At 41.5% G+C, this 243,793-nt stretch overlaps 1 protein-coding gene across 1 annotated transcript; it reads left to right on the plus strand.

Annotated features, from left to right (window-relative positions):
• Nucleotides 1-16,871: 16,871 nt before the first annotated feature.
• LOC127573793 (5-hydroxytryptamine receptor 2A-like) lies at nucleotides 16,872-236,925 on the plus strand. The gene is made up of 4 exons (XM_052022299.1): nucleotides 16,872-16,922; nucleotides 192,631-192,997; nucleotides 225,928-226,128; nucleotides 236,038-236,925. Exons 1-4 carry the CDS (start codon nucleotides 16,872-16,874, stop codon nucleotides 236,850-236,852), a joined length of 1,434 nt encoding a protein of 477 aa, XP_051878259.1. The 3' UTR covers nucleotides 236,853-236,925.
• Nucleotides 236,926-243,793: the final 6,868 nt, after the last annotated feature.

Raw genomic sequence — 243,793 nt, forward strand, 5'->3', positions numbered from 1 at the left:
CACAATATGTTACATTGTTCAATTAGTTGCAAGTTAAAAGACCACTCTGCCTTTTGGGGGAGGGGGAGGTGATTTTGGGGAGATTTCACAAGATAGCTCCAGAGCTGACTGCAGAATGCTGAAACACCTCCCGGAGCCCTTAGAATATGTTCTATTTAGAAGGGAGACCTTGTTGCAGCTTTGAACTGCAAAGAAACTCATCGAATGTGTATGTCAGTGATCATGCTGCCTACGACCCTTTGTACCTGAGAATGACTCAGAGACAGAACATAGAACGTAGAACAGTACCGCACAGGAGCAGGCCCATGATATCTGAGCTGACCACACTCCCAAAATAACTAATTCTGTCTGCATGCACATGGTCTATATCCCTCCATTCCCTGCCTGTTCATGTAACTGTCTGAATGCCTCTTAAATGTTGCTATTGTATCTGCTTCCACCACCTTTCCTGGCAGCTCGTTCCAGGCACCCACCACTCTCTGGGGAAAAAAACAACTTACCTTGTAAATCTCCTTTAAACTTCCCTGCTCTCACCTTAAACCTATGCCCTCTAGTATTTAACATTCCCACCCTAGGAAAAAGACTCCGACTATCCCTCCTGTCAATGCCTCACATAATTTTATATACTTCTGTCAGGTCACCCCTCTGCCTCTGACACTCCAGGGAAAACAATCCAAGTTTGTGCAACCTCTCCTCATAGCTAATACTCTCTAATCCAGGCAATATCTTGGTGAACCTTTTCTGCACCCTCTCCAAAGCCTCCACATCCTTCCTGTAATGGGGGTGACCAAAACTGTGCATGATGCTTCAAATGTGGCTTAGTCAAAGTTAAAGCCAAATGAGGCCTAACCAAGGCCTCGCCAACCTTTGAAGGTAAAATGGTAAAATGTGGGATGCCCAAAGGAAAATAGTGAGCGCATTTTGAGATCAGAAATGGAAATAAATTCAACTCAAATTGGGATTAGTCGGGACAAAAGGTTGGCATGGATATGGTGGGCTGAAGAGCCCATTTCTGCCCTGTATAAATCTTTGACTCTATTTACTCTGATCAGGCCCCTCATAATTTAATACATATCATTTAAATCCCTCCTCAGATTTGTCTGTTTCAAAAAGTAACCGCTTGCACTCTGTCCTCAGTTACGTTTTCTGTTACTGGCAACATACTCATAAATCCACTCTGCACCACACCAACACCCTCAGAGATTTACAGGATCATAGGATGATTATACCTAGGGTCAGCCTGTTGAGTCCTTAATTAAGAAAAGTCCAACCAGTCCTAGTCCCTTGTCCTCTTCCTGTAACTCTGCAAATTCTTTTCTTTTTATACCTAACCAGCTCCCTTTTGAAAGCTGCAACTGAGTTTGCCTTCACAGTTGACATTTCCCTGACAGGGCATTCTAGACCCCAAACATTTGCTGCATGAAAAAAATACTAATGTCACTTTTAGTTTTTTTGCAATCACTTTCATTCTATGTCTGCTAGTTCTTCACGCTTCCTCAAACGGGACGAGGATTCTCTCTATCTGCTCTGTCTATACACTGCACTATTATCAGATCCCCTGTCAATCTCTCTTGTTCTAAGGAAAACAGCCCCAGCTTCTCCAGTCTATCCACATAACTAAAACTGATCCCTGGAATCATTTTAATAAATCTCTTCTGCACCCTCTAAGAATAAATTGTGGTCCCCAGAATTTGTCACAATACTCAGATTGTCAAGTCGAGTTTATTATCATGTGTGCACATATGGTGACGTACAGATACAATGAAAAACTTGTTTGCAGCAGCATCACAGACAGGTGAGTTCAGACAACACACAGAACATGAATTGTAGATAAAATGCACATTGCAATGAAGAGGAAAAAAACCCTGTGCAAAACAAAACATTAATGCAGAAAGAAGCAATCAGAGCCAGGTCCATGATAGTGCAAGAGGTGATCTGTAGTGAAGTAGGGTTAGGGTTGTGCAGGTAGATTCAAGGTTGTAGGAAAGTAGCAGTTCCTGAACCTGGTGGTGTAAGACTTCAGGCTTCCGTATCTCCTGCCTGACAGTAGCAGTGAAACTGTACCTGAACTGATGTTTTCTATAGTTTGCTCTTGTACTTTCTGCTTCTGTTTATAAAGCCCTATTTAACCACTTTCTCAACATCCCCTGCCACTTTCAGTGCACATATAACCTGGGATCGCATTGTTCTTGTGCCCTGTTTAAGGATGTGCCTTCTAGTTCACATTGCTTTATCGCATTTGAAAATTGTGCCTGTACACCCAAGTCCAAGTTATAAATTGACGTTAAGAAAAACAGTTGTCCTAGCACCATTTCCCAATGGATTCAACTGAACATTTCCCTCCAAGGCAAAACAAAGCACCTTTTATTATGACTCTTGGTTTCCTGTTTACTCAGTCAATACTCTATCCATGCTGCTAAAGCCCCTTTTGTTCTGTGGGCTTCAATCGTGATGAACCTATTATATTGTAATGTTTGGAAGTCCATAGTTACCACATTATTTTGCATATCTGCAGTTTCCTGTAGACCTGCTCCTGAATATCCTCTCCATTAATTGACAGTACAAAGAGTGGTCCCAGAAGCGTAATTACATGTCTGAATTTACTTAACTCTAAACAGATAGATTCTGTTCTTTATTGTTTCAGGGCAACCTCTCTCTTCAGTACTGCAGTATTCTCCTTTCTCAATGTTACCACTCCCCCTGCTTTTTCCCCTTTCTTATCTTTGCTGAACACCTGGTATCGAGGCATATTTAGAACCCATTTCTGCCCTTTTTTTAAATTATTGCCTTGACATCTATTATTGCCTTGACATCCTAATTCCATGTGGTAAACTGAACCTGTAGCTCACCAACCTTGTTTAATGTGCTTCAAGCATTTATAGACGAGCACAATATACCTATTGTAGACCATTTACTCTCTCTTAGTTTGGTCTTGTCTCAAGGTTTATTTCTTGTTCTGGTCCACTCTGGTGTCTATCTCTCAAAATAATTTTTACAGCTTTTTTCTCCTTTTCAGTGTGATTTTCCTGTGCGCAATCCCTACCATGTTAATTTAACCCCATCCCTAATTGCACCAGCAAACCTTCCCAGGAAAACTTTTTTTTTGGTTCTGCTGAGGTACATTCCATCCAGCCAGTGTGGGTCCCACCTCTGATGTACATTCTGTCCATCCACTGCTGGTCCCACTTCCCCCCTGTATTGGCCCCAATCCTTCAGGAATCTAAAATTGCACCTCCTGCACCATTTCTCCAGCCACACATTTATCTGAGCTAACCTATTATTTCTTTATTCACTGGCTTATGACACACAGAGTAATCTGGAGATTGCTGCCTTTTAAGGCCCTGCTTCTTAATCTTTTTCCTAGTTTCCTAAACTCTGCCTGCACGACTTCATTCCTTTTTCTTATATGTTATTGCTATCAATGGGAACCATGACCTTTGGCTGTTCACCCTCTCCCTTTCAGAATTTTCATTAGCTGCTCAGGGACTTAGCACCAGGAAGATAACATACTATCTGTGACACGCATGTCTGATCTCCTGATAATAGAAATCCCATCGACCTTTTTAATCACTTTATTTGTATAACCTGTTCACTTGAAGGATCTATGGACATATTCTTGTTCCTCTGTAGTGTTAATATTCAGCCATTTATTGTGTGTTCCTTTGTCTTGTTACACCTCTCGAAATGTATCATCTCTCAATACTCTGGAACAAATTCCACTTGCAACTCTCTGCACAATTGACCAGATCACCCATATTTTCCTGTAGTCTAAAGCTTTACTTCTCACTGTCAACCACATGAACATTTTTTGTATTATCTGCAAACTTTATGTATATATAAGTCTAAGTTGTTAATGCATACTGTAAAAAGCAAGAAACTCACTATTGAGTCCTGTGGAGTCCTACTGGTAAAAAGTTTCAAGTCACAAGAACACCTTCCCCTCCACCTCACCTGGATTCACCTATCACTCACCAGCTTGTGCTTCTTCCCCTCCCCCCACCCTTTTATTCTGGCTTCTGCCCTCTTCCCTTCCAGTCCTGATGAAGGGTCTCGGCCCGAAACGTCAACTGTTAATTTCCCTCCATAGATGCTGCCTGACCTGCTGAGTTCCTCTAGCATTTTGCGTGTGTTTTGCACAAGAACAATTCTGGATCCAATTTACCATTCTCCCTTTGATCCCAGGATCTTTTACTTTTTTGAGCAGTCTGCCAACTTGGAACTTGTCAATAGCGTTGCATCAAATGCATTGCCATCATTAGTTCTTCTTGCCCCACAAGAACTTCAAACACAAGGTACATAAGAAAATAGGAGCATGAGTAGGACACCTGGCCCCTCAAGTCTCTTTTGCCATACAATTAGACCGTGACTGATTTACCCTAGGCCTCAACAACTCTTCTGTGCCAGTGTCCCAAAGGCCTCAATCCCCCATCTTTCAAATATATATCTACCTCTATTTTGAACACTTCTAATGATCCAACTTGCACAACTCTGTGGGGCAGAGAATTCCAGAGGTTCACTACCCTCTGCGAGAAGAAATTTCTATGTATCTTGGTTTTAAATGACTGATCCCTTGTCTTGAAACCATGTCCCCTCATTGGAGACTCTCCCACTACTGAAAGCATCTCGTCATCTATCCTATTAATCCCCCTTAGCATCTTGTGTTTCAATAAGATCACTGCTCATTCTCCTAAACTCCAAAGAGTACAGACCCAATCTATTTAGCTGCTCTTGAAAGGACAATCTTCCCAAGAAAAGAACTATCCTGGTGCACCTCCTTTGGACTGTGTCATAGGATTCTACAGCATAGAAGTGGGCCCTTTGGCCCAGTATGTCCATGCTAACTTTTCTGTCCATCTACACGAATCCCATTTGCCCGCATTAGGTCCGTATCCTTCAGTGCCTTGGCTATTGAAGTGTATGTCTGAACAACTCTTAAATGTAGTTATTGTATCTGATTCTGCCACCTCTGGTGGCAGTATGTTTTGGATATTAACTGTCTCTTGTCAAAAAAACTTGCCCCTCAGATCCCTTTTAAAACTCCTTCCTCTCACCTTAAACTTGTGCCGTCTTGTTTGTGATACCCTTACGATGGGAAAAAGATTCTGGCCATCTACCTTATCTGTGCCTCTTATGATTTTACAGACGTCTATCAGGTCACCCCTCAGTCTTCTTCACTTCAGGGAAAACAAGCCCATAGCTAATGCTCTCTTATCTCCACTGCACTCTCTCCAGAACAACCACCTTCTTCCTATAGCATGGTGACCAGAACTGCACTTAATATTCCAAGTGCAATCTAATAGTAGTAAAAGTGTAATAACACTGCTTTCAATGCTACTGTTTTCTCAAATGTGACTTTCTCAAACATGACAGGTTGGACAAACTAGCGGCAGAGGCTAAGGGGAGATCTGATAGAGGTTTATAAATTATGAGAGGCATAGATAGAGTAGAAAGCCAGTATCTTTTCACCAGGGTTGAAATGTCTATTACTAGAGGGCATGCATTTAACGTGAGGGGGGAAAGCTCAAAGGAGATGTGCGGGGTAAGTTTTTTTACACAGAGAATGGTGGGTGCCTGGAGTGCGCTGCCGGGGGTGGTCGTGGAGGTAAATATGACAGGCGCATTCAAGAAGCTCTTAGATGGGCACAGGAATGTGAGGGAAATGTTAGGATATGGACAATGTGTGGGCAGAAGGGATTAGGTTAGTTGGGCATTTTATTACAAATGTAATTGATTCAGCATGACACTGTGGGCCGAAGGGCCTGTTCCTGTGCTGTACTGTTCTATGTTCCCTTAAATAAATCCATGCTGACTATCTCTGACTAACTGAAGCCTTTGTAAAAGATGCTAATGCTTCTTTACAATGCTTTGTACAGACAACTATCCCAGGTCAGAACACTTCTGGAGCACACGGATCTAATATGGATCACAACTAATCAAATCTAATTTTGTGTTCGTGCATTTTCACTAACTTGAACTGCTCTTGGGGGATAAAGTAATTTTGAATCATGTATCACTTTTAATTAAGCCGCATGCAGTCCAATTTTATGTCTATCAGAGAAGGCAGGCAGGATCTCGGTTTAATATCTCACTGAAACACAGCACCTTTGATAGCACTGCATTCCCCAGGTTTTGTGCTGAGATTCATTAATTTTCTGCTGGAATCAAATGTATAGCCACAAGAAGGAAAGAACATAGAATTATACGTTTCACTGAATCCCAGGAGGCTCTCATATTCTCCCTGAAAAAATAATGGTGACTATGGAAAACTGGTGAGTACAGGAAGGCATTTTCTGTTATTTCATTGGTGGATTACTGTGTGCATCAATTTTGTAGGATAGCCTGAGGCAATCTAATTTCTCTGTCAACCCCTGTGCAAAGCTATCATTTTAAAAAAATGTATTTTAGAAATTGGCTGCCAACTAACTTTTCCCTCCAGTACCAGTCTGGGGAAGACAAGAAACCAGTTTACATACATTGGTCCTTGCTAAATTTAAAAACAATAAAGTAAGGAATAGGACATAAAGGGGAAAACTGGTCAATAAGATAACAAAACTATTACAGTTTCCTATGAAGTATGTACTTAAGAAATGTTCCCTGAGGAAGAAACAGTGAAATTATCAGGAAACAACTTAAATATTTAAGATGACAAAAATTGATCAAGGTAATGAGATAATTTTGTAAAGATAAGGAAATGAATCTCTAATTCATTGTCCCTAATATTGGTGTGGAGAACACACACCAGTCTTTATTGAGGGGTCAGCAGTGGAAAGGGTGAGCAGCTTCAAGTTTCTGAGCATCAACATCTCAGAGGATCTATCTTGGGTCCAACACATTGATGCAAACACGAAGAAGGCACGCCAGTGGCTCTACTTCATTAGCAGTTTGAGGACATTGATACGTCACTGAAGACTCTTGCAAGTTTCTACAGATGTATGGTGGAGAGCATTCTGACTGGTTGCATCATCACCTGGTGTGGAAAGACTAATGCACAGGATCAAAAGAGGCTGCAGAGGGTTGTAGACTCAGCCAGCTCCATCACAGGCACAACCCTCCTTGTCATTGAGGGCATCTTCAAGAGGCTGTGCCTCAAGAAGGCAGCATCCATCATTAAGGGCCCTCACCATCCTGGGACATGCCCTCTTCATGTTACTATCATTGGGGAGCCTGAAAACCTACACTCAACTTTTCAAGAACAGCTTCTTCCCCTCCACCATCAGATTTCTGAACAGTCCATTATTCCTCTTTTGGACTATTTATTTATTTTTGTAACTTACAGTAGTTTTTAAGTCTTGCTCTGTACTGTTGCCACAAAGTAACAAATTTCACGACATATGTCAGTGATAATAAACCTGATTCTAATTCCTTGATTTCCAACTTCTCGACTCACCATTAAATCTATTCTTTTAATCCCCTCCTGTAACTCTTCTGCCTCTGCTGACATCTTCTTCTCTTTTATTCCTGGGATATTTTTCAACATTAACGATGCTACCTAAGTCCAAGTTGCTGGTAAACACTGTATTCCCTGGAAATATTTCAATGTATGACTATTAAAAAATATGCAAAGACAAGAAATTTATATCCATTTATGACCATAAAATGTATATTTAATATGTAAAATTCCATTTAATGTAGATGGCATTACAGAAAGAAAAATCTGTATATTGTTCTGCAGGTAGGGATTTGAAATTAATGGTTCAGTTGCAAATATATTTTAAATATTCCGAACTGTTGTACAATACATAGACAGAATGTTAATCTATGTCGTTCTCTAAATTGAAAATATTGTGGATCTTTATTCTGCATGTAGATGTATCTGCTGCAATGTAGTGTTCTGAATGAAAAATCTCAAGTCATCTGCAGAAATAACTGGCAGAATCCTACTGAAATCTCAATCCTCTTTTGGGAGGCTGAAGTCCATTCCGTCTTTTGTCACAGACTCTCCTATCTGTAAAGATACTCGACAAGGAAGCGGTAATGCATGAAGGTTAGATCTGTGACTAGCTGCTAGTTTCATCATTGCACTCTATTCAGACTGGCTTTTGTGAAGGGATTAAAGAAATAAGCAGAGATTTCAGCTGTCCGTGACTCTAATGAAGGAATTTGAGGTGGGGATTGTCTTGGTGCCTGGATTCTCAGTTATCACACCATTCAGGTAAATGCTTAAGTTAAAAACTTATCAAATATGTCACATCTTCAAACCCTCATAAATTATGACAGCAGTTGTGAGCTAATGACTTACTGCTGTATAGCAGAACATGAGGGAAGTGAGAACAAGACTCAAATGGCTATCTTTGATTTGGGGACAATATGCTAATTGACATTTGTATTTTGAATTTGTTTGGAATATATATTCTTGAATGCTATATTGTCTTAAAATATAAACAATGAAATATAGAATAGTACCTTAATCAGGCCTGGCTAAAGCTATCAAAACATTCAACTGTTAAGTTCTTATCTAGTTCTGAAAATACCTTCCAGACAGTAAAACGTGAACCTTCTGTAGTTTATACAGATGTTTCATTTAGCCAACCTATTCTCTACGAGAAGCAAGTATGTTGTGATGTTTGTGTCTTTAACTTTATTCTTTTTATAATTATTGTCCAGTCGTTTTATTTGAAGAGTTATTGAAATGTTGCAGCAATGTACGATTTGGCTGTGTATTTTTAATATATTGTATGGCAGAAACAAAATGGGGAAAATTACCTTAAGTGATGCCATTCAACAAAACTCCAATGTTTTCTCTTGGAGGGTAGCCAGTACTGATAGTAATGTTAGATGTTGTTTATATGTTGTTTCAGGATATCATCTCTATGTTAATTTACTCTTGTGTACAAAACAGTTTCTTTACAATGGTATCTGCGGTCACCAACCCTTAACCTAAGAACAGATAATGAAAGCATTGGTGTAGCTGTAGCTTTTCATTGGAAGCAATAGTGTATTTCTAATCTTGGTGCAGATTATAATGCCTTTTTCGTCAACTGTGAAGCTTTTATATTGTCCCTTATCCTGTAATACAGAAAACATCCCTGAGCCTTTCACTTGCAGTGCAGAACCCTCTACTGCCACAGGTTTCTTTGAACTCTGCAGTCATTTGCGCACTGTAAAATTCAACAAACAGCGATTAATCTGTTTTGGTGGACTTGGTTGAGGAAACCATGAAATTATCTAGGGAATTGCTGAGGGAATGTCAAGAGAGTTTTAAGATCTATTGGAAGTGGCAGTGAGATAATGGACAGCACCTCCAACAATGCAGTGTTTCCTCAGCACTATTCAGATATATCAGTTCAGATATCGTTTAAATATTTCTGTGACTCAAGCCACTAAGTGAACTAAGTGACATGATGCGCTTTGGTTTGGATTACAATAGCAATGCACTACAGTACAAGAAATATTATTATTGATTGAATATGGAGCTTAAAATAAATCTGAAAGGTGTAGGAATTATTCAATTTAACAGCATTTTTACAAATTCAACAAATTTTGTAGTTCAAGGAATATATTTTTAGAGTTTGTGTGAAATAGTTTTGGAATTCCTCTGTCTTTGTAGTAAAATTACAAAAGAGTTATCAATCAAAGATGTGTCATACGTGATATTATAACACTTCACATGCAGAAAAGCTTTTCACTCTATGCATGATAGTCTTTTAAACACATATCGGGGAAAAAATTAACATCTTACTTTAATATCAAGTTGAGAGGCAAGTGGATGGAGGTTGAGGTAGATAGCAAACCTCTTGGTCCCCCACAACATGATGGTCATGAGTTTAATTTTCCTGGCTTTGATTGCATTGGTTGTCAGTCCCAAATGGACTTGGACTGGATTTGATGTTTGGTCAAAAGACAGAACAGGACTTTGGTGACAGAACAGGTCACCAAAGGCTGCTGCCAGTGATCCAAAGAATAGTTTGGTAAATGGTTGAGAGGTGATGGCAGGGATGGGAATGGATTGGTTATTCAAAGGGAGGCCAAAGCTTCCTTATGGAGCACAGAGGAAGGATGTTGGTCTTTCTGGCTCACAAAGAAGTTAAAAGAGAAAACTTATCTGACTGCAGCCTCTTCTGTTCTCATTATCAAAGCATTAACCAAATCTCCAACAGATAGTAATTGTTAAATTCAGAGGAATCAGCAAACCCTTTCTTAACCAGATTATATTGGAAAGTTTGAAAGCTTACAGCACCTCAAACCAACATCTAATGAAAGTTTACATGGCCCTTCTCTAAAGTCAAGTAAAAATATGCTTATGTAAATTTATTTCAGTTTTAATTTTTGTACAGAGGATAAGCTGGCCGGTGAAGAGTTAAACTGATATGTTTCTTGTGGTGTATCATGAGATTCTTCAACCTTGAAATGTACACTTCTCCTGACTTCAGTACTGAGGCATGCTTAGGCTCAAATAAAATGTTATTGTAAGAATTTATTGTACTCCCAGCAAGCAGGTGTTTTAAATCATTTTATTGTCAGTGTCTAGCTCTGGAGAAGTTGAGGCTGGTGTTAAATCTTACCTCCATTCAAGGAGAGCCCAGCTCTCCAATATGATTTCCTGATGATTACACACTGAAAGGGCCTGTGTTCATCTTGCAATGTTGAACAGAGAATCTGGAGGACTGATAAATTAGCTCATCTTTAATTCAAGAAATTTCCTGGAATATCCTGATGCTTTTAGTTTTTGATGCATTGACTCCCACTTTTCTATCCTTTCTTGTGTGAATCTACAAACCAAAGATTCTTTTGGCCATTTTGAATAAAACAAGCCAGTGAGCATAAAGATGTAGGCTTTGTTCATCCAAGCTTTCAAGCCAGATGTCTTTATATCGAAAAGCATGAATTGGTTCTTGGGTAATGGGATAAAACTGGCAAAAAAGCATTGGCAGCCCGCTTTGTATCACCTGAGTTTTAAGAAGCCTGTATTTCCAAAAAACTCCTTTGAGAGGATGTCATTTTATGCTCTTTGTATACTGCACAGCTCAAATCCTCCCTCCAGCACTTTAGAATGGTTTTAATGATTTGAAAGTCTAATATTTTATTTAAAATTCTGTAGCTATAAGATAGTGAAATTTATGATGGCTTAAAGAATTGTAGGCAAAAAAACAATTGAAAAATGCTACTAGTCATCTCATACAAATAAGGGCTAACTATCATCATCTTAATTCCAGATGATTTCCAGATCCTTGCTCACCAAGGCAGAGCATTTTAATACCATGATATCTGTCAATGTAAAAATTGGCTTGCTTGGTATTTTAGGAACACATTCCCCATAATTAAACCTTTAACCAGCCACCTCATACAACCATCTTCTGCCTATCATGGAGGTCAATAAGCTGTCTTATTCAAATACAAAGTACTTGTAATATTTTGTGACACAAAATAATTGGAGACATGGTGTGGGTGGAATATATTTGGGTAGAAAAGCAATGTTTTAGTTCTATAGTTCCGAAGCATTCCAGCAGTGGAATATTTGTTACATTAGTCCTGGATGTGCTGTAAACAATTATTTTTTTTCTAATTAGCTGTTCAGGGGATGTAGAAGTACCAGCATTTATTGTCCACCCCTAATTTTCATTGCATAGAGGAAGCAGTTGAGAGTCTGGAGCATTGATGGGACTGCAGTCACATATAGTCCTGACTATTTAAGGACAACAGCTTTCCTTCCCTGAGGGATACTAGTGAATCAGATAAGTTTAATGACAATTTAGTAATCTCAGGCAGTAGTTACTGAAGCTAGAGCAACACACAAACATTGGAGGAACTCAATGGGTCGGGCAGCATCTATGGTGGGAAATGGACAGTCGGCATTTCGGGTCAAGATCCTTCATCAGGACTGGAAAACAAAAAAGAGTGGAGATGGCTAGTATAAAGAGGTGAGGGGAAGGGGTATAGCAAGAGCTGGTGGGTGATAGGTGGATCCAGGTGAGGGGGGTAATGGGCAGATGAGGGAGTGGGGGAGAGTGGGAGTGATGTCAGAAGCTGAGATGTGATAGATGGAAGTGATAAAGGGTTGAATGTGGTGGAATCTGATAGGAGAGGAAGGTTAGGGTTAAAGGGAGAGAGGTGGGGTGGGGACAGGTGGGAGGAGTGTGTGGGTGAAGGGCAGTTGGAGAGGATGAGGGAGAGGAAAGAAATAAGGTGATTGGGCTAAGTGCATCAGGAGGAGAGAGAGAAGGAATAAAAAAGGGGGAGAAAAGGTCGGGGGAGTGGTTACCAGAAGCTTGAGAATTCGATGTTCATGCTGCCTGGTTGGTGACTGCCTAGGCAGAATATGGAATACTAAAGCTAGCTTTAATTCCAGGTTTACTTAATCACTGGAATTTTAATTCCCAAGCTGCTGTGGTGGAATTCAATCTTGCGCCTCTGGATTAGTGGTCCAGGAATTCTGGCTGCCTGTGCTGTATCTTATCCGATCCTCTACCTCACCCTGAGTGTGATTGCCCTTCTTGGTCATCAACGCTATTATCATGTCATACCACAGGAGGAACCAAATCATACTTGTTTATTTTCATCTAGTGTGCCACTGCATTGCCACTGTTCTTCAAAAATGAGGACATTCTGTGACCTTAAAATAATAAAGGCTCCACATCATATACACTCCTTCTCCAGCGCATCAGTCTAGTGTATCTACTGATTGGTGTGCACTGCAGTTCCTTTTTAAAAACTGAAAGACACTGACCTTTTCCAAACACCAAGGCATTGTGTGACACCTCACCACATGTATTGACTCCAGTGCTGATAGATAACCACACATGTAAGAAACAAAAAGCTAACAAAGGAGAAATGGGCAATTCTGCTAACTGTGTGTCTGCATGGGGGTTGATATTTTATAGAAAACTAATCTCTTGTGTCTTGACAAATATAACTTGCTCTGTGGGACCTGTGGGTCATGTGACCTTTGCACTTGTATAATTTATGTTCCATACAATGCTGTTGTCCACTGTATGGCATTTGCATAATAGGGACAATCAAGTATGAAAGGTGGAACGTTACCAGGTATTGATTTTTGCAGTTCTTCAAGCTTCACAGTTTACTGAAATGTTTCAAAAGGCCACAAGAAAATTAGGCTATCTGAATGAATTCGATTATAGGATTTACTGAAGACTGAATTACTGAATATACTGAATTATAGAATATTCCCATAAGCAAAATTTTGATACCAGAGGCACAACCTATGTTTCTGTATCCTACATGTTTGTTCATATGTTTCTAAAGGAACATAGCCTAGTTTGGGTCACCTAGCAACTACTACTTAGGTGTGTCCTTGAATTCTTCCTCAGCACACTATGCCACCCCAAACTGACACGGAGACTGAAAAGGTCGCAGTTCAACTGAAAAACAAGGATTCAGGAGCAAACTGTGTTTTTGCTGAGGTTCTACGACTTGGTGAAGAAGAAATTCAGACACAACATTATCTCATTCCTCCACATCTGGAAAGAAGCATGCCTGAGAATCTCAGTGATGGCATTACAGTGGCTGTCTTACAGAAAGGAGATTGCAACAACTCTCACTGATTTCTGCCACAGGGAAAGTCATCACCAGGGTACTCCTCAACTGACTCGTCCTGGTGGCTGAAGAGCTGTTCCTCACATCACTGTGTAGATTCTGTCCATCTAGAGACACAGTGACCTTCACTGTACAACTCCAAGAAAAAACCCAATAAATGGCTGTTCGACCTTACCAAAGGCCTTTGACTCTGTCATCCTCCTCAAATTTGGCTTTTCTCAGAACCTTGTCTCCATTCTGCATCTGATAAACGATAGCATATCGGCCATGATTCAAGTCAAGTCCAGTTTATTGTCACGTACACAAGCATGGTGAGGTACAGGTAAAACAAAAACTTGCTTGCAGCAGCATCACAGGCACATATGTTCAGACAACGCACAGGACATAAATTATACAAGACAGTGAAGAAAAAATGGACTCTGCAAAGCAATACGTTAGTGCAAAACAAAACCACAATCAGAGACAAGTCCATGGCAGTGCAAGAGGTGGTCCGTGGTGTTCCATTGCTGAGGTAGTGTTAGGGTTGTGCGGGTCTGTTCGAGAGTCTGATGGTTGCAGGAAAGTAGTTGTTCCTGAACCTGGTGGTGTGGGACTTCAGGCTTCTGTATCTTGTCTGATGGTAGCAGTGACAAGAGAACATGACCCGGATGGTGGGGATCCTTGATGATTGATGCTGCCTTCTTCATGTCCACTACCCTCTGAAGTCTCTTACATTCATGTGCATAGGAAATGCCATACCAGGCCATGATAAAACCAGTCAGGCTACATTCAACAGTGCATCTGTAGAAGTTTATGAGACTATTTGGCGATGAGCCAAATCTGCTTAAGCTTCCAAGGAAGTAGAGGTGCTGGTGCTCCTTTATCATGATTGCATGTATGTGCTGAGCCCAAGATAGGTCATCCGAGATGTTAACACCCAGGAGTTTGAAGCTGCTTACTCTCTCCACTTCTGACCCACCAATGAGAAGTGGTGCGTCATCTCCTGACTTCCACTTTCTGAAGTCAGTGATTAATTGCTTGTTTATATTGTTGTTGAGCATGTGGGTATTATTGTGGCAGCACTCAACCAGATGTTCTATCCCCCTCCTGTACGCTGACTCACCACCACCTGCTATTCTGCCAAGAACAGTGGTGTCAATGGCGAATTTTTAGGTGGTATTGGTACAGTGCTCAGCAACACAGTCATGCGTGTAAACAGAGTAGAGCAGGGGGCTAAGCACACAGCCTTGAGGTGTACCTTGTTTGATGGTCATTGAGGAGGAGGTGTTATTACTGATCCTCACTGACTGAGGAAGTCAAGAATCCACTTGCAAAGGGAGGTATAGAGACCCAAGTGTTGGAGCTTGGTGATAAGTTCTAAGAGGATAATAGTGCTGAATGCCAAGCTGTAGTCGATGAACAGCAGCAGCCTGACTGTTGTCCAGATGGTCCAGAATAGAGTAGAGAGCCAGTGAAATAGCATCTGCTGTTGATCTGTTGTAGCAGTAGGCAAATTGAAAGGGATCCAGGTCATTTCTGAGGCTGGAGTTGATTTGTGCCATAACCAACCTCTTGAAGCACTTCATTACGATGGATATAAGTGCTACCAGAGGGTAGTCAATGAGACGGATCACCATGCTCTTCTTGGGCAGCGGTACTATAGATGGTCCCTGCACAGATCTTCCGCACTTGGCCAGGTACACTGTCTGGGCCAGATGCTTTTGTGGGTTCATCCTTTTAAAGGATGGTCTGATGTCAGCCTCGGAGATGAGATCGCAGAGTCATTGTGAGCTGTGGGGGCTCGCATAGGAGTGTCATTATTCTCCCTTTCAAAGTGTGCATTAAAGGCATTGAGCTCATCTGGAAGTGATGTGTTGTTGCCACTTATGATACCTGTTTTCGCCTTGTAGGTGGTTGTAGCGTGCAAGCTCTGCCACAGCTGTCGAGTGTTCATCTGTGACTCCACTTTAGTCTGAAATTGTCTCTTCATGCACGCGATGGCCTTCCAGAGATCATAGCTGGAACTACTTTGGATCACCCGTCCCAAACGACATAGATCCAGCCTTCAGCAGATTACAAATCTCCTGGTTCATCCAGGGTTTCTGGACTGGGAAGACTCCGAGTGGTTTTGTGGGTGCACACTCATTCACGCAGTTCTTTATGCGGTCTATAATGACTGTGGCATATTCATTCAGGTCTGCTGATGAATCCTTGAACATGGCCCAGTCCACCGATTCAAAATAGTCCCATGCTTGCTCCCCTGCCTCCCTTGACCAGCTCTTCATAGTCCTTACCTCTGGTGCTGTGTTCTTCACTGTCTGCTTGTACACAGGAAGAAGAAGCACAGCCAGGTGGTTGGATTTACCAAAGTGCAGGCAAGGGATGGAGCAGTAGGCATTCCTGTGGTACCATGGCAGTGATAAAGTGTGTTGGGTCCTCTGGTGCTGAAGGTAATGTGTTGATGGTAGTTGGATAGCGATTTCTTCAAGCTTGCCTGGTTGATGGATGAGGAAGACATTGGGGTACGCCTTTTCGTGTTTGTGATCACAGCGCTCAATTCCCCAAGTGCTGGCTTGACATCCACCTGAAGCGGGATGTAGACTGCAGTCAGGACGACGACAGAGAACTCCCTTGGTAGGTAGAACGGTTGGCACTTAACCGCCAGATGTTCCAGGTCGGGGTAGAAAGAATGGGACAACACCATCACATCTGAGCCCCATGACGAGTTTATCATGAGGCAGATACTGCCACCTGTTTCTTTTCCTGATGCCGCCATCCGGGCCATACAGTGGATGGAAAAACCCTCCGGCTGGTGCATCTTGTCCAGAGATTTGGGGGTGAGCCTTGTAAATTTGCTGTTGTCACTTTGCTGGTGGTGTATTACAAACCTCCCAAGAGTCAGCATGAGACAGAGGAACCAAAATGCAGGCAGATATCAAAGAGATACAAAAACAAAATAGGCTTATAGTACTAGAACATTTATTTTCCTGAATATTAACTGGGATTGCTTTAGTGTAAAGGGAGGCTGTGGCAGAACTTTTGAGGTCTGTTCATGTGAGCTTTTTGACACAGTGCTGGACTTTAGCTTGGGGAATAAAACTAGTCAAGCGCAGGGAGTGTCGGTGGGAGAGCATTTTGGGAATAGTGACCATAACTCTAAATATTTCAAAGCGGTTATGGAAAAAGCTGGGGGTAAACTAGAAATAAATGTCTTAAACTGGGGGCAGGCCAATTTCATTAGAATAAGACAGGACCTAGCTAAGGTTGACTGGGAGCATTGACTTGGAAGGCAAGTCTACATCTGTACAAGGGGAAGCATTCAAAGGGAAATAACATGAGTTCAGGGCCAACATGTTCCTGTAAGGGTAAAAGCCAGGGGTAGCAAGCACAGGGAACCCTGGATGTCGAGGGTTATTGAGAATCAGATCAAGAAAAAAAGGACTGTATGGCAGGTAAGGGGAAATGAAGATGACAGGAGAATGTCAGGAGTAGAACAAGTGTAGGGAGGTGCTTAAAAAGGAAATTAGGAAGGGAGAGAAGGGTGACAGAATACCTTTATCTGACAGGATTATGGTTAATCTAAAAGTATTCTGTAAGTATATTAAGGGCAAATGAATAACCAGAGAAAGAGGAGGGCCCATTAGGAACAACATGGGCAATCTGTGAATGGAACCAGGCATAGGAGTGGTCCTAAATGAATACTGTTTATCTGTATTCAGTGAAGAAATGGACTTTGTAGTTGGAGAGTTTAGCAAAGGAGAAGGTGAAAATCTTGTGCAAGTCTGAATAAATAAAGACGAGACACTTAATGCCTTAGTGAGCTTAAAAGTAGATAAATGCTCAGGACCAGGTGGGATCTATCCTGGGCTGCTGTAGGAAGTAAGGGAAGAGATTGCTGAGGCTTTAACTTAGATTTTTAAATCTTCACTGTCCACAAGTGAGGTACCAGATGACTGGAGGACAGCAAGTGTTGTCTTCCTTTTTAAGAAGGGCAGCAGAGAAAAGCCTGGTAATTACAGACCTATGAGCCTAACATCAGTGATGGGGAAGTTATTGGAGAAAATGCTGAGGGACAGGATTAATGATCACTTGGAATGACAGAGTCTAATCAGAGCTAGCCAATATGGCTTTGTCAAGGGTAGATCCCATCTGACCAATCTCATTAAATTTTTCAAAGAGGTAACAAAGTGTATTGGTGAGGGCAGTGTAGTAGATATGGTTAACATGGACCTCAGTTGGAGTGCTGTGTGCAGTTCTGGTCACTGCACATTAGGAAGGATGAGATAGTGATAGAGAGGCTGCAGAGGAGATTCACCAGATGTTGCCTGGGATGGAGTGATACAGTATGAGGAGAGACTGGAGATTGTTTTACTTATCCTGCCAGTGGACTTGGACAATGCCAGCATCTTCTCCCAGGCCAGTGTCCTAATGTCAAGACTGTAATTACACTCGGCCAACTTCAGTGGGCAACACCAGGTTCCTGAAGTAGGCACTCTGCTCCAGACTCTACCACAGCAAGAGGTTTTCTAGAAGGACAGATGACATGTTTCAAGGATGTTCTCAAAGCCTCTCTGAAAGTATTTAATGTCCTCAACAGATTCATGGTAATCTCAAGCCAATGACCACTCAGAATGGAGAAGAAAAATCTTGTCTAGATCACACTTTTTTCGATATTGGCAGATTAGAAATTTTTTTAAAGCTACTATACCCTCTTTTCCGACACCATACAAAACTGAAATTATGGAAAAAATTTTAGGTCTTAATCCTTATCAGAAGGGCTTAATGGCAATAATCTATGATTTAATTATGAAAATACATCCAGAATCACTGGACAAAATTAAGAATGAATGGGAAAGTGAACTCCAAACATCTTTACCTACAGAGACATGGAAGAACATTCTTCATTTAGTTAATACATCTTCAATGTGTGCCAGACACTCTTTGATACAGTTTAAGGTAGTTCACAGGACCCATATGTCAAAAGGTAAGCTAGCCCGTTTTTATCACCATATAAATCCTATATGTGACAGATGTAAATCAAATGTGGCTTCTCCGACACATACGTTTTGGTCCTGTCCTCTTTTGGAAAAATATTGGAAAGACATTGTTAACATTATTTCAAATGTATTGAATATAGATTTACAACTTCACCCTATCACTGCAATTTTTGGTTTACCAAGGATAGAGTCTGGCCATTTATCTGCTTCCGCTAAGCGTATGATTGCCTTTGTTACATTAATGGCCAAACGATCCATTTTGCTTAAATGGAAGGATCCAATACCCCCTACTACTTTTCAATGGTTCTCTCAAACTATATCATGTTTAAACTTGGAAAAAATTAGGAGTGGTACTGTTGATCCTTCGCTTAAGTTTGAAGATATTTGGAATCCATTTATTCAATATTTTCACATGATATAAATCCCCTTTCAATAACTTTCCAACTTAGAGGAATGGAGTTGACGACATAATATTGCTCTGTTTCTACTGAGGGATTTTAGTCCAGTTTTTTTTTGTTTGTTTTTTTAAATTTTTTTCTGTTTAGCTAGTTTGGTTTGATATATTGTTTATAATTTTTCTTATTGATTTGGGGATTTTTTTCTCTCTTTCTTTGTTTATTTATATAATAAATCTTTTTCTTTCCTTTCTTTTATATTATATTCATTTACTAAGAGATCATTGGATCTACAGATTTTTTATATTTTATTGTTCTTTATGGCTATCTAGGCCATGATTGTTCTCCTGATCTCTTTGTATTACATGTACAAACATCGATGTTATATATTAATCTGTATTAATTTGGAAACTAATAAAAAGATTGAAAAAGAAAGAAAGAAAAATCTAAGAACCTCAAGTCTCTTCATGTCACAGAGCCTGCATGTCTCACATTGGCCTAATCAGCCATCTCAGAACTGAAGTGGAAACAAGTCATCATCAACCCCAATAAACCGCTTATGAATGAAAAGCTTCAGATGCAGCTCAATGGATCAGCAGGTAGTGCTGCTGTCTTACAGCTCCAGTGGCCCGTGTTCGATCCTGAATTCTGGTGATGTCTGCGTGGAGATTGAATGTCCTGGTGATTGCATGTGTTTCCCCAGAGTGCTCTGGTTTCTTTCCACGTTCCCAAAACAAGCTGGTTGATAGGCTAATTGGCTGGTTCCCCCAGTATAGTTGGGTGGCTGGAGAATTGTGGTGGAGCTGATGACCGTGCAAGAGAGAATAAGTTACAGGGAAATTTGGAGGAATGGGATTAAGTATTACATTTGAATATTTTGTTATTCCACCCTCCTTCTCAAGGATCTTGGGTCAGGATGGGTCCTCTAAGTAATGGTGGAACTGGCCGCTTGCTGTTGTAAATCACACAATCATCGTAAAGATTCTCAAGTGACACTTGTCATGCATTACATGTAAATTGGCCACACTGTGTACGGCCAGTGTTCTCTGTGCATGGAGGACTAGAATTGAATCTCTTGAAGGATGTTCTCCATCACAAAGATGGACTATGATGGCAGAGCACATAGAAACATGTTAATCTGTAGAATTTATCTTCTGCAGTTTGCTTCCATTTCTTTAAGTTTGACCACTCTGTATTTATTAGGAAAAAACAGAGTATGTCAATAGTGCTCCCTTACCTAATGGTACCCATGTGAGAATCCTTTGTGTCCCACACAATGGATTGATATTCTTGTTTGAGCAAGTTAATGCCTAGAGTTCCAAGGAAGAAGCCCCAGAGAAAATGAGAGGAGGACATTAATCACAACACTTCAATTTGACACTTCTACCAAACTATTCCCACACTGTTATAAACCTTGAACATCAATCATACTTTCAGCCTGAACTCGTGGATGACAATAGTCACTGTCTGGTTTGCTAGTATGGCCCACTTTCAGCTGGCACAGTGGACCGCCACAGAATGAAGACACGCTGCTGGGCATCAGGCACTGACCTGCACAGTTTACTGTCTATGGTCACACTCATCAAGGTGTTCAGTTTTGGTCTGGGGAAGAGATTTATGCAGCAAGCAAATGCCTGCTGTTAATAGAACTGTGCAACAGGGGAAGGCCTACACTCCTGGCAAAGCCAGAGGCTTTCTCCATCTGCTGGTCTGGTAAGAGAAAACAAAATATAATTAGCTCTCTTTTGACTGTGAGCAAAGCACAGTACTGGTACTGCAAGATCTGCAGTTCCAACCTGGAAGGATCTCGACATGGAAAAATGAAAGGCCACAGTTACTACACCTGCTACAATGCGATCCTTGTGCAGCTTTGACGTTGGAGGTGCAGCTGCACCGGGTGAGAGATTTCGGTCAGATCTTAGTGGAAGTCCAGATATCTCACATTTTGTTTAAGGAAACTTGCTCCCATTGGACCTATGTGGCTGGAAGTCCTTCTACACCACTTCCTCCTCTCACTTCCAGCATTTTACCCTGCTCTATGCCTTTTCTGTACTTACTTGCAATCATTGTTTATTTCAAGTAGCTGTATCTTAAAGCATCTATATCTGAGAGTTGGTCTGGGGAGATCTGGAAGAAAGTTATTCACTACCCCCTGTAGCCTTCTGCAAATTGAAGTGACTATGGAAGGACCCAATTCAAGACAGCCAGAAAAAATCAACCAAAATCTGTAAATAGCTGAATGGCATTGACAGAGGGAGGTCTTTACTTGTGGGACTGGAAAAGGATGTTAGCTGGAGCACTGAACTCAAATGGCAGAACCAATGGAACTGTACATTAATTAAGTCATTATCCAAGAATGGAAAACCCAGAAGAACAACAAGAGGTAATTAATCAGAAATTCAAGTAATACCAGTGGAGAAACAGTGGTCAGATATTTCCCTACTATTTTCTATAAAATCTTCCGATCCTGAAGAAGCCTCTCGACCTGAAATATTAACTGAATGACACTTGTTTCTCTAGAAATGCCAAAGGATCAAACAAATCACTTTGTCCTATTGGCCTTTGTTGAACAGGTTCAGGCACTGGGACAAATGGTGCCCTGTATCATTTCTGTGATATTATTTATACTTGTGACATAAGACAATGGTAAAAGTATTAAAATTTGATGTTTATCCTGATTTAATAAATGAAAGCCCTGATCCAAATAAAAGATTGTTTGACAATTGAATAATGAGGTTTACAGAAATCAATTATATTTTTATCAGCAATTCAACAGCAAAAATTACAGTCGTTGTACTATTTCCATAGATGTTAAGACAAGAAGATGAATTATTCAGGCATATTTATTTTATTCAGTTTTACTGAAATGGTTTTAAGGACTTTTCACTTAAATCTTGCCCATTTTTATAAATTAGCAAATAAACTAAGAATATTAATCTGACCTGCCTTGAATGCTTTTCAGATTGTTGCTGATAGCCAATATTCTTCAGCATTCCAAATAAATAGCAGCTCATTATATATGGCATGATAGTGGTGGCAGTGATCAGAGTGAAGGTTTGCCTTCTTCATTCATCTCTGTCAGAGGAAAAATTTAGACTCCAGAATTGGTAAATCAATATAAATAGGTTTTATCCAATTGCAACATTAAAAAAAAGTTAGTTTCTTCAATAGGTCAAAATAACTCAATTAGCTGAGGGTTGAGCTTTCTTGCTTGAGAATCATCCTTTGTTGAACAAATTCATGCTGGCCTGAAAGCACAAAGGTTAATCTTTGTAGATGAGCAAAACATAAGCAAAGATGGTAAATAGGGAATACAAATGCCTTAACATTAGCATCTTGCCAGTGGAGATATGGGAGCAACTGAATCTTCATTATTTTTTAAGGTCTGCTGCAGCTCAACAGGCCATGCCAGATGGGATAGATACAGAAGATTAAAGCTATGATCTTCCTTGGTTCTGTTCCTGTTGTCTAACCTCACTGGAAATGCAATGAAATCTTTATTTACTCAATGTCTATTTAAGGGATTTCAGTGGAGGGAAAATAGGGTAAGCAAAGAAGCACAAGAATGGAAAACTCAGAAGAACAGCAAGAGGTAATTAATCAGCAGTTCAAGGAACATCAGTGCAAAAACAGTGGTCAGACAGTGCCAAATGTGCAAATGCTTCTGTGGGGTCAGACAAAGGAGCGAGATTGTACCTGTGATAGAATGAAGCAGGTATGTAGCAACAAGAGCTTGATAAGTAATTTGTTTCCAGGAAGGTTCTTTACCAGATTAGATAAAAGAATGGGAATAGAATGTATGATATCACTTGTTAAGTCCATACAAGAATGCATAGTATCACTATGTTAAGTCATCAATGCTTCCTATTAATTCCTAAATTAGAACTGTTCCCAACTCCACCTTGCTTCTATTGGTATTAGTTTATTATTGTCACTTGTACCGAGGTACAGTGAAAAACTTGTCTTGCAGACCGATTGTACGGGTCAATTCATTACATAGTGCAGTTACAATGAGTTAGTACAGAGTGCATTGATATAGTACAGATAAAAACAATAACAGTACAGAGTAAAGTGTCACAGATACAGAGAAAGTGCAGTGCAGGTAGACAATAAGGTGCAAGGTTTGCTTTGAGTTATGCAATTTGGACATTAATAGTAAGCATTGAAAGTTAATAAAATGATACGGTGGATATATGCTGTCACATGGGTTTTGTCACATACCGTATGTAGATAGATATTGGCCAATGTGTAGCCAACTAGTTCAGATGGGAATATCATGATAAGCCTTTGTTAAATGTGGAGGATTTGGACAGTTTCTCACAATACAGTAGCAATTTCTTCCATTATTCAAAAGGACAGACTACCAGAACTAATCACCATCACTGTGACACAGAAGTTATGCAGCTGCCTTCCAGCTTCAGTGACTTGGGTTTGATCGACCTCTGTCTGCTGTCTGTGTGGAGTTTGCACATTCTCCCTGTGACTATGTGGGTTTTCTCTGGGTGCTTCCAGATTCCTCCCACATCCCAAATGTGCTGGTTGTTAGATTAATTGGTTACTGTAAATTATCCCTAGTGTAGGAGGTTGAAGGGAGAATTGGAGGGTGGGTTGTTAATGGGCATCTGAGAGGATAGGTTACAGGAAAATACATGGGTGAATGGGATTGCTCTGAGAGCTGGCATAGACTTGATGAAGTAAGTAGTCTCCTCAATGTTGTATGGAATATGAAATATCATGCTGCCTACACTGCTTTTGGTTAATAATAATGTGAACAAATATAAGTCTAATTGTTTGTATTGTTTTTTAAAGGCAAAATAATCAGTGCACCCCAGAAGACAGATCCCAAACTTCTGCCTTTACAACATAAAGAGATGCTCTGGAGACCTCTGGGGACTGGGAACATATAGGGAAATGGCAGATAAAAAAGGCAAGCACTAACAGGTTGGTGATTACGTTGTTCTTTTGCTGTTCAATAAGATCATCAGTCATCCTCCAACTGCAGCCAACTTTCCAGCTTGATCAACATTTAGATGGTGTCAAAAAGGCTACCAATCTCAGCCATGAATATATTCAGTGACTGCATATCCACATCCCCTGGGGTAGAATTCCAAAGATGCACTGTGCCTTAAGTGAAGATGTTTCTTCCCTTCTCAGTTACAAATACAGTGAGTCCCCAGGTTACGTATGGGTTCCACTCATAACTGTGCATAAGCCAATTTCTACATTTTCTATGGTAATTCATATCATATCGCTCCACATACATTTGCTATTATTCTTCCATTTCATTAAATAATTGCCTTAGCACTCCCCATAGTTAAACTAATAGAATATATACTCTATCAGTCATGTATGAATACCATGAAATATTTAAATATTATTAGAAACATAGAAAAACCTACAGCACAATTCAGGCCCTTCGGCCCACAAAGCTGTGCCGAACACGTCCCTGTGTGTATTGTTGTTGTTATTATTATTACTAGCTTGAAAAATGCTTTAAAAATATATGGTAGAATTTGTTTCAAGTCGGATTTCTGCCAGTCAGGTCATTTGTAACCCAGGGAGACCCTGTATTCTTGAAAACTATACTCCCTATCTTACAGGACCCTAAAGTTACCTTACAGCAAATGCTTTCAACAAATTCCTTATTTCATCTTTTGCCTTAAAAATTGCACCAGAACTGTGACCTTGGCAACTTGTTATATCTTTCTTTTAAACATGCCCAACCAGGAGGAGGAGGTAGTAACAATAAAATAGTTTCAATTCACACCACCCTTCTTGCACTTCACAGAGAATGTCACCGCTCCACAAAAGCAGCTCAGAAAGAAACACCCTTGAGAATTAAACAGCAGTACAGCCTCTATGAATCAATGCAAATGCACAGTAATCTGTCTTTAAGGAATAAAAAGGGTTTCCTTTTCTTACTTACACCATTGTGTACGCTGTATAAATAACTTGAAGGAAGAACTAGTGCACTGAATAGGCAAAAATTCAAAATACAGGCTGTTCCCGGGTTACGAACTGTATATATTGTTACTGACATCCGTAAGTTGATTTTGTCCATCGGTTGGAAAATAAGCAAAATCACTAGGTGTGGTAACCATACCTCCATTGTATTGTAATGAATGGTGTTGATGAGGGCCAATTAACATGAACATTTATTTATTGTTTACCCCTGCCCAGTTACAATGGAACAGAATCAGAATGCCTCACACTCAATGGCTAGTTTCAATGGGCTTGAAGTACCAGTGGCTATTACATTGTTGAATAGAGTATCATTGCACAAGTATTAATAGAAGCAAATACTTGTCAATTTCCAAAGCAACTCTCTTAAGTGACCTCCTGCGGTGAAACTAGCAGCCTGTGTTCTTAAAAAAGACGAGGGTGTGATTTCTGCAGGGAGGTTACACATAAACAGGTCTTTTTCAAGACTGGATCTTGTTTGAATTTAACAATGTGGGAGTTCGCTCATATACATGGCTTTCGTAACCTGGGGAGGCCCTGTAATCCACTGGTCATTGGTATTGATTAGATGAGAAAAGGTGAATAAATGGGTAATTATAATCATGATATCCTAATATCATAAATTATATCAGTGAGGTAAGTTTTCTGTTAAAACATGCAAAACCAGAGTTTGAAGTCACTCTTCCTTTTAAAATGTTTGCTCCATATCTCCTTATTTATTTCTAAGTAGCATATTGGCAACTTCCTTCATTGACAATTTCTTGTACCATTCAAGGCGTAGTTTCTTTCTCAGGTTTGATTGAAAAGGGGTGTTTACTTCCACAACAGCCCTACTGATGACAAAAGTAAACAGAGGCTCTTTGCAGCAGTTGATTGCCAGAGATTGTCTGACCATTGCAATAACATTGACTGTCCATAAAAGAGATTACTTAATTAATGTAGGTAGAAGAAGGACTGCATTTTATGGATCTTTAATGTTATTGCAGTCTTTGGTAGAAATAGTGAGTATACAAGTAGAATTAGCGGATAGATGTGTGCATGTGATAGAAAGAGTGCCTGCAAAACCCAAAGCTGTAAGTAGAAGAGGAACCTGGTGGAAAATAACTTGGATGTAGGACCCCGGAATTCAAATTCCAGTGCAAAATAATGGACCTTGAAAAATGATTTAATAATGCATGGGAGAATTTGTTTAAAGTTGGATAGACTCTGTCTAGGGACTGAATCTTCTAAACAGTCACACATAAAAAAGACTATTTGGGCATTCAATAACCAAAAGGTCCAGGGAATTTTTATTTTTATTTAGTTCGAAGGGCCCAGGAGGAATAGAATTGATTTATCTGGGCCTATAATTAACAGGCTGCTTCCAGCAAATGTTCAGCTTCCCTGGGAGTCTTGCCTCTCTCCCAGACCCAGGAGGAATAGCATTGCTTTTTCTGTGCCTGTAATAATAGGCCATTGCCAGCAAATGTACAGTCTCTCTGGAAATCTTGCCTCTCCCGAATTTCATGCAAGGAGAGTGGCTTTCCCAGTCTCCCAGACTAAGCAGGTGCATTTTCTCCTCTCGGAATTCACAATGGTACTTAGATTACGTCTAGACCCAGATGTGCATCAGCATTAGCTACGTTGAAATTCTTAGCTCTGACATCCAAAAAGAAATTTGCATACCTAAATATCTAGACATTCAGTCCCTCATGGTAGGCTGATCCAGAAGATTAAGGCACATGGGATCCACAGAGACTTGGTAGATTGGATACAAAATTGGCTTGGCCATAGAAAACAGAGTGTAGTGGTGGAGGAGTGTTATTCTGACTGGAGGTCTGTGACCAGTGGAGTTCTGCAAGGATCGGTGCAGGGACCTCTGTTGTTTGATTAGTAAGTTTTCAGATGACACAAAAGTTGGAGGAGTTGTGGTTACTGAGGACGGTTGTCAAAAGTTACAGCAGGATAGAGGTCAGTTGGAAATATGGGCGGAGAAATAGCAGATGGAGTTCAATCCAGTCAAGTGTGAGGTGTTGCACTTTGAGAGGTCAAATGTAAAAGGAAAGTATACAGTAAATGGCAGGACCATTAGGAGTGTTGCTGTACAGAAGGAACTTAGACTGTAAGTGCCTAGCTTCCTGAAAGTGGCAATATAAGTAGATAGAGTGGTGAAGAAGGCATACTTGGGATATTGACCATGTGCAGGCGGATGGGATTGGTTTAAATGGGCATCATGGTCAGCACAGACATCGTAGGCCAAACCTGTGCTGTACTGTTCTGTGTTCTGTTAATGAAGGGAAACCATTTGGAAAACTAGCAGAAAAAGTATGAGGGAATCAAAACCAAGACAATGTAGCTGAGTGGGAGAGCACATGCTTTGCATGCACAGAGCCATGTGTTCAACCCCCAGCATCATCACGCTGCTGACCGTGAATTTTGAATAAGGAGGGGAAATTCTCATAGAGATCAACCGGTGCTTTGCATAAATTTGGATTGTAAATTTCAACATTGATGCTGCCCTGAGCTCCAAAGAGATAGGAAAGTGACAGCTGACAGGGTTAAAGCACAAAGACTTTATTAGGGCAGAACAGTGGCACAGCTAGTAGAGCCACTGCCTCACAGCACCAGAGACCTGGGTTCAATCCTGACCTTGGGTACTCTGTGTGGAGTTTGCACATTCTCCCTGTGACTGTGTGGGTTTCCTTGGGGACGTTTGTTTTACTTCCACATCCCAAAGGTGTGAATGCAGGTGGGTTAATTGTCCTCTGTAAATTTCCCCTAGTTTGTTGAGTGGTGGAGTCTGGGGGAGTTGATGAGAATGTGGGGAGAATAAAAGAAAATCTGACCTTAGTTCCATTCATGTAAATGAGTGGTTGATGGTCAGTGTGGGCTCAGTGAGCTGAGGGGCCTGTTTTTGTGCTGTATCTTTCTATGACTTCATGACTCCATAATGTAATGTTTGAGCTGAGTTATTATAGAGTCACAGAGCAATACAGCACAGATACAGGCTTTTCGGCACAATGAGTCCATGTGACCAAGGTGCCCACCTAGCTAGTCCCAATTTCCTGCGTTCGGCCCATATCCCTCCAGGACCTTCCCTTCCATGTAACTATTCCAAGTGCTTCTTAAATGCCACTATTTTACCTGCCTCAACCACTTCTTCTGGCAGCTCATTCCATATACTCACTACCCTCTGTATGAAAAGTTTCCTTTCGGGTCCCTTTTAAACCTTTCCCCTCTCACCCTAAACCTATGGCCCCTAGTTCTGGTCTCCGCTACCCTAGGGAAAAGACTGTTAGCATCCACCTTATTTATGCCTCTCATAATTTTAAACATTTCTATAAAGTTGCCCCTCATTCTGCTATGTTCCAAGGAATAAAGACCTAGCCTGGCCAACACAGAGAAGAAATATTCATTAAAAATCCCACCCATCTCTTGTGGCTCGAGACATAGGCAGCTCTGCTGATCTCTGATGGGATCTGTTCTCTTCCTAGCCATAATTTTACTCTTAACATATCTAGAGAACCTCCTAGGATTTTCCTTAACCTTACCGGCCAGATTCATCTCATACCCTGTCTTTTCCCTCCTGATTTCCCTCTTAAGTGTATTCTTAATCTTTTTAGAGTCATCAAGGGATTCATTCATCCCTGACCTCCTAAACCCAATGTATGCTTCCTTGTTTTTCTTGACCAGAGCCTCAATATCTCTCATCAGGCAGGGTTCCCTAAACTTGCCAGGTTTACCCTTCACCCTAACAGGAACATGTTGCTCCTAAACTCTTGATATCACACTCTTAAAAGTCTCCCACTTGCCATTCATTCCTTTCCCTTCAAACAGGCTCTCCTAATCGACCTCTGCTAGATCCTGCCTAAAAATTAGCACTGCTCCAGTTTAGGACCCTAACCTGTGGACCTGTCCTATCCTTTTCCATCACTACCTCAGAACTAATAGAATTACGGTCGGTAGAACCAAAGTGCTCACCTCAGTTCTTGTCCTACCTCGTTCCCCTAGAGGTTGTTCAGTATCGCACCCTCCCAAGTAGATCCCTCTATATATTGACTCAGGAAATTTTGCTAGACACATTTCACAGATTCCATCCTGTGGAGGCCCTTAACACTCTGTGTGGCCCAATCAATACAGGGTGAAATTAAAAATCTCTGACTAATACAACCCTGTTATTCTTACAACTTTGAGCAATTCCTCTACACACCTGCTCCTCAAGTTCCCACTGACTATTTTGGGGGTCTGTAAAACAGCCCCACGAAAGTGACCCCCCCTTCTTGTTCCTAAGTTCTACCCATATGGCCTCACTGGATGATCCTCCAAGAATATCATCTCTAAGCACTGCTGTTATGTCCTCCCTCATCAAAAAGGCAATATCCTCACTTACCTGTACCTCTGTCATGCCGGTAGCATCTGTATCATGGAATATTGAGCTGCCACTCCTGCCCTTCTATCAGCCATGTTTCTGTTATGGCTATAACATCCCAGTCACCAAGCCAATCCATGCTCTGAGTTCATCCACCTTACCTGTTTATCCTCATTCATTGAAATAAATGCAGTTTAACTGGGTATTCCTTCTTCTGCCTTTACTGTACCCCTGGCTATCATGATTACTAAACTTGCTCTCACTGGCTATTGCTTTATCCCATGACTTGCCCTTGCTCAGAATGCTACCCCTCTGCCAATCTGGTTTAAATCCTTCTGTGTAGCATTAGAAAATTAAATACAAGGATATTGGTCCCTCCCTGGTTCAAGTGCAACCCGTCCCTCTTGTTCAGGTTGCCTCTACCCCAGAAGAGATCCAGTGGTCCAAGAAGCTGAATCCCTGCCCTTTACACCTGCTCTTCAGCTGCAAATTCATCTGGCCTATCTTCTGGAATTCATCTGGCAGGCACAGTAGTGTAGTGGTTAGCGTAACACTATTACAGCGCCAGTGACCCGGGTTCAATTCTGGCCACCGTCTGTAAGGAGTTTGTACGTTCTCCCCGTGTGTCTGTGTGGGTTTCCTTTGGGTGCTCTGGTTTCCTCCCACATTCCAAAGACTTATGGGTTAGGAAGTAGTGGGCATGCTATGTTGGCGCCAGAAGCGTGGCGACACTTGTGGGCTGCCCCCAGAACATTCTACATAAAAGCTGCACTTCACTGTGTGTTTCGATATACATGTGACTAATAAAGATATTTTATCTTATCTTCTATTTCTGACCTTGCTAGCATGTGGCACTGGGAGTAATCCAGAGATCAGTATCCTCAAGGTCCTGCTTCTTAACTTCTTACCTGACATTCGATACTCATTCTGCAGGTTCTTGTTTTACCTATGTCATTTGTACCAACATAAACAATGATCTCTGGCTGTTAACCCTTCCCCTCAAGAATGTTCTGCAACCACTCAGAGACATCCTTGACCCTGGCACCAAGGAGGCAACACACCATCATGGCGTCTCTTCTGTGGCCACAGAATCTCCTGTCTATCCCCTTGACTATCGAGTCTCCGATCACTATCACCCTGTCTGACTGCATCCTTTCCCTCTGAGCCTCAGAGCTGGTCACAGTGCCAGAGACTGACTGCTGCTGCTGGCCCCTGAAAGAACATGCTGCTCAACAGTATCCAAAGAGGTATACCTGTTAGTTAGGAGAATGGCAACAGGGGAACCCTTCATTGTCTTCCTACTCCCCTTACTCTTCCTGCTGGTCACCCATCTATCTGAAGCCTGTACCTTAGGAGTGACCACCGCAGTACCAGTCTCATCCATGATGTTCTCAGCATCCCGGATGATCCTGAGTACATCCAGCTCCAGCTCCAGTTCCTTGGTCTGTCAGGCACTGCAGCTGGGTGCACTTCCAGCAGATATAGTTGTCAGGGAGACCATGAGGTTCCCTGACATCTCATATCTTGCAAGAGGAGCATTCCACTGCCCTAACTGCCATCCTGCCTACACTGAGTCAAGTGCTAACGATGAATAAGAAATTGAGAAAGAAATTATCCATGAGGAAAATCAGGAAACACTTGTTCACACAAAGAGGAGCTTAAATCTGGAACTCTCTTCCCAGAGGATTGCAGTTACCAAGACAATTGAGTTTTCACAAAGTAGAGGTCTCAGAGAATGTAAAAAACTTACTCCATTGGAACAAGCCATTTTGTCCACGCCAATTGGAAAACACACAGCCTAATCCCAGTTTCCAGCACTGAAGGTCACAGATCTTTGAAACATCCAAATACTCTTTAAAGATGCTGAGTTTCCGCCTCTGCCAACCTTTCAGGCAGTGAGTTCCAAACCTTCTGGGTGAGAAGTATTTTTCTTTTCTCCCCTTTAATCATTGTATCTGCTAATTCCCACTTACTCTGTCTATACCTTTTATAATTTTACACACCACAATTAAGTCTTATTTCATCCTCCTCTCTTGCAAAGAAAATAATCCAGGTAACTATGGGCAGGTGACCTTTACATCAGTGGTAGGGAAAGTATTGAAGAAAATTTGAAGAGACAGGATTTATGTGCATTTGGAAAAGCAGTGGCTGATCAGGAATAGTCATCACGGCTTTGTGAGGGGGAAATCCTATCTTACTAATTGATTGAGTTTTTTGAGAAGGTAACAAAGGAGATTGATGAAGGTTGGGTGGTTGATGTTGTCTACATGGACTTCAGTAAGGCATTTGATAAGGTCCTGCATGGTAGTTCATCCAGAAGGTTAAGGCACATGGGATTCAAGATGAGCTTTCTAATTGGATCCAAAATTGGCCTGGTGATAGGAAGCAGAGGGTAGTGGTGGATGGCTGTTTTTCTGATTGCAAGTTTGTGACTAGTGATGTACCACAGCGATCGATGTAGGGACCTTTATTGTTTGTGATATATATTAACAACTTGGATGTGAATGTAGGAGGTATGACTAGCAAGTGAATGACAAGTGAATTGGTAAATAGTGATAAGGTTGCGTAAGAATATAGCAGGGTATAGATCAGATGGAAATTTGGGTGGAGCATTAGCTGATGGAATTTAATCCTGGCAAGTGTGAAGTGGTGCATTTTTGGAAATGTACAGTAAATGGTAGGGAACCAATGAATGTTGCTGAAAAGAGAGATGAAGGGGTTCAAGTCCATAGTTCCCAGAAAATGGCAACACAGTTGGGTTGTTATGCTGCAACGTTACAAATCACTGGTTAGGCCACACTTGAGTACTGTGTCCAGTTCTGGTCACCGCACTACAGGAAGGATGTGGTTGTACCGGAGATGGTGCAGAGGAGATTCACAAGGAAGTTGCCTGGACAAGAGGACGTTAGTTGTGGGAAGAGATTAGATAAGTTGGGCTTGTTTTCTCTGGAGCAAGGGAGGCTGAGGGGTGACTTAATAGAGGTCTATAGCATTCTAATAGAGATTTATAACATTATGAAAGAAATAATAAGGGAAGATAGTCAAAATCTTTATCCCCCATGGTATGGGTATCAAAAATAAGAACGCATAGGTTCAAGATGAGAGGAAGGAGTTTTAAAGGGGATCTGAGGGATAAGTTGTTTTACACAGAGAGTGGTTGATAACTGGAGGAGCTGGCAGAGGATATGGTGGATTTAGATACAACTACTATATTTAAGAAGCATTCAGACAGACATTAAGTAGGCAAGGCGTAGAGGGATATGATCTTAATGCAGGCTAATGGGATTAATGTAGGTGGGCAAAAAGGTGAACATGGACATGTTGGCCAAAGGGCCGTTTCTGTGCTGGACGACTCGATGACTCATCTGATCTTCCCTCATAGCTATAATTCGGAATCTGTTGGTGGCGCTCGGTGGACTACGTTATAACTTGGCTTTGGTCCAAGCACTTTTCAATCTACTGTTTACCACTTTTTAATAAGTCTTTTACAGTACTGGCACAAGTTTAATTTTGACTTTTAACTGTTAAAATGAACAGCAGATCTAAAGCGTCAGCTAATGGTAAAGGTAATGGAGACCAACCTACTTTGGAAGCTATTTCTAATCTGGATAGAAAGTTTGACCGGAGCTTTGTTGAATTGAAGTCCCTTTTAAAGGACCTTGAAGACAAACAAAATACTCTTATCCAGGAAAATGCCAAACAAATGCAACTAATTGCTGAACTCGACCAAGCTGGTAAAGAGGGAGATGCCAAACTCCATTCACTTGAAAAAGCCTTAATTACAACCAAGCAAAACCTGGAAAAGCAACAACAGAGGATCATCGACCTGGAAGGACGCAGCAAGAGGAAAAATTTAAGAATCATCAATTTTCCAGAGAACACCGAGACTGGTAACCCCACGGAATTCTTTTCTAAACTTCTGGTCGATGTGTTTGGTTCCAATATGTTCCCTGTTCAGCCCATTCTGGATAGAGCCCACAAAGCATTAAGATCCAAACCTGCTCCGGATCAAAAACCTCGGCCAGTAATATTGAGATTTCATTATGTCAACGTCAAAGAACTCTTGATTCGTATCGCTCGTGGACGTGGAATGATTCAATTTAAACAATGGAAGTTTCGAATAGTTGAAGATTACACCCCAGAAGTTATGAAAGAAAGGCTGACCTACAAACCAATTATGGCTCGTCTCTATTGAAGCAAGTATTGTCCTGCATTATTATTCCCAGCAAGGTTGAGAATTACACTACCTGATAAATCTCACAAATGGTTTAAATCTGTCCAAGAGGCTGAGGAATTTTTTTTGAACTAGCTTTTAATTTTAGAAGTTAAGAAATGTAGAAGAGACACAGTGTTTTTCCTTTGATTTACTACCTACTTGCTTTATTAGCCAATTAATTTTTAGATTTAAACCTTTCTTTTTCCTTCTTTTAATATTTTTAATGTTTTGTTTTAATAATAATTAAGAATTTAACAAAATGACTGATCATTTGCTTTCTTTACAAAATAATTATTAAACTGTATCTTTTAAATGGCGACTGTTAATGCCCTTTGGCTCTGGTTCAATCTTACAACTATGTTGTTAGTTCGATATCTCTGTTTGGATTATGTTGTTCACCTCTAGACCAAACATGGGTGGTTTATATATTTTTCAATTTGGACTACTGCCACCAATAGAACTGGGGTTAGTTCAATTAGAGGGTAGCTTTCTGGCTGTCTATTGGCCAGTTTTCGGGCTGTTGGTGGAGGGGTGTGAGGCTGTTGTTAGGTTTTTTTTCTTCTGGGCTAAACTACAAATTTTTCTAAATTGTCGTCATATCCGCTTCTTCTTTGAACTTTTTTTTTACTTCTTCCTGCTGGTAAGACTCGCATATACCAAGATTAACCCTTTACATATCATATGTTTTTTAATCTGTTAAAATGGATAAGATTATTAATTTTATTTCATGGAATGTTAACGGCTTATACAATCTGGTTAAGAGCAAGAAGATCTTTAAAGTTTTTCATAGATTAAATGCTGAGATCATTTTCGTTCAGGAGACTCACATCAGGAAGAAAGATAATCAACTTTTTTTTAGATTTTGGAGGGGTCAACAGTTCCATTCAAATTCACAAGCAAAGGTGAAAGGAGTTTCTATTTTTATAGACTCCTCAATTTTGTTTGTCCATCATGAGACAATATCAGACCCAAATGGTAGATTTTTATTAATTACTGGTCTACTTCATAATAAAAAAGTTGTTATGGTTAATGTTTATGCACCCAATGCAGATCACCCTGAATTTTTTAAACATCTGTTTGCATTTTTTCCTAATTTAAATGAATACACTGTAACAAATCCTTTCAAGAATTTTATTCTTCTTTATACCAATCAGAATCCCTTGAGGATCCTACATTAATGCATGAATTTTTAAGAGATCTGAAGATTCCCCAATTATCTTCAAATGAATGTTCTACATTAGATGCTCCCATTTCAGAGGAAGAAATAAAGAAAGTAATATTTTCAATGAACTCGGGTAAAGCACCCGGCCCCGACAGATATACAGCTGAATTTTTTAAATTCTTTTCTGATATTCTTGTTCCCTGGTTAGCCAAAATTTTTAAAGATGGCCTATCAGTGGGTAAACTACCACAATCTTTCTATGAAGCAACTATCTCTTTAATTCTTAAAAAGGATAAAGATCCCACTGATTGTGCATCTTATAGACCTATTTCTTTATTAAATGTAGATTCCAAAATATTTTCCAAAATATTGACCTTTAGATTGGAAAAGGTTCTTCCACAAATTATCTATGAAGACCAGACAGGATGTATTCAGAATTGTTATTTACATTTTAATATTAGGAGATTAATGAATATTATATATATACCTCTTCATCCCAAATTCCAGAATGTGTTGTTTCACTAGATGCTGAAAAGGCGTTTGACAGATTTTAATTTTGATTTTAATCAAAAATTTAATTTTAGCCTGTTACGGACTCAGTGAAAGTCCCTTTAAGATAGAGTGTGTGTGTGTATGTGTGTGTGGGGCGTGCTTACGTCAATAGAAGATAAAGGACGTAATGACGTTGTTGAAGAAGTCAGAAGAAGAAGAAGAAGAGAGAGAGAGAAGGGAGAGAGACACCAGCCTGCTTGTTTTCTCTATCGATGGATGAGAAACAATAACTGTGTTTGCCACTGAAATCCATGTATGGAAGTTGGAAGTAATCCGGTGGAGTTCACTTTGTTGCTGACCTGTAGAAGGAAACAGGTATTTGTGTGTGGACGACCACGGTTCGGATGCTTTTCGGGGTGAGGAAGTCACTACCGAGTAAACACTGAAGTGTCGTTTGGGTTCCATCGTGGAACATTTGGATTTCGTATGTACTCTCTCTATGTTTTTCTACATCTACATCTTATCTTCAGACAACGGTGGTTGTTGAAGAAGCCCTTGCTCATGTTTCACCTTATGGCTTGTGGAACTGAACTTTAAGAACCATTCAGGAACTGGGAGTTTTGGACTTTGTCACACACACACACACGAAGAGTTTAGTTTTGGGGTTAACGTTCGAGGTTTAACATTCTTGAATTCTAACATACTAACATTTTTACTTTTATTTTACGTATTATCATAAGTAGTGATTAATAAGATAGTTTTTAACACTGAATCATGCTCAGTGTGTTTCTTTTGTTGCTGGTTCGTGACAAAATTGGGGGCTCGTCCGGGATAGTTCCCAAGGTTAACGAGTGTCGTCTGGGATTGTACCCCAGATTGACGAGATTTGTTCGAGATTCAATCCAAAGATTTTTGAGGGAGGTCTGATAAATTCTTTTTAATTGGCTTGTGTGTGTGGAAACCAGCAGCAATGGATATTAAGGCATTTTTGGAGTCACCAACCCAAAAGGGATTGGAGGTGGCGAAAAAGGATGATCTGATAAAGATTGCTACAAGGCTAAACCTTACAGAAGTAAAGCAGTCTATGAGAAAGGCAGATATTCAGAGATTGATAGCTGGCCATTATGTGGAAAAGAAGGTGTTTGAGAAGGAAGTGTTAAAACAGTTTCCTGGCAGTGAAATAGCAATTTCTGAGGCACAGGTGCAGCTGGCAAAGATAGAGGCTGAACGAGAACAGACCCAGTTAAAAATAGAGGCTGAACGAGAGCAAACCCAGTTAGAGATTAGAGGCTGAACGAGAGCAAAATAAATTAGAGGCCGAACAAAAGATAACTCAGATGAAGTTAGAGGCTGAACGGGAACGAGAGATAACTCGGATGAAGTTAGAGGCTGAACGGGAACGGGAACTAATTCGGTTAAAGTTTGAGGCAGAGGAGAAGGAAAAACAGAGGCAGCATGAGTTACAAATGAAGCGTAGGAGTTTGGAATCTGATTCTGATGATGGTTTTTCAGCCAGCAGGGAGGTTCGATTAGTCCCTCCGTTTGAAGAAGATCAGGTTGATCAGTATTTCCAACATTTTGAAAAGGTTGCTGTGAGTTCAAACTGGCCAAGGAAAGGATGGGCTCTTATGGTACAGAGTGTGATTAAAGGTAAAGCTCAAAAAGCTTATTCTGCTTTGTCTGCTGAGGATGCAGCTGATTATACCAAGGTAAAACAAGCTATTTTGAAGGCCTATGAATTGGTCCCTGAGGCTTATAAACAAAAATTCAGAGACTTGAGGAAATCTGCAGATCAGACTTATATGGAATTTGCCAATGGAAAGAGAATATGTTTTGAACGATGGTGCCTGGCTAAAAATGTAGATGGGGATTATGATAAATTGACAGAATTGATACTGGTGGAAGACTTTAAAAGATGTGTTCCAGCTGAATTAACAACATATTTAAATGAAAAGGCAGTGGAAACTTTACAAGAAACTGCTAGGTTGGCAGATGATTATGCTTTAACCCATAAATCCAAATGGGGACAACCTAAAACCTTTCAAAAGAGTTACAAAGACAATCCAGGTAAACCGGAGATTAAATTGGGAGGTAATCAAAAAGGAAAAGATGAAAAGAAGCCAGGGCTGGAGAAACCTGTTGAGCGTACTTGTTATTACTGTAGGAAACCTGGCCACGTGATATCTAATTGTGCCCTTTTGAAGAAAAAGAAGGAAGCTGGGCCCAATGCTTGCTTTCAGGCAATTAAAAATCAAAAAGGTTTAGGAGATGCTGTTAAAGATCAGTCCTTGCAAGAGGGAAAAGCGGAAAAGTTGGAGGAGGTGAGAAAAGAATTCCGTTCGTATGTATCAGAGGGTTTTGTTTCACTGAATGATGAGTCACCCCAGGTGCCAGTGAAAATTCTTAGAGATACTGGGGCTAGTCAATCTCTCTTGCTGGACAGTGTTTTAAATTTTGGTGAAGAAAGTGACACTGGTGAAGTAAATCTAGTACGAGGCGTTACAGGTGAGACCATGTCTGTCCCTTTTCACAGGGTGATTTTAAAGTCAAAGTTCGTAGAAGGACCAGTCGAGATAGGGATAAGACCTAGTTTGCCAGTGGAAGGAGTTTCTTTGTTATTGGGAAATGACCTTGCAAATGGAGAAAGTGATCCTGTGGTATGGTTAACAACCAAACCAAGGATTGATGAGTCTGAGGATGATCCAGATGTTTACCCATCATGTGCAGTGACTCGAGCTAGAGCTAGAGAATTAGCCAAGACAGACAGTCCGGTGCAGTCTGATGTGGTTCCTTGTAACAGTCCGAAACAGGAAGAAAATTTTGATGCCTTATCTGAGACTTTTCTGTCTTCACTGGAGGATCAACATCCTTATAGTGAGCCTGAATTTAAAGATTTGTCTTTGTCAAGGAAGGATTTTATGGTGGAACAGACAAAGGATCCTGAGTTGACAGAATTGAAAGAAAAAGCTCTCTCATGTGAGGAGATTGAAAAGGTGCCAACTGGATACTATGTCAAAAATGGAGTGTTAATGAGGAAATGGAGACCTCCTCATGTTCCTGTTAATGAGGAATGGGAAGTTATTCATCAGGTTGTTGTTCCAAAAGTTTATAGGGATGAGATTTTAAACCTGGCCCATAGTATGCCTTTGGGTGGTCATTTTGGTGTGAATAAAACTGTAGGGAAGATCTTGAAACAATTCTATTGGCCTGGTTTGAGAAAAGATGTGGTGATGTTTTGTCGAACCTGCCACACATGTCAGATGGTAGGTAAACCAAATCAAAAACCCCCTGTGGCTCCTTTGAAACCAATTCCTGCTTTTGGTGAACCCTTTTCGAAGGTGATTGTGGACTGTGTTGGCCCCTTACCAAAGTCTAAGACTGGAAATCAGTATTTGTTAACCATCATGTGTGCCACTTCTAGATTTCCAGAGGCAATACCCCTTAGAAATATTAAGGCCAAGACGGTGTCAAAGGCTCTTGTAAAATTTTTTACCTTGTTTGGTTTGCCAAAAGAAATCCAATCTGATCAAGGTAGTAATTTTATGTCAAAAATTTTTCAACAAATAGTCTATGAGCTGGGAGCAAAGCAGATTGTATCATCTGCATATCACCCAGAATCTCAAGGAGCTCTGGAGAGATTTCATTCTACTCTCAAAAATATGCTGAAGACTTATTGCTTTGAAAACACCAAGGATTGGGACGAAGGTATCCATTTACTTTTGTTTGCCGTTAGAGAATCGATCCAGGAGTCAATCGGATTTAGTCCGTTTGAGCTTGTGTTTGGACATAGGGTGAGAGGACCTTTGGAGTTGTTGAGAGAGCAATAGGTTAATGAGGAAGTTCACTTGAGTCTGTTGGACTATGTCCAAAAATTTAAAACTCGGTTGGAGAGAGTCTGCCAGCTAGCGAGAGAGAACCTGAAAACAAGCCAGATAAGAATGAAGACATATTTTGATAGACGTGCTCGGCCTAGGACATTCGCAGTGGGGCAAAAGGTGTTGGTATTTTTCCCTAGCCAAAATAATCCCTTGCAAGCTCGTTTTTCTGGACCCTATGTTATTGAATCTCGAGTGACTGATCTAACATATATAATCAAAACACCAGATAGACGCAAGAAAACACAACTCTGTCATGTAAACATGCTAAAACCTTATTATGAGAGGGATTCAGTTGTGGCCTTGGTGGATGGTGTAAAGGTTGTTTCTAGAATGCCTGATGTTGATGTTGAGGAAGGCCAATTTAGACCAAATATTGTTCCATCGAAACTGAAAAACCAAAATATCATGGAGAACCTTGAAACGAAGTTGGACCATTTACAAGTTTCACAAAAACAACAGATGAGAGAATTAATTTTAAAATTTAAAAATTTGTTCCCAGATGTTCCAAACAGAACATCGATAATTACCCATGATGTTGATGTTGGGGATGCAAAACCAATCAAACAACACCCATATCGAATGAATGTGGAAAAAAGTAAACTTGTTGATCAGGAAATAAAATACATGTTGGAAAATGATATTATTAGACATTCTACTTCAAATTGGAGTTCGCCCTGTGTTATTGTACCTAAACCTGATGGAACTGTTAGATTTTGCACAGATTACAGGAAAGTGAATGCTGTAACAAAGTCAGATGCTTACCCTATTCCTAGAGTGGATGATTGCATAGACAGAGTGGGAAAGGCAAAATTTCTTCCAAAGATTGACCTATTAAAAGGGTACTGGTGTGTTCCATTAACAGATAGAGGACGGGAGATTTCAGCCTTTGTAACCCCTTCTGGATTGTATGAATACAATGTTTTGCCATTTGGAATGAAAAATGCTCCGGCAACATTTCAAAGAATGATTAATTCAGTGATTCATGGGTTAAAACATACAGATGCCTACATTGACGACTTAGTGACTGGGAATGATACTTGGGAAGATCACATCTCTGCGTTAGAAAGGTTGTTTGAAAGACTTTCCAAGGCTAACCTTACAGTTAACTTGGCTAAAAGTGAATTTGGCCATGCCACTGTGACGTATCTTGGTTATGTTGTAGGTCAAGGCAAGCAAGCTCCTGTTCAGGCAAAAGTTCAAGCAATATCTGAGTTCCCTATTCCCACAGGTACGAGGACTGTTAGAAGATTTTTGGGAATGGTTGGATATTATCGAAAATTTTGTAAAAATTTTGCTGATATTGCTCTTCCCCTAACTAATCTTCAGAAGAAGGGAGTAAAGTTTGTTTGGACAGATTCTTGTCAAGAAGCATTTGAGAAGCTGAAAGCCATTTTATGCTACCATCCTGTGCTCAGAACACCTGACTTTGAAAAGCCATTTTCATTAGCAGTAGATGCCAGTGATGAAGCTGCAGGAGCTGTGTTGTTGCAGAAGGGTGACCTTGATGATATTGACCATCCTGTAGCTTACTTTTCAAAGAAATTTAATGAGCATCAAAAGAATTATTCCACCATAGAGAAAGAATTACTGTCGCTTGTTTTAGCCTTGCAACATTTCAATGTATATGTTTGCACCGCTCAGAAACCATTGACTGTGTATACAGATCATAACCCATTGGTGTTTCTGAGCCGAGTCAAAAACAAGAACAGAAGGCTGTTAAACTGGAGTTTAATTTTGCAAGAGTTTGATCTCATGATAACTCACATTAAAGGCAAAGATAATGTGATTGCTGATTGTCTTTCCCGATGTTAAATGGGAAACATGTATCTGTACTAATCTGATAGTCTGTAGTTGTGTAGCATGATAATTATTAAAATTACTAACTGTACGCGCGGTTAAAATTTTCTTGGGAAATTTTTTTTTAGGTGGGAGGTGTTACGGACTCAGTGAAAGTCCCTTTAAGATAGAGTGTGTGTGTGTATGTGTGTGTGGGGCGTGCTTACGTCAATAGAAGATAAAGGACGTAATGACGTTGTTGAAGAAGTCAGAAGAAGAAGAAGAAGAGAGAGAGAGAAGGGAGAGAGACACCAGCCTGCTTGTTTTCTCTATCGATGGATGAGAAACAATAACTGTGTTTGCCACTGAAATCCATGTATGGAAGTTGGAAGTAATCCGGTGGAGTTCACTTTGTTGCTGACCTGTAGAAGGAAACAGGTATTTGTGTGTGGACGACCACGGTTCGGATGCTTTTCGGGGTGAGGAAGTCACTACCGAGTAAACACTGAAGTGTCGTTTGGGTTCCATCGTGGAACATTTGGATTTCGTATGTACTCTCTCTATGTTTTTCTACATCTACATCTTATCTTCAGACAACGGTGGTTGTTGAAGAAGCCCTTGCTCATGTTTCACCTTATGGCTTGCGGAACTGAACTTTAAGAACCATTCAGGAACTGGGAGTTTTGGACTTTGTCACACACACACACACGAAGAGTTTAGTTTTGGGGTTAACGTTCGAGGTTTAACATTCTTGAATTCTAACATACTAACATTTTTACTTTTATTTTACGTATTATCATAAGTAGTGATTAATAAAATAGTTTTTAACACTGAATCATGCTCAGTGTGTTTCTTTTGTTGCTGGTTCGTGACAAGCCCTAAATTTATATCTGCGATTAAAATGATTTATTATACACCTATGACTTCAATAGTTACTAATAATCAAAGATCTCCTTTGTTTAGGCTTTTTTGAGGTACTAGACAGGGTTGCCCATTAAGCCCTTTATTATTTGATATTGCTTGGCTATTGCACTCCAGGAATCTTCAAATATATGTGGCATTACTCGCAGACAGAAGATTCGTAAGATATCTCTTTACACAGATGACCTGTTACTTTATATTTCTAATCTGGAAGAATCTATCCCCGCAGTACTATCACTACTAGATCAGTTTAGTGTTTTTTCTGGCTATAGATTAAATCTTAATAAGGGTGAACTTTTTCCTTGAAATATGCAAACCCCAATTTATAGGCAATTACCTTTTAGATTGGTAACTGACTATTTTATGTATTTAGGTGTTAAAATTACCAAGAAACATAAGGACTTATTTAAAGCTAATCTATTGCCTTTAATTGACCATGTTAAACAATTATTTACTAAATGGTCCCCACTGTCTTCATCATTGGTAGGCCGAATTAATGTGGTTAAGATGAATATTTTACCAAAATTTTTATATTTATTTCAAACGATTCCAACTTTCGTCCCAAAATTATTTTTGACACTATTGATTCTAAAATCCTTTCATATATTTGGCAGAATAAAAACCCAAGGTTCAGTAAGAAATACTTACAAAAACTAAAAAAGGATGGTGGTATGGCCCTGTCTAACTTTAGATTATATTATTGGGCAATTAATATCAGATATTTAATTTTTTGGGTACAAGATTCAGATGTAATTCAATGCCCCAAATGGGTACACCTTGAGCACCAATCAGTACTTGAATTTTCATTAGTTTCTATTTTAGGAGCTTTACTCCCTTTTGCACTTACCAAATTAAGTAAACATTTGATTAACCCAATTGTTAAACATACAATACGAATATGGTTTCAATTTTGTAAATTTTTTGGATTGAATAAATTTAACTTGTCAAGTCCCATTCAATCTAATTTTTTCTTTCATCCATCCAGAGTTGACTCAGCTTTTTCCATATGGAAAAGGAAGGGAATATTTTCGTGACTTATTCATTGATAACTGTTTTTCATCTTTTGAACAATTGTCCAACAAATACAATTTGCCTAGATAGCACTTTTTTTGATATTTGCAAATTAGAAATTTTTTAAAAGCTACTACACCCTCTTTTCTGACACCTTACAAAACTGAAATTACAGAAAAAATTTTAGGTCTTAATCCTTATCAGAAGGGTTTAATGGCAATAATCTATGATTTAATTATGAAAATACATCCAGAATCACTGGACAAAATCAAGAATGAATGGGAAAGCGAACTCCCGACATCTTTACCTACAGAGACTTGGAAGAAAATTCTTCATTTAGTTAATACATCTTCAATGTGTGCCAGACACTCTTTGATACAGTTTAAGATAGATCACAGGACCCATATGTCAAAAGATAAGCTAGCTCGTTTTTATCACCATATAAATCCTATATGTGACAGATGTAAATTGAATGTGGCTTCTTTGACACACATGTTTTGGTCCTGTCCTCTTCTGGAAAAATATTGGAAAGACATTGTTAACATTATTTCAAATGTATTGAATATAGATTTACAACCTCACCCTATCTCTGCAATTTTTGGATTACCAAGGATAGAGTCTGGCCATTTATCTGTTTCCGCTAACCATATGATTGCCTTTGTTACATTAATGGCCAAATGATCCATTTTGCTTAAATGGAAGGATCCAATACCCCCTACCACTTTTCAATGGTTCTCTCAAACTATATCATGTTTAAACTTGGAAAAAATTAGGAGTGGTACTGTTGATCTTTCGCTTAAATTTGAAGATATTTGGAGTCCATTTATTCAATATTTTCACATGATATAAATCCCCTTTCAATAACTTTCCAACTTAGAGGAATGGAATTGACGACATAATATTGCTCTGTTTCTACTGAGAAATTTTAGTCCAGTTTTTTTTTGTTTGTTTTTTTTAAATTTTTTCTGTTTAGCTAGTTTGGTTTGATATATTGTTTATAATTTTTCTTATTGATTTGGGGATTTTTTTCTCTCTTTCTTTGTTTATTTATATAATAAATCTTTTTCTTTCCTTTCTTTTATATTATATTCATTTACTAAGAGATCATTGTATCTACAGATTTTTTATATTTTATTGTTCTTTATGGCTATCTAGGCCATGATTGTTCTCCTGATCTCTTTGTATTACATGTTCAAACATTGATGTTATATATTAATCTGTATTAATTTGAAAACTAATAAAAAGATTGAAAAAGAAAGAAAGCTATAATTCTCCAACATGTTTATAAATCTCCTTTAAACCCTCTCTGGCACAATCACATCTGTCCTGCAATGATGTGATCAGAACAGTATGCTGTACTGAAGCTGAGCTCCAACTAGTGTTGTATACACTTTTTACAAAACCTCTCCGCTCTTTTATTTTGTGCATTGGCTAAATGAGTTTAAGAATTGTACAGTCATACAACACCCTATCTTTCTATGTTGCCACTTTCAGGAAAGCATGGACTTGAACCCTAAGGTCTCTCTGTTCATCAACATTCCTTCGGGCCCCACCATTTACTGTAAATTTCCTACCCCTATTTGACTTCCTAAAATGCATCACCTCAGACTTGTTGGGATTAAATTCCATCTCCCAACATTCTACCCAGCTTTCCGCCCAAATTTCCATCTGATCTATTTCCCACAGTATCCTTAGTCAACCTTCTTTGCTAACTTGGTGTTAACTTTTGTGTCTTCTGCAAACTTATTAATCAAACTTCCTACATTCACATCCAAGTCGCTAATATATATCACAAACAGCAAGGGTCCCAGCACTGTATGAAGAATAGTTTCCTGTAATATTCATTAACCACATTATTGACCTATCCCACAACCTCTAAGGATCCATGGACTTGCACTCCAATTTCCCTCTGTTTCTCCATTACTGTCAGTTTGTTAGACTCCTCCAAAATTCCCTTATATTTCTCTAGAATAAATTCCATTTGCAATTCTTCTGCTAACTAACCAGATCATTTATACTTCCTTGCAATCTAAAGCTTTTCTTCTCATTGTCAACCACACAGCCAATTTGTGTATTCTCTTGCATCCTCTTTTATCATTCCACCTACATTTAGGTCTAAATTGTTAACATGTATCACATAAAGGAAAGGACCAAATACTGAGTTCTGTAGAACCCAATGGTAAGAGCCTTCTGGTCACAACAATGTCTATTAACATTACACTCTGCTTCTTGCCATTGTGGCAAATTTAGACCCAATTTGTCCCACTTCCTTGAATACATGGACTTCTGTCTTTTGACCAGACTGCCCTCTTGGACTCAGTAAAAGCCTTACTGAAATCCATGTGGACTACCTCAAATTTTGACCTTCTTTGTTACCTCCTCAAAATATATAATCAACTTACTCAGAGAAGATATTCCCTTAAAAATCCATGCAGCCTGTCCCTGATTGGTCTGCAGCTTGATTATACTGGCTCTTAAAATGTATTCAAATAATTGAGTTTTTTGAAAGTTGTTTTTCAGTTGAGCTTTTTTGTTCAGTTGTGGCAGCCAGAGGAGCAGAGGAGAGGAGCCAGCAGCTTTTTGAAAGTTGTTTTTCAGTTAAGAGCTTGTTTGTCCAGTTGCTTTTTGCAGTTAGGGAACAGTGGCCACAACTCTTTAAATTTAATGATAGCTATAGATAAGGATAAGTATGAACCTTGCGGGAGAGTATTAAATTGGAGCAGGGTAAATTACAAGAGTATTAGGCAGGAATTAGAGAGAGTTATTTGGGAAAAGCTGTTTCTGGGCAAGTCCACATCTGACACGTGGAGGGTGCTTAAAGACCAACTGCACAGAGTACAGACTGGGATGTTCCAGTAAGAAGGAAGGACAAGGATGGCAAGGTAAGGGAATCTTGAATGACAAGAGAGGTGGTGAATTTAGTCAAGAAGAAAAAGGAAATGTATGTAAAGTTTAGGAAGCTAAAATCAAACCGGGCCTTTGGGGATTATAAAGAAGCCAGAAAAGAACTCAAGAAGGGAATTAGGAGAGGCAGGAGGGGCCATGAAAAGTCCTTGGCAAGTAGGATTAAAGAGAATCCCAAGGCATTATATACATACATCAAGAGCAAGAGGATAACTAGGGAGCGGGTAGGACCACTTAAGGATAAAGGAGGGAACATGTGTTTGGAGGTGGAGGATGTGGGAGAGGTCCTAGATGAGTACTTTGCATCAGTATTTACCAAGGAGAAGGATGAGGAGGATACGGAGATCAGTGTGGAGCGTGATAATATGCTCGGGCATTTTGAGATAAAGAAGGAAGTAGTGTTGGGTTTCTTAAGGAACATTAAGGTGGATATCCCCAGGGCCTGATGGGATATAGCCCAGGTTATTGAGAGAGGCAAGAGATGAGATTGCTGGGGCTTCCATCAATATCTTCATGTCCTCTCTAGCCACAGGCGAGGTCCTGAAGGACTGGCGAGTAGCTAATGTTTTGCTCCATCATTCAAGAAAGGAAATAAGGATAATCCTGGAAACTATAGACCAGTGAGTCTCACGTCAGTGGTAGGAAAGTTACTGGAGAAGATTCTTAGGGATAGGATTTATGAGCATTTGGAAAACCATGGCCTAATTAGGGACAGTCAGCATGGCTTTGTGCGGGGCAAGTCATGTCTTACTAACTTGATTGAGTTTTCTGAGGAGGTGACGAAGGTGATTGATGAAGGTAGAGCTGCGGATGTTGTCTACATGGATTTTAGTAAGGTGTTTGACAGGGTCCCTCATGGGAGGCACATCCAGAAGATTAAGATGCATGTGATCCACAGTGAATTGGCCGTTTGGATTCAGAATTGGTTTGCTCATAGAAGACAGAAGGTTGTGGTCGGTGGGACTATTCTGGCTGGAGATCTGTGACTAGTGGTGTTCCACAGGGATCTGTACTGGGACCTCTGTTGTTTGTGATATATGAAAATGTAGATACATGAAAATGTAGTAAGTCTGTAAATGATATGAAGATTGGTGGTCTTGTGGATAGTGTAGAAGACTGCCAATCTACGCTTGGTAGAAAGCATAAGGATACAGCGGGATATAAATCAGTTCCAGATATGGGCAGAGAAATGGTAGATGGAACTTACCATGGCCAAATGTGAAGTGTTGCACTTTGGGAAATCAAATGTAAAGGGACAGTACACTGTTAATGGCAAGACCCTTAATAGTGTTGATGTGCAGAGGGATCTTGGGGTCCAAGCCCATAGCTCCCTGAAAGTGGCTACACAGGTTGATAAGGGGTAAAGAAGGCATATGGCATGCTTGCCTTTATTAGTCAAGGAATTGAGTTCAAGACTCGTAAAGTTACGTTGCAGCTTTATAAAACTCCAGTTAAGCTGCATCTGGAGTATTGCATTCAATTCTGGTCGCCCCATTACAGGAAGGATATGGAGGCTTTGGAGAAGGTGCAGAAGAGGTTTACCCAAGGTGCTGCCTGGATTAGAGGGCAGGTGCTATAAGGAGAGGTTGGACAAACTTGTATTATTTTCTGTGGAGCAGCGGAGGCTGAGAGGAGATCTGATAGAGGTTTATAAGATTATGAGAGGCATAGATAGAGTAGACAGCCGGTATCTTTTTCCCAGGGTTGAAATGTCTAATACCAGAGGGCATGCATTTAATGTGAGAGGAGGTAAGTTCAAAGGAGATGTGTAGGACAATTTTTCTTTACATAGAGAGTGGTGCCTGGAATGTGCTGCCAGGGGTGGTGGTGGAGGCAAGTATGAGAGAGGCATTCAAGAGGCTCTTAGATAGGCGCATGAATGTGCAGTAAGTGGAGGGATATTGACATTGTGTAGCAGAGGAGATTCATTTAGTTGGGCATTTGATTATTAATTTAATTAGGTTAGCACAACATCATGGGCCAAAGGGCCTGTTCCTGTGCTGTGCTGGTCTATGTTCTAATTGCCTACTATTCAAGTTAACTGGCTGATAATTGCTCAGTTTATCCCTTCTTCCCTTTGTAAAGAATGGTACAACATTATCAACCTTACAATCCTCTGGTGCCACTCCAGTAGCCTGGGAGCTTTTGAAGAATTGTACTCCAAGCCTGCTCATTTTCCTCTGTTGTTTCTTTACTGTTATCCTGGGATATATTTCACACAGGCCTTGCAAATTTTCCACTTTCACAGATGATAAGGAGCTGGTCATTGGCTTCAGGGAACGGGGTAGAGTACACGCCACTGTCTGTATCAATGGTGCTGAGATGGGGAAGGTTGAGAGTTTCAAGTTTCTAGGTGTCAATATCACTAACAATTTGTCCTGGTCCAACCACATGGACGCTACGGCCAAGAAAACACACCAATGCCTCTACTTCCTCAGAAGGCTAAGGAAATTCACCATGTCTCCGATTACTCAGACTCTTACTGATTTTTATAGATGCATCACAGAAACCATCCTATCAGGATGCATCACAGCTTTATATAGCAATTATCTTGCCCAAGACCACAAGAGATTGCAGAGTTGTGAACACAGCCCAGTCCATCATGCAAACCAACCTCCCCTCCATTGACTCCATCTACACTTCCTGCTGCTTCGGGAAAGCAGTTAACATAATCAAGGACTCCTCCCATCCCAGACGTTCTCTCTTCTCCCCTCTCCCGACACTTGCGGGCTGCCCCCAGAACACGATACAAAAGATGCATTTCACTGTGTGTTTTGATGTATATGTGACTAATAAAGGTATCTTGTCTTATATAAAAAAAAGATACAAAATTCTTAGAGAACAAACCACCAGACTCGAGGACAGCTTCTATCTCGCTGTTATCAGACTCTTGAACAGACCTCTCACAGGCTAAAAGATGAACTCTTAAACTCTTGATCTCCCAATCTACCTCACACGGCCCTTGCACTTTATTTGTTTACCTGCACTGCAATTTCTCTGTAACTGCAACACTATATTCTGTATCCTGTTTTCTTGTTACTGCCTCGATCTGTCAAGATGCAATGCAAAACGAAAGCTTTCCACTGTATCTTGGCACATGTGACAATAATAAACCAATACCAATACCTTAATACTTCCTCTTTCACAAAGTTTGTCCATTCCAATATTTCAAGCTTGTTCACCTTGGCAACATTGGCATCTTCACTCTATCTTGTGGTGTCACAAAGAAGTTATTAACAACCCTACCCCCAGCTTCTCCACTTACATACACAGGATACCTATTTGGTCCATAAAGGCCATAGCCTTTCCTTAGTTAGCCTCTTGCTTTTTCTGTATTTCTAAAACATCATTAAATTTTCTTTGATTTCACTTGCCAGTATTTTGCATACCCTCTCTCTGCTTTCCATATTTTCCTTTTAACTCCTACACTATATATGTTCTTCCAGTTTTCAGTTGTATTATGCTCTCATTGCTTGGCATGAGCTTCCTTCTTTTGTCTTATCCTCCTGTCTATGGACCTTGTCATCCAGATGGCTCTGGATTTTGAAATGGATGTAGAGCAAAGGGGTAAAAGGAGTTCAGGAACAAGAGTAACCAAAATCTAATTGGTGGAAGGGATTTGCTAGGCTCTACTCCCTATTCCTGCTCCTATTCTCATGCTAGGAATTCTGTGGAAATCTTAGGAAAAGAGGAAACAGTATCAATTGATATTGTTCTGGGTTTCTGTGTATTTTCTGGTATTCAGTGACAAGCAATAGAATGGAGAAACAAAGGACTGCGGATGCTGGAATCTAGATGAAAGAAGGGTCCTGACCCAAAATGTTTTTCTCCACAGATGCTGCCTGGCCTGCTGAGTTCCTCCAGCATCATAATGTTTTTCATAAGCAATAGAATGATATGGAAATTCACCACATTTAAATCAGAGGCAGATTATATAAACAATTGACCATAATGGTACTGATTAAAACAATAGCTGTTGCACAATGAATTTGGAACCTCGTGGTAAATGTTTTTGTTAATTCGTCCTTTCAGATTTTGCTTCATTTTAAGGATTGGATTGCTGATCCCTCAACCATGCATAAAACAGTTTGCAAAGAACTTTTTGTGGTCTGTCTAAAATGAAATCAATTCAAACTAGCCATTTGTTTGGCAGTATAAAAAAAAGTGAGGCACATTTGACAATGCCATTACATTGTTAGTTCATTCACGCCAGGCACAGTTGAAGCTCTGGACTCAGAGTAATTCTGGTGCTCGGCACCCTCATTTCTCTGAGTCACAATGGGAGTGAAACGTTGGTCTCAAGAAGTCTATTGCAAATTTATTCCAGTGACACAGATGGTTTTACCACTAATCCCAATGTAAAGTAGTGGAGTTATTTGCTGTCAACCAGTGCATTCAGTGATTCATTGAACCAAATCAGAACCACTATTAATGAGGATTCTGAAGAAAACTGTCAAGTCCCATGAGTTTGTAACTCTAATCCATGTATCCATCATTTTATTGATTACATGATGGATGCCCATAGGTAATCTGCCATGTTGGCCAATGAGTGGCAGCTAGCTTTGGCTACTAAAGGAAGGCAGCCTTTACATTGCACATACACTACTGCTTTGCTCACAATTTCTGCCAACCAGTTGCAACAATTCAGAAGCCATTGAGAAAGGAAAATTGTTGTGGTTGCCAGAGGTCAGTCATTCCAACCCCAGCACTGCAGGAGTTCCTCAGTATAGCGTTGTCAGCATAACCACCTTTACCAGTTTCATCAATGATTTCCTTTCAAAATAAGGAGAGTAGCAGAGATGTTCACCAATGATTTCACACTGTTCATTTATGCTTGCAATTTTTCACCAAATGAGGAAACATTGGGCACGGGCTGAGAAGTGGCAAGTAGCATTTGTGCCACAGAAGTACCAGTACTGACCATCTCCAACAGTGGGAGTTCAACCACTTCTCCTGGACATTAACTGGCATTATTGTCACCAAGTCCCTCACCATCAACATCCTGGCGTCACCATTTATCAGACTGAACCACACACATAAATACCATGTCTACAAGAGTGCTGGGTATCCTGTGATAAATGACCACCTCCAGACATTTGGCTTTCTCTCCAATGATGGGGCACAAGTCAGGAGTGTGATGAATTACGTTCCAGTTGCCTGGATGAGTACAACATTAACAAATCTCAACATGTTTGACACCATCCAGGACAAAACCACTTGATTGGCACTCCATCAATCATGTTAAATATTCATTCCCTCTACCACTGTTGCACAGTAACTGCAATGTGTACCATCTACAAAATGCAATGTGGTTAGTTGCTTCGGCTTCTCTAACAACACCTCCCAAACCCACAATCTCCACCATCAAGGAGGACAAGGGAATATGGAATGGGAACACCACCACCTGCAAGTTCCCCTCTAAAATACGCACCATCCTGGCTTGGAAATATGTTGTTGGTTCTAAATCCTGGAACATCCTATCCAGCAGAATTGTGAGAGTACCTTCATCAGAAGGACAGCAATCATCCAAGATGGTGGTTAATCACCATCTTCTCAAGGGCAGTTAGGGATCAGAAATAAATATCGGCCTTGCCAGTGATCTCCTGGATCTGAAGAGGGATAAAAATACACTTTGCAGAACACAAAGAAGTTCTTATATCTGCAGTCATTAGTCTCCCTTATGAAGTCAACATTAGCACCACAGTCTGACTATCTCTGCCATTCAATTGCTGGTTAGATCCATTGTCACTTCTCTCAGAAAGCACTCGTTGGGGGTAAATTGACAAAAATTTCGCTAATGAGACCCAAGTCAATAAATTCAAACAAGTATACGTGCTGCTGCTTCTTAATGCATCAGCTTCTAGCTAAGCTATATCCCCACCTTTGGGTAAATGTATATTAGTAGGTGGGATAGTCCATTTAAAATAGTTCTTAAATAAATTTGAGTCATGCAGTTTGATGATTTCTATGTAAATATATTACAAGAAAACAAATATTAATATTGGAATGCTATTTTGAACTGCACACAAAAAATGATTATGGGATTTAACTAAGAAAGAAAAGTGGAAGTTGTGGTAAGTTTATAAATGACCTCTGCCTAATTTATTGTTTTAGCACATCTACTGCCTGTGGTTTTTGAACCCTCCACAGAAACGCTAATATCTGAAAAATGGTGCATAGAAAATGCAATAGCACAGAAATAACCAAGGCATTGCTTGTCTGAATAACAGAGATACTAATACTTCACAACATTAAATGCTCCTCAGCAGTATCCAATTACTGCTTGGAGCACTTGTTCTGAATCATTTGAAAAGTTTTGCACTGCCACATCGACTAATTGCAAATTCTTATAGCAGGGCTTTGTTGAAATGCCACATTAGTCATTTTGATTACTCGTTTTTAGAAAGGCTTAGACAAACAGTCTAACTTATTTCACAGTACCAATCAAATAGCATACTGCACCTTCATGGTTCATGATAAATCCCAGCACCTACGTATTCAGCAGCTAATTGCTGCAAGCTACCCACTCTGGGAACAGTTGTTACTTCACAGCATCTTCACATCAGCTCCAGACAGTGAGAAGGTCAGATATTATTTTATCATTTTATCTTGAAAGGAATGGAATATTTTTGGACCATTTTTAGATTGTTCAAAGGACTGGATGATTTTTCTTGATATTTTTGCAGCGATTGGAATTGGTAAGAAATAACTACCCAGAAATATGATTGCTTAGTGCTGGCTTTTTCAGCAGTTCACGTATGAAAATCAGCATTTTTCATAGTGGAAGGTGATTGTGATGGTTTTCAGGTCTGAGTCTTGCCACTCTGGAAATTCAGCTGGGTACTTCCTCTTGCCAATTGTACTTGTATGAATCAACTGTTTTCTGGGTTGGATTTGTGCATGGTGGTAACTCCCTGTGCAATGGCAGTTTAGCATAGTGCCAAGCGAATCTAGCTCTTGTCACATCTGTTGTTGGACACTATCAGCCCAATCAGGTTTTCATAGCACTCCCTGCTCAGCAACTGCACGATTTAAGGGGAACCTCCCAAAGCAGTTCCCAGTCCAGCACTGGAGACCTGACTCAGATTGAACCCCTTTAATTCATTTTACTTAATGAGTTTTCTTCCAGCAATCCACTGCAATATTCTGATTCTCATCCCTCCAAGCTCCCTACCCTCACCTGTTAACTCCACACTCTTATCACCTGACTCTGCCACTTACCAATCACTTAATCCCCTTTCACTAATCACCCAGCCTCTAGGATACAGTCATTCAAACATTTCCCCTAATCATCCAAATCACTTCCTGACCCTGGACACTCAGTTCCCTTTCTCAGAGTCCTGATCGCCTGTACCCTCTCAACCCAAAATTCCCTCCCCCAACTCGGCATCCACTGACACACCAACCCACCAACACCAGCACACCCCTTCTTCCCAATGACAAATCGCAGGCTTCCAGTTGTTCTGTGCATTCATCTCAGGGGTGATAGCTTTACCAATCTTTAACTCTCAAGGAATCATTGAACGGTATGGCACAGAAATGAGTCCTTTTGGCCCACCTTGTCCATACTGACCATGATGCCTATCCATGCTAATCCTATTTACCAGAAACTTAGCATTGCCTATATCCCTGTATGCCTTTTCTAAGTTCCTGTACAAACACCTTTTAAACCATTTCCTTCTTACAGATCTAACCACCACCCTTGTGTGAATTTCATTCCGGATAACCACAACCCTTTGTTTGAAAGCCCATTTTATTCAGGAATAAAATCAGGGAAGATAATAGAAAAAAATGGAGCTCCCTTTATCAGGATCTGCATCCTTTGTCAATTGAAAATGTTAAGACTGAGATCAATAATCTTTGGTTGGAGATGGAATGAGGTATGATTTAGCCACAAATTAATTGAATGATAGAAATAGCTCAGAAACCCTATTGCTTTACTCATGTTTAAACAATTGCTGAGTCAAATTGATTCTAGACCTGTAAGCAAGAGCCTCTTTAGGTTACCAAGCAACTGTAATATATTTTTGTCAAATTGTTAGAGAATTTCAGGTTTGCTGGTAGATTGCCACGGATCCTATGAATGAAAGCTGAAAGAATGGACAAATATATAAGATTTAATTAAAAATGATGATTAACTTTGAATTTAGCACTGTGGCGACTCACCGTCTAGTCGGGCGAACCGGCTCGGCAGTCGGGTCGCGCGGCGTCGGAGCGACGAGGCCCAAGATGGCGGCGGGCCTCGTCTTTCCGAGCGACGGGGAGAACCCGCGCGCGGGAAAGTCCTGATGACGTAGGACTTACGTCATTGCCGGTTTTTTTGGGCGGGAGTTTTTCTCCCTTAAAGGGCCCGCACAAGGCGGGGAAAAAAACCAGTTCTGTTTGGCAATCCTCCGAGTAGAGTCTTGTTTTATTCCGCGGTAGCAACCGCTACAGCACCAGCATATTACCCTAGCTATTCATGACAAGAAAAAAAATCTGCTTGGAAAATGACAATAAACCATGTGTGGAACTTTATTCATTTCTTTTGAAGGGGCAGGATGAAGGTTCCTAAAGAAAAGAGCTTCTGTATAGAACGTTCCCAATTTTTTCCCAACACCGTCTTAATCTTTGGAGGGGAATTTTGGGGTGTTACTATTGCTATATGCCGGCTTCTTCAACCCAATAGGAGGAGCGGTTTTGGGAGAAGTTGTTGAATTCCTTTAGTGGAATCCGCAGAAGCTACACACTATACCTCCAATGTGGCTGTGGTGGAGGAGAGCATGTTTTTAGCACGTCCATGGATCCCTCAAGGTTGCCATGCGGGTCAATAGGGTTGTTAAGAAGGTATATGGAGTGTTGGCCTTCATTAGTCGGGGTATTGAGTTCAAGAGCCGTGAAGTGATGTTGCAACTCTATAGAACTCTGGTCAGACCACACTTGGAGTACTGTGTTCAGTTCTAGTCGCCTCATTATAGAAAGGATGTGGAAGCTTTAGAGAGGGTGCAGAGGAGATTTACCAGGACGTTGCCTGGATTGGAGAGCATTTCTTATGAGGATAGGTTGAGCAAGCTAGGGCTTTTCTCTTTGGAGAGAAGGAGAATGAGAGGTGACTTGATAGAGGTGTACAAGATGATAAGAGGCATAGATCGTGTGGACAGTCAGAGACTTTTTCCCAGGATGACAATGGCTAACACAAGGGGATATAATTTTAAGGTGATTGGAGGAAGGCATAAGGGGGATGTCAGGGGTACGTTTTTTTACACAGAGAGTGGTGGGTGCGTGGAACACACTGTCGGCAGAGGTTGTGGAGGCAGATACATTAGGGACATTTAAAAGACTCTTAGATAGACACATGAATGATAGAAGAATAGAGGGCTATGTGGGAGGGAAGGGTTAGATAGAGCAGGATAAATTGTCGGCACAACATTGTGGGCTGAAGGGCCTGTACTGTGCTGTAGTGTTCTATGTTCCATGTAGCAGATCTGATGCTGATCAAGCAGGATGCTTTGACTTGGTGGGTATCAAGCTTCTGGAATTGCATTCATCCAGGCAGGTGGAGAGTGTTCTATTGCAGTCCTTACATGTGCCTTGAGGAAATGATGGGAAGTTTTGAGGTGTCAAAAGTTGATTCCTTCACTGTAAGATACCCAACTTCTGATCTGCTCTTGTAGCCAGAGTACTTTTGTAGGTGGCACAATTTTGGCTACTGGTTATAGCAAATATGGTGATAAACATTGACAATGCCAATGAATGTTAAGGGGAGAAGGAAAGCCTGTCACTTGTTATTTTTTGACGTTGATGTGGTGGAAATGTTGCTTGGCATTTATTAGCCCAAGCCCAAATATTTCCCAGTACTATATGCATGTGGGTACAGACTGAATCATTACCCTGACAAATTGCAATGGAAATTAATCATTGTGCAATTGTCAAGATATTTGGGCCTGGGACACTGCTCTAAGCATCTCCAGCAACAATGTTCTTGCATAAGAATGATTGGTCTCCAACAATCACAAGTGCCTTTTTTTTAGATATGACTTAGGGCGGTGGTGAGTTTTGCCTCTTTTGCCATCAACGTCAATTTAACCAAGGCTCCTTGATGTACACTGGGCTAAATGGTGCTTTGCTTTCAATGGCAGTTATTCCAACCTCACCCTTGGAATCACCTCTTTTGTCCTAATTTGAACAAAACTGTGCAACATGTAGCTGTGCGACTATTGGTGAATGGGTTACTAGTTAGGAGATTTGTAGAAGAGCACAACCACTTTTGAGTTTTGGCTACATTTTGTTGCAGATTCCTTTCAATCGTTGATCTTTTCTTCTGCTTTTGTGGTCTCTGTTAGTTTAATCCCCATAGAGAGATACAACATGGAAACAGGTCAAGTCTGTGCCAACCATCAACCACCCATTTGCACCAATCTTACATTAATTCCATTGTTTTATTCTTCCCCATATTTTCAACTCCCCCCAGATTCTACCACTTATCTACACACTAGGAGCAATTTACAATGGCCAATTAACCTATTGACTGCACATCTTTGGGATGTGGGAAGAAACTGGAGGACCCAGAGGAAACCCAGAAAGTCACAGGGAGAACATACAAACTCCACATGAAGAGTGACTTGATATAGAAGTTATAACAAATAAAATTATTTTAAGTTGAATTAGAACAGAACAAGCTTAAATAAGATGAAGTTTAAGAATACATATTGAAAAAAATGACTGAAAGTACAATGCTTCCTGTAAATTTTGCTGAAGTATCAACATCCATTATCCTTTCTGTTTTACAAAGCAAAATATAACTTTCATCCTGTTGCTACTAAAGTTGGGTTGAAATTCAAGATTTTTTGGAAGATAGAAAGGGGTGAACGATTATAGGTGTAGGCTTGGTTATGGAGTTGAGGTTACAATAAGAGCAGCCATGATCTTATTGGATGGTGGAGCAGGTTTGAGGGGTCGAGGGCTTTGCTCCTGCTCTAAATTTGTATGCTTACAGTATGTACAAGGCACTATATCTTTGTATTTGCAGATATGTATAGCTTGCTAAATTTGTATACCGTGTGGATTTTGAGATGTCTTTTCTTTGATTTTCTGAATGTTGGTACACGGGTTTGCAAAATCAGCCCTTTAATAATGTGGTTATCTAATTTTTTTTATTTGACTTCAATTATTCAATAAAAATCTTAATGTCTTTTTATCTTGATAATTTTCTTGAAGTTAATCATTTAATTCTGATTACTCTTGCATTCACTTTCTCTCCCTCAATCAGTATCATTTGAATTGCTTAAGTCATTCTCAATCCCCAGGGACTGCCTAGGAAGCAAGATTAGAATTGTAATTTGTTTTCACTATTCATTCAGACTGTAAATTCTTTGGAATTGTTACTCAATCAATGATTGTTGCATAGGAAGTTATTGCATCCACCGCCACCCCACCCCCACAACCTCCACCCCCATCACCACTAAGTTAGTTTTCAAAAAGAATCTGAAATACAGAGTAGAAGCATTAAAAAATTAGGATTAGGAGTAGGCCCTTAGAGCCTGCTCTGCCATACAATTCAAACATAGCCAATTGTTTTTCTCAAGATGATATTCCCACTCTTTCCCCATACTCCTTGATGCTTTCTGCATCTGAAAATGCATCTGTCACCTTCGTCATTTTTTTTCTTAAATACAAGTGTACACACACACACACACACACACACACACACACACACACACACACACACACACACACACACACACACACACACACACACACACACACACACACACACACACACACACACACACACTTAACCCAACTTTGTAAGCAGCTTGGTGTCATTTGTTTCAGACCATTTTCTTCTAACTTCATTGTGACATTTTCAAGGAGAATATATGTTAGCTGAGTGAATATGCTATTCCAAAACCAGTATATTTGCTCCTAAATTCCTCTCCGCGAGGTTTCAAAATTGTCTCTAGTATTTCTTCTAGAAATGCTGGCATTTTAATTAGTATGAAACAAAATTGATCAAACACTTTTTGTCTTATTTGTTCAGAGTAATGTGATGTTATTAAGTGGGATTTAACAACTGGGTGTCATATGAACAATATTTAATATTGAGAAATGTCATAAAATGGATGTGGCTGCTTAAACAGCAAAATATATTGCAATATGAGTGCATAATGTGAAGCAATCATTTCATAGCTTCAATGTTTGCCATATGTCAGCATTTTATTTCCATAACATCAATAGCTATGAACGATCCACTGTCCTTGAACACCAACACAAAATTAAATTAGATGTAGATTTTCATATAATTAGCTCAAAAGGATGCTAAGCTCCCACGCCTGAAAATGAATCAAAGTCAAGAGGCTCCTAAATTATGACTTTCCTATGTTATCAGTCCCAGACTATTGCCCTTCCTCTTGCTGGTGTGTTCCTTTCCAATCAACTACTGTTGCTTCCACTTTTGTTGTTGTACAACAGAGAGACCTAGAAAAACAAGTATGTAGTTCCCTGAAAGTGGTGTCACAGGTAGACATGGTGGTGAAGAAGGCATTTGGCATGCTGGGCCTTTATCAGTCAGGGCACTGAGTATAGTAGTTGGGACATTATGTTGCAGTTGTACAAGATGTTGGTGAGGCCACACCTGGAATATTGTGTAGAGTTTTGGTTACTCTGTTATAGGAAAGATGTCATTAAGCTGGAAATAGTCCAAAGAAGATTTATGAGAATGTTGCCAGAACTCAAGGGCCTGAGTTATAGGGAGCTTGGGAAAGTTAGGAGTTAATTCCTTGGAGCATAGGAGACTGAGGGGGGACCTTATAGAGGTATATAAAATCATGAAGAGCATAGATAGGGTGAATGCATACAGTCTTTATTCACAGGGAAAGGGAATCAAAAACTAGAGGGCATATGTTTAAGGTGAGAGGAGAAAGGTTTAATAGGCACCTGAGGGGCAACTTCTTCATGTTCAGGGTGGTGTGTACATGGAATGAGCTGCCAGAGGAAGTGGTTGAGGTAGGAACAGTAACAGCTTTTCAAGGACATTTGGACAGGTACATGGATAGGAAGGGTTTAGAGGGATATGGTCCAAATGCAAGCAAATGTGACTAGTTTGGATGGGGCATCTTTGTCAACAAGGAACAGTTGGGATGAAGGGCCCGTTTTTGTGCTGTATTACTCTTTGACTCTATTGGTTTATCTCGAAGGTGATTTGATTTAAACGTTAAAATAAAGGAAACAAATCTGAGGAAGTTGAATTAAAACAGAACAAGTCTAAACAAGATGGAAGTTTAAAAATGCATACTGAAGAAAAGGTGGCCCAAAGCACAAAGCTTTTTAAACACTGCCTAGATGTGAAGTGTTGTGATCTAAAAGGCTACACGCTGAAAGGTGGGAACTGGGATTAGTCTAATTAGTTATTTTTAGCCAGAATGCTGCCTTCTTGACAAGGCCCATCATGATAGGCTGCTCTTGAAGTTTAAGTCACATGGAATCCACAGTGAATTGGTAAATTGGGTACAAAATTAGTTTGGTCATAGAAGACAGACAGTAGTCAGTGGTGGACGGGTGTTTCTTTAACTGGTGGTCCGTGACCAGTGATGTTGTTTGTGATATATATGTAAGTGATCTGGATGAAAATGTTGGTGGTCTGATTAGTCAGTTTGCAGATGACATGAAAAGTGGTGGAGTTTTGGATAGTGAGGAAGGTTAACAAAGGATATGGCAGTTGGAAATTTGGGTCAGAGGGGGAAAGTTTAAAGGAGATTTGCAAGGCAAGTTTTTGTTTAAATGAAATATGGTAGGTGCCTGGACCGTGCTGCCATAGGAGGAATGGAAGCAGATACAATAGCAACAGTTAAGAGGCATTTAGGCAGGAACATGAATAGGCAGGAACATGAATAGGCAGGGAATGGAGGTATATAGACCAGGGCAGGCAGATGGTTTTAGTTAAATTGGTGTTATGATCAATGCTGACATGGTGGGCAGAAGGCTCTGTTCCTGTGTTGTACTGTTCCTGTTCTGTGCCATACTTTTCTATTAATCCAATGATGCAAATTGAAATAAGAAATTATTCCAATCTTGTTAACAAATATAGCACAAGGCATGACAAATTATAAACTAATTTTGCAAACTACTTAATTCCCAAACTTTGTCAGAACACAACCTTGTGCCACCTCTGAGTCACGAATTAGTCATCTATAGTGTGATATTCTTCTCCACACTTTGGTTATTGTTGTTGGATCTCAAGCTATTTCAGAATGAAATGTATGTATCATATACTAACGGAATAAAGAAAGCATACTTATTTGGAGACTTTTATGAACTTAGGATAGAGAATTAAGTATTTTTGAACTGTGGTAACTATTGTTATGTAGGAAACTATTTTTGCAGGGAACAGTCTCATAACCAGCAATATGTGATGAGTGGATAATCTGTTTATTGCTGGTGGTTGAAGGATTAATCCTGACCAAGACCCAGAAAAAACTATGTTGCTCTTTTGCAAAATATTTTTACACCCACCTAACTCTTTCTATTCTGTAATGGTAATTATGTTTTGTCATTGTGATGATTCAGAAGGGTACTGCATTTTCCATGTTTACTTTACCAAATAATTGAGTCAAGGTCAATCAGATGGAACATCTGCTACTCCTGGGAGGAAAAAAATTGAGTATTATTTTAGATGTCAAAGCTATTCTGAATGCTTTGCAGATGAACATCTATAATTTTAGATTAAATAGTAAAACTTTCTTGTACTGTTTTAATGATCGATTAATAGAAACAATGGTTTTGAAGTTGAAATACGATAACTCACTGTTAATGGTACAAGTTTCCCTTCAATCGTAGAAATACATGGCCATCACCATTTGCATCACTGTATGTACATAGCTTAATACAGCTTTGTCTTATTTTGAAATTGTGTTTTCTTAAAATCCAGAAAGCCTTACAAAATACTTGTATTAATACAATGTCTTTATAATTGGAGAACATCTGAAGGAGCTCCACTGAAACAACATCAGACAAAGCTGGACTGAGCCACTGAAAGAGTTATTTGGAGTGTAAATAAAAAATACTAACAAAGACACAGCCATGGAAATTCATTTTCAATTGCTCTTCAATGAATAATTTAAGCTTGAATACATGTCACACATACCTTAATATTTATTCCAAGACCTCTATCACATGCATGGAGGTGGATGGACACATACAGTGATGCTAATGTACTGTATGGTTGACATTGTTTTCACGAAATGCTACTGGGCATATAAATTTCAAAGGAACACAGGCCTTGAACTCTAACGCAGGTCTTAACTAAAGGGTTGAGGCCTAATCTTGCTTAAGATAAACAGTCTGAGGTATTGATTTTCCTCAAGATGTTCATTTCCTTCTCATTTTTAGAAATAACCTCCACCTTTCTGCATTCTGATGACATCTTTGTGACCTCTAGGATCTCTGCTTGATACTCTCTCCAAATTTCTTGAGTTACCTTCCTAGATCTTCTGCTGAACCCCTCCCATAATTCTTCATTCCTGCCTGATCATCATCTCAGCTACCCTAGATCACCACACTCACTTCTGTCATCACTTCTACTTCCACACCCCCCTCCCCCACACAAACATCTGCCCCCATACCATCCTTCATTCCACCTGCATCGTACCGGCACCCAATGCCAAACTCTGATCCTTTTCCCAGATCCTCCTTGCACAAATGGGTAATGTCTCTACCCTCAATCTGTTGCCTAATACACTTACTCCATAATGCTATTCTACCACTGACAGAAAAGCCTGGAGAATAGCTTCTGTACTTGACTATACATGAACATTGCATTCTGCCCCACATGATGTCTTGAAACATATGCACAGTGCAATGTCAAATGCTCATCTTCATGCACGAAACTGATGTGGGACACATAGATGCACCTCTTCATTATTGTTTTCTCACATTAAGAATTTCTCACCCATGGGATTTAATGAGTATTTTAAAAATGAGATAGAGGTGGAGAGAAAAGTATATTTAGTATATTTGGTAAATTGGTTTATTATTGTCACATGTACTGAGGCACAGTGAAAAACTGTTTTGTATGCCATCCATACAGATCATTTCATTACAACAGTGCATTGAAGTAGTACAAGGAAAAACAATAGCAGAATGCAGAATAAAGAGTTACAGTTACAGAGAAAGTGCAGTGCAGTTAGACAATAAGGTGCAAGGCCACAACGAAGTAGATTGTGAGGTCAAGAGTCCAACTTATCGTATTAGGGGACTATTCAATACACTTACAACAGCAGGATTGAAGTTGTCCTTGAGCTTGATGATGGTAAGTGATTTCAGGCTCTTGTATCTTCTGCCCAATGGGAGGAGGTAGAAGAGAGAATGTCTGGGGTGGGTGGAATGTTTGATTATGTTGGCTGATTTACCGAGGCAGTGAGAGGCGTAGACAGAGTCCATGGAGGGGAGGCTGGTTTCAGTGAAGTGCTGAGCTGTGCTACAGCTGTCTGTAGATTCTTGTGGTCTTGGGTAGAGCAGTTTCCATCCCAAGCCGTGATGTATCCACATAGGATGCTTTCTTTAGTGCACCGATAAAGATTGGTGAGGGTCAAAGGAGATATGCCAAATTTCTTTGGCCTCCTGAGGAAGTAGAGGTGCTGGTGCGCTTTCTTGACCGTGGTGTCTACATGGTCAGATACAGCATTTAGACGTATTCCGTTAACATGAATCTAGGTATCTAAACACTGAGTCTCTAATGGTGAAGCTAAGAGAAAAGCCAGTGTAATATGAATATTCCCTAGGCATTTAACCATAGAACAAAGAACATGGAACAGTACAGCATAGAAACAGGCCTTTAGACCCACAATGTCTGTGTTGACCATGTTGCCAATGCAAACTAATCACCTTTACCTGTTTGTGGTCTATGTATCTCCATTCCCCACCTGTTCATGTGCCTGTCTAAATGCCTCTTAAATGTTGCTATTGTATCTACTTCCACCACGTCCCCTGGCAGCACATTCCAGGCACCTACCACGCTCTGTGTAAAAATAAATTTGCCTCATAAATCTTAAAACTCTCCCTCTGTCACCTTAAAACTATGCCCCCTTGTATTTGACATTTCCACCCTGGGAAAAAGACTGACTATCTACTCTATCTATGCCTCTCATAATTTTATATGAGGGTTTAATATGAGGGTCACCCCTCAGCCTTCGACGCTCCAGAAGGAAACAATCTAAGTTTGTCCAACCTTGCCTTGTATCTAATACTCTTTAATCCAGACAACGTCCAGGTGAACCTCTTCTGCACCCTCTCCAAAGCCTCCACATCTTCCTGTAATGCAGCAACCAGAACTGCACGTGATACTCCAAATGTGCCCCAATTGAAGTTTTATACAGTTGCAACATGACTTCCCAACTTTTATGGTTAACACCTCAACCAATGAAGGTAAGTATGCTGTATGCTTTTTTTACCACCCTATCTACTTATGTTACCACTTTTACGGAGCTATGGACTTGCATCCCAGATCCCTCTGTATGTCAATACTCAGAAGGATACTGCCATTTGCTGTATACTTTCCTCTTGCATTTGATCTCCCAAAGTGCAAAACCTCATGTTTGCCTTGATTAAACTCCATCTGCCATTTCTCTGCCCACATTTCCAACTGGTCTATATCCCATTGGATCCTCTGACAACCTTTCTCATTATCCACAACTCTGCCAATTTTTCTATTGTCTGCAAAATGTATTAATCAGCCCAATTACATTTTCATCCACATCATTTATATACAGTATATAATCACAAACAACAGTGGTCACAGCACTGATCCTTGCAGAACACCACCCGTCACAGACCTCCAGTCCGAATAACACTCCTTCGCCACTACCCTATGGCCAAGTCTAATTTGAATCCAATCTACCAACTCTCCATGGATCCCATGTGCCTTAATATTCTGTATCAGCCTACCCTGAGGGATCTTGTAGAAAGCTTTACTAAAGTCCACATATATAACCTCCACTGCCCTCTTCAATCATTTTTGTCACCACCTCAAAAAAATCAATAAAGTTTGTGAGACATGACTTCCCCCACACAAAGCCATGCTGGCTATCCCTCTGCTTTTCCAAATGCAAGCCAATCCTATCTCTTAATCTCCAATAATTTCCCTAGCATTGATGTAAAACTCACTGGTCTATAATATCCTGGTTTGTCTCTATTTTCCTCTTGAACAGAGGAACAATATTGGCTATTCTCCAGTCCTCTGGGACCTTGCTGGCGACTAAAGAGGATACAAAGATGTCTGCCAAGGCCCCAGCAATCTCCTCTCTTGCCTCTCTCAGTAATGCGGGATATATCCCATCAGTCCTTGGGGACTAATCCACCTTAATGTTCATCAAGAGACCCAGCAACAATTTCTCCTCGATATCAACATGCCCTAGAATACCAGCATGCCCCTCCCTAATTTCACTATCCTCCATGTCTTTCTCCTTCGTGAATACAGATGCAAAGTACTTATTCAGTACCTTGCCATTTCCTTTAGCTTCAGGCACAAATTCCTTCCTTTGTCCTTGAGTGTCCTACCCTTTCCCGAGTTACATTCTTGTTTTTAATGTATGTATAACATGCCTTTGGATTTTCTTTAACCTAACTCTCCAAAGACATCTCAAGGCCCCTTTTAGTCCTCCTAATTCCCTGTTTAAGTTCTCTCCCACTTCCTTTATATTCCTTAAAGGTCCTGTCCAATTTCAGTTTTCTGAACATTACATGTTTCCTTTCTCTTTTTGACATGGAGAACACTTTTGAAAATACTTGCATATTGGGATATCCAACTGCTTCAGAATTACATAAAAGCAACTTGCATTCCTGTGTGCAGGAAGATTCAAAAGAAGCTTTTTACTTAAGATGAAGCAATGAATAGTGAACAGCAGGGAGTAAAAGTAAGAGAGGAGGGACCAAATGGATGGAATATATAATATAATATAAAACAAATTACAGTGCAAAGTGACATTGTGGGTATAGAGGAACTCATAAGTTCACAAGATACTAGAGCAAAGTATATTGATACAGGAAATTAGATGCATTACAGCAGCCTTAAACATTTGTCCCAATGGTCTGAGAGCAAATGGTTAATCAATTAATTTAATGCAAAATTTTGTGTAAATGATGGTAAAATCCTTCTGAATAGATTGCATGTTGCTGACATGGCGTACAGCCAACCCCTGAGCAAGCAAAATTATTTTTTACATATTGATATGAATGCCGTGGTCATCAATGTCCGCGTTGCTTTAAGTGTATTGTAGCTTAATGATATGTTCGACCACCATTCTGACTGATTAATGAGTATTTCCTCTGATGCTGTCAGGTCTGAGATTAATGAGATAGATAGAAAAAATGACAAGAGTCAAAGAGAACAGCTTTCAATTCCCAACCTTACAAACTCTCACAAACTTGATAGCAAGTAAAGCAAAGATGTAACAAACAATCTGCTGAGGAACTCAGTCGGTCGAGCAGTGTCCCCAAGGAAAGGAAAATTGTCCTGTTTCAGACTGATTCCTGATTTAAAACCTTCCCCACCCCACCTCCAGACCCACACAGCTGCTGCTTGACCCACGGAGTTCCTCCAGCAGATTGTTTGTTGCTCCAGATTCCAGCATCTGCAGTCTTTTATCTCTCCAAAGCAAAGCTGTATTTCATTATATTGCTAAGAGTCTAAAGTTTTTAATTTTAAACTTCTGCAGTGCTGTCAATTTTGTTTTTTTATTTTCCTTATGAAGAGAAATATTTATTTTAATTAAGAAACAATGACGAATGAGCAGCAGCTTTTGCTGATCATCCAAACAAGAGGATTTTTCCTCAGTAATCCATCTAGCACAATGCATCCTCATTTGTTTTGAAGATATTAAAAGTACAGAGAGATCAAGAATATAACACATTCCTTCCTATTGCAGGACAGGAATAATGTTTACATAACCATATCTGTATTGTCAACACGTGGTCCACACACCATGTAATTCATCGGAATATAAACTGGAATGTCAATACGAATACCACATGAACATACCCTGTATTATCGTATCAGTCTTTGAAGAGGTGCAGCACAGATTCAGCAGAATGATATATGGGTGCAATGTTGAGGGTAGATTATGTAAATGGATGGTTTTCCCTTGAATAAGGAAGACTGAGGGGTTACCTAATATGAAGTGTGTTAAATTGTGTAAGGAATAGTGTTTTACCTAGAGTATATGTAAAGACTTGTCCAAAATTTGATGTATTACCAGATTTAGAATATATAAGTGAGCAATTTGTACAGAGGCTGAAGAAACAGTGTGTAAGCATTCATTCATATGCTAACTTCAAAGCTAATTAATGAGAGGTTTGTCATTGTTTAGCCAATGGGCTATTAAAATACTCCAGTGAATGATAAAGTTCTTCCAAGGCTTCTGAAAAAGCAAGTATTTATTTTTTGACTTAGCATTTAAAATAAAGAGTAGAAAATCACACCATTTAATTGGAAGACTAAATTGAAGGATGTGTGAGTGCACACGTAAATATATTGTAAAGAAATATATAGTTAACTATCTCTTGGGAACATGGTGTCTTTGCCAGTGAACGTTTTTATTGGAAGAGAACTGCATTTGACAACCTGTCCACTCCTGACACACTAGGACCAAGGAAATTAAATGCCCCAGACTCATTGTAATTGTTTGGTAAGATCACCAAGAAACTGTAGTTATGTTGGAGCTTGCGTGATGGTCACACTTGTAGCCTGATACCAGTATAACACTTGCTTTCATCAGTTAGGGCATTGAGTATAAAATTGAGGAAGTCAGGTTGCAGCTGTATAAGTCTTTAATTTTGGAGTATTGTGTGCAGATGGGGAAGCCTTGGAGAGGGTGCAGAAGATGTTCACCAGGATGTTGCCTGGATTGGAGAGTATTAGCTATAAGGAGAGGTTAGATAAACTTCAATTGTTTGTTATGAAGCATCAGAGGCTGAGTGCTGACCTGATAGAGGTTTACAAAATTATGAGAGGCATAGACAGGGTAGATTTTCAGAGCCTTTTTCCCAGAGTGGAAACATCATTTACTAGAGGGCATAGGTTTAAGGTGAGGGGGGAAACTTTAAAGGACATGTACAGGCAAGTTTTTTTACATAGAGAATGATAGGTGCCTTGAACACGCTGCCAGGGGAGGAGGTAGAAGCAGGTATGATAGCAACATTTAGGAGACATTCAGACATTCTCATGAATGGGCAGGATACAGACCATGTGCAGGAGATGGGATTAGTTGGGTTGGCATCAGGGTCGGCGCAGATAGGGTGGGCTGAAGGGCCTGTCCCTGAGCTGTATTGTTCTATGTTCTGCACTTTGAAAAAGAAGAGAATTTGGGCCTTACACTGTGGGAGCTCAGAGCTGTTGAATAGAACTGAGTCAGATGGTTGCAAGAAAGACAATGAGCACCACAGCTTGAGCTTGCTACAGCGTAAATTCTGCTTATATTGGTTTTGAGATTGTCAGGAGCAAATGGAGTAAAAATCAAATCATGCAGGAATTATGGCTAAATCAAAATACAGCACATTCCACACACTGGATGAATTTCTGGAGGAGTTCTCCCAATAGTCTATTGCAGCTTCAGTGGCTGATCAGGAAAATGCTTGAAGTTATTCTTGCAACCTCGCATCACTGTCCATCTTTTGAGTGAACTGTAAATGGGTGGGTGAATGGAAGGCTCCAGTCCTTCAGGCTAATCGTGTGACTGCAACAGTTCAATTGAGGTTTCTTGGGTTCATTCATGCTGTGGATCGCACCTCGTCAGAGAATGCTAGAGCAAAATGAATGGGATGGAGTACGATTTATTGAATAAGGAAGCTCATTTATCAACAACAGCACAGTTATTGTATTTTTCCAGTCTAATCCCTCAGAAGATAGTGATCATGGCAGGAATTCAAGCTGATAGTATATATGAAATTTCATTAGCCAGCTCAAGAAGAAGCAAACCTCAATCAGTTTCACAATAGTGAATTGGGTTATGAAAATATCCTACAATTAAATATTAAGTTTAGTCAACATGTCATATTTCATGAAGGAACACGATTTAGGCTGTATAGTCTACATAGACCTCAGTAAGGTCTTTGACAAGGTCCTACAGATGGGAGACTAGTCCAAAAGGTAAGAAGCCAAAGGATTCAAGGCAGATGGGATCCGGAACTGGTTTGTGATTGGAAGTGTCTGACTAGTGGTGTACCACAAGGATCAGTGCTGGGTCCCTTGCTGTTTGTTTTATTCATTAAAGATCTGGATGTGCATGCTGAAGCTATGATGAGTAGGTTTGTAGATGACATGAAAATTGATGGTGTTGTCATTCTACATTCTACAGGTTTTCTTAATGACTTGGTACAGTAATGGCTGATGGAAGTTAATCCTAAAAAAAATGTGAGGTGATACATTTTGGGAGGATTAATAAAGCTAGACTCTACACAATGAATGGCAGAGCCCGAGGAAGTTGTGCGGGTCAGAAGAGCCTTGGTATATATAGAACATAGAACACAACAGCACAGTACAGGCCCTTCAGCCCACAATGCTGTGCCAACATTTTATCCTGCTCTAAGATCTATCTAACCCTTCCCTCCCACATAGCCCCCTATCATTCACATGTCTATGTGTCTATCTAAGAGTGTCTTAAATGTACCTAATGTATCTGCCCCCACAACCTTTGCCGGCAGTGCATTCCATGCACCCACCACTCTCTGTGTAAAAAAACTTACCCCTGACATCCCCCTTATACCTTCCTCCAATCACCTTAAAATGTCCAAGGATCACTGAAAGCAGTAGCACAGGTAGATGAGGTGGTTAATAAAGAATACAGAGTATGTTCTTTCATTAGCCAAGATAAGCGTTGGAAGAACAGGGAGGTTATTGTGCAATGGTATAAAGTTAGGCCAGAGCAGGAGTATTATTTGCAGTTTTGGTCACCACACTATAGGAAGGATGTAATTCCACTGGAGAGGGTGCAAAGGAGATTCACCAGGGTGTTGCAGGTTGGAATGTTTCAGTGATGAGGAGAAGCTTGTTAGACTGGATTTCTTTTCTTTGGAGTGGGGAAAGCTGAAGGGGGAAATCTGACTGAGGTATACAAAACTATGAGGGACATAGATAGGATAGATGGTGAAAAGCTTATCCCTCTAACAGAGGTACCTATGCCTAACGGGCATGGGTTCAAGGAAGGAGTAGGAGATTTAGAGACGATAAAGGAGAATATTTTTCACCCATTAGGTGGCTGGAATCTGGAATGCACTGCCTGAAGGGGTGGTGGAGGCAGAGACTCTCTCAACAGTTATTAGATGAGCACTTGAAATGCAACGGGCCAAGTGCTGGAAAATGGGATTAGTGTCGACAGGGACCTGATGGCTGGCATGGACATAGTGCAATGAAGGGCCTGTTCTGTGCTGTGTGACTTTATGAAAATAATGTTAAGCAAAATGTTAATTCCTGAAGTTGTTTTTTAAAGTGAAAGGCAAAAGTGTAGGTTTAAATAGAGAGCTGCAATTAATGTTTATATTTAGGTCAGTTAGAATAGACACTGAAATTGTAAAATGGGTTCTTGAGAAGGTGCATCCCATCATACAGTTCGGCCTGTTCAATGCAGCAGCAGGTCTTGGCCTCGAATTATCTATTTGTGAGAGACGGATTGAGAGAAATATCTGATGCATGAAGCAGACCTACAGGAACACAACACTGAGGGCTGAGGTGGAAGGCTACATGATTGGCTTCATTATGAGTAGCAGTAAAGCTTTTTCCCAGTGATATGTTTATGTATTTAAACAATTGCAATGCTTGTGAAAAATAATTTACATTCTTTATTTGTCCATCTGATATTTAACACCATTGGGTCGCTTTTCCCTAGTTGAGCTCGAGGTGAAGAGTCCCCCTTTGGGAAGTTATAGCCACAGTGCAGAATCACAAGGAGTGTGCCTGCAGTTTCCTGCTTGTTTTTCAGATTTCATAATGTTCAACACCATTTGAAGAAACATTTAGTTCAGTCAGTGATATGTTTTTTTCCACAAATTCTTTTATTCATATGTTACTCAGATAAGTAATTCTCTGAGAGATGCACTCATATTATTTCATATTTCCTTGTGACATTGGGCTTGTGCTGGCTCTCAGACCATTTCCATCAGTTCCATTCACCCATTTATAAAATGTATTGATTTGATTTGAAAAATGTCCGCAGGTAAATCTTAGAAATAGAAATTATTGTGAACTATAGCAAATAGTATTCTGATTACAACAGCTTTGTGGTTAAATAATGCCCATTGCTTTCCAATACAAAAGCACAGTGATTTTTCATTACCTGCTACTGTTACTGTGCACCAACTCTCCTGGTCATTGACTGGATGCTTCAGCACCAGCACCAATCAATGCAGTGATTAAGGATACGTTGTATCACTTAAAGGAGGGGTGTACTGGCTGAAGCAGGTGCTGACAGAGAATCAACAACTAAGGCTAACCTGGGAAACTAAAGAATAGCAGGATAGAACAGGCACCATGTGTGCTGTACTGGAGACTATGAGGCCCTCTGAACACACAAAAATAAAGCAGTGAGAGACAGTAGTTCTGGAGGACCATACCAGGACTTCCTCTCTGAGATGTAGTTGTAGTGTCACAAGAAGTACAATGAGTTTACATGTGGTCAAAGTAAATGACTGCATCTCCAGATGCCATTTCCATCAACAGCACCCTCTTTCTAACAATTGAACTCCTTATTATCATTCTTATGCACCACCACACCCTAACACACTTATCATTGCTACAAGCCTCACACTCGCATCTTATAATTTCTGCACATTGAATGACAATCATTAATATACTTCTTTTGCTTTTTGCAAGACACAATTGGATCCAGCAGAAACGAACTGCAATGGGCACAGATACACTCTAGGACCTACGGAGATGGTGCTAGATAGTACTGAATCTCCCGTTGCTAAGGCTGTTGTCAGTTCCAGAACCTGAAGATGATGACGTGCTTGTATTCCATCCTCCCCTGAACTAAAATATTCTTCCGATTAACAAGCTGAAAGAGCAAGAGGCATAGAACTCTTATTCCATCCTTTTTATTCCCCCATTTACATGTCCCTTCCAGTCCCTCTGTAGTTCACACTGACACTGGCAGATATATGGGCGGAAGGAAAAGGTGGTACATAAGCCAGCTCATTCAAGGGCATGAGTTCTTCTGCAGAGAGCAGCTGAAGCCTTTCGTGACAGGGTCAAGAAAATAGCTGGTGGGTGTAATATTTACATTCAGAGGAAAAATCTGAAATAAGTTTGAACAGTACATAGGAGTTTCAGGACCACTGGCTGTGCCATTATAAAAATCCACAAATAAAGTGAAAATCAAAAGGCTCAGCATGGGGCTCTTTAGTGAGATAATATTAGTTGAATCAAATAGAATGTTGCTGATGGAGAAGATAAAGTTGCAGGAGTACTGGGGAAGAGCTCAGTGTTTACAAGACTCCTGTTGTTCATAGAATTGCTAAAAGGCTTAAATCAAGCACAAACCGAATTGGATGCTTCAGGAGAGAATTGCATTGCAATGTGGAATTAGTCTCAAAATATCTGACGTTCCTATGATGGATGTCATAGCAGGAATGGACTAACTGATATCAGCCCAATGCAGCGTAGAGTGCGGCTAGACAGTCTGAAACTCGAGGCATAGTTGGAGATGATCCAAAACGAGTTAGGCAGAGGTGGTGACTTTGTGACTTCAAGGAGCAGGAAAGAAGAAATGAAACAGGCCATCAGAGTGGGTGTTAGGATACAAAACAATGTAAATCAGAGGCACATAATGGAGAACCTAAAAAGCATTTTATATAGACCTTGTTGTGATGAATTATATGGGATTCAGTAATGTACAATGCACAATAAGGCAATATATATACTACTATAGTAGTTAACAAACCGATTTTAAGTTTTATGTGAACAGTTTGGTATTTAGAATATATAATCTTATTTATTCATAATTATAATGAAGCAATAATTGCAGGACAGGATGTGAGTCCAGAAGTGTATAAAACCTATCTGGAGAAGCAATCTGCTGGAATTATCTGTGCCTGGAGTAGATATTTCAGTGATGTTACATACAGCTTACAGTGAAGTCCTTCGCAGATCAAGAAGTCTAGAAATGACTGAATTTATATTTGATCACAATTGTAAATGTGTACTTATAATCTGTAAATAGTTAGTTACTTATTATTCTCATAAATGTAAGTAATTAACTGTACAAATTTATGTAAATAATTGATTGTATGTGTTCTAAAGGGGAAGCAGTGTGGTGTATAAGCGTACCTTTAAGAACTGTATAGCTTGGTTGGGTTTTAACAAACTATTTAGAAAAAATATTCTGAGTTATTCTGCTCTGTTAGTCATAAGGGACTTTCATGTCGTTTAACTTCTGAAACATCATTGTACCAGATACTGTTGTTAATGGAAAGTTTACTCCCTTTCAAAGGGTGTTTTATTGGTACTTCTACTGTTATTTCTCTAAACACTAAAGAGCCTCTGGACGTAGAAGAAAGCATACCAGAGGGCCTATGTTCAATGTTAAGGTGCATGAAAATAAGCAAGTATAAGGTTTTGAACAGAGCTTGGAGCACATCTATTCTACAAATGAAACTGCTACATCTCACATTGTACACTACCATTGAAGCACAAGCAGCAGTCACCCGACATCTAAGTGCTACAATGGAAAGTTGTGCTAATGTCATTCCGATTGGGAATTGCAATATGAAAGAAATTCACAGCATGTCACAGAAGCCTGGCAAGCAATTCTCTCATAAATCAACAGCATTTGTAGGGAATCACCACTGAGGATTGGCAGAGAAAGGGGAAAATAGAGAGATTTAAGTGATTATGCAAGAAGGAAAGGCTTTAAATTACTTAGACTTTACACAATATCCCAATGTTGTTTTTAGCTAACTAGGTAACTTTGAAGTGTAGTTATGTTGTAATGTTGCAAGTAATTTCTCCTACAGCTATTCTCTCAGTTCAGCCTGAATTTGACCAGGTAAGGAAAATCACTTAACACTAACAGAGCAGCACAACTCAGAATGTTTTTAAAAAGTTTGTTAAAACCCAACCAAACTTCATGAATAAGGTAACATAAATACTAACTCTACAAATTATAAGATATTAGTGACATTTCTGAAAGTATGATATGAAATGTTACAAACTGTCGTTCTCTAATGCAATTCTGTATTCTGTACATTAGACTGCTTTAACCCTTAACTGTAACTCCACTCTCTCTACTCAAGCAATGAACCATGTTGCAGTTCCCTTGTAAGCTACGCCTTTGAATCTCAATGTTTCTTATCTGTTAACACTAAATGATTTTAGGCAGAACTTACTATGACAGCCAATCAGGAGGCGTCAACAACTACTTGCAAGTCTTTTTTTCCCTCTCTCTCCAAGCTCTCCTTATAATCCAAAAATCACACCTGTAGCTATTTGATTGACTTAGCCTTCATTTTCTATCCTATTTGTCGGATATAGGAATGTTTGATACCGAGTCATCACAACAAAGGTTCTTTGATGGAGAAAAGTTTGAGTTTATTGGCAGACTAAAACCTGTTAATCAATATTTCTCTTGACATTCACACTTGCAAGTATCTGTTGAGGGCAGGACCATATGCACTGCAGCTACCTTGTTATTTAAGTGATGATTTGTTACATTGTCACATAACAGGGATCCAGAAGGAAAGCTTTCTTCACATAAACAAATACTTCAAGATTTCCTTTCTAGCTTACAGCCAGTTTGAAATTTTCAGCATTAATACTGAATTCCCCACAATACCACAGGATAAGAATTACACCTAATTTTCAGTTTGAGTTGTGCATTCTTGCTGAAAGCATCTGACTACAGCCTCCACTCTGCAATCTTCCAGAAATAGTAATATGTTCATAACCACATCAACACTTGATAATGTTAAGTAAGGTTTCTTTTACATCCACCTGTGAGAACAGATGTGCCTTACATGATAGGCAAAATTTCCAACTGTCCAAAACTCCCTTTGTACTGCACTGGATTAGGTCAGATCTGGCAAGAGGATGAAGTAAAGTCCCTGCTAATTAAATGGAAAGCAACAATGTCTTCCCAATGCAATAGTGGATAGCAGACTGTAAGATGTTACATATATTTCCAGCAGGATCTACAATGAGTCAGATGAATGAATGTATATTGATCTAACAAGATAACTGTACCAAAGCAAAGTAGTCCTCACCCTGCTCTCTAGTTGAAGACGGTGGCAAATTTCAGTATGGATTTCTCTATTGAAGTGGAGGTTTCTTATACATCATTAACTGGTGAAGCACAGGTATAATTTCTCCCTGAAAATCCTCAGTGAATATGCGGTTCAACTGAGAATCTTTCTCCTCATCCTCTTATTCCCTCTTCCATCCACTTACTGTGTATCCTTCTCTGTGTGCTCTGTCTGCATTTTCACATTTGCAACAGCATCCATTTCTGGGAACAAAGCCTGAACAAGAGCCTGAATTCAACACCAGAAACATAGCACTTTTAAACTTGTGTAAATTTGGAAAAAGAATCTGAAGGACAGGATTAATCTACACTTGGAAAGGCAGGGATTAATCAAGGATAGTCAGCATGGCTTTATTAGAAGGAGATCCTGTCTGACAAATAGGATTAAATGTTTTGAAGAGGTAACAAATTGCATTGATGATGGTAGTGCAACTTCAACAAGGCCTTTGACAAGGTCCCACATGGGACACCAGTCCAAAAGGTGTGTGTTCCAAGACTAGTGGAAAATTGGATAGAAAATTCACTTGGCAGATGTGATGGTGGATGGTTGTTTTTGTGATTGAAAACATGTGACCAGTGATGAAACACTGGAATTGGTGCTGGGACCCTTATTGTTTTTTATTTGTATCAACAATTTGGATATGAATGGAGGAGGTATGATTAGTAAGTTTGCATGTGGCACAGAAGTTTTGTTGTTGATGGTGATGATGTATTCTTCGAAACACAAGATGATATTGATCAGTTGGTAAGATGGATAGAACAATGGCAGATGGAATTAAATCCTGGTATGCAATTTGGCTGACAATAAGAGTAAAACACATACAATAAATGGTAGGGACTGGAGTATTGAGGAACAAAGAGACATCGATGTACATATCCAAGGATCCCTGAAGGTGGCAGAACCGGTAGATCAGAGATACTTGCCTTTATTAGCCAGGACACAGAATATAATTGCAAAGGTAGGGGAGCAGTGCTGAGGGGGTTGGGGAGTGATTAATGTTATTGTACAACTTTTTTAAAAACATTGTTAAGGCCATAGCGGAAGTGCTGAGTCCAGTTCTGATTGCTGCATTATAGGAAAGGATGTGATTGGAATGGAGGGAGTGCAGAGGAGGTTCACCAGGATTTTGCTTGAGATGAAGCATTTCAGTTGTGAGGAAAGGCTGCATTCTGTAGGTTAGGTTTGTTTTCCACTGAGCAGAGGAGGCTGAGGGGGACAATTGAGGTCTACAAATTATGAGAAGCATAAAAAGGATAGATAGTAAGAAACTTTCCCTCGTAGTGGGGGTGTCAAAAACTAGAGGGCAAAGGTTTAAGCTAAGTGACTGGAGGTTTAGAGGGCATCTGGGGAAGAATTTATTTTCACCCAAAAGTAGTTGGGCTCTGGAGTGCACTGCCTGAGGGGGTGATGGAGGCAGGTATTCTCACAACATTTAAGAAGAATCTCGACAAGCAGTTACATTGCCAAGGCATAGAAAGCTGTAGTCTAAAAGCTGCTAAGTGTGATTAGAATAGATGGGTATTTGATGGTTGGCAAGGACATGATGGGTTGAAGTGCCTGTTTCTGTGATGCTTGACTCCGTGATTCTAATACTGTATATTTTTGCTATTTTGGAAAGTTCTTGCAGAATCACAACAAAAGCAAGAAGAAAACAGCCAACAACACCTAAAATAAATGGGTTTTCTTCCTGCATTATGTTTAGGAGATCATGATGACTGGAACATTGAACTTCAAAATGACAGCACAAGCATTAAATCAGCACCTTTTCATTGATCAACATTTTGATCTATCTGCACCAATAGCCTGTCCTGGTCCAACCAAGTAGACACCATGGCCAAAAAAGCTCACCAGTGCCTCTACTTCCTCAGGAGGCTGAAGAAATTTGACATGTCGCCTTTGACACTCACCAACATTTATCGATGCACCATAGATAGCATCCTATCTGGATGCATCACAGCTTGGTATGGCAACTGCTCTGCCCAAGACCACAAGAAACTGCAGAGAGTTGTGCACACAGCCCAGCACATCATGGAAACCAGCCTCCCCTCCATTTTCTGTCTATACCACTCGCTGACTTGGAGAATCAGCCAGCGTAATCAAAGACCCCACCCATCCGGGTCATTCTCTCTTCTCTCCTCTTCCATCATGCAGAAGATACAGGAGCCTGAGGGCTCATACCACCAGGCTCAAGGACAGCTTCTATCCCAGTGATAAGACTACTGAACAGTTCCCTTATACGATGAGATGGACTCTTGACCTCACGATCTACCTTGATTGACCTTGCACCTTATTGTCTACCTGCAATGCACTTACCAGTAGCTGTGACACTTTACTGTGTACTCTGTTATTGTTTTTACCTGTACTACCTCAATGCACCGTGTAATGAATTGATCTGTATGAATGGTATGCAAGACAATTTTTTCACTGTACCTTGGTACGAGTGACAATAATAAACCAATACCAATGTGGTATCTGGTGTGACTCATGGTCACTGTCTGATTTTGGATCTCTAATGTTCCTCACTTTATGCTTCAATTTCAACTCCTGCACAACAGCCCCACCCAAGCCCCCAACCTCTAAATTACTAAAGAATCTATTCTTGATAATTCATCTGGTAAGAGGAAGCATTCTTTACTCCTTATATTTTGGTCCTATCATTCTACAGTTTGGATATTGCCTACTTGCAATGTAATGCAATTGTCTACTGTTGAAATGTTTATAATTCACTGAGTATTGGGATTTCTCAGCAGCACTTTTGTCCACTACATTAGCCATTAGTGAAATGAGCCTTGCTGGGAAGCCACCAGGCATTATTGTTAGTTACATGTTCTCAATGCACTTCTCTATAGCTGTGACACTTTACTCTGTATTCTGTTATTATTTTTACACTGCACTACCTCAATGCACTCTGTACTAACTCAATGTATCTGCACTGTGTAATGAATAGATCAGTCTGAACTGTATGCAAGACAAGTTTTTCACTGTACCTCGGTACAAGTGACAATAATAAACCAATATCAATACCAATACCAATATCAATACTCACATTTACCTGTCTTAGATATGCTAAACTTAAACATTAAAGATGTCTGTGGTAAAATGGGAAGACAAAGAGCAGAGTGCATAAATATTTTTTGATTTTTCTTCCTAAGAGATGAGAGATTATTACTAATGGATAAATGAATTATATTTGCATGTATTGTGTGGGTATGGATAAGATATTTTATATTAAATTTAGCCCACATGACTGAAGTGATTAGCCATATCCAAACCATGTTTGGACAGCAGTTCATATGTGATAATACTGCAAGGTTCCGTGATCTTGGTTCTCAATTTATTGATAGAATGGCACTGACAAGCTTATGGTGATATTTTCTTCTCTAGTGAAGAAGGCTAAAGCTATGTTAAGCATCGATGTTCAAAGGGGCCTCTCCTCCAGTCTATGAGTCTTCTGGTGTCATTTTGTCAATGTGTCAATCTGAGACTGGAGTGGTAGAGACCGAAGAATGCTGCTGTGAAAAAAGTCAATTCGAAACATTATTAAAGGCAGCTCATTTGTCAAAAGGGCACATCTAAGAGAAAAAAATACACACCTGCTGGGTTTCACTGGGATTGCAATTGAAAATCTTATCAATAACCTCTGGACATTTCACCCCGCCTCCCCATCAGGATGATGTTAAAGCAGTTAATAATGTTTCAGAAACCATTAATTTAGTACAGCAATATTCTGTATTTATAACAAAAAATTCTTGCATTGGGCCATTGTACTAAGAACAGTCACAGAAGTGGGTATATGGACCAAGCTGCCGGATGAAGTGGTACAATCACGATATATAAAAGGCATTTATACAGGTATATGGACAGGAAAGACTTAGAGGAATATGGGAAATGCAGACAACTAGGGCTAGCTCAGGAAGGCACCTTGGTTGGCATGGACTAGTTGTGCTAACGGGTCAGTTTCTGTGCTGTATAACTCGATGACATCTCACGTAAGAATGAAGTATGTGCTTGAACCCTAGCTATTCAAGATATATAATTATTTAGATGAGAGAATTAAATGTAATATCTCTAAGTTTGCAGATGACTCGAAGTTAGGTGGGAGTCTGAGTGGAGAGATAAATGCAGGGGGGCTGCAGTGTGATTTGGAGAAGTTAAGTGAATGGGCAAATTCATTGAAGATTTGGTGTAATGCAGATAACTGAGGTTATTCACTTTGGTGGCAAAAATGGAAAGGGAGATCATTGTATAAGTTGCAATATATTAGGAAAGAGGGAGGGGCAACCTGGGTGTCCTTGTGTTCCAGTCGATGAAAGCAAGCATGCAAGTGCATCAGGCAGTTAAGAAAGCAAATGGTATGTGGGCCTTTCATAGTGATAGGATTTCATAGTGATAGGATTTGAGTACAGGAGCAGGGACAAGTTACTCCAGTTGCACAGGGCCTCGGTGAAACCATACCTTGAATATTGCATGCAGTTATGATCTCCTTATCAGAGGAAAGATGTTCTTGCTGTGCAGGGAGTTCAGCGAAGATTCACCTGATATGTGAAGAGATTGGGATGATTGGGTTTATCTTCGGTAGTGTTTTGAAGAATTAGAGAGGATCTCATTGAAACTTATAAAATCCTGACAAGAATGGACAGATGAGATAAAGGAAGAATCTTCCAATGGTGAGGAAGATCATTTCAAGGTACCATATGAAATTACCTCCTCCTATTCTTATTTTGTATCTTTTTATGTTCTGATGTTTATCTCATTGGTCACAAGGGAACAGAATGCTTTCATGTTATAAATATCTCAATAAGACCCAAGAAGATGCTTTAAATGTATAACAGGGACCTTGAGATTCTCCTGGAAGTATCAGGGCCAGTCATTTAAAACTAAGATGTGAAGAAATTTCTTCTCTCAGAAGGTTGTGAATCTCTTGAATTCTCTTCCTCCAAGGGTGGTGGAGGCCAGATCACTAGATAAATATAAGGTGGAGATCAGTAAATATTTGAAAGATTAAGGAATTTGGGTTATGGGGAACTGGCATAAAAGAGTTGAGGCTAGTGTGGATCAGCCATGATCATATTAAATGGCAGGGCAGGCTTGAGGGGCCTGGTGGCCTACTCCTGCTCCTATCTTGTTGTGTTCTTGTGGAGAACATGGGCTTGGTATATTTGATCTTTGCTCAAGGGTGTGAGGTAAGGGTTAAAAGTGCCTCTCTGCCTGTTCGTGGCTCCTTTTTAGCTTGCTTCTCACAATGTTAAGAATTATCTTTTTCACTGTTTATGATTTGTCTGGGGGAGCTCTGCAGCCCTGTCTGAATCCCTGTCTGTGGAACGTGTTTACTTCAAAAGCATAAGGTTTCGATAGTTAAGTGGAAGCAGAATAATTAACTAAAGGGTGGTTACCTGGACTTTGCGAGGACACTTTCTGGCATCTGGCCATGGCCAGATGCCAGATGTTCCTGATGTAGTTTGTAAAACTGTACATCAGGAACTTGGGAACGTTCCTTAATTGGACTTCACCGAGGACTGGGTTGCGACTGGTGCCAAGATGAAAGCGTGAGACCGCCAACTATCGAATCAGGAATCCCCGATGAGCAGAAGGCCAAGTTAAGACATTCTATTTTGATACAAGTTGCTAGTTTGCTTTGTGTTCACTTTAATAAATCATAGAGGTTAGCTACGATCCATCTATCTTTCATACTTTCTGTGTGGTGTTCTATTTCCGATAACAGGTGCTAAATCTAAATGTGCTAGGACAACAGAATGAGTTATTCCGTTCTGTGACAAAATGACAATTCCTCCATCCCCAAGAATCAATTATGTGGCTCTTTACCCCATTTGTTTATCACAAATATGTTCTTCCTTAGTTATGGAGGCTGGACATATTGTGTCATATTGTGAGGCTAGACAATATTCCAAGTATAGTTTTATCAGGACTCTAGAGAATTGCAGTAACATGCCTTTATTATTGTTCCTCAAATCCTCTTGCAAACATGTTCTTGTTATTACCCAATATCATTGCAAATCCACCTCCAGGCATGTTCACGTTCACTGTCGCACTAAGTCACCACATGCCACTCAACTTTCCTCCAGTTTCCCTCGTTGCAGCATCTTCAGGCTTTGGCAAATCTGTTTTCTCTCAGAAAGTCTAACTTTTAACTGCTTGGCTCGCCTTTCAACCCAAGTTTCACATTCCTCGTCCCATGGATTTCTGTCAAGTTCCGTTTGCCGTTGTACCAGTGCATCACTACCATACCTCAATTACCATACCTGCCCCCTGGAGAGAGTGTCTGAATTCTCTGCACTCAAGTATTATATTTTACCATTCTGTATGGACCCCCATGTACTCCTCCATTCCCTTCCTCATTTGCATCAGAATTAAATGAGGACTATCAATGTTATTGGCAGTTACTTTCTTCAGAGACTTCTACCCCAGTGCAATATGTAAATCCCCTGTGACATTTGTATCATGTGGAAGTTTCAGTTACATCCATATCCTTTTGTACCCAGATGATTTGCGGTTATTCCAATTTTGCAGTGACATTCTACTGGTTTCCTGCTGAACCTACCTGTATTGTCCATGTGACTCAGCCCTGAAGACGACCATGCTACCATTAACATCTCTGTGGGGTTATTCCCTGCTTGGACTCTGAATCGAGACTGAACAAACTTATCACCTGCTTATGAGTATCATCTCCATTCTAGCAGCTACTGTACAGGCTCCCTTGAATTTCACTTTCACCTGAATTCCCTCATTTGTTGATCCAACTATGAACCCACAATACTTGATCTAAGAAGGTTTGGAAATTACATCTTTTGGCTCAGGCCTAACCTGATCATCTATTTTCCCTGAACTCTTTTTGGCATGTGCTAAAATGATAAGTTGCAAAAATCTTGGACAGCAACTGATCAAAGTGCCCCATTTAGGCTTTCTCTGTCCTCATCTGAGACCTCATCCACACATCTTGATAGTAGACTCAGCAATGTCCAGTCCCACCAAAAGCAACAAAGTTTCCTTCATTTGCTCACTTATAACTGGATTGCTTTGTTCTGTGTCCTCCCTGGCACCATGCTGATATTGTTTGTCCCCCAGACCATGTATAGGAATGCTATATACCTTCCTACCTCTCAAGCTTCCAACGTGTTTGACATGTCCACTGCCTGCCATCATTCACTGTTCTGTTGAGAATGTGGTTCTGTGTTTTCTTTGCACTGGATCACTGTCCTGCTACCCACTTGAGTAGCAACATACCAAACTCACTGCCGATGTATCGTCAAGGCTATATTGTGTTGCTAATTGTATGGACAAATAACAGAAAGAGACGCATCAACTGAACATCCTTTATTGAAGGCATTAACTCTCAAATAAACAGCAGTGTTTGCTACAAAAATATGTCAGGGTAATACCATGCATTCTTATCAATCTTTGTCTCTAGGTTTGCTTATGGAATTCCTCAGGACTCCCCTAAAGTGTGATTGCTGTGCAACCCTGAATTCTGGACAGCTGGCGCAGAGCCACATTTTTTTTCCCTAGAGCTGGTAGTAGCTGTGTGTGTTCAGTGAGTCTCTGTATCAGACCCACCTTACCACCCTCTCACCTCCGTCATGTTCCAGTGTCTGAGCAAATGGTGTGGAATGGTGAGGTGCCATCTTCTTCAATTTCTTCTTGCTCAGCAATCACATGCTTGTCAGGTACACGTTCTTGGATTGTACTAAGGCACAACAGTGCAGTCATAGTGAGAGGAGCGACATACTTAAACCATATGCAGCTAGTAAACCAGAAGGTGTGGGCTGAGAGAGGTGAGATATGAGGAATATTTGAACATGGTTGTAGAGGCATTTTCAAAAAGACTATGTGTTCTCATTAGCCATGGACTGCAGCTGTCATCTTACCAGTGATCAACACTATCTCCTTTAGACCGCAAAGCCTTGCGCACAGTAGTAGCCACCAGCAGTCAATTGTTACAGCAGCAATTATGTGACATCTCCTCCTGCAAGGAGAAGAGAAGATGATTAATGTGTCTGTGTGATCTTTGCTATTTCATAGCTAGGAGATATGTAGAGTTGTGGTAACAGTGTACCATTGATTGTTAGATATAATGATAACTGTTAGAGATTATTGTTGCATAAGTGATGGAGATGTATATTATGGAGGAGACAAATTAATCATGAATATCAAGATCAGTGAAGGTACCAATAAATGCCATTGCTCAACAACTACTCCACACTATATACTTCCATCATCAAATTAACAGCAATCTTTAACAGCTACCAGGTTCTTAGTCTCACTTCTGGCATTGATCTGCTCAGCCACATCTTCAAGTGTGGTTTCTTGATTGATCTTGTGAAAATGCATTTATACTGCTACAGTCATAATCCAGTGCCTGTGGATTTCAGGTGCAAACTGTACTAGATTGGTCAAGTCAAGTTGAGTTTATTGTCAAGTGCACAAGTACGGGGAGGTACAGGTACAATGAAAACGCATGTCTACATCACAGGCACATAGGTTCAGACAACATACAGAACATAAATTATACAGAATAATGGAGAGGGAAAAAAATGCAAAAACAGGACCTTAGTTCAATAAAAGACAAAATCAGAGATGAGTGTATGGTAGTGCAAGAAGTTGTCTAGTTTTCTGTTGCTGAGGTAGGTTTAAGGTTGTGCAGGGTGTAGAAAGGTAGCTGTTCCTGAACCTGGTGCTGTGGGAGTTCAGTGGCACAGAACCATTGTTCATCATTATTTCTCTTTGTATTTTCCAAATTCCTAATTCTTTATGATTGAACATCAGAAAAGCATTCCAGTATATATGCTGATATCAAAATATAACCTCTCTAAAGGTGTTGGACTATTGACTGATGGCACTTATGTCACTGCTACCAAGGGCTGAGCAGACTATAAATTATCAGTGGAATTAATCGATCAAGGCCTTTGGAAAGGTTAAAAGAATGCACAAAAAATATTACAATAAGTAGTAAAGGAAGTTAGAAAAATTGTTGATCACTTGAAGTAGAGCCCATAACTTTTTTTTTAAAAGAAGCATTAGGTAGCTGCTTGAGAAAGAGGAATTTTAGAGGGGTGGTATTGAAGGTTGGTACTGGACAATAGCTCATGTGCAGCTCAGAACTGATATTGATCTGATTAGTCATTACCCATTTCTGTGCAGCAGTGTTCAATGGTGAAAATGGTAATTGTAAAGTTTAATTTCAGTAGGAGTTGCACTCCACATTTTAAAAAGGTTTACAATTTAATTAACTGCAGAGAATAGACAGATCCTTCTCCCCATTAATCAAAGAAAGACTCAAGTGATTCAGTGAGGAATCCAGCAAGAGTAATTACATTATACTTTTTGGGCTGCATTCATTTTTCTTAAACTGTCATGACATTGCTTGTGGGTTCCAGGATCCTGAATTGTTTCTGATGTTTGTTTTGGTTCTGGCCCGATCAATTTACCCATCACAATGTGGCAATACATATACTGAAGAGGATAACTCTTTCCCAGTTAATGAACATATACATGATTAATCTTTAATACAACAAAAGGTTTTATTTCATTTAATTCATCACGTAATTCAAGTTTCTTTCATTACAATAAAGGTTAAGGAAACCACTTTACATCTCATGCAGTGCCTACTCCCACAATAAGCACTGTTTTTCACTGACGTCCGAGTGCGCAACACAGTGGTACGTTTATTAGAGCTGCCGCCTCACACCTCCAGTGACCTAGGTTCAATCCTGGTGCTGTGTGGAGTTCGCACATTCTTCCTGTGACTGTATAGGTTTACTCTCAATGTTCTGGTTTCCTCCTAGATCCCAAGGATAGCTTGGTTGGTTAATTGGGCACTGTAAATTGCCCCTAGTGTGAAGGTGAGTGGTAGAATGTAAAGGGAGTTGGTATGAATGCAAGGAGAATAAAATGGGGCTAGTGTAGATGGGTGATTAATGGCTGCCTGAACTTGATGGGATAAAAGGCCTGGCTTCATGTTACATGATTCTAATGACAATCTTAGAGCATCAGTTTACAAGATATCAGCTTTCCTTGTCCATCAGTTTCTGAAGTTAAGCAACATTCTGACAAACTTTTGCAACGCCATCCATTAAGTATGACATTCAGATGTCCCAGTGAAGAAAAGGAGGAAAGCCATAATGCTGAAGATGAAGTTGGATATTGTGAAAAGGAAAGATTCAGAAGAGAAGGCATCATCGTTGTCTGGGCATGGCAGAGTGTATCATCATTACCATTATGAAAAGCAAAGAGGGAGAACAGGATAGTACAACTTTCACTTGGATTTTTCTGTCATATGAAACAGAGATTGGATGATGGAGGAAATGGAGAAGACATTGAACATATGGATTAATGATCAAATGAACTCTATTGCCTTCTGTTCCTTAGCATCATTCAAGAGAAGACATGTATCATTTGGTACCATAAAGATCAGCCTGGTGGCCAAGAGGAACCTTTTACATCTACTGGACAGAAGCAGCCAGCTGAAAATTTTATTGCTAGCCGTGAGTGGCTTGATGATTTGGAATGTTAAGATGGCCAGAGAGGCTGCCAGTGTGGAAGTACACTGCAGTCCAATGACATCCAGAAGAGCTGCAAGAGGTTATAGAGGATAGTAGCTATGTTCTGTAACATGAAGCCAGCAATCAAATTCAATGAGGTGAGACTTAAATGGATGAAAGTACCATACATATCTTCTTATCCTGGACAGAGAAGTCTGCCCTGGAAGGTCAAGTGTATTTGATCCTTGTTCTCACAGGCAGTGCAACTGGTAATTTCAAGTTTAAGCCACACCTTATGTCTTGTTGAAAACTCTGGAGGCTTGAAAAGTTTATTGAAGATAGCTCTTCCAGTTTATGACAGAGTTCGGCGAGATATGGGGCAAATGCAGGCAAATGGGACTAGCTTAGTTGGGCAACTTGGTTGGTATGGGCAAGTTGAGCCAAAGGGCCTGTTTCCATGGTGTATAACTCTATGACTCAAAGTCTACCAGTAGGATATGAATGACAACAAGCATATTCTTGGACTATATAAAAGGGACATCCATTAGAACAATATCTTACAAAGAAAAATTTGAATGATAAGGCTTAGTTCATCATTGATAATGCCCCTGATCACCTAGCGTCCATCACTGATGTATGTAACAATATCAGGAAGACTCTTTTGCGACATGTTTAATGTTAATTGAGCACTTTTATTGGTAATTTTAACACTTTTTAACAGTCGGTGTTAAATGCTATTTTTAGGCATGAGGAAGAAATTGAAAGCCTAAATCTGGATGTCAGGAAAGCAACTGAGTAATAGGGATTTGTAACATTGTGTGTAATTAAATACAATACATTGATAAAATTTTTTATTTATTTGGACCTCATGCTTGTCAAGGTTAAAATGACCCCAACTGGATCAAGCAAGCAGCAATACCCAAATATCTGCTTCAATGTAAGCCTCAGTACCCAGCCTGTCTCACCCCCAGTGGTCCAGAGCAGCTGGTATTGAAACTGGTATTACATGGAAAGAAAAGGTGTGGAGGGATTCATATGGATTGAAAACTTTGAGAGGGATACGGGCCAAATGAAGGCATATGGTTTGACATGGACGAGTTGATGAGTTGGGCCAAAGAGCCTGTTCCATGCTGTATAGCTCTATGACTATAAGTGTTCAAGGCTTAGGTGAACTTTCTATTTTACAGGCCTGTGAGAGGGATGTGTCTGTTGGCAGGGGATGGGGGGGGGGGGGGTGCAGAATGGCAGTTGAGATTTGAGTATTTTGGACAGTAAATGACAACATTAGAGAAGAAAATATCAAGTGCTTATCATTACTCTGGGTATTCTCTCCTTAATTCTCCTTAAAGGAGAATACCAGTTGTCTCCTCAACCTTCTTTACCATTCAATATGATGGCTGATCCATGCTTGGCCTCAACAATATTTTCCCATACCCCTTGACTACCTTCCAGTTTAAATTCTTTGTCTTGAATATATTGAAAGATTCTCCCATAGATCTCTGGGGGAGAACATTCCAAGGAATCACAGCCTCAGAGAGAAAAAAATTCTTCACCTCCATCTTCAATGGTGATCCCTTATTCTGAAATCGTGCCCTCTCATTTGAGGTATTTACTCTGACAGAAACATCCTTTCAGCATCTAGCCTGTCAGTCCCCTCAATCTGAAATGATTCCATACGATTACCTTATCCTTCTAAACTGCAGTGGGTATAGGCCTAACCAGCTTAATCTTTGTTTGCAGCTTCTTCATGCCAGGAATTGATTTATTGAATCTTCTCTGCATTTCCAAGAAAATTGTTCCTTAAGTATGAAACTGTATGCAATACTTGAGGTTCAACCTCACCAGCTCCATGTAAAGTTGCATCAAACCTTTCCTACTTTTATATTCCATTCCTTTTGTAATAAAGCCCAACATTCCACTAATCTTCCTAATTACACATTGTGCCAACATTCAAACCTTTTGTGTTTCGAAAGGGCTCCCACATTGTTTTGTATCACATGTTGTAGTGTCATTCCCTTTAAGTAGGAACTTTTTTTATTCTTCCTTCAAAGGTGGTTAACATTGTACTTTCCCACATTATTCTACATCTGTCAACTTCCAGCCTACTCACCTAATCTAAATCCTTTTGCAGGCTCTGTGTGCCTCCTCATAACTTGTTAATTCACCTATCTTTATCTCCTCAATAAAAATAGTTACAGTACACTTGGTCCCATCACCCAGTTCAGTAATACAGATTGCTAACAGTTGAGGCCCCAGCACTGATCCCAGTAGTACAACCACTTGTTACAGATTGGTAATCTGAAAATGACTCATTTATTCCAGTTTTGTTTTCTGTTGGTGAGTTAATTCACTATCAATGCCAAAATGTTACCCCATCCCCACACACTCTTATCTTGTGCAGTAAACATTTATGCTACAATTTATGAAATGCCTTCATAATCCAAATCCATCATATCTACCAGTTCCCTCTTATTCACTGTTACACCCTCAAAGAAGAATTTCCCTTTCATAATTGCATTTACTTTGCTTGATTGAGTTATGATTTTCTATATATCCTATTATCACCTCCTTAAAAATGGATTTCAGCACTTTTCCAATGATTGATTTAGGCTCACTGGTCTATAATTTCCTGCTTTCTGTCTCTACTTTTTTTTCTGAATGGTGGTGTTACATTTGCAGTTTTCCAGTCCTCTGGAACCTCTTCAGAATCCCAGGAATTTTGGTAGATTACAACAAATGCACTCACTACCAATATAAATAATCCCTTAAGGTCCTAGGGTGCAGACAAATGTGTCCGGGGACTTGTCAGCCTTTAGCCTCATTACATCTGCACCAACCATGTTGCCAATCTAACTAATCCCATCTGCCAGCACATGCCCTATATCCCTCCATTTCCTGCTCGTTCATGAGTCTACCCAAATGCCTCTTAAACATTACTATCATATCTACTTCCACCACTTCCCCTGGCAGCATGTTTCAGGCACCTACCACTCTGAAAAAGGCTTGCCTTGTAAATCTCCTTTAAACTTTCTCCCTCTCAACTTAAACCTATGCTCTCTAGAACTTGAGATTTCCACTCTAGGAAAAAGAACCAATCTATACCTCTCATAATTTTATATATACTTCTATCAGGTCACTACCCCCCCCCCCCCCACCCCACTTTCAGCCTCCAATGCTCTCATCTGAAAGATGGCAGTACCTCCAGTACTGCCACACTGCCTCTGTGCTGTTATGTAGGGTCAGCTTGGGTTTGGTGCTCAGCTTTCAACTTCCCACTATGTTGATATGTGTAAATGTACTAAATGATATGGCTTTGATACTTTGTGGCACTAGATACTGCTGTTTAATTGAGAGTTACAATGAAATTAAAAAAGGTTGATAAATTTACTGTTATTTATCTTTGCAAACAGCCACCCAAAAGCATAATAAAGGCTTGACATTGACATTGAATTTGGGATGTTGCTGTGGGAGTAGCAGGACAATAATCTAATGTAAACAAAATGATAGTTCTCAAAGTTTAGCAGCAATTGGCAGATGGAAGAATTCAGGCAGAACTATATAATGTGATAGATTTAATATTCAGGACAGCAGAAACCCTGTGTGAAACTGAAGGAGCAGGCAATGTCCAGCTCCAAACATAGAAGCCTCTTTGCAGGGAGTCTGAAGCCCATTCTCTCTACCATTTAAGTGGAAGGCATGTCACCTTCATGTTAACACATGTAGCATGATGAAGCAGCATTTAGGGTTGCAGTTGCACATCTCCAGTGACCCAAGTTCAATCCTGAGCTCGGGTGCTGTTTGTGTGAAGTTTGCACATTCTCCCTGTGATTGCACTGGTTTCCTCTGGTGCTCCAGTTTCCTCCCACTTCCCAAAGGCTCAGTGGTAGGCTGAGTTGCTGCTGCCAGAGGGTAGAGGGGTAGTCAATGAGCTTGTGAGAGAGATTGGATGTTGTGACTGAAAAGCCACTAAGAGTCCTGAAGTGTAGAAGCAACAGCAACAGGATTTTATTACAAAGTACACACACGGGGGAGATCAGATGGAAGATCCCGCCAAACCTCAAATGCATAAAGTTTTATACTTATTAGGTAAAATGGGAGTACATGACAGGTGATTAGACAGCTCATCAAAGGTGACCGTGGCCAAGTTTGGTGTGGCCTGGTGACAAATTAACCAATCTGGAATCTCATGTTTCAGGCTTGAGTTGGATTCACAGAGCCCTACATCTGTTGTGTCCCCAATTCGTGTCTTAAGGGTACAAAGTACCTTAACTCCAAGCTGTCCAGTGATTCTGATGCTAGACCTCTTGTATACTGTTTTGCAGTACCGATGACTGTTCTCAGCAGCATAATACATTTCACACCTCTCTGTAGTGCGTGATGTCCCCTATCCTGATCTCAGTATGTGTGTCTTGATGTCTTTCTCAGAGTTAACTGGAATTCAATCAACATGGATCTTTGTCTCAGCTGTGGTGCCCTGTTCCTCTGTACTTTCATCCAACCCCTACCATGGTCCTGTCACATTTGCTGTGTCCAAATATTGAACAAATATATCTATATACATGTATGCATTGAGGGAAAAAAAATCATTGTCTTATCAGTTTGCAAACCACTTATCTAGAGTGGCTCCCTACAGTGACCATGCAGATTATTTCTCACAGAGAGGTGTTTGTATAGAGTCATAGAGTAGCACAGCACAGCCCTTAAGCCCACTGTCTCTGTGCATTAGTCATCCAATTCAGTCAGGACAGCATCAACAGTTCCAGCAATATATATTTCATTTTGGTGTTCTAGAATGGGCAGGATGTGTGCACTGAATGTGCTTGCATTTGAGGTAAATATTTTGAAATTAACATCATTGATTTAAGCCTTCATGTAATCCATTAAACAAGGTATGATATTGTTTTCCCTTTAATTACATTTGGCCATTTTGGACCCAGGTACTGAACAACCTCTAGTTAATTGGCTAAATATGCATTGCTACAGAACAGATTAAGAAATTTCATTTGGATTATTTTTAATGTTTAGTCACCGCCTGCAGATGGCACGGCAGTGCAGTGGTTAGCATAATGCTATTACAGTGCTAGCGACCCGGGTTCAATTCCGGCCACTGTCTGTAAGGAGTTGGTACGTTCTCCCCACGACTACGTGGGTTTCCTTCCACATTCCAGAAATACGTACGGGTTAGGAAATTGTGGGCATGCTATGTTGGTGCCAGAAGCATGGCAACACTTGTGGGCTGCCCCCAGAACATTCTATGCAAAAGATGCATTTCGATGTACATGTGACTATAAGATCTTAATTATATCAATGCAATTGGAGGGTTTTAATTGGGAACACAGGAAATGAACTAACATGTTCTATTCAAATTGAGGGACAACTTTAAGCCTATCTTGCTATTCAAGAAAAGCAGGGTAATGCAGAACACTTGTTATCTTAGAGACACATCTCTTATTGCATTTAAACGAGTGCCAGCATGGCTTTAAAGGTCAATGTCGGGGTCATCCTCACTCTCAGAAACCTTGCTCTGCATCCCTGCAGGTTGTTTCTCTGCTGAGTTATGCCATGTACTATCCACTGCTACTTTTCAGGAGTCACAAAGACGCTACTTTAGTGCTCCCTCTTTTGTTTGCTATCTTTCTAAAAGACAAGAACACAAGAAAATAGGAGCAGGAATAAGCCCATCCAGTCCCTCAAGCCTGCATTGCCATTCAGTGTGATTTTGGCAATTTTCTTCTGCACCAATCCTCTTCTGTGCCAGTTCTACACAGCCATCAACTCCACAGTCTCCTCCTCTTTAAATGCCTCCAGTGTTCAAGCCACCACAACTCTCTGGGGTAAAAAAACTGCAGAGATTCATCCCCCTCTGCAAGATGAAGTTCCCGCACAGTTCAGTCTTAAGTGAGCTCCCCCTTATCTTGTAACAATGTCCCTTCATTCAGGATTCTTCTGCTAGTGGAAACATCTTAACATCTAACTTGTAAAGCTCCCTTAGGATCTTATGTTTCAATAAGGTCATCACTCATTCTTTTAAACTCCATGACAATACAGATCTAACTTTTTTATTAATTTGTGATAAGACAACCTTCTTATCCCAGGAATTAGCCAAGTGAAACCAAAGAATCTCTTCAGATTTTTTTTACTGATCTGCTAAACATGGAATTGCTGAATTTTTTGCAGGATTTCTTCCAGCATTTTTATCCACTTGGTCTTGAAGGGAACCCCTAATTCCATCTTGAGGTCTGGAACCTAGAATCCCCATTTGAGTCATTCTACTTGAGGTTTATTTACAAAAATGTGAAGCAAGAGCAGGAGAAGCCCTCTTGGCTCCTCAAGCCTGCTTCACCATTTAGTAAGATCCTGGCTAACCTCAACTCCACATTCCTGTCTACCTGGAGTAACCTTTCAGTCCCTTTCTTATGAAGTGTTGGCCTACCTCTGCCTTAAAAATGTTCTGTTGTTTTATTGGCTTTTCATAAGTCAAGCCATTTTTCTTCAGAATTAACCTGGACATGGGAATCCCACCATTCCTATTGCTTATTTTAATTCCCTGTAACCTATTCTCTTTTGCACATCTATCAACTCCGTCCTGATTCTCTTACCACTCTGCACTAATGGTAATTTAAAGTAACCAGTTAACCTACCAACTCGCATGTCTTTTGAATGTGGAAAGGACCGGAGTACCCGGGGGAGCCCATGTGGTCACAGGGAGAGCATGCCAGCTCCACACGTCACAGCATCAGAAGTCAGGACTGAATCTGGGTCTTTGGAGCATTACCTGCTGCACTGATGTGGAGGTGGGAAGGCAACTCTTGCTCCTCCTATCTCAACACTTGAGGTTATTATAAAAGTCCAAAATTACCATTGTAAAGCCAGAGCACAAACCTTTAATTTACCAATGGGATTGCTGCCTTGGTGTGTCAGGTTCAGTGCAAAAACAGCTATGATTTATTAAAGCAAATTTTATAGAATCACAAAGAATGAGTGAATAATGAAATATCTTGGTCATATACTGATTTATAGATTAATCTGCACAAGTTGAGCAAAAGAAAGCAGCAGATGATGGATGAAATAATAGTAAAGCATTCCTTTAATTCTGCACTTAAGATCAAGTGTGTGTTATTTTTAAAAGCACAATTCCAATCATTCTGTTTCCACTTGAGTGGGATAATACCTTGATCATTCCTCTCACATACCAATTTGATAGAGTTAATTTACCTGTCAAGTACATCCAACCTAAATGTGTTGAACATCAGTTTAGGTTCAGTCTTCTCAGTAAATCAACACCTATTCTTGGTACAAGGTTTCTTGCAACCACGCCTCTATGCTGACCAGGTGTAACTGACAATTATATTAATCTGTCTTTAGTCAATGCTTGGCTTCATTTGAACTTGCCTTTCTTGCAAAGCTGGCTAGTGATAAGAAAATAAAGTTTCCACGTAGCCCCTGGGGAGTAATTTATTGTTCACCCCAGTAATTGCAGCAATGAATATATTAAAAAAAGTAAAACTTTGAATGAAAGTTTGGGCAGATTCCGCACATTTTCAATCCTGAAAATTTCTGGATATGTGGGCCCCAAACTGCCTCCATGTAGCCCTGTTTATAAAGGCAGAGTTATATTTATTTCTAAACTTTCATGCTTACTCTACCAGTCAATAACATCATGGCAGATCTTTCACCTCAGTGCTACTTCCCTGCACTAACACCAACTCTCTTCATAGCTTCATATCTAAAAATCTATCATTCTTTGTCTTGAATACGTGACATAGAACCTCTACAGACATGCTGGGCATATCATTTCAAAAATTTATGACTCTCTGGATGAAAAATTTCTTCCCATCTCTATCCTGAATGGCTGACCTATTTTTAGACTAACCCCTGGTTCCAGACAAGGGAAACATCAGTGTTGCAGAGACCCTTTCAAGACATGTAAAAATATAATTGCTTCAATGAGATGATTTCACATTCTTCTGAAATCAAGAGTGTAGGTGCAGTTTGCTTAATGTCTCCTCGTACAACGCACCCACACTGTTATTATGAGGCCTGATGCAAGCTTGAGGAGCAGCGCCTTATCTTCCATCTGTTGTAGGCTTCCAGACTCAATATCGAATGCTCCAACTTCCAGTAATTCACTTTCTCTGTATCTAGCAGAACAAGCCATGTGATATTGGCTTAGTTTTTCTCTCCCCATTAGTATAGCCTGATCTGCTGGATATGACCCACAGCTGTGCTAATTGCAACACATGCACTTCCTATTTGTATTATCATCTTCTTATTGACCAGATAGACCAGACAATCTTCACAAATAATTCTCATAGCAATCCTGGTCTCACCCTATCACAGATACTTCTCTTGTCCAATCCATCCCTCCCCCAAACTTCTCTGCAACTTAAAACTAACTTGTTATTCTCGCTTTCCTAGTTCTGACGAAGGGTCTTTGACCTGATATGTTAACATTGTTTCTTTCCACAGATGCTGCCAGACCTGCAGAGTATTTTCAGCATTTTCTGCTTTTATTATAGATTTCTAGCACCTGCACAGAATCTTACAGTGCAGAAATGGGCCCCTTGGCCCAACAACTCTGTGTTGACCATCAAGCACTGATTTAGTCTAATCCTATATGTTATGAGAAAGGTTCTTGTGGGTCTCAAAAGTAGAGGTATCTGGACACACAGTCTTGTATTTTTAAAAAGGAGAATTTATTTACAAAGACAGACACAGGAACAGAATGAAAAAGAACAGATGCACACTCGCACACAGGTAATTATGCAACATGAGGGGAGTCACAACAAGGGTGAAGTGCATACACACACACACACACACACACACACACACACACACACACACACACACACACACACAACAAACTGGTACAAATGATCAAGGAATAAACAATACTTTGCCTGAACCCCCTGAATCTAGACAAGCAACGGCTCTATGCTACTGAGAATCTACTTAAGACGCTCCTAGACCCCTGTGGAAGTGCACCCTCTTACTGGTGGTCCCTCGGTGTAGTCTCGACCCCAGCAGCAATCAGCAAAGAGAGAGACCTACCCATATGTACCATCTTTTATAGGGCTGGAGAGCTAGGTGGAGCCCACTCAGGTAATTCAAACAGGCCAATGATTCAGGGTCAAGAACAAAGGTGTGTTACAAAGCCAATCCTTAGGTGTGCTCTTGATGGGTGGGGCGGAGCCAAACCTTTAATTGACAGTGATGTCACTTCTGACCTGATTGGCAATGCTATCATCTGACCATGGGGGTCAGTAGTGTTGTCACTGTCATCTGACAGCCATGGCCTTTCATACTATACTACACTAATGCTATTTTATTCTTCTGGCATTCCCATCAACTTCCCCTAGATTCTGTCACTCACCAACACCTTGGCCAATTTACAGTGGCCAATGAACCAACCCACCTGCGTGTCTTTGGGATGTGGAAGGAACTAGAGCACTTGGGGGAAGCCCACACAATCTCAGGGAGAATGTCCTCAACGTTAGTTTCTCATGTCTCATACTTAATTTTGGCTCATCTTTTCCTTTTTCTGTATCTACTGAACTTGTGATCATGTTTCTTGCTCACCCACTCTCATATTCTACTTTCTCTTTCCTTATCAATGCCTTGGTCCTCCTTTGCTGAATTATGCAATGTTCCTAATTCTCAAGCTTATGTTTTTGGCAGCGAAGCCCATCTCAAACAAACAGATGAAGTGAAACCTATTTTTCCCCACACCAAACTTTGAGCTCTATATTCAGTTCTTTGATTTTATTTACTTTATGCCAATTTACACGTGGGTCGGTTAATAATCTGCAGTTTGTACCATTGTTGTTATATTTTTTACTTTGGACCCAGACGTTCATGTTCCTTCAGCAGAATCTCCATTTATTGTCTTATGTCATTGTTTCCCATATGAACCATGACATCTGGGTCTTTCCTCTTCCACTCTATTATTGTAACACTATTATTACTATGTTATTTTTCAATCTTTTGACTCATACGGTGCCATTAACCATAGTGCTGTGATCAGTTTGCTCATCCATTTTACAGTCTCTCTGCTCATCTACACAGGCTGTAAAAACCTTACACTATTCAACGGGTGGAAGGGCTGTGGCCCCTCCAATGCTTCCTTATAGATCCCATACCTGCTGTCCTGTCCCTCTTAAATGGCTAATTCTACATGGCTTAAGCTAAGGGGGTGGTGGGGGTGGGGTGGGGGGAGTGGTGGTGGGGGTTTGGTGGTGATGGGTGGTGGGGGTGGTGCGGGAGTGGTGGTAGCAGTGGGGGGGTGGTGGTGGGGTGTGGCGCTGATGGTGTGGGGGGTGAAAGGGTGATGTGTGGTGATGAGGTGGGGTGGGGTGGGGAGGAGAGGGGAGTGGAGTGGAGGCTTTCTCTCAGAAAAAATATCCAACTAACCTCTCCCAGATGCAACACAAATCTTGGACTTGTCAACTCAGAGTTGACATTCATCAAGCTGCAGACGCTTATTACAAATATGGTTGCCATAGCTCCCAATGGTTTCCATCACTCCCACATACTCCAGCTACAACATGTCACTTGCTTTGCCATACCTATTTATTGAACAAACATAGAACATAGAACAGTACAAACCAGGCCCTTCGGCCCACGATGTTGTGCCAACCTATATGAACCTTATCTGAGACTCCATCTCTGAGATTTGTGAAATACAGAGGGGTGTCCTTTGGTGAGGCTCTCGTGGCTGGACTGCTCTCTCTGTTCAAGTCAAGGTCACGTTGACCCTCAATTTCCTGATCATGGGATCTTTCCAAGCAGCCTCATCAGATCTTTGTCACCTCTCCCAATTTGATGCTCATAGCAGCTTCCGAGAGTTCACAAAGGCACTGGATTCTTGTGGAGGTGATTTCCTCTACTTTGATTTTAGTGAGAAGCAAGTGATGCTTGGGCATTGGTAAATACAAGCTTCTCCTGAGTACAAGCAGCCATTGACTGCATGCAGCCAGAGCTTTTCCACAACAGAAAAGATTTCCACTCTCTAAACATGAATTATCAGAAGATTTTCATGATGTGAAGCACCCATGGGGCATTCGTTCTCAAGGACACCAAACTTACAAAATTTTTTGCAGCCAGCAGAGCTCATAGGGAAAAATCCTGCTGGACAAAAGCCACTCTCCACCTTCGCAGTCCTACTGAGTGCCACTACTACAAGAGCCATGCAAGTATCAGACTCCTTGTGATGAACACCTTTGTTCTGAGTCTGAGACTCTGGCATCTGCATCTGTCTGGGGAGCTCTGCTGTACATTCTCAGCTGGTGTGGAGACTCTGTCATTGTCCGCAGCATCACTGGAGACAGTAGTCAGGACTGGAGGAAGAATAACGTGCAAACCCAGAGCTTGAGGAACAGGAAGTGTAAACTGAAGGCTTTATCAACCCTCCCTGTTATTTCATTAAAAAACTATATGAACCTAATTAGACACTATTTGCCTTTAATTAGTCAATGTTGCCTTTTGTGAATCAATGCACACTTGTCTAAGTTCTGTCTCTGATTAATGTTGCTGGAGTTTTCCCCATAATCAAGATTAAACTGACTTTACCTCTGGGTTTCTCCCTACTCCCCTTTTTGCACAAGGATGTAACATATGCAACTTTTCAGTCCCCAGGTACCACCCCTGAATCTACAGATTCTCAGAAGGTCATAGCCAAAGCCTTTGTAATTTTCTCCTTTATTTCCCTCAGTAACGTATTACACATCTCATTTGGATCTACTACAGCCAACCTTTTGTTTTACTTCCTATTTAACACTCTTTAGCTCATCCAGAACATTCAACTACACCTGCCTTTGCCAAGACTCCAGCTGCATCTTCTTCCTTGGTGATGTAAATTACATTGACAGGTGGATGCGGAGAGCGTGTTTCCTCTTGGAATAATTTAGACTTGGGATCACTGATTAAAAAAAGGTTGCCATTCTCAGAACTCTGTTCCTCAAAGGGTGGTGGAAGCAGACTCTCTGAATATTTTTAAAGTACAGATAGATAGATTCTTCATAAGCAAGGGAGTGAGAGGTTACCAGGGGTAGATGGGAATGCAGAATTGGTCACCATGATCCTATTGAATGGTGAAATGATCTCGAGGAGCTAATGGCCAAATCCCAAACCTAATTCGCATGTATGTTTGTATTTCATACCTCAGCTCTGCTACCATCCCCCATGGTAGATTTCCTTTTTTGGTTTCTGTTTTTTTTTGGTCAAAGAACTGTAGATGTTAGAAATCTGAAATAATGTTGCTGGAAACACTCAACAGGTCAGGCAGCTCCTGTGGAAAGAGAAACGTAGTCAGCATTTCAGGTTGGAGACCCTTTGTCAAAACTTTGGTCATCGCTCTTCTAAGAAATTTTTTTCCAGTTCTTGTGCCTACAGAATACTTTTTAAAATTCCCCTTTGTATGTTTTCTCATGGTCTCTTCTTGCTCCTCTTTATTTACTTCCTCCCTAATATTTCTGCAATCAGCCAGATCCTCAGTTGTATTAATAATCTTCCATCTGTCCTATGCTTTCTTTTAAACCCTTGATCTTTTTGTTCATCCAGGGATCTTGGTCTTTAATTTTCATAACCTTCCCCCTCATGGGAGTGCACCTAGACCACAAATGCAATTTCTCTACCTTAAAGTCTTCCCATTTCTTCAATTACAGTTTGACCTGGTGAGATGTGATTACTATTAACCTGGGTTAGATGTGTTCTCATCCCAGTGAAATTGGCCCTCCTCTCTCCAAATATTTCCTTGAAATGTTTGATATTCATTTCCATTATCATTCCAATCCTAATGACATTACAATTCCTGTTTTCTAGATGCTTGAACAAGAACCAACAATCGCATCTTTCTTGTTGGGCCTGAATCAAATTGATCAGAAGATCACAGTTCAGGAAATCCGCTTTTTCTTTGCCCTTTATGTTATTGCTATCTCAGTCTATTTCTTGACAGCTGAAGTCCCCCACAATTACTACACTTGCACGGTTCTGTAATTTCCCTGCAAATTATCTTCTCTATACCCTCCCTACTGGTTGGTAGCCTATCATCAGATTGCACTACTATTGGCTTTTAACTTCAGAGAGATAGCTCCTACCATTGGTTGCCCTACACTATCAGGTCAGAACACCAGAAGGGTGAAATGCAAATTTTATGCACTGGTTTCTATAGGAAATCAAGGACCCTTTTCCCCAGAAATGTGCCACCTTCTACTGTTTGCATTTCTCCTTTCAGAATTCCTCACATATCTTATGTTCTACTTGTACAGTGAAGGGATTTCTTTTTTCCAGTTTGCTCTGTTGGTCTGTATGTAAAGATTTCAGTCAGTATTCATGTTTTTGTTCATTACCCAAAACATGTTTTATCAACTCCAATATCTTTATATCTATTCTATACCAATGCTCTTTGTTAGAACTTCTCAGAATGTTTGATTTTATGAGTTTCAATTGCCTTTTGTACTTCATCTACATGCAGAGATCTAATTATATTAACATTGGAGGAGTGTTCAGATGGGGCTGGCACATTTTCATCTCCTGAAATGTAAATGCCTGCTGCAATTTCTCAGTTTTATGATCTATTATGGCTCAGTACTGGGCTATATCCTTGCATATCAGGAGTTTAGACTCTCATTCCCTTTTGCTAGTATTTTCAGACATTCATTAAACGTGACAAAATAGTGATGGCAAAGGCATTTCCAGAAATTTATTTTGATAAGAATGAGCCAACCTCTTCATATTTCATTCTAGTAGCAATCATGAAGAAGGCATGCCAGTGATTCTACTTCATTAGGAGTTTGAGGAGATTTGGTATGTCACCAAAGACTCTTATAAATTTCTATAGATGTACGGTGGAGAGCATTCTGACTGGTTGCATGACAGCCTAGGGTGGAGGTTCTACTGCAGAGGATCACAAGGGGTTGCAGAGGCTTGTAGACTCAGCCAGCTCCATCACGGGCTTAACTCTCTCCACATCATCGAGGACATCTTCAAGAGGCGGTGCCTCAAGAGGGCAACATCCATCAGTAAGGACCCTCACCATCTGGGACATGCCCTCTTCTTGTTACTACCATTGGGGAGGAGGTGGAGGAGCCTGGAGACCCACACTCAGCAACTTAGGAGCAGCTTCTTCCCCTCTGCCATCGGATTTCTGAATGCTCCGTGAACCCATGAACTCCACCCTGTTATTCCTTTCTTTTCATTATTTATTTATTTTGTAATTTATAGTAATTTTATGTCTTTGCACTGTACTGCTACCACAGAATAACAAATTTCACAACATATAAGTCAGTGATAATAAACCTGATTCTCAGAACAACCAATGCACTCCTTTCGTCAGAACTGGGTGGGAGGTTAATGTTTTCTGCAGTGAAAGGAGCACTTATAATCCTAAACTTGACAACAGTACCTTTTAATCTATTTTAAATTCTCTCAAACCACCTACCTTCCCCCTCTCACCTGGACTCACCTCTCACCTGAACTCACCTATCACCTTCCTGTGTGTGCTCCTCCCCCTCCCCCCACCTTCTTATTCTGGCTTCTGCCCTCTTCCTTTCCAGTCCTGATGAAGGGTCTCGGCCCGAAACGTCGACTGTTTATTTCCTTCCATGAATGTTGCCTGACCTGCTGAGTTCCTCTAGCACTTTTTGTGTATTGTTCCAGATTCCAGCACCTGCAGAATTTCTTGTGTCTTAAATTCTCTCAAACTCCTTCTTGAAAGAAAAAACTGAATGCTCCTGGGAGTCATCAATCTGACAGTGATTCCTTTGTAACCTATCAAGGATGAAGGGCTGGCTGCCAAATATCAGTACAGATCCCCATTTATGCAGTAATTTGAAATCTGAATCAATATCTCCTAAGGTACTGTCCAGGTATTTTCATGGTTCTTTAACACCCTTCTTTAGGGAATGGTGACATCTGACACTCACTACCAATAATTCAGCTGAATTATGAAAAGTTAGAAATAAAACAAAGTTGCAGCAAAGGGGAAGAGATGATGAGAAAACAAAGGGAGTGTCTGTGATAGGGTGGAGATCAAGAGACACTGAATAACACTCATTGTGGTGCAGTTGGCTGAAAGAGAGTGGTGGAGACTAGTTAATCACAGCTCATCTGTCTGGAGGAGGTGCATACAGGAGATGAATGAAAACAGAGGAGAGAGAAAGAGACAAAACAATGCTGGAAGTGTGGGAAATGATCAGCAGGTCAACCAGCCAGCATTTGTAGAAGGAGAAAAACGGAGTTAACATTATATGTTGATGACCTTCCATCAAAAATCCTGGTTCATTGAAATAGTTGAATTCTATTTTGAGTTTCAAGTTCAAGTTTATTGTTGTTGTTGGCATGCATACACAGGGTATGAATGTCATGAAAATTAGCTTTTTGCAGCAGCAGTACAGACAAGCACAAACATAAATTCACATAAAGTTAATTAACATAAATTGTACATAACTTACATCTGTGCAAAATAAACAACAGCACTAGTGCAAGATTGAGGGAGAAAGAAAGATCTGAGTCTGAGGAGTTTAATGTGCCCAGTTGGAAGATGATATGCTGTTCTTTGAGCTTTCATTGGGTTTTGCTGGAACAGTGTAAGAGGCCAAAGGTAGAAAGATCTGAGTGGAAGTGGGATCGACAATTGAAGTGACAGCCACCTGGAATCTCAAGGTCACCTCTGTGGACTGAATAGAAGTTTTCTGCATTTTATCTCTCCATTGTAATAGAGACCATGCTGTGTGCACTAAATGCAGTACACTAAATGAGAAAAATGTGCAACACTTGGCTGGAGTGTTTGCATCCCTGGATAGATGAGAATGGGCAGGTCTTGCATTTCCTCTGGTTGGACAGGGAGAAGATCTATTGGTGGGTGAGCATTTGGGGGACAGTGACCATTGCTCCATAACCTTTAAAATTGTCATGGACAGGGACAGGTGCAGAGAGGACAAGAGGATTTTTAATTGGGGAAGGGCAAACTATGAGGCTATAAGGAGAGAACTTGGGAGTGTAAATTGGGATGTCCTTTTTGAAGGAAAATGTACCATGGAGATGTGGTCGATGTTCAGGGATCTTATGCATGATGTTAGGGATAAATATGTCCCGGTGAGGCAGAGAAGGAATGGCAGGGTGAAGGAACCGTGGGTGACGAGAAGGTGGAATGACTTGTTAGGGAGAAGAAGGTAGTGTACATGAGGTATAAGCAACAAGGTTCAGACAGGGCCCATGAGGAATATAGGGTAGCAAGGAAGGAACTGAAGAAAGGGCTGAGGAGAGCTAGAAGGGGACATGAAAAGGTGTTGGCTAGTAGGGTTAAGGAAAATCCCAAGGCCTTTTTCAGGTACGTAAAGGGTAGGAGGATGGCTAGGGTAAAGGTAGGTCCGATTAAGGACAAAGGTGGGAGAATTTGCCTCGAGGTGGCGGAAGTGGGAGAAGTTCTCAATGAATACTTCTCTTCGGTATTCACCAGGGAGAGGGGTCTTGATGACGCGGAAGGGAGTGCTGGTAGGGGTAATGTTCTCGAGGTTGTAGATATCAAGAGAGAGGATGTGTTGAAGTTGTTAAATAATATTAAGACAGATAAATCTCCGGGCCCTGACGGGTTTTGCCCCAGGCTGCTTCGAGAGGCTAGGGAGGAGATTGTTGAACGACTGGTAAGGATCTTTGAGTCCTCGTTGTCCACGGGGATGGTGCCAGAGGATTGGAGGGTTGCAAATGTTATCCCCTTGTTCAAAAAAGGTAATAGGGATAGGCCAGGGAATTATAGACCGGTGAGTCTCACGTCTGTGGTGGGTAAGCTGTTAGAAAAGATTCTAAGGGATAGGATTTATGAACACCTAGAGAATCATGGACTGATTAGGGACAGCCAGCATGGCTTTGTGAAGGGAAAATCTTGCCTCACAAGCCTGATAGAGTTCTTTGAGGAGGTAACCAGGAAGATTGATGAGGGCAGTGTGGTGGATGTGGTTTACATGGATTTTAGTAAGGTGTTTGATAAGGTTCCTCATGGTAGGCTTCTTCAGAAGGTCAGAGGCCAAGGGATCCAAGGAAGCGGCTGTGTGGATTAGGAATTGGCTTGCATGTAGAAAGCAGAGGGTTGTGGTGGAAGGAGTGCCCTCGGATTGGAAGGTAGTGACTAGTGGTGTCCCGTAGGGATCGGTTCTGCGACCTCTACTTTTTGTGATATTTATAGATGACTTAGATGAGGGGGTGGAGGGCTGGGTTAGTAAGTTTGCGGATGACACTAAGATCGGCGGTGTTTTGGATAGTGTGGAGGGCTGTCGGAGCTTACAGAGGGATATTGATAGGATGCAGAGCTGGGCTGACAAGTGGCAGATGGAGTTCAATCCGGAGAAGTGTGAGGTGGTACACTTTGGAAGGACAAACTCCAGGGCAGAGTACTGGGTAAATGGCAAGGTACTTGGCAGTGTGGAGGAGCAGAGGGATCTGGGGCTTCATATTCACAGTTCATTGAAAGTTGCCTCACAGGTGGAAAGAGCAGTTAAGAAGGCCAATGGGATGTTGGCTTTCATAAGTCGCGGGATTGAGTTTAAGAGCCGCGAGGTGATGATGCAGCTTTACAAAACTCTAGTTAGGCCACACTTAGAGTACTGTGTTCAGTTCTGGTCGCCTCATTATAGGAAGGATGTGGAGGCGTTGGAGAGGGTGCAGAGGAGATTTACCAGGATGCTGCCTGGATTAGAGAGTATTGAATATGAGGAGAGGCTTAAGGTGCTAGGGCTTTATTCACTGGAAAGGAGGAGGATGAGAGGAGACATGATAGAGGTATATAAAATGTTGAGAGGAATAGATAGAGTAGACAGTCAGCGCCTCCTTCCCAGGGCACCAATGCTCAAGGCGAGAGGTCATGGCTTTAAGGTTATGGGTGGGAGGTTCAGGGGAGATGTCAGAGGGAGATTTTTCACCCAGAGAGTGGTTGGTGCATGGAATGCACTGCCTGGGGTGGTGGTGGAGGCTGATACATTGGACAGGTTCAAGAGCTTGTTGGATAGGCATATGGAGGATTGTGGGATGGGGGGGATATGCGGGAGGAAAGGGTTAGGTAGTGTGAGGGTGGTTTGACGGACAGCACAACATGGTAGGCCGAAGGGCCTGTTTTGTGCTGTATGGTTCTATGGTTCTATGGTTCTAAGTCATGAGAAGGAGAGTGGGTGTTGATGGAGATGGGACTCAGAACCAGGAATGATCCCTTCAGAATGCTTTGGGAGGGGAGGGGAAGATGTCCTTGGTGTGACATCAACTTGAAGGTAGCAGAAAGTACAAAGGATGATCCATTGAATGTGGAGACTGATAGAAGATGACAACAAGGGGAGACCAATCCTTGCCTTGGGTGGGAAGTTGAGGTGTTGTTTCTTGAGCTTGTGTTGAGCTTTGTTAGAGCAATGTAAGAGGCCAAGGACAGAGAGATCAGAGTGGCTGAAAGGCAGCCGGTGGGTGGGAGGCAGGGGAATAGATATGTCTCATGGTGCCTTTAAGATAGCAAAGGAAACAATTTGCAGGAACTTGTTCTTTCTTCTATTTTTGCATTGGGATTCTGTACAGGAGACAGATCTGTCAGTATGCATATCTGCTTATACATTCTGACACTCTGCACAGATTAGTAATGAATGAATAATATTAATGAGCATATTTCAAGTTCTACCACCCCCTCATCCCCAGATATTTTTTGGATAATGGTAATATAAGGTTTGTAACTATAGAATATAACACCATTGTTTTGGGATCTCAATGGTATGAACATTGAATTTTACAATTTCAGGTAACCTGCGTTCCTTCCTCTCTCCTACTGATCCATCTACTTTCTCTTGCTCCCCCCTCCCCCATTCTTTCCAAACCCCCTCAACTAACCCCCCATTACCCAGTTTCTTTCCCCTTCTCCACCTGGTTCCATCTCCTCATCATGCACAGTCTTAACCCACTGGGTCCCCTATCCTCTTCACCAGCTGGTTCCACCAACCCACCATCCCTCCCATCTCTCGTTCCACTTATCACCTTCCTTATCAGAATCTGCAGCACTTTGTTGTCTTTGGTTATCAACTTCCAGCCTCTATCTCCACTCTCCCCTTCCCCCCACCTGGCTGCATCTGCCCATCATTTCCCACCTCACCTGGCTCCAGCTATCACTTGCCAGCTCCTGCCTCACCCCTCCTCCACCTCTTTAAGTTGGCTATCTCTCCTCTTTACTCTCACTCCTGATCCAGAGACTCGACCTGAAACCTTGACTATCCCTCTGCCTCCACAAATGCTGCTCAATCTGCTGAGTTCCTCTAGTAATTTGATTTTTGCTCCAGATTCCAGCATCTGCAGTCCCTTGCATCTCCTGTGGTGTCTTTGTCTTCTTTACACTATGCTCAATATCCCTAAACAATAAGTTTGCTGTTGGTTTTCCTATCATTAACTTAGAAAACTGTTAGCTTACAAGCTCCCATGAGGCAGTGCAAGTTGGAAGGAAATAATTATTGTTGACTGCAAACTCAAGCCTTTTGTGGAAAAATATTAAGGTCAGTTCTAATAATTTAGAATGTCCATCAGCTGACCTGCAATCTGAAATTTATTTTTTCCTCTTGGTTTGTAGAGAAGATTAAGACAGGTCGCATCTGTCGTCCAGGAAACTGTGACACTTGCTTTCCGCTGGTCGGCTCCCAGGGATGCCTGTTCAGTGAACGCTGATGTGAGGAAGTAGAAAAGAATCCAAAAAGTGTCTTTCTTTCCCCTTTACATAGGTCTAGGGTTTCCTTCATGGAACTCGTGGTAATCTTGACATGTATGCTTCCAATACAGAAATTGAGAGTCCCTATTTTAAGGAAGCCTAATTTGAATACTAAACATTAAACTTCCATAAACTTCACATGGCCACTGCTCCTAGTGCATTTATCTTTGGCCACAAGGGTTCTCTCAAATGTTTGATCAATTAATTAATTAACAACAAGGCTTAACATTAGACTTAGATGGGCATTGGATGTTCTCTCTATCTTTACTGTCCAAAATGTTGCCACTCTGTCCAAAGTACCAGCAGTTCCTCTGTAAAAAAGACCTTATACTGATGTGGAACCTTTCATGACCTCAGGACATCCCATTGCACTTAAGAAATGTCTAGATAAGAACTTGAATTGCCTTGAAATAGAAGGCTAAGGATCAATTGTTTATAGATAGGATTAATATGGATATATGCACACCGGTTGGTATAGATGTGGTTGGTCAAATGGTCAGTTTCCATGGAGACAAGAGATGACAGAACCCAGAATCTGGAGCAAGAAACAATCTGATGGAGAGATTCCCCCACAAGCAGCAACTGTGGGGGAATTCCTTTCCCCCACAGACGCTGCTTGACCTGCTGATTTCCTCCAGCAGATTGTTTGTTGCCCAGTTTCCGTGCTGTGTCACTCTGTGACTCAATATCCTTCTCAGCCAAGGTGATATCTTTAGGCTGTAGCCACTGAGATCTTATGCTTATCCTACAAATTGCAATGAGATGCTTGACTGAATAACCTCATTTGATGCTGTTAGCTGAGTTAATATCAGATGGGGAGAAATCCTTTGCTCTCCTTTAATAATATGGATTTTTATAAAGTAAGTCATTTCAACTGGTACATTTTTTATACCTTGTATTCTCATCTTCAAAAGGTCAATTGGAATTGAGTTAATTGTAAGTACATAGGTAAAGGTGAAGTAATTATGCACAACCACACGTGACACATTTTGAGGGTTGTATACCACTTACTAAATATTATATCTCTACAGTGTAGGTATAGTAACTCTGAATAATTATTGTGATTTTTTTCATATTTTTACTTTGCTGTAGCTAATGTAATGGATCAATATAATACATAAGTGTCTTAATACAGTCCACTTTGGAATATCATAGATCTTGTTCCTGCAGTTCAGACCTGATTTCCCATGCATGCTCTAGTGTGTATGGTAATTGCAAATATGTCAATCAATTTCACATGGCAGCCATCAAATTTGTATTGCATGTAGGTTGACAACATCCCTCTGTGTTTTATGTGTTTTACTTATGTATTTGTGTCTGCACAGAACCATGTGATCCTCACTGCAATATAACATCCAAGGTAACGATTACATTTTGCTTTTCAATCCCATAGTATTTAAAAATATGAGTAGCACAACTGAGTTTTGTCAAATGGAACCCCAATTTTTGTTTCCACTTACTCTCTTGGTAAAGTTAGCAGAGGAAAATATGGCCCCAAACAAACAATAATTAAATATTTCTTAATAAGATGTTTCTTATAAAAATGTACAAATGTACGAAGCTTTGCTTAGACAGAATGATAAGTCCATCACTTTAAAATAAATGGGTTCTTCACTTCAGGCAACAGTTAATTCATCTGAGTTCCAAAGATCCTTTGGTACTCATCCAGTGCAAAAAAACAAAATCTCTTCACTCAGGCCTTTTTCTCATTTCCACAGTGCTAATGTTGTGCCTTTATTTAAAAAGGGCTGCAAGGAAAAGCTAGGGAACTACAGGCCTGTGAGCTAAACATCACCAGTGGGAAGGTTATTGGAAGGGATTCTGAAGGACAGGATGTATTTACATTTGCAAAGGCAAGGACTGATTAGGGACAGTCAACATGGCTTTGTTCATGGGAGATCATGTCTCACAAGTTTGATAGAGTTTTTTGAAGAGGTGACCAAGATGATTGATGAGTGAAGGGCAGTGGATGTTGTCTTTGTGGACTTTAAGCAAGGCCTTTGACAAAGTCCCTTTTGGTAGGCTGGTCCAGAAGGTTAGAATTAATGGGACCAGGGTGAGACAGCAAATTGGCTTGGTGCTAGGAGACAGATGGTGGTAGTGGAGGGTTGCTTTTCTGATTGGAGACCTGAAATCAATGGTGTGTCGCAGGGATCAGCATTGGATCCTTTATTGTTTGACGTAATGATTTGGAAGAGAATGTAGGTGGCATGGTTGGTCCGTTTGTGGATGGCACCAAAATTGGTGGTACAGTGGACAGTGGAGAAGGTTGCCTTAAGTTACAACAGGATCTAGATCGACTGGGAAAATGGGCAAGGGAATGGCAGATGGAATTTAACTCATAAGAGCAAATTGATGTATTTTGGGAAGTTAAACCAGGGCATGACATACACAGTGAATGGCAGGGCCCTGGGGAATGTTATTGAACAGCAAGACTTTGGGGTAAAAGTACATAGTTCCCTGAAAGTGGTGACACAGGTAGACAGAGTGGTGACGAATACATATGTTATGCTTGTCTTCATCAGCTGAGGCATTGAGTATAGGAGTTGCGACATCATATTACAGTTGCATAAAATGCTGGCTAGGCCGCACATGGGATATTGTTTGTATTTCTAGTTGCTATCTTATCAGAAAGATGTGATTATACTCCAAGGATGCAGAAAAGAAAAGGAATATTGCCTGGACTGGAGGGCTTCAGTTATAAGAAGAGATTGGATCAGCTGGGACTGATATCCTTGGAGTGAAGGAGGCTGAGTTGTAACCTTATAGAGGTTCATAAAATCATGAGGGGCATAGATAGTGTAGATAGCCACAGTCCTTTTCCTAGGGTAAGTCAGTCTAAAATGAGAGGGCACAGATTTAAGATGAGAGGGGAAAGATTTAAAGGGGGCCTGAGGGGCAAGTTTTTCCGCACAGAGGATGGTGTGTATATGGAACGAGCTGCCAGAGGAAGTGGTAGAGGTGGGTACAGTTGCAATGTTTAAAAGTAATTTGGATAGATTCATGAATAGGAAAGGTTTAGAGGGATATAGGCAGGCAAATGAGATTAGCATAGATAGGCCCCCTGGTCAGCATGGACGAGCTGGGCTGAAGAAACTGTTTGCATGTTGTATAAATCTACGCTGGATAAAATTCTAGAAAATAATATATTTTGCCTGAAACTGGGTATCAAAATCATCAGCCAATACACACAATTTATTAGAATATGTTTATCCTTCATGATCAAATGTTTACAAGCCCCTGAGCCATCTCCAAAATCTATGCATAAAAGCATGTAAAGATTTATTGTAGATTATTCTTGAGGCTTAAACTCACGTTGTTATTAAAATAAGAAAAAGGATGTTAGTAGCAATAAAAAAATTTTTAATAATGTTCAAACATCCAAAAGTATTTTTTTTACTGTCAACATCTTAGTGAAAGGGAAGTGCCGGTAGTGAGATGGGCTTATGTGCACCAAAATCTGATTAACTTGGCAACATAAATGGATAGGGTAGTAAAGAAGGTGTACAGTCTGCTTGCCTTCATCAGCGAGGCAATGACTATAAATGTCAGGAAGTACATTGCAGCTGTATGAAACTTTGGTTTGGCTACATTTGGAATATTGTTTACACTATTGTTTGCCACACTACAGGAAGGTTATGGAGGCTTTGGAGAGGGTGCAGAAGAGGTTCACCAGGTTTTTGCCTGAATTAGAGAGTGTTAGCTATAAGGAGAGTTGTGCAAACTTGGATTGTTTTCCTTGGAGTGTCAGAGGCTAAGGGAAATTCCCTGATGTTGAGCTATACTGTATAAATTTGTGAGAGGCATAGGTAGCATAGATGCGTAGGTAGTCAGAGTCTTTCTCCCAGGGAAGAATTTAAGAAAGAAACCAGGAGGGCTAAGGGGGACCATGAAATATCCTTGACAAATGAGATTAAGGAGTATTCCAAGATATTCTTTGCATGTATCAGGAGCAAGAGGATAGCCAGCAAGAGACTGCATCCTCTTTGGGACCAAATCCTCTTTGTGAAGCCAGGGGATGTAGGCAAAGCCCTAAATTAATACTTTTCATAAGTATTCACCAAGGAGAAGAATGTGGAAGATAGTGGGTTCAGGGAGGGATATGTTATTAGTCTGGAGGACATCAGTATTAAGAAGGCATAAGTGTTAAAAGTCATGGAAAGCATAACAGTTAATAAATCCCCAGGGCCGGATGAGATCAATCCAGGCTGCTACGGGAAGTAAGGGAGTAGATACCCTGTCCTGACAGAGATTTTTGCATCTTTGTTAGTCATGGGTGAGGTAACAGAAATCTGGAGGCTGGCTAATGTTATTCTTTTATTTAAGAATAGATTGAAGGAGTTTTGTCTTGAAGAGAGATTGGATAGGCTGGGTTTGTTTTCCCTGGAGTGAAGGAGGCTGAATGGTGACTTGATGGGGGTATTTAAAATTATAAGAGGCATAGATGGGGTAGATAGTCAGAATCAAAAACAAAGGGCATAGGTTAAAGGTGAAAGGAAGCAATTTAAAGAGGATTTGAGAGGAACGTTTTTTTATGCAAAGTGTGGTTGATATCTAGAACTTGCTGCTAGAGGATGTGGTTGAATCTGATACAATCATTTCATTTAACAAACAGACACTTGAATAGGCAAGGCATAGAAGGATACAAACCTGTAGGCAGTGAGATTTGTGCAGATAGGCAAAAAGTTTGGCACGGATGTGGTGGGCTGAAAGGCATGTTTCTCTGCTGTGTCACTCTGTGACTCTATTACAATATTAAATTATGCGAGGTTTAGATAGGGTAAATAGTCAGAGTCCATTTCCATGACAGTGGTGTCTAATACTAGAGGGCATAAACTTAACATGGGAGGGAGGAGGTTTAAAGGGAATCTGAGAAGTAGTTTTTTCACACAAAGTGTAAATGGCATTGTAGAAGCTGCCAGAGGAGGTGGTGGAGGCAGGAACAGTAACAACATTTAAGAGGCATCTGGACAGGTACTTGAATGAGCAGGGTATAGAGAGATATGGAGTCAATGCAGGCAAGTGAGATTAGTATAGAGAGGCATGATGGTGGGCTTAGATGCGGTAGGTTGATGGGCCTGTTTCTATGCTGTACAACTCTATGACGCCAGGACTCAAGGATATTTTGAGCTGAGGAAAAAGAAAGACATTTCAGAAGTTCTAGCCCAGAAGGGAGCACCACCAGAATAGGTGTGATGAAGATGAAGAAGTTGTGAGAGTGGCACTAGAGTCCTTCTCCAGTGACAATTCAAAATGTTCCCTATATTTTTAAAGCATGTAGTTTTGTTTGTCAATAAAGGCAAAAAAAACCCCACTGCAACTGTTAATTAATCATGTAGTATACATATGGTCCCAAGGATCTCAGCAAAGACTGAAGTGAACATTTTTGGTCAAGATTACAGAAAATGTCAAAACTTTAACATTATGAGAATGAACAAAACTGCAGATGCTGGAAATCTAAAATTAGAACAGAAAATGCTGGGAGTACTCAGCAAGTCAAGCCCCATCTATAGAAACACTGTTAATGTTTCAGGTCAAAGACCTTTTGACAGAAAGGAAGCTTGTTAAGCTGCCGAGACAGTGTGGGAGGGGAATGTCTCTGAAAGAGTAAAACCAGGGTGACCATGACCATAAGCCTTAAACAAGGTTATCTGATCAATGAGTGAATGGAAGCAGATAGAGAGTAAGAACATAGGAATTGTGAAATGCAGAGCAGGAAGGCACGCCTGATAGGTCAGGCTGGGCACGTTCTCCACTTCAAGAGAATACAAAGGAATGAAAGACCAACAAGTCGAGCCAATATATCAGTCATCCATCTGTGATGTTGGGTCAGGTTGTTTTTATTTTCCATTTATTTCCCTCTGAAAGTGAAGTACATGCCCAGCATGACCTTCCTGGCATGTCTTCCTGCTCTGCATTTTGCAACTGCTACATTCTTTAGTCTGTGTTCTATCTCTTTAACTGTTCCCATTCGCTCATTGACAAAATAACTTATCCCCATGGTCACCCTATCAGAGACATTCCCCTCCCCCACCCTCCCTGCAGCTCAATGAACTGTTTTTGTCTCTGTCCCAATTCTAAGAAGGGGTTTTGACCCAAAATGTTAATTAATTTCTCTTCAGAAGCAGTCTGGTCAGCTGAGTATTTCCAGCATTTTCTTGTTTTATTTAAAGTTATGAAATAAGGCAGCACAGTGGTTGTAGGACTGGATTAGTAAACTACAGGCCTGGATTCAAAAAGCAGAAATATGAGTTCACATCAAGTCACAGGGTTGCAGGAGGTAAGTACAGGTAGTTAAATAAATATAGACTGAAGAATTAGTATTTGTAATGATTACAGTGTTTTTGGAATATGTCTAGTTTCCTGAAGCCCTTTGAAGGAGAAAGTCTGCCATCCAGGCCTAGTCTAAATGTGATTCCTAATCCATGTAATGTGGTTGATTCTTAACTGACCTTTGAAAATGACAAGCAAAATTAGGAATTTATGATAAAGGTTACCAAGGCTAATAGTCCATAGAATTGTCTTAATGTCAAAGTCCGAGTTTATTGCCATATGCACAAGTTCATGTATGTAGAGATGCAATGAAAAACTTACTTGCAGCTGGTTCACAGGCACATGGCATCATATAAACAGCATTCACAAGAAAAAACTAAATTAAACATAAATATAGCACAATTTTTACAAGAAAGAACAAATTAGAACAAAAAAAGTCCATTTTAGTGTAACGTGGTCATAGTGTTGCTAAGCTCTGGTGATTAGGTTGTGCCAGTTGGTTCAAGAACCAGGTGGTTATTCAGTTCACCATATGTATTTGAACATATGCAAGATGAATTCCAACTGTACACAAAATGTCAGTATTTATACACAAAATGCCATTTTTCTTTTGGGAATCTTTGAGTTAGAGTCTTTATTTTTTAGATTAAAAAATATTAAGAATATGCACTAAAATCTACCGGTAGTGATCTTGCAAATTTATATTCTTCTTCCCTGTATGTTAATGGAGGCATTAAAGTGTTTAAAGGAAATGAATTTATATCTCCATTAATGCAGGAGCCTGCTGGCTGTGTGGCCAGGAATTTCTAACTTTATATGTCAGTAATGATGTATTGAAGCTTCTAACACAAACAACAGCACTTGTTAAAATGTCCTGTGAACAGTACTGTGAAATATCAGCAAGGTAAGAGTTGCTTTTAACACATTCATGCTAAATCATTCTTTTTCTTTACTTCAGTTTTCTGGTGGAATGATTTATTTAAACCTAACATGTTTATTCTTTAAACCTTATTCATGCTTGGGTAAATCTGTTGATAACCAGAAGAGCAGTCTTCTCATCAACATATTTTGTTAAAATGTGTCTACCCAAAGCAAAGATTGATAAAGAAGATATTCAAATTTTCATTCAGTTCACAAGGTGGATCATGAGAAGAACTAACATCAGTCTATTTTGTTGATCAGTAAGAAAGAGTTTACAGAGGCAGAGAGACCATTTTTTTTCTGTGTTCAGCAAAACCAATTTTCAGGTTGGGAGTAATTTGAAGCACATTGGCCTGGAAATTCATTTTGTGTTGTGCAGTGTTTTTGTGCACTGTGTTGGTGTATGTTTGTGTTTTAACACATGAATAACTTGCCAAATCCTTAAAAATGCAAACCCACACTTATGTGTTTGATAAACACCAGTGCAAATGCCATGATTGGCGCACAATATGCACATGGAATTCCAGGCTACAGAACCTTCAGGTGTGACATAGTGATACAAAAGAGGAGATGGCATTATAATATTAATCAAGGGGTCCATTACTGATGTAAGGAGGGAGGATGTCCCAGAAAATTTTTCAGAAAGGCCATATGGGTGGAGCTTTGAAATAAAAAGGAGCCAATCACTCTGCTGGGAATGTATGACAGGCTTCCAAACAGTCAGCAGGAGATGGAGGAACTTGTGTGTAGGCAAATAACAGAAAAGTGAAACAAAAATAGCATAATAGTAGTAGGGCATTTTGACTTCTCCAATATTAAATTGGGGTTGTGTTAATATGAACATTTCCGAGGGGTTTAATTTTTAAAGTGTATCCAGGAGAGCTTTTTGAGTCTGTGTGTATATATATATACTGCCATTTTGGGGATGATACTATAACTCTGTATTTTTTTGTTATGGGGAAGGATAAGGATAGAACAGAAATTAAGATCCTGAACTGGGGGAAGGCTGATTTTAATATAAGACAAGACCTGACAAAAAGTTGATTGGAAGCAGCTCCTTGCAGGTATGTTGACAAGCAACCAGTGGGAGTGATTAAAAAAATGCAATAGTGAGAGTTCAAGGCCACTGTGATCTCATCATGGTGAAAGTAATGCCAACAAGTCCAGGAACCTTGGATTTCAAGCAATTTTGAGGGTTGGATAAAGAAAGAAAAAGTAGTTTATGGCAGGTTTAGAAAACTGAAAACAGGATATACCTACAGTAGTACAAAATGTGTGGAGAGTTATGTAAAAAATAATTAGGAGGGAAAAGAGAGGGCACAAAATGGCACTAGAGAACAAGAGTAAGGAAAATCCCAAAGCATTTTATAAGTACATTAAAGGCAAGAGAGTAACCAGCGAAAGAGCAGGCTCCATTTGGGACAAAGAGAGACACAAGAGACTGCAGATGCTGGAATCTGGAGCAAAAAAACAAACTGCTAGAGGAGCTTAGCAGGTTGAGCAGCATCTGTGGAGGCAGAGGGATAGTCGATGTTTCGGATTGAGACCCTGCATCAAGACACGAAGAGGCAATCACTATGCGGAACCAGAGGACATAGACAAAGTCTTAAATTAAGTCTTCTTAGCTGCATTCACTACAGAGGGATATTGTATTTGGCGAATTCAGGGAGGAAGGTAGTTAAGAATAAATTATTATGGAAAAGGAGGATGTATTAGATGTGTTATCGGACTTAAAGGTGAATCAGGGCTTGATGAGATATATCACTGACTGTCACGGAAGGCAAGGGAGGAGATTGGTACAAAAAATGTTCAAAACATTTCTCACCACAGAAAAGGTGCTAGCTGACTGGAGGTCAGTGAATGTGGTACCTTTATTCAAGAAGGGCAGTAGGGATAAGACAGGTAATTACAGGCATGTGAATTCCCAGTGGTAGGGAATTATTGAGAAAAAAATTCTGAAGGAGGTGATTAGTCTGCAGTTGGAGAGGCAGGGATTGATCAGGAATAGTCAACATGGCTTTGTTAGGGAGATCCTGTCTGACTAGCTTGAATTTTTTGTGGAGATGACTAAGTGAGCGAGTGAGGATATTGCAGCCCATGTAGTTGACATGGATTTCAGTAAACCGTTTGACAAGATCTCATATAGAAGACCAGTCCAGAGGTGATAATAGATGATAACTGACTTGATAGATGATAACTGACTTGATAATAGGAGACATGAGGTGATGGTGGAGGGTTGTCTTGCAATTAGACCTCCGTGACTAGTGGTGGGATAAGTGATAGGAACCTTACTGTTTTATATACACATTAGCTCTCTGAACATGAATGCAGGAAGTATGATTAGCAGGTTTGCAGATGGCATGAAGATTGGTGGTGTAGTTGATTGTGCGCCAGGTCATTTTTGGGTGCAGGACCAGACTGATGAGATGGGCAGAGAGACAGCAGATGGAATTTAATCCTGTAAAATGTGAGGTGATGCATTTTAGGAGGATGAATAAGTCTAGGATACACACAATGAATGGTAGAACCCTAGGAAGTGCTGAGGAACAGAGAGATCTTGGTGTACATGCCCAAGGATTCCCAGAGGCAGCAGCATAGGCGGATAAGGTGGTGAAGAGGCATATGGATACTTGTCTTCATTAGCCAGGGCAGAGATTTTAAGAGCTGGGAGGTTATGGTATAACTTCATAAAACTTTGCTTAGGTCACAGCTGGAGTATTGTGTGGAGTTCTGGTGACCACACCGTAGGAAGGATATGATTGCACTGGAGAAGGTACAGAGGATATTCACTAGGATGTTGCCTATGATGGAGCATCTCAGCTATGAGGATAGGTTGTGTTTCTATTTTAGGAGCAGGAAAGGCTGAGGGGCAATCTGATTGAGGTGTACAAAATTATGAGATATGGTAAATGGTGAGAAAGCTTTCCCCTGAGCTGTGATGTCTATAACCAGAAGGCATAGACTGAAGGCAAAGAGTAGAAGATGCCAAGGAGATTCAAGTTAGGAATATTTTACCCAAAGGATGCCTATGGGGGTGGTGGAGGCCGATTCTCTCCCAACATTTACAAAGGATTTAGATGAGCATGTGAAACACCATGTCATGGAAGTGTATAGGTCAAGTGCTTGGATTGGTGTAGGACGAGCGTAACTGAGTGCTTGGTGGTCAATACAGGTTCAGCGGGCCGAAAAACCTGTTCTTGTGCTGTATGATGCTCTGTCTATGTTGGCTGGCACAGGTATGGTGGGACAAAGGACCTGTTTCTGTGCTACGTGACTCTGACTGTGTGGGAAAGGGGTCATTCAACATGCAATGCTAGTGTGGAGTATTAATTAATGACACTGGGTCACATTGTTTTGCTTTGGAAACACCTTATGGCAGTTCTGGGAAATCAAATTTTCATTGCAGCAGCACTACCTGACCACTTTTTACTTACTTGTGCAGCCTTCTCTTCATTTACTCCAGAGACTTTAGGGTTAGTCTGCACAATCTTGTGGGACAGTTCCCACATTTCAAGAATCAATGTGATGGACATTTGTTGCACTCCTTATATTGCAAGTAAACTATTCCTTAGGGAGAAGTCTGGAGTCTCCACTGTATTTCCAGTATGGTGTCACCAAGGCCCTATATAATTTCAGTAAGGCATCTTTACTTTTATACTCAAATCCCCTTGCAATAAAGGCTGTTAGCCTTCATAATTGCTTGTTGTAAGTGATTTGTGTAGAAAGACACCCAGGATCCTCTGAACATCAACCTCTTTCAAGCACCCAGCATTTAAAGGAACACATTACTTTTCTATTTTTTTCCTTCAGACCTCACATTTTTCCACATTTATATTCCATCTGCCATGCACTTGGCCTATCTATATCCCCATAAAGCTTCACTCTGCAACCTATTTTTGTATCTTCAGTCTTGGATATATTACACCTGGTCCCTTCATCTAAATCATTGATATAGATTGTGAACAGCTGGGACCCCAAAAATAACCTCACAAGTCACAACTTCCCATCTTCCCAAAAATGACTTGTTTATTCTGCTCTCAATTTGTTGTCTATTAGGCCAAACTAGAATATTATTCTTGATACCATGTACTATAACTTTGTTAAGTATACTCTTGTGTGGCACCTAACTGAAATCTTTCTGAAAGTATAAATACATTATTTCTACTGGTTTGCCTTTTCTGTTCTATTCTGCAGGTTGCAATCTCAAAAAACTTTTAACAAGTAGCAATCTAAATACAGCAAATTGAAAAAAAATAAACTTCTTGAAATACTCACTGGCCCAGATGGCCTATGTGGAGAACTGCACTGTTACAGGTCAATAACCTTCTGTCCAAACCCGCTGATTATTCATACGCTGTTTGTTCTTATTTCAGATTTCCACCACCTGTAATTTTTTGCTTTCCGATGAAATACTCAAAATGTGCACACAGATTTTATCTAGATTATACCAAGTATCATTTCCCCTGCATCTGCCTAGTCAGGTACAGTTCATTTTAACTGTATAATGCTGTTTATGCTTCATGGGCTGATTTGTCTTCAAATGGAAAAATGAAGCAAAATGGTATGGATTTAAATGGAAACATTCAAGCCTTTGTCATCCTTTGGTAATTGGTTTATTGTTGTCACATGTACCAAGATACAGTGAAAAGCTTTGTTTTACATGCCATACAGATCATTCCAGACATAAGTACATCAAGGTAGTACAAAGAGAAAGGCAATAATAGGCAGAATATAGTTTTACAGTTACCGTTGCAGAGAAAATACAATACAGGTAGATAAATAAGGTACAAAGGCCACGACAAGGTAGATGGAGAGATCATGAGTTCACCTTTATCATGCAAGAGGTCCATTCAAGAGTCTTATAACAACAGGATAGAAGCTTGAGCCTGGTGGTGCGTGTTTTCAGGCTTTTGTATCTTCTGCCCAATGGAAAGGGGGAGAAGAGAGAATGACTGGGATAGGAGGGGTCTTTGATTATGTTGGCTGCTTTACTGAGGAAACGGGAAGTGTAGGCAGAGTCCATGGAGGTGAGGCTGGTTTTTGTGATGGACTGAGCTGTGTCCACAACTTTTTGTAATTTCTTGTACTCTTGGGCAGAGCAGTTGCCAGAGCTGTTTTGCATCCAGATAGGATGTTTCTATAGCGCATCTATAAACATTGGTGAGGGTCAATGGGGACATGTGTTATGAGTGAAAGAAACAGTAGGAAGTAGAGGCACTTGGTGTGTGTTCTTAGCCATAACATCTACATGGTTGGATCAGGAGAAGCTATTGGTGATATTTACACCTGGGAACTTGAAGCTCTCAACCATCTCCACCTCAGCACTATTGATACAAACAGGGGCGTGTGCCCCACCCTGCTTCCTGAAGTTATTGACCATCTCTTTTATTTTGCTGACATTGAAGGAAAGGTTGTTGTCTTGACACCATGCCATAGGCTCTCTATCTCCTATCTCCTTCCTGTACTCTGTCTCTTTGTTGTCTGAGAACCGACCCACTATGGTGGTGTCATCTGTGAACTTGCAGATGGAGTTAGAGCAGAATATAGCTATGCAGTCACGAGTGTATAGGGTGTAAAGTAAGGGGCTGAGCACACAATCTTGCAGGGCACCAGTGTTGAAGATAATTGTGTTGGAAGTGTTGCTTCCTGTTCTGACTGAATATGGCCTGTTGGTCAGGAAGTCAATGATCCAGTTGCAGAGAGGGGTGCTGAGTCTTAGATCTAGGAGTTTGAAGATGTTTGTTTGGAATTATGGTATTGAAGGGGGAGCTGTGTCAATAAATAGTAGTCAGATATGGGTGTTTTTATTATCCAGATGTTCCAGAGATGAGAGTAGGACCAGTGAGATGGCATCTGCTGTGGACCTATTTCAGCGGTAGGAGAAATGCAGTGGGTGGAGGTTGTCTGGGAGGCTGGCGTTGATATGTACCATGACCAGCCTCTTGAAGCACTTCATGATGGTGGATATCAGAGCCACCAGGCAGTAGTCATCAAGACATGTTACTTTTTCACAGTGAACTTCATCTCTTAACACCCTTTGAGGCACGTAAACAGCAAATTTGGGGCATGCCAAACAAATGGTGTTGTCCTTGTATCCAACATTTGTGCTTGTGGTAGGATCAAATTGCAGTTGTACATGATTCCATATCTTGACATTTCAAGCAATAAATTTTGAATTTAATCACTGCTGGCAATTCAAAACCATTTAAGTGAAGTGAAACTGCAGAGGTTGACAGATATTTGAACCGCAAGGGAGCTTGGAGGCATAGAGAAAGTGGGAAAATGGTTCTGAGGCCAAGATCAGATCTGCTGTGCCCAACTACACCTTCCCCCACCCTGTCTCCTGTAAGGTTGCCATCCTTTTTTCCATGTTTCTCTGTCTCTGATGCACCTGTTCTCAAACTGAGGCTTTCTGCTCTAGGACTCCTTTTGGTATTGGTATTGGTGCTGGAATTGCTTTATTATTGTCACTTGTACTAAGGTACAGTGAAAGACTTGTCTTGCATACCAGTCATACAGATCAATTCATTACACAGTGCTTTGAGGTATTACAGGGTAAAAAACAATAACAGAATACAGAGTAAAGTGTCATAGCTACAGGGAAGTGCATTGCAGGTAGACAATAAGGTGCAAGGTCAAATAAGGTAGATTGTGAGGTCAAGAGTCTATCTCATCATATAAGGGAACCATTCAATAGTCTTATCACAATGGGATAGAAGGTATCCTTGAGACTGGTGTTATGTGCCCTCAGGCTCCTGTATCTTCTGCCTGATGGGAGAGGAGAGAAGAGAGAATGACCCGGGAGGGTGGGGACTTTGATTATGCTGGTTACTTCACCAAGGCAGTGAGAGGTATAGGCAGCATCCATGGAGGGGAGGCTGGTTTCTGTGATGCGTTGGGCTGTGTCCACAACTCTCTGCAGTTTCTTGTGGTCCCAGGCAGAGCAGTTGGCATACCAAGCTGTGATGCATCCCGATAGGATGCTTTCTATGGTGCATCGATAAAAGTTGGTGAGTGTCCAAGGGGACATACCAAATTTCTTTAGCCTCCTGAGGAAGTAGAGGCGCTGGTGAGCCTTCTTGGCCATGGTATCTAGGTGGTTTGACCAGGACAGGCTATAGATGATGTTCACTCTTAGGAACTTAAAGCTCTCAACCCTCTCAACCTTAGCACCGTTGGTGTAGACAGATGCGTGTACTCTGCCCCCTTTCCTGAAGTCAATGACCAGCTCTTTTGTTCCCCTCTACCATATTTGATGGAACTATCACGTGCATTTCCTTCATTTCTCGCATGTCTACCCTCACCCCTTCCCCTCCCCAGGCAACAGAAATAGAGTTCCTCTGGTTCTGTCCTTTCACCCCACTAGGCTCTGAATCCAGCAGTTCATCCTTCACCATTTCCTCCAGGTCCAACCACTGTTATGTCTTCCCCTCTCTCCCCCTTCCAGCTTTCTGCATGGACCACTGTCTGTGTGACTCCCTGATCCATTCGTCCCTTCCCACCCCCCTCCCCATTCCCTGACATTTTGCCTGCAACCGTAGGAGGTCCGACACCTGTTCCTTCACCTTTTCCCTCACCACCATCCAGGGACCTAAACAGTCCTTCCAGGTGAGTCAGAGATTCACCTGCACCTCCTCTAACCTGGTCTGTTGCATTCGGTGCTCACAATGCAGCCTCCTCGATATTGGAAGGACCAAGCACAGACCAGGCAACTGTTTTGCAGAACAACTGCGCTCTGTCCACAGCGTTCATCTTGAACTTCATTTCATCTCCTTTCCTGTTCCCTTAGCAACCATGGTGAGGCCAGACAGAAACTGGATGAACAGCACTTCATATTCTACTAGGGTAGAATGCAACCCAATGGTATGAGTATTGAATTTTCCAATTTCAGGTAATTCACACTTCCTGTGTTCCTTTCCCATGTTCTCTCTTCCTGTGGTCACTTTTTCCATCCCTCCTCTCCCCTACCCAGTACCATCTGCACAGATGCAGCCTGCTCCTCACTCCAGACACCTCTTATCCAGTTCCACCTATCAGCTACCAGCTCCTGTCTCACCCCTTCCCCATACTTCTATATACTGGCAATCTTTCCTCTTCTCCTCAAATCTTAATGCAAGGTCTCAACCTGAAATACCAGTGCATCCCTTTTGCCTCCACAGATGCTGCTTGACCCATTGAGTTCTTCGGCCCAACTTGTCCATTCTGGCCAAGGTGCCCATGTAAGCTAGACCTATTTGCTTTCATTTGGCCTGTATCCCTCTAAACCTTTCCAATTATGTGCCGGTCCAACTGTGTTTTAAATGTTGTTATTGTACCCACCTCAACTATTTCCTTTGGCAGTTGTTCCATCTACACACCACCCTCTGTGTGAAGATGTTACCCCTTTTAAATCTTTCCCTTCTCACAAACCTATCCCCTCTAGTTTTGGATTTCCATTCCTTGGGAAAAAGACTGTGCATTCATCTTATCAATGTCCCTCATGATTTTATACACCTCTTTAAGGTCACTCTTTAATCTCCTACACTCCAAGGAATAAAGTCTTATAGCTGCCCAACCTCTCCTTATAACTCAGGCCCTTGAGTCCTGGTGTTATCCCGATTTTGAAGTCCCACTTCTGTCTGCTGTAAGATCACACAGTGCCACAGGTTAATTCAAAAGCGTTTATTTAGCAATATATTGCTAGGGAGAAATCTCCTTACTCCGCAGCGGAGTTCTCTGAGATACAGAGGGGGCAGACAGTAATTTATACAAACATTGTCACGCATGCTTTAATGACTCAGGCGCTGGAGTTCTTGGTTGAACAGGAAACAGACAAAGGGCTATTGCAGATGGACAAAGAGCAGCCTCACACCCCAGATTCAGCTAATCGTTTTGCAACCGAGTGAGACAAAGGCAGGTATCACCTTCATTGTTTGAGACAGCCTTCCCATTTCCCATTAAGCTTGACTATCATCCCTATAGTCAAAAATAATGGGAATCCAATTAAGTTCCAGACACAGCAATTACCACACAGCACCCAGCCCAGGAAAGCAGTGGTGTGGCTGTTCTGGCCTGAAGGACACTTTTTAAATCCGTATTTCGAGCAGTCATAATTCTCATCCGTCTTAAGATATGAATACAGTTATAGTTTATTAATCCTACACTTCCTCATTCCCCCCTTTTATCATATCATGATAACCTAGAGGGGTGCTTAGAACGGGGTCGAGATTTTATTAATAAACACCTTGCAACAAGTATTCAAGCAGGTCAGCACCACACAGCATATTATAATAATTACTATAAGCCCTACTGCTCCATGCAGCAGGTATGATGCCACTGACCCTCCCATCAGCCACCCCAACCAACCCTTCCCTCCTGCAAGTCCCTGCCCAAAGTTATCTACTTGCTTCTGAATATCCAGAATGGTATGGGAAATATTGTAGGACACATCCATAACATTGGTGACACATTTATCCCCTATTATGGCACATACTCCCCCTTTCTGAGCTTACAGGTAGTTCACAGCATACCGGGTGTGTTGGGCATAAAGTTGAAGTTCCACCATTTCCTGGTTTGCTGCCTCCAGGCCCTTGACGGTGCAGTCTCCCAGCATGGTTTTAGTCTGCAGATGAGGTAGTTCTGATTGTTTGCGGCGATGGTCCCTGCCGAACCCCCTTGAGACAGAAAGCACTCAGGAACGCATAGCCGAACGATGATCCCACTACCACAGGATCCCTCCATTCTTTGTAGAATTCCTTACTTACTGACCATACTACAAGTCTTCGTCGGATACAAGCCTTCCGGGGGAAGGGGACCATGACTGGCCCAATCGCTCCTATTGCAAACCAGGTGGGCAGAGTGGGGGTGGCGGTGGTATAGGTTCCATTAAAAAGGAGCACATACCTTTCCTTGGCTCGGTAACAGGTTATATTGCCCGTTTGCTGTGGACTAAGCATCTGAGAATACCAAGTGATTCCAGCAATTCTCCTCCCATGAATTCTCAGATAACTTTCCCTGGTTAGCCATTCCAAAGAGACATTTGACCCTTTCACATGGGAACCGTTCCCTTCCCCACAAACCCATCGCTCCCCTGCAAGTATTCAACACACCTAATGTTGGCACACTCACACCTAAACCATCCTCCCTTTAATGCATACTTTCTCTCTCTACAAGTGGTGGTGGCACATGATATTGGGTGCTGTACTATCGCTAGCCCCCAACCCCATCCCTTACCGTTGAAGCAGTGGGGGAAGGACTGGTGGCTAGTTGTGCTGCTTAGGTCTGCTGTGGTTCCTTGCAAACATTTACCTGGTAGCACCCTCCCGTAAGATCCCGTCTGCCCAATGCACTTTGTTTTCGAGTATTCATATCTTAAGAGAGCCTTGGCGCTCCAGCTTGGTGTGGCTACAAAAAGACCTTTTACTGATTCTGCCAAGGGGTAGCAAACGGTGCGATTGCTGTGCAGTTGTATATGGGCTTTGTAAAATAAATTATTCTCTAATGCCCACACACGAGTACCGGTAATGATAAAGAGTCCAAATTTAAGAAGTATCATTTTCCTTCTGGTGGTCATCGTTTACAGTCACTTAGATGAATCCAGCATTCCTGGCCCTGTACTTTCACCATTGTAGGAGTCTGGAGTAGTATCTGGAAGGGGCCTTTCCACTGAGGTCCCAGCTTAGGTCGTTCCCAGTCCCATATCAGCACCGACTCTCCAATTTCCAGGTTAGGCAACTCTGCATCCTTTCCCTCCTGCTGTGTAACTGTGCTCTTCACCTGTGCATGAAGGAACTTTAACGAGGTTGTAAGTTGCCTGAAATATCTTTGTAGTTCATTCCCCGTGATCTTAAGGTCAACCTGGGTGGGGGGCTAGGTATCAGCATCCCATGAGGTTCTTCCTGGGCGTCCATAGACGATTTCGGCAGCCGACACCCCGGTGGCCAAGTGGGGAGTAATTCTCATGTGGTATAAAGCTAATGGGAGAACCTTCAGCCAATTTAGACCTGTCTTCTGACACTAGTTTAGTCAATTTATTCTTCAGGGTGCCGCTGCCTGAGGGTGGTAGGTGCAATGGAACTGTTGTTTGATATGCAGTGCTTCGCACAACTCCTTATTTATTTTCCCTATGAAGTCAGGACCATTGTCTGAACTAATCTGTCGGGGTACCCCAAACCTCGGTGTGATCTCTGTAAGCAATAATTTCACCACCATTGAGGCCTTATTGTTAGTGGTAGGAGAAGCTTCAATCCATCTATTAAATACATCAACAATAATAAGACATTGGTTTTAGCAATGTACCCGCGGTAATTCAATAAAATCGAGTTGTATACATTCAGAAGGTCCCCCTGACAAGGGGGTTCTGCCTGCGGCGCACCTCACCCCTTTCCCAGCATCGGTTTGTTGGCATAGTAAACATGATCGTATTTTGCCTTGTGCTGCTTCCTCCAATCTGGGGTGCCACCAGGTACATAGTAAAATATTACTCATTCCCCCCTTGCCAAGGTGGGTGTCAGAATGCAGGCAGTCAATAAGCATTGGTAACAAAGAATCAGGTATAGATACTTGACCGACTGGAGTGGTCCAGAGGCCATGTGGTGCAGAGTGCATACACCTGTGCGCCTTCCATACTTGTTTTTCTAAGTCAGGGGCATCCCCCTGTAAGTGTTGCACAGTAACCATGTCTGGGGTGCCCTGCGTTGCTATTGTCAGTTTATAAACAACCGCCTGTTTTTCCGCAGTCGAAACGATATTAGTCCCCCGGTGTGCTGCCAATTTTGCCTCTGCATCTGCCCTGTTATTGCCTTGTGTTATTAAGGAGGTGTCTGAGAGGTGGGCTGAGCATTTGATGATGGCCAGTTTATTAGGGAGGAGGATGGCTTGGAGGAGGTTCTTCATGTAAGCCGCATTCTGTATGGGGCTGCTTGTAGACATCAGAAATCCTCTGTGCGCCCATAGTTGACCGAAATCATGGGCGACTCCAAAAGCATAGCGGGAATCAGTAAAGATATTAGCTACTCTGTCCTTGGCTAAAACACAGGCTCTGGTAAGGGCAAAAAGTTCTGCCTTTTGGGCAGAGACTGGGGCATGCAAAGATGCAGACTCCACAACGTGGGAGTCATCTACTATAGCGTAACCACAAAGGCGGATTCCCTGTTCCGAAACGGAGGAACTGCTGTCAACATACAGGTTTAAGTCTGCTGGCTGGAAGGCTTTATCTGAAAGGTCTGGACGGGGTGCAGTTAAGACGTGGTTACGCAGTAAACAGTCATATGGTGGGTCTTCAAGATCCTCAGGTGGGGTCTCTAGGAAGGTGGCAGGGTTAGTGGTGGTACAGTATCCAAAGGAGAGGAGTGGGTTATTCAGGAGCGCTATCTCATATCGGTTTAAGCGGGCCTGGGTAAGACGTTGGGTCTGATGGGAGGTCAGGAGTGCCGTTACCGTATGGGAAGAATAAACAACCACGGACCTTTGCAGGGTTATATTGGAGGCTGCTGTTACAAAGGAGTAGATTGCTGGAAGCATTTGAGAGCACAGTGGAAGTCCCCTAGCAACCGGGTCGAGCTGAGTAGAGTAATATGCCACTGGTCTTTTTCTATCCCCATGGGCTTGAGTAAGGACGGCTGTGGCGCAGTCCTCCAGAACACTCACAAAAAGCTGGAATGGACCATTATATAGGGGTCAACCCAGGGCTGGGTGAGGTAGTAAGTCTGGGTCCCTTCTGGTAGTACCTGGGGAACCCCGTAAAGGCCTGTGTCTGCCTGTACTTCAAGTCGGTTTGCTAGGAATCCCAGCTCCTTCAGCTTATGACCATCATTAACTGACAAGGTAATGTGAGGGGACACTAGGCCTGACTGATTCCACAATTCACTAGGCACTTGAACTAGAGGTGCTGTACCCTCTTTGCCCGCTACTTCACCTAAAACAGTAACCGTCACCATGCTATCCAGGAGGGGAGCATACAAGATTACCAGCTCCCTTGAGAGCCCTGAGGGGCCATAAGCTAGTGTAACATGTGGGTCAGGGGCCTTTAAGAGTGGGTCAAAATCTTTGTTCGTGAAGTCCACCGCCCACCACTGAGGGGGCTGGTGAACCCAGAGGATCCTATAAGGTTTAGGGCCGGTAATGGTAATTCCTTCATCCAGGCATTGTATTTTGAGTCGGAGGGAGCAGAGCAGGTCCCTCCCGGCCAAGTTAACTCCCAAGTCTGGGGTTACTGCAAATTGGATTAGACATCGCTAATTTACAAACTTCACTTGTAAAGATTCCGTTAATGGGTAAGACCTCTCCTGTCCATCCAGCCCGCTCAATGAGATCGTGGCCGTGGAAAGTTTAAAATCATGGTGGTCAATGCAGGGAGCTTCAAGGGTCGAAGTATTGGCCCCTGTATCTATCATAAAGGGGATCTGTTTCCCTTCGACTAATAAATTGATGATGGGTTCATGGTCTGGGTTACCAGTGAGGGCAGGGTACATGGAGTGGCTACTTCCTACGGCTAGTCAGGCGGAGAATGGGTTTCTAGTTGAGAAAGGCTGCCGTGTGCCGGGGGGTCTGGCCTGCTGTTGGTAATGGGGGCAATTCCGCTATCAATGGTCAGGTGCACACTGGTAGCACTCTGAAGCACTTGCTGGTGTGGGTTGTTGGGGTCCTCTGGGTCCTGAGTAATTACAAGGGGACGGTGGTGGTGCGTGAAGGGGTCGGTACGCTGGGGCTCTTGGGCTATTGGGGCGCATTGGATACCTTCTATCAGACCGGTCAACCCATCCTGGAGCGCAAAACTGTGGCTCCATTTGGTATTCTGTATTATCGGGACGGGCAGGTCAGGGCTGAGGGGGCCTTTGGACCATCTCCTGTTTTACCCTTGTGGCTTTCAAATCGCTCCCATTGTTCCAGAAGTGGATCAGGGCCCTTCTCATATTTTGTCATGTATGGTCAGGCCAATTCATGTCATTAGTGCGGACAGCTGACGCCACTCCCTTAGGGATACATTATAGTAAGAGGGCGTTAAACTGAGGGGAGGCATTGCCTCTGTTATAGGCATCGTCCCCTGCATAGGTGCTGTAAAGTGAGCAGAAACGATCCCAGAAATCTGGACCGTCCTCACCCTGTTTCGGTTGGCATTCTAAAACCTTAACTATGCAATGGGCTGTTGGAGGGTCTTGCGGAGGGCAGCTCTAATGGTGTCTACCTGGTTCGGAGCCTGGACGGCTGCTTGGAAGGCTGTCCAGTCTGCGTAGTTACCCAAGTGCTCTTTCCATCTATCTGCCTCAGCAGTTGTAAGGGTTATGCAACAAAGACTAAAAAGGTCCTGGGGTGTTGCCTGGTACATCTGAATTGTCCCAGTGATATAATCTATAAAATCCTCCGGGTTGGTTTTACGGTTGGGCGCCTGACTCATGATTAGGCACATCTCCTGAGGCCTCCAAGGGGTATAAATTTGGATCGTGGGATTAGCGGGTGCACGGGCTGGATCGGGATTGGGGACACTCCTATTGGGGAGCTGTCTTTTAGCCTTAATTCCCTTTCCCTTATTCGGTGTAGGTGATGGGTTGGGACCTCTAGGGTCGTCACTATTAGTGGTAGAATCGGAGCCGTAATCGTTGTCTGACTGAGGATCTATTATAGGTCTGTCCCCTACCAAAAGTTCTGCCGTATGTCTGTGGCTTTCAAAACATTCGGAGGCGCCCTCTCTCTTTGTCTGAGCTGACTTCAAGTTCGGGACACGACAGGGTCAAGGGACTGTTCTCGTGATAGGGCTTGGCTGGCATTAATGGTTTGCAGGCTAACCACATTATATGAGGGCGGCAGTGAAATTGGGGGGTAGATAGGGGCTGTGGGTCGAACCCTCCAATCCTCCTCACTCTCGTACGTATCATTATTTTGGAACAACAGGGGCACACCAGACCTGTTGGAAGGTACCTCCACTTTGTCCTTGCTATTATTCTCTTTATTACTATTTCTACGTTTTTCCTCATTCTTCAGATCTATCCCCTCCCTTTCCCTTCTGCTTCTCTCTGCATCGTGGTCTCCGCACTGAGACCTCAGAACTTCCCAACTCTTGGGATTGCCTTTCTCATCACATACACTAATCCCTCTTCTATGTGCATTATGTTCTCAGCTGTTATGTTTAGATCTATTTGTTAGGTCTTTGGCCGTTTTTCTCTAAGTAGACATTAATATTTTCCATTTTTCCCCAGTATTGCGTTCCCAAATTGCCTTTTCTGCCTTTTGGCACTTGTCCAAATCCCAGGTTCCCCCTAATGGCCATATTTCATTTCCCAATTTTTTATTGAGGCGTGCCGATAATTTGCGGAAGTTATACTCATTTTTCGGGTCGTCTTTACATAATTTAGATAGTGGGGTATTGGACCCAGACTTATCGAGATTTTGTCCCATATTTTTTCTTTCTCTTTTTTTAATTCAAACGCATTTATTTAGCAATATATCTCTAGGGAGAAATCACCTTACTCTCAGGTAGAGTCCGCGGCGGAGTTCTCTGAGGTACAGAGGGGGCAGACAGAAATTTATACAAACATTGTCACACACACTTTAATGAGTCAGGCGCCGGAGTTCTTGGTTGAGCAGGAAACGGACAAAGGGCTACTGCAGATGGACAAAGAGCAGCCTCACACCACAGGTTCAGCTAATCGTTTTGCAATTGAATGAGACAAAGGCAGGTATCACCTTCATTGTTTGAGACAGCCTTCCCATTTCCCATTAAGATTGACCATCATCTCTATAGTCAAACATAATGGGAATCCAATTAAGTTCCAGACACAGCAATTACCACACAGCACCCAGCCCAGGAAAGCAGTGGCGTGGCTGTTCTGGCCTGAAGGACACTTTTTAAATCAGTATTTCAAGCAGCCATAATTCTCATCCGTCTTAAGATATGAATACAGTTATAGTTTATTAATCCTACACTTCCTCACTGGCAACATTCTCCTAAAGCTTCTTTTCACTCTTTCCAGCTTAATGACATCTTTCTTCTAACAGGGTAACCAAAGCTGTACACAATATTCCAGGTGCAGCCTCACTAATGTCTTGTACAAGTGTGACATAATGTCTTAATTCATATACTCAGTGCCCTGACTGATGAAAGGCCAGCAAGCTAAATGCATTCTTCACTACACTGTCTACCTGTGGCACTACTTTCAGGGAACTCTGTACTTGTACTCCTAGGTCCATCCATTCTACAAACTCCCCAAAGCCTCACCATACACTGCGAAAGTCCTACCCTGGTTTGACTTCCCAAAACGCAGCACCTCACACTTATCTGAACTGAACGCCATTTGCCATTCCTCGGCCCACTTACCTAGCTGATCAAGGTCCATCTCTAATTTTTGGTAACCTTCTTTGCTCTCTACGACACCACCTATTTTAGTGCCATCCGCAAACTTCCATCGATTGAACAACAATGGGCCCACCATCAGTCCTTGCAGCACACCACGAGTCACAGACCTCCAGTCTGATAAACAACTTTCTACTATCATCCTCTGATGCCTACCATCAAGCCAAGATGTGTCCACTTAGCTTGCTCTCCCTGGATCCCATGCGATCTAACCTTCCAGACTAGCCTTCCATGCAGGACCTTGTCAAAGTCCTTGCTAAAGTCCAATGACTCAGAAACATTGCAGCTGATAATGGATGAGAAAGGACATTGGACCTATCTTAGCTCACCCTGGAAGATCCCATCAGCTTGCAGTCATATCATCCAACTATTTCTTCAATTATTTCACCTGGTTTTCACTTTCAAAATACAACCAGAAGTTCAATTAACATGTGGATCACTTCTCATGAAAAGGACCATCCACACAATGAATGGGTCTATTTATTCCCTAGTATGGTAATTTGAACTTCTCGCTTTTTTAAATTATTGGAGCAGTTTAATTGGAAATAATATTTTGTCGCATTTTTTCTGTGCCTCAAGGGCAAGACTTCAGTCATTTCTTAATCAGGGCTTTTCCAACATTTCCTCATAGCTGTCAAAGGCTTAGTGTCAGGCTTCTGAGTCAAAAACGTGGATTTCTTACCACCGGTTTTCCATCTGCAAATCGTGCATTGAAATATTTCATCTCAAATGAATAGCTGGCAATCATTTCAGGATAAAGTCCCGTCCTTCTGGGAAGTGTACAGAGCAATTCCATATGTTATATTGTTGTAAATGTCATGTTATTGTGAGATTAAAGAATTTTATTGTTCAGGTTAAGTGCCCACACTCGTGTTCCTTATAATGTAGAAGGAAGCCATTTGGCCCATTGTGTTTCAGCGGATTCAGTGCAATCCCATTAATTCCATTCCCTGACCTATTTCTTTGAAAGCCATATGTAGCAATCAACTCCCCACTGATTTCCCTATCACCCACTGACACCATTAATTCACCAATTAACCTATCAGCTAGCATCTCTCAGGGAGATGAGATGAAACTGGATCATCTGGATAAATCCTATGTGGTCACAGAGAGAACAGGCAAATTCCATGCAGAAAGCTGTAGAGGTCAGGATTAAACCCAGGTCACTGGAGCCTTAAGGCACCAGCACCTCCTGTTGTGCTATTGTGCCACTGACACTTTGTAATAGTGTAGTGCACTCCTTGCCATTGGGCTCTCAATAGAACACAGAACATAACAGCACAGTACAGGCCCTTCGGCCCATGATGTTGTGCTAACATTTTATCCTGCTCTTAAGACCTATTTAACCCTTCCCTCCCACATAGCTCTCCATTTTTCTATCATTCATGTGCCTATCTAAGAGTCTCTTAAATGTCCCTAATGTAGCTGCCTCCACCACTTCTGTTGGCAGTGCATTCCATGCACCCTCCACTCTCTGTGTAAAAAAACTTATCTCTAACATCCCCCCATACCTTCCTCCAATCACCTGAAAAATATGCCCCCTCATATTAGCCATTTTCACCCTGGGAAAAAAGTCTCTGACTGTCCACTGGATCTATGCCTCTTATCACCTTGTACACCTCTATCAACTCACCCCTCATTCTCCTTCACTCCAAAGAGAAAAGCCTTAGCTCACTCAACCTATCCTCATAAGACATGCTCTCCAATCCAGGCAGCATCCTGGTAAATCTCCTTTGCACCTTCCTTAAAGCTTCCACATCCTTCCTATAATGAGGCAAACAGAACTGAACATAATACTCCCAAGTGTGGTCTAACCAGAGTTCTATAGAGCTGCAACATTATCTCATGGCTCTTGAACTCAATAACCTGACTAATGAAGGCCAACACACCATATGCCTTCTTAACAACTCTATCAACTTGCACGGCAACCTTGAGGGATCTATGCACGTGGACCCCAAGATCCCTCTGTTCCACCACACTGATAAGAGTCCTGCCATTAACATTGTGTTCTGCCTTCAAATTTGATCTTCCGAAGTGCATCACTTCACATTTTTCCGGGTTGAACTCCATCTGTCACTTCTCAGCCCAGCTCTGCATCCTATCAATGTCCTGTTGTAACCTACAGCAACCTTCTACACTATCCACAACACCACCAATCTTCGTGTCATCTGCAAACTTACTAACCCACCCTTCCACATCCTCATCCAAGTCAGTTAGAAAAATCACAAAGAGCAGGGGTCACAGAACAGATCCCTGTTGGAACACCACTGGTCACCGACCTCCAGGCAGAATACGCTCCATCTACTACCACCCTCTGTCTTCTATGGGCAAGCCAATTCAGAATCCACGCAGCCAAGTTTCCCTGGATCCCATGCCTCCTGACTTTCTGAATGAGCTTTCCATGAGGAACCTTATCAAATGCCTTACTAAAATCCATGTACACTACATCCACTGCTCTACCTTCATCAATGTACTTTGTCACACCTCAAAGAATTCAATCAGGCTCGTGAGGCACGACCTACCCCTCACAAAGCCATGCTGACTGTCCCTAATCAGTCTATGCTTCTCCAAATGCTCATAAATCCTGTCTCTAAGAATCTTCTCCAATAATTTTCCCACCTCTGAAGTAAGACTCACTGGTCTGTAATTCCCAGGGTTATCCCTATTCCCTTTCTCGAACAAAGGAATAACATTTGGCACTGGCAATCATCTGGCACTACTGTCGCCAGTGAGGATGAAAAGGTCATTGTCAAAGGTGCAGCAATCTCTTCCCTTGCTTCCCGTAATAACCTTGGATATATCCCGTCCAGCCTTTGTGACTTATCTATCCTAATGTTTTTCAAAAGTTCCAGAACATTCTCTTTCCTCACATCAACATGCCCTAGCATATCAGCCAGTTGTATGACATCCTCACAAACGTCAAGGTCTCTCTCACTGGTGAATACTGAAGCAAAATATTCATTAAGGACTTCCCCTATCTCTTCTGACTCCAGGCACATGTTTCCTCTTTTATCCCTAATTGGTCCTACTCTCTCTCTAGTCATCCTCTATTCTTCACATATGTGTAGAATGCCTTGGGGTTTTCCTTAATTCTACTCACCCAGGACATCTCATGCCTCCATCCAGCTCTCCTATATTATATTAATTGTATGCTGGTTAATTATTGGGTAATAAAATTGATAGAGTGTATCTGGGTGTGTTTGTTGTGTGTGCGCGAGAGAGTGCAAATGTCAGCATGAAACAGCAGTATTTATAGCTGTAGACTTATCCAGTCAGGTTATGAAATTTCCTGAACCATGCTATGGACAGTGTCACTCCCAGAAACACCTCCGGTCAGGATCTTCTGATAATTGCCCTGTAACCCTCTACTCTGAGGGACAGATTTTATTGCCTACACCAGGGGTAGCCAAATCCTTGGGTGTAGAGGGCCAGGACAGAGGAAATTGATGTGTTGTGCGAGCTCTGTATAATATACAGAGCGTGATGTCACTGGGCATCAGCAGAGACATCAAGCTCTGTACAGCACTCATCTGACGTTCTTTGCAAAAAATTCTACTATGCAAATGAGTTTCATTTCACTAACATTTGTTGGTGGGGGCAGAATTTATTGTTTTCCTTAATTTAGCCTTATGTAACTTCAGATCCACAGCAAAGTGATTGACTTAACTTGAGTCAACTGCTCTCTAAAATAGACTATTACATCTCTTAGCTGTATCAAGCCGATATATCAAAACACATTAAGAAAGCAACAAATGGACTTTGATTACGACATTGGATCTTGGTACATCTAGCTCAGAAGATACTGCAAAAATCATCCCACAAACAGCTGGGCACTTGTACATGTATTGGGAAATTTGTTCCAAAATCCAAAGACTATTCAAGCCACTGCCTTACTCTCAATGAATCATTTCTGTCAGCCAGTATTCCAGATTCCTCCTTCTTGATCCTGGTCCATCACTTATCCCATTAGCAGGTCAGATCTGCTAGAGGTGGCAGCAGAATATTGTGCCGCAGGTGAGAAGAAGAAGATCTGGGAGTTTTCCATTAATTCCAGACCCATGAATTCTATGCCATTGGGACAAACACGGGCAAGGAAATCTGCTCCTGATTACCACCTACCCTCTCAGCTGATGAATCAGCTCCCTCCATATTGAACATCACTTGGAAAAATAGCTGAGAAAAACAAGGGCTTGGGACGCACTGTATACAGCACCGATACCCTGCACTTTATAAATTCTCACCAATCCCCTGTTCTTTTTAACAGCACATTTAACTTCCACTCCTGATTTCCTAATCTTTATAAATTTGCATGGAAATCCTATGATTTATAAATGCTCATCAGTTCTTCATGAATACTCATCAGCCTCCCACTAAATTCTCAACTATCTCACAATCTTTCTGATTTCTCACTAATTTTCCATTCTTTCTAAATTCTCACCTATCATTTGCCATTTATAAATGTTCACCGATGTTCTGTTCATTATAAATGCTCGCCAATCTCCCGCTCTTTATAAATGCTCTCTAATCTCCTGCTCATAATAACACTGATCTCCTGCTCCTTATAATAACACTGATCTCTTGCTTCTTAAAAGAACACATTGATATTCCCCCCTTTTAGAAAATCTGACCAATCTCCTGCTTGTTATAAATGCTCACCGATCTCCCTCTCTGAATAAATTCTCCTTAATCTCCCACTCTTTAGAATAACACACTGATCTCCCACTCCTTATGATAACACTCTTTAAAGAGTCGGAATGATTTCCTTTGCATTAGAAGTGCTCATCAATTTCCTGCTCTGTATAACACAATGATTTCCTTCCTCCTAAGTTCTCACTGCTTTTCCACTCTTAGTAAAAGCAGTGATCTTCCACTCTTTATAAATGCTTACTGTCTCCTCCTCTTTCTGTCATTGACATCCCACACTTTATAATAACACACCACTCACCCGTCCTTTAGAAATGCTTAGGATATCCCGCTTCTTCGATCACTCTCCAGTCCCCTGCTCTTAAATGGAGTGCAATCATGAATAAGTACAGCTATTTATGTTGAAATAAACAAAGACCTAACATGCTGTCATTGACACCTTAAGTTGATACAAATGGATATTATTTTGGGTAATATGGTATACTTTTTTAAAAATGGACATTTTAGTAGAGATTTTATTTGTAATGACACAAAGAGTCTGAAATGGGCATTGAAAGAAAGCATTATCTTCTGATGTCAGCAATACTAATTTTTTCTCAATTATTAGAAGCAGGTCTCAGTGCTCCCAAGTTACTTAACAAAAGTTCCATAAGCTTAGTGGCCAATGACAGAAGGATTTGGTAATGAAAGGAAGACCCAAGCAGTGTCATAGAAAGGCAGGTGAAATGTGTAGAGCGTCAGGGTGACAAAGATGAGGAGAGGTGAGGGGGATGTGGATGAGATGGTGAGGGGGTTAATTCAGAGGAAAGGGGGAGAGACAGTGAAGAGTGTGAGACAGCAATTGGGAGGAAAGGGGCAACAAAACAATGGAGAGGTATAGCAGGCTGATGGGGGAGGGACAGTGGGAGGAGAGAGTGGGATGGCATTGTGGGGGAAATAGGACAATGACTCTCTAACTGGTAGAAGAAACTTCTTGGCATTACCTCCTCGTATCTTACATGTCTTAATGATCTCTTTTTATTGGTGGAAAGAACTGACTTTCACATATTATTATTTGCAAAAACCTGATCAAAGAAAGTAAACAAAATATTTGAACAATTTTCTTTTAGTTTGTCTCTATTTGTGTCCTTAACATTAATCCCCCATTCCTAGACAACTCAGGACAGTCCTGTATTGTAACTCCCTCTACATGTACTCAAGCTATAAAAGACTTGCTGTAACTTTCACAGCAACTACAAAAGGAAACACATATATGAAATGTTTAAGTAGTTCTATGTTATTATAAAATCAAGCTAGGAGAGCTAAAAAAACTAGTATGATATAGAGCACTTAATTGTGCAAAATACTCATTTAATTGTTGCACATATCAGTCAGTGTTTAGATAATATTCTTCCTATGCCCTCAGTAATACAATGATTTCTGCCAATGTAATGATTTTACTTGTGTAATCAATAACTTGCAGACTCCAGAAGTTTTTTAGCACTTTTATATCCTTGCTGAAATTTTCCATTTCCATTCCTCCATCACAGTGAAAATCACAAAGGAAACATCACTCACCTATTGCCATGAGCTGAGAGGTGGATCAGCATGTAGTGGAAAACATGTTGGCTCCCGAAATAAAAACTCCACTTTTAAATTCTGAACATAACTGTTTTATTGGGCCACTTTGGGAACATGAAGCAAACAAAATAAGGGCTATTACCAAAGCAGTGCCTGCAATCAACAAAAGCTTGAAAGATTTTAGTTGCTCTGCTCTATGCTCTTTCCTCACAGCGTGAGGCATTGTACCCAGTGGCACACTAAATCCTTAAGAGGTCACAGCAAATCAAAAATCAATGAACAAAACAATCCACAGATGAACTGATGTAATAATATTTCTCTTGAAAAAAGAAGTCGTGATTTTTTGTTGAACCAGGATAATTTAAGTGAAACAAGGGAACTTATTAGAAATTGATTTGTCAATAAGTTGCATTGAATTTTCTATAATGCCATCATGTTGTGCTGTTCGTCCTCTCCTTCTTCTTCATCTTCGGCAGTCCCTTGGGATTGACAGTGACTTACTTCCATTCCAGTTTTGTGGGCTCTAAGGTGGTTAATGATGCCAATGTGAGAACCAGTGACTCTTCCACAGATCAAAGTCAAAGTCAAATTTATTGTCATATGCAGAAGTACATGTATGTACAGGTGCAATGAGAAACCTACTTGTAGCAGCATCACAGGCACATAGCATCAGATAAGCAGCATTCACAAGAAAAACATAAATTAAACATAAATTCTACACAACTTTTACAAGACAGATCACAATTGGAACAAAATAACATCCATTATAGCGCAAAGTGGTCACTACCATCCTAGATATTCCTTCTCCACTTTGAGTGGTTATTAGTGAGAGGTTCCCAGGAATCAGTGGGAATGTTGCACTTCTTCAAGGAAACTTTGAGCACATCCTTGAATCTTTTTCTCTATCTGCCCAGTAATCTCCTCTTGTGACAGAGCCTGGAACAGAGTGTCTATTTTTGTGAGTCTGGTGTCAGGCATGTGAATGATATGGCCTGTCCAACATTGCAGACTGAGAGTAACAATGATATACCAGGCGCTGTTTAGATACTTTTAAGATTTACAAAGGATTTTGCTCTACCCAGTTTTCTGTATGCAGTCATTAAAGTCAGTAAATAAATCTGTCACAGTAGCTAAAAGCAGTAATAAAAATTTGAAATCTGAGAATATTTGCAACTGCTTTTTTAAAAATCCGGCCTCAACTAAGAAAAGGGATCATCTTAATCCCAGGAAAAAGTGTAAGCTATTGAAGGTATTTCAGATATTAAAAATTATTCATCTCAAATCTACCTGCTTCCACTTTTAAGGGGTACTGGACAATAAAGAGAGAACAAGCCTTTTCCCAGGAAGTACGTTAGCTAATTATTGACTCCAGGCAGGCTGCAAGATTTTACCTGCATTCAGTTTTAACCCTGCCTGACTGAGTTTCTTGGGTCTCAGGAAAGCTGAAAGCTGAAGGGGAGTAAGGGCCAAGAGGAGTAGAAGTACCCCCTCCCAACCCACAAGCCATCAGACAACTCCCTGAGGTCAGACTTCAGACTCCCCTCCCCCACCCCACACAACCACTGGGATCCAAATTCCAGATACACCACTTCTGAAGCCACACTCCTTCCTTTTTCCAGGCTTGTAACCTCATCTGCACCCATAAATGTGGCCTGATGTGCTGAATATTGCCAGTATTGTCTGTTTAATTTTAGATTTACATCATCTGCATTTTGTTCTAGTTTTCATCTCCTGTTTTAATTTTTAGAATTATTCATTTAAAACAGCTGCATCCCAATAGCTAGTCATCGGAAACATGCTTCCCATATCTTAGTCACAACAGCATACTGTTTTTGTTAGTGAATTAAAATTAATGAGGAAAAAGTGGATCATTATTTTCTTGAAATCACTGAACAATTTCTCGAAATGCTTGTGGGTATGAAATTCAATCCTTATGGGGATGCAAAAACTTTGTCACATCTATCAACCTGTTATAGACTTCACTCATCATTCAGTTCTAAGAAAGTCAGTGAATGTTGGGTATGATGTATCTTTAGTATTGCCCATTTGTCCCCCACAGCTTATGTTTCAGTCTCCATGTCTCCACATATCTAGTATAGTGATCTTCATCATTCAACATTTGATTCTAGTTAATGTGGATCAGCAGTTGTTCTACAGACTGAGGATTATCATAGAATCATACAGCACTGAACCTGGCCCTTTGGTCTACTATGTCCATGCCAACCATCAAGTATCTTCGAGTTGAAACTGAGTTATTTAATCTTAAAATTTGGAGATGCTTTCCTTTCTAGATTTTACAAATGTCCCAATGGCATCAGATCTTCAGCAGGAAGGGTCTTGACCCAAAAACTGTTCGTTTCCCTCCACAGGTGCTGCCTGACCTGTTGAGTTCCTTCAGCATCTTGTTTGTTGCTCCAGATTCCAGCATCTCCTTTCTCTTCTGTCTCTCAATGACATCAGATCTTCAGTAAAAGGTTTCTTTTACTATCATTCAGACATTCTCTTGGTCAGAATGTTGGAAAATGTTTTTCTGAAGGATGTCAGGTACATCCCAGTCAGAACGGAGGTGATCAGCTTCCCTTGCCAATCCCTTGTAAGTTGTTTCTGTGTACATGATTTGCATTATTGAATAATACTGCACCAATGTTTATTATTGCAGAAATAATTGCACTTTTCAGAGAGACACTCTGCTGCAGTTTTTGTCAAGATATTCAAGAGTGTAAGTTAAAACCAAAGCCCATGCCCCATCGCCTACCAGTGGTGAGAATGTTTAATCAGACTTTTCTATAACACATCAATATTTTTCAACATCAGCATAGAGTGACTTTGCAGGATTGTGATCAAAATAATATTCATCCAGCAACAACAATATGCATTTTTATAGTTCCTTCAATGTAGTGAAACATTTGAAAGCATTCAAGAAGAGGATTATTGAACAAAGTCTGAGCTTGATAAACAAACATCAGGAGAGATTATCAGACTTTGTTTAAATAATAATTTTTAAACATTGAGATTGAGATAGAGGATGAGAAACTTGGAGAGATGGGTGAAGTTGGGAGCAGAATTCCAGTTCTTCAGGTTTCGGTGCTTGAAGGCATGCTGCTTATGGCATGGTTACATTTGTTTTGTAACAGGGAACAGCGGTGGAGAAATACAAATTCTCAGAGGGCTTTAAGAGTGGAGGCATTTACTGAGAATGGGAAGAGCATAACCACAGGGGGATTTGAAAACAGTGATAAGAATTTTTAAATTAAGTTGTTGATAGACTGGAGGGAATGGGAGATAAGCAGCAGAGACTTGTTTGAGTGTAAGTTTATGTTGGATGGTGGGAAGATGAACAGTGGACCATCAGAATGGTTAAATTTGGAGGTAACAAAAGGGAGGGATGGGTATTTCAGCAACAGATAAGCTGAAGTAACAGCAAAATGGGACAATGGAAAATAGATCAAATCATGCATCATCCATCAAATATCTGAACAGAAGCTCACTTCAAAGTTAACACTAAGGTTGTAGACATAGAACAGTACAGCACAGAACAGACCCTTTGGCCCACAATGTTGTGCTGAAATTGCTAATCCCTCCTACCTACAGAATGCCCATATCCCTCTATTTTCCTCCCATTCATGTGCTCATCCAAGCCCCTCTTGAAAGCACCCAATGAATTTGCCTCCACCACCCTATCAGGCAACGCATTCCAGGCATCCACGACTCTGAGTGAAAAACATATCCCTCATGTCTGGTCGGAACCTACCCCCTCTCACCTTAAAAGCATGCCCTCTGTTATTGGATTGCTCAATAATGGAAAATGATATTGCTTGTCCACCTTGTCTATGCCCCTCATAATTTTATATACTTCCAAAAGATCACCCCTCAGCCTCCGCTGCTCCAGAGAAAAGGACCCAAGTTTGTCCAGCCTCTCCTGATAGCACACGCCCTCTAATCCAGGCAGCATCGTGGTAAAAGTCCTCTGCACACTCTCTAAAACCTCGACATCCTTCCTATAGTGAGGTGACCAGAACTGCACACAATACTCTAAATGCGGCCTAACCGGAGTTCTATAGAGGTGCATCATAACTCCTTGACTCCTATACTCAACACCTCGATTAAAAAAATGTAAGCATTCCATAAGCCTTCTTAACCACCCTATCTACCTGTGTAGCCACTTTCAATGACCAATCTAGTTCAGAAATGGAAAAGGAGAGGGATGGAGATAGTGGCAAGGACTGAAGTTAATTGAGGCTTTGGTCTTTCTGATATTTAGTTAGAGAATATTACTGCTCATCCAGCAGCAGGTAATGGCTACCAGACCAAGTAGGTAGAAGGTTTAATTTAGTGCAATAAAACATCCCGAAAAAAGGGTTGTTTGCACCAACCATGCGTGAGATTATCAATAAACAAAGATCTGCAGTTGCTGGAAATCTGATATTTTAAAATATTTCTCATATTTCCAAATGTCACATTAGGTCAATCTGCCCATTGAGTCTATGCCAGCTTTCAGGGCACTCCCGTCCAATCCCAGTCCTCTGCATATTTCTCCGCAACCTGTTCTCCTTCATATGCACATCAATGCCCTACTGATTCTCCTGCCACCCACCTACAGCAGGGGCAATTTAGAGAAGCCAATTACTAACCATCTACCATGAATAGCACTCTTACATTTGTTCTGTTTGTGTTCACCTCTGCACCATGTCACCAATGAAGCTGATTGTGCAATGAAAGTTTAACCAGCTGCCCAAACGTGCACAAATGCTGTACTTGCAATCAATGTCAAGTTTTTCCTTTAAATCTGTGACATGAAGACTGTGTAATTATACATCTTATTTCCATTTTCTTAAGCTTTCATGGAACATTGAACATAATGAGTTAACCGCTATCACAGATTATTGCCTGGGAAATGTAGCTTTTTGTAATCAGTCTAACCAGTTGAAGCACACATAGACTGACTGCTGCACATTAATGTACTATACTCAATTCAGCGAAGATTTCAGATTGCCTTATTTCATTCGCACAAATCAATCACAGAAAACATCAGTCGAAAGAAAAGAGGAAAGAAAAATGTTTTTTTGCTGCTATTAGCAAGTAATTATTGAAACCAAACTAGATGTTGAAGTATGTACTTGCACAGGAGGAACTCCCCATAAAATCCCACTGCAAGAAAAAATTATAATAAGACTTATGAAAATGGATTGAAATATAATACCAAGAATTAAGGGATTAATATAAACATTTACAGAAGTAATGGCCTAAAAATATCTTACTTTGGAAAAGTACAACAAAAAAAAGGTTGTGAAATGAGGGTGTGTTTCAGTTTTGGAGTGTGTGTCTGCACATTTATGTCAGAGCTCGATATAATTTAAGGGAAAGGGTGAAAAGACTGGTGAAAGTTTGTCATTCTCTATTCAGTCCCACTTAGGTGAAGTATTCCCATCCACATTCTAAAAAATTGAAAGGTATGGCAGGGTTGAAAGGAGTGATCACTGTATTCACCCAAGGCTGACGTCTCCAAGCAGCTTTGCAGCTTTCAAATGTCACAGTTGCAGTGGGTGGAAAATAAGATTTCACTGTTGTCATCAATATTTTACAGTGCACTGTGATCTGCTCACCCCATAGAGATCATACAGCAAAAATTAGCACCCAATCTATGAGTAAACCGGACCTACAGTTTACAACAGGAAAGTATTCATTTATAAACCTTGCTAAAACCATTATACTGAAAAATTCAGGTCCATAGCACCCATTCTTTGTCTCCTGCCGCAGCTAACACCCACAGCAAGGGTGCAGATTTGGAAGACTATGAAGCCAATTAAGGGACAGAAAGTCTGATATTTTTCACATTTTATTAAAGTATATAAGGAGGATATTTGGCCCATTGAGTTGATGCCAGCATCTACCACATTCCCCCATCTATTTCCCTGTAACCTATTCTCTCTTGCATGCCCATTAACTCCACACAAATTCCTCTATAATCCACCTATCATATGGATATTTTAACTAGCTAATTAATCTACTAACCAGCATATTTGGGATGTAGGAGGAAACTGGAGCATCCAGGAGAAAACCACGCAGTCACGGGAAGAGCATGCAAACTCTGCACGGATAGCACCAGAGATCAGGATCGAACCCAATTGCTGGAGCTGTGTGACAAAGATCATCCTGTTAGGCAGTCCCTCAGACTGAGGGTTTTGAGGTAACTGATGCAAGATCTGCAAACCCTGGCACAGGAAGACGAGTGGAGCAAGTTTGACAGGGAAAGTGGGTGGATTGATTGGGTTTCCATGTGCTCCTTCCACTGTTTGCATCTGGCCTCCACGTACTGCCTTCGGAGAAACTTGACATGCTTGATGCCTTCCTGAATGCTTCTTTACCACTTTGAGCAGTTCTGGGCCAGGGATTCCCTGGAGTTAGGAATGATGTGGTCTATGTGCTCCTGGAAATCACTGGTCAAAAAGGAGCTCAAAACAGAGTGCTCACTTCAGGAGCCAAGGTGTCAGGCATGCAGAAAATGTGGATCACCCATCAAAGCTGGTGGTCATGATCAGATTCCTGAAGCTGAGATGTTGGTCTGGGAGAAGACACTGACTTTGCATATCCTGGAATTAACGTGGAAGATTTTGAGGAGGCATTGGTGGTATTCCCCAGTGCTTTGATGTGCCTGAAATGCTCCAATCTCCAAAGCATTTAGTGCTACCAAAAGCTGTGCTGGTGCATTGGAGGCAGTGATTGATTTTGTCACCCCTCCCTGGGAAGTGACCCCCAAGATATGAGAGGTGATTCAGGTTGACCAGGGTCTTGTGATGAATCTTGATTCTGGGGTGGGGGTGTGGTGTTCCACTGCAGGGACTAGTTGGTAAAGGACTTTGTACTTCTGAATGTTTAGGGCAAGGCTTGTCAAATGTATTCCTCAATGAAGGAATCATTGATGGCTTGGAGCCTGGCCTCTAAGTGTAAACATGAGCAAGTATTGTCTGTGCACAGCATCTCGATGACTGAAGTTACCATTATCTTGGCTGTAGGAGCAATGAAGATGGAACAGTATCTTGCTCATCCTGTAGATTAGCTCCACTCCATTGGGGACTTTGTTGGAAGTGAATTATGGCAGCAATGAAGAGGGGGTGGGGCAACGGCAACAGACAGAAAGTCACAGCAAGCTTTTATACAGTTTGCATTTTGAGATTGTGAGATGGTAGTGCAGCGTGAGGTGAGGGGAAGTGGTTCCAGGAAAGTATGAAGGTACAACCATTTCAATGTTTTCAGCAATCCCTCCCCACTCTTGTCGCAGACTCTCTTTTGATCAATCCAATCCTTCTCATCTTCCAGATATGCCCCTGCCAGTTAAATTTTACTTCCTGCAGTATACACACTGCAGTGATACAAGAGAGGGAATTGTGTTAGTGATTGTTGTACACATGTTTGGTCAATGGCCCTGTGTGGTTGAATAGCTGACACCGTGTTCTAGCTGTAAGGTGTGGGTTTGAGACAAGCAGTATTTGTAAGTGTGCGAAGGTGTGGAAAAGTGTATTGATTCATTTAGAGATAGTTAATCAGCAAGTGATGGATGTTGTATATATTGATGTTTTGGGTCATGGTATTTGAAGATGTATTCAGAAACCAAGACCGTGGTCATACGTATGTATCTTGACACCTGGCAATTGCATCTTGGTCATCACCTCTTGTTGCATTTGTAGCATAGGTCTGGAGGACTCAACCAGCCATCTCTTCACAGCCTTTACCAGGGTCTCCAGTGCAGACTTGGTAAAGAGGTCCTCTGCCTCTTCTTCATCTTCAATGTCTTCCAGGACAGAATGTGTTGAAAACATCCATCAGCAACTGATAGATATAGATGCATTGTCGAGGTTAGTTTTAAGTAGTGCAGGGTAGCCTCAACTGGTGCGAGCAGGTCACAAAATTGTGTCCCTGCTGGGACATGTCAGTATATATTGCTTTTTCCACTGGGTGCATGGAGCAATAAGGTAAATGAATGTGTTACACAGAGTTGGTGTGGTTTCTGCACTTGAAGCAATGGGTGTAGGTTAACCACACATCTTGAGCTCCACAGCTATTTTTGGCTGCTATTCATTTTAGCCTCTGAGAATTTAAAAATGTTTGATTTTGATACGAAAGCAGAGGGTAACTGTGCCAACACCCTTTTGGGACTGATTTCACTGAGTTAAAATTAGCCACCATGACTTTGTCCAGGGGCAATGAGACAGATGTGAATTTGGATGTCTCCTGCACACATCAAATGAACAACAGTTACACTGGGAAAATAATTGGATGAAATACAGAAACTGTGCTATCAACTATTCTGTGTCCAAGCCCAAGATGAATTTCATCCCATGATTTTTAAATATATTTTCTGAATTTACAATGAACTGAATATAAGACTGGGTTTGATCAAAATGACGGAAAACAGTAAAGATTTTCCTTTCTGTTCAATGTATTCTGTAATTCTACTTGTTGAATGTTTAGGTGAATAATTTTGCCGCCTTATTGCTCTGCATTTTGACTTTTATTCCAGTCTTTGAATTACTGACACATTCAAGATCCCTAATGTCTTTCTTCTCTATACTTCCTTCAAATAACATTCTGTAGGATGAGTGTCTTCCCCTGTTTAGGCGATAAATCAATTCCCACCAAATGTTTAAAAGCCCTGGTTATAGATTTAGTCAATCAAAAAAGACCAGAATTCCTTATTTGGGCGTGGGACATGGAGTAGATGTTCAGCTGGGATACAGGTACAGTCAAATACGGTAGGAAAACTAAGTTAAACCACTGAGCAGAGCATACATTAGCGACATAAGGCTATAGGAGGGGTGCAGAGCTAAGCTGCAGTTATTTTAATGCAGAAGTCTGACTAGTAAGGCTGATAAACTGAGTGTTGACTGGTTCATGGGAATATGTAGCTATTACAGAGACATGGTTGAAAGAAGGACAGAAGTGGCAACCCAACATTCTATCTTCAGGCAAGAAAGGGGAAGATGTAAAAGGGGAGGTGGCATGAGAGAGGATAGCCTCGACGGCTCTTCAAATGAGCCCATGTGGGTAGAGCTTAGGAACAAAAAGGGGGAGATCACTTTGATGGGGGTGTACTAAAGGCCTTCTAACAGTTGGTGGAACAGATATGAAGGCAAATCACAGAGAGGTATAAGAATAAATAGATTATAGTGACAGGGGGTTTCAACTTGTCCTTTGTTAACTGGGATTGCCTTAGTGTGAATGGCTTAGAGGTGGTAGGATCTTTAAAGTGCATCCGGGAGAGCTTTTTGAGCAAGTACGTCAGTAGTCCTACTAGAGAAGGATGAGTACTGGACCTAATGTTAGGAAATGTAGCTGGGAAAGTGGTTGGAGTGTCACTGGGAGAGCATTTGGTGATAATGACCATGATCTGTATACTTCAAGATAGTTATGGAGACAGGTAAGGATGGACCAAAAATTAAGGTCCTGAACTGGGAGAAGGTTAACTTTAATCTCATGTGACTGGACCTGGCAAAAATACACTCAGAGCAACTATTTGCAGGTAATGGCAGATATTCAAAGGTGAAATAGTTGAAGTTCAGGGCCAATGTGTTCCAGTGAGGGTGAAAGGAAATCTGGGATATCAAGGAATATTAAGGCTGGATCAAGAAAAAAACAAAGCTTGTAGCAGGAATAGTGCAAGGATTGGAGACACACAATGAAAGATAAGGCTCTAGAGATGATTGAGGAACAGAGGGACTTGGTGTATAAGTCTAAGGATCCCAGAAGATGGTAGCATGATAGATGAGGTAGTTAAGAAGATGTATGAGATACTTGCATTCATTCGTTGGGGCGTAGAATAGAAAAGTAGGGAAATTATAGTACAACTTTATAGAACAATAGAACATTGGTTAGGCACATGTGGAGTATTAATTGCAGTTCAGGTCACTGTACTATGGGAAGGATCTGATTGTACTGGAAAGGATGCAAAGGAGATTTATTATGATATTTCCTGAGATGAAGTTATGAGGAGTAGCTACACTGGAAACGGATGAGGCTGTTGGGGATTTGAATACAGTATAAAAAATTATGAGGGACATAGATAGGACAGGTAATAAGAAACCTTTTCCCAAAGCAAAAATATATAAAACCAGAAGGCACAGGTTTAAGGTAATGGGCAGGAGATTTAGAGGGGATCTGAGGAAGAGTTTTTTTTCACTCATAGGGTGGTTGAAATCTGAAAAACACTTCCTAAGGGGTGGTGGGGGCAGGTACTCTCACAACATTTAAGAAATATCCTGATATACTATGAAGAAATACTTGAATTGCCAATCATAGAAGACAACCGGTTGATTTCTGGTACCTGGGATTAGTATAGATGGTCAACATGGATGTGGTGAGCCAAACAGCCCATATGACTGCTACTCTGTATATCTTCTGCAGTGACATTGCTTTACTTGAGGTTGAGAGATTACAGTATGCTTAATGTGACAGCTGACATTATATGCCCTTCCCTTTCTCTGTAACCCTCGATGTTCCAAACTGACCCTGTGTACTCACAACCAATATGATGATGCACGATTTTTGGTGACTGACTGAGTCACCCGTTTCCAACTGCAATCTCTGTCTCAGTGGTCCACCTGCCAGGTCACCGTTCACTGGCTACTGTAAGCTCATGGCCAAGAGGTTCTACTCCTAAATTAGAAGCCCTACCTGCCTTTTACAACTGTAATTGTTGACTCCCCTCTAATCTGACACTAGCATTCACACTCATCCCTCCCCAATTGCTCTGAGCAAATGGGACTTCAGCTTCCTCCCTCTCTCTGTCTGCTTTCTGTCTCAGCTGTTTAATACTTTTTTAATGTATGAAAGTTTCAGAATTCTGATTTATATTCAAGTGGTCTAACACACTATGAATTGTTGTAAAGTGTTTTCCCATTCAGTGGGGTTTCAGGTAGAAAGGCAGTTATGGGCATGACTCCATCTTTTACAAAGCTGTGTGGTGAAATGTTTCCCACAGCAGTAGTCACTGTCTCATGCTTCTCATGTACCTGTAAACTAATCTCCATGGAACACTGCTGTAAATCACAATGTTGTTTTGTAAGTGTGAGTTTTTAACTCCAAACATAACCTTACCCGTTGATTAGTGTAGAAACAGGCTGAATGCCAGCCAGTTCATGGACATGGGCTTTCAATTCCAAAAGGTCATGGATTAAGAAAACCTGGTGAGGATTTTAGATCAAGTAACGTCTCTGAGTGATATTCCCAATAAATAAAAAGCTTCCTTCATTATATTACTTAGGTTGATCCCAGGGGTTACAGTGGATGGATTTCAGTTTGGAAACCACTGTTGTTTTGCCATAGGATTAGCCTGAGTGGCAAATCCTAAAACAGTCTCCAGTCATGTAGGCTACAAGCTTGATGCAGATTAATGCTCGATCACACTACACCAATAGTCCTGCTACATCCTCTCTCCCTTTGCTCACCTCTTTCATTCTCCCCCCCCCCACCCCACTACCTAGATTTGTTACCTTCCCTCCTTCCCCAACTCGTGCTATCTGCCCATCACCCACACACCCATCCACCTGGGTTTCTTCTCCCTTGATTCTTCTTGCCAACCTTTCCCTCACCTGGTTCCATCTGCCCATCATTCCTCATCTGATTGCACTTAACAATTTCCAGGCTCTGCCTCTACCTTCCCCCTCCCCTCTCCCACCTGGATCCACCTGACCATTATCCCCCACCTCACCTAACTCCACCTATCACCTACCAGCCCCTGTCTCACCCCTCCCTCGCACCTCTTGATGCTGGCTATCTTCCCTTTACACTCTCATTCCTGAAGCAGGGTCCTGACCTGAAACGTCAATCATCCCATTCCCTCCACAGAGCATACCTGGCCCACTGAATTCCTCCAACAATTTGTTTTTTGTTCTGGATTTTGGCATCTGCAGTTTCCTGTGTCTGAATTTGTATTGGAGCCTAGTGCAGCAAGAAGACCATGGAAAAGTCCATTCCCACTGAACTGTAAACTGATATTATAATTTGATAAAGTATTGCTATTTGGGAGTGAGGTCATAGAGTCATGGAAAGGTACAACACAGAAATAGGCCCTTTGGTCCATTGAGTCTGTACCAACTATTAACCACCTATTTATACGAATTCTACATAATCCATTTTTTTTTATTCTCCCCACATTCTCATTAACTCCTAGATTCTACCACTGACCTATACACTAGGGGAAATCCACAGTGACCAATTATCTTACCAACCTGCATGTCTTTGGGATGTGGGAAGGAATTGGAGCACCTGGAGGCAACCCATGTGGTCATAAATTGAAAGTGTAAACTCCATACTAACGGGACCTGAGGTCAGGATTGAACACAAGTCTCTGGTGCTGCGAGGCAGTGGCTCTGCTAGCTGCCAAAAGAGAATTTGTGTTTACTTTTCAAGTTGTTATGATCTGGAATGCACTGAGCGAAATGGTGCTGGAAGCAGAATTTATAATCTGTATAGCATGGTTTTGGATATGTACTTGAGAAAATTTACAGGGTTGTGCAGAAACAGGAAGGTACAGGGGCTATTGGATAGGCCTTTCAAAGACCTGGCACAGATATAATCAGCCAAATGACTTTCTCATGTGCTATGTTATTCTGTGATTCTGGGCAGTGATAATTCATAGTGACTAAGGCGGTTAATATTTCTGATGTTTTGAAACTGAGTATGCAGATAAAATATTAACTTGTCTTTTCCCTTTTAGAACACTATGCAAGTGCAGATCTGTTTTTGCAGCTCTCCCTTGATGTAACATTGATTCAATAAATGAAGGGAAATAACATTGTATGAAATAATTGGATATGACCAGAGGTAGCCGGGGGTCTTTTTGGCAGGTGATTCAGTCACTAACCACGCCAAGTCCCTTCAGTGTGTTACCATGACAATGAAACTCCACGTCTGTGAAATCTAATACATCTTCACAAACATATTTTCTTTAATCTGATGCAGTCAAATCTTTTGGAACCGTTCAATCACTCTATAATTACTATCAAATTGTTCTGAAGATGCAGGATGTGCGGTTGTACACTTTGGAAGAAGAAATAAACAGACAGATTATTATGTAGATGGAGAGAAAATTCAAAGTACAGAAGTGCAAAGGGACCTGGAGGTCCTCGTGCAGGATACCCTAAAGGTTAACCACCAGGTTGGATCGGTGGTAAGAAAAGCGAATGCTATGTTGGCATTCATTTCGAGAAGTATAACGTATAAAAGTAAGGAAGTGTTGATGAGGCTCTATGGGGCACTGGTGAGACCTCATTTGGAATACTGTGTGCAGTTTTGGGCCCCTCATCTTAGGAAGGATGTACTGATGTTGGAGAGGGTTCAGAGAATATTTACAAGGATGATTCCCAGTATGAAAGGGCTTACATACAGTGAGCGTTTGTTGGCTCTTGGACTGTACTCACTGGAGTACAGAAGAATGAGAGGGGACCTCATAGAAACATTTCGAATGTTGAAAGGACTGGACAGAGTAGATGTGGCTAAGCTGTTTCCCTTGGTGGGTGAGTCCAGGACTAGAGGGCACAGTCTTAGAATGAGAGGGTACCCATTTAGAACAGAAATGGGAAGGAATTTCTTTAACCAGAGGGTCGTGGCTTTATGGAATTCATTGCCACATACAACTGTGGAGGCCCAATCATTGGAGGTGTTTAAGAAGGGGATTGATAAATATCTAATTAGTCAAGGTATCAAGGGATATGGGGAAAAGGCCAGAAATTGGGGCTAGATGGGAATAGTTTAGCTCATGGTGATGTAGCGGAGCAGACTCGATGGGCCAAATGGCCTACTTCTGCTCCTTTGTCTTGTGATCTTGTCTTGTGATTTCAAAAATCGAAGAAATAAAGAGAAACCATGAGGGATTAATGACAGAAATTGGGCTTTAGGTAAAAAAACTCCTGAAGACCAAACCTATAAAAATTAGTAGGATTTTTTTCCCCCCGAAATAAGGTGGAAAAACAAGTCTTTCTCCTTGATAAACAGCTGTTTTTCAAGGAGTACAAGGAGTACCATCCAGCCTAGTAGACTGGTGCAGACTTTGCTGTGCAAGGACCTCAGTCCTTAAAGACACACTCCCACTTTCCCCAGCAAGGCCAAACAGCAGCGACACACATAATCATAGCAGGAGCGGACAGAGAGGTAGCAGCGAAGAGGCAGTGAGCTCCTCGGTTCAGCCTGCCTGACTTACAAGTATTCATTAATGTGATAGACGCAAGGGAGGTCCTGTGCTGCAGTGGAGTGGAAAACCTGACACTGCCATTGTTAGGCAAAAGGGGGTTAGGGATGTGTCCATCAGCAGCAGAACTTTCATGTCTTGCCCAGATAAGTCAAAGTGAGCTGTGTCAATCACTAAAAGGATATCTGTTGCACGTATTCACAATTCTCACACAGAAGTCAGGTATTAAAATGGAAACACATGAGAAGTCTACTGACATCCTTTATCTCCATTTAGGCAAAAGTTGCCAGGAATATGAGGGAGGTTGTTTGCAGGGATGTAGAATTTTCTGCAATGTGCCCTTTATTAACTGGACCCGCTGATGTGAGAAATCTGTAGCATCAAATTATGGATTGTGAAGGGAAGAGGCTCAGCACATTGATCAAATAATTCTGCTGAGAGCTCTGTGAAACTAAATTCATAACAATTACAGTCAGGGATTTTACCCATTTGCACCCAACCGCCACCCCCATGAGACGATGCATTTGCACAGTGGATTCAGATGACCCTTGAAAGGAATCACATAAGGTTGTCCCCATTCCGAACTGAGATGTGATTTCAATGGCTGGAAGAGTTAACCCCTCTGAAAATCCCCATAACCCTTGAATGCCAATCAGGTTACACTTTGTCATACACGTTACCTTCAGCTGCTGTGGCTGCTTCTTACCGGAAGTCCACATTGAGGTTCAAGTGTTGAAACAATGATTGCACCTGATGTGCACACATTTCAACTGTATGTGCATCTTGGAAGCGGTAAGCTGCACCCAGAAGTCCCAGTTTAGGACACTAAAGCTGGAAAAGCAGTAATATTGTTTTTGTTGCACACATTACAGCCTGATGTTGTTTCCTGTGTAAGTGTGGAGATGCACTCTTTTTGGGGCCACACTTTTCACTTTATACAGGAGGAGGGACAGGTAGTGTTGCAGAAGCAGGTGGTAACCCGATTTTGAAGTTCCCCTTCTGTCTGTTGGAAGATCACACAGTGCCACAATTTATTTCAAACGCGTTTATTTAGCAATATATTGCAAGGGAGAAATCTCCTTATTTATCGTGGAGCCTGCATCGGAGTTCTCTGAGGTACAGAGGGGGCAGACAGAAATTTATACAAACATTGTCACACACACTTTAATGAGTCAGGCGCCAGAGTTCTTGGTTGAGCAGGAAACAGACAAAGGGCTACTGCAGATGGACAAAGAGCAGCCTCACAACTCAGGTTCAGCTAGTCGTTTTTCAATCGGGTGAGACAAAGGCAGGTATCACCTTCATTGTTTGAGACAGCCTTCCCATTTCCCATTAAGGTTGACCATCATCTCCATAGTCAAACATAATGGGAATCCAATTAAGTTCCAGTCACAGCAATTACCACACAGCACACAGCCCAGGAAAGCAGTGGTGTGGCTGTTCTGGCCTGAAGGACACTTTTTAAATCAGTATTTCAAGCAGCCATAATTCTCATCCGTCTTAAGATATGAATACAGTTATAGTTTATTAATCCTACACCTCCTCACAGGGAGCCTACAGAAGGACTTGGACAGGTTAGGAGAGTGGGCAAAGAAGTGGCAGATGGAATACAGCATAGGGAAGTGTGGGGTTATGCACCTTGGCAGAAAGAATAAAGTTGTAGACTATTTTCTAAATAGGGAGAGAATTCAGAAATCAAAGGTGAAAAGGACTTAGGAGTCCTAGTTCAGGATTCCCTTAAGGTTAACTTGCAGGTTGAGTCAGTAGTAAGGAAAGCAAATGCTTTCAAGAAAGAAATTCATTTCAAGAGGACTAGAATATAAAAGCAAGGATGTTCTGCTGAGGCTTTATAGGGCATTGGTCAGACCACATTTAGAATATTGTGAGCAATTTTGGGCCCCGTATCTAAGGAAAGATGTGCTAGCACTGGAGAAGGTCCAGAAGAAGATCACAAGAATGATCCCACGAATAAAAGGCTTAACGTATGAGGAGCATTTCATGACTCTGGGACTTTACTCGATGGAATTCAAAAGTATGGGGGGGACCTCATTGAAAGCTACCAAGTACCTAAAGGACTGGATTGAGTGGACGTGGAGAGAATGTTTTCATCAGTAGGAGAGTCTAGAAACTGAGGGCACAGCCTCAGAATAAAGGGACGTCCTTTTAGAACTGGGATAAGGAGGAATTTCGTCAGCCAAAGGGTGGTGGATCTGTGGAATTCTTTGCCACAGAGGGTTGTGGAGGTCAAGTCATTGGGTGTATTTAAGGCAGAGATTGGTAGGTTCTTGATTGGTAAGAGAGTTAAAAGAGTTACGGGAAGAAGGCAGCATAATAAGTTTGAAAAAATATCAGTCATGATTGAGTGGAAGTCCGGACTCGGCGGGCTGAATGGCTTAATTCTGCTCCTATTTCTTATGGTCTTTTGTGATGGAAACAAACACCAATGACTTTTGGTGATACCGCTTGAATTTATGCATGAATGTCTTTTATGTGGTATTTGGCCATGAAAAACAAAGACAAATGGGTCCAGTTTCTAGGCTTGATATTTAATTTCAACTCTTGGCTCGATTTTAAATTGAATTTCACTATTCTTTAAGGGAACATGGATCAAAGGATCAGCAGCCGTGAACCCTGTCGACATTAAAATTCTTGCAAACTTGGTGTAGTTAAGGGGATAGAGAAGTTATTAAAGACAATGAGGAGAATTTGGACAAGCAAGGGACTCTGATGTAAATTGCACTACATGGAATTTACCTTTTGTGCTTCACATACCACCTCTTTACAAGATAAAGAAACTGTTACAACCATTGATACCAGGGCAACACATAACCTAGTATCTACAAGAAGTGTTGGATTCTCTACAGATCTGGAAATTTAACAATGTGAGGCAGGCTGTAAAGTTCTATTTTGTTTCATGCATCTAAGACATTACTGTTTCTCTTATTTAACCATTCACTGCAATTAGTCAATGGTAAATTAAAAAATAAAGAGCAATTATAAGATATACAAAAACTTACTTCTGAACATCTTAAAACTGGGATTACAAAACAGCTGAAAATAGTCTGGAAATACTATAAAAATTATTACATGGAAATTTTACAGTTATAGGATGTGCTCTATTGACAGAGCAATTCTGTGCACAAAAGTTTTAATGTTGTTTGGGTATTAAATTGTGCAAAGCTATGATTGCTCAATCATTATTGCTTAGTGTGTGGATTAATTCTTCTGATTTATATATGTATTCTTAGAGCGACCTTTCTCATAAAAGTCAGAAAGGGAGAACATTATCCCTATTACTGTTTGCAAATGTGTAAATAGTACTGTGACATTGTGACATTCAAATGTTCATTAGTAATTAGCTTTGGAGACAAAGATATGGAAGTATGTTACATACCATATTTTCTTTATATGCTTTGGGTCCCAAAATGAGCACAACTACAAAAATGATTCATGGTTGGTACATAAATGTACATTTAGTGCAGTGTACAGAATTGCTTTGACCTCTTTTTCATGTACATTGATGACTGTGGTGTTGCATCTTGCACTCATACAGAACTCAAAAATAACATCACCTTACTGTCCATTTCCACCCTGCTGTTACTTTCACATGGCCCATCTCTGATTCTTCCCTTCTCTTTCTTGACCTCTCCATCTCCATCTCAAGGGATAGGTGAGTGCCAAATATCCATTAAGAGCCCACAGAGCACCTCATCCTGTTTCCTGTAAAGTATCCATTCCATTCTCCCAGCTTCTCTGTCTTTGTCAAATGTCTTTTCATAATCCATCCAGGTACCCAGAAAGTCTTTCCAGATGAAGCAGAAATGCACTTGCACTTTTTCCAATTCATGGCATTTAGTGCTAAAGTTGTGGTCTCCTCTACACTGGAGAGATCAAGACAGATACGGTGACCACTTTGTAAAACTTTTCTGTTGGGTCCGCAACTCTTATTCTCTGGCTTTGTCCTCCTACACTAATCTAACCAAGCCCAAAGTAAGCTTGAGGAACAACATCTCATTTCCCATCTCGGCACATTGTAGCCATCGGAACTTGATACTGAATTCAACGATTTCAGATAACCATCCTTTCCTGTTTGTGTCAGACCCACAGAGGCCAGCTGACTTGCTGAGTACTTCCAGCCTTCCCTATTATTTTTCCTGTTTGAATCAGCTGCTGTGTTCTTCATTTCACAATTCCAGGAACGTATTTCCTTCTGTACTGTCAAACATTCATCTCCCTCTATTTCTGCCTGGATAATCTTGCAGATATTTCCCTTTTCTCTCTATCCTTCCCCTCACTGCAACTTAAAGCATGTTAGCTCCATAAATGAAAAACGCAAAGATGCTGGAGGAACTCAGCAGGCCAGGCAGCATCTGTGGATAAAAGCAGGTGGTCAACCTTTTGGGTCAGGACCCTTCTTCAGGACTGAAGATAGGAAAAGGGGAAGCCCAATATATAGGAGGGAAAAACAGAGCAGTGATAGGTGGACTAAAGAGGGGAGGCGGGGTTGGGCACAGGGTGATGATAGGTATATGCAGGTAAGAGATAGCGATAGGCAGGTACGGGGGAGGACAGGAGAGTAGATCCACTGGGGGATGGGTCAAAGGTAAGGAGAGAAAGGAAAAAAAGGGGTAGAAAAAGAGAGATAGGCTGAGAAAGGGAAGAAGAGAAGAAGCATGGTGGGGGGGGGGGGGTTACTTAAAGTGGGAGAATTTGATGTTCATACTGTTAGGCTGCAAGGTTCCAAGATGGAAAATGAGGTGCTGTTCCTCTAGTTTGTGCTTGGAATTCTCTTGGCAGTGGAGGAGGCCGAAGGCTGACATATCTGTGATGGAGTGGGAGGGGGAGTTGAAGTGACTGGCAACGGGGAGATGCAGATTGCGGTTACAGACAGAGTGCAGGTGTTCTGTGAAACAGTCACCTAGTCTGCATTTGGTCTCATCAATGTGGAGGAGCCCACACTTGGAGCTCCGAATGCAGTGGATGATATTAAGGGAGGTGCAGGTGAATCTCTCTCTCACCTGAAAGGACTGTTTGGGTCCCTGGGTGGAGATGATGGAGGTGGTGTAGGGGCGGGTATTACAACAATGGGGGGGCAGTGGAAAGTTCCCGGGGTGGGAGCAGGATGGGTGGGGGGAGGAGTGAACTAGGGGGTCACGGAGAGAGTGATCCCTGCGAAAGGAAGAAAGGGGTGGGCAGGGGAAGATATGCTTGGTGGTGGGATCCCGTTGGAGATGGCGGAAGTGGCGGAGAATAATGTGTTGGATATGTAGGCTGGTGGATTGAAATGTGAGAACAAGGGGGACCCTATCCCTGTTGGGTCTGGGAGGGGTGGGGGTGAGAGCGGAGCTGCGGGAAATGGCAGAGATACGGGTGCAAGCTCTCTCGACCACAGTCGAGGGGAAGACCCGGTTAGAAAAGAAACTGGACATCTTGAATGTCCTGGAGTGGAAAGACTCATCATGGGAGCAGATGTGGCAGAGACGGTGAAAAAGGGACAGCATCCTTGCAAGAGACAGGGTGGGAGGAGCTGTAGTCGAGGTCCTGAAGAAGGGTCCTGACCTGAAACGTTGACCGCCTGCTTTTCTCCATGGATGCTGCCTGGCCTGCTGAGTTCCTCCAGCATCATAGTGTTTTTCGTCTAGATTCCAGCATCTGCAGGCCTTAGTTTCTTTAGCTCCATAAATTCTGCCCAAGCTTTTGATTATCTCCAGCCTTTACTGCTATTATCTCTAGATCTTTAAAAGCAGCAGGACAGTTCAAAATAGTGCCTAATAAGATATACAAGATGCTTTCCTTTATTAGCTGAGGAATTGAATATAAGGACTGGGAAATTATGCTACAGCTTGAGAATTCTGTACATATCTGGTTACAACATTACATGAAGGAGATCAGTGCATTGGAGAGGAAGCAGAGGAGATGCCAGGATTGGAAAACTTTAGCCATGAAGAAGGCTGGTGTTCATTTCTCTGGAATGAAGAAGCAAAGGAATGAGGATTCAATATTGAACATTCAGACGCCATAATAAATTCTCCAACTTTATAATAAAGAGCACTCTCCCCCCATGTAACCTATATAACATAAACAAAGTGTTTTGTTAAACATTTAATATCATCTAGAAATACATTTTGATATAGTAATCTTACACAAACTTTTCAACCACATCAGTAAAGATTTCTTCTAGGAGCTAAGACTTTTTAGCAAAAAGAAACCACTTTCCAGCTTGGTCCTGTTGGGAGTCCTAGAGTCATCCAGCACAGAAACAGGCCCTTCTGCCCACCATGTCTGATGGCACTGGAAGTCAGGATTGAACCCAGGTTGCTGGAGTATGAGGCAGCAGCTCTAGTAGCTGCATCACTGTGCTGTCCTCTCAGCATGTATCATAGGCAAAGCAGCGTCATTGTCATCTAACCACTTCCACCAACCCATATGATCAAGCTTTACCTTATTCTCCTTGTCCTATCCATCCTTATGTCTATCTTTTCTGCAACTTAAAACTGACTTGTTTTTCTATCTTTCCCAGTTTGGATGGAAGGGTCTTTGACCCAAAACGTTAAGTCTATTTTTCTTTCCACAGATGCTGCCTGACCTGGTGAGTGTTTCCAGCATTTTCTGTTTTTGTTAGAGGCTGAGGAGAACCTTAACTGATTTGTATTAAGTCATGAGGGCCCAGATACAGTAAATAGGAAGGAAATAATCCCACAGCAGAGAGATCAAAAACCAGGAGGCAGAGATTTAAATTAATTGGTTGAGCGGAGATGAGGACAGTTTTATTCCCCCAGAGGGTAATAGGAACTTACTGCCTGAACAGGTCGGGGAGGAAGAAACCTTCACCACATTTAAATATTACCGAGGTTGAAAAATCATAAAATCTTAGATTTGTACAGCTTAGAAACAGGCCCTTCAGCCCATCCTGTCCTTACTAGCCATCAAATACCCACATATACTGATCCTATTTACCAGCACTTGGTCTATGGCCTTCTATGGCTTGTAGTTGAATGACCACGACCTGCAGAACTTGCAATCAAGTGCAAGAATGTGACATTAGGCCAGGTGGCTCTTATTTGACCAGCACAGATATGATGGGCCTCCTTCTCTGTTGTAATTATTTTGTTGAGCCCTTTATCAATGTCTCCCAGGTAAAAAGAACTCCAGAATGTCTGCCAGAACCTGCTACTTTCATGATGAACCTTTCCTTTACCAGCTCCATAGGAGGTGCACACAGGCTTTATGAATTACAAACTGGTGTAAATTAGTAATAGCCACTCTTATCGGGCCCCTGCTGAGATGTGCAGACAAAGCTTTCTTGAACTATTCCAGGTTATTTGTTGGCGGAACAGTAGTGTAGTGGTTAGCATAACACTATTACAGCGCCAGTGACCCGGGTTCAATTCCCACCGCTGTCCGTAAGGAGTTTGTACGTTCTCCCCATGCCTGTGTGGGTTTCCTCCAGGTGCTCTGGTTTCCTCCCACATTCCAAAGACATACAGGTTAGGAAGTTGTGGGCATGCTATGTCGGTGCCGGAAGTGTGGAAACACTTGCGGGCTGCCCCCAGAACACATTACACAAAAGATACATTTTGCTGTGTGTTTCAATGTACATGTGACTAATAAATAAATATCTTAAAAACATAATTATAAACAATGCCAGTTGCCTACATTTACAACTTTTTAGTTTATCTGTTTGGTTATATTGTTTGGTTTGATATAGTACCTCATATAAATTGATTCTTTTCCAACTGATTAGGGATGGTCAGCATGGCTTTGTGCATGGGAAGTTATGTCTCATGTATGTGACTGAGTTTTTTGAAAAGGTGATCAAGAAGGTTGATGAGGGCAGGATTGTAGACATTGTTTACATGGACCTTAGTAAGGTCTTGACAAGGTCCTGCATGGTAAGCTGGTCTGGAAGGTTAGAATACATGGGATCCAAGGTGAGCTAACCAATTGGATACAAAATTAGCTTGGCGGTAGGAGGCAAAAGGTGGTAGTGGAGGGTTGTTTTTCAGATTGGAGGCCTGTGACCAGTGGTGTGCCACAGGGATCAGTGCTGGACCCCTGTTGTTTGTCATATGGAGCAATGATTTGGCTAAGGATGAAGGTAGTAAGTTTGCAGATGACCCCAAGGTTAGTGGACAATGAAGAAGGTTGTCTAACGTTACAACAGGATCCAGATCAACTGGGAAAGTAAGCAAGAGAATGGCAGTGGAATTTAACTCAGACGAGTATGAAGTGATGCATTTTGGAAAGTTAAACCAGGGCAGGACATATACAGTGAATGGCAGGGCCCTGGGCAATGTATAGTTCCTTGAAAGTGGTGACACAGGTAGACAGGGTGATAAGGTGTATAACATGCTTGCCTTAATCAGCCATGACACTGAATACAAGAGTTTGGAAATCATGTTACAGCAGTACAAGATGTTGGTGAGACCACACTTGGAGTATTGTGTGCAGTTCTGGTCGCCATACAATAGAAAGGATGTGATTAAGCTAGAGAGGGTGCAGAAAATATTCACAAGGATGTTGCTGGGACTGAATGGATTGGCAGAGGCTGTTTTCCAGGCGTGAAAGAGGCTGAGGGTTGACCTTGTAGAGATTTATAAAATCATGAGGGCCAAAGATAGGATAGTCAGTCTTTTTCCCAGGATTGGGTAGCCAACAACTGGAGGACATAGTTTTAAGATGAGAGGGAAAAGATGTAAAGGGGATCTGGGGGGAATGTTTTTCACACAGGGTGGTGGGTATATGGAATGAGCTGCCAGAGGAGGTGGCAGAGGAGAGGTAGATTACAATGTTATAAAGACATTTGGACAGTTACATGGATAGGAAAGGTTTAGAGGGATATGGGCCAAATGCAGACAAATGGAGCTAGCTCAGATAGGCATCTTGATCAGCATGGATGAGTTGGGTTGAAGGGCCTGTTTCTGTGGTGTATAACTATGACTCTATACCAAATGTTTTTCCTTACTAATTTTGATTTCTAATACAAAATCAAAAAAGGGGGGGGTTGCAAAAGTTTCATAAAGGACAATCAGTCCTCTTATCATATCCCCAACAATGTTTGTTCTCTGTCCAAATAAAAATTGGTAACCTGATTCAGAAGCAAATTGGTCACTGTGAAGTATACATGATTGGTCAAATCCACTGCAGAATGTACAAAATTAAACTTGTGTGAAGAGGAACTCAAACAAAGTACACTTAATTATTCCAAGAAGTCTTTACATATTTTTTCTGGAACTTTATGCAGATTTTTAGAGGGCTATGGGCCAAATGTGGGCAGATGGGACTAGCTTGCTGGGCAACACAGTTGGGATGGATGAGTTGGGCCAAAGGGCCTGTTTCCATGCGGTAAGACTCTATGACTCCGTGCTTCTGTGATCTTTGTTGCATCCCAAAAAGAAGATATTCACATGGCACAATCCTTGTAGGGATTACAGACTTAAAATAACAATCACTGTTCATAACCATGTTATGTTTACTAGAGTCATCAGATTAAGCTAGTTTTCCTCTGAACCAAGTACAGCACAAACCTTACCTCCAAGTGGGTTTGCTCTACACCAAGCTTATTTTGGAACATAAAAATGGAATCAACTACACTGAATATAGAAAATCAAATTCAGCAAATATTACATCTTTCCAAACTCCTGCTATGAACATACACTGGCTATAAGTGAGACACCCACTGTGTTGTTAGAAGCTTTATCTGTTCATTGTAACTGCATTAAAGTAAAAATAGACTATGTTAGTGAGTCTGCTGTTTAGAAGATTTCCATCCAACGCACTCATTACTTGGGGTGCCTGATGACTTTGACATTAAACCCAAGCAAAACTAATAGAAAGGATTTCAACACTGATGAATAAAACCCTGTTATTTTCCAAGAATACAATCATATTTTGAAAACATGAACATAGAACAGTACAGCACAGGAACAGGACCTTCAGGCCTCAATATCTGTGCTGACCATGATGTCAATTTAAACTAATCCCATCTGTTTGCACATGACTGCCATCTGACAGCTTCCACCAGTCCCATGATAGCAACGCTTAAGAGATATTTAGACAGGCATATGAACAGGCAGGGAATAGAGGGATTCCCTACAGCATGTTCCAGACAGCTACCACTCTCTGTGTACAAAACTTACCATGCAAGTTTCCTTTAAACTTTCCCCCTCTATGCCCTCAAATATTAGACATTTCCACCCTGGGTAAATGGCACATCTCAAACATATACATCAGACCCTTAGCTGTATTTTTTATCATATCTGTGCTGATTCAACTTCAAGTCATTTGAGTTTGTGTTTAAATCAGCAATTCCCTATCAGATGAAGGCCCAGGAAATGCCAGCTGGGATCACATGTGAAGCGTGAGGCAGCTGGATAGTGGGAGAATTATAAACTGCAACAGACAGTCCAAAACGCAGGATTGAAGAGAAAGGCTTGAAGAACAAGGTCATGGGAGAGAACAATCAGAAAGTGAGGGGTGGGGGAGAGCAATTAGAAGTTGGGTAGAGAAACAAAGGACTGAAGATGCTGGAATCTAGATGAAAACCACTATGATACTGGAGGAACTCGGCAGGCCAGGCAGCGTCCGTGGAGAAAAGCAGGCGGTCAACATTTCAGGTCAGGACCCTTCTTCAGGACTCAAAATGTTGACTGCCTGCTTTTCTTGATGGACGCTGCCTGGCCTGCTGAGTTCCTCCAGCATCATAGAAGTTGGGTGATTGGGTTGGGGGTCGGGGGGGGGGGGGGTGGAAGTGACAGCCAGCGGACTGGAGAAGATGAAGCAGCAGTTGGGGATTGGGAAGTGGGGTCACCAGGAAAAAAACACATTCCTTGAAGGCAGGTCCCCCAAAGACACCATGGCTGCTGGTGGCTATACTTTAAAAATCTACCCTGATCATTGTGCCCTGCCATGATTTCAGAGTTTGGGATGATCGAACTCTGACAACCACAACCACTGAGGGTATGATACCAACTGCTGGAGTATTTACCCTTAGTGCCCGTTGGCTTTGGTTTTATCACAGCACCTGGATGCCACACTCAAAGGCCTCCTCAATGTCAAGGGCAGTCACTCCCACCTCATCTCTGGAATTCAGCTCTTTGGTCTGCATTTGAATAAAAGATTTATGACATTTGTGAAGAACATTCAGCTGGTTAGGCAGCATCACCAGACCTGGAGAGTGCTTCCACAATCTTCGTTTTTTATTTCCAATTTATAGCATGTGCAATTTTTATTTTTATTTTCACTGTATGAAAATTTTCTGGTTAAAAATGCAGTGGAGAACCAGAATATAGAAAGTACAGGGCTGCATCTAGGTTACCAAATGAGGTAAGGACAACAAGCACAATCCTCCATTCCTCTGTGAATATAGAAGAGATGCCAGATGACTGGAGGATTGCAAACATTATATCTCCCTTCAAAAACAAGAACAGGGATAAAAGTGACAACTGCTGATCAATCAGCCTAACATTGGAGCTGGGAAAACCTTCAGAGACTTTGGTCCAGAATTTTCAGACAGCAGTGAGTCACGCATGCTTGCTCTGCGTTTAGTCACAGATGTGGACTCTCATGTGGCATCTGTTGAGAAATTGTTTGAAAATGTCAGCACCAACCTTAGACATTGAAGCCCTGTCTGGCCACTTGTGACTGTCATCACATGGTGAGGAGGATGGGTTACAAAAACCGTAAGATTTTAACATTTTGACAGGTCCTGCTTGATTTTGTATATTTGTGCATGTCAAAGATATACACAGAAGCATTCAACTTAAGTAACAGGTTTATTGCCAGCAAGCTAGGTACTGGGGCTTCACTATTTGCAATATTGCTCCCCCACTGCAGCTTTCCACTTACATTAGAAGAGGCCCTACCTTGCTGATGTGCTGGTGACTGGGCTGCCGAGGACCATGCTGTTTCCTTGATCATTGTCCAGCATGCAGTTGACCAGTGATATCAGGCTTGCAGATCATCTACCCCAATATATTTATTGATTTCCTTGTGTCAGTTGGGTGAAAGTTATACATGAAGACCAATACTCCCAAAGAGCTGGTTAAAGGTTATAGATTCACAGATTCATAGAGCACAAAAACAGCACAAAACAGGCCCTTCAGCCCTACTCATCCATGCTGACCTAAGCTAATCCTATTTGCCTGCATTTGGCCCATACCGCTCTAAACCTTTCCTATCCATGCACCTGTCCAAGTGTACCTTAAACCTTGTAACTGGACCCACATCTACCACCTCCTCCGGCAACTCATTCCATATACCCACCACCATCCTGTGTGAAAAACTTGCCTCTCAGGTCCCCTTTAAATCTTTTCCCCCTCACCTTAAACCTATACCTTCTAGTTATCTACCTGAAATCTTAACTCGTTTTATCTGTTCACTGATGTTGCCTGAACTGTTGAGTACTTCCAGCATTTTCTTATTTTTATTTCAATTTCCAGCATCTGCAGTTTATTTGATTTTTGAATACCCTAGTGTGTTCTTTCCAAATATTTTGGGAAAGGCGATGAATCCTTCTAGTATGTATTTAATGGTTTAAAGCTGAACTTTCTTTCTTTTGTGTTTTGATTTATGTGGCTAAGTGAGGTGTGGCTGGTGTAGGCATGCATTCAGGTTAGGGTGAACAAGCCAGTGGAGGAATCTCAATGTTAATGCAACAAGATCCTCTTTTCCAGTTTCTAGGTCATCTGAGAAACACTCTAGTGGAATCTAAGTCATAGATTCATGGAGTAACACAGCATGGAAACAGGCTCTTCGGCCCAACTCATCCGTGCTGACCATGGTGTCCACCAAGCTAGTCCCATTTGCCCGCGTTTAGCCCGTATCCCTCTAAACCCCTCTCATCCAATGTACTGATCCAAATGTCTTTTAAATGCTGTTATTGTATCTGCCTCAACCACTTCCTCTGGCAGCTCATTCCATATATGTACCACTGTCTGCATGAAGAAGTTCCCCCTCACATTCCTTTTAAATCTTTCACCTCACCTTGAACCTATGCCCACTAGTTTTTAGTTCCTCTTCCCTGGGAAAAAGACTATGTGCGTTCACCCTATCTATACCCCTCATGATTTTATGCACCTCTATAAGGTGACCCCTCAAATCCCCTACATTCCAATGAATAAAGTCTGAGCCTGCCCAACCTCTCCCTGTAACTCAGGCCTTCAAGTCCTGGCAGCATCCTCATAAATCAAGTTCTCTTGCCAGGATAGAGCAAGAAATTTATTGCAATGTGCTTGAACTTGAATTACAAGAAGTCTATATATTTTCCTATAAACTATTCAAAGACATGGTGCTTCATAAGTTTAAAAAATATATCATCATGGACATTCAAATCAATTCTAATTAGGTGGAAGCTTAATTATTATCTGCAAGATGATTAATGATTCCAAGTTGCAACCTATGTTTACTGAGCTAAATGCTTATTAATTGTTTTACATACTCAAACATGTTATTTATTAGTGTAACATCACCCTAGGGAACTGTCATACAAGATCCATTAGATCGCAGAAATAGGGATTAAAGTGTTTGATTAAGCCAGCTGTATTTATGTTCTTGTACTAAAATAATTTTATGCACAATGTGAAATATGTTTCTGACATAAAATAACTGTTATTTTGTGGTACCAAAGAGTAAGAATGCTGATTGGAATCATCAGAGGATACAGTTGTTGGGAGTCTTTTTTTTTGGAAAAAAAACTACAGAAAGAGATCATCTGCAGATGAATGTGTGGATGAAGGACAGGCAGACATAACTTAACGCCATTTTCATGATATGCCTTTAGACACTTCAGTACTGAATGAATCGTAACTCTCGAAAACGAAACAGTCAATTTTACATCCTGCAGGATGCCATAAATTGCACTGAATTAATAGCCAGATAATGCTATGACTTTGGTCAAGAAATACCACCCAAAAACTGGGAGAATGCCTTTTTCTTCGAAAGATGCTAGAGGATGTATATATTTAGAAAGGGCCTCAGTTTAAAATTTCTCTGAACAGCGTAGCACTTCCTCAGTACAGTGCTGGATGGTCAGCTCGGATTTTGCACTCAAGTTTCTAAACCAGTAAGTTTGTGTGCATGTGTGTGCATGCAATGGAAGTGCATGTTTTTGGAATTCAGCTGCTTTTTATATGGAGTGTCATTATTATTAATGCCTTCAGCTTCCCACTCTTCCTTCTCCTTTATCTTCATCGATGTCCCAGAGTGCTCAATTAAGACCATCTTTCTTATTTCCATTTATTCCTTATCACACCTTGTGTCTTAGAGTCATAGAAAGATGCAGCTTGGAAATAGGGCATTCAGCCCAAACCAGTCCACACCATACTTACACCAATTCTATACCAATTTATTTTATTCTTCCCACATTCCCATCAACCTTTCTAGATCCTACCTCTCACCTACACACTAGGTACAATTTACTGTGGTCAAGTAACTAACCAATATGCACATTTTTGGAGCAACAAACAATCTGCTGGAGGAACTCAGCAGGTCGACCAACGTCTGTGAGAGGAAAGGAATTGCCAATGTTTTGGGTCAAAATCCTGAATAAGGACTATGGGGTTAATGTGACACTGCTGGATTTCTGTCTCCATTGCACATCTTTTGGCTGTGGAAGGAAGCTGGAGCAGCCAGAGAAAATCCACATGGTCATAGGGAGAACATGTAAACTTGACACAGGATCGAAGCTGTGAGGTAGCAATTGTGCCAGCTGCATCACTGTACCACCCTGTGCTTTGAATCTTTCAGATTGCTCTCTTTGTATGGAACATTTTCACATTACTAACATCCCCCCTTAAGACCTCACTTTTGTGCCAGGTGGGTGACATGATCTTGTTATTCCTCAAGATTTGGAGACATTGACACAGGCTTGACTTGCCTGCCACTCCCCCAAGGTTGAGGGTCCCCTCCTGCAACTAGCACTGCTACGCCATTTTCCTTTCATTGTTCACATCTTCCTCCTACTCTCATGCCTGCCCTTCACACATTTGCTCCGAAATTCAATTGGATAATGTTGATTTTTATGTTTTGAGTCGATCTGGATTTTTGACTGAGTACTACCTCACGAGTCACCCTTGTGCTGCCAAAGTGGTTTCTGTGTGAGCCACGTGTGCCATAATCTCATTCCTTGTGCAAACCTCCTTTTAGAGCATTGCAGGAACTTGGACAACAGTGTCCCGGAAGTGACTTCAATACTGTAACCACTGAGTCCCATGCCCTGACTCTCCACACTGTGATCCCATTCTCCCGATCATCCAAACATTGCCATTCCCCAATTCCCATCCCAATCACAGCACACACCCAACCAGGCATGGGACCGCCAGGCATCCAGAATCCAGCCTTGAAATACAGTACCAGATGACACTTTCTTCCTGAAGATGCCACCAGCCAAAGTGGTTGTTGGCTTCCTTCTGCTGTGCCCAATCTAGTGGATCCATTAGAATTTCTTCACAGATATCTGTCAACCAGTGCTGACTCTTCTACTGCCTGAGGTGCTGATTCTCCCTTTGCCTCCATGTAGACCATACACTGATATTCATTCCCTTTATGTCTCCTGCTGGTGCTATTAAAAGGCTCCAGGACAAGTTGGTAAACTGCTTTTGTAAAATAATTTGATATCCAACCTTCAGGCATTAATTTTTAATTCACTGTAATTTAAAATTATAATTATAGATTCTGGAAATGACTTGTTTTCTTGCCTCTAATATACGAAGCTCTCTAAAGGTCAAAAATTGTTCAATGGTCCCGTACTCAAAGGAAATATAGGTGATTCAGATTCTTAGTCTTATGAAATGTCTTTTAGTTCAGAGAGAATTTTGCAAATGTGGAAATTCAGTAAATCTAGTATAGTGTAAAATTAACTATTCATTATGATGAGTCAAGTGGTCTCTTCAATATGCTCTGTGTGGATAAATTAGTCTCTGAGCTGATCCCCATAACCAGATTTTACTATTTATTATGAATCAGCGAGCTGACACATTAATTATATTTGGACATAAACTGCTACTTGAAACAATTAAGTTATTCATATAAGTACCTTTCATTGGAGAAGCAGTGCTAAGTTACTATATCTATCACATGGAAGGATTTGAAGTTTGAATCAGATTAAGTGTAATTAATCTCTTGGACAGATGGTATTTACCATTAACTGTTGAAGGGTGCTAATTATTGTTATGGTGGTTTCTCTAGGTAATAGAGGGGCTCCAGAGGATTAGAAGTAAACAAATATTTTATCAAATTCTGAGAAACTGTCATATATATACACTAGTGAGCTAGATTGACATTAATCTTAAACTAGTTAAAAGAATAGCTTGGATTCAAAAGACATGATCGGACCATTGGTTGTCTTATTGTAGAAAGAAACAGCCAGCATGGTTCTTCTCCAACCTAACACCATAGTGAACCAACACAGATATAGATTTGAACTTTGGGTGATGTTTTATGTGAGAGGCTACTAATTAAGACAAAATAAACAAGATTCCAGGATGTGACAACTGGTTAAGAAATAAAAAAAAATGTGAGGGCAAAAATATTCTGGCTGGTTCTTGGGAGACAGATGGACATAGAGGAGCCATTTTTGGATATTGCTCTCCATGCTATTGTAAGGCTTTCTTCGTTTCACCTCTGACTCCTGTCAGGAAGATCTTAGGGCGCTCCATTTCCTTCTGGAAAAAAGATCCAAACTGCTCCCCTCCACCAACCTTCTCAACCACCTGGCAGAACTTGTTCTTATCCTGAACAATTACTTTTTTGATATTTCTCACTTTCTACTCACATGGGCCACAGCTCCACCTGTCTTTTTGTTGGTTATGTGGAACAGCCCTTGTTCCAATCCTTCTCTGGCATCCCTCCCAAACTCTTTCTCCACTGCATACACGGCTGCACAGGTGCTGCCTCTTGCACTCATGTGGAACACATCAATTTTATCAACTTCATTACAAAATTCCATGGACCATTTCTGACACTTATTACCCTTTTGAAGATTTCTCTCTCTCTCCATCACAGGAGATGAACTATCCACTGACATTGACAATAAACCCGTTGAGTCCCTTGACACCATCTTGTCTCCTGTAAGGATGCCATCCCTTTCTCTCAGTTTTTCCATCTCCGCTGATTCTGCTCTAAAGATCAGGCCTTCCATTCCAGGACATCTGAAATGCCCTTCTTTTTCAGGAAACACGGCTTTGACGCCCACTGTGAGTGATGGAGCCCTCACCCACATCTCTTCTATTTCCTGCATCTGCACTCACGCCACCTCCCCCAGACAGAACAGAGGTAGGGTTCCCTTGGTTCCCCCCCTTTCACTGTACCAGCCTCCGCATTCAGTACATCATCCTTCATCATTTCTGCCACCTACAACACGATCCCACCACCAGCATCTTCTCTGCCCCACCCCTTTTTGCTTTCCACAGGGATCACTCTCTCTGTGACTCCCTCGTTTGTTCATCACTACTACCCACCCCTCCCCTGCAACTGTAGGATGTGACATACTTGTCCCTACACCTTGTCCCTCACCACCATCCAGGGACTTAAACAGCCATTCTAGGTCAGACAAAGAATCACGTGCACATACTTCACCCTTGTTTATTGCATTCAGTGCTCTCATTGTGGCTTCCTCTACATTGGCGAGACCAAGTATAGACTAGGTGACTGATTTGCAGAACACCTGTGCTCTACCTGCAGTGGCCATCCTGAGCATGGGTTTCAACTCACCATCCCATTCCCACACTGACCTGGCCTTCTCCACTGCCAGGAGTGAGATAGATTGGCTGGTTGGGTAGTGTCACAACAACAGCCTTACACTCAAGGTCAGCAAGACCTTTGAAGCGTTGACACACAGAGGAACCTTGGGGTGCAAGATCACAGCTCCCTGGAAAAGGTGACACAGGTGATAGGGTAGTGAAGAAGGCATTTAGCTTGTTTGCCTTCATAGGCAGGAATACTGTGTATAAGAGTTGGGACATCATGTTGTAGTTGTACAAAGCATTGGTTCAGCTGCACTAGGAATATTGTGTGCGAGGCTGTTGTTGCGACATGACTCGTAAATCTATCTCACTCCTATACGCCTCCTCATTGCTATCAAAGGTCCCTGCCATTTACTGTATATTTTGGACCAGAATTGTGATGACTCAAAATGCATTTTCCCACACTTGTCTGGACTAATTTCCAGCTGCCACTGCTCTGCCCAACTTTCCACCTGATCTATGTCTCTCTGTATCCTTAGGCAACTATCCTCGCTGTCTACAACTTCACAGATGTTCTTGTCACTATCAAACTTACATATCAGACCAAAGACCTTCTCATCCAAGTCATTTATATATACTGTATGACAAACAACAAAGGTCCCGGCACCAATCCCTGTAGTACACCACTGGTTATAGACTGCAAGTCAGAGAAACAATCCTCCACCACTACTCTCTGCCTCCTATCACCAAGGCAATTTTGAGTCCAGTTTGTCAAAGTACCTTGGACTTCATGTGCCCCAACTTTCTGGACCAGCTTACCATGTGGGACCTTGCCTTCGTCTATTTTCCTAGAAACTTCCTCAAAAAAATCTCATTCAGATATGTGAAGTAGGATTTCACATACATAAAATCATGCTGACTCTCTTAATCAGTCCCTGCCTTTCCAAGTGATCATAAATCCTATCCCTAAGAATGTTTTCCAATAGTTCGCTTGCAACTGAAATAAGGTTTGACAACCTGTAGTTTCCTGGTTTAACTCAATTGTCCTTCTTGAATATATGAGCAACATTAAGCACCTTCCAGTCTTCTGGTACCTTACCCATGAATAAAGATGGAGCAAAAATCTCCTTCATGGCCCCAGCAATCTCCTCCCTTGCTTCCTATAACAATTTGGGATAGATTTCATCAGGTCCTGTGGATTTATCCACTTTAATGTCTGTCAATATCTCTAACACTTCATCTTTCCTGATACAGACTATCAGCATACATCTCCCCTAACTCTCCATCCTCCCCAGCGAGTACTGATGTGAAGAATTCATTCAGGACACCACACATATCCCTTGGCTCCACAGCCTGTAGATAATTACCACCGAGCATTAGTTCTCTTTAACCCATGGTTATGAACCAACATTCTCTTTCTTTTTCTCTGCATCTAAATCCCTCTGGTTTGGCAACAGTTACCCTGGTGTAATTAAGGAAACAATTAGATTAGTTTCTCTTAGGGCCTCGATAAGATAAAGTGCTTTCTCACTCTCCTAAGCCTCATTAACCCTTTCTCATTATTACTATTATCAAGGAACTGCATTGATCCATTCTTCAATGCAAGTTAACCATGCATTTCAACTTGCTGGTTATGTCAAGTAACCATCATGATTGCATATACTGGAAATCTACTGCCAGACAATACACATCACCCAACATAATCTGTTTTACAGCTTTAATGGGATCTTACTAAAGATCCGTGAGTTTGTAGCTTTTGTGTTATCTCATCTCCTTGGTCCCAATGTGTCAGGAGCAGACAGGTTATCAAATGCAGTTCTTTTCAAATAAAAGTGTTCAAAATAAGGACACAGCATTCCCAAGAGGAGAGTGTCAGTCACCTATTTGTAATTTTTCTTTCCTGACATTTGTTCTTTAGAATGTATTAATGTATGCACCCACACATCTTCCAAACAGCCAGATAATAACCCTTTCCAGTATGATTTTAAACCTCTATCTCACAATCCCCTCAATCACACTGTAATTGCTCATATACTTCAGGAGCCCTAGAGAAAACCTATTATCCACTGCAGTATTTTAATAGCCCATGTATGAAACATTGAATTGTTCTTTCCACAATCAGCTTTGAAGTTTGCATATGAATGAATGCTTCAGTCTTTTTTTCAGGCTCTGTATGAATTGCCCAAAAGAGGTGTTTACATTGCATCATGTTTTGGTCAAGTTTGCGCACACACCTCCCTGGTGAAGCATCATTCTTTATGGTTTATTTCATCCTCTCCTCACCACTGTCGACAGATGCTCCCTAGGTTACAAACACTGGATATACATACAACTCATACATGTGAACAAGCAGTTGGGAGACTGGTGGGATCGATTTGCCGGCTGCTGCAGGGGTGCCTGCCAGGGAACTCACCTGCTTTAAGAAGACCACTATCATTGTGGTACCTAAGGAAAACAAGGTAACGTGCCATAATGACTACCGCCTGGTGGCTCTGACATCCACCATCATGAAGTGCTTTGAGAGGCTGCTCACAGCACACGTTAAATCCGACCTCCCTGACAACCTCCCCGACAACCTCAACGCACTGCAATTGCAGCATCTGGATAGTAAAGACACCTACATTAAACTATTATTTATTGACTACAGCTCTGTCTTCAATACTATAATTCCAAGCAAGATCATCTCCAAACTCCTAGATCTAGGACTTAACACCTCCCTTTGCAACTGGATCCTTGACTTCCTGACCAACAGACCGCAACCAGTGAGGATAGGCAGCAACACCTCCACCACGATTATCCTCAACACTGGTGCCCCACAAGGCTCTGTCCTCAGACCCCACTCTATTCCCTATACACTCACAACTGCATGGTGAGATTCTGCTTTAACTCCATCTACAAGTTTGCAGATAACACCACCATAATGGGCCATATCTCCAATAACGATGAGTCGGAGTACAGAAAGGAGATAGAGGTCATGGTAACAACCTTTCCCTCGATGTCAGCAAAACAAAACTGCTGGTCATTGACTTCAGGAAGGGGGTGCAGTGCACATACTTCAGTTTACATCAAAGGTGCTGAAGTCAAGAGGGTTGAGAGCTTTACGTTCACAGGAGTCAACATCACCAAGAGACTTCCTGGTCCAACCACGTTGACACCATGGCCAAGAAAGCTTACCTCTACTTCCTAAGGAGGCTAAAGAAATTTGGTATGTCCCCGTCGACCCTCACCAATTTTTATTGATGCATCATAAAAAGCATCCTATCTAGATGCATCACGGCTTGGTATGGCAACTGTTCAGCCAGTGACCACAAGAAACCGCAGAGAATTGTGGACACAGCTCGGCATATCACAAAAACCAACCTCCTCTCCATGGACTCGGTCTATACTTCTCGTTGCCTCAGTCAAGCAGCCAGCATAATCATAGACCCCTTCCACCCCGGATATTCTCTCTTCTCCCCCCTCTCATTGGGCAGAAGATGCAGAAGCCTGAAAGCAGATGCCACTAGGCTCAAGGACAACTTCTATCCTGCTGTTATAAGACTACTGAACAGTTCCCTAGTACAATAAGATGGACTCTTGACCTCACAAACTACCTCGTTATGACCTTGCACCTTATTGTCTGCCTGTACTGCACTTTCTCTGTAACTGTAATACTTTATTCTGCACTCTGTCATTGTTTTTCTTTGTACTACCTCAAAGCACTGTTGTAACGAATTGATCTGTATAAATGGTATGCAAGACAAGTTTTTCGCTGTACCTCAGTACATGTGACAATAATAAACCAATTTACCAATTTATTAGTTTGTGGCTATATTTCTGATGCAAACTGTTTGAGTTATAAGCAGTTCACGGGAAAGGAACCCTGCCATAACCTGGGGAGGACCTGTATTTGTATTCGCTGAAAACAAATGTGGGCCCCTTATAGGTGGCAATCTGAAGCTAAATTTTGGAAGTTTTACAGGAGTGAGAGCGGGAAGGATTTAAAACAGCAAGTCTCATTGCTGGTGAGTTTCCTTAGGCCCTTAAACTGCAGTGTGGCCAGCTAAACATGTTATCCACAACATTCTCAGCATTGCAGATGCTCCAAAGTGAATCCATGCACAGCTCCAGTGCCATCATGCAGTCTTGTCAGGAGCTGCAGCCGGACACACTTCCTGCACACATTGTCATCAGGGATACTGGCAGCCTCCCTTAGTTCCCACATTGCACAGGAGGAACATGACATGGGTCTAAGCTCACCTGCCATGACTAAAAGCTTTGAGGAAAATGTTTGACTAACTTAAGAAGTGGTAGAAAACTATATTATGTTGTCAGCAACCTCATTTAAGTCTCATCTACAACCCTACTAAGTAATTAGTCCATCTGAGTAGCTTAAAAAGGAAAGGTGAGTTTCACTTTACAGGAGCGAGAGCAAGAGTGGGAAGGAGTTAAAACAACAAGTTGTGTTGATTGGCTTATTGGCTAATTGGGCAGCCACTGCCAATAAAAGGAAGGTAAACTCAAGTGGAGTGGCCCAGTATAAGACTAGGACATGGAGACTTTGGCTTTGGAGAGGACCAGGTAAGACCCTTAACCTTTCCTTTTTAAGCTACTCAGATGGACTAATTGCTTAGTAGGGTTGTAGTTGAGACTTAAATGAGGTTGCTGACAACATAATATAGTTTTCTACCACTTCTTAAGTTAGTCAAACATTTTCCTCAAAGCTTTTAGTCATGGCAGGTGAGCTTAGACCCATGTCATGCTCCTCCTGTGCAATGTGGGAACTAAGGGAGGCTGCCAGTATCCCTGATGACAATGTGTGCAGGAAGTGTGTCTGGCTGCAGCTCCTGACAGACTGCATGATGGCACTGGAGCTGTGCATGGATTCACTTTGGAGCATCTACAATGCTGAGAATGTTGTGGATAACATGTTTAGCTGGCCACACTGCAGTTTAAGGGCCTAAGGAAAGATTGGGCATGGGTGACCAACAGGCAGAGCAGAAGCAGGAAGGTAGGTCAGGAGTCCCCTGCAATCATCACCATCCAAAACAGATATACCACTTTGTGGGAGGTGGTGCATCTGGGAAGGCAGCAGTTGCCAAGATCATGGTACTGTGAGTGGCCCTGCTGCACAAGAGGGCAGGGAAAAGAGTGGCAGAGCTCTAGTGGTTGGGGATTCCATGGTAAGGGGAATAGACAGGAGCTTCTTTGGCTGGAAATGGGATTCCTGATTGGTGTGTTGCCTCCCAGATGCAAGGGTCAGGGATGTCTCAGAACAGCTGCAAGACATTCTGGAAGGGGAGGGTGACCAGCCAGTTGTTGTGGTGCATGTAGGTACCAACAATGTGGGAAAGAATTGGGATGAGGTCCTACAGGTTGAATTGAGGAGACCCAGAAGATAAATTAAAAGGTAGGACCTCAAAAATATTGATCTCAGGATTGCTAACTGTGCCATGTGTAAGTCAGAGTAGGAATAGCAGCAGAGTTAGGATGAATATGTGGCTTGAACAGTGGTGCAGGAGGGAGGGTTTCTGATTCCTGGGGCACTGGAACTGGTTCTGGGGAAGTGGGACCAGTACAAACTGGATGGTCTACACCTGGGCAGGACTGGGATCAATGTCCTAGGGGTATTGTTTGCTAATGCTGTCGGGGAGGATTTAAACTCATATGGCAGGGGGATGGGAATCTATGCAGAGAGACAGAGGGAAGCCATGCAGAAACCAGAGAAAAAGTTAGAAAAAAGAAAGAGGAACAAAGGACTGCAGAGGCTAGAATCCAGATGAAAAACACTATGGTGCTGGAGGAACTCAAAGGCCAGGCAGCATCTGTGGAGAAAAGCAGATGGTCAATGTTTTGGGTCAGGACTCTTCTTCAGGACTGAAGATAGGAAAAGAGGAAGCCCAATATATAGGAGGGAAAAGCACAGCAGTGATAGGTGGACAAAAGAGGGAGGCAGGGTGGACACAGGGTGGTGATAGGTAGATGTAGGTAAGAGATAGTGATAGGCAGGTGCAGGGGAGGCGGGGAGAGCAGATCTAATGGGGGATGGATCAAAGGTAAGGAGAGGAAGGCTAGGAAAGGGAAGAAGAGAAGAAACATGGTGGGGGGTGTTGTGGGGATTACTTAAAGTGGGAGAATTCAATGTTTATGCCATCAGGCTGCAAGGTTCCAAGACAGAAAATGAGGTGCTGTTCCTCCAGTTTGCACTTGGAATTCTCCTGGCAATGGAGGAGGCCAAGGACTGACATATCAGTGACTGTGTGGGAGGGGGAGTTGAAGTGAATGGCAATGGGGAGTAGCAGATTGCAGTTACAGACAGACCACAGGTGTTCTGCGAAACCGTCACCTAGTAAAGGGAAAAGTAAGAGTGACATACAGAAAAGCCAAATGCAAAAGAGACAAAGATTACTAGATTCTAAAAGGACGATGACTGTAAGGACACTTTATCTGAATGCCCATAGTATTTGAAACAATTTCAGTGAGCTTGTGGCACAAATCAGTACAAAGGGATATGATTTAGTGGCCATTACATAAATGTGGTTGCAGAGTGGAGATGAGTGGGAATTAAATATCCAAGGGTATCAGGTAATACGGAAGGATAGGCAGGAAGGTAAGGGAGGTGGGGTAGTGCTTGTAATTAAGGATGAGATCAGGGTGATCGTGAGAGACAATATAAGATCTAAGGAGCAGAATGTTGAATCCATCTGGGTAGAGATTAGGAACAGTAAAGGGAAAAAATCTCTGGTGGGAGTTGTCAGGAGGCCACCAAATAATAACATTACAGTGACACAGGCAATAAACCAAGAAATATCTGCATGTAAGAATGGAACAGCAGTTGTCATGGGGGACTAACTTGCACACAGATTGGAGAAAACTTTTGAAAGCAACAAAAAATCACGAAGCAAGCAATAAAGAAAGGGAAGATAGATTATGAAAGTAAGCTAGCACAAAATATAAAAACAGATAGTAAAAGTTTTTATAATTATATAAAGCAGAAAGGGTGTCTGAAGTGAACATAGGTCCCTTGGAAGATGAGAAGACGGAATTAATATCGGGTAATGCAGAATTGGCCGAGGCTTTGAATGACTATTTAGTGTTGGTCCTCACAGTGGAGGACATGTCTAACTTGCCAAAGAGATGTTATGGATGCTACGGAAGGTGAGGACCTCAATACAATCCCTATCACTAAAGAGGTAGTGCTGAGCAAACTAGTGGGCCTAAAGGTAGACAAGACCCCTGGATCTGATGGAATGCATCCCAGGGTAGTGAAAGAAATGGTGGAAGTTATAGTGGAGGCATTTGTGATAATTTACGAAAATGGATTCTGGGCAGGTCCTAATGGATTGGAAGACAGTGAATGTCATGCCACTGCTTAAAGGATGTAGGCAAAAGGCAGGTAGCTATAGGCCAGTTAGTTTAATGTCTGTAGTTGGGGAAAATGTTTGAAGCTATCATTGAGGAAATAGTGAAACATCCGGATAGAAATTGTTCCATCGGGCAGACACAACATGGGCTCAGGAAGGACAGGTCCTGTTTGACAAAATTACTGGAGTTCTTTGAGGATATAATGTGTGCAATAGAGAGAGGGGAACAGGTGGATGTTGTCTCCTTGGATTTCCAGAAGGTCTTCAATAAGATGCCGCATAAAATTCTTATCCATAAGATGAGGATGTATGGAGTTGGGGGTAATGTATTAGCATGGATAGAGAATTGGTTAACCAACAGAAGGCAGAGAATTGGGATAAATGGGTGTTTCCCTGGCTGGCAATCAGTGGTGAGTGGGGTGCCACAGGGGTCGGTGCTGGGCCTGCAACTGTTCACGATATACATGAACTATTTGGAAGATGGGACCGAGTGTAGCCTATTTAAGTTTGCTGATGACACTAAATTGAGTGGCAAAGCAAATTGTGCAGAGAGATATAAATAGGTTAAGTGAGTGGGCAAGGCTCTGGCAGATGGAGTACAATGTTAGTAAATGTGAGGTCATCCACTTTGGAAGGAAAAATAGAAGATCAGATTATTATTAAAATGGTGAAAGATTGCAGTAGCCTGTTGTGTAGAGGGATCTGGGAGTGCTTGTGCTTGAATCGTAGAAGGTTGGTTTGCAGGTGCAACAGGTTATCAAGAAGGCAAATGGAATGTTGGCCTTCATTGCTAGAGGGATTGAATTTAAGAGCAGGGAGGTTATGCTGCAACTGTACAGGGTACTGGTGAGGCCACACCTGGAGTACTGTGTGTAGTTCTAGTCTCTTTACTTGAGAAAAGATGTACTGGCTTTGGAGGCAGTGCAGAGGAGGTTCACCAGGTTAATTCTAGAGATGAGTGGGTTAGCCTATGAAGAGATTAAGTCCACAGCCAAATCAGCCATGACCTTATTGAATGGTAGAACAGGCTCAATGGGCCAGATGGCCTACTCCTGCTCCTATTTCTTATGTTCTTAAGCTACCAGACTCTGTATAGACTGAATACAACATAGAATCATAGAGTAATACAGCACAGAAACAGGTCCTTTGGCCCAACTCATCCATGCCAACCAAAATGAACTTTTTCCAGCTGAATGACATTTTTTCTATACTAAGGCGATCAAAACTGTGCATAATACTCCAAGTGTGGCCTCACCATCATCTTGTGTAACTGCATCATAACATCCCTGCTTGAAGGTCAGCATGCCCAATGCCTTCTTCAGTACCCTGTCTACCTGAGATGCCACTTTCAGGGAACTTGTACTCCTAGGTCCCTCTATTCTACCTACAACACTCCCCAGGGTACTACTGTTCACTGTGAAAGTCCTACCCTGGTTTGACTTCCCAAAATGCAACACCTCTTATCTGAACTGAATACTATTTGTCATTCCTTGGACAACTTGCCATGCTGATCAAGATCCCCCTGTAATGTATTGCCTATGGTCTGTTCAGCACTTCTAAGTCTAACTTAGCCAACGCTATTACAGCACCAATGACCTGGGTTCAATTCCGGCCGCTGTCTGTAAGGAGTTTGTACGTTCTCCTTGTGTCTGCGTGGGTTTCCTCCAGGTGCTCCAGTTTCCTCCCGCATTCCAAAGACGTACCGGTTAGGAGGTTGTGGGCATGCTATGTTAGCGCCGGAAGTGTGACGACACTTGTGGGCTGGCCCCCAGAACACTCTACGCAAAAGATGCATTTCTGTGTTTTGATGTACATGTGATTAATAAATAAATCTTATCTTATCTTAGCTAATGTGAACAAGATCCACAATGAATATTTCCCATTCCTCAATTTTTCTCAGCGCTGCTGCAAGCCATTGCTAATCTATGCTGCCCAACACTCACTTCTACCTCCCTCCCCACTTCCCTTCCTGCTTTACCTGTACACTGACTTAAAATCTGACACAGCTGAATTTGGTGGTGAGTGATGTGAGAAGGGATGCATGCTGACTGGCATGTTTCAGGTTCAGTCGATTGGCACTTGTAGATTTGAAACCCTGTGGCTCCTTGTTGAATCTAATCTATAGTCTTGGCACCAGAACCATTGTTAAGCATTAAGATGGCTGTTAAACCAAACAGAAATAACAAAAATAGCCACAAAAGAACTCCAATTGCAATTTGCCAAACTCTAAAACTCATTCAAATGCTTTTTTAAAAACTGTTTTGCTGCAGCTTCTCCACACTAGTTCTAACGCAGATTGAGATTTTTCCAAACATACTATAGAATTTATGAATGTTGAGCAGTTACAGCAATGCAGTTCATGTACCACAGTGCACAAATCCCTACTATTTTATTCATACCTTTGTAAGACAGTCACCAAAATCTTGGTTCTCTACTCATTCAGAGTTGTTCAAAATGTACCAGTGAATGTCTGTAATCCAGTTCTAGGAAACATTTGTCACAATTCTTCTTCTGCAGTCACTCTGGATCGAGGATGACTAACTTCTTATGGGGTTCTGAGGTCAATGTTAGAACTGCCAACTATTCTGCAGGTGAGGCAGGAGGTAGCTGGCAAGGTGGGAGGTTGGGTAGTTTGTGCGGTGGTGCACTCCTTCTGCCATTTGTAGTGGACTTGTTTGTGCTATAGATACATGGACTTGAGGTTCTCATTGCCATCCTGAACACTACTCCATCAATTTGAGTTGTCATGAGGTAAGGATTTCCCGGAGTCAATGGAGATGTGGCATTTTCAAGGAGGCTTTGAGGACATCCTTGAATGATTTTCCTCTGTCCATCTGGTAGTCTCTTACCTTGGCAGAGCTTGGAACAGTGTGTCTGTGTCAGGAGTGACAGACAATCTGCTGGAGGAACTCAATAGCCTGAGCAGCATCTGTGGGAGGAAAGAACCCAAAAGGTCATTCTCACGACCCTTCCCAAACTTTGGGATGGTAAGGCATGTGGAATTTCTGCTTAAATCCCTTTAATTTACATACTGTTTTCATTATTTTGTTCATGAAGCAAGTCCCCGGTCCAAGTCCATCTGTGTTGGGACTTCCTCGGAATATATAATTTCCTTGGCCAGTATGTTAGTTGTCAACACATTCATGTAAATCCCCTTTGTTACTACTCTAGGTGGAATCAGATGAACTATTTTGCATGTTCACTTCCTTAATTTCTCAACTAAATACTGTAAATAAAATAATATCAAATTGATGCTACATTTAAACATCTTCGTCCCATTGATGATCAATTATCCTCGCTTCATAGACCGCAACTGTTCCCATCCCATATATATATATTCCCCTTTAATGCCGACAAAGATTTGTATCAATTTACCCTTTGGTTGGTTTGAACCCAAATGATTCAAAGATCAGCTTCTCTGTAGACCAGGGCTCCACAGGGTCACAGAGCAGGGTTCTTCATAGACCAGGAGTCCACAGAGTCATGGGGCAGAAGAAAAGGTCCTTCGGCCCATTGCGTCTGCACCAGCTATTTACAATTCAGACTTTTAAAAGCGCTCACAATCTGTTTAACCCAGAGGAAACAAAAGCAATTTCTTACTGTAACCAAATTATGCACCTTTTTGAAAAATTCCATCATCTTAGACCATAACTGAATTTCAAGTTCAAGGCCACATTTTATTTCTAATTCCCTGTAGTAGTCAAAATTTCATTGTTTAAAAGACAATGTCTACAATTATAACTTTAATCTTTAGCTTTTAATTCAAAATTCCTTAAGGATTGGTTTACAAACATAGAGAAATTACCTTTCAGTTTCCAGATTGGAACATGTCAATGGCTGACACTGAAGACAAACTGCAGACACTTAAAGAGATCAGACAAGGAATTGTTTAGCAAGCATTCAGGCACACTTTCACAATGTAACTTCACCATCCATCGAACCTGCTGAGAAGTATTTCAATCCATCATTTCTTCCATCTTCAGCCAGAAGTTCATGATCCCATAATTTTGTTTCAAGATGATTAGGTCCTATAACCTGGGTTTTGTCCTGTTCAAGTACATTTCTTGTTTTATTAACTTAAAATAAAAATGAGAAGGCAGGAGTTATGCTGTTTGACCCACCATTCCCTCCGGTCTTCATGCTGCTGTTCTTTCCTTTGGTCTATGTACTTTTGTGTTTTTTTTGCACCAAATCCTCAAGTTAATTCCTGCCTCACATCTCTTTACCTGAACCCTAGTCCTCGCCTTGAGCTCCCATTCAAAATCCCTGGTCCCTATGATCATGACCCTCCTCTACGACGTGTCTGCTTTTTTATTACTACCCAGGTAAATACACCTCTTTTTTTCACCTTACAGACTTTTCAAGTAGAATCTCAAACTAGTGGGCAATGGTTAGCTGATTTACATCAAAATTACAGGAATATGTTTCAGATCCAAAGCATCACCTGGATGAGTATAGTTTAAACATGTATTCATCCAAGTGATGATTTGTCTGTCACATATTTGCTCGGTGGGAAGATCCTGCTGATGAAAACAAATATTGTAGAGAGAGAATTGCTCACAAATTCCTATCACAAATCAAACCTATTTATTCCATCGGCCTTTCACCCTCAAGGAGGGAAAGAGATGCCTGTTCACCTTATCTGTCGTTTACACTGTCTTTGATTTGTGCAAAGCTTGGCATTTTTATCCACAGTAAGAAGCCAATGTATAGATATTCATTTATCACATCTTGACCAAACCAAGACAAAAAGGCACATGATTATTGGTATTGGTTTATTATTGTCACTTGTACCAAAGTACAGTGGAAAAACTCGTCTTACAAACTGATCTTACAGGTCAATTCATTACACAGTGCAGTTACATCAAGTTAGTACAGAGTGCATTGATGTAGTACAGGTAAAAACAATAACAGTACAGATTAAAGTGTCACAGCTACAGAGAGAGTGCAGTGTAATAAGGTGCAAGGTAACAACAAGGTAGATCATGAAGTCATAGGTCATAGTCCATCTCATTGTATAAGGGAACCATTCAATAGTCTTATCACAGTGGGGTAGAAGCTGTCCTTAAGTCTGGTGGTACGTGCCCTCAGGCTCCTGTATCTTCTACCCGATGGAAGAGTAGAGAAGAGAGAATGTCCCGGGTGGGTGGGGTCTTTGATTATGCTGGCTGCTTCACCAAGACAACGAGAGATTGGTCACCTTCCTGTGTGATCACCTCGTACTTACAGATCCCTGGCTCTGGTCAGGTTCTGGTGGTCCCTTGCCCCTTTGTTCAATAATGCGGTGATACCAGGACCCACCCTTTATCTCCAGTTACCCTGCCCCTCACAGGGGGAGGGGGTTCTGATATTGATTATCTGATGCTATGGCACAAACCAGGTGTGTCTGATTTGATGGAGTAGAAATAGATATTTGCCTGTCGTCTATTTGCCATAAGTGTTCCAACACCAGCCCAAACAACGTGCTTACAGAGTAATTCTTCGTATGCAAAACTAATTCTGATTTTACTTAAATCACCCATTATGTGTACTTGGTTACTGCTGGATTTCTAGTTTTTAATTTCTATCATTATTGGAATAATAGTTAACATGAATGCATAAGCTCTTATTCAATTTTACAGCAGTTATCCCATTAAGTTAACAGTTAAACATGTGTCAAAATAACCCATGGAGAAATTCACACAAATATATTAATTGGTGTGCTAAAATATTGCAGAGAGGTGTTAAAGAGTAGGCAGTGTAAATTCAATCTGTTTGTGTGTTAAATGTTTAAAAGATTTGATTTTGTGGAACAGGGATGACTGCAGTGCACATCTTGGAAATGATCAGCACAATTTATTTTTTATTTTCAATTCAATACAAAGAACTGTTGAAAATTCCAATACTAACTGTAGCTTATTTTCAAGTTTTAGAAAATCTGCTGCTAGAAAAGAGCTCCAAGTAGAGTGAAGTAAGTCTTTAACCTCACCTGTAATTCCATGCTCTTTGGTGACAAGATTCATAGCTATATAGAATTGTTGCCCACACCAAATTGTACATTAAAGAATTCTGCAACCAACTCAGCATGTGTCATCATTCCAAAGGTGCCCTGAGAGTTCACAACTGTGGGTGGGGAGCAAACAGAGGAAAATTAATGTTTCTACCTAGCCATTTGTACACACCTCAGAGGAACCAATCAGAGGGAGAGTAGCTGTAGGCTCAGGCATGGTGCCCTTTGATGTCTCTCATTTGGTTATGTTAGGACACAAGAAGATGCAACAAATCTAGTAAAATGCTGGAAAAACTCAACAGGTCAGCAGCATCTGTGAGAGGATGATGCTTCATTGGAAGTGGCAAAGGTTGGTTATCTAACAGCATCTAAACAGCAAGTACAATATGATGGTAAGAGAGTACAGGGGTTGCAGTGGGAGGAGTGGGTGGCAGGTGCAAAGAGGAGGTTGTAAAGTAAAACTGATGAAATGACTAAAAAGATCAACATATAAAGCAGAAAGGGGTGATGATGGAACAGGTAATGTAACAAAATAGTGGAGCCAGGGAAGATGTAAACATCTTCTTGCAGTAATTGCTACCACCAACTGCTGTCTGAAATATATTGGAGGCTTGGTTATAATCCAAAATTGTAGGGCCTTCTGAACCCAAAAGTCTGTAAAATATCAAAAGACAAATTGCATTTTCTCAAGTTGCAATTGAGTTTAAAAAGTAAAGGCTGTCTGTTTTGTCAAAGTAACTAACTTAACCCTCTCAGTAATCTTCAAACTGTTAGTGTTTTTATTAAATTATTAACCAGTGCATTAGATTGATTATAGACCCCTGACCTAAATATCCCCCAACACTAACCTGCATGATGCAGGGCAATGAGATGTATTACTTGCAACTGAAAAGGGCAGAAGCTGTGAATCTACAATATGTTCACCCAAAATGCTGAAAATACATAACAAATCCATTATCTTTTCTTCAAGTAAACGTCAGTTTACCTTTCAGGTAAAAGTCAAAGCAGGACCTGAGCCACTTTCATATTTTTTCATACTTGCATTAGTCCAGTAATCAAGAAGACAATGTCATGTGTGTTGAAGATTGCACCATGATTCATGTTTGCTGAAGCATTGCACCATTAACTATGTAACATATCCATTGTTAATTAGGTGTGTTTAAACTGTGCCTGTTCTGTTGAGTTTAATTTATAAATGCAATCACAGTCACAACAGTCGATTTGATTGACTTTTGGCAAGTGAGTCTTGCAGCTTGTTTCGTGGTAGCACCTACTGCAGAGTTCAGAGATTGTGAGTTCCATAGATTCAAGCACATAATCTCCATCTGTATATCAGAAGGGGTACTGAGAGAGTAGTAGAATATCAGAGATGCTGTTAGGTTAGGGCTCTAATTGCAGGATGCTGAATGTAAAAGTAAAGCATGGTAGATTGTTTATTATTGTCATATGTACCAAGGTACAGTGAAAAACTTTGCTTTGCATGCCATCTGTACAGATCATTTCATCACATAAATAGACTGATGTAGTACAAAGGAAAAGCAATAACAGAATGAAGAATATGGTGCTATCATTACAGAGAAAGTGCTGTGAAAGGCCATGACTAGGTAGATTGAGGTCAGGTATCCATCTTATCATACAAGGTGACCGTTCAATAGTCTTACAGCAGCGGAATAGAAGCTGTCCTTAAGCCTGGTGGTACATATTTTCAGGCTTTGGTATCTTCTGCTGGATTGGGGGGGGGGGGGGGAGAAGAGAGAATGTTCAGGGTGGGTGAGGTCTTTGATTATGTTGGCTCCTTTACTGAGGCAGCAAGAAGTGTAGACAGTCCATAGAGGGGAAGCTGGTTTTCGTGATGTGTGAGCTGTGTTCACAACTCTCTACAGTTTCTTACGGTCACTGGCAGAGCAGTTGCCATACCAAGCTGTGACACATCTGGATAGGATGCTTTCTATGGTGCCTATAAAAGGCAGGGAATTATCACCCTGACATGGCAACCATTTATCCCCAGCCATCAACTAAAAACAATCTGGCTGTTGCTGGTTGTAGGACTTTGCTCTCTGTAGGTTGCCACAATCCCAAAATTATAATACCACCTACATTTCAAATTGTTGTTCATGACTGCAAATTGCTCTGAGATATCCCAAGGTCATGTAAGATGCCTCATATCTCCCTGTTTTCTTTCCCTTTTGTGAATATTATCATGAGCAGGTGACATCCACACATTATGTAGATTTTAACATTTTCATGATAAATTAGCCAGGTCTGGTGAACTCAGAAGTAATGAGCTGTGCTCCAGGGGATGGCTCATTATACTTCACCAAGACTGTTAATTTTCATGAAGTCAAACACTTTTCTTGACCCCATCACCTTCAATTGCTTTGCCTGTGCAATTATGATTCTGACTGCTTGTAAGCATACTGGAATGTAGTTGAACTGCATAAAAAAAATCAATTAGATATGCCATGTTGAATAGCAGTTTCAGTACTAGTAGTGCATTCAAATTCATTTCCAGATTCCGTAAACGTTAAACATCTCCTGGAATCAGTAATATGGGTAAAGAAAGTTGAAATATTTTATTAGTTTTGTACATTAGAATTAATTGGGTAAAGTTTGAAATCGGCATCTGGGCATAAAATTTGGTGTGGTTGATGGGCAGCCAGTTCAAAAATCTGCATGATATTCATTTACCTTAATTTCACAGGGAATAAAATTACACAGCAAGCTTATTAGTTGGAGTTTATAGTTTACACCCTGGAGGCAAGCTGAAAATCTACCACATTTACAGGGCTCCTGTTCTTAAATCAATAAAAGGATTTACAAATATTACCTCTAGAGAAATGATTGCAAATCAGTCCCAGAATTCTAGCACTACACTACAATATTACACATGAATGGCAAAGCATGATTAATTACCTTGCATATAAATCTCTCAATGAAATTGAAATAGCATTCTGCAAATGATTATTTATTGATTATAATTAAAAAGCCAAAAAGATTTTGGAAATGCTATCAAATTTAACATGCTTAAGATTTCTGTGACTGTCACTATCACAGTTTAGTCATATTAAGACAATATAAAAACACATTGGTAAATATAGTTTAGGAATTAGTGTTGGTGATAATAACATCTGAAGAGTTAACTTGAGCTGATGTTCTCCAGTAAATCATATTAATTAAGACTTTAGGTAATTTGCAATGGATGGCATATACTACTATTATAGAGGTATGAGGAATGATGGAGAACATTGGATAGTAGATCTTGACCTTGTGGCAGGTTAGCAGCTTGTTTTACGTTGAAATCAATGGAAGCAAAATCCTTGAGATTTATAATGGGTTGTGGAAGCTTGATATCTTCTACAAATGCACAATGCCAAGACCAACATATCTCTCCTGACATTGTTCACTTCTGGCCTTATAGGTTTGAAATTTTTTCTGCGATTACTATGTGTATTATTGTAAAACACCTTTATGATTATAAAAATACAGGAAGAATGTGATAATACTTTAGCTAGTTAAACAGCTGCACATCTGCAACACTTCCCTTGCAGCATTGCAAAGTTTTCATAGTTTTTAACTATGACCAACTATTACCTCCCCTCAGGATCTTCTGCCAATGTCTTTAAATGATTTTTCTTCTCCTCAATATCCCCCTACACTGGAAACAATTTCATGTTATTCACTCCATCAAAATCCTTCATGATTTCAGACACCTTTATTAAATCTCTATTAATCAATTTATTAATACTTAACTTTCTTTGTGCTCCAAGAACAACTCCTGCTCCTTCAGTGTGATGTCCTCTGTCCCTAGTAGTGTTTTAGGTTATCACTTCTATGGCAACTTCCATGCCTCAATATCCTTCCTAAAATGTGAATTAAAATGAAGGATCAATCAGAGTACTTAGAAAAGCCTGACCAGTGATTTATAAAATTGGCACAACCTTGTTGTTTTTGTACTCTAAAGTGGTATTTATTTTACCTCTCCTCACTCTTCAGTCAAAATATAGAACACTTCACACCTCCTTACAGTAAATTACAACAGGGTCATAGCTGCCCATTTCATCACTACATTGGTGCATTCCTGAAGTTTTTTTTATTATCTTTCTCTGTTGTACCTTTCTAACATTTTCTCTTCTTTCTCTGCTCTCTCACTACATTTCTAAGTTTCAAATAATATCCTGTGTACCTAGGTCAAGGTCATTTTGCAGCGGCCACAATATTGTGATTTTTGACTTGGTATTTCTCTCTCCATTACTATATTCTGGTCTGTTGGGCATGTCCCACCACTCTGACATCAGCAACACAAAACATAGACGGGGATATTCTGCCTCATTTGATCTCACCCCATCAGAGACATTCCCTTTATTCTACCCATCCTCCTCTGCTTCTGAAAACTAACTCTTTCCCAGTTCTAATGCAGAATTACAGACCTGAAGCATTATCTGTTTCTCTTTCTGCAGATGCTGCCTCACCTGCTAAATGTTTCCAGCATTTTTTGTTTTGATTTCAGATCTTGAGCATCGGCAGTTATTTTTTATTTTCAGATGTTATTGACCCTGCATACTTCCCTCCACTGTGAAAACACAACAGCCACTGCTTTCCAGCTCATAGCCAATTCCTTTCTCACCCTTTCACTGCCCTTGTAATCACTTGGACTTCAACTTCGCTAATTACATCACATACTGCTGATATCTTATTCAGCTTCAGTGCATTCAGTTTCAATAAATACAAGTACTTAATGAATGCTTTCTTACAGCAATTAAATGAACTGAAAGTAGTTAAATTTAACCTCTAGGGGGCTTATTGTGTTCATCAACAAAACAACCCACTTAAATGAATGGTGATGTAGGAAAAGCAACTGGGATTTTTGTCCTTTTACTCTAAACTATTGCTTTGAAACTTGCACCCACCTTAAAATCTGTTCCTTTAAATGACAGAAAGCAACAAACTGGTGTGATGTGCTCTTAGTTGTACACGATGAACATCAGTGGTCATTGGTTGAAACTAAAACCCTTTAGCCTATGCTGGTAAAGGTTGAGAAGGGCATTGCCTGAATAGTAATGCCATCAGTACACAACAAATGTCAGAGAGAGGTCAATGCACTAGTGTGAAGCGTGAACAGAAACACCCAGTCCAATTTACTGATTAAAGCTATTTCACCTGGAAATGATTGCTAGGGCAATTCTACTCCAAGTTAACCCAATTACCAATTTTACATAAATCAGATTCTGCACAACCCAATTGCTAGACTGAGATTTAATGAGAAAGCAATGGTGACAACTTGACACCTAGTCCATGGGTATCTATGGGGCTAATCAAACATCAGTGGCAGCAAAGATCTCTGACTAGCACCTTTTATGCCAGACACTTCATTCCAGGCACTTGCATCACAAGTGATGTATGAGGAGAGATTGGCTTGATCAGACCTGTATTCATTGGAGCTTAGAGGAATGAGAGGGGATTTCATAAAAGCCCATAAAATTCTAACATGATCAGACAGACAGGATGCTAGGAGAATGTTCCTAATGGTTGGGAAGTCCAGAACAGGTTTGAACATTAGGATATGGGGCAATCCATTTACAATTAAGGACAAGAGAAATTTCTTCACCCAGAGGGTGACGAACCTGTGGAATTCTCTACCACAGAAGGTAGAGGTCATTGTTAAACATATTCAAGAAGGAAAAAGAGACATTTATTAATGCTAACGAGAACAAGAATGTTGGGAAAAAGACAGGAGCAGGGTACTGAAGTGGGCCATCAGCCATCTGAATGGTGGAATAGACCTGACGGGCTACCTGGCCAACTCCTGCTTCCATTTTGAATGTTTCTACGTTTCTAAGCCCTTTCTGCAATTTAATGAGATCATACTGATAAATGACTAGCTCCAAAAGCACACTTCTTACTTGTTCCATTTCCAACTTTGATAAACAAATTCTCAGTTAATATTAAGAATTGGCTTGGAACCAGCTGGCATTTTGTAAGTGAGTTCCAGCCTCCTTTTCAATGTACAGATGTTTCCTTCCTTCACTCCTTAATAAGCCAAGTTCTTTAGACTGTGCCTCCAGTCCTTGGTTCCTCTATGAGCAGGAAGTAATGTCCAAGCATACAAAATAGGAGTAGGAGTAGGAGTAGGTGACCTTGCTGTTTTGAGCCTACTCCACCATTTAATAAGATCATGGTTGATCTGATTCCTGACTACCCGAAGTAACCTTTTGCCATCTTGCTTATCAAGAATCTATCTTTACCGTAAAAATATTTGAAGACCCTGCTTCCACATTCGCTGCCCTTTGAGAAAGATTTTTAAAGAGACACAGCCTCTGAGAGAAAAAGATATCCCTCATCTTTCTTAAATTGAAGACCCATCAATTTTAAAATCTAGATTATGCCACAAGAGTAAACAAATTCTCCACAACTGAATCTTGCATACTTCAACTGACCCTTTTAATTTCCACTAAATTCCAGCGAAGCAATGCTAACTGTCCAACCATTCCTCCAAAAATAACTCATCCATTCCAAGAATTAGACTAGTGAATCTTTTCTGAACTGCTTCCAATGCATTACCATTCTTCTTTCGTTAAGGAGACCAGTAATTAAATGACCCATTACCTCCTTACTTTTGTAATCATTTCCCCCCCCACAGCAATAAACAATATTAGCTTTCCTAGTTACTTGAAATATTGGCATTCTAGATTTAGATAGATAATCTTTATTAGTCACATGTATATCGAAACACACAGTGAAATACATCTTTTGTGTAGCGTTTTCTGGGGCAGCCTGCGAGTGTTGCCACGCTTCTGGCTGCCACATAACATGCCCACAACTTACTAACCCATAAGTCTTTAGAATGTGGGAGGAAATCGGAGCACCCAGAGGAAACCCACGCAGCCACAGGGAGAACATACAAACTCCCTACAGACAGTGGCCGGAATTGAACCCAGGTTGCTGGCGCTGTAATAGCATTATGCTAACCGCTACATGAGTTGTGCACCAGGACACCCAGATCCCTCTTCATTGATGAAGATAGAGTAGCGGATGTTGTCTGCATGGATTTTAATAAGGCATTCAACAAGGTCCCTCATGGTAGGCTCATCCAGAAGATTAAGGTGCATGGGATCCACAGTGACTTGGCTGCTTGGATTCAGAATTGGCTTGCCCATTAGAAGGCAGAGGGTACTGGTCAATGGGACTTATTCTGGCTGGAGTCTGTGACTAGTGGTGTTCTGCGGGATCTGTACTGGGACAAACCTATTTCATCAACAGCCCAGCCCTTATCAATACACCTTATAATCTCTTCGAAAAATAAATTGCTCAGACGAGATCTCCCCCTGACAAAGTCATGCTGACTATTAATCCCTGCCTTTCCAAGGGTAGATTATCCCTGTACTTCAGAATTTTTTTTCCAATATCTCTTCTGCCTAGACTCAGACTTATCGGTACCTGACTTATCCCTGCTCCCCTACTTGAATAAGGTCACAGAGTCATAAAGCACAAAAACAGGCCCTTCAGCCCAACTGGTCCATGCCGACCAAGAGACTCATCTAAGCTCATCCCCTTTGCCTGCATTTGTCCAATATCCCTCTAAACCTTTTCTATCCATGCACCTGTCCAAGTGTCATTTAAATGTTGTTAATGTACCTGACTCAATCCTCTGGCAGCTCATTCCATATACGGATGACCCTCTGGGTGAAAAAGTTGCCCCTCAGGTCGCTATTAAATCTCTCCCCTCTCACCTTAAACCTATGCCGTCTAGTTCTTGATTCCCCAATCCTACACCTCTATAAGATCACCCCTAATTCTCCTATGCTCCAAGAAAAAAAGTCCTAGCTTGCTCAAGCTCTCCTTATAACTCAGTCCCTTGAGTCCTGGCAACATCCTCAAATCTTTTCTGCATTCCTTCCAGCTTAATAGCATCTTTCCTGTAGCAGGGCCACCAAAACTGAACACAGTGCTCCAAATGCAAGCTCACCAACATCTAGTATCTCAGCAACATAACACCCCAGCTTCTATGTTCACTGCCCTGACTGATGAAGGCCAGCATGCCAAAAACTTTCTTCACCCCGCTGTCTACCTGTGAGATCACTTTCAGGGAACTATGTACTTGTACTCCTAGGTCTTTCTGTTCTACAACACTCCCCAGGACCCTACCATTCACTGTGAAAGTCTTACACTGATTTGCCTTCCCAAAATGCAACATCTTGAACTTATCTGAATTAAACTCCATTTGCCATTCCTCAATCCACTTGCCCAGCTGATCAAGGTTTCTCTGTAATTCCTGATAACCATCTTCACTGTTCACAACACCACTTATCTTAGTGTCACCTGCACGCTGACTAACCATGCCTTGTACATTCTCATTCAAATTGTTGATATAGTACCATAGAGTGAGACAGATACCATGTTTGCTGTAACTAATAGATCTGGTGAATAATTTCAGTTCTAAAACAGATCCTGTGGTTTTCTGATGGTCAACTTCTGCCAATCCAAGTGTCTACCCATTTCCCCAGCCCTCTGCATCTTGCCATTCAGCCAGTCTTTTGAACATTCCAACAATCTCTAAGATACGCACAAAGTGCCGGAGGAACTCAGTAGGTCAGTCCTGATGAAGGGTCTCGACCCAAAACGTCAACTGTTGTTTCCCTCCATAGATGCTGCCTGACCTGTTGAGTTCCTCCAGTACTTTGTGTGTGTGTTGCTCCAGATTCCAGCATCTCTTGAATCTCTAAAATATGCCTTCAGTTCCAAGAGTTTTAACTTTTCTCAGCTGTCTATAACAAGGGATTTTATTAAGTGGTTTCCAGATGTCTATAAGATAATATGCATAGATACCCACCCACATCCACTATTTAAGTTAAACTCTTCAAAAAATTCAGTTACTATTATTCAGCATGACATCCTCTTTCTAAATGTAATCTGGCTCTCTGATCACCTGAAAAATTCCACTGTTTTCAGTCACTTCCTCCTTAATTTCATACTCTAGAGATTTCCTGTACACAGCTGTTAGGCTAACTGGTTTGTATTTATCTTGTTTTCCCTCTCTCACATTTCTTCAGTAACAGAGTAATGTGTGTAGTTTTGCAAACTAGAGGAATACCTCACAAATTGAGAGAACTTTGGATGATCATGTTTAGAGAATTTCCTCAACTTCTTGCTTTAAAACTGGGATGTGATTAAACTCTAGTCCTTGTCACTATTTTCATCAACACTGAATTTACTTCAGTGATTCAAAATATCCTTGGCATACTTCAGCATATTCTAAATCATGTTTTAAATAGTGGTATAAAGTAAATACTTAATATGTATATTGTTTTCTCATTTTAATTTGCCAAATTCATTTTAAGGGCCCTCATTGCTCAGATTCCCCCCCACTTTTTCCTGGTAAATTAAGAAAGGGTTTTTGTATTTAATTTCTGTGGCTAATTTATTTTCAAACTTTGTTTATGTAGCTGTTACCTCTTAAGCACATAAACTTTGGGTTTTGAACTCTTCCCACTGATGTGGATTGATCCTGTTTATTATGGACAGTCTCAATTTCATTATTACTCACTTAGTAACTGTTTCTGATTTCTTCTTTACAAGTGCCTTGTTGAATCAGTTAATAGATGTCACATCCTCAGACAGTCAACTAATGTTTTCTCCATCTTGTTATTAAATTTAGTATGGCCCATCCTCTTGTTGGCCCAAGGACACATTGAGATATATCACGTCCCACCAGCAATAATTTCCATAACGGCTGTTGCTCGCGTGTCATTCATAATGGAAGGTTGTAAATTGCCTTCAGTGTCGGCAATCAAATTTACTGTGTTTGAAACAGTACACCAGAGTTTCTGGAACTGTTCAGCAGTTTATAAATCCTTTATTTTGCATCCTGCACTTTGCATGACTTTTGACCATCTTCATGGGATCACAGTTTCTCAGGATTTTTTTTATTTCTAAACATCATTTGTACTCTCTTTATAGCCTTGAGCTGGATGAGATTGAGGCTGTTCCTGACACTTGAGGCTGCATTAGCAACACAGTCGAAAGCCAACAAACAAAGCTATAACAGCATTGCTTTAATGTTTGTACAAGACTGACCTTGCAGGTGCTCATAGGGGACCTGAAGGTTGATGCTTTTAAATAATGTAATAAAAGTTAGTTACCATTAGACTGTGTGCTCTTAACAGCTGGAGAACAGGGAGCTCAGATAACTCATTGGTCACAAAGATTTGCCCAAAACAATACACAATCCAGAATATTTTCAAGAAATGTGCTGGACTTCCAACATGAGCTCATCTAATTATACCAATCTAAGTGCAAGTTAAAATCCCCCATACAAAATATTCTTTCTTTGCTACAAATTCTTAGTTTTCACTTATACATTCTACCACTTCTCCCTATTATATTTTTAAATCACTTTCTGCCATAAAATCTCCACTTCCTGGTTGCTTCTTATTATATCATCATTTAGCAATGAAATAATTTTACCTTAGTTACTAATGTTTCTCCTCCCTTTCCACTATACACCCTACCTTTCTGGAGATTAGATTACCTAATACAATTATTCTCCTGTCCTGGTTGTCTTGCAGCCATGCCTCAATAAAACTAACATGGTATCCACTCAAAGTTGAACTTGTGCCTGGAACATTGACTGAGCTCCTTATACTCCTTTCTACAAAGAACATATAATTTGGCTGCTTGACATAACCATCCTGCTGCACTAATGTTTTACTCACTTGATTCTTATTTCTTTCCCCTAACTTAATTACTTCATGTTTTTACTGTTTCCTTTAGCTGGAATACCCATGCACAAGAGGACATAGGTTTAAGGTGCTGGGGAGTAGATATAGAGGAGATGTCAGGGGTAAGTTTTTTACTTGGAGAGTGGTGAGTACATGGAATGGGCTGCCGGAAATGGTGGTGGAGGCGGATACGATAGGGTCTTTCAAGAGACTGTTAGATCAGTATATGGAGCTGTGTAAAATAGAGGGCTATGGATAAGCCTTGTAATTTCTAGGGTAGGGACATGTTTGGCACAGCTTTGTGGGCTGAAGGGCCTGAATTGTGCTGTAATTGTTCTATGTTCTAATTCCAGCCTTTTCAATTGCTCTAGAATTACTATTTCTACTGCCTTTTCCACTGGATCTCTCCTCCTTTCCAAGTCCTTGTGACAACTGTATTTAACTCTCCAGTGGGGGATCATCCCAGTTTAGGTACAGTCTGCACCAGTGCTACGGCTTTCTCCTGCCCCAGTCCCTGGGCATGTGTCTCTTGTTCCTACAACATATCTTCAGTTATATGTTCACTTCCATGTCAACTTGCATGTAACTTGTATGATAATTTGAACCCAAAACCTATGAAGATATGTCTCTTCATTCATATTTGATCTCCTACTAATACTGCCTGAACATAATCTCTTGCATAGTCCTCCCTACGTTGTTAGTCTCAATATGGATCACAAAAATTGGATTCTTCCTGTTCTTCTCTAATATCCTTTCATGCCACTTCAAGGTATCTCTTACCCTGTCACCAGGTGCATGACATCTCAATACTATTTACAGTAGATATTCTTTATCCCTAATTATTGAATCACCTACAACTGTCACATTACACCTAATGTATTGGTTTATTATTGTCACTTTTATGGAGGTACAGTGAAAAACTCGTCTTGCATACCGTTCGTACAGATCAATTCATTACACAATGCATTGAGAAAATGCAGGGTAAAAACAATAAAAGAATACAGAGCAAAGTGTCACAAAAGCAGAGGAAGTGCAGTGCAAGTAGACAACAAGGTGCAAGGTCATAAGGTAGATTGTGAGGTCCATCTCATCACAAAAGGGAACCATTCAATAGTCTTGTAACAGTGGGATAGAAGCTGCCCTTGAACCTGGTGGTGTCTGCCTTCAGGCTTCTGTATCTTCTGCTTGATGGGAGAGGGGAAAAGAGAGAATGACCTGAGTGGGTGAGGTCTTTGATTATGCTGGCTGCTTCACCATGGCAGCGAGAAGCGTAGACAGAGTCCATGGAGGGGAGGCTGGTTTCTGTGATGTGCTAGGCTGTGTCCCCAACTCTCTGCAGTTTCTTGTGGTCCCAGGCAGGGCAGTTGCCATACCAAGCCATGATGCATCCAGATAGGATGCTTTCTATGGTGCATCGATAGAAGTTGGTGAGTGTCAAAGGGGACATGCCTAATTTCTTTAACCTCCTGCTTGTCATTCTTGATTGTTATCCCTACAGGTAGCAAGTATATTCTACCTGTTAGATAGGATCAGTTTCTGTGGATCCCTATCTTACTGGGCTGCACTTACTGCTTTCACTATTGGCCATTCCTGTCCAGGTTTTTAACTGCACTTCCCCCAGGTTGTAATTGATATCTGAAGCAAGGTACTTACACCATCCCTTATGGAACAGTGTCTGCCACTCCCACTCAATGACTAAGCTGGAGAAAATTGGGGCAGACGCCCCCACATATAGAAACATAGAAAATAGGAGTATGAGTAGACCATTTGTCTCTTCAATTCAATGTAATCATGCTGATCGTGGCTACACAAATTCCCGAATAGACCAATGCAGACCCTTTCCCTGTTTGAGTTTATATTCACTGGTAATCTGCCTTTAAATCTTTTCAGTAGCATTAACCTTTTAAAGCAATTTTCAATGGCAGAGAACAAATGGGTGCAGAATTAATTTTAAGATGTTATCCATCTTGTAAGAGTCTCAACTAGTAACATAGAATTGCTTAAGAAAAAGTACACCATGAACTTTGTACCTAATTAATGCATATTACTTTGAGTAATTTGGAAAATACTAAGTTAATTCTCCTTGCGCTGCATGGGGTAGCAGCAGCATCTGATGGATGTAGCAGCAGCTAATGAACTGAGGGAAAAGATAATTGCAAGGATAATAGAGATGATAAATAAATCAGAATTGGAGCTCTAATAAACTGCTTCCCTATGTGTGATAATTGTTTTGGCAGAAATTGTAATAATTCAGTGAGCTGTTCTGCTGTTTGCTGAAACCAGGACTGCAAAAGCAACTAAAATGAATGAGTGTGTATGTAAGGATGGTACTTATGTAGGCAGATGATGTATTTATATCATGTTCCCAGGAAATGAGGCATTATTCATTGAATGTTGAAAGCAGGTAGGAGTGCAAAGTTTGGATGAAATTAATATTCATGTAGATGAATGAGAATAAAATTGTAATATCCTTCTAATTATAATTCTTTTCAGAAATGGAAGCATTCAACTCTAGGGAAAGTACGGCTTGATTAGATCTTAATGAGTTGATTGTATGAAGAACAAAGCCTGTGGAAACCCAAAGGAAACTTCCCAGCTTCTGGAAAAAAAAGGAAAAGCAGAAAAGAGACAGAAGAAGACAAAAAAAATGAGACAAAGAAATGATAACATCAGCTACTTGAGGAGTGTGTTGACATCTGTGGTAATCATCTGGCTGCTGCTGCGAGAAATATGAAGCAAGACCAAACATACTTTTCGATCAGATAGCCAAGCTGTGAACTTTGAGAAGCCTAATGTTTTCACTAGTGCTCGTTCTGCTAGTGAGAAAAAGATGTTGATGGCTTAAAACACTTGACTTTTCAACTAAATGCTCACAAGATAATAGATGGATTATCTTCCTGTGTGCCTGAATTCATAGAAATGGTCTTCCCTTTGATAGAAACTTCTCACAATAGTAAAGAACAATGCATTTTAAATATAATTTAAAATAAGTACTTCAAAATTCATTGTCTCTGCTACAGTTCTGTGTCTCTGGATTTTATTCTGCATAGTGTTCTGATGGCCAGATACATCAATAGTTCTTATATCCTGAACCAGAGCTTGTTCACGGGAGAAATACTTAATGCCTCAGTCTCAGAGGACATCTCACACACAGCCATCTCAATAAAGAACTGGCCAGCCTTGCTGATTCTGGTGATCATTGTGCTGACTGTTGGGGGCAACATATTAGTGATCATGGCAGTCTCCCTGGAGAAAAAGCTACAGAATGCAACAAACTACTTCTTAATGTCGCTGGCTGTCGCTGATATGCTGGTTGGGATTTTAGTCATGCCAGTTTCTCTAATTACTATTCTTTATGGTAAGTTGTGTAAAGATTTAATGAACCAGTGATAGTGTGGATGGTAAAGCTTCTTGCAAAATTGACCACAGATCTCAGGTAAATTCAGTGATCAACCCACTTTGTTAAATGGATTAAGATCGGTGGAGCTGATTAAAATTGTCCTCCAATGACAGAAGCTTGCAATCAGATTCTGGTGTGGTGTCTGAAGAAGTAAAATTCATCATGGTGCAAGTAACTGATCCTTTTGTTGAAAGAATGTAACCAGAACAAAAATACATGTGCTTCTAGGACCACGAAATCACTTAGACTGTGAGTGAAATTTATGGAATGTAAATATCCTAATTATAACACTGAAAGCATATGTTTTAGATAAATTTACTAACAAGCACTTGCAGATTTGACCATGTAATTAGATTTTTTTAATGTTTAATGTACTGAGAAAGAATACAGCAGACAGCAGGAAAGAAACACCCAGGGTGAAAACAACGCCAGGCACAATTAGGAACTGGTGACTGCGCAAATGGTCCTATTGCATCTCCTTACAATTTGAAACATAGAGACATGGTGTCATACAGCATAGAAACAGGTCCTTCGACCCAACACTTCATGCCGACTTCGTTGCCCAGCGAGCTAGACCCATCTGCCCACATTTGGCCCATAACCCTCTAAACCATTCCTATCCATATACTTATCTAGATGGCTTTTAAATGTTGCTAATGTACCCACCTCAGCCACTATTTCTGGCAGCTTATTCCAAATATGCACCACCCTTTGCATGAAGAAGCTGCCCCTGATGTCCCTTTTAAGCCTCTTGCCTCTGATCTTAAACCTGTGCCCTCTTGTTTTTAGCACCCCCTCCCTGGGGGGAAAAAAGACTGTGTTTTCACCCTATCTATACCACTCATGATCTTATATACCTCTATCAGGTCACCACTCAATCTCCTACATTTCAGGGAATAAAGTCTTAGTTTATGCAACCTCTCCTTGTAACTCAGACTCCCAAGTCCAGACAACGTCCTGGTGAATCTTTTCTGCACTCTTTTTCTCCACTCTCCAGTCCCATGGAACCTCACCTGTGGCCAGAGATGAAGCAAAAATCTCTGCAAGAGCCTCCACAGTTTCTTCTCTCGCTTTTTATAAGGTTGGAGAATGTGCTAGGTCAGGCCCTGGGGATTTATCCATCTTAGTGCACTCTAAGACCTCCAATACCTCCTCCCTACTAATTTGTATGTGGTCTAAGACATCACCACTCATTTCCCCCATTTTCTTAACTTCCATTGTTTCCTCCACAGGAAAAAACTGAAGAGAAATATTCATTAAAAATCTCACTCATTTCCTTTGGTTCCATACACAGACAGCCAAGCTGATCTTTAAGGGGACTTATTCTCTCCCTAGCAACCCTTTTAATCTTTATACCTACAGAACCTCTTGGGATTTCACTTCACCTTGCCTGCCAGATTCTTCTATCCTCTCTTTGCCCACTTAAGTGCACTCCTACACTTGTAGTCATCAAGAGATTCACTAGTTCCCAATTGCTTATGCGCACTGTATGCCTTTCTCTTTTTCTTAACCAGAGCCTCAATATCTCTCATCAACCACGGTTCCCAAAACCTGCCAGCCTTGCCTTTCACTCTAACAGGAACATGCAGGCCCTGAACTTTTGACATCATACTTTTAAAGGCCTCCCACTTGGCAGGCGTTTCCTTCCCTACAAACAATCTCAGCCAGTCAACTATTTCAAGGTCCCACATAATGGCTCCAGAATTTGCTCTGCCCCAGTTCAGGACCTTAACCTGTGAACTGGGCATATCCTTCCCCATAACTATTTTATAACTAATAGAATTATATTCACTGGAACCAAAGTACTCACCAACAAGTACTCGTGAGGGAATTCAAGGAGCAATGATCATAATATCAGGTTTACAATAGCTATGGAAAAAGATACAGAGTACTCCAAGGTGAAAATAGTCAATCAGAGAAGCCAATTTCAATGCAATGAGAAAAGATCCAACCCAGATATGTTGGAATCAAAGCTTGAAGATAAAACTATCAGTGAAGAATTGGAGCCCTTTAAAATGGAGATGTTTCTGCTATAGTCAAGGTACATTTGCGTTTGGGAGAAGGCAGGAAATTTGAAGCCAGAGAAGGACAGGGAATACAGCCCAAAACAAAAGGGTGTACAAGTAGCAGGTATATTTAGTAAATTCACAGATGACATGAATGTTGATGTTATCAGTGTTGTTGATAGTAAAGAGAATAGATATAGACTACAGGATGATTTGGATCGGTTGCTAAGATGAAGACAGCAATGACAGATGGAATTTAGCCCTGATAAATGAGGTAATACAGTTTGGAAGGAGAAATAAGAGCAAGAAGTACACAGTGAATAATAGGACCTTAGGGAGTATTGAGGAGCAGAGGGACCTGAGTTATGTCCAAGGATTCCTGAAGGTGGTAGAGTAGGTAGATAAGGTGATGAAGAAGGCATACAGAAAAGTTGCCTTCATTAACTGGGATGGAGCGTTTCAGTAATGAAGAGAGACTGGAAAGGCTGTGTTTGTTTTCCTTGGGGTGGAGGAGGCTGAAGAGCTACCTGATAGAGGTATACAAAATTAAGAGGGGTACAAATAGGGTAGTTAGGAAATTTTTCCCCAAGCAGCGCTATCTGAAACTACAGGGCATAAGTTTGGGTAAGAGGTTAAAGATTTAGAGGAGATTCAAGAAGAACTTGTTCACTCATAGGATGGTTGGAATCTGGAACACACTGGCAAAGTGGGTGGTGGAGGCAGGTACTCTCTTAACGTTTAGGAAGTATTTAGACAAGTGCTTGAATTGCCAAGGTATAGAAGATTATGAACCGTGTTGGTAAATGAGATTAATATAGATATAGGCAGCTTTAGAGAGGGTGCAGAGGAGATTTACCAGGATGTCGCCTGGATTGGAGAGTACGTCTTATGAGGATAGGTTGAGCGAGCTATGGCTTTTTCTCTTTGGAGAGAAGGAGAATGAGACGTGACTTGACAGAGGTGTACAAGATGATTAGAGGCATAGATCAAATGGACAGTCAGAGACTTTTTCCCAGGGCGACAATGACTAACACGAAGGGACATAATTTTAAGGTGATTGGAGGAAGGTATAAAGGGGATGTCAGGGGTAAGCTTTTTCACACAGAGTGGTGAGTGCGTGGAATGCACTGCCAGCAGAGGTTGTGGGGGCAGATACATTAGGGGCATTTTAAGAACCTCTTAGATAGACACATGAATGATCGAGAAGTGGGGGGCGATGTGGGAGGGAAGGGTTAGCTAGATCTTAGAGCACAATATCGGCACATTGTGGGCCGAAGGTCCTGTTCTGTGCTGTAGTGTTCTACGTTCTAGTGCTCGATGGTTGACATGGCTACAGATTGGCAACCAACCTGTTTTAGTGCTGTATGAGAATCAGGCTGATTACAGAAGTTTTGAATAGGAGACAGATAAGAACAAGAACTGGAGTAGGCCATTTGACCTTTTGTGCCTACATAAAAGAAAATATGTGAAAGTCACAGGAAAGGTGTAGTAGGAGAATAGGTGCAGCCAATCAGAGACCAAAAAAAGAGGTGTGGGAATACATGACTAACGTACTAAATACCAGAAGCACTGAGGGATGCGGTGGTCCGTGTTTTACAACTCTATGGCTCGAAATACTTTACATTCCCTGGCAAAAAAGATGCCGCTGAAGTCTGGGCTAACAATTGATAAAGAAGAGGTACTAGAAAGCTGGTCGCACCTAAACCCTGACCTGGTCCAAATGGGGTGCATTTAGGTTGCTGAGGGAATTAAAGGCGGAAATTGTTGAGATCGTGACTGTAATCATTCCAAACATCCTTAGATTCAAGACCAGTGCCTGAGGACAGGAAAACTGTAAATCATAGATTCATAGAGCACAGAAACAGGCCCTTCAGCTACTATGTCCATGCCAACCCTTTAGTCTAGCATTGCACCAGTGTTCGAAAAGGGGTGGATGGATAAACCTGGTAGTGTGTTTAACCTTAGTGGTGGGGAAAGTTTCAGAAACAGTAATTAGGACTAGAATTAGTAGGCATTTGGACAAACATGGCTTGATTACAGAAAGTTAACGGGATTTTGTTGAAGGCAAGTTGTATCCAACTGACTTGATAGAATTTTTTGATGAAGTAACAGAGGAAGTGCATGAGAGAAATGCATCTTCTGTGATATATAAGGCTGTTCAAAAAGTGTTTGATGAGATGGCATAAAATTGACTTGTCATTGTAATTGATGTCCATGGAATTAAAAGGGCAGTAGAAGCATTGACAAAGTTCCAGGAAACAGCAAGCCGTAGTGGATGGTGGCTATTGAATTGGAAGGAAGTGTACAGTGGAGTTCACTAGGTCAGTACTCGTGTTGCTCTTCTTAATATATGTTACTAAGTTGAACTGGAGTCTATAAAGCACAATTTCCAAATTTGCAGATAACAGAACTTGAAGGCATAGGGAGTTCGGAGGCAGATAATGATAGACTTCAAGGAAATAGAGACAAACTGGTAGAATGAGTGGATGAGTGGCAGATGGAGATTAATGCAGAGAATTGTAGAGTGTTAGATATTAGTAGGAAGAATGAAGAGTGGCAGTGTAAAGTCGTGGACAATATTCTGAAAAGGTAAAGGGATACAGGAGTATATGTGGATAGTTTATCAAAAATGGCAGGAAGGATTGAGGAAGTGGTTAAAAAGCACACAGGATCACTGAGCATGGAGTATAAGAGCAAGTCATAGAGCAATACAGCACGATACAGGCCCTTCAGCCCAACGAGTCCATGCCGACCACCCAGCTAGTCCCAATTTCCTGTGTTTGGCCCACATCCCTCCAAGCACCACCTCTCCATGTACCTATCCAAGTGCTTCTTAAATGACACCATTGTACCTGCCTCAACCACTTCCTCTGGCAGCTCATTCCATATACTCACCACCCTCTGCGTGGAAAAAGTTGCTCCTCAGATCGCTTTTAAGTTCTTTCCTTGTCACCCTAAGTCTATGACCCCTAATTTTGGTCTCCCCTACCCTGAGGAAAAGACTGTGACCATCCACCTTATCTATGCCTCTCATAATTTAAAACATTTCTATAAGGTTGTGATGAATATTTATGAAACACTGGTTCAACCACAGCTGGAGTATAGTGTCCAGTTCTGGTTGCCACACTTGAAGAAGGATATAAAAGCTTCAGAGAGGTTGCAGAATCATCTTCTTTTTATCCAGGGAAAGGGAGTCAAAAACTAGAGAGCAAAGGTTTAAAGTGAGAGAGGAAAGGTTTAAAAAGGACCTGAGGGGCAACTTCTCCACTCAGAGAGTGCTGCATATATGGAATGAGCTGCCAGTGGAAGTGTTGAGGCAGGTACGATAACAACATTTAAAAGTTGCTTGGAGAGCTACATGGATTGGAAAGGTTTGGGGGATATGGGCCAAACATAGGCAAATGAAACTGGTGTAGCAGCCTGGACCTGCAGGACTCAAACCGCCATCGGCGGCCGCGGGCGCATGCGCAGGAGCGCGACGCAGACTAACCACGGGGCGGGCATTCTGGCGGGGACCGCATGTCACGTCCGCCGGAGAGGCTCTCGGTTACTTTAGCGAGCGCACGCGTTTTGTTTGATTCAGTAAAGTGTGCTCCAGTCCAGCCTCAGCGTTTCTGCATTTTCTTTCCTGCCACGCGCCATGTATGGCTACATTTGGTGACCCCAACGCTCCCAGATGGCATCTGGAACCCGCGACATGAATCCCAATGACGCACACAACGCAGTCTCACTCAGGCTCCCTACTTTCTGGGCCGCTCAGCCCCATGTTTGGTTCGAGCAGGCTGAGGCCCAGTTCAGCATCAGAGGCATTACAGCCGACATCACGCGGTATTACTACGTGGTCAGCGCACTTGACCAGGACATGGCAGCATGGATCATCGACTTCCTGCACCATCCACCTACGGAGGACAGGTACATTAAAATCAAGGCACTCCTCCTCCGCACCTTCAGACTCTCCCGCCACAAATGAGCTGTGCGGCTCCTGTGCATGGATGGCCTGGGCGACCTCAAGCCATCCGAGCTGATGGACGACATGCTGGCGCTCATGGATGGCCATAAACCCTGTCTCCTTTTCGAGCAGCTATTCCTCGAACAACTGCCAGAGGACATTCGCCGCCTCCTCGCGGGTGAAGATTTCAGCAACCCGCTCAACCTTGCAGCCAGGGCAGACATTTTGTGGCATAGTGGGGAGCGGCTTCCATCTGCCTAACCACGACCGCACAGTCTAAGGCCAAGACCCCAGAACCGAAACCGCCGAGACTCACGGGGGACAAAGACGAGGGTTCGGACTAATGGTGTTTTTACCATCAGAGGTGGGGGTCAAATGCGTGCCGCTGCCGTCCACCGTGTGCCTTCCCGGGAAACGCCGAGGCCGGCCGTCGCTAGTGGCTTCGATGGCTGGCTATCGTGACAGCCTCCTGTTCCTCTGGGACCAACACTCCGGGCGACGTTTCCTGGTGGACACTGGGGCCGAGATCAGCGTCCTTCCCCCCTCAAACATGGACACCCGTACTGCGGCCCCAGGCCCCGACCTCACCACCGCGAAAGTCACCGCCATCCAGACGTACGGCTCGTGTACGATCCCACTGCGTTTCAGCCCCAGCTGTTTTACCTGGACCTTCACGGTAGCAGCGGTGTCGTGGCCATTACTAGGGGTGGATTTCCTACGGGCCAACTGCCTTTTGGTCAACCTGAAAGGTCGGCATTTGGTCCACGCCGAGACTTTCCAAACCTTCCAGCTTGGGGAAGCCCAGTTCCCGGTCCTTCACCTGGACTCCGTCATGCTCTCGGGTGACGAGTTTGCCAGGGTGCTGGCGAATTTCCCCTCCATCATCACCCCACAGTTCTACACTATCGGCCCCAAGCATGGCGTACAGCACCACATACCCATACAAGGACCACCGCTGCACGCCTGGGCCCGTAGGCTGCCACCCGACAAGCTTTGCCTCGCCAAGGAGGAGTTCCAGAAAGTGAAGGAGATGGGGATCATCTGCCGCTTGGACAGTCCTTGGGCATCACCACTGCACATGTTGCCCAAATCTGCAGGAGGTTGGAGGCCCTGCGGGGACTACAGGAGACTTAACGATGCCACAACCGCCGACAGATATCCGGTGCCCCATGTCCAGGACTTCACGGCCAACCTCCACAGGGCAACCATCTTTTCAAAAATCGACCTGGTCCAAGGTTATCAGATCCCCGTGCACCCCGACGATGTGCCCCTTTCGGGCTGTTTGAATTCCTAAGGATGTCTTTCGGCCTCAAGAATGCCGCTCAGACTTTCCAGAGGCTAATGGACTCGGTTGGGCGAGGCCTGGATTTCGTTTTCATCTACCTAGACGACATCCTGGTGGCCAGCAAGTCACGGAAGGAGCATGTGGCACATTTGCGCCAGCTCTGCCAGCGCCTGAGCGACCACAGACTGGCAATCAACCCGGCCAAGTGCTAGTTCAGGCTGCCAGAAATCGACTTCTTGGGCCACAGGATCAACCAGCATGGAGCCGCCCCTCTGCCGGAAAAGGTTCAGGCCATCCGCCAGTTTCCCAAACCCAGCACGGTCAAGGACCTGCAAGAGTTCGTGGGGATGGTGAATTTCTACCACCAGCTCATGCCGGCGGCAGCGCGCATCATGAGACCCCTGTTCAGTCTGTTGGCCAGCAAGGCCAAGGAGAAGGAATGGGACATGGAATCCACGGAAGCCTCCGAGCAAACCAAAGAGGTGTTGGCGAAGGCGGCCCTCCTAGTACACCCGAGAGTCAATGTACCCATGGCGCTCACAGTCGACTCTTCTGACATGGCAGTCGGTGGAGTCCTGGAGCAGCTCGTCAAGGGCCAATGGCGACTGCTCGCCTTTTTCAGCCGACACCTGCAACCGCCGGAGGTGAAGTACAGCGCTTTCGACAGGGAGTTGCTAGCGCTCTACCTAGCCATCCGGCACTTCCGGTATTTCCTCGAAGGAAGGGATTTCACTGTGTATACGGACCACAAGCCCCTCACCTTCGCCCTTGCAAAGGTATCGGACCCGTGGTCGGCTCAGCTGCAGAGGCACCTCTCGTTTATCTCTGAGTTTACCACCGACATCTGCCACATCGCAGGGAAGAACAATGTGGTCGCCGACACGCTGTCTCATCCCCACATCCACTCAGTGACCACCTCAGCCCCAGGGGTCGACTACACGGCGCTGGCGCAGGCACAGCAAGCGGACACCGAGATCCCGGCCTATCGCACCGCCGTTTGGGACTCTGGCTGGAGGACGTCCCCATCGGCCCTACAACGGTTCGGCTTCTGTGCAACACGTCGACTGGCAGACCTCGGCCCATGGTACCAACAGCATGGAGGCGGCGGGTGTTCGACACGCTACACAGACTGGCCCACCCGTCCATCCGGGCATCCATCAAATTGGTCTCAGACAAATTCGTCTGGCACGGTCTGCGCAAGCAGGTCGAACACTGGGCCAGGACCTGCATACACTGCCAAACCGCCAAAGTCCAGCGGCATGTGAAAGCTTCCCTCCAACAGTTCCGGCTGACACTTGGCAGGTTTCAGCAGATCCACGTGGACATCGGCGGCCCCCTGCCCATCTCCCGGGGCGCCAGGTATATCTTCACCATGGTCGACAGGTTCACCAGATGGCTGGAGGCCATGCCGCTAGCGGACACATCCACGGAGTCCTGTGCCAGGACGCTCATCGCAAACCGGATCGTCAGGTTTGGACTTCCAGCGGACATCACCTCCGACAGAAGGGCACAGTTCACGTCAGGGTTGTGGGCAGCACTGGCACAGCTCCTGGGCACCCGTTTACACCACACCACTGCGTACCACCCACAGGCCAACGGTTTGGTCGAGCGTTTCCACAGGCACCTCAAGTCAGCCCTGATGGCGCACCTCAGAGGGCCCAACAGGGCAGATGAACTTCCCTGGGTTCTACTGGGCATCCTCATGGCCCCCAAGGAGGACCTGGGCACCTCCTCGACGGAGTTGGTTTACGGCACCCCCCTGATGGTCCCGGGTGAGTTTGTGCCAGAGGCCCAAGGTCCAGCAGGGACGCCGGCGGAAGTGCTGACGAAGCTACGGGACAAGGTGGGGAGCCTGGCACCGGTTCCAACCTCCAGACATGGCACTACACCGACTTTTGTTGCTAGGGATCTCAGGGACTATGAGTACATTTTCATTCACAGGGGCATGCACAAGTCCCCTCTGCAGAGGCCGTACGAAGGACCCTTCAAGGTGATCCGGCACAATGTATCTACACGTGTCGTGAAAGTGGAGGGCCGCGAAGAGACCTTCACAGTGGACCGCCTCAAACCGGCAGCCCATGAAGGTGCCCTCACCGCACCGGCAGGCAGGCCACCCAAGGTGGACACACAGACTGGGGATCCCACGCCCCCGATGGGCGATTCTGGGGGGGGTGGTGGTGTAGCGGCCCGGACCCGCAGGACTCGAACCGCCATCGGCGGCCGCGGGCGCATGCGCGGGAGCACTACACAGACTAACCGCGGGGCAGGCCTTCCGGCGGGGACTGCACGTCACATCCGCCGGAGAGGCTCTCGGTTACTTTAGCGAGCGCGCGCGTTTTGTTTGATTCAGTAAAGTGTGCTCCAGTCCAGCCTCCGCGTTACTGCGTTTTCTTTCCTGCCACGCGCCACGTATGGCTACATTAGCTTAGATGGGGCATCTTTGTTGGCATGGATGAGTTGGGAGAGAAGGGCCTATTTCTGTGCTGTATTACTCTATATGACTCTAAGAGATTTACTAAAATGGTTCTGGGTATGAGGGATTTCAGTTAGGTGAATGGATGGGAGAAGCTAAAGTTGTTCTCCTTGCAACAGAGGGGATCTGACGAAGTATCTGGAGTCATGGAGGGCGTGGACAGAATAGGTAGAAAGAAACTGTTCCCATTGGTGAAAGGTCATGAACCAGGGATGCAGAATGAAAGTGATGGGCAAAACAAATCAAAAATGGCATGGGAAAAGTTTTTTTAGCACGCAAGCATTTGGAGTCTAGAATGTACTGCCAAGGATAGCAGAGGAAGCAGTTTCAATTGGAGCATTTGAAAAGAGCTGGATAGTTATCTGAAAGGAAGGAATTTGCAAGACCATTAGGAAGGTGGAGGAGTGGAGCTAGAAGGGCCAAATGTCCTCCTCCTGTACTGTACTCACCTTTTGACTCTGTGGACTCCAGCCTGGACATATCTGGTCTGTAAATGCGACAATTACAGTGTGGACATAACAAAAGGCCATAATAAGCTTCTATTCCACGGCAGCAAGAGCCAGGTATTTCATTTTTAGCATGAACACTTTGAAAGAGATTCATATCTGACAAAGTAGTTTGAATTCTTTGATGAGGTAACAGAAATGATGGTGCAGCATATGTATGTATGTATTAATGTCAATAAAAATGCTGTGCAGAAAGCTTAGTAAGAGGGTGGAAATCATGGAATTAATGCATGGCTCTGTGACAGGAAAGAAGGGGTGGCAGTGTTGAACGCTATCAGACTGAGAGTCGGTTTGTACTGATATTCCCCAAGGGTCAGTGTTGGGTAATGGTCATTTCAGTTTTTATAAATGATTCCATCTCAAGTGTAGGGAACTATATGCTACATCTTGAGTCTGTATTTCTTGGAGTTTAAAAGAATGAGTGGTGACCTTATTCAAATATATATGATTCTAAGGATAGATGTTGAAATGGTTTCACTGGCGAGAGAGTCACAAATAAGGGAACGTAGCTACAAGATAAGATCATTTGAAACTGAGGTGCATAGAAATGTCTTCTTTCAGATGTTAGTGAATCTCTGGAATTCTCCACCCCAGAGGGTGGTGGAGGCCAGATATTGGATATATTTAAGGTGGAAACAGATAAATATTTGAAAGATCAAGGAATTAAGGCACATAAGAGGAGATGAGGCTAGCATAGATCAGCCATGATCATATTGAATGGCAGGGCATGCTTGAGTGACCTGGTGGCCTACTCCTCTTCTACTTTTCTTGTGTTCTTACACATTATGTAAAACTTTGCAGAGTAATAAGTAATGATGAGGATAGTTACAGGCTTCAGGATGATGAAATAGCAGATGAAATTCAATGTGGAGCAATATGAAGTTATCCTCTGTGGGAGGAATACTCTATGTGGATTAGCAGAGTTACTTGTATCCAAAAATGCAAATGATGATTGAAAATGCAAGTTACTTAAAGAGAGAAATAGAATATAAATGCAAAGTGATCATGCTAGAGATTTGTGAATCACTGGCTAGACCTCATTTGCAATACAGAGGACAATTTCCTCTTCTCATATAGAACTCAAAAGATTCATCACCCTGCTCTCAGTTGTACATGGTCCATTTTTGACCCTTACTTTCCCTTTGTCAACTTCCCAATCTCTATCTCCAAAGATAGGTTTGTGTCCAATTGGCATTGAAAGCCCACGGATTTCCACATTTACCTTGACCCACAACATTGCCAATCACTGTTTCTGGTAAAGATTCCATACTATTCTCCCAATGTCTCCAGCTTTGTCATATATCTTCAGATGACAACAGCTTACACACAAAGGCTTCTGAGATGTCTTTATTTTTCCTCTACTGTGGTTACCCTTCTTCTAAAGAAGTATCATCATTCTGTTCAATGTTCAGTTTATAGTTATCCAACAATGCTTAATGAAGCTAACTCCTAAGAGTTTGAAACATTTTAAAAGGGAAGGGTGAACAGCCAGATGTTATGGTTCGTATTGGTACTAACAACAAGGCAGGAAGAGAGGTAAGGTCCTGTAAAGTGAGTTAGGCAGAGGGTTAAAAAGCAGGACATCTCGAGTTGTAAATTTAGGATTACTCCCTGTGCCACATACTAACAAGAGTAGGAATAGGAGGATAGGACAAATGAATGCATGGCTGAAGAGCTGGCAGGAGGACTTTAACTACTTGGACCATTGGGATCTCTTCTGGGGCAGACATGACCTGCATAAGAGGGATAGGTTGCACCTGAACTGAAGTGGGACCAATATCCTTGGAACTGGTATTGTGGACATTGAAAAAGGTTGTCTGAAGGTACAATAGGATATTGATCAACTGGGAAAGGGGGATAGCAGATGAAATTTAACTTGGGCAAGTCAAACTGATGCATTTTCGGAAGTTAAGCCACGGCAGGAAATGCACAGTGAATGCAGAGCTCTCTGTTGTTGGACAGAGAGACCTTGGAGTATAAGTACATAGTTCTCTGAAAATGGGAACAACAGGTAGACAGGGTGGTGAGGAAGGTGTATGGTGATCAGCTGAAGCGCAAGAGTATAAGAAAAGTACAAATAATTGCTTAGGCTATACATGGAGTATTATATATACATTTCTGGTCACCACACTATAGGAAAGATGTGATTAAGCTAGAGAAGGTGCAGAATAAATTCACAAGGATGTTGCCTGGATTTGGAGGGCTCAAGTTATTAGGAGAAATAGGATAGGCTTGGTCTGCTTTCCCTGGAGCAAAGGAGGCTGAGAAGGGATATGATAGAGGTATATAAATTTACGAGAGGCACAGATAGCCAGTGTCTGTTTCCCATGGTGGGTGTGTTAAATTATAGGACATAGGTTTAAACTGAGAGAGAGGAGGTTTTAAAGGGGATCTGAGAAGTAAATTTTTCACACAAACAGTAGTTGGTTTCTGGAATGACCTGCCAAAGGAAGTGGTGGAGGCAGGAACAGTAATGACATTTAAGAGACATCTTACAGATACTTGAATGAGCAGGGCATAGGGGGATAAGGAATTCATGCAGCAAGTGGGATTAGCATAGATTTCATGATGGCTGGCATAGACATGGTGGGCCGAAGAGCCTGTTTCTGTGCTGTACAACTTCATTCTAAGAGTGGTGAATTGGTTTTACTTAAAAAAATAACAGCTCTGACAAGCAGTTTCAGACATGACTCGACAGATTCAAACTTAGTAGAGATATGTGGCCATTACCTGTTGTGTTTATTTGGAAGTCACGGGAGCATTGAGGTACCAGGTGATAGGAGGATGGCAAATGTGATCTCGCTCTTCAAAAAGGGCAGCAGAGAAAAGCTTAGCAATTACAGATTTATGTAATCCTAACATCAGTAGCAGGAAAGTTATTGGAAAAAAATCTGAGGGAAACGATCAACGATCACTTGGAAAGGTGGGGGCTAATCAGAGATAGCCCGCATGGCTTTATTTAAGGCAGGTGAACTCAGGGCATGGATTGGTACATGAGACTGGTATATTATAGCCATAACAGAAACATGGTTGAGGGAGGGCAGGATTGACAGCTCGGTGTTCCAGGGTATGGATGCTATAGGAAAGATTGAAGTAGAAGTAAGAAAGAAGGGGGAACTACGTTTTTGATTAGGCAGAACATCATGCCAGTACTTAGAGAGGATGTTCTTGGAGGATTATCCAGTGAGGCTATATGGGTGGAATTTAGAAATAAGAAGGTATTGGTATTGGTTTATTATTGTCACTTGTACTGAGGTAGAGTGAAAAACTTGTCTTGCATACTGTTCGTGCAGATCAATTCATTACACAGTACAGATACATTGAGTTAATACAGAGTGCATTGAGGTAGTACAGGCAAAAACAATAACAGTACAGAGTAAAGCGTCACAGCAACAGGGAAGTGCATTGCAGGTAGACAATAAGGAGCAAGGTCACAACAAGGTAGATTGTGAGGTCAAGAGTCCACCTCATCGTATAAGGGAACTGTTCAATAGTCTTATCACCGGGGGATAGAAGCTGTCCTTGAACCTGGTGGTATGTGCCATCACTTTGATGTGATTGTATTTTAGGGACCCCAGTAGTCAGTGGGAATTAGACAAACAAATATACAGGGAGATCGCAGATAACTGTAAGGTTAATAAGGTTGTAATAGTAGATGCTTTTAACTTCCTTCATTTTGACTGGGACTGCCGTAGTGCAAAGAGCTTGGATGGGGTGGAATTTGTTAATTGTGTCCAGGAATGTCTTCTCAAATAGTATGTGATGGCCCTACCAGAGAGGGAGCAACACTCCACCTCCTATTGGGAAATGAGGCTGGGCAAGTGACTGAAATGTCAGTGGAGGAGCACTTTGCAACCAGTGACCTTAAATCTATAAATTTTAAAATATTTAGGTAAAAAGATTGGACTGGTCCACAACTTAAAATCCTAAACTGGAGCAAGCAAATTTTGATAGCATTAGACAGGGACTTGCAAAGGTTGATTGGGAGAGGCTGTTTGCAGGTAAAGGAACATCTGGCAAATAGGAGGCTTTTAAAAGAGGTAAGTTCAGGGATCGCATATTCCTGTTAGAGTGAAGGGCAAAACTGGCAGGATTAGAGAATCCCGGCTGATGAAATATATTGAGGAACTGACCAGGAAAAAGGGCACATATATCATGTATAGGCAGCTGGGATCATACGGATCCCTTAAGCAGTACAAGAGATGTAGCAGTACACTTAAAAGGGAAATCAGGATGGCAAAAAGAGGACCATGAAATGGCTTTGGCAGGTAAGGTAAAGGAGAATCTTAAGGGAGCAAAGCATAATCTGCAAGAATTTCAACCTGAAACATTGACAATTCCTTTCCTCACATAGATGCTGCTCAGCCGCTGAGTTCCATTGCATGTTGCTCCAGATTCCAGCATCTGCAGTCCCTTGTGTCTCCTGAGAATCCTAAGGGTTTCGATAAGCATATTGAGCAAAAGGGTAACTAGGGAAAGAATAGCTCCTCTTAAGGATCAATGTAGTCATTTCAATGTGGAGTCACAGGAGATGGCTGAGGTGTTAAATTAATATTTTTCATCTGTATTACCAGGAGAAGGTCATGGAAGCTAAGGAATTAAGGAAAATGAATAGCGATGTGTTGGAACATTGGCACATTACTACAGAGGAGCTGGTGGTCTTAAGGCACAGTAAGGTGGATAAATCCATGGAGTCCTGATCCAGTGTATCCTAGGACATTGTGGGGAGCTAGGGAAGAAATTGCTAGGGCCCTGGCAGAGATATTTGCACCATCTTTAGCCACAGGTGAAGTACTGGAAAACTGGAGGATGGCTAATGTCATGCCTTTATTTAAGAAGGATTGCAAGGAAAATCCACAGAACTACAGGCCAATGAGCCTACCGTCATTGGTTGGAAGGTTATGGGAGAGGATTCTGAGGGACAGGGTCTACCTGCATTTGGAAAGGCAAGGACTGAAAAGGGATAGTCAACATGGCTTTGTGTGTGGGAAATCATGCCTCACAAACTTAATTGAGTTTTTGGAAGAGGTGGCCAAGAGGATTCACAATGGCATGGCAGTAGACATTGTCTATGTGGACTTTAGCAAGGCCTTTGACAAGGCCCCGCATGGTAGACTAGTCTGGAAGGTTAAATCATGTGGGATCCAAAGTGAGCTACCTAATTGGATTCAAAATTGGCTTGGTGGAAGGAGACAGAGGGTGGTAGTGAAGGTTTGTTATTTCAGATTGGGGGCCTGTGACCAGTGGTGTACCACAGGGATTGGTGTTAGATCCACAGCTTTTTGTCATCTATATTAAAAATTTGGATGACAATGTTGTTCACGTGGTTAGAACATTTGCAGATGACACCAGTATAGTGGACAGTGAAGAAGGTTGTCTAAGATTACAATAGGATTTAGATGAACTGGGAAAGTGGGCCAAGGAATGGCAGATGGAATTTTAACTTGGATGTTCTATGTGTTGCAGTTTGGTAATTTAAACCAGGGCAGGACATGTACAGTAAATAATAGATCCCTGGAGAATGTTATAGATCAGAGAGACCTAGGGGTACAGGTACATAGTTCCCTGAAAGTGGCAACACAGGTAAACAGGGTGGTGAAGGTGTTTGGCAAGTTTGCCTTCATTGGTCAGGTCATTGAGTACAGGAGTTGCAAGGTCATGTTGCAACTGTACAAGTCATTGGTGAGACCACACTTTAAGTATTGTGTGCAGTTCTCATCGCCCAGTTACAGAAAGGATGTGATTAAGCTGGAAAGGGTGCAGAAGAGATTCATGAGGATGTAACTGGGACATGGGGGCTTGAGTTATAAGGAGAGGCTGGATAGGCTGGGACTTTTTTCCTTGGAGCGTAGGAAGCTGAGCGGTGACTAGATAGAGGTATATAAAATCATGAGGGGCATAGATAAGGTGGATGGTCACAGTCCTTTTCTCAGTGTAGGGAGTCTGAAACTAGAAGACATATGATTTAAGATGACAGGGAAATGATTTAAAAGGGACCTGTGGGGAAACGTTTTCACACAAAGGGTTGTGGGTAAATGGAACAAGCTGCCCAAGGAAGCTTTAGAGTTAGGTACAATTACAATGTTTAAAAGGAATTTAGACAGGTACATGAATGAAAAAGGTTCAGAGTGTTATGGGCCAAATGCAGGTAAATGGACCTAGCTTGGATAGACATCTTAGTCGGCATGAACAAGTTGGGTGAAGGGTCTGTTTTCCATGCTGTATAACTCTATGACTCTATGAAACTTTTCCCCTTATCAAAGATGAATAAAACTAGAGGACATTGATTTTAGGGTAAGGGGTAAGAGCTCTAGAGTGGATCTGAGGGGGACCTTGTAGAATGAGTATCTGGAATGAACTGCCAGAGGAAATGGTGGAAGCAGAGTCACTGCATTTAAGAAGTGTCTAGATGAGCACTTATGTCGCTTTTGCGTGAAGGCGATGGACAAATGCTCGAAGATGGGATTAATGTGGATGTGGCACATCAGTTGGCATAGACATGGTGGGTCAAATGGCCTGTTTCCATGCTGTATTGGGAATCTCTCATTCACTGGGTAAGTCCTGTCCTGGTTTAACTTCCCAAAATGCATCATTTTTCATTTGTCTGAGTTAAATTCTGTCTGCCATCCCTTTGAGAGATTGACTCTATGGGGAATCTCTCATTTGGGACACAATTCAACAGAACAGGAAGTCAGTCTGAAGAAATAAAGTGGTCTAATTAAAATCCTCTTTCAAATTTTATGATGTTTCCTCTTTCAACTTCACACCACCCGCATATGGAATCAATCCTAACTATGAATCATTTCATATTAGAAAAAAACAACTCAGTCTGCTGCATTTTGATGACTCATTTTAAAATTCTGGTTTTGTTAAGGCATAGAGTTATACAGCACAGAAGCAGACCCTCTGGCCAGCTCGTCCATGCCGACCAAGGTGCTTTCCTGAGCTAGTCCCATTTGCCTGCGTTTGGCCCCTATCACTCAAAACTTTTCCTAACCATGAATCTGTCTAAATGTCTTTTAATTTTTGTAACTGTACCCACTTCTAACATTTCCTCTGGCAGCTTGTTCCATATATCCACCACCTTCTGTGTGAAAAATTGCCCCTCAGGTCCCCTTTAAATCTTTCCCCTCTCAACCTAAACCTATGCCCTCTAAATTTAGACTTCTGTACCCTGGAAAAATGATGGTGACAATCCACCTGATCTATGCCCCTCATAATTTTATAAACCTCGATTAGGTCACCCCTTAGCTTACTTTGCTCCCAGGACAACAGTCTCAGCCTATCCAGTCTCCTTATAATTCAGGCCCTCCAATCCAAGCAACATCCTTGTGAAATTTATCTGCATGCACCCTCTCCAGCTTAATCACATCCCTCCTATAGCACGGTGACCAGAACTTCCCACAATATTCCGGCAACAGTCTCACCAACAGTTCGTACAGCTGTACATGACGTACCAGCTCTTGTCCTCAGTGCCCTGTTTGATGAAGGCAAGCCTACTACATGCTTTCTTCACCACCATGTCTAACTGTTTTGTCACTATCAGGGAACTATGTCATTGTACCCCAGCTCCCTCTGTTCTACAACACTCCCCAGGGCTCTATCATTCACTGGGTAAGTCCTGTCCTGGTTTAACTTCCCAAAATGCATCATTTTTCATTTGTCTGAGTTAAATTCTGTCTGCCATCCCTTTGCCTACTTTCCCTGTTGATCTAGATCCTGTTGTAATCATAGACAACCTTCTTCACTCTCCACCACACCAATGATGTTTGTGTCATCCACAAACTTACTAAGCACATCAACTACATTATCGTCCAAACCACTAATTATAGATGACAAACAACAGTTGACCCAGCACCAATCCCTGCTACACATGACTGGTCACAGGCCTCCCATCTGAAAAACAACCTTCCACTACCGCTCTCTGATTCCTACCACCAAGACAATTTTGTATCCACTTGGATAGCTCACCCTGGATCCCATGTGATCTCATCTTCTGGACCAGTCTACCATGTGGGACAAGTTCATGTAGACAATGTCTTCCACCCTTTCCTGTCAATCCTCTTGGTCACCTCTTCAAATAGCTCAATCAAATTCATGAGACATGATTTCCTGTGCACAAAGCCATGCTGACTATCCCTAATCAGCCCTTGACTTTCCAAATGCAGATAGATCCTGATTCTCAGAATCCCCTTCAGTGTTCTCCAACCACTGATGTTAGGCTCACCAGCAGTTCCCTGGCTTTTCCTTGTAGCCCTTCTTAAATAAAGGCACAACATTAACCACACAGTAGTCTTCCAGTACCTCATCCATGGCTAACGATGATACAAATATTTATGTAGATTTCTATGTATTCCTCAGTTTTCTCATCTGCCACACCACTATTTTGGATCTCACTCACCACCCCCCCCCGCCCTCGGCCAGGCTAGTTTAAACCCTCCCCAAGTAGCTCTAGCAAATCTCCCTGCCAGGATATTTATCTCCCTCCAGTTCAGGTGGAACCCTTCCCTTATGTTACCTCTGCCCCAGAAGAGATCCCAGTGGTCCAAGAATCTGTATCCTTCCCTCCTGCACCAGCTTTTCAGCCATGCATTCATCTGCCCTATCCTTCTATTCCTACCCTCACTAGCATGCAGCACTGGCAATAATCCAGAAATTCACCCCTTGAAGTTCTGCTTTTTAAACTTTGCCTAACTCCTTATATTCACACTGCAGGACCTCATCCCTTTTCCTACCTATGTCATTGGTACCAAAGTATACAATGACCTCTGGCTGCTCACCTTCCCCTTTGAGAATGATCTGCAACTGCTCAGAGACATCCTTGACCCAGGCACCCGAGAGGCAATGTGCTATCCTGGAGTCTTCTTCGCAGCTACAGGATGTTTACATTCAATGCATTTTTTGCTGCAAATCACGTGACAGAGTCTTTTTGCTTTTCAAATGGTGCAGAAAGGCAGCGCTCTTCAATGTTGGTGAAAGCATAGGAAGAGGGAATTTGGAGTTCACATTGTGAAATTTTTTGAAATATATCTAAAACAAGATTGTGACCTGAGGATGAGGGAAGCTGCAATACAAGAGCAACTGTATAGCTACAATACAAAAACATCCGTGTAACTACAATACAGGGCAACTGTAGAACTACAACACATTTGTATGGTGCAACAATGCATTTTAAAATCCATTAGTCTGTACAGTAAAATTACACATTTACACAGAAGATTGTCATTATTACTATTAATCTTTCATTCCAAACTTGCATTACTCTCATAATGGCACGGTAGTGTAGTGGTTAACGTGACGCTATTACAGCGCCAGCAATCGGGGTTCAATTCCCGTCACTGTCTGTAAGGAGTTTGTATGTTCTCCTGTGTCTGCATGGTTTCCTCTGGGTGCTCCGGTTTCCTCCCACATTCCAAAGACGTGTGGGTAGGTTAATTTGGGTTTAAAATGGGTGGCGCAGATCCGTTGGGCCAGAAGGGCCTGTTACCACGCTGTAAATAAAATTTAAAATTTAATTTAAAACTATATTTTCATTTAAAATCTAATCTTCCAATGTAACTGGCTGAAATGACTTTGTCCTGTTCTTTCTTAATAAGGACAGATGTTATTTAATAGTACCTGTTGCAGCTGCAATTCATTTAAAATGATATTGTAAATGAAAAGAATGCAGGTCACAACGTTCTGACGATTAACCTTTTCTGATATAGTTGTACTTTAGATGGGCTACAAACAATATACTCTGGCTACAAGCATATTGCTTTCAGGACCTGACAAAATGACATGTAGATCACCAGGTGGAAGGAGGTAACACACAAGGCCCTGCTTTCAATTAATTAATTTGTTTACTTATTTGATTTTAAGTATGTTGTCTATTATATTAAAGTTTTTGTATAGGATAAAAAGGCTTAGAGATACAGATTTAACCCTTTAACTCCCAACAGGTGCTCTGAAATGACATATGACAGAGTGTATATTTTATCAACCTCTAAGCAGTTATTGGAAGTACCTCAAAATAAGTTTCTGGAAATTAGCACTATCTAGTTCTGTTGCTGTGTTTGTTACAAAATATTGCTCAAATTCTTTGTTCCTATGTTGGTCACTAAAAGAGATCATATAGATTGGCTTCAGTATATTCATCTGAATATGTTATTAGTAAAATATCTTTGCCTCTCACTGCAAAGTGACCCCAGCATTTTACAGTTTAATGAGATGCATATATAAGATGCATTCAATAAGGTGCATATAATAGCTGCTCCTCTCAAATAAAACATACAAGGACTGTGTTCCAGAGAGCAAGAATGAATAGAGAGGGTGAATATTAAATAGGGTATGTGACTATGTAAACTTGAATAATATGAGTGTAATTTTGCCCTGTTCCTATAACTTTTAAGGTATATTAGATTTAGATTAGTTTATCGTCATATACACCAGGGTGCAATGAAATTCCTTGCTTGCGTTAAGTTCACAGAGTAAACAGTATATATGGTGGTAATAAATACAGTGAGCATGAAAAAGTGGCGCTGGAGGATGGCGACATATCATGTGCAGCCCCTCTTAAAACAGCCTCCTCTGATTGTTTTTCTTTCTTATCTATCAGATCCAGCACTGAGAAAGTCATTAGTACCAGCGCTGAAAGTCTCCTGTCAATCATCAATAAATCATTGAACCTTTCCGCAACAAAAATCTTTGCCAATCTAATTAGAGAATGAAGATACCTGCTCAAAATAACATGGTGTACAATCCAGACAATTGGAATAAACCTTGTTTGAATATTATGTGTCCTTTCTATATTATCAATACCTGGTGAACATAGAACCATAGAACCACACAGCACAAAACAGGCCCTTCAGCCCACCACGTTGTGCCATATATTTAACTGAAGACTTTGAGGTAAAACTTGTTCTTGTTAGAATGCTTTAATCTAGAAATTCTGTCACACAAAGCACTATCATATGAGCTACACAAGAGAATTTTAAGCAGGGGTGATTCACAATTGCATATGTGTGTGCATCACAATTCAAGAAATTGCGGTGTTGCATGCTATGCATGTGATCTGTTTCCAAAAAATAGGTCACAGGATGTGAGAAATGGCATAAATGGTGTGCGGCAAATGATTAGCACATTTCCAAGCACAAGTTCACAGCTGGCAAACATTGCAAGCATTCCACAGAGACTTCCTGTCTAGCTGCTGCTGTGTGTATGTCAGCCTGTTCTGGGCTACCATGCCTGTGCACTGTAGGGCAGAAGTACAGAATGCACTGGAGCTTATATGCAGTCGTGTCTGACCTCTCGCTCCATCCTTATATGCATCATTGTGTCCTGTAAATTACTGCGCCTCGAGGCTGGATACACTACATACCTGAATTCATAGCTTTATGGCATCCATGGATGGTTCTGTGGTACATCTAACACAGCCCATTCATCTGAAAAGGGTCTCTGACCTTAATTTGAAAAGGTAAATGAAGGTATGTTTAAAAAATTTAGATGTCTTTATTTTTGTACATATTCATGTTTTAATTAATTAACTATAATTTAGTATGATTAACAATAAATGTATTATTTTTATATTTTACAAGTTTGCTCCCATTTGCAGTCTTCTTCTAAGGCAGTCCCTCAGAATTGAGTGTGACTTGCTTCCACTACAGTTCTGTGGGAATTGAGATAGCTGATGAGGCCAATGGAGAGTCCACAAATTCTGTCACAAGTGGAGCTGGCTGATGGGGTAGTTGGGAGTAGGTACTCTCCTTCCATTGTTTAGTCTAGGCATGTATGTGCTCCTAACAAATGAGCTCAAGGTTAGAGTAGCACCCTGAATGCTGCTGCTCCATTTTACGTAATCCTGGTCCAGGATATTTCACAAGTCACTGGGGGCTTCCACACATCTTCCAGGAGTCTTTGAGAATGTCCTTTGATCATTTCTTCTGATAATCCTTTGTCATGACAGAAATTGGAGCAGAGTATCTGTTTTGAGAGTCTGGTATCAGGCATGATGTGACCTCAGCATCTGAGAAACCTGAGTATAAGAAGGGCCTCAATGCTTATGATATTAGTCTGGGTGAGGACACTGATGCCGGTTTACTTATCCACTTAGATTTGGAGGATTTTGCAAAAACAACATTGGTGGTAACTCTCCATTTCAATGAGATGTTTGCTGCAGGAAGTCCATGTCTCACTAATTTGAACAGAGATCAACACAGAATACTGCTGAAAATGGGAAGCAGAAAGGTTAGCCTGAATGGTATAGGAGTCCTTAAAAAAAGAGGTCAATGGAACTTCAAGATGAAACATTGACTTGCAGCATTTCCACTAAGGTATAGAGCAATGCCACACTCCATGACAAGATACAATTATCCAGAAATAGTGATGTACAGGAGACTCAGAATACCGAGTTTTCTTTATCTCTACTTGGAAGGAAAAAAAGGAAGAAAAGCAATTTAAACAGAATAAACATCACAACACCATTCACAAGGAAAAGATCAGTCTTCTTGATATAATTCATGTACTGAGACCTCCCAGCAGGTCAGAGGTGATGAGATGGAAAGGTGAGGACACAGTGAAAGTTTACTGGTACAAGAATATTTTAGAAAGGATTGGTAAGAGATTCAGTGAAGCTCACCCAGAGTCATAGACAGATATGGCACTGAAACAGGCCCTTCAGACATCTATATTTACACTAATTCTGTTATTCTCCCCCCATTCCAAATGACTCCTCCACCCCCAAATTCTACTGTTCATCTACAGACTATGGCCAATTTACAGTGACCATTAACCTACTAACCTGCATGTCTTTGAACGTGGGAGGGAACTGAAGCACCTGGAGGATACACATGCGGTCACAGAGAGAATGTGCGTACTCCACACAAACAGCATCAGAGGTTAGGATTGTATCCAGGTCATTGGAGCTGTGAGGCAGCAGCTCTACCAGCTGTGCTGTGCTTGACAACCAAGAAAGTACCAAAGAAGATTGTGAGATCAAAGATATTTTCAAAATGAACATTGACAGTTGTTCACAAAGAGCCAACACAAAAGCATGGTAAAAACATGATTTCAATACAAGCAGCGCCAAAACAGCTGTGAGAAAAGCAGTCTAAAAAACATGACTCTACAAAATGTTTGAAATTTGTAATTATGTTTAATCAATTAAAGCCTACTTTTTCTTCAGAGAAGATGTAGCATATGCAAGTATGTGCATTGTTGCATTGTCATTTGCAATGTGTCATGTCGAGTGTGCATTAGCAATCTCTGATGAAGCCTTGAATACACTAAACATAGTTTGCTTGAAGACTTTGTAATTTAAACATATCAGTCTGTACGTCCTCCAATAGACTATGCTGGAGAATAAGAACTCTGTTAACTGAGTGTACATACACAGTAGTGCTCAGAATTCCTCATGGTTATCCAAGGTAGATCTAACCAGTTTTGTATAACTGTGGCATAACCTTTTACCTCATTCTATTCTTGTCCTCTCGATATCAACCATTAGCATTTTGATCTTTTATTTTATACATATCCATCTCTTTTCTGTGACCTATATATAGAGATCCCTAAATATCTTAGAAATTTCACTACTTCTAACTTTTCACCCATTAGAGGCTACTGTCTCTGATCTGTTTTAGGTCCAAAATAGTTGCCCTCACATTTACTTAAGGATAGGTGGTAGCCATTCCACACAACCAGTTCATGCTCCATCAGGCCTCATCCTGCCTTTCCTTTAGTGCTCTTCATCCTCATAAACCTGTCCAACTCCTTTAACTGTGTCTGTACTATTCATCTCAACCACTCCCTGTTTTTGTGTTCCACATTTTCACTACTCTTTGGATAAAATAGTTTATTCCAAATTTCTTATATTGACGGGAACTATCAATATAGGGAATTCAGGTTATAGGGAGTTCTTGGTGACTATCCCATATTGATGGTTTCTGGTTATGCTCTTCTCCACAAGTGGAAACTTTCTGTGTGTATCCACTCTGAAACCTTGCATTGCTTTAAAGATTTCTGCACCCACCTCTCATCCTTCTCTAGTCAAGAAAAAAGATTCAGTCTGTTCAACCTTTCCTGAAACATATCCCCTTGCATTTCAGGTATCATCTTTGTAAACCTTCTCAGCAATATCCCCACTTTCTCTATCTCCATTTTCTTATATGGTGACCAGAACAATATACAATGCTCTAAACAAAGTTAGATACAGGTATAGCATAACCTCCCTACCTTTCACATCAATGCCCCTAGAACGCCACGAGGTAATGTTGCAGCTCTAATATTGCAGCTCACATTTAGACCACACTTAGAATAGTGTGTTCATTTCTGGTTGCCTCACTATTGGAAGGATGTGGAAGTTTTAGAAAGGGTGCAGAGGACAGTTACCAGGATGCTACCTGGATTGGGGAGCATGCCTTACGAGGATAGGCTGAGTGAGCAGGGCTTTTCTCTTTGGAGCGAAGGAGGATGAGAGGTGACCTGATAGAGGTGTACAAGAAGATAAGAGGTAAATATCGAGTGGACGGCCAGACACTTTTTCCCAGGGTGGAAATGGCTAAAGTGAGGGGGCAGAATTTTAAGGTGATTGGAGGAAAGTACAGAGGGGATATCAGAGGTAAATTTTTTACACGGAGAGTGGTGGGTGCGTGGAATGCACTGCCGGGGTGCTGGTAGAGGCAGATACAAAAGGGACATTTAAGAGACTCTTAGATAGGCACATGGATGATAGAAAAATGGAGGGGTATGTGAGAGGGAAGGGTTAGATTGATCTTAGAGTAGGCTAAAAGGTTGGCACAACATCATGGGCCAAAGGTCCTGTGCTGCGCTGTAATGTTCTACGTTCTAAATAAACCATAGTGCCTGGTTTACTTTTCTGTGGAACTGCTAACCTGTGCTACCGCTTTTAGTTATTGGTGTATTACTCCAACGTCCCTTTTTTCTCTACCTTATCTAGGTTTGGTCCTTCCAAGTAGTACGTGACTTCTTCATTCTGCCTACCAAAATGTTCCACCAGCATTTATAATTTGACTTCATTTGTCAGTGATTTTCCCATTCTGCTTATTAATGTTCTCCTGTAATTTGTATTGACCATCGTCGCACCCCATCACCATCAATATTGTATCATCTGTAAATGTAATAATTGTATTTGAGATTTTATGGTCTAAATCATGAACCTTGAGTTCTCCCCGTGATCATGTGGGTGTTCTGGTTTTCTCCCACATCCCAAAATCATGCAGATTGTGAGGTTAATTAGCCACTGTAAATCGCACGTAGCGTGTACAAGAATGATAGGATTTGATGGGAAGGTGGGTCAGTGTGGATTTGTTGGCAGAGCAACCGATTTCTGTTTGGTATGTCTCTATTAGAATCGGAATCAGAATCCGGTTTATTATCACGGGCTTATATGGCGTGAAATTTGTTGTTTTGTGGCAGTATTACAATGCATAAAAATTACCATAAATGACAAAATAAATAAATAGTGCAAAAAACAAGAATAACGAGGTAGTGTTCATGGGTTCATGGACTGTTCAGAAATCTAATAGCGGAGGGGAAGAAGCTGTCCTAAATCATTATGTGTAGGTTTTCAGGCTCCTGTACCTTCTCCCCGGTGGTAGTAATGAGAAGAGGGCATGTCCCAGATAGTGAGGATCCTTAGTGATGGATGCCACCTTCTTGAGGCACCGCCTCTTGAAGATCTTCTTGATGGTGGGGAGCATTGTGCCTGTGATGGAGCTGGCTGAGTCTACAACTCTCTGCAGCCTCTTGCGATCCTGTGCATTGGAGCCTCCATACCAGCCGGTGGTGCAACCAGTCAGAATGCTCTCCATCGCACATCTATAGAAATTTGCAAGAGTCTTTGGTGACATACCAAATCTCCTCAAACTCTTAATGAAGTAGAGTCACTGGCGTGCCTTCTTTGTGATTGCATCAATGTGTGGGGCCCAGGATAGATCCTCCAAGATTTTGATGCACAGGAACTTGAAGCTGCTCACACTTTCCACCACTGACCCCTCAATAAGGACTAGTATGTGTTCTCCTAGTTTCCCCTTCCTGAAGTCCACAATCAATTCCTTGGTCTTGTTGATGCTGAGTGCGAGGTTGTTGTTGCGACACCGCTCAACCAGCTGAGCTATCTCACTCCTGTACGCCTCCTCGTCGCCATCTGAATTTTTATCAACAACAGTGGCATCATCTCTGAATTTTGTAGATGGCATTTAAGCTGTGCTTAGCTACACATTCATGAGTGTAGAGAGAGTAGAGCAGTGGGCTAAGCTCGCATCCTTGAGGTGCACCCGTGTTGATTGTCAGCTAGGAGGAGATGTTATTACCGATCCGTACTGATAAGTTGTGAGTAGCAGTGGTCCTGAAGTGATTCTTGTGGAATGCCATTACCGATCTTCCTCCAACTCCTTGTTTTCTGGTGTAATGCCAACTAGCAATCCATTCTGCTACTTATCCTGTGACCTTATTTATGGGAGCATCTTGTCAAAAGCTTTTTGTTTATCTAGATGAGTTACATCCACAGCATTATTGTTATAATTCTCTCTGTTACCCCTTCAAAATATAAATAAATTTGGTTAAGCAAGATTTGCCCTTTTGAAATCCATACTCACTATTCATTATTATACTTTTTGTTTGTTGATGTTCTTTTGCTCTCTCCTTAAGAAGCAAGTTTATTTTTCCTAGCATCAATGTTAAGCTGTCTGGTTTATATATCGATCCATCTTTCTAAATATGGGTATTATATTAGCTACCACCGGTTTTTTGGCATTAAATATTTTCCTAACTAATTATTATGAGTAGTAATTTTTTCCTCAGAACATTTGAACCCAGGGTTTTATCTTTATGAATTGACTATTTTATATATCTCCTCTTTCCATTTTAAATGCTGTTACCATATTTCTCATCTCATCATCCAATGTCATGTCCCTCTGTTCAATCTCTTTGGTAAAATACCAAAGTGAAATAATGACTTAATATTTCTGCCACCATCCCCGCCTTAAATCCATTCACCACCATTTCATCCATTTGCTCTAGTTACTAATATCTCTGTAAATAATATTTACAATAATGTAAATTGCCATTTACAATACTTAAAATGCCAACTGTCTTTGTTTTATTGGCATACTTGGATATACTATCCACTTTCCCATTACTAAGTAAATGTAGATATCAAGAGAGAAGATGAGTTGGAGCTGTTAGAAAATATTAGGACAGATAAGTCCCCGGGACCTGACGGAATATTCCCCAGGCTGCTCCGCGAGGTGAGGGAGGAGATTGCTGAACCATTGGCTAGGATCTTTGAGTCCTCATTGTCCACAGGAATGGTACCGGAGGTTTGGAGGGTGGCAAATGTTGTCCCCTTATTCAAAAAAGGTAGTAGGGATAGTCCAGGAAATTATAGACCAGTGAGCTTTATGTCTGTGGTGGGCAAGCTGTTGGAAAGGATTCTTAGAGATAGGATCTACGAGCATTTAGAGAATCATGGACTGATTAGGGACAGCCAGCATGGCTTTGTGAAGGGCAGATCATGTCTCACAAGCCTGATAGGATTCTTTGAGGAGGTGACCGGGCAAATTGAAGAGGGTAGTGCTGTAGTTGTGGTCTACATGGATTTTATTGAGGCATTTGACAAGGTTCCACATGGTAGGCTTCCTCAGAAGGTCAGAGGGCATGGGATCCAGGGATGCTTGGCCGTGTGGATTCAGAATTGGCTTTCCTGTAGAAAGCAGGGGGTTGTGGTGGAGGGAGTGCATTCAAATTGGAGGGCTGTGACTAGCGGTGTTCCACAAGGATTGGTTCTGGGACCTCTACTTTTCATAATATTTATTAATGAGTTGGATGAGGGGGTGGAAGGGTGGGTTAGCAAGTTTGCAGATGATACAAAGTTTGGTGGTGTTGTGGATAGTGTGGAGGACTGTCGAAGATTGCAGAGGGATATTGATAGGATGCAGAGCTGGGCTGAGAAGTGGCAGATGGAGTTCAATCCGGAGAAGAGTGAGGTCGTACACTTTGGAAGGACAAACTCCAAGGTGGAGTACAAGGTTAATGGCAGGATTCTTGGTAGTGTGGAGGAGCAGAGGGATCTGGGGGTTTATATCCACAGATCACTGAAAGTTGCCTCACAGGTGGATTGGGTAGTTAAGAAAGCTTAAGGGATGTTAGCCTTCATAAGTCGTGGGATCGAGTTTAAAAGCAGTGAGGTAATGATGCAGCTCTACAAAACTCCGGTTAGACCACACTTAGAGCACTGTGTCCAGTTCTGGTCAAGTTGTGGAAGGATGTGGAAGCATTGGAAAGGGTCCTGAGGACATTTACCAGGATGCTGCCCAGTTTGGAGAGTATGGATTATGAGGAGAGACTAAGGGAGCTAGGGCTTTACTCTTTGGAGAGAAGGAGGATGAGGGGAGACTTGATAGAGGTATACAAATTATTAAGAGGAGTAGATAGCCAGCGCCTCTTTCCCAGGGCACCAATGGTCAATACAAGAGGACATGGCTTTAAAGTAATGGGTGGGAAGTTCAAGGGAAATATCAGAGGGAGGTTTTTTACCCAGAGAGTGGTTGGTGCATGGAATGCGCTGCCTGGGGTAGTGGTGGAGGCAGGTACATTGGTCAAGTTCAAGAGATTGTTAGATAAGCATCTGGAGGGATTTAAAATAGGGGGATATGTGGGAGGAAGGGGTTAGATAGTCTTAGGTGAGGTTTAAAGGTCAGCACAACATCGTAGGCCAAAGGGCCTGTATTGTGCTGTATAGTTCTATGGTTCTATGGTTCTAAGTTATTCTTGATATGCTAATGACAAATATTAACAGGACATGTACAGTAAATGGCGGGGACCTCAGGAGTATTGAGTACAGAGGGATTTAGGGTTCAAGTTCACATCTCCCTAAAAATGGTAAAACAGGTGTTTAGGGTAGTGAAGAAGGCATTCAGCATATTTGCCTTCAGTGGCTAAGACATTGAGTATAAGAGTTGGAATGTCATTTTGCAGCTGTACAAAGCATTAGTCAGGCCATACTTGGAGTATTGTATGCAGTTCTGGTGACGACACTACAGGAAGGTTGGGCTAGCAGTAGAAAGAGTGCAGAAGAGATTCACCAGAATATTGCCAGAAATATAGCACTTCACTTAAGTGGAGTGATTGGATAGACTGGATTTATTCTCACTGAAATTTAGGAGCCTGAAGAGTCACCTTATAAAGGTTTCTAAAATTATGAGCGGCATAGGTAGGATTGATAGTCTTTTTCCTAGCCTGGAGGAGTCTAAAACTTGAGAGAATCGGCTTAAAGTGAGAGGAAAGAATCTTTAGGGGATCTGAAGGGCAAGTTTTTTCACACAGAGGACAGTGGGTATATGAAATAAGCTGCCAGAGGAAGTGATAGAAGCAGGTACAATTACAACACTTAAAAGGCATTTGGACAGGTACTTGGATAAGAAGGGAGTAGAGGGAGATGGGCCAAACATAGGAAAATGGGATTAGCATGGATAGGCATCATGATCAGCATGGACAGAGGGGCCATTTCTCTGCTGTATAATTCAATATGTTGAATATTTGCAACACCAATGTTAATCACAAGATGCCATTTGAGTGTTTCTATATAACGTCCCTATTATATAACATCTCCTGCTCACTATTTTTGCCACCTCTTTAAAAATTTAAACTATTTCATCTACCTGACCAACCCTTGATTTTCTCGATCAACAGTAAACTTACAAGGTGTTCAATTAATCTCTTCTTAATGATTCTTAATCATCCTTAACTCAAGTAATTTGCTCCTAATAGATATTAAGCTAATTGATTTATAATTCCCTGTTTATCCTCTCTCACCTTCGTTAACTAGGAACTTTTCTAAACTAAGGGAACACAACCTAATCAAGAGCAACACACAACAAATACTAGAAGAACTCAACAGGTCAGGTAGCATCTATGGAGAGAAAAGAACATTTGATGTTTCGGGCTGAGACGCTTCATCAGAATTGGAAAGAAAGAGGGCAGAAGCCAAAATAAAAGGGTGGGGGGAAGGGGAGGAGCACTAGCTGGTGGGTGATAGGTGAATCCAGGTGAGGGGGGAAAAGTATGTTGGGGGGGTGAGTGGGAATGATGTGGGAAGCTGGGAGGTGATAGATGGAAGAGTCAAAGGGCTGAACAAGATAGAATCTGATAGGAGAGGACAGTGGACCTTGGAATAAAGGGAAGGAGGTGGGGAAGCTAAGGGAGGAAGGTGTGGGTGATGGGCAGGTTGTGAGGGTGGGGGTGGGGGAGGGGAAAGAGAAGCGGTGAAGGGGCCAGAGGGATAAGGGAAAACCAAGGGGGGGGGGGAAGAAACCAAAGGGGGGGAAGGGAGAAACCGAAGGGGGGGAAGGGAAACCAAAGGGGGGGAGCAGTGGGAATGGTTACCAGAAGTTAGAGAAATTGATGTTGATGCTGTCAAGTTGGAGACTACCAAGAAGGAATATGAGGTGTTGTTCCTCTAATCTGCGTTTAGCCTCAACTAGGCAGTAGAGGAGGACATGGACAGACATGTCAGTGTGGTAATCGGAAGTGGAATTAAAATGGCTGGTCACCAGAAGGTCCTGGCTGTTCTGGCGGATGGAGCAAAGGTGCTCGACAAAGCGATTCCTCCAATCTGCATTGGGTCTCACCAATGTAGAGGAGGCTGCACTGGATGCAATAAATGACACCGGTGGATTCATATGTGAAGCACTGCTTCACCTGGAAGGACTGAATGATCATTGTTAAGGCCTTGTTATGAAGTCTCACAATCTATTTAATTCTTAAAGATTGGCATCTGTCACAGATTCTCTCTCCAAGTGGTTGATAATGAAGTTTAGCCTGTGTTTTATTTCGTAGTCTGCATGTGGATATTAAACTGTGCCCCATGCTTGGAAGTGTTTTCTTATTAACATGCCAATTTTTTGAGTTAAGATCTCTGAGACTGCAAGACAATAAAGAATGTTGAAATTCCACCATAACTCTGGCACAGGTATAGAAAGCACATGGCACAAAGAGAATGTTCAGTCGATCACAAAATCAAAAAACTGCTAATCCTAGAAACGAAATAAAAACAGAAAATGCTGGGAGCATTCAGAAGGTCAGGCAGCATCTGTGGAAAGGGACACAGGGTTAATGTTTCATAATTAATGAAAGGTCTGCAACCCAAAATGTCAACTCTGTTTCTCTTTCCACAGATGCTGCTTAATTTTCCGAGTGTTTCCCGTAGTTTATTTTTCAATTTATCAGAAAGTTATATCTTCATGAGGTGAGAACAATGTTATTGTTTCCCTCTCTTTCTAAGTAGTTGCTGCATTTGATTCCTGGCTACTGTGTGCTGCAGTGGTAAAAGATATGTTCTCTTGGGTCCTAAATAATGATTAAAGATATGGAAGAGCTGTCTCACATCATGGGTTTGACGACACGGGCCTGACAACTGATGGTTCAACAAGCTCCTATATGCTCTTCTTCTGCTCTGTTTACTGGGTATGGAAGGGAGGCCAAGGATGATGGACATTTAGATTTATAGTTTAGCTTCATTTTGGAAAATAGAATTTGCTGAAAATGGTGTGTGAATTATGTACTCTATAATTAATGTGAAAATCACCAAATAATGTGGCAAGGGAAAAATACCCCATAAAATAATCATCTGTACCTAACTCCCCTTGTTGGTTTCATGAACTTGCTGTATTTGCAAAACAATTGCTCATCAAACCTTCTGCAAGAAGTCTAGTAATATGTTGGGGAATTACCCTTTTAACATTGTGATCCTTGGTAACAGTTGCTCTGGAAATGAACACTTAAAAGCAAAGAATCTCAGTCCTTCAGGCACTAACTTTTTGAAGATTTTAAGGATGTAATTCTTTAAATTTGTTTTCCTCCTTTCTCTTTCCCTGAATCCAATCTTTCTTTCTCTCTTTCTCTTTCTATACTTGATTTGAACTTGAATTTACTCAGTCTTAATTTGAGCATCTTTCTCTATTTATTTCAGGATCAGGTTTATTGTCACTGACATATGTCGTGATATTTGTTGTTTTTCGGCAGCAGTACAATGCAAGACTTAAAAATTACTATAAGTTACAAAAATAAATGAATAAATAGTGCAAAACGCTGTACTGTTTACTGCTCCACCTAACTCTCTTTACTTTGATCAATATACTGTTGGTTGTGTAATTCATCAGGTTTTCAGATGCCTGTTGTCTTTGCCATATTGTTGTCAGCTTGTATTGACAACAATTTGACAAAGAAAGGACAACATTGAAGCAACAAGATGAGACGCCCCTGCCTTATCAAACTGGACTGAGGTACAACTATTAGATGATAAAAAGAGTACTGATGCTTTTTGCAAACAAAGCCTTGGACAGAATATATACTTTATCTTTTGCAATTTCCTAATATAAACAATACCATGTTATGGGTTCCCTCCCCAGGAGTTTGCTTACCATTGCGTTTTCTAAAAATCACATTGGAAACATAATTTTTTCAACATGGCACATTACTGCTGATCTCCAAGTCTTGGGGGCTGTCACTTGAGGGATAACTGGAAAAGAATTAGAATAAGTGTAAACTCTAAGTATTCTAACTGGAAGGAGGTCTGAACTGTCCTGTAAGCCACGCATAGTTCACAGAATGAACGATGAGGGGGGAAAGCAGAGGGATTAATGAACTCTTATAATCTGAATGGTTTGTGTTTCAGACAACACCTGGCCTTTCCCAGAAAAGCTGTGTCCCATCTGGATTTATTTGGATGTTCTCTTTTCTACTGCATCCATCATGCATCTGTGTGCAATATCATTGGATCGTTACATTGGAATTCGGAATCCTATTGAGCACAGCCGCTTCAACTCACGAACCATAGCTATTATAAAAATCACTGCAGTCTGGACCATTTCAATTGGTAAGTATTACTTCTTCTTCTAGTCTGGTTGTAACTGCTTATTTGTTTCCATGAGTGAGTCACTGTTCTCAGTCAAATCAATCCATTCCTCACTACTCCATTATATAGAACTCAAAATACTGCATGCCCCAGATATTTATGTTTTTTCCTCTTGATTTCTACCCGCTAATTTGACAATTTCTTTAAAACCCATCATCTCTGTTTTCATTCCTTTGCAATAGAAAGTAGCCTGGAATGTAATATGAGCAAAATTAACAACTACTCACTTACCTACATAACAATATGTTTGATATACTCCCAAAGATTCGATCTTCCTGCTGTTTGGTTGCTGAGGGAGGTAATGAAGCGGCATTGCCTTGTCCCTTCCGATGGTTGGCACAGAAATGAGGGAATCAGGGCTGGAGTCCAGGTGACAGGTGTGGTGAGGAAGTTGAGGAGATAGTGGTTGGAATGGAAGCTGTTGTTCGTGTTGGTCCCGCTTGATTAATTAAATAAGAGTATTTCCACTTCCCCACAAAGACGTTCTCACAGAACTAGGGAGAGAAAGTATGTTGCTGGAGAAGAATAGGGTCATTGATGGGATTGTAGACCAAGCAGGAGTGTTATTCTGTTGTTGTTGCTGTAACAGGGAGTCAGATTCACGAATTTTGATCAGGCTGCTTTAGGTTAATAGAAAGGCAGGAAAACCAATGAAAGTTAGGAATGGGAGGTCAAGCAAGATGAGCCATGAGCTGCCTGCAAAGTGAACGTCTTTAGATGAGAAAGGCAAATTAAAGTCAAACTGTAGTGAACCAGAGCCAGAGGTGATGTTGGATCGATGTGGTTTTAATGAGAAAAAAACAGAAAATGCCAGAAATACTTAGCAGGTCAGGCCGCATCTGTGGGAAGAGAAACAGAGTTAATGTTTCAGGTCATCGGAACTGAAAAGGAAGCAAAAAAAAACTTGTAAAGCTACAGGCAGGGTGGGGGAGGGGGAAAAGCTTTAGTAGGGTAAAACCAGGGTAACCATGAGGATAAACTGTAAACTATGTTATCAGGTCAATGACTGAATGGGAGTGGTTAGAGATTGAGAACATAGACAGGAGACTGCAGGAGTTGCAGAATGCCGAGCAGGACGACATTCCTAGCAGGTCAGGCTGTGTGTGTCTTCCAACCCCAGAGACTAAACAGAAGCGGAAAAAGGGGAAAAAAAACAAAGTGAGCTAATATTACAGATGATTGACTGATACTGACTGAGAAATCAAGTTACCTGAAGTTGTAGAATTCAATATTGAGTCCAGAAGGCAATAGTGTGCCCAGGTGGAAAATAAGGTGCTGTTCCTCAAGCTTGCATCAGGCCTCATTGTAAGAGTACAGGAGGCCACAGGCCAATAGGTCAGTGTGGGAGTGGGACAGAGAATTTAAGTGACAGACAATGAGAAGTTCAGGGTCACTCCTGCAGAATGAACTCAGGTGTTCCACAAAGCGATCAGCCAATCTGCGTTTGATTTCTTCAACATAGAGGAGACCGCATTGTGAACACCAAATGCAGTACACTAGATTGGAAGAAGTGCAGGTTCTGATTCACCTGGAAACACTGTTTGGGTCCTTTGGTGGTGGGAAGGGAAGAGGTAAAAGGGCAAGTGTTGCATCATCTGTGGTTGCAAGGGAAAGTGCTGTAAGAAGGGTGGTGGGGGGCTGATTGGTTGGAACAGATGAGTGAACCGGAGAGTCACAAAGGGAACGGCCCCTGCAAACTGCTGAAAAGGGAGGAGAGGGAAAGATATCTCCAGTGGTGGAATCTCTTTGAAGATGGCAGAAATTGTAGAGAATGATCTGTTGAATGCAGAGGCCAGTGCAGAGGAAGGTGAGGACCAGGGAAACTCTATCCTTGTTTTTTTTTTATTTTCATTTTGTGATTTTACTGGGATTCATTTAAGCATTGAAATTGTTTTCATGAGCAGCTGGTGAAATTCTACTTTAGATATTAAAATTCAGCCATTTGTCTACTTACTATTTTCAAATTTTCACATGATATTTGGCTCATCATAGAGTCACAGAGAGATACAGAATGGAAACAGGCCTTTTGACCCATCTAGTCTGTACTGACCATCAACCACCCATTCATACTAATCCTACATTAATCCTTTTTTTTAATTCTCCCCACATTCCCATCAACTTCCCCCGAATTCTACCACTCACCTCTGCACTACGGACAATTTACAGTGGCCAATTAACCTACCAACCAACAGATCTCTGGGATGTGGGAAGAAAGAGGAATACCAAGGTCATAGGGAGAATGTGCAAACTCCACATAGACAGCACCTGAGGTCAGGATTGAACCCGGGTCTCTGGCAATGCAAGGCAGCAGCCCTACCAGCTGCGCCAGTGTGCTGCCCACAAGTCTCAAGTCTATTTGGTCTATGTCGGCCCTCAGAGAGATCTATTAATCTGTTCTCCCACTTATTTCCCTGAAAGCTATTCTCTCTCACATGCCCGTCAAATCCACCCTGACATTTAGCAGCCAGTGACATAAAATGTGACTTACTGTAACCACTTAACTACTGTAACCACTTAACTTATCATCCAGCATGTCTTTTGGGTGGAAACCATAGGAACCCAAGGGAAACCCATGTAGTCAGAGGGAAAATGTGCCTACTCCACACAGACAAAACCAGAGCTCAGGATTGACTCTCGGTTACTGGAGCTGTGAGGCAACAGCACTACGTGCTGCGTCACTGTGCTGCCCTCTGTGTACTTATGCGATATACATTCTGCAATAGCACTTTTAAATTATCTACAGATTTTGTCCTGTGAAGGAAAAACTTTAGGGCATAAATGATGGAAGCTGTTTGTATTTATGTACAACCACTGGATTACTGTTTATCCATGTTGTTTACTCCTTCCCAGGTCATGATTTGTCAACAACAGGCAGAAAAAGTACAGCAATTTACTATGATTTCTAATAAGCTGGTGAGTCTAAGGTCACCTCCAACAATGATCTGTACAGCATTTCAGTAAAACATAGTAAAACACAGTACAACATAGTAAAAACTAACAACGGTCAGGAAATTCACTCAAAGTGATGGTCAGGAAATTCACTAATAACAACAGTCAGGTAATTCATTGGTATCGATGGTCAGGTAGTTCACCAACAATGATCATCAAGTAATTCATTCTTTGAAAAAAAAACTTCAAAGACGGTGACGTAATTCATTGACTGATTTTGCTGGCAAGGTAATTCCTGATAGTGACAGGTAATTCACTGAGATCAACAGTCAGGTAATTCATTCAATGATAAAAACGGTTAGGTAATTCATTCACTGATAACAACCATCAGGTAATTCATTCATTGATAATTAAATTTAAAATTTAAACTTTATTTACAGCGTGGTAACAGGCCATTCCAGCCCAACGAGTTCACGCCACCCATTTTAAACCCCCAAATTAACCTACCCATACGTCTTTAGAATGTGGGAATAAACCGGAGCACCCGGAGGAAACCCACGCAGACACGGGAGAATATATAAACTCCTTACAGACGGCGATGGGAATCGAACCCCGATCGCTGGCGCTGTAATAGCGTCGCGCTAACCGCTACGCTACCATGCCGCCCTGAAGGTCAGCTAATTCATTCATTGATAAATGCAATCAAATAAGTCATTCACTGATAACAACAGTCAGGGAATTAATTCATTGATAACTATGGTCAGATAATTTATACACTGGTGACAATGACCTGGCCATTGTTATCAGTGTATAAATTATCTGACTGTAGTTCTTCACCCAAAATGACCTGATGTATGGTCAGGTAATTCATTCACTGACGCTGACCGTCAGGTAAATTGCCGATAACAGTGGACAAGTAATTCATTCTTTCACAACAACCATCAGATAATGCAATGATAGCAATGGTCAGGTGGTTCATTCAATGAAAATGATAGTCAGGTGATTCACTCACCAATAACTACGTTCAGATAATTCATTCACTGACAACGGTCATGTAATTCATTCTCTAATAAAAATGGTCAGGTAATTCACTGATAAAGGCGGTCAAGTGATACAATGATAGTCAGGTAATACAGTAATAATGATAGTCAGGTAATTCGTTCATTGATAACAAACATCCGGTAATTCACTGATAACGATGGTCAGGTAGTTCTTTCACAGAAAATTATGGTCAGGTAATTCATCACTGATAACAACAGCCAGATCTGGTAATTCATTGACAGATAATGATGTTGGGTGATTAACTCACTGGTAACGACCGTCAGATAATTCACTGATCACGATGGTCAGGTAATTCATTCACTATAATGACAACAACTGAAAACAACAGTGAGGTAATTCATTCACTAATAACGACAGTGAGGTAATGCGCAGATATCCACAGTCAGGTTACTCATGTACTGTTGATGATGGTCATGTAATTCACTGGTAACAACGGTCAGGATACTCATTCACTGTTAATGATGGTCAGGTCTTTTCCTGTTACCCTCGTGGTTTCAACACTGACTTTGAGAGGATTTTATTAGTTGAGTAGCTGTGGCATTAATCACTGTTTGGCAACTAACCTAGCTTTTCTCATGAATGCTAGTCATCATCAGAATGCAATTACACGATCTGTTATGTTTTCACATGAAAAACCACAAGAACACAACATGAATGCACTTCGTATTAAATATTTCCTCGGGCTAATCTCAAACTTCCACAGTCTCAACCTGGGATCATAGAAACCAATAGCTATAGGAAGGAGTGGAATTAGGCCATTTGGTCCATTGGATCTGCTCTGCCATGCAATCATGACTGCTATTATTTTTTCAACCCCATTCTCCTGCCTTCTCCCCGTAACCCCTTTACCAATCAAGAACTATCAATCTCTGCTGTAAGTACACCCAATGACTTGGCCTCCACAGCCCTCTGTGGCAACAAATTCCATAGTTTCACCATACCCTGTCTGAAGAAACCCCTCCTCACCTCAGTTTTAAAGTGCCTCCGCATCCAAGGCTCTCCTACTAATGGAAACATCCTCTCCATGTACACTCTATCCAAGCCTTTCAATGAGATTCCGCTTCATCCTTCTGAACTCCATTGAGTCCAGGCTCAGAGACATCAAATGCTTTGCATAAATTAAGCCTTTCATTCCTGGGATCATTCCTGTGAACTTCCTCCGGACCCACTTCAGAACAAGCACATCCTTCCTCAGATACATGGCCCAAAATTGCTCACAATATTGCAAATGTGGTCTGATCAGCACTTTATAAAGCCTCAGCAGTACATCCTTGCTTTTATATTCCAGTCCTCTTAAAATGAATGCTAATATTGCATTTGCCTTCTCTACTACCAACTCAACCTGCAAGTTAACCTTTAGGGAATCCTGAACTAGGACTCTTTGCACCTCTGATTTTTGAATTTTCTCCCCATTTAGAAAATTGTCTACACCTTTAATCTTCTTACAAAAGTGCATAACTCATAACTTCCCTACAATGTATTCCATCTGCCACATCTTTGCCACTTTCCCAACCTGTCCAAGTCCTTCTGCAGAGTCCCTGCCTCCGTGACACTACCTGTCTTTCCACCTATCTTGGTATCATCTACAAACTTGGCCACAATGCCATTAGTTCCTTCATCCAGATCATTAATGTATGAAGTGAAAAGTTGCGGTCCCAACACTGACCCCTGCGGAATTCTACTAGTCACCGGCAGCCATCCTGAAAAGGACCCCTTTATCCCCACTCTCTGACTTCTGCCAGTCAGCCAATCTTCTGTACATGTGACTACCTTGTCTCTAACATCATAGGCTCTTACCCTTGTTTAGCAGCCTTGTGTATGGCGGCACCTTGTCAAAAAACTTCTGAAAATCCAAGTAAATAACAGCCACTGACTCTCCTTTGTCTAACCTGCTTGTTACCTCCTCAAAGAATTTAAACAGATTTGTCAGGCAAGATCTTCCCTTAATGAAACCGTTCTGACTTCGTCCTATTTTATCATGTACTTCAAGGTACTCCAAAAGTTCATCCTTAATAATGGACCCTAAAATCTTACCAACCACGGTGATCAGGCTAACCAGCCTATAATATCCTGTCTTTTGCCTCCCTCCCTTCTTAAACAGGGATGTCAGCATGACTTTGTGCATGGGAGGTGATTTAGTCTTTTAATGAGGTGACAAAAATGATTGATTTTGTCGGGCAGTAGATGTTGTATACTTGGACTTTACTAAAGCTTTTGACATAGTAGGCTGATCCAGAAGATTAAGGCACTTGGGATCCATGGTGACTTTGGAGACTGGTTTCAAAATTGGCTTGGTGATAGAAGACAGAGGGTAGTGATGGAGGGGTGTTATTCTGACTGGAGGTCTGTGACCAGTGGTGTTTGCAGACATCAGTGCTGAGACCTCTGTTGCTTGTGATATATAAAAATGATTTGGACAAAAGTGTAGGTGGGCTGATGAGTAAGTTTGCAGATGACACAAAAATTAGCAAAGTTTTTAACAGTGAGGAAGGTTGTTAAAGGATGCAGATCAGTTGGAAATTTGGGTGGAGAAATGGCAGACGGAGTTTAATCCGGATAAGTATGACGTGTTGCACTTTGGGAGGTCAAATGTAAAAGGAAAGTATACAGTAAATGGCAGGTCTCCTAGGAGCGTTGATGTACAGAGGAATCTTGGGGTGCACATCCATAGCTCCATGAAAGTGGCAACACAAGTGGAAAGGATGGTTAAGAAGTTGTACATCAATCGGGGTATTGAGGTAAAAGCTGGGAAGTCATGTTGCAGGTGTATAACACTTTGGTTGGGGCCACATTTGGAGTATTGTGTGCATTTCTGGTTGCCCCATTACAGGAAGGTTGTGGAGGCTTTGGAGAGGGTGCAGAAGATGTTCACCAAGATATTACCTGGATTAGAGAGTGTTAGCTATAAGGAGCGGTTGGACAAACTTGGATTGTTTTCTCTGGAATATTGGAGGCTGAGGGGCAACCTGATAGAAGTACATAAAAGTATGAGAGGCATAGATAGGATAGATAGTCAGAGTCTTTTTTCCCAGGGTGGAAATGTCAAATACTAGAGAGCATAGCTTTAAGGTAAGAAGAAGGAACTTTAAAGGAGATGTACGAGCCTATATTTTTACACAGAGAGTAGTAGGTGCCTGGAACGTGCTGCAGGGGAGGCAGTGGAAGCAAACATGATAGCAATGTTTAAAACACATTTATACAAGCCCATGAACAGACAGGGAATGGAGGGATATAGACCATGCGAAGGCAAATGGTATTAGCTTAAATTGGCATTGTCGGCCAATGGGCCTGCTCCTTGTTCTATGTAACAGAAAGTGAAGGGTATAACAGACGGAAAATAGGTTCAATATCTAGGGCTTAATCCTACTCCCCTCTGAGGTCATGGCTTTGATTTGGTAGCGCATGATCAAGGAACTAGCCATATATGGGAAAGAGGGGAAATTTGGAAAAAATGGAGAATAGTTATTTCATGACCTCATTTTTTAATCACTTCCATTAATATGAATTCATTCCCAGCTCCACTTGTATTCTGAGTCCAGCCCACATGCTTAACCTGACTGGAATCTCATTCAAACAAGTTCCCACTCAATGGCAAAGAGACTTGTAATAAAAATTTTAAACAAGTGGTAGATTCTGCGTGATTGAATGTTGGAAAAGCAGAAGTAGATAGGCACTTGATAAAGATATGGCAATTGGACAGGAATGCAGAAGTAAAGCTACATTCAGATCAGCCATGATCTCTCTAAATGGTGGAGCAGCACTGAGAAGGCGTGACCTATTCCTGCTCGTAGTTAGTATGTTCCGAGGTGATCTGTAGTGGGAGAACCAAACAAGTCCATATATATGACAAATCCTGGGGATAGCTGGGACTGCAGTAAATACCTAATAGATTGATAATGATGGAATCTACACTCTACACATGCAATAATACAAAAGAAACACATAAATAGACATTGTGGAAAGGTAGGAAAAAAAATTGCTGGGTCACTGGCAGAGGTATTTATGTCATTGTTAGCCACAGGAGAGGTGCCGGAAGACTGCAGGGTCACTAATGTTGTGCCTTTATTTACGAACGGCTGCAAGGACAAGCTGGGGAATTACAGGCTGGTGAGCCTAATATCAGTGGTGGAAAAGTTACTGGAGGGGATTCTGAGAGACAGGATCTACCTGCATTTGGGAAGGCAAGGACTGATTAGGGATAGTCAGCCTAGTTTTGTGCATTGGGAATCGTGTCTCATGAATTTGATAGAGTACCTTCCTTCTAACACCATGGGCTCTTATCTTGTTTAGCAGCCTCGTGTGCAGCACCTTGTCAAAGGCCTTCTGAAAATCCAAATAAATAACGGCCACTGACTTTCCTTTGTCTAAACTGCTTGTTACCTCCTCAGAGAATTCTAACAGATTTGTCAGGCAAGATATTCCCTAAATGAAACCATGATGACTTCATCCTATTTTACCATGTAATTCCAAGAACTCCAAAATTTCATCCTTAAAATCTGACCAATCACTGAGGTCAGGCTAACTGGCTTATAAATTCCTGTCTTTTGTCTCCCTCCCTTCTAAATTGGGGTGTTATATTTGGGATTTCCCAGTCCTCTAGGACCCTCCCTGACTCCAGTGATTGTACTGTGCTCATTTCTGGTGTCTATCTCTTTAGAATAGGATAACATTTCTGGAAAAGACACAAAAAGGACTATAGAAAAGATTTATTTAAGGCTGACACCAGAACCAAGTTTATAACTGGAAAGAGATGGCTGAGAAATATGTGCATCAACAGGGTGGATATGGAGAAGACTTCAGCAACCTGTCTTCAGTCCTGACCTCTGGTGCTATCTGAGTGGAGTTTTCACAATTACATTCTTACACCCCAAGAAATGAACAGGGAAAGGTGTAACATCTCTTTACTGTGGCTGTGTGAGGGCAGCTCCAGACTTCCTTCCAGGGCATTGTTGCGCTCTTCTCCTTTTCAGTCCATTTCAGTTCAATTGTAAATTGAGGGCCACTCCAAGGGTCATATGGTTGCCAAGGACTCAAGGAAACTAGAACACTAGCTGGGATGGTAATGGAGATGGAATATTTGACGTAACGCATTTGGGATGAAATCGGGTGCTTTTTATGACTGGAGACCACCCCTTACTTCTTATCTGGACTTTTGTAGACTAATTAAGAGATTGAACTGACAAGTTAACACACCACTATTGTTTTACTAGGATAATGAAGTGAAATTTGCTATTTAGCAATTCCAGTGAATCCAGATTTCACACCCATTAATACAGGGCATCACAAGTGTTTCCACCACTGGATCAGGAGCAACTTTGAGAACATCTCTTGTTAGTGAACATTGTAGCAGATTCAGATTTATTAGATTAGCAGGAAATGTTGCAATATATATCAATTAAAAATTCACAAAGACTTAAAAAAATCTTCCAAAGCAATTTGAAATTTCTTTGGAAACATAATTTAGCCTCTTTCAGAAGAAATTATTAATTAAGCCAGTTTTATACTGACAATTTGCCATCAGCTGAAAGCATTCAATATTCTGGCAAATGCAGGAACCTGACACTGCAGACTTACAAGGAAGGTATGGGACTCACTTCTATTGGTCAAAGTGCCCAACAAGCATCTACAGGAGGGTAGAAATGCAAACAAGAAGGAGCAAATCCGAGGTGTCTATGCAGCTTGTGGTGCCCTTGGGATTTGAAAGGATTCTGTCCAGCTGTTTCCACAGGGATATAATTTTTTTTAAAAAGGAGGAAATGACAAATGGTTAGATTATATCATGGGTGGTGGAGCTACCACGATGAACCAGTCTTCTTGTCATATTCTTGTTCCTTTCTCCTTTTCATTTTATGTTCATTTAAGGTAGCTTGTTTTAAATATTCTACTGTTTTATTATCTCCCTCCAATTATCTCTTCCAGGCATCTCGATGCCAATCCTTGTTATTGGCCTTGAAGATGAATCCAGGGTTTTCATCGTCAACAGCTGCATTATTAATGAAGAAAGCTTTCTTCTTGTTGGTTCTTTTGTAGCATTTTTTATTCCACTGATTATAATGGTTTTCACCTACTGCCTGACGGTACAGACATTGCAAAAACAGATCAGTGTCTTTTTAGGTGACCAAAAACAAAAGCGAGCAAGCTTGCATGTGTTTAAAAAGGGGAACTTAACAGAAAATGCGGCAATGATACAAAGATCAGAGACTCCAGACAAAACTTCAAGGTCGCCCTTGAATAAGGAAGTTAAGCTCTTTCGGAAAGGCATCATGCAATCAATTAACAATGAACAGAGGGCTTCGAAGGTGCTTGGAATTGTCTTCTTTCTGTTTGTGGTCATGTGGTGTCCTTTCTTTATCACGAATGTCCTGTCCGTTATCTGCAAGGATTCCTGCGATGAAGCCATCATTGGAGATCTCCTCAACGTGTTTGTATGGGTTGGTTATACCTCATCTGGTGTCAATCCATTGGTTTACACACTCTTTAATGGAGCTTATCGCCGAGCCTTCTCCCACTATATTTGTTGTCACTACAGAGGAACCAGAAATCACTTCACTGTCGTTGCTTCCACGTCAGCAATACATGAGAGGAACTTAGAGATGACCACCATGAACAATGGAAATAAGTCACCGAGCAACAAACTGAGAGTCCCTGAGGAAAGATTACATGTGACAGTAGAATCAACAGTATCTTCTATCAACAACTGCATAATTATAAGTGAAAAAGTCAGCTGTGTGTAAATAGGACCTGGAATACCAAATCTTCAGCTGTCTATATCATTGGGCCTAGCATACTAGGCTATGAGCATGAAAATTGTGGCATAGAATTTTAGGCTATTGGTTGTTTGTAATATTGGACCTAGTATGCTAGGCCTTTGTTTGTGGCTAATGTGAGACCTAGCAGACCAGGCTATTAGTCGGTGGTATGCAGCCTCGCATATTAGACCATCATTTGCATGTGTTTTGGACCGAGCTTTACTAAGCTGTTAACCATGTGTATTGTATGGCCTATATTACAAGGCAAGAAACACAAGTAAACTCGAATGAATATACGTATTGCTCAGAAAATGGTTATGAGAACAAGAAACAGGAGCAGGACTAGGTAAATCATCTCCTCAAGCCTGCTATACCATTCATGGCTCATCTAATCTTGGCCTCAACATCACTTTCACACACTCTCCCTTGTAGTTTAGGTGTTTGTGCATCTCTGCCTTGAATATATAAAATGACTCTGCCTCCACAATGCATGACCCTTTGGGAGAAAAATTTTTACCATGTCTCCTTCTTAAATGGGCCCTCACAGCGAGGAAGTTCTGCCTATTTTGAGTTCCCCCACATGGGAAAACATACTTTCAGCGTCCATCCTGCCAGACCCCTTCAGAATCTTATATGTCACAATAAGTTCACTTTTCATTCTCTATACTTCAATGACTTCAGGCTCAACATATTATTGTAGCCAACTCTTTCATCCCGGCAATCAATCCAATGAATCTTCTCTCAATTGCTTCCAATGCAAGAATATCCTTCCTTAAATATGGAGACCAAAAGTTTGCACAGTATTTCAGGTGTGCTTCTTGCCAGTGCCCTGTAAAGTTGCAACGAGACTTTCACCTACACACTAACATGATGTGCTTCATGTACCAGGACCCTCCGATCCCTTTGTATGCAACATTATGCAGTCTCGTTCTATTTATCCACTTCCTTCCGTAGTAGATAATCTCCCACATTATACCTCAATTGCCAGCTTCTTGCCGACTCATTTAAACTATATGCCTCTTTGTGTCCCTCTCACAATTTGCTAACATCTCTAACTTTGTTTCATCAGTAAATCTGGCTGCAGCAAAGCTAGTCCTTTCATCCAAGTCATTAATAGAGATTATATATAGTTGAGGCTCCTGCACTGCTCCCTGTGGCATCCCATTAGTTACTGATGCCAATCCAAAAATGACCCATTTATCCCAACTCTCTGTTTTCAAGTTAGTTAGCCAATCCTTTACCCATGCCAATGTATTACATAGAACATTGAACAGTACAGCACAGGAACAGGCCCTTCAGCCCATCTGTGCCAAACATAATGCCAAATTAAACAAAATCCCTTCTGCTTGTACATGATCCATATCCCTCCATTCCCTGCATATTCATATGTCTATCTAACAGCCTAATAAAATCCACAATCATATCTGCTTCCACCACTACTCCTGGCAATCCGTTCCAGGCACCTACCACTCTCTGTGTAAAAAAACTTGCAATGAACATCTCCCTTAAACTTTGCCCCTAACCTTAAATGCATATTATTCCCAACTCCACGCATTCTTATCTTGTGCAGCAACCTTTTATGTGATAATTTTTTGAATACGTTCTGGAAATCTAAGTACACTACATTTAATTTTCTGTTATGTCCTCAAAGAACCATAGCAAATTTGTCAATCACTACTTCCCTTCATAAGTCATGTTGACTCTGATCTTTGAAATTTCCTACTATTACCTCTAGAATAAAGAATTCTAGTATTTTCCCAATGGCAGATGTTGGGTCAACTGGCTTATAGTTTCCCCTTTTCTATCTCCTTTTTTTTGAATAGGTGTGGTTTTCAATCATCTGGGACATCTCCACAGTCCAGGAAACTTTGGTAGATTATAATCAATGCATGCACTTTCTCCAAAGCCACTTCCTTTAAGACCCTCATATGCAAACCATCAGGTCTGGGGGATCTTAGCAACATCTAGTTGAATTAGTTTGCCTAGTATTTTTTGCTCATGATGGAGTGTGTTCTAAAGTTGTTCCTCTCTATAGCCCCTTGATTGACTATTATTATTGGGATATTTCTAGTGAGCTTTAAGTTTCCATGAAGTCCAATCAAAAAAAATTAGAATTTCTGCATTTTCTCTATTCCCCATATTATTAATTTCGCAGTTTCTTCCTCTAAGGGATTTTTTAATATACCTTCAAATATATTATTTGCTAATCTACACTCATACTCTTTTTTTTCCCTCTTCTTAATTCTTTTAGTCATCCTTTGCAGTTTTCTAAGAATTTCCCAATCTTCTTGCCTACCACTCATCTTTGCAACATTGAGTGCTTTTTATTTCAATTTGACACCATCCCTAACTTACACAAATACTACATACTTCCCAGAGAGCTTTTCTATTTCACTGGAATATATCTTTACTGAGAGTTATAAAATTTCTCTTTACATGCCTGCAACCCATTGATCTATCGTCTTACCCCTTCATCTACTTTCCCAGTCCACTGTAGTAAACTCTGTCCTCATGCCATTGTATTTATCTTTATTTAAGTTTAGGACATTGGTTTTTCCTACCTGTGTTTCTGAGCTTCAAACTGAATTTGAAATTCTAGCATGCTATGTTTGTTTTTTTCTGGGGAATCCTTATTAATTAATCCTGTAGCATAAAACAACAGTAAATCAAAAATGGCCTGTTCTCTGTTTGTTTCCTCAACAAAATGCTCCGAGAAACCATCCCAGATACACTGTATGTAATAATCCTCAAGGCTACCCTTGTCAGTTTGATTTGTTTAATCTAATAATGATTAAAATCACCATGATTATTGCAGTACTATTCTCACAAGCTCCCATTCTGTCTCAATTTATACTCTGTCCTACATGTAACTACTGTTCAGAGGGCCATGTACTACACCCACCTTCTCACTTCCACCCATACCGATTCTACACATTGAGCTCCTGAGCCAATATCATTCCTTTATTTACAGAGCTAAACCACCTCCTTTTCCTTTTGGACTATCCTTTTGAAATGTCAAATACCCCTGAATATTTGATTCATGCAACCATATTTTTAATGACCATCAGATCACATTCATTTATTTTATTTGTGTCATCAACTCATCTGTCTTATCGAATGTTGTGTGCATTTGGATAAAAAACTTTTAACTTTATCTTATCATTTCGTCTTACTCTGACTCTACTTGTTGGGACACTCTTATACTTCTACACTTCTGTCTCTTCTCAATACACGCTGGTTATTGTAATCCCTGTCACTGACCTACAGTGTTGCCTGCTCCTTTACCTTTCCTAAATATTCTTTCATCTGAACCCTGAGCTCTATTTGCAGCTTAGCTTTACTGCCTTCTTATTCTGTCTGTGGGTTCCCATCCCCTGCCAACCTGATTTGAACCCTCCCCAACAGCAACAGAAAATTCCCACACAAGGATACCATCCAATTGCTGTTAAAGTGCAAACCATTTGGCTTGTAAACATCCCACCTTCCCCAGAAATGTCTACATCTCCACTGAAAAGCAAAGGTCTCCTTCCTAAACCATCTCTCCAGCAGCACAATCCACTACTCATTGAGTTATACAGTTTAGAAACACATTTAGGCGTTGGTGATATGTGCTCATCTATATACTTAAATGTCGTAGGAGTAACTGCCTCCACTACCCACTTGGACAGTGTGCTCCAGATCCCAACCATTTTCTGGGTAAAAAAGTTTTTGTTCAGATCCTGTCTAACCTCCTTATCCTAAGCCTATTCTCTGTAGTCATAGATAACTCTGCCATGGGGAAAAGTACTATCTATCCTATGTATGTCCCTCATAATCTTGTATTTCTCAATTAGGAATGATTCCAGGCCTCAAGAGGGCCAAAGCAGAGAATTAGGCCATGCTGCTGCAGACCATTGGTAGAATGTCTTAAGGATAGCAGCTAGTAGAACCGTTGCCTTACATCCCCACTGATCCAGCATCAATCCTGACCTCTGGTTCTCTCTGTATGAAGTTAGCTGATCCTCCTTGTTACCTCAAGGGTTTCCCCCAGCTGCTCCAGTTTCCTTCTACATCCCTAAGACATGCAGGTTGGTGGGTTCATTGGCTGCTGTAAGTGCCCCAAGTGTGTAGGTGGGTGTTAGAATCTGGAGGAGCTGATGAGAATGTGGGGAAAACAAAATGAAATTCGTGTAAGTGGGTGTTTGTTGGTCATTGTGGATTGAATGAGCCGAAGATCTTGTTTCTGTGCTGTATGTTCCTGTATCGGACCCCCCCCCCCCCCCCACGTCCACCACCCTTCAGCCTCCTCTGCTTTAAGGAAAACAAACCCAGCCTATCCAGTCTCTTCTCAGAACTTCCTTCTTATAATGTGGAAATCAAAGAATGTACACAATCCTTCAGTTGTGGCCCAACCAATGATTTATAAAGTTGTACCATAACCTCCCTGGTCTTATACTCTTTGTGCCAGCGAATGAAGGCATCCCATATGCCTTCTTCTATCTGTGCTGCCACCTTCAGGAACTCTTGAACTTATACAGCAAGATCTATTTTTAACTCAATATTTCCTAGGGCTCTATTAATCACTGTACATGTCCTATCCTTATTAGTACTTCCAAAGTGCAGCACCTTGCACTTATCAGGATTGAATTCCATCTGCCAGTGCTCTACCCATCTATGCAACTGATCAACATCATCTTGTAGTCTACAACATCCTTCTCACTATCAACAAAACTACCAATTCTCGTAATCTGCAAGCTTACTAATTATATCACCTATATTCATATCAAATCACTTACGTCTATGACAAATAGTATGGGTCAGAGCATCGATCCCTGTAGTACACCACTGCTCACAGATTTCCCATCACAAAAGCAACCCTCCACTTTGCCTCCTATTACCAGGCCAATTTCCCAAGTTGCCCTAGATCCCATGGGCTCTGTCCTTTTGAACCAGGCGCCCATGTGGGACCTTGTCAATAGCCGTATAGCCATGCACAGTACAATAATGGCACTGTCCCCATCAATACATTTTGTTACCTCTTTATGAAGTCGTAGAGTTATACAGCACAGAAGCAGGCACGTTGACACATCATGTCATTGCTCTTTGAAAAATTCAATCAAATTGGTCAGGCATGATCTCCTCCTTTCAAAGCCATGTTATCTTTGATTAATCCCTGCCTTTCCTAGGATAAATTAATCCCGTCCTTCAGAATTTTTGCAATAACTGTCATTACTACCATTGACATTATACTTGCAGGTTTATCCCGGTTCCTCTTCTTGAATAAAGGTACATTTGCTGTCTTCCAGTCATCTGTCACTTCATGCGTAGCCAGTGAAGGTGTTTCTGTCAGGGCCCCAACAAGCTCTTCCCTTGCCTCCCATAGCAGCCTGAGATACAACTCATCACACTCTGAGAAGTTACCCCCTTAAGCCCATGAAGACATTTAATATTACCTTATTTCTAATTACATGTTCTAGAATTTAATTGCCCCTTCCCTGAATTCTCCAACTATCATCTGCTTTATCTTCCTATTTTCAGAGATTACTAACTTTTGACGTCCTACTGTTTAATCTCTTTGCTAGCTCCTGAACTCTTTCTGCAGGATCTCATCCTCCTTGCTATCGATATCGTTGATAGTAACATGAACCACAACCTCTAGATATACCTTCCCCCTTTAGAATCTCTGCAGCCATTCAGTGACATCTTGACCCTGGTTCCTGGGAGGCAACATACCATCCTGGAGTCACCTCTGCAGCCAAAGGCACCCCGTCCATCTCACTAACCACTGAGTCCCCTATCACTATTGCTCACTCATTCCACTTCCTTCCCCTATGTGCAGCCACTGTTGGTATCTGACTGACAGATTTCAAACAATTTTGCTCTCCAAAAGTATTGGAGTAACTCATCTGTATTCTTCAGTCACATAACATTCCACAAATACACATTTAATTCTTTTCCAATGGGAAGATAAGGCAATCAGCCGCCCATTGATCTGGCTCTGACTGCTCCATTAACCACAGTATCCCAATGGAATCTGCTGGCCCTCACCTTGGCAGAAGGCTCTCAGTCCCAGCAGCACTGACCTGTGCAGGTGAACCAGGAGTGCTGAGTGACAAGTACCTTCTGGCCTGAGCAGAAAAGGGTTAATGTTACCGAGCCACTGCTGGTCTGGACTGGGCAAGAAGCAAAAGGAAGGTTGGCTTAAGCCCAAAGGGGCTGCTGACAATAAGGGCCCGTCTGAAAAAGGAGATGGCTCAACTCACCAACTCCAGCCTACAACCTCACATCCAGAACCTCCAGGGTCCCAGGTGAAACCAAAGAACAACTGTGGCAGGGCAGGGTGCTGGGTGTGTGTCCTCTGTGTGTCATCTGTGGCTTATTGAAAGGCTAGAAATAACACCAGACTTGAAAACTGACTAATGAATTAACGAGGAGCTTGCTAGAAAACCCAGAGTGAAGTACTGAAGCCCAGGGGAGCAAATGGTTTATCTGACAGCCACCGGGTTGGGGGTTCAGAGTAACTGGTTTGTCAAAACCACTCAGAGGAGACATGGTCACTTACAATGGGAAAGGCCCAGTGCTGTGTACCTCTAGTTGACCATCTGTGAGCTGGTCCTTCCCTGAGGCGATTAAGAGCAGGAGCGGATTGAAAGGTACCATGTCCTCCCAATGGTGTACAACAAGCAAGTTCGAGCAGCTCACCAATCATATATGTCACATTGTACACAACTATTGCATTCAGAGGCTGACTACTTCTTTAGGGTGGCTACATTGGACTGGATTTCTTAAACAGCTTTATGAAGTAATACTACAGATGCTAAAAATCTGAAATAAAACAAAAATTGCTGGAAGTACACAACTGGTCTGGTGAGACAGAGACTTAACATTCCAGGTTTGTAACTAAAAGAGTTAACAGAGTTAACAGTTCTTAAACATTTACAGCGGCT

This window comes from Pristis pectinata, chromosome 8, assembly GCF_009764475.1.
Source record: "Pristis pectinata isolate sPriPec2 chromosome 8, sPriPec2.1.pri, whole genome shotgun sequence".
Lineage (NCBI taxonomy): Eukaryota > Metazoa > Chordata > Chondrichthyes > Rhinopristiformes > Pristidae > Pristis > Pristis pectinata.

Bases quoted from the DNA above. Each gene is read 5' to 3' on its own strand.
- LOC127573793 (XM_052022299.1), top strand. From the start codon at position 16,872: ATGTCGAGGGTTATTGAGAATCAGATCAAGAAAAAAAGGACTGTATGG. The intron at 16,923-192,630 runs GTAAGGGGAAAT...ATTTAAAATAAG, and splicing joins AAAAAAGGACTGTATGGCAG to TACTTCAAAATTCATTGTCT. The intron at 192,998-225,927 runs GTAAGTTGTGTA...TTTGTGTTTCAG, and splicing joins TCTAATTACTATTCTTTATG to ACAACACCTGGCCTTTCCCA.